Here is a 222,258-nt window from a genome sequence, read left to right on the forward strand (position 1 = left end):
GGCAAATGGATACTGTATTTCATGTACCGACATTGGGTAGTGGTATGCTCGCAAAATGGAATGTCCCCTACTTGTTAATGGTATATTTTGAACGTCTATTTTGTTATTTATGCCGAATTCATTCTCATGTGTTTCCGTTCTCACAAGGCAGATGGATACTGTATTTCATGTACCGGCATTGGGTAGTGGTATGCTCGCAAAATGGAATGTCCCCTACTTGTTAATGGTATATTTTGAACGTCTATTTTGTTATTTATGCCGAATTCATTCTCATGTGTTTCCGTTCTCAAAAGGCAGATGGATACTGTATTTCATGTACCGGCATTGGGTAGTGGTATGCTCGCAAAATGGAATGTCCCCTACTTGTTAATGGTATATTTTGAACGTCTATTTTGTTATTTATGCCGAATTCATTCTCATGTGTTTCCGTTCTCATAAGGCAGATGGATACTGTATTTCATGTACCGGCATTGGGTAGTGGTATGCTCGCAAAATGGAATGTCCCCTACTTGTTAATGGTATATTTTGAACGTCTATTTTGTTATTTATGCCGAATTCATTCTCATGTGTTTCCGTTCTCACAAGGCAGATGGATACTGTATTTCATGTACCGGCATTGGGTAGTGGTATGCTCGCAAAATGGAATGTCCCCTACTTGTTAATGGTATATTTTGAACGTCTATTTGTTATTTATGCCGACTTCAATCTCATGTGTTTCCGTTCTCATAAGGCAGATGGATACTGTATTTCATGTACCGGCATTGGGTAGTGGTATGCTCGCAAAATGGAATGTCCCCTACTTGTTAATGGTATATTTTGAACGTCTATTTTGTTATTTATGCCGAATTCATTCTCATGTGTTTCCGTTCTCAAAAGGCAGATGGATACTGTATTTCATGTACCGGCATTGGGTAGTGGTATGCTCGCAAAATGGAATGTCCCCTACTTGTTAATGGTATATTTTGAACGTCTATTTTGTTATTTATGCCGAATTCATTCTCATGTGTTTCCGTTCTCATAAGGCAGATGGATACTGTATTTCATGTACCGGCATTGGGTAGTGGTATGCTCGCAAAATGGAATGTCCCCTACTTGTTAATGGTATATTTTGAACGTCTATTTTGTTATTTATGCCGAATTCATTCTCATGTGTTTCCGTTCTCACAAGGCAGATGGATACTGTATTTCATGTACCGGCATTGGGTAGTGGTATGCTCGCAAAATGGAATGTCCCCTACTTGTTAATGGTATATTTTGAACGTCTATTTTGTTATTTATGCCGAATTCATTCTCATGTGTTTCCGTTCTCATAAGGCAGATGGATACTGTATTTCATGTACCGGCATTGGGTAGTGGTATGCTCGCAAAATGGAATGTCCCCTACTTGTTAATGGTATATTTTGAACGTCTATTTTGTTATTTATGACGAATTCATTCTCATGTGTTTCCGTTCTCATAAGGCAGATGGATACTGTATTTCATGTACCGACATTGGGTAGTGGTATGCTCGCAAAATGGAATGTCCCCTACTTGTTAATGGTATATTTTGAACGTCTATTTTGTTATTTATGCCGAATTCATTCTCATGTGTTTCCGTTCTCACAAGGCAGATGGATACTGTATTTCATGTACCGGCATTGGGTAGTGGTATGCTCGCAAAATGGAATGTCCCCTACTTGTTAATGGTATATTTTGAACGTCTATTTTGTTATTTATGCCGAATTCATTCTCATGTGTTTCCGTTCTCATAAGGCAGATGGATACTGTATTTCATGTACCGGCATTGGGTAGTGGTATGCTCGCAAAATGGAATGTCCCCTACTTGTTAATGGTATATTTTGAACGTCTATTTTGTTATTTATGCCGAATTCATTCTCATGTGTTTCCGTTCTCACAAGGCAGATGGATACTGTATTTCATGTACCGGCATTGGGTAGTGGTATGCTCGCAAAATGGAATGTCCCCTACTTGTTAATGGTATATTTTGAACGTCTATTTTGTTATTTATGCCGAATTCATTCTCATGTGTTTCCGTTCTCACAAGGCAGATGGATACTGTATTTCATGTACCGACATTGGGTAGTGGTATGCTCGCAAAATGGAATGTCCCCTACTTGTTAATGGTATATTTTGAACGTCTATTTTGTTATTTATGCCGAATTCATTCTCATGTGTTTCCGTTCTCATAAGGCAGATGGATACTGTATTTCATGTACCGGCATTGGGTAGTGGTATGCTCGCAAAATGGAATGTCCCCTTCTTGTTAATGGTATATTTTGAACGTCTATTTTGTTATTTATGCCGAATTCATTCTCATGTGTTTCCGTCTCATAAGGCAGATGGATACTGTATTTCATGTACCGGCATTGGGTAGTGGTATGCTCGCAAAATGGAATGTCCCCTACTTGTTAATGGTATATTTTGAACGTCTATTTTGTTATTTATGCCGAATTCATTCTCATGTGTTTCCGTTCTCATAAGGCAGATGGATACTGTATTTCATGTACCGGCATTGGGTAGTGGTATGCTCGCAAAATGGAATGTCCCCTACTTGTTAATGGTATATTTTGAACGTCTATTTTGTTATTTATGCAGAATTCATTCTCATGTGTTTCCGTTTTCATAAGGCAGATGGATACTGTATTTCATGTACCGGCATTGGGTAGTGGTATGCTCGCAAAATGGAATGTCCCCTACTTGTTAATGGTATATTTTGAACGTCTATTTTGTTATTTATGCCGAATTCATTCTCATGTGTTTCCGTTCTCACAAGGCAGATGGATACTGTATTTCATGTACCGGCATTGGGTAGTGGTATGCTCGCAAAATGGAATGTCCCCTACTTGTTAATGGTATATTTTGAACGTCTATTTTGTTATTTATGCCGAATTCATTCTCATGTGTTTCCGTTCTCATAAGGCAAATGGATACTGTATTTCATGTACCGACATTGGGTAGTGGTATGCTCGCAAAATGGAATGTCCCCTACTTGTTAATGGTATATTTTGAACGTCTATTTTGTTATTTATGCCGAATTCATTCTCATGTGTTTCCGTTCTCACAAGGCAGATGGATACTGTATTTCATGTACCGGCATTGGGTAGTGGTATGCTCGCAAAATGGAATGTCCCCTACTTGTTAATGGTATATTTTGAACGTCTATTTTGTTATTTATGCCGAATTCATTCTCATGTGTTTCCGTTCTCAAAAGGCAGATGGATACTGTATTTCATGTGCCGGCATTGGGTAGTGGTATGCTCGCAAAATGGAATGTCCCCTACTTGTTAATGGTATATTTTGAACGTCTATTTTGTTATTTATGCCGAATTCATTCTCATGTGTTTCCGTTCTCATAAGGCAGATGGATACTGTATTTCATGTACCGGCATTGGGTAGTGGTATGCTCGCAAAATGGAATGTCCCCTACTTGTTAATGGTATATTTTGAACGTCTATTTTGTTATTTATGCCGAATTCATTCTCATGTGTTTCCGTTCTCACAAGGCAGATGGATACTGTATTTCATGTACCGGCATTGGGTAGTGGTATGCTCGCAAAATGGAATGTCCCCTACTTGTTAATGGTATATTTTGAACGTCTATTTGTTATTTATGCCGACTTCAATCTCATGTGTTTCCGTTCTCATAAGGCAGATGGATACTGTATTTCATGTACCGGCATTGGGTAGTGGTATGCTCGCAAAATGGAATGTCCCCTACTTGTTAATGGTATATTTTGAACGTCTATTTTGTTATTTATGCCGAATTCATTCTCATGTGTTTCCGTTCTCAAAAGGCAGATGGATACTGTATTTCATGTACCGGCATTGGGTAGTGGTATGCTCGCAAAATGGAATGTCCCCTACTTGTTAATGGTATATTTTGAACGTCTATTTTGTTATTTATGCCGAATTCATTCTCATGTGTTTCCGTTCTCATAAGGCAGATGGATACTGTATTTCATGTACCGGCATTGGGTAGTGGTATGCTCGCAAAATGGAATGTCCCCTACTTGTTAATGGTATATTTTGAACGTCTATTTTGTTATTTATGCCGAATTCATTCTCATGTGTTTCCGTTCTCACAAGGCAGATGGATACTGTATTTCATGTACCGGCATTGGGTAGTGGTATGCTCGCAAAATGGAATGTCCCCTACTTGTTAATGGTATATTTTGAACGTCTATTTTGTTATTTATGCCGAATTCATTCTCATGTGTTTCCGTTCTCATAAGGCAGATGGATACTGTATTTCATGTACCGGCATTGGGTAGTGGTATGCTCGCAAAATGGAATGTCCCCTACTTGTTAATGGTATATTTTGAACGTCTATTTTGTTATTTATGACGAATTCATTCTCATGTGTTTCCGTTCTCATAAGGCAGATGGATACTGTATTTCATGTACCGACATTGGGTAGTGGTATGCTCGCAAAATGGAATGTCCCCTACTTGTTAATGGTATATTTTGAACGTCTATTTTGTTATTTATGCCGAATTCATTCTCATGTGTTTCCGTTCTCACAAGGCAGATGGATACTGTATTTCATGTACCGGCATTGGGTAGTGGTATGCTCGCAAAATGGAATGTCCCCTACTTGTTAATGGTATATTTTGAACGTCTATTTTGTTATTTATGCCGAATTCATTCTCATGTGTTTCCGTTCTCATAAGGCAGATGGATACTGTATTTCATGTACCGGCATTGGGTAGTGGTATGCTCGCAAAATGGAATGTCCCCTACTTGTTAATGGTATATTTTGAACGTCTATTTTGTTATTTATGCCGAATTCATTCTCATGTGTTTCCGTTCTCACAAGGCAGATGGATACTGTATTTCATGTACCGGCATTGGGTAGTGGTATGCTCGCAAAATGGAATGTCCCCTACTTGTTAATGGTATATTTTGAACGTCTATTTTGTTATTTATGCCGAATTCATTCTCATGTGTTTCCGTTCTCACAAGGCAGATGGATACTGTATTTCATGTACCGACATTGGGTAGTGGTATGCTCGCAAAATGGAATGTCCCCTACTTGTTAATGGTATATTTTGAACGTCTATTTTGTTATTTATGCCGAATTCATTCTCATGTGTTTCCGTTCTCATAAGGCAGATGGATACTGTATTTCATGTACCGGCATTGGGTAGTGGTATGCTCGCAAAATGGAATGTCCCCTTCTTGTTAATGGTATATTTTGAACGTCTATTTTGTTATTTATGCCGAATTCATTCTCATGTGTTTCCGTCTCATAAGGCAGATGGATACTGTATTTCATGTACCGGCATTGGGTAGTGGTATGCTCGCAAAATGGAATGTCCCCTACTTGTTAATGGTATATTTTGAACGTCTATTTTGTTATTTATGCCGAATTCATTCTCATGTGTTTCCGTTCTCATAAGGCAGATGGATACTGTATTTCATGTACCGGCATTGGGTAGTGGTATGCTCGCAAAATGGAATGTCCCCTACTTGTTAATGGTATATTTTGAACGTCTATTTTGTTATTTATGCAGAATTCATTCTCATGTGTTTCCGTTTTCATAAGGCAGATGGATACTGTATTTCATGTACCGGCATTGGGTAGTGGTATGCTCGCAAAATGGAATGTCCCCTACTTGTTAATGGTATATTTTGAACGTCTATTTTGTTATTTATGCCGAATTCATTCTCATGTGTTTCCGTTCTCATAAGGCAGATGGATACTGTATTTCATGTACCGGCATTGGGTAGTGGTATGCTCGCAAAATGGAATGTCCCCTTCTTGTTAATGGTATATTTTGAACGTCTATTTTGTTATTTATGCCGAATTCATTCTCATGTGTTTCCGTTTTCATAAGGCAGATGGATACTGTATTTCATGTACCGGCATTGGGTAGTGGTATGCTCGCAAAATGGAATGTCCCCTACTTGTTAATGGTATATTTTTCAACGTCTATTTTGTTATCTATGCCGAATTCATTCTCATGTGTTTCCGTTCTCATAAGGCAGATGGATACTGTATTTCATGTACCGGCATTGGGTAGTGGTATGCTCGCAAAATGGAATGTCCCCTACTTGTTAATGGTATATTTTGAACGTCTATTTTGTTATTTATGCCGAATTCATTCTCATGTGTTTCCGTTCTCATAAGGCAGATGGATACTGTATTTCATGTACCGGCATTGGGTAGTGGTATGCTCGCAAAATGGAATGTCCCCTACTTGTTAATGGTATATTTTGAACGTCTATTTTGTTATTTATGCCGAATTCATTCTCATGTGTTTCCGTTCTCACAAGGCAGATGGATACTGTATTTCATGTACCGGCATTGGGTAGTGGTATGCTCGCAAAATGGAATGTCCCCTACTTGTTAATGGTATATTTTGAACGTCTATTTGTTATTTATGCCGAATTCATTCTCATGTGTTTCCGTTCTCATAAGGCAGATGGATACTGTATTTCATGTACCGGCATTGGGTAGTGGTATGCTCGCAAAATGGAATGTCCCCTACTTGTTAATGGTATATTTTGAACGTCTATTTTGTTATTTATGCCGAATTCATTCTCATGTGTTTCCGTTCTCAAAAGGCAGATGGATACTGTATTTCATGTACCGGCATTGGGTAGTGGTATGCTCGCAAAATGGAATGTCCCCTACTTGTTAATGGTATATTTTGAACGTCTATTTTGTTATTTATGCCGAATTCATTCTCATGTGTTTCCGTTCTCATAAGGCAGATGGATACTGTATTTCATGTACCGGCATTGGGTAGTGGTATGCTCGCAAAATGGAATGTCCCCTACTTGTTAATGGTATATTTTGAACGTCTATTTTGTTATTTATGCCGAATTCATTCTCATGTGTTTCCGTTCTCACAAGGCAGATGGATACTGTATTTCATGTACCGGCATTGGGTAGTGGTATGCTCGCAAAATGGAATGTCCCCTACTTGTTAATGGTATATTTTGAACGTCTATTTTGTTATTTATGCCGAATTCATTCTCATGTGTTTCCGTTCTCATAAGGCAGATGGATACTGTATTTCATGTACCGACATTGGGTAGTGGTATGCTCGCAAAATGGAATGTCCCCTACTTGTTAATGGTATATTTTGAACGTCTATTTTGTTATTTATGCCGAATTCATTCTCATGTGTTTCCGTTCTCATAAGGCAGATGGATACTGTATTTCATGTACCGGCATTGGGTAGTGGTATGCTCGCAAAATGGAATGTCCCCTTCTTGTTAATGGTATATTTTGAACGTCTATTTTGTTATTTATGCCGAATTCATTCTCATGTGTTTCCGTTTTCATAAGGCAGATGGATACTGTATTTCATGTACCGGCATTGGGTAGTGGTATGCTCGCAAAATGGAATGTCCCCTACTTGTTAATGGTATATTTTTCAACGTCTATTTTGTTATCTATGCCGAATTCATTCTCATGTGTTTCCGTTCTCATAAGGCAGATGGATACTGTATTTCATGTACCGGCATTGGGTAGTGGTATGCTCGCAAAATGGAATGTCCCCTACTTGTTAATGGTATATTTTGAACGTCTATTTTGTTATTTATGCCGAATTCATTCTCATGTGTTTCCGTTCTCATAAGGCAGATGGATACTGTATTTCATGTACCGGCATTGGGTAGTGGTATGCTCGCAAAATGGAATGTCCCCTACTTGTTAATGGTATATTTTGAACGTCTATTTTGTTATTTATGCCGAATTCATTCTCATGTGTTTCCGTTCTCACAAGGCAGATGGATACTGTATTTCATGTACCGGCATTGGGTAGTGGTATGCTCGCAAAATGGAATGTCCCCTACTTGTTAATGGTATATTTTGAACGTCTATTTGTTATTTATGCCGAATTCATTCTCATGTGTTTCCGTTCTCATAAGGCAGATGGATACTGTATTTCATGTACCGGCATTGGGTAGTGGTATGCTCGCAAAATGGAATGTCCCCTACTTGTTAATGGTATATTTTGAACGTCTATTTTGTTATTTATGCCGAATTCATTCTCATGTGTTTCCGTTCTCAAAAGGCAGATGGATACTGTATTTCATGTACCGGCATTGGGTAGTGGTATGCTCGCAAAATGGAATGTCCCCTACTTGTTAATGGTATATTTTGAACGTCTATTTTGTTATTTATGCCGAATTCATTCTCATGTGTTTCCGTTCTCATAAGGCAGATGGATACTGTATTTCATGTACCGGCATTGGGTAGTGGTATGCTCGCAAAATGGAATGTCCCCTACTTGTTAATGGTATATTTTGAACGTCTATTTTGTTATTTATGCCGAATTCATTCTCATGTGTTTCCGTTCTCACAAGGCAGATGGATACTGTATTTCATGTACCGGCATTGGGTAGTGGTATGCTCGCAAAATGGAATGTCCCCTACTTGTTAATGGTATATTTTGAACGTCTATTTTGTTATTTATGCCGAATTCATTCTCATGTGTTTCCGTTCTCATAAGGCAGATGGATACTGTATTTCATGTACCGACATTGGGTAGTGGTATGCTCGCAAAATGGAATGTCCCCTACTTGTTAATGGTATATTTTGAACGTCTATTTTGTTATTTATGCCGAATTCATTCTCATGTGTTTCCGTTCTCATAAGGCAGATGGATACTGTATTTCATGTACCGGCATTGGGTAGTGGTATGCTCGCAAAATGGAATGTCCCCTACTTGTTAATGGTATATTTTGAACGTCTGTTTTGTTATTTATGCCGAATTCATTCTCATGTGTTTCCGTTCTCATAAGGCAGATGGATACTGTATTTCATGTACCGGCATTGGGTAGTGGTATGCTCGCAAAATGGAATGTCCCCTACTTGTTAATGGTATATTTTGAACGTCTATTTTGTTATTTATGCCGAATTCATTCTCATGTGTTTCCGTTCTCAAAAGGCAGATGGATACTGTATTTCATGTACCGGCATTGGGTAGTGGTATGCTCGCAAAATGGAATGTCCCCTACTTGTTAATGGTATATTTTGAACGTCTATTTTGTTATTTATGCCGAATTCATTCTCATGTGTTTCCGTTCTCATAAGGCAGATGGATACTGTATTTCATGTACCGGCATTGGGTAGTGGTATGCTCGCAAAATGGAATGTCCCCTTCTTGTTAATGGTATATTTTGAACGTCTATTTTGTTATTTATGCCGAATTCATTCTCATGTGTTTCCGTTCTCACAAGGCAGATGGATACTGTATTTCATGTACCGGCATTGGGTAGTGGTATGCTCGCAAAATGGAATGTCCCCTACTTGTTAATGGTATATTTTTGAACGTCTATTTTGTTATTTATGCCGAATTCATTCTCATGTGTTTCCGTTCTCATAAGGCAGATGGATACTGTATTTCATGCACCGGCATTGGGTAGTGGTATGCTCGCAAAATGGAATGTCCCCTACTTGTTAATGGTATATTTTGAACGTCTATTTTGTTATTTATGCCGAATTCATTCTCATGTGTTTCCGTTCTCATAAGGCAGATGGATACTGTATTTCATGTACCGGCATTGGGTAGTGGTATGCTCGCAAAATGGTATGTCCCCTACTTGTTAATGGTATATTTTGAACGTCTATTTTGTTATTTATGCCGAATTCATTCTCATGTGTTTCCGTTCTCACAAGGGAGATGGACACTGTATTTCATGTACCGGCATTGGGTAGTGGTATGCTCGCAAAATGGAATGTCCCCTACTTGTTAATGGTATATTTTGAACGTCTATTTGTTATTTATGCCGAATTCATTCTCATGTGTTTCCGTTCTCATAAGGCAGATGGATACTGTATTTCATGTACCGGCATTGGGTAGTGGTATGCTCGCAAAATGGAATGTCCCCTACTTGTTAATGGTATATTTTGAACGTCTATTTTGTTATTTATGCCGAATTCATTCTCATGTGTTTCCGTTCTCATAAGGCAGATGGATACTGTATTTCATGTACCGGCATTGGGTAGTGGTATGCTCGCAAAATGGAATGTCCCCTACTTGTTAATGGTATATTTTGAACGTCTATTTTGTTATTTATGCCGAATTCATTCTCATGTGTTTCCGTTCTCATAAGGCAGATGGATACTGTATTTCATGTACCGGCATTGGGTAGTGGTATGCTCGCAAAATGGAATGTCCCCTACTTGTTAATGGTATATTTTGAACGTCTATTTTGTTATTTATGCCGAATTCATTCTCATGTGTTTCCGTTCTCATAAGGCAGATGGATACTGTATTTCATGTACCGGCATTGGGTAGTGGTATGCTCGCAAAATGGAATGTCCCCTACTTGTTAATGGTATATTTTGAACGTCTATTTTGTTATTTATGCCGAATTCATTCTCATGTGTTTCCGTTCTCACAAGGCAGATGGATACTGTATTTCATGTACCGGCATTGGGTAGTGGTATGCTCCCAAAATGGAATGTCCCCTACTTGTTAATGGTATATTTTGAACGTCTATTTTGTTATTTATGCCGAATTCATTCTCATGTGTTTCCGTCTCATAAGGCAGATGGATACTGTATTTCATGTACCGGCATTGGGTAGTGGTATGCTCGCAAAATGGAATGTCCCCTACTTGTTAATGGTATATTTTGAACGTCTATTTTGTTATTTATGCCGAATTCATTCTCATGTGTTTCCGTTCTCATAAGGCAGATGGATACTGTATTTCATGTACCGGCATTGGGTAGTGGTATGCTCGCAAAATGGAATGTCCCCTACTTGTTAATGGTATATTTTGAACGTCTATTTTGTTATTTATGCCGAATTCATTCTCATGTGTTTCCGTTCTCATAAGGCAGATGGATACTGTATTTCATGTACCGGCATTGGGTAGTGGTATGCTCGCAAAATGGAATGTCCCCTACTTGTTAATGGTATATTTTGAACGTCTATTTTGTTATTTATGCCGAATTCATTCTCATGTGTTTCCGTTCTCATAAGGCAGATGGATACTGTATTTCATGTACCGGCATTGGGTAGTGGTATGCTCGCAAAATGGAATGTCCCCTACTTGTTAATGGTATATTTTGAACGTCTATTTTGTTATTTATGCCGAATTCATTCTCATGTGTTTCCGTTCTCACAAGGCAGATGGATACTGTATTTCATGTACCGGCGTTGGGTAGTGGTATGCTCGCAAAATGGAATGTCCCCTACTTGTTAATGGTATATTTTGAACGTCTATTTTGTTATTTATGCCGAATTCATTCTCATGTGTTTCCGTTCTCATAAGGCAGATGGATACTGTATTTCATGTACCGGCATTGGGTAGTGGTATGCTCGCAAAATGGAATGTCCCCTTCTTGTTAATGGTATATTTTGAACGTCTATTTTGTTATTTATGCCGAATTCATTCTCATGTGTTTCCGTTTTCATAAGGCAGATGGATACTGTATTTCATGTACCGGCATTGGGTAGTGGTATGCTCGCAAAATGGAATGTCCCCTACTTGTTAATGGTATATTTTTGAACGTCTATTTTGTTATTTATGCCGAATTCATTCTCATGTGTTTCCGTTCTCATAAGGCAGATGGATACTGTATTTCATGCACCGGCATTGGGTAGTGGTATGCTCGCAAAATGGAATGTCCCCTACTTGTTAATGGTATATTTTGAACGTCTATTTTGTTATTTATGCCGAATTCATTCTCATGTGTTTCCGTTCTCATAAGGCAGATGGATACTGTATTTCATGTACCGGCATTGGGTAGTGGTATGCTCGCAAAATGGAATGTCCCCTACTTGTTAATGGTATATTTTGAACGTCTATTTTGTTATTTATGCCGAATTCATTCTCATGTGTTTCCGTTCTCACAAGGCAGATGGATACTGTATTTCATGTACCGGCATTGGGTAGTGGTATGCTCGCAAAATGGAATGTCCCCTACTTGTTAATGGTATATTTTGAACGTCTATTTGTTATTTATGCCGAATTCATTCTCATGTGTTTCCGTTCTCACAAGGCAGATGGATACTGTATTTCATGTACCGGCATTGGGTAGTGGTATGCTCGCAAAATGGAATGTCCCCTACTTGTTAATGGTATATTTTGAACGTCTATTTTGTTATTTATGCCGAATTCATTCTCATGTGTTTCCGTTCTCATAAGGCAGATGGATACTGTATTTCATGTACCGGCATTGGGTAGTGGTATGCTCGCAAAATGGAATGTCCCCTACTTGTTAATGGTATATTTTGAACGTCTATTTTGTTATTTATGCCGAATTCATTCTCATGTGTTTCCGTTCTCATAAGGCAGATGGATACTGTATTTCATGTACCGGCATTGGGTAGTGGTATGCTCGCAAAATGGAATGTCCCCTACTTGTTAATGGTATATTTTGAACGTCTATTTTGTTATTTATGCCGAATTCATTCTCATGTGTTTCCGTTCTCATAAGGTAGATGGATACTGTATTTCATGTACCGGCATTGGGTAGTGGTATGCTCTCAAAATGGAATGTCCCCTACTTGTTAATGGTATATTTTGAACGTCTATTTTGTTATTTATGCCGAATTCATTCTCATGTGTTTCCGTTCTCACAAGGCAGATGGATACTGTATTTCATGTACCGGCATTGGGTAGTGGTATGCTCCCAAAATGGAATGTCCCCTACTTGTTAATGGTATATTTTGAACGTCTATTTTGTTATTTATGCCGAATTCATTCTCATGTGTTTCCGTCTCATAAGGCAGATGGATACTGTATTTCATGTACCGGCATTGGGTAGTGGTATGCTCGCAAAATGGAATGTCCCCTACTTGTTAATGGTATATTTTGAACGTCTATTTTGTTATTTATGCCGAATTCATTCTCATGTGTTTCCGTTCTCATAAGGCAGATGGATACTGTATTTCATGTACCGGCATTGGGTAGTGGTATGCTCGCAAAATGGAATGTCCCCTACTTGTTAATGGTATATTTTGAACGTCTATTTTGTTATTTATGCCGAATTCATTCTCATGTGTTTCCGTTTTCATAAGTCAGATGGATACTGTATTTCATGTACCGGCATTGGGTAGTGGTATGCTCGCAAAATGGAATGTCCCCTACTTGTTAATGGTATATTTTGAACGTCTATTTTGTTATTTATGCCGAATTCATTCTCATGTGTTTCCGTTCTCATAAGGCAGATGGATACTGTATTTCATGTACCGGCATTGGGTAGTGGTATGCTCGCAAAATGGAATGTCCCCTACTTGTTAATGGTATATTTTGAACGTCTATTTTGTTATTTATGCCGAATTCATTCTCATGTGTTTCCGTTCTCATAAGGCAGATGGATACTGTATTTCATGTACCGGCATTGGGTAGTGGTATGCTCGCAAAATGGAATGTCCCCTACTTGTTAATGGTATATTTTGAACGTCTATTTTGTTATTTATGCCGAATTCATTCTCATGTGTTTCCGTTCTCACAAGGCAGATGGATACTGTATTTCATGTACCGGCATTGGGTAGTGGTATGCTCGCAAAATGGAATGTCCCCTACTTGTTAATGGTATATTTTGAACGTCTATTTTGTTATTTATGCCGAATTCATTCTCATGTGTTTCCGTTCTCACAAGGCAGATGGATACTGTATTTCATGTACCGGCATTGGGTAGTGGTATGCCGGATTATTATCGGAACGTGGGATGGCAGCTCACTCATTCACTCACTCACTACTCACTCGGTCGGTGGAAGCTCAATCGATCAATGGAAGCGCAATCAACCTGAGCTACACATGATGACGTCGGTAACCGGTTTTGTGGATTTCGCGTTGACAGAGAGTACCTCTTATTTTTAATTCTACATTCCACCTGGTTGTCTATTTTGATCAAATACAGACTGTAGGCACACTGCACTTCGTAATGCAAAGTGTTAAAGAGTACTAATCCTTTCCCACATGACGTCACTGTAGTGCAGTCTCTTGGCGGGCAAGCGTGAAGAAGGCGACGTTATAGCGGTTCATGCACATGAAGCAGACATTCTGATATAGGGTACTAAAAAAGGTCTGCTTCGTGTGATTTTCACCAGAAACCAGAAATTATGTTTTTCCTGCCAGCTAATCCGGATAATCTGGATTATGCGCATGGGTGATCAGCTCAACCCTGAGTCTGCCTCAATATAAAGAATTCAAATTTGATAAACGTGTTTATTTACATTACATGTTATTACACTTACATTAATTCATCAGTCATCATACATTTTGACACACTTTAGGACAATTTCAAGTTAAAAGATGCAGAATCTGCATAGTCCATTAGTGTAATTTCGTTGTTACGGAGGCGTTGCTTCAGGTTCTTCTTCTTCTTTGAGGGTGGTTCCCTCTAGCCTGGTACTGCTGTAGTTTTGATTCAGTTGACATCTGAATTAACTTTTTTCCTTTTGTTGAGCCTGTACAGGACCCACTTGCACAGAGCAATCTTAGTTACAATCAATCTTAGGCCCCTACAAGCAACTTTACAATCACCATACAATTGCCCTAATCCACTTGCACAAAGACGATCTTAAGACATCATGGATTTAAGATTGCAATCTTAACTAAGATCGAACTCTTCAACGTTGGACGTAGAAATTTCTTAAACTCGACTCCTGTCTACAGTTGTCTTCAAGTGCGCATAGCATGCAGCGCAAATACAACGTGGAACTGGTTACTGCACACAGATGACATTCCTTCTTTAGCGCACCTTGCAGACTTTTCATGACAACAAACCTAAAAAAACAAACAAACAAAAGAAAAACCCAAACAACCCCAACCCACAAATCCTTGAAGTAAATAATAATGTTGAAGGAAGCGATAACGTAGAAGGTAACATGTATAATCACTCGTACCTCAGGGGTTATTCTCTAATTTTTCTACATTCTAATTTTTTTTATGAACTAAACATGTGATACTGCAACCACAGAAATATCATGTTTTATGCAAATACTGAAGTACAAACAAATACATTAACAGATTTGGTCTTGAGTTATTGACCTAATGATCATGAAATTAAAAGATAACACATAAATAAAATTTCCATATGATATAACACCTAAATGTACCATCAGTGGCTGTCAGTTGAACATAGTTTGGCATCGGTGTTATTTGGAGTAAAATCACATATATATATCCCACAAGCATTAGATTTGTAAAGATATGAAAGTGTGACGTGACTGTGGGAGTGTTTCTTGATAATTATTTTTTCGCTTTGTTTAAAAAAAACCCGTTATATGCAAATTTCAAATACCCCAGCAAGTGCATTTTTCCCGTTTGAAAAATACTTGTATTATATTTAAAATGCATACATTAAAACTCTTGTCTTTCGTCAGATTCAGTTTTTTCAAGTAGAAAAAACATACTTTTGTACTTTATCCAACTGTAGATTATTTCATTGATAAACTAAGACAAAATCATTAACCGAAAATCTGATCTGTGACAAAAGAACATGCATTGTATTTAAGCATGGCAGATTTTACGGCAACGGCATAATCTGCAAAGGGAAACCACTCCCATCTTGCGTAAAAACTAAAATTAGCTGCCTTTGAGTTATTGAAAAGGTCATGGCCACTGCTAATCGCATGCAGACACATTTCGTTACTATCCTTTCCTTGTTTATCAAAAAGGTATGGTGTTCATACTTTTTCCAAAACTGAATCGGGTGAGAAATGTACTTTATGATATCGACTCGATAATGATGTTGTTCACTACCGCAAATAACGATATTTCTGACGTTAAATCGATGTTGCATTCTCCGTGTTGTTGAAGTGTCGAGGCGAATCATACAGTTTTATGCAATATGAAAGCAATGCCCTAACGTAAAGCTAATTATTTGCGTGAAATTGACACAACTTGGACGCCATTTTGCTGCTGACTACAATGATCTTAGCTCCTTACAATTGGTTCCGACCAATTATAAGTTTTGATTGTAACTTACAATGATCTTAGCCTACAATCGCTTTGTGCAAGTGGGTGGCGATTGTAGCCGGTGCCTAAAATCGCGATCATAAGGATTTACAATAATTGTAGCTTAGAGTTTTGTGCAAGTGGGCCCAGGAATCCTCCTACATATAGATATCTTCCTCCTCTAGCAGTTGGTATGAACTTGTGACCTAACTGTACCTCTGCCCTGAAGGGTATGATGCTTTGCCAAATTATCATTCCCTTTAGTTGTGTCTCGAAACAAACTCATTCGATAAATTAATATAATTAATGACAAGTGAACACTTTTATTTTGAATAAAGTTCAACATTTAATCGGTATTAATTTGGTATTTAAAAAAATGTATTATTAAAAAGGGTGTTAAGACTAACCACAATTAGCGCAAGTCTTTCATATGTAGTGGTTAAAAGAGTACAGAAATGTGAGTTTATTCGTTCTTTAACAAACCTTTACGTCAAAACGCTGTTCTTCACATGTACGATATTTGAACATGCTTTACAGCAATTTAATGCATAATTCTCGTGCGATGTATATTTTCAGTAGCTACAGCAAAAAACCCCAAGTATTTCTTTTCAGTTCAACTAAGGCTTCAATCATTTCGATAAACCTATCTCCGATAACCTCAAACCAGATTAAATTTCGACCATTTCACGACATGCTATTTACGATGCAACTTTGTATTGCTATCGCTGTTCTTAAAATATAACATTATTAAAACTTGCAATATATAGATCTACTGGCAATAACTGGTTTTGAACCCGCAAGCTTTGCTTTACTCGCTTGGCGGTTTTAATCCACTAGGCTACGAAGGAATCTTAAAAAGGCTGAGATTGTCTGTCAGAATGAACCATGTGTCCTCACAGGATGGGTACCGCGGTCACCGAAAGTGCAGAACACAGGTAACGCGTGCAAAGCACATTCCGCGTGCAAGGCAAGGTTTTGGCTGACAGTCGCATTCCGGATGACACCGGCTGTTCCATCATTTGCCGACTGTTCCATCTATGTTGTTCTGCTCAGTGCGTGTACACAAAACATTTGCACAAATTGAAAATAATACACATTTGTGTTTTACATTCACAACTGTTCAAAAGTCCAGTGTAAACCCTTGTAACCAGAAAAATCCCCACCGTGGGTTCTGCATTTGCTACCAAAGCGTCGGAGTCATGTTTTATCCTTTACATCAACACTTTAGAAGCCATTTCCTTTAATGCCATTCTCAAGCCATTTCTGATAGAAGTAAGTTTGTTCCATGTGATCAAGAATATTAAATGGTCGGTCTCCATCTCGAACCCTGATACCTGGCGTGACAGATGAACCAACACCTCGAAGCTACCCAATCTTTGCACTGAAAATGGACAATCTGACAGTTCATGTCAACTTTGTGAAACTGAAACAAATGTACATAATATATATGTGAAAAAGGCCTCATCCAGAGGCCTCTCCTTGACGCAGCAACGTAACGATATCACCAAGCCCATCGATGTAGTAGTCGGGCACAAAACCGTCACCGCCTCCGTCACCGCAGTTGATACCGTCAACATCCTTCTGAGTGGATTGTCCAGTGAGAACCAGGATTGATCTCATACCACATCTCGCGGCGAGGGCTATGTCAGTTGACAGACTGAAATGTTAACAGAATTGAGCTTATTTCATGGATATCAAATCTAGGTCTATCCTCGATAACACAGTGTCAGCTTGTGCTGAACATGACGTATCGTATGTCAACTGCCAAATGTAAACGCTCTGACTGTTGATTCTTACCGGGATTAAAACCAAAAGATCAAACCAATCACTTCTGTCTTTCTTTCTTTTTAACATCTCGAAAAAGTTCCCTTTGCAATATCTGTCAAAATTAAAGTAACATTATTTATCGACGGAATTGGAAAATTTAACCTCATAAGAGTATGGTCACGTGCATCTATCTTCTTTGGCTCTAGATCGTGGTATTTCGTGATTATTTGTCAACAAGCAAATATAATTTAGACAGATGCACCAGATTTTGAAACATAGTCCACCTTTAACACATTTTGGCATCCGCTTTGAAGCTTTGTGAGTAAATCGTTGGCTCATCAAGTCAAAGGCGTGCCATGTTCGATTCCCATATGGTATTCCGTGATACTGCTGGAATATTGCTGGAAGTGCCGTAAAGCCATTGTCACTCACTACTCTCTCTTCGGGAGAAAATGCCGGGCTCACTTCTCCACATGGGTACAACGTGCGACGCCCATTTCTGATGGCCCTCGCCGTCATATATTTAGAATATTGCGGAAAGTGGCGTAAAGGTATATGCACGCACTACTCTCTCTTCGACTCAGTAAGTTCATCACACACCTGTCTCCAATAAGGCAGCACCTGCTTGGATCAAGTTGGTGCGCGTCTCTTCTGATCTGTTCGAGAATAATCCTGCTCGGTTTTCCAATAAGTATGGGTGTTTTCCCAGTCGCTTCCCCCACAGCGGCCACCAACACTCCAGCATCTGCAAGGTTAGCAGTTTTTACAGGCAGAATAAACCAGAATAAATATCTGGCTGTTCTTCTCAATAAGAGTCAGTGAGTGAGTGTAGTTTTACGCCGCACACAGCAATATTCCAGCTATATGGCGGCGGTCTGTAAATAATCGAGTCTGGACCAGACAATCCAGTGATCAACAACATGAGCATCGATCTGCGCAGTTGGGAACCGATGACATGTGTCAACCAAGTCAGCGAGTTTGACCACCCGATCCCGTTAGTCGCCTCTTACGACAATTATAGTCACAATTTATGGCAAGCATGGGTTGCTGAAGGCCTATTCTACCCCGGGACCTTCACGGGTACTTCTCAATAAGAGGACAGGTAGAGTATCCTAATAGTCAAAGCGTTCGCTTGTCACGCCGAAGATCCTGGTTCGGTTCCCCACATAGGTGCAATGTGTGAAAGCCATATCTTGTGCCTCCCGCCGTGATATTCCTGGAATATTGCTGAAAGCGGCGAAAGCCCAAACTCACTCACTTACTGTGAAAGAAAATTTCACAATTCTGGAACACTAAGAGACAACAACACAAAAAAAGAAAGAAAAAAGAACAAAATATAAAAAGCACGATCTTTTTAATCATTGAAATATGTAATGAAAACAATATATGAAGCAATACGGTAAAGAAAATACTCCAAGGAAAGGTATTTGTAGATGGATGCCTGTTAGACTTTGTCATAACGGGATTTAGGTGGACACTGTGGAAGATGAGCATTATTAAGAGGCTCACCTATTGTAACCAAGCCATCTGTAGTTGGATAACATAAGTCTTCGTGAGTTGCAAGTGAAATGGCACCTCGGGCTATGTAGTTTACTGCCTTCTGCAGCTTGGAGATGTTGAAGTAGTTGTCGTAACCCACGATGACGCAGTTTACCTGCGGACATAAAGAGTGATTATCACCCCTCACCAACTATATAGCATGATACTCATTATCACACCGCAACGCTTTCGTATCATCATCATCATCATCATCATCATCATCATCATCATCATCATCATCATCATCACCGTTATCATCACCACATTTACCATCACCCTCACTATCACCATCATCACCCTCATTATCATCATCGCCATCTCATCATCATCACCACCCTCACCGCTATCATCACCATCATCATCATCACCACCCTCACCGTTATCATCACCACCCTTACCATCACCCTCACTATCACCATCATCACCCTCATTATCATCACCACCTTCATCATCATCTTCACCGTCACCGTCACAGTTATCATCACCACCCTTGCCATCATAATCGCAATCTTATCATCATCATCATCATCATCATCATCATCATCACTACCATCACTACCCTCAACATCATTTCATCATCACTAGCACAGTATATTACCTCGGGGTCTAAGGATAAGTGCGTCAGATCTGTTGGACGACATGTAGCACCGACAGGGTCTTTGTCAACCTGAAACAGCATTCTACAACTACTACTACGTCAAAGAAAGACGTTAACAATCCGATGAGGACGTAACAGATAGGTATGGTACCTGCTGTCTATCAGCTTTGCTGTTCAATATATACATTCAGAGTGAGTACGGGGCTTTAGGGCAACGTTGCAGTTAAAGCGTTTGCTGTTCACGACGAAAGGTCAGGCCCTATTCATTATAACTGCGGTAAAGATATATAGAATGGGCGGATAAAATACTACTTACTCCTTGTTCATCTGAACCGTTAGTGAGCAAAGCAACTAATTGTAGCGTATTCTTTATAGATATATTTAGTTCCATAATACTGTAGGCATTATCCAAGCACTAAATAAAAGATTTTTATCATTCATTTACCTAAATTGTTCTGAACAACTGTTTAAAAACAAACTATCAAAGAGGAACTATACTAGCTATCAACAGTTTAGACTGACTGGTGCAGCTACTCACTCCAGGCAACTGTTCCAAACTAGATTTTGCACAATATTTACACGTTGTTCACAGGTACTGTTTACACGTGAATATACATTGCAATACGTTGCATTTCAAACTAAACATTGTCGCAACATAGAAACATTATTGTGACGAATTCAATAAATGATGAAACTTAAAGGTCACATGCAACGTAAAACACAACTTTGCAGATTCTGGTACCTTTTGGTATGCAATTACCGAAACGAATAATAAAAAATGCCAATTCAATCTAAAAGGTTGAAAAAAACGCGATGAAAAAAAAGCCCGCGAAATCGGAGTTCAAACGTTTCACTAAATTCCCCCCAGCGCTGGGGGGAAAACTGGTTTCAACAGCTGTGCTGCGCTGCGTCCATAACGCATGCGCAGTGAATAGATTCGCGGAGCTTGAAACAGTATGCATACTGAGGTCGTGAGCAGTAGTCTAATCTTGGTTGTGTACACAAACAAGTAAATAATCTGCTCGTTACGTAAAAAAAACATGTTGATTGTGGTGAGCAGTCTCTGTCACAGAGAAAGTTCAGTGTCTGGTTTATTCACACCTATATGTCTGCCTGCCTGTCTGCTAAAGACAACATGCAATACACAGCTTCAGTCATTGACCACGTGCGATTTGAACTTAACACCTATCAGACTGTACGACATAAAGAAAATAAGCTGATTTATGACTCGTGCACCCGAGTCCCGTGTCTGCCACATTATGTAATTAGGCACGTATGATACACATGACATGTTTTTATGTCTGTGGGTTGCAAACAAACTACATCCATTTTTTTTCGGATGACTGGATCTGACGGAAACTGGTGCAAACTCTTGTCAGTTTCAAGTCCTGCCTTGTACTTGGACGAATGACAGATTCCAGCCGCGCAGTAGTTTACTATCTCTACTGACATGATTTTTTTATTGGATGGAGCGCAAATTCAGAGAATATGTATTTTCCAAACCCAACATCTCTATATACATTCTTCATGGATAACAACTTCTTTTAGTGTATATAATTTTGTTTGACAATTGTATATGAATCCATACTGAAACGACGGATCAAATACACTAAAAGAAGTTGTTATCCATAAAGAATTTTACTTTCTGGTGACTGGCTATACTTCTAAAATGCCCATCAAACAGATCATCTTTCTGTACACACAATGAAACCTAGCATATCAGCAAATGAAACAGCCAATCGGAAGCCGTCGTTTCACTTGAGTGCATATCCACCCGCTATGGCTGGGTTCGGTCTCCCGAGGGCTTCGTTTCGGGGGAAGTAAGCCCAAGTACAAAATATTGCACTTTTGAATCTCGATTGTACGCTTATAATTGTGTGTATCTGTGTTTTTAAAAGGAGCAGTGTATATTATATGTCATGAATAAGTGATATATGTGTTTTAATTATGTTTGATTTTTTGGTTGCATGTGACCTTTAATGAAAAGTATTAAGCATTCTTAACACAATTTTCTACCAAAACGCATGCAGTTTCATGCATGATCGGGCAATTCACCTGCATGAACTTTGTAGTTGGTTAAGTTCCCCCAAGTTAGTGGAGAAATCCATCTTCGATATAACCATACGAATATATACGTAACATATAGCGAGGGTTTTAAACTTTTGAAAGGTAGCATATTAAAAATAGATATTTTATGTCTGCTTCAGTACTTCGCCAGAACGCACGTCACAAATGACTGGAAGCATGTACATGCACATGCAATGTGAGCTAGATGGGGACAGGCTTTCGGTCCACATTTGATGCATGGGGCCAGTTATTCTTGTTAATGTGACCCGGGGACAGGGTATGTTGGTAGTGGGCTCAATTCCCAGATCATCTCGATTATAGTATAGTTAACCGTTTACTATGATTTTGTGTAAGGACCAGAATGCTGAATCCAGAATCCAGGACAAACTGAAATCCAGGACAAGCAGATCCTGACATTTTCAAGGGAGGCAACTCAGAGTATTTTATGCAAACATACAACGTATAATGTTATAAAAAGTACACCTACACCGATTCCAGTGTGTTTAATGCCAAACTTGTCCAGTTCTTTCCCAATCGACGGTGTTCCCATAACATAGACTTTTCCTCGGAAACGTGTGTCCTTCAAATAGCTGGCAACTGCATACGCCGTGCCGTAGATTTGTCCCTGAAAGAAACTTGGCGTTACAAGTGTTCACTAATTTAGGAAATACACACGTAAGAGAGGATATCTAGTGGAGGCTGTCTAAACCGGCACTCATCGGGACTGAAGAAACAATCCAGTGTAGACAATGTGCTGGATTGTGGAGCTTATTATAAGTGTACCAGCCGCAGATGGGACCGACATTTTATGCAGGTGTTGACACTGCAGATTGGACAGATGTCGGTTCTGACAGCTTTCACTGTACAATGGAAGCTGTATAAACCGGCACTCATCGGGACTGACGAAATAATCCAGCTTAGACAATGTGCCAGATTGTAGAGCTTATGATAAGTGTACAAGCCACAGATGGGACTGATTTTATGCCGGTGTTGACAACCTGCCGGTTTTGACAGCTTCCACTGTATTCGTTATCGTTAAGAAAATACTATCATAAAATGGTAATATGTACCTGACGTTTGGTGAGTTTTATCCCAGCACTGTCATTGGGGGACACTAGAAATGTGCTTCACACATTGTGCCCATGTGGGGAATCGAACCCGGGCCTGCGATTTCTATATCAACGTGGGTATCCCACCGCCCAATCAGAAGTTTGGGTACATCACGAAGTTGTGGAAACCATTTCCGCACTCAGAAATATTCCAGCTACATGGCGCCTGTCTGTAAATAATCCACGCAATGGCAGGGAATGAGGGAGTGAGGGGATGATTTCAAAGTGTATTTACAGTTAGTGTAACAAACGGAGAAGATTTCATCATTTGCTCACCTCAATCACATATGTGTAATGGGCAGGATACGGAATAAGCCAAGTGGATCCGAGTAAGCAAATTCAGTGTCAAGTCAAACATTGCGGCACTGACTGCGCACACTGGTATACCTATGCGACAAACTAAATTGGAATATCGAATCGAAAGTAGAAGAAAAAAAGCTGTTCCAACTTTGTATCAAACCCGTTGTTGGAAATAACATCAGCCTGATGCTGACAAAGAAATTATTCCCTGCGTCAGGCGAGTGATGCAGATCTTTTAAAATTTTAAATCGATTCATTGTCCAAAAACAGAAGAGCAAACTACATAACAGTGGCTGCATGTTGTGCTGAACAGAAAAAGAAAAGTAACGTGTATGTCTTCTATTTAAAAACAGAGTTGCGTTTCTTTTTCTGTTCAGTATACTTTGGTCTATACAAGAATACTAAAAAGTATTTGTTATCTGAAACAATACCCACTGGTTTGACATTGTATCCAAGTTCTTCGAAATTGCTGACAAACTCCTCTCTGGTTAAGCAGCTGCAATTTGACAGGAAGATCACGGCTCTCTTGGAAAAGAATAATTTAAAATTATAGCACAAGTATTAAAACAGAACGAGGAATATTATCAGAATGTTTCGAGTTAAAATGCAAACTCGACTGATTGTCTAGGAAGGAACTGGTTTTTGTAATGTACGTAACGAAAGATGCTTCAACAAAAAATATGCAGTATTTCCTTAAGAATGCATAGAAAATCAAACGTAAAATCCAGATTACTTTCATGACATCATTTTCAATGATTTTATCACCTCCATCGCCAGGTTGTTTTTTTTATCCAATCAGGTGTCTACACTTGGAAGTTGAGCGTACCAATCACAACTCACTTTCGCTTTTTAAGTTATCTAACCGACTAAACTTGACAACACAAATCATGACGATGTACTTTGGATCTGTCAGTTTCTCAGAAAAATTTCCCCCAAATCAGAGTCGCACTGCAAGCAAACCTTCGCAGCTACGACCGCTATCTTTGTTGACACTGGCAAGCTCCCTTGTGACGGCTGCTTAGCTATTGGCTTTGTTCGTAACCAACTCGTGTTATTACACGTGTTATTCCACGACGATCCGAATAGCGATTAGTGCCCCTCTCGAAGTATTTCATATTGACGTAGGAACATCAGAATTAGTTCAAACAGGAACGATAACTCTAATCGATTTCAAGGTTACCTAATATCACCGAAATACCCATGCATTGTATTGTTGTTTTGTTTTGGCTTTTTATTCAAAGAATTAAACCTCCTTGATACACTTAAAAGAAGGAGGAAGACACATTCTGATGTGATTATCACCACACGTTCTCCTTACATTATATATATATATATATATATATATATATATATATATATATATATATATATATATATATATATATATATATATATATATATATATATAAATAATTTGTCAAACTGAATATTCGTGTAACATCGCTGTCGCACCACGAGTGGAAGTTTGACTGGATTCGCTGAGAAATATAGGAATGGCAGCTCCCTAACCCTCTACCCCCAAACAATGACATAATGCCATAAACGAATAAAGTAGTCGGAATTATTTTTATCAAAGCACTGCACTCATCAAGCGCGTTCTGGATGGCTTGTATTTTCGTACATAACACGCATCAAGTCTTCTTGGAGGTTACGGAAAGGGGCGAGTGGTCACGAATGGATTGGCTATTGTAAGAATGCGGTGTCCCCAAAGGGAGGTAATAACATTATCGAGCCTTACATGCATCCAGGGAATAGTGGAGATTTATCGGTATTGTCTAAATTTGCCATACCAGCGTCTGCAGCGTCTCCACGGCCTCCCGACTTCCTTGTATGTCCCCAGCGGCGTTCCATATTACTCCTGTAACAGAGCAGCCTGGTCCAGTAACCAGTCTATGGCATCTGCTGACAAATCCCAAAGGATAGATGCTGGACTCCGATTTAAGGCAACGTGACAAGTTTGTATGTCCTTCATGATGATTGTAATATACTTGTCTGTCTGCCCGCCCGTCCGTCCGTCCGTCCGTCCGTCCGTCTGTGTGTCTGTCTGTCTTGAGGAATGTGACTGATAAATGGGATTCCGATGTAAAGTTACTGGAATGTATTCATGGGGAACAAGCACGGGGTACTAGGGATCTGTTCGGCACAGTAATTAACTTTACTACACACGCATAAGGTACGGGGGATCTGTCATGCACAGGAATAAACATGGGAAAACAAGCATGGGGCACTAGGAATCTGTTCTGAACAGGAAGTACCATGGGGAAACAAGCATGGGGTACTAGGGATCTGTTCTGAACAGGAAGTACCATGGGGAAACAAGCATGGGGTACTAGGGATCTGTCATGCACAGGAATAAACATGGGAAAACAAGCATGGGGCACTAGGGATCTGTTCTGAACAGGAAGTACCATGGGGAAACAAGCATGTGGCACTAGGGATCTGTTCTGAACAGGAAGTACCATGGGGAAACAAGCATGGGGTACTAGGGATCTGTTCTGAACAGGAAGTACCATGGGAAAACAAGTATGGGGCACTAGGGATCTGTTCTGAACAGGAAGTACCATGGGGAAACAAGCATGTGGCACTAGGGATCTGTTCTGAACAGGAAGTACCATGGGAAAACAAGCATGGGGCACTAGGGATCTGTTCTGAACAGGAAGTAACATGGGGAAACAAGCATGGGGTACTAGGGATCTGTTCTGAACAGGAAGTACCATGGGGAAACAAGCATGGGGTACTAGGGATCTGTCATGCACAGGAAGTACCATGGGGAAACAAGCATGGGGCACTAGGGATCTGTTCTGAACAGGAATAAACATGGGGAAACAAGCATGTGGCACTAGGGATCTGTTCTGAACAGGAAGTACCATGGGGAAACAAGCATGGGGCACTAGGGATCTGTCATGCACAGGACTAAACATGGGGAAACAAGCATGGGGCACTAGGGATCTGTTCTGAACAGGAAGTACCATGGGGAAACAAGCATGGGGCACTAGGGATCTGTTCTGAACAGGAAGTACCATGGGGAAACAAGCATGGGGCACTAGGGTTCTGTTCTGAACAGGAAGTACCATGGGGAAACAAGCATGGGGCACTAGGGATCTGTTCTGAACAGGAAGTACCATGGGGAAACAAGCATGTGGCACTAGGGATCTGTTCTGAACAGGAAGTACCATGGGAAAACAAGTATGGGGCACTAGGGATCTGTTCTGAACAGGAAGTACCATGGGGAAACAAGCATGGGGTACTAGGGATCTGTTCTGAACAGGAAGTACCATGGGGAAACAAGCATGGGGTACTAGGGATCTGTCATGCACAGGAATAAACATGGGAAAACAAGCATGGGGCACTAGGGATCTGTTCTGAACAGGAAGTACCATGGGGAAACAAGCATGGGGTACTAGGGATCTGTTCTGAACAGGAAGTACCATGGGGAAACAAGCATGGGGTACTAGGGATCTGTCATGCACAGGAATAAACATGGGGAAACAAGCATGGGGCACTAGGGATCTGTTCTGAACAGGAAGTACCATGGGGAAACAAGCATGGGGCACTAGGGATCTGTTCTGAACAGGAAGTACCATGGGGAAACAAGCATGGGGCACTGGGGATCTGTTCTGTACAGGAATGAACATGCAAGGATGGGATTATGGGATTACTTTAATATCCACTAAGAAACCAGTGTTTATTTTTCGAGATTTATTCTTCAATTAAAGACTGGAAATAAAACCTGGTTGCTTATGGATTTGGAATACCAGATGTGTACTAGGAACAAACATCCTGACATGTTGATTTACAAATTCAGAAACAGCCATAAAAGATTGTTTGAATACTTACCATCGATATCAAGGAGAAAATAATCAATGTCCTTTAGCAAGTCTGAGAGACATTTAGCATCTAGTCTCCTGCATGCCATGTTGCCCAAGGTTCAACTAACGACTCTCCTGACCTGTGCTACATGCCTTGAATAGAATCAACTATTGGCAAATCGTGATCTGACTTCTCTTGTAATGCTGACGTCCATAACAAATTACCCATAAAGTATTTATGAAAACGTGATACTTCTACAACTGGTGAGTGGGTTTCGTGCCGCATCACCTTCGACACAGCTGGAAATTCATGCCACCTTTAATAATCGCTCCGCAATGACCCGAAGAGGAATATCAGAAACTTGCCTCGTCAGTAATCATGGGTCTTCGATCAATTTAACCATTAGGCCAGCAGTCAAGTACCAGCAGTCACATACCAGCAGTGCCACATACCAGCAATGCCACATACCAGCAATGCCACATACCAACAATGCCACACACCAGCAATGCCACATACCAGCAGTGACACATACCAGCAATGCCACATACCAGCAATGCCATATACCAACAATGCCACACACCAGCAATGCCACATACCAGCAATGCCACATACCAGCAATGCCACATACCAGCAATGCCACATACCAGCAGTGCCACATACCAGCAGTGCCACATACCAACAATGCCACATACCAGCAGTGCCACATACCAGCAGTGCCACATACCAACAATGCCACATACCAGCAGTGCCACTTACCAGCAATGCCACATACCAGCAATGCCACATACCAGCAGTGCCACATACCAGCAGTGCCACATACCAGCAGTGCCACATACCAGCCGTGCCACATACCAGCCGTGCCACATACCAACAATGCCACATACCAGCAGTGCCACATACCAGCAGTGCCACATACCAGCAATGCCACATACCAACAATGCCACATACCAGCAGTGCCACATACCAGCAGTCAGATACCAACAGTCACATGCCAGCAGTGCCACATACCACCAGTGCCATACACCAGCAATGCCACATACCAGAAGTCACATACCAGCAGTCACATACCAGCAGTGACACATACCAGCAATGACATACCAGCAGTGACACATGTTTGATTACTGTGACGTCTCGCTCACGACACATGCTGGTTGAGGACCGTTTGCGCGGTGACATTCCATATCTGGAACGAGGTCTGTTGCAGCCAGACCAACGTGTGGAAAATGACGTTGATGGCATGTCACTGATTTTCAGTGATGGATGGGTGACAGATCTGGCGGAACACCAGACCAATGGAGTGGAGGGGTTTTATTGTCGAATGTTCACAGTGGTCTGGAGGACGTCAAGGGAGATAACTGCGTGAGGTCGTATTCTCATTGACAGCCAGTAGAGGGTTCCTGTGGTGCACGGTGATCTTCCCACACCTTCACACTCCAATCACAGAATGCAGAACGTGGAACAATTCGTGCTACGGTGACGTCCATTCCGATTTCTATCACAGCCAACCGAGTGTGACAAGGACTCAAGAAGACCTACCCTTAATGTAACCTGGACCTCATATACTCTCTTGTAGATCGGACAGATATGATGACGATGACGATGACGATGACGATGACGATGACGATGACGATGACGATGACGACACTGAAACATGGGAAGCACATGGAGCAACAAGGATGTGACTTTGTTTTTAATAAGTCAACATTCAAGAAAATAGATGATGAGTGTGATCTCTCTTTCGCCTTACAGATCCATTAACTGCAGAAGAGATTGATAAGAAATGGGAAACCCCTAAATTTACTAAGTATAAACATGATTGGGCAAAGAGCGAATTGATGACAAAAATAGCGAAGAGAACGGGCTGTTGATGAGAATAGGATTATTTCGTCGTCAGTGATAAGGGATAACTTGTTGCTTAAGGCCTTAAACAAATGTTAACTGTACGTTCTATTCAGCTACTACTGTCTGTGGCCTTTTCCCACAGTAGCCTAGTCTCTCCAAACTAGCAGATCGCCTTTTAACCTTATGGCTGACGACGGATTCAGTGAATGAAGGACAGCACTAGACACAAGCATTATGGAACCAAGAGAAGTGGTGTCAAGAGAGTAAAATACATCGTAGGGGAAGGGAGTGTTGTACGAAGACCACCACCAACTACTGATCACTGTGCTTCTATCTAACTGGTGAGTACGTTTACGTTTTCATCTTTAAAAGGCTCAAACCTGAGATGCTTTTTGAATTGTGGGATCGTTTACTGCGCGAATCATTTATTATATTAGGGGATTACTGAGTAATTGCCTACGCATGTTGTTCAACAGACTATAATGGGAGATTTGTGTTTTGCTACTTAGACTAAATCTTCGCATTGCAAGATGGCAAGGGACACCACAGTCCAGGACAGTTTACAGGGCACACGCTGATCAGAACGGACGCTGATACTTGCAGTACACATAGGATGTTTCTTAAGCCAATCACAGCAAAGTCAAAGAGGGAAAATTGCAGAAGACAAAGATCCGTGCCTTAAAAAATGCGGAGACCCCAGTGAGATCCTATTGTCAACTGTTTGAATAGTAAAACTCACTTTGGTAAGCTTTTGATTTATGCGTTTTTATTTTTAAAAAATTGTGTTTTCCATGACCAAAATGTCATGAAATAATTGTAACATGGTGGTGAACAATTAGAAACTGAACGACACTATATACTAAAATAGTCATTTCTATGCACGTGTGCTACGTGCAGCGTAGTGCGTGATTTGCCTACATTCACAAAGTGTCCGGAGTAGGGATTCCCAAGGGGTTTCTTGATGTCACATGGTTTTCATCACTCCCGTGAAAATCCGGGGTAGAATAGGTCATCAGTTACACATGCTTGTCGTAAGAGGCGACTAACGGGATCAGGTGGTCAGGTTCGCTGACTTGGTTGACACGTCTCATCGGTTCCCAGTTGCGCAGATCGATGCTCATGCTGTTGATCACTGGATTGTCTGGTCCAGACTCGATTATTTACAGACCGCCGTCATATAGCTGGAATATTGATGAATAAAATTACACTCACCCACTCATATCACACACACACACACACACACACACACACACACACACACACACACACACACACACACACACACACACACAAAAGATGCAAAAGATGCAAAATGCCAAGAATTTCGGTACCCGAGGAATTTCTATGAAAATTAATTCAACTTGTTACATGCAATCCAGCCGTCTACGATGCATCCAGAAAGGACCTCAGTGTCCTTCTTGGAGTCAGGAGTTCATGCATCCACCACCAGTGCCTACGTGTCGTGTGAATTCTTTTCACATAACAGTACAAAGTAAACTGCAATAATACTATTCTCACAATCCTCTGCTCTGTCTAGTATCAACTATCTACCGTTCTTTGAGAAACAAGGTGGCATTATAGAGAGCAGTTGTGATCAGTACGATCTCTAGGAAAAGTAAGACTTGATTTAACGCTGCACATAGCCTTTATACACATGTAATGGGACACTATGCGCACGTATCCATGTATTAACGAGTGTGGCCTTTTCAGTGCAACAGCCTCGTCAAAACTAATGGATCACGTTTTAACCGGATGGATGGGAACGCCTTAATTTTACACAGCCTACAAACTCGTACATATGGGACTGGACACTACCCACACGCACTACGCACTACGCACTATGCATCACACAGTGACACCGACAATTAATGAGTGAGTGAGTGAGTGAGTTTTACGCCGCACTCAGCAATATTCCAGCTATATGGCAGCGGTCTGTAAATAATCGAGTCTTGACCAGACAATCCAGTGACCAACAACATGACCATCGATCTGCTCAATTGAGAACCGATGACGTGTCAACCAAGTCAGCGAGCCTGATTCCCGTTAGTCGACTCTTACGACAAGCATAGTCGCATTCTATGACAAAGCATGGGTTGCTGAAGGCCTATTCTACCCCGGGACCTTCACGGGTCCCAACAATTAATACTTATACACATGGAAACCTAGCTTTACTGTACTTGAGTAAAACCTCTTCCCAGGTTTTACTTTGGGAGCAACATCTCGTTCCAGTTACAGGTGCCTGTAGAAACAAATGAGTTTGAACGGCAGTTATCAAAATTAGGCCTGTGTTTGACATGCTGCTCTTAGCTCTAAGTGGAACACGCATGCGGATGGTTTAATGACTTGACCAAATTAGCTATTCTATGCGCGTACAATTTCGCGGACTGTTTACTATAATTCTGAGGCAGACACCGTCCAGAAGACTCGGCGTATGAATAGGAAAAAGGCTTTGGTCGGATGTATTGGCATCACGTGCTTCATCAAACACGTGGATATCACAATGAAGACCTTTAGAATATATCATGAAATATTTACGGCAAAGCAAATTTCAACAACGGCTAAGTATAGACAGTGTGTCTGATCATTATTATCTGGGGCGTCGCAAAATTTACAAATACTGACACAAATATAAAATTGAAACGTGAACAGTTCCAACGGTGCGCAGAGAGGTGTCGAAAGAGATCGGCGGCTTCTGATATTGCTTGATTCTGAGGAAACTATGTTTTTAGGAAAATCGCAATGGGCGGGTAACCACAGAGTCAGTTGACTCTGTCATTCACCTTTCTCATTTGCAAAGTAGCTTCTCTTAAACTTTATACCGTGATCTGAACTATTGACATGACATGTTTGCCATACATGACCCGAAAGTAAGCGTTGGAAACTTTATGCCAATCTTGCAAGTGTTGTCTTCTCTTACGTAAAACCGTCAACCGTTAAATTCTCTGTCCTCGTATTTAGATTCTGAACAAATAACCATTACTTGCCTTAACGTTTGCAATTCAATAGCTTAAGTTTAATTTGTTGACCAAAGTTGGTGTAAAATGTTTAATCCGAATTTGTTTCATGCTATTTTCAATGATCATGACATTTTAAAATGATATAATGCCAGACTGTCATTTCTGGCTGAAAACATTGTATGAGATTAAATATTTTGGACGCAGTACGTTTTAACTGGCAATATTTACAAATATCACACAATTTGACAATCAAATTTTTGATATCTTAGTTTATGAACATTTGCATGATTCCGTGGTACTTGTTCTCATCTATATTACCAGTGAGGGAGTGAGTGAGTGAACGAGGAGAGGGGGCGTGAGGAGTTGGAAAAGGAGGTAAGGTGGGTTCGTGAAGGTGAGGAAGAGGATGGGTGATATTCCAACCATGGAATGTAAGGATATTCAAAAGACGCTGCTCTAAAATTGTTGTTCTTTGTCGCTGTGACCTTCCTTACAAAATACCCCTTGGTCAGGCAAACATTACTGTTGCAACATGCACAGCAACTACGACATCCGCATTGCAACATCATAATATATAAATACGTAAAAAAGCACACTTTTTTCACGTATATTACGGAAACACCAGATAGATCATGAACGAAAGCTGGTATTACGTGAAATGATGCCATGCCTGTTCATTGCTGATAGCATCCTCTTTGACTTTACAATTTAACAGTACACATGGATCCTGATGCAGTAAAAAATATTTGAAATGGACAATATAATTTATGAGAAATTGTTTTATGTCTTCCGTTTCTCATACGTTCAATATATTCCCCAGTTAAATACGCATTTAGCAGTTGTACCGACAATGGCATGTTCATCCATCCGTACATTCAGTTTCTACCGCTATTATTAAATCTTTCCCCTCTTTATTAACAAAGCGATAAGCCATTTTGAATTTAGCATTGTCTGTATTTGACTAAGTCCAATCACAGGTGCACATAGGCGCAGTTCAGTCATCACAAAATATCCAATCAAATGACGTATTTGGAATAATCTCAAACCCGATGGCTTCATTCATCTCCATAGACACTGGATTAACACGTTGTATCATGACAAACACCTCTTTCTTTATCTGCAGATGTTTGAGAGCGAGATGGGACATGACAACCTTTCCGTACCCATTGCCTCGGTGTTCTTCCAGCACGTACATCACCCCCAGACACCCGTAGTGATAGGTGAGGGCGTATCCCAGCAGCGACCCCTCCCGGTTGTACAGACACGTGGACGGAAGAGTGTTATTCAGTGTATGATGTAGACTACGGACACGTCTCCATTGCAGAGTACCCACATGGAACTCACCTGCGTAGCATGGTCTGTCGTTAGGCTGGACATGGCACAGCCCTGAAAGGACCTGTGAGAACAATGATTATTATATGCGAAAACTTCGTGTTATCCGAATTATCTCGAATTTTGTGACACAACCGATTAGAAAGGACCAATCTATTATTTCGAGACAACAGTTATATCGACACATCAAAGATCAACAAAACGGTTTTTGGCCGTATCTATTGTAGGAAACTTCGTTTAGAACGAGCTCAAAGGGAGCAATGAAACAAGTCGTAATATATGTCTTTTCATTATAAGTGTTTGTTATTTAAGGTACAAAACATGCAGTCAGTGTGGAGATAGGGGGTACCCGGTAGAGTTGAATCACTTCTGACAGAATGGGCTCTAGACGTCGAGCTCCCGTGTATTTTCGTTTGTATGGTGTCTATGTTGAAAGAAAATACAATTTTTCGTACGTTTTACCTGCAGATGTTTCAGTGTTCATCAATACAGAATTGTACACATTACAAACCTCAAATATGATCTTAAGTGATTTACGCCAATTGCATTAGACAGACAGCAGAATAACTGTTTGATAGCGATGATATAGTAAACTCCAGAGCAGGGTTCTCTATTTTGCTTCACATTGGTTAAAACTCTCGACACAGATTTCATAATGCAAAGAAGCTGAGAGGAACAACGCCATCGTGTGATTGCAAACATGCGAGTCCAGAGACTGTAAGTCTCCTCAAGCACCATATCGAGGCTATGGAGCCGCTAGTGGTCACAGGCATCAACACGTGACCTCCCCAACTCCGGCAGACCCTGTGTCACCACTCCTGCAACCCATGACCGCCACATCCGGTTGCGCCATCTACGCCAACGTCAACTGCTGCCTCCACTGCATCCTCGGTGTTGGGATTGCGCAGGATCTCGGACCAGACTGTCTGTACGTGACGGTAGGACAGTCAATGGTTGTTACGTATTCCTAGGTTGTTGGTTATCTGTACAAACATCTTTAATTTCTAGTCCATGTACTACATGTCTCTGAAACATCCAATTAACATCTGGCTTTGAGTTACATGGTTTGAAGAGTAGTAATGATACTATGTCGTCCGTTCTCGCTGAAGTCAGTGTAAAATATTACATACCTTTGACGCAGTATGGTTAACTGGCAATATTTACAAATATCACACAATTTGACAATCAAATTTTTGATATCTTAGTTTATGAACATTTGCAAGTTCCGTATTCGATGTAACGTGTGATGCTCCATGTTTTATTACGCAAGTCCCTGGTGGAAGTAACATGTAAATGATTCCGTGGTACTTGTTCTCATTTATATTACCAGTGAGGGAGTGAGTGAGTGAACGAGGAGAAGGGGCGTGAGGAGTTGGAAAAGGAGGTAAGGTGGGTTCGTGAAGGTGAGGAAGAGGATGGGTGATATTCCAACCATGGAATGTAAGGATATTCAAAAGACGCTGCTATAAAATTGTTGTTCTTTGTCGCTGTGACCTTCCTTACAAAATACCCCTTGGCCAGGCAAACATTACTGTTGCAACATGCACAGCAAACTACGACATCCGCATTGCAACATCATAATATATAAATACGTCAAAAGCACACTTTTTTCACGTATATTACGGAAACACCAGATAGATCATGAACGAAAGCTGGTATTACGTGAAATGATGCCATGCCTGTTCATTGCTGATAGCATCCTCTTTGACTTTACAATTTAACAGTACACATGGATCCTGATGCAGTAAAGACATTTGAAATGGACAATATAATTTATGAGAAATTGTTTTATGTCTTCCGTTTCTCATACGTTCAATATATTCCCCAGTTAAATACGCATTTAGCAGTTGTACCGACAATGGCATGTTCATCCATCCGTACATTCAGTTTCTACCGCTATTATTAAATCTTTCCCCTCTTTATTAACAAAGCGATAAGCCATTTTGAATTTAGCATTGTCTGTATTTGACTAAGTCCAATCACAGGTGCACATAGGCGCAGTTCAGTCATCACAAAATATCCAATCAAATGACGTATTTGGAATAATCTCAAACCCGATGGCTTCATTCATCTCCATAGACACTGGATTAACACGTTGTATCATGACAAACACCTCTTCCCTTTTTTTAGAGATGTTTGAGAGCGAGATGGGACATGACAACCTTTCCGTACCCATTGCCTCGGTGTTTTTCCAGCACATACATCACCCCCAGACACCCGTAGTGATAGGTGAGGGCGTATCCCAGCAGCGACCCCTCCCCGTTGTACAGACACGTGGACGGAAGAGTGTTATTCAGTGTATGATGTAGACTACGGACACGTCTCCATTGCAGAGTACCCACATGGAACTCACCTGCGTAGCATGGTCTGTCGTTAGGCTGGACATGGCACAGCCCTGAATGGACCTGTGAGAACAATGATTATTATATGCGAAAACTTCGTGTTATCCGAATTATCTCGAATTTTGTGACACAACCGATTAGAAAGGACCAATCTGTTACTTCGAGACAACAGTTATATCGACACATCAAAGATACAAAACAAAACATGCAGTCAGTGTGGAGATAGGGGGTACCCGGTAGAGTTGAATTACTTCTGACAGAATGGGCTCTAGACGTCGAGCTCCCGTGTATTTTCGTGTGTGTGTCTATGTTGAAAGAAAATACAATTTTTCGTACGTTTTACCTGCAGATGTTTCAGTGTTCATCAATACAGGGACACTAGAATTGTACACATTACAAACCTCAAATATGATCTTAAGTGATTTACGCCAATTTGCATTAGACAGACAGCAGAATAACTGTTTGATAGCGATGATTTAGTAAGATCCAGAGCAGGGTTGTCTATTTTGCTTCACATTGGTTAAAACTCTCGACACAGATTTCATAATGCAAAGAAGCCGAGAGGAACAACGCCATCTTGTGATTGCAAACATGCGAGTCCAGAGACTGTAAGTCTCCCCAAGCACCATATCGAGGCTATGGAGCCGCTAGTGGCCACAGGCATCAACACGTGACCTCCCCAACTCCGGCAGACCCTGTGTCACCACTCCTGCAACCCATGACCGCCACATCCGGTTGCGCCATCTACGCCAACGTCAACTGCTGCCTCCACTGCATCCTCGGTGTTGGGATTGCGCAGGATCTCGGACCAGACTGTCTGTACGTGACGGTAGGACAGTCAATGGTTGTTACGTATTCCTAGGTTGTTGGTTATCTGTACAGACATCTTTAATTTCTTGTCCATGTAGTACATGTCTCTGAAACATCCAATTAACATCTGGCTTTGAGTTACATGGTTTGAAGAGTAGTAATGATACTATGTCGTCCGTTCTCGCTGAAATCAGTGTAAAATATTACATACCTTTGACGCAGTATGGTTAACTGGCAATATTTACAAATATCACATAATGCGACAATCCTACTTTTGATATTCTAGTTTATATACACTTGCAAATTTGGTCTTCAATGTGACGTGGTGAGCTCCATGTTTTATAATGGCAAGTGCCTGGTTGAAATAACATAGAGTACTCAATCTCGTCACGAGGGAGTGATTGGACCAGGAAGGGAGTGAGGATGTGGGAGTGAAAAGGAGGTAAATTGTGTTCGAGTCAATGAGTGGGTTTAGTTTTACGCCGCTTTTATCGAAAGCCAACCATGCGTGGACGTCCACTTCGTGGTCTGTCCACGGTGATCCCAGTCTTTATGAAGCGTTAATGGCATTCGATGATCGCTGGCAACAACACTGCACGTCGTCTTTATCGGCATCATCTGCATGGCTCCTTCACTCTCTTCAGCTGTTAACCGTGGCATGTATCTCGTACTTGTGTATCATATCATGCATTCTCTCTTTATTTCCTACAGAATCATTCTACAGGTAAAATGTATGCAAATACTACTTGACTGCGGCTACGTTTGGGCGACTGACAATGCTATGTAAACAGAAAATGGAGAAATGTTACCTGCCAAACAAAAATCTTAATCTTGAAGACAATGTTCCTAACGCTTTTTCACAATGTCAAAGACACGCTTTACTTGTTTTCACCAATGCAAATCAGTGGAAAATGTTTTAAAAGACTGAAATCACAGGAATGATTCTTTTTCAATTTTACATATTTTGCAACAGTTGATTCTTGTTTTAATAGATGAAAAACGGTGACGTTAAAGGGTTTATTGTTGTCTCAAAGCAGAATTTTATTTCAACCTTTCTTTTGGAATCCTAAATCGCTGTTATTGGTTTATTTCGGAGTGGTCGAAAAAATAAAAATTTAATTCTACTGAAAAAGATTCATTTCACTTAATTATGAATGCATCTGAGAACTTGTTTTCGTGATTTGCGCAAAGTTGTGTTGTTCAGCTTTCTTAATACAAGCTAATGTCTTTGAACATCTCTTTGATGGTGTTTCAGTATTTAATAAATGTAGGGGGTATAACGTTTCTTTTGGCAATTTGTGTATCCAATTCTACCTTATTGTCAAACCTCAAAATAGTAAAAAAAACTAATTATTTCTTGTTTCTCGTGTATGTTGAATACATTCCAGATATACTACCGACAGAAAATAAGGGAACCAAGAAATTGAATGTAGATGTCTTTGACTGTGACAGGGTCCGTTATCGTGGCGTATCTCCCAAACGCAACATCCAATGACAATGGAATTTCGCATAATGCATGCCCAGCACGTGCTACACGTGCATACAGAAGTTAACTCCTGTAAATGTACGGGAGAAGTCGCAATCACTAATGCAATAGAGATTGACACTTACTGACAGAAATGCCTCCGAGGCAGTATCTCGGTGAAGCAACAAAATGGAGAATTGTGGGGATGATAGAGTGGGGGACTTCATTATGTGAAGTTGCCCGGCAGATGGGTAAATCAAAAAGTGTAATTTCACGCCTGTGGGATAAGTACCGTCAAACGGGTGGGGTTGCAACGAGACCTGGGCGTGGTAGACCAAAATCAACGACACCACGACAGGATCGTCTCATTACGTTAATTGCTCTACGCGATAGGTTTAAATCGGCCCCTGCCATCAATAGAGAATTCCGCACACTCACTGGAAGACGCATTTCAACCTCAACCGTTAAAAACCGACTCTATCAAGCTCGTCTGAAAGCAAGACGGCCTTTTAAGGGTGTCACCCTTTCAGCTCACCATAAGCGCCGAAGATTGGCATGGGCTAGGCAGCATCAGGGACGGGCTATGCGCCACTGGCGTTACACCATGTTCTCTGATGAGTCAAGGTTTTGCCTACGATTCACAGATGGTAGAAAACGTTGTTGGCGTCGGAGCGGGGAGCGATATGCCAGGGAGGCAATTCTTGACCATGATCGATATGGAGATGGTAGTGTCATGGTGTAGGGTGGGATTACACATGACAGACGATCAGATTTGGTCATCATTAACGGAGCCATGACTGGTCAGCGATACGTTGACCAAATATTGCGTCCTGTTGTGGCTCCATTGGCTAGAGTTATCGGCCGAAATTTTGTATTCCACGATGATAATGCCAGACCACATCGGGCCCGAATTGTCTCCGCTTATCTCCGACAAGAAGGTATCCAGACATTGGACTGGCCCTCTAAGTCCCCAGACCTGTCCCCAATTGAACATCTCTGGGACGTTCTTGGTCGAAGGATGTACACCAGGGACCCAGGACCCGCCAACCTGGCCCAGCTTGGTGCAGCTCTCCAAGAGGAATGGCGGGCAATACCACGGGCAACCATCCGGAAATTGATTAACAGCATGCCATCAAGGTGCCGTGAATGTGTTGCCCAACATGGTGGACACACCAGATATTGAACTTGACGCCTAAAATTGATTTAGTGGATATTTAAAGCAGTTTCAAATTCGCTATTATTTCATTAGTTCCCTTATTACTTGTCGGTAGTATATATAAGAACGCGCTGAACAATTGTACTGACATGACAGGGCACTGCTTGCCCGGTGTCATGGCTGATTGTGATTTATTTGATCTATATCGTCGGATAATCGAGACTGCATTTTTTTTGCAATTATAAACAGATAAGCCGTTTTGAAGTTCGCATGTCTTTATTTGACCAGGTCCAATAGCCGATGTACATACGTGCAGTCGGTAATGTTTGAGAAGCAGACTGAGAGATACTTTATCTTCATTTCAGTCATCACAAAATATCCAATCAAATGACGTATCTGGAATAATCTCAAACCCGATGGCTTCATGCATCTTGATAGACACTGGATTAACAAGCTGTATCATGACAAACGCCTCTTTCTTTATCTGCAGATGTTTGAGAGCGAGATGGGACATGACAACCTTTCCGTACCCATTGCCTCGGTGTTCTTCCAGCACGTACATCACCCCCAGACACCCGTAGTGATAGGTGAGGGCGTATCCAAGCAGAGCCCCCTCCCGGTTGTACAGGCACGTGGACGGAAGTGTAGTTATTAAGTGCTCGATGTAGACTACGGACGATGAGTCTCCACTGCGTAGTTTCCACTCGGAATTCACCTGAGTAGCTTGGTCTGTCGTTAGGCTGGACATGGTACAGCCCTCAGGAATGGGCCTTTGAGAACAATGACGAAAAAAAACTCAATTCAAGTTATCCGAATTGTCTCAAACATATCAACATAATTTACAGAAGTCTAGAACTTTTATAATAACATAAGCCATGTCACGGTTAGTAATGAAGCTTATGATAGATCAGGAATGTCAGCAATATGTTTTAAGAGATTTTCTTAAATCAAATAACAAATGTATTTCAACGTTCGATTCCCCAGATGGGTACAATGTGTGAAGCCAATTTTCTGGTGTGCCTCGCTGTGATAGTGCTGGAATATTGCTAAAAGCGGCGTAAAACTAAACTCACTCACTCACTCCAGATGATAAATGTACCTGAGTTTCAGCGTATCTTGCTTGACCCTCATTAACATACAGTCAGTGTGGAAAAAGGTGGGTACCCGGTAGAGTTGCATCACTTCAGACAGAACTGGCACAAGACGTCGGTCAATACCTGATAAATAGAAAGCGGGTTTCAAGTAAGAAGCTGTATAAGTGCAATGATCTAGATCGCGATGTTAACATTGCCTCAAGATGTTCTGTCCCTAGCTGCGTTGAGTGCTAGTTTGTCTGTTGTTTGACGCCACACAATAATATTATAGCCATATGGCGGCCGCCTGAACCAAACAATCCATTGATCAAGTGCATGAAAATCGATTTACTCAAATGGGATATGATGACGTTAGCGAGCCTGTACACTACATCGAAAAATTCACCTCTTACGACAAGCTTGGGTTAATGAATTCTAACCCAGATCTTTACTTCTTGAAACAATACAAGCTCAAAACCTCTGGTGGCTGCGCAGAACATTTGTTAAACTCTCTAACATATCAAATCCAAATTCCAGCAAAAAGTCTTCATCCAACAGAGATGGGAGGAAACTACTTGAAGCACACTGTTATCCAAAATATCAGTAACGTTCTTCGGAGAGATGTTTACGAAGGGTGGGTAAATATACAATCTTTACGACTAAATGATGACATTGATACTGAAACGTGACAACAATTTCCCCATAGGTCAAAAACCTACTTTTTATAAACATTATTTGAAGGGAAATGTTCAATTCTTTATTATCTACTGAAAAAGATAATGTTCTTACCTATGTAGAATTTATTTTCCTATTTAAGACTATGATATTTCTTTAGAATATAGGGGTATCAGCTCCGTAAAATCGCACTTACTTTCGAAAAAATTAAAGTAAAGTAGAGAAGCCATTATTCCTAACATATTGCCTACAAAGAACGTTAAGGGTGCAAGATTTTCTTTTCTGTCTTGCTATGAAAACATACATTACAAGAAAAGCTAAATAGCAATCTCAAATGGGAAGACGATATCGATGTAGATATATCAGAACAAATCTGGAGAGATTTTCACTTTGTACCTTTCAGGACAACTTAAAATTACAAATCAGATGGCTTCAGTATAGAATTTTCCAAAAACCATTACAACTAGCACGGATTTAACAATATACTGACGCAATCTGCTGCCTGCACATTCTGTAATGTTAAAATGGAATCCATTGTCCACTATTTTGTGTGTGTGTACATGTGCAAAACGTTGTGCTAGTAACTCAAAAACCCGGACTGAACAAGATACAGTCACAAAATTAGTTCCGGGTGCAAAACCATTCATCTTTGGATATTTAAAAATAACGAAATGATGTATTAAGCCTGATTACCATCGCCGCAAAATACCATATACATGTATATGCAAAGAGATGTTCTAATTCATACCCACAGTTTGCTGGATTGAAAAGTTACGTGTACACCCTGTATGAAATTGACAAATGTACTGACCTTTCGCGCTGTAACTATGGTAAATTCTTCATCTTTTGTTCATCTTACATAACGTCTTCACATAGATTACAACAAAAATGTATTCTTTTAGTCTACGGATTATCTTCCACCCGTGTCCAATTTGTGTATTTACATGTACCATGAATGTATCAATTATGTACCCATTTTAAAGAAATAAAAGAAATAAAACCCATTTTAAAGATAAAAGATAATAAACCATTCCATGTCATCATTTTCAACCATTAAGACAACAAATAACTTTCGTAGCGTATGTAAAATTGAAAAATAATCATTCCTATGATTTCAGTGGTCTAGAACATCATCTGTTGAATTGCATAAGAGAAACTAAGTAAAATATATCTTTGATATAGTGATAAACGTACATCTAAAATCATCTTTGTTACCATTTTTGCATGTAAAGTAACATTTCTCCATTTTCTTTCCACATATGGCAATATCAATCGCCGACCCGTGAAGGTGCGGGGGTACAATAGGCCTTCAGCAACCCATGCTTGCCATAGAAGGCCACTATGCTTGTCGTAAGAGGCGACTAACAGGTAGTCAGTCTCGCTGACTTGGTTGACATGTGCCATCGGTTCCCAATTGCGCAGTTCGGTGCTCATGCTGTTGTTGGACTGTCTGGTCCAGACTCGATTATTTACAGGCCGCCCCCATATACAGCTGGACTATTGCTGCGTGCGACGTAAAACTAAACTCACTCACTCACTCTGTCAGTCGCCAAAACGTAGCAACATTCAGCGGTATGTGCATCCATTTCACGTGTAGAACGATTCCATAGGGAATAAAAATAGACTAGAATGCACGACATGATACACAAAGTACGAGATATATTAATAGCTGACGAGGAAGAAAGAGCTATTGGGATGGTGCAGATGGGGTCGGCTTGACACCTCCTCTTGACAAATGTACTGACTTTTCACACCGTAACTATGGTAAATAAAGAGAATAAAGAGGGGCTGGAATGCATGCTATGATGTACAAGTAGGAGAAATATGCCACGATCAACAGCTAAAGAGAGAGAAAGCGCCACTGGGATGGTGCAGATGGGGTCGGCTCAACACCTCGTCTTGAGGGTTCAGCCGAGTCGACCCCGTTTAAAACTTTCAACAAAAAAAGATATGGTTTTATGCCTTACATTCAAATCGTTTCCCCTTGGACCAGTCCAGGTTGTGTAGAAGACTTCTCAGTGCTTCCTCGTCAGTAGCGTACAGGTTCACAAGTGGCTCCAGGTACTTCAGCTATGGAACGACATAGGCTATAAATCATTTTCCCAGACGACAATGTCAGAACGTTGTCACAGATGGTTTACCTTGAATTAATTGGAAAGTTTATGATGTATTGTAACAAATATACCCCCTCCAAGAATAAACAGGGACGGATATATGGGGAGGGACAAAAGTCCAGAAATATGTGAAAGGAAAAGTAACAATTATAAGTGAATGGATTTTTTATGTGTAATATAAGCTAAACTGTCGCGCATAGGCAGCTAGGAATAGAGGCAGTGTCGGATAGAAATTCAACAGTGTTGAACGATAGTAAACGTTCTGTTATGTTTACACAGGAAAAAGCGTAAAATACCTGTACATCATTTCCCTTCGCCCGAACAACCATCGCTCTGCAATCCGGCCATCTGTCCACAACGAATTCGTAATCAGTTACACGGTGTTCCAGTGCGGCTTCCACTTCTCCCACAATCTGAAATGAGAACGGGACAAAAAAAACTCCAGCCATCTTCTCTGCATAAACCATACTTTCCTTCGGTATCGACCTCTGTGATGAACACTTGTTTATGTAACAATATCTGTCACAGTTGTTTGGAATTGATACTGACGACAGATCCTGCAAAGCTCTGTGACGGGGTGAGGTAATAAAACAGTGTCACCTTAATCCACCTGTAAGATGTCTGGAGTATTTCCAGCATTTGTACCAGCTGAGCTTCATCGAGTTTGACCGCCATTTTGGGTGACGTGACCTTGAGTGACCTGGCCACGTGCTTAGAGATAAAATTCTCATGTGAGATATTTACACAAGTGTTTGCCGTAACCGTTCACCTAACTTCTCTCTGTATATTGTTTACGGTGGTCGGTGACAATGGATATATCTTGCTTTGGTTGTTTCATATAATGCATGTCTGGTGCAGACTACATACAGATATTTTGCAGACTACATAGAGATGTTTTGCAGACAAAATAGATGGAATCCAAAAGCAGCTCAGAATGTCAGTCTGACGCATGCCAAATTACTTTAGACTTGAAATGGCCTCCTTTTCTCATTTATATACCAGTGTCTGGAAGAGAAAATAACTTTTCCCTAGTGTATTTGAAAGAAACCGTCGGAACATTTCACTGACTGACTGAGTATTGTTTTTGGCAGCTCCTAGCAAATATTCCAGCAACATCACTGAGAAATGGGTTCACACATTGTGTCCTTGTGAGGAATCAAACTTGGGTCTTCAGCGTGACGAGCGAACGCTTGCACTACCCACCCCCAGAAACAAAGCAATGCGTATGCGAGAGTGATAAGTGAACGAAGATGTGTTTCGATTGACGTCCGAGCGGATGCTTTGAATTCGAATTCCGACCGTGGAAGGGGTACATGGGAAAGTAATTCTTCGCTCGTGAGCCAGTCAGAAGCTATGTGAGATACGAAATTAAGCTTTATTACTCACTCGCTGAAGATGTCACTGATTAATAAATCTACAATGTTGTTACTCACTGTGTAATAATGACTGAATGTGCTAATGACTGAAGAACCAAAATATCCGTGGTAGAATAGCCTTGTCGAAACGTGGACAGAACTTCAGAGAGAAAATTATTTCCTTTTAACAACGCTGTCAGTCAACGTTCTATGACACTAGGAAAGGCTTTACCAAGATCATCATTCGTTAACGATATAATTGTGTGGATCTGATAAATCCCTCTGTTTAATAACATAAGTATCATTCCTACAGTCCAAGAATCAAGAAATATCTAAATTAAAGAGTAACTGAATATATGGATTATGATGAGGAGACTTTCTAGAATTCAGACAGTAGCCAATAAAAGAAACAATAGCATTGATAAACACCTTTTCACAATGATGTCTACATAGTAGAATTGTTACAACCATATCACCCTGTTCTTTTCTATAGAGACGGAAAGAAAGAAGTGTTTCAGGCTATCAGTCTTCATTTTAATGACAAGTGCACTGCATTACCTTCTCACTCGGCAGTAGAGGAATTGGTCAATCAATTTTCAAACTTCTTTTCGGAGATGATTGCAACCATCAGGTTTTCACTAACTCATCCATCGAATGACGTAATGAGTTCCTCGCCTATGCAAGCTAGATGTGTTTCTTTTAAAGTCTTTGGCTCTGTCACTGAGACCGAAGTCACGAAACCTATGCCAAAATCAGCTCCAAAATCTTGTCCGCTACATCCAGTCCCTACATAGCTACTCAAGCAAACTGCTGCCTCATTCATTCCCATTTTGACGCAGATCATCAACCAATCCTTGGCAGGTGTTAAGCCTTTACAGTTTAAATCAGGCATGATCACACCACTGCTCAAAAAGAAAAAACCTGGACCCAGAACAGTTAAAGAACTACAGACCCGTCTTCAAGTTGGCATTCATTTCTAAATTCACTGAGCGTGTAGTAGCTACACAACTCAAGCAAACATGGCTGTGTACGGTGCTCAAGAGATATCTCAGTCAGCCTACAGAACGTTTCACAGCACGGAAAGTGCACTTCCGAAAGTACAAAATGACATCCTTCGAGGCACTGAATCTGATGGAGCAGTTGCCCTTGTTCTTGGACTTCTCATCCACTACTGACCATCAGGTACTACTTTCCACTCTATCTAAGAGGTGTACTGTCAGAGGAACCGCTCTGGTGTGGTTCCGATCATACATCTCATCATACAGATAACAGTCCGTCGCTGTTGATGGGCATATGTCATGCTCCCAGAAGTCAGAATTCCCCAAGGTGTTCCCCAAGGGTATGTCCTAGGTCCGCTGACAAGAAACAGATAAACGATCCGACTCTATCCTACTAAGAACAGACAGATTCATCTAAACCTGCTCCCTTTGGTCCAGTATAAGTAAATGAACCACATGTGCCTCCAAATGTTCTACAATTCACGATCTGTAATTAAGGCTGCTTACACAAAATTTAATAATAGAAGTTCATAATTAGTTACGTTTTCATGTTGTGACTTTCCCGTCAATGATTTACAATTCTCATAAATTAATAAATTGTTTATCACTTTGGTTTTCAATAATGAAGTCATTCTGGTGTGCAGGGGTGCAGGGGTGCAGAGGTACAGGGGTAGAAATTGGTTATCCTAAATACACATTGACTGTTTTTTCAGTCAGGAGGATCAATGCCTCAGAAGAAGATAATGCTCGTGAGAAGAGTAAATAGTAAAAGTAAAGTAAAGTATTCTTCACTGTGGGGATCCTGCGAAGGGACCTACAAACCTCGACCAGCCCCCTACTCCTTACACGAAAAGGTTGGTGATGAGTTAGACCGACTAGAAAAACGTGGTGTCAATGAAAAGGTAGACTATTCTGAGTGGGCTGCACCAATTGTACCTGTTCTGAAACCACCAGGAGCTGTTCGAATCTGTGGAGACTATAAGCTGACAGTAAATCAAGATCTGGAAGTTCCTCAGTATCCTCTCCCTCTACCTGAAGATTTGTTGAACAACATGAATGGAGGTAAGACATTCACTAAGCTGGATTTATCTCATGCTTATCAACAGGTTCTGTTGGATGAGGAATCCCGGAAGTACGTTACTATCAATACACATAGAGGACTTTACCAGTATGATGTCGCTTCAGCACCAGCGCTGTTGCAGAAAGTAGTGGATCAAGTATTGCAGGCCCTTCCAGCCACCGGTGATTTCACTGATGACCTTTACGTAACTGGGAAAAATGATAAAACATCTGCAAAACATTGACAATGTATTTGAGCGGTTAACCGGTTGGATTCTCATGACATTAAACTGAACAAATCTAAGTGCTCATTTCCACAAACCTCAATGGAATACCTTGGTTTCCAGTTTGACAGTGGATGAGTTCATCCAACGAAATCGAAAGTTGAAGCTGTAAGAGATGCTCCACCACCAACTAATCTAACAGAGCTGCAGTCTTTTCTCGGATGCGTGAACTAATATAGGAAGTTCATTCCAAATGTCCACACCGTGTGCTTCTCTGAACAGATTGTTGCAAAAGGTGTTGTTTTCGATTGAAACAATGAATGACTGTGAAACTGCGTTCCAGAAACTCTCTTGTTTACTGACAACATCCGATGTGCTTGTTCATTATGACCCAAAAAATCTCTCGTGTTGGCAACGGATGCCTCTACTCACGGTATCAGAGCGGTCATATCACATGTTACAAGCAATGGTGAACGTCCCATAGCGTATCCTGTACACAGACCACAAGCCTCTGACCAGCATTTTGGGGACCCCAAACCAGGAAAACCTTGGATTTAGCCTACGAATCTCTATCAACGTATCAATGTTGATTTTGCATTGCCGTTTATGGGTGAGATGTTTTTATTGTTGTGGATGCTCTATCAAAATGGCCTGAAGTGGTTCAAATGAAATCGACCTCAGCAGCGAGTACTATGCATTTTGTGTGACGTGTGTTTACATCCTATGGTATCCCGGAACGACTTGTATAAGTCAATGGGCCACCTTTGCTGAATTTTCTACCTTTCTGAGGAATAATGGCGTGAAGCACATCCAGTCATCACCCTACCATCCATGAGGTGGAAAGGTTTGTTCTATCTTTCAAGTAAGCGATGAAAGCAATGAAACTTAACAAAGGTACTTTTCAACAAAAGCTGTGCAGATTCCTGTAATCTTACACAGCAACTCCTCACACAGCAACAAAGACTACTCCTGCAGAGTTATTCCTAGGAAGGAGGGTTCGAATCCGAATGGATCTGCTAAAACCAAACCTCAACTCAACCATGCAGGAAAACATGTCATCAAACGGGAACTCGAATACGCTTTCAGGAGGGTGACCCGATGGTGCGAGATTACAGGGGTAGGACAGAAAGGGGTGTGGTGCTGTAGGCCCTTGGTCCTGTCACACATACAGAGCTCAAGTTGAGGCCTTGGTGTGGAAGCGCAGTGTTGATCAGCTGGTTAATCTGGAAGGTGCGTCGGATATTGTTATGTCAGCTCCTTCTGAAGATATCAGCACAGAGGTGACAAATGTTACCTCAAATGTGCAGATACCAGAGAGGCCACACTGCTAAATTCTCAAGGTGAAGCCATGCCGTCTGCATCGCGTCAAACTACACATAACGATATAACACAACGGATACCTGTGTCTGAAAGTCCAGTGAGAAGATATCTCACAAGACAGAGAAAAACCTAAGAGACTGTCTTATTAACATTCCAATAGGGCAATGTGACTTACTGTTGTGTGACCTGACGTCCCAGTGACCTAGTGTCATGAAGACACCGTGACCTGCAGAAATATGTCAACCTAGAAGAGTTAAAAGTGGGATACAAAGACATTAAGAAAACGTTTTCATTCCCTTGAAACTGTTGGCACTAAAGGTTTCGTTTATTTCAAATTCATAGGCTAAATTTCATTTAAGTTTTGTAAACGGGGAAAAGTGTAGAATACAATTTTGTTTGTTTTATATCTGTCTGCTGTCAACCATGTTTTGTTGTAGCAACCTGGTCTCCGTACCTGGCCACCACATCCCCGTATGCGGTAACACGTGTGCAGTTCATGCGTGTGGCTCGCTAACGTCTGTATTCCGGTAACCACGTCTTGTGGCTGATAATAAACGACCAAGACTTCAAGGTGTTGTGTCCCGTGTTGGCAAAGCTATATGAATGAATGCAGTCTGTAAATGACGGAGTGTTATGAAGTATATCGATCTGCTCAATGTGGAGATGCTAAAATGTACCAATTAATCCTCAGCAACCCATGCTTGTCATAAGAGCCGACTAACGGGATCGGGTGGTCAGGATCGCTGACTTGGTTGACACGTGTCATCGTATCACAATGGTGTAGATCGATGTTCATGTCACTGATCACTGCATTGCCTGGTCCATGTTGAATCTGACACACTGTTTGATGTATCTCACATGGGTGTACAATAGAAATTTGACGGTCATTTCAAGGGACCACACGTACACTGTCCCACATTCGATACAACCTTGGACCAAGCTTTTTTTAAGGCAAGTGCCATAGCTTAAAGCAAATATGTACACAATGAATGGTTGTGTGTGTGTGTGTGTGTGTGTGTGTGTGTGTGTGTGTTACTAGTTCGCAACACATGATTTTTGTACACAAATACGTATGTGTTTTTGTTTTGTTTTTTGTCCACACTAAGTCAATAACATCTAAACGAAAATTCCTGACGATTCTTTGATTTTTACAGCTGCACTTCAGACATATGCATGGAGAAAGGTGTCGCAACACTTGTTGTTGAAAGTGTTTTTCAATTTTATTTAGGCCAATGTAAAACGTACAAATGAAGAAAACTTCGATGCGAAGATCACGTGATCGACTGCACGTGCACAACCTGATTTGGCACTAACGTCATTTGCACGACGAATGGATGGGGTTGAGTGGGGGGTTTACTAATGTTTTCCTAGAGTCGAAAGATAGTGATCCCATTTCAGATACATACATGTATCATCAGAGAAAAAATATTCATAATTTTTAAAAATTACATTTTGTGAAGTTTCTTTTTTGACTCAGTATATATTCAAATCACAATTAGCCTTTTTATGATTATTTGGACTTTCACTTCATTTACTTTTAATACGCACGTGCTACGATCAAATGGGGGCATCACGTGCGGTACGTATACCAGTCATTAAACAATCATCAGGTGCCAGTAGACTATCCTTACAGATCCTCTAGTAAAACATCCTGATGTACTGAAAAAGTCCCTCAATCAGAATGTAATTCAGCACATCAACGTCAAAGGTCACATGCAACCAAAAGATCAAACATAATTAAAATGCAATTATCAATTATTCATAACATATAATATACATTGCTGCTTGTAAAAAATAAAATAAACAAAATTATAAGCGTACAATCACGATTCAAAAGTGCAATATTTTGTACTTGGGCTGACTTGGGCCGAAAGGTATCAGAATCTGCAAAATTGTATTTTACGTTGCATGTGACCTTTAAATTCAACGTCTGTTGGAATCAGTGAGGACGTTTCTGCAGTTCTTGAAGGGTGAAGATGTTGACAGTGGGATCGGATATGAGATTTCTTACCATAACCTGACAACAGAAAACACATCCTAACGTGGTATGACCACAACTATCATCATAGTGTCTAATTTAGCTCAGCCATCGTCCAAATATTTCTCAAAACCAATTAATATGTAGCCAAGCCATATATCATTTATTTGTTATCATGTAATCTGCATTCTCAATCTTTATAACTACCGCAGTGTACATTGCCTCGTCAGCTAGTCACTGTACATGTATATGACATTTATGGCCTTTATTGGTCATCCTCCTTGACTGTGTCTGTCATCACATCAACTGTACAAGGAAGTGCGAGTGTTTCTCTGTCTATTGTTGAGTCCCTCTCTGTCCATTGTTGTCAATATATACACTCAAGACTTATGTTATTGTCTAAATAAAAGTACAAATGTACGTGATAACTAGTTCACATGTAAAAAGACAAGTTTTTGTACCCTGATTAAATTAAATATGTTAATGTAATTTGAAGACATTTTTCCCCAGTTGATGTATTCTGTGCAGATGATTATAGACATCCTCAATTCAAGAATCAGGGAAGAGGTGGAAAAAATGGAAGAACTTGAAGAAGTCATCTAAGAAGACTTATAGCATGTTCAGGCAGCAAACCGTTGCTTCTGTTAACCCCTAGATGCCAATGTTTTTTCATGCGCACATTTTTATGAGGTCTGAAAAGTGAAATTTGTACGAGAATTACGCTCGCGTGTACTGGATCTGCGTACAGCTATGGTATTACAGAGGAATGTAGATATCTAATCTCCTATCCGTGGGTATAAACATAACTGAGACTGTTGTTCAAAACTTTTGCATGCGTTAAAACAGTCAATTTCTCCGTTTTATCGTGCACAGCACTCAGCACTCTTCACGAAAATTGTGAGCGAAGAAAATACAGCCTGATGTCTGAACGACATAAGTGTATATGAAATGGATTTAAGCACTAATGCACAACGTTATACGCTCAGCATTTAAAATGGACCGCAATAAATGTCAAAAATCGATTTTCTTCTGACATCAAACGTCGTCATGCGCGTATAAAGATAAGGGGACATAACTCCATTATGCTTTAGATTAGGTCAATATAAAATCCGATCACATGGAGAGAATTTGCTGTGGATACAGACAGTATATTTTCGTTGTTTTGTTCACAGTGACCTACACTATTCCAATACAAAGTTCCGCAATGTGAGCCGATACCGTTTGGTAGATTCACAATTTATAAGAAAGATGCCAAGGTACAACATGCAATTTGGATGGACCTATCCGATACATAATTTGGTTCTTAGATTTCCATATTCTTCTGTTTTTGCAGATATGTTTTGACTAATTTTGCATCATTTTTAACGGAGTAATAGCTATATCTTCAAAAGTATTGAAATTACCGAACAACATTTCAATCGACGTCATGGCATGTTTTGTGCATTTTGTGACGTCGGAAAAAGACGACACTGGTTTGCTGACTAGCATATATCTAACTTAATTTCGACACAATGTGTAAAAAGTCTCGGCTTCTATGTCAGAATTCAACACATTTTAGACAAAACATAAAATGAATGATTTATACCACTGAAATATTGTCCTGAATATATCAACAGTTACATCATTTTTCTACGTATCTTATTATGAGCAACGCGCGCACATGTTTAGCTTCAATTCAGCATTGAAAAACAATCAGTCATGTATTTCACAACACCTAAATATTAATTTAATATTCATTTAGGATATAAACTTTTCTTCTTATGATTATGTAATTATTTCACTTCATACGTATACAATGAAAGGTACAAAGCCATCGCCTTTTAAGTATGGAACTAGTAAAATATGGGCGTTTGTCCAAAATACGACATGGCCTGGTTTATATATTTCTTGAACAATTTTCGTAAAACTATTGCTAGATATCCTGCCATCACAATATGTTTTAATCGAAATTGAATTGAGTGTGTTGTGGAAAACAATGAGAATGAATCATAAATGCTTTTGACAAACTCACATCTTGTCAATCAATTTTCATAATTGTTTTGTCTATAAGAACGGCACAAACTAATTCAGTGAACAAGAAAATTCCTTTAAATATGTTTGCCTATACATTTCATAAAATGTATAAATCACTTTCATTAATATTATCAGTTTTACTTATACGGCTGAATTAAATCGCCGTATATTAACTTGTTCATATGAAACTGCTATACTCCCAACGTAATGAATTTTGTACATCACAGGAACTAAAGCACATGTTGCAGTAATGGTAACGTGTGATCTTCTAACACTTGTGTAGAGGCTAGAATATGGTAAAGTACACTTACTGAGTCAATTTCCCATGTAAATATTATTCAAACAATCAAAAGCTTCCAAAGAATAAAACCGCACACCCTATATCCACGTATGATATGATGTTGAACAAATATGTATGTAGATAAGGAACTTAATTTCATGAAAAATATCTGAATAACACGCAAAATATACATCACAATAGTGAAAGTGTAATCGGAATGATATGGCCATTGTGTTTACTCTTCTTCAACCGACCTTCACCTCAAAGAAATCGCCTAAAATGTGTAATGTGACATCACCGCCGATAACCGATTCCTTTCAAAATGGCGGCTTCGCTGACAAGGATACACAGGATTTTGCGAAGACTCTTCACTTGATTCAGGGATCGTTTGTACAGAAATATGAGATGTATGTAATCAGAATGATTCTGACTTTCAGGGTTCGGTTTAATGTTCTTATCGTTTACATTGTAAATAACAGAGGAACCCAGAAATGTAGATAAGTGCCATTGTCGTTCTGCGTGATTTTGCGTTAGGTATGGCGTCACACTGCACGGAAAGTTTGACGGTTTCTAGTGAATTATCAAAGATTGATTTGTATCCAGTTGTAATTTGCTGCTACGATACCCAGCCCCTGAATATTAACGTATTGAGCCATTGTAAGCACACGAACGCTGTCTTTCAAGCACAGCATACGTTTTCATACCCAGTATCTTTCGCTTCGTTTTGTCAAGACACTTGGTATTGGTGACAAACACCATTTGTATTTTGATTTTGAGATATATGGGGAATTCAATAATGCATTTGTCGCAGCTGATTAAGAAATATACGTGATGTACTATAGGCGTCTCGATACAGGCCATCTCGAAACGTGAGTTTGTAAACACTATCCAATATGGATATGAAAGCGTGCGATTTCGGTGTGAAACATGGCGACATGCTATGCAAAATCGCGATTCAATCAGTTTTCTGATTCATTATCAGTGTTTTCGATAATACAATCAATTCAAATTCGATTAAACATATTGTGATGGCAGGATATCTAACACAAACACTATTTATACGAAAATTGTTTATAAATATATAAACCAGGTCATGTCTAAGTTGGACAAACCTTCGTCCATATTTTAACAGTTCCATACTAAAAAAGCGATTCTTTCTGTACATTTCATTGCTGAGAAATACATACTGTTACAAGAGTGTATTTTCTGTAAATTGTATTATTGATTAAGTAATAATTATTATTGGGTCACAACGTTTAGTGTTTGAATGATTAATATGGGTCACATGTGTGTGTGTTTGCACGCATGCGTGCGTGTGTGTGTGCGTGTGTGTGTGTGTATGTGTGTGTGTGTTATATTTTTCTTACACAGCATAAACTTTTCAATCAATGGAAGATAAAGTGGCACTGACAAAGGCTCTGAAATTCCATCTGGACAAATGGTTTATAACCTATGGCGGCCAACAGCTGAAGTACATGGAGCCACTTGTGACCCTGTGCGCTACTGAAGAGGAAGCAAGCACTCAGAGGACTTCTACACAACCTGGACTGGTCCAAGAGGAGACGATTTGAATGTAAGGCATATAACCATATCGTTTTCCATTTCTATTCACTGAGGATTTTGGGATCGTTGTGTATTCAATATATTTCCTACATTATTATTTCGTTTGTTTGTTTGTTCAACACCACACTCAGCACTATTCCAACCATATACCGCGGTCTGTAAACGCTAGTCTGAACCAGACTACACAGAGATCAACAGCATGAACATCAATCCGTTTATGGGACATGAAGTTTTGTCCTGATAAACCTTCAAATTTTACATGTTATGAAAGAGAGATTATGAATGTAAAGGGGTAGGAAAATAAATTCAGAATAGTGATATTGCGTTTAATTTGTCTTTTTGTATACTAAGGGAAAATGTTTTGTTGGGGTTTTTTTCGCATGGAATTGTTCGTTTGATAATCTTGAGAATGAATGTTTGGATTGGTACACGGGAAACGGTGTGTTAAAACGCAACAAATTTTGAACATTGTTTGAATTGCACTTTGACATGTTCATTTGGAAAGACCAGACATGTCGATGCTAGTCGTTTCCAGTCAGTACACTCTTAAGAAGTGCAGATGCCAGAATAATTCGGTGAAACGCCTCGGGGTTAAAATGACACATGGTGAGTCATGTGTCTGCTTCATTTTTCAGGGTGGCGTTGCTTGTTCATTCAACGTCCACAAAAACATCATTTGGCACTTTCGAAGAAAACAAACATCTCCGCAGTGGCCTCCCACTGGTATCAAGACCATGTCAAGGCCCGATGGATTCGAACCGTCAAGGTCCCGGGGTAGAACAGGCCTTGAGCAACCCATGCTTGCCATAAAATGCAACTATACTTGTCGTAAAAGGCGACTAACGGGGACGGGTGCTCAGACTTGCTGACTTGGTTGACACATGTCATCGGTTCCCAATGGCGCAGATCGATGCTGATGTTGTTGATCACTGGATTGTCTGGTCCAGACTCTATTATTTACAGACCGCCACATATTGGGATCACGTGTGCGGAGAAGACCTCTCTTCGATGAGTCACGTTTCCTTCGTCAACGAACTGACAACAGGAAGCCAGTTCAAAGGCGCACATGTGAACGTCACATCCGGCCATATATCATACATGTATGGTTCTGAAATCTGGGGTTTCTCACCAAAGAGGCCAAATGTTCATGACAAGTTTCATAAGCAAATACTTCACCTCTGTTACTATTCCAATTATCACTGCAGGGGTCGCTATTCTTTAACGGTTAATACTTAATATAACGCTGTGAAATACTGGTCTAGATTAACAGGTCAAGGCAAGACGTATAAAGTAGATTAACAGGTCAAGGCAAGACGTATAAAGTAGATTAACAGGTCAAGGCAAGACGTATAAAGTAGATTAACAGGTCAAGGCAAGACGTATAAAGTAGATTAACAGGTCAAGGCAAGACGTATAAAGTAGATTAACAGGTCAAGGCAAGACGTATAAAGTAGATTAACAGGTCAAGGCAAGACGTATAAAGTAGATTAACAGGTCAAGGCAAGACGTATAAAGTAGATTAACAGGTCAAGGCAAGACGTATAAAGTAGATTAACAGGTCAAGGCAAGACGTATAAAGTAGATTAACAGGTCAAGGCAAGACGTATAAAGTAGATTAACAGGTCAAGGCAAGACGTATAAAGTAGATTAACAGGTCAAGGCAAGACGTATAAAGTATATAAATATCAGTATCAGCTGAAAAGAATCTTGATTTGTTGGGCTTTGGGGATTAAGAAACTTCTCTTCAGCTATGGCTTTGGAAATGTTTGGGTTGATCGCCAAATTAGCAGTGTAACCATTTTCCTAATCCAGTCTAAGCGCAGGGGTGTATAAATATGATGATCAATGGCCTCAGATCTTGAACATATACTAAAGTGGACGTTTTCAGACAGATAAAAATAACAGTGTCAGAAGAATATTGCATTAATGCTATAAATGTGAAGGTATATCGTATTGCCCTTTGTAGATTTCGCTGCTCTGATTATATGTTACTGATTGAACATGTAAAACGTTTAAATCTTGCTCGCAGAGAGCTTCTATGCCCCTTGCGTGTTTTTCCTGTTAGAGAAACCCGAATACCATTTTGCCTTGAATGTCCGTCCCATTAAGATCATCTTTCATACCACGTTTTCAGTATGTATATCCTTCTGAAAAAAATTAGCCCAACTGTTTACCTCTCAAAATATACAACAAACAAAAAGCATGGGAACACCCTAAAAGTTGATATTCACATAAACTTAAACGTGGTGAAGTCATGTATACTGTTATGGTAAATGGAACATTTTGTGTGCCTAATGGACACTTTAAACGACATGTCAGAACATACAGTGAAGCAACTGATTTAATACTCGTTGAATTTGAGTGAAATGATACTTTGTTAAAAACTGCAAAAAACAAGGGTATTTAAACACACCATCACCATATTTAATTCAAACGTGCAAACACAAAAGCCTAGTGCATGTGGAAGATAGACTTGCAATAATGTTGCTATAAACAGCTTTGCTCAATATATACTTTTAACTATGAAAAAAAGTACGAAATATTTTACATCGGGGTGATCTCTGTATGCAATTACACGGCTGTATCCATGCAGGCACCTGCATGGGACTTCCTGTCATATCTTAAATCTCCTGATGTGCATTCGTATAGTGGTCCGGTGGCCTATCGAAGAGGATCGTTTTGCGGGTGGTGGCGTCATGATTTGGGGTGCCGTAACTGTTTGACTGGGATACCATTTTTGGCAGAGAGAGCCCATGGAGTATCGTTTAAACACAATAACCCAGGCCACACGCTACTTGAGTTGTACAGTGATATGTTACACAGAATCATTGTAATGCGATACCATGGACCGGAAGATCCCATGCATGGTGTTCATTGTCATAAAAAATACCTTCTTTCCGGTTGTCCAGCCCAACGACAGATCAAGCTGCAAGGATGAACTCCAAGTGGCGAAATGTAGAGTACGACGGATATAAATAGACATGATTCCTTGGATATAAAATGATCTTCCCCAGGATTTTCACCAACCTTAAATGGCCTCAATGGTGGGAAGGTGCCATACCTGGTCAATACAAAAGCTAGGCACATACTCGCTCACGACCACGTGAACTTCTTGTGACGCTCTTTCTCTCACCTCTTGTTTTGTGGCTCATTTGCACATTTCATGTAATATGAATTTCATTCGCGAAAATCTTGAGGCAAAATGAAATGATGTGTTTTTACACTAACGGGTATACATCCGGCCTCTTACATGAATTCTGCTTTCTTTTTATCAGGTCTGGACCGACGTCTAGTGCCGGTTCTGTCAGAAGTGATTCAACACTACCGGGTACCCACCACTCACCACAAAGACCTTACGTTACTGAATGTAGATTTATCATACCTTTTGTTTGTAACCGTGACATGGTAAATGGAGCTTCTGTCTTAAGACACAATACTGTCCACGTTAAAATTCCATAGGTCTTTACATTTAGACAGTAAACTAAGTTCTATAACGAACACGAACGAACTTACAACGAAATGTTATTACAAACTGTTACATAGCTATGCTCTACTTGATGCATATCTTAATTTGAAGTGAAATGGTTTCCCTTTCAGCTTACTACATCTAGATACGGCCAAACTTTTGTTCATCTTTGATGTGTCGATATAACTGTTGTCCCGAAGTAAAGCTTGGACCCTGCATGTCCCTTGTATTGGCCATGTCGATAAGTGCGAGATGAATCGGATAACTCGAATGGCCCCTTCATTATGAACGTATTTTACTATATCTGGATACCGTCAAAAGCCGTTTTGTTCATCTTTAATGTGTCCATATTACTGTTGTCCTGTAGTAACAGATTGCATATCTCTTTTTTATCGATTGTGTTTAAAGGACCTAAAAACGTTACTCGGAGTTATACATGACGATCGTCATTGTTCTCATAGGCCAATTCCTGAGGGTTGCACCATGTCCAGTCTAACGACACACCAAGCTAATCTTGTGAATTCCAACTGGGCACTACGTGCCCAAAGCCCACATCAAGCACTTAATAACTACACTTCCGTCCACGTGTCTGTACAACCGGCAGGGGGCGCTGCTGGGAAACGCCCTCACCTATCATTACAGATGTCTTGTGGTGATATATGTGCTGAAAGACCACCGAGGCAATGGGTACGGAAAGGTTGTCATGTCCCATCTCGCTCTCAAACATCTCCAATAAAGGGAGAGGGGTTTGTCATCGGGTTTGAGGTCATTCCAGATACGTCATTTGATTGGATATTTTGTGATGAACATAACGTATCTCTCTGTCTGCTTCTCAAACATTACAGACTACACGTATGTACATCGTCAAATAAAGACATACTACATTCAAACGGCTTATCTCTTTGTTAGGAAAGACTCTCGATTATCGGACAGAACATATTTCAAAAAAGCTGTGGAAATTGTAGGAAGGAACCAGTGACAATGAGTGATGACACCGGTTTCTAGCGAATAGGGTCATTATATATCATAATGTCGTGATGATACAATTGATAAAGTACTGTTAAAAAAAAAAGAAACTTCACAAAATGTAATTTTTAAAAATAATGAACAATTTTTCTCTGATGATACCTCTATATATCCGAAATGGGATCCCTATGTTTCGACTGTCCCACTCAAACTCATTCATTCAAATGAGCGCCAAATCAGGTTTTGCTCGTGCAGTCGATCTTCTCATCGAAGTTATCTTCATTTCAGTTGTTTGTATTTGCCTCAAGAATAAAAAAACACTTTTAAGCCACAGTTCTAACGGCACTTTAAATGCCACGATTGTTAAATGTGCAACGCGAACGTGCCGTTGGCATGTTGCAAGCGGGAAGATCAGCTGTTGACGTCGCAAGATCAATGGGACGCATCCGTCGTACTGTGTATGACTTGCGAGGTCGTCTACAACAAACTGGAACCACTTCTGATCGCCCAAGGTCGGGTGGTCCACGTGTGACGTCACGAGCAGAAGACCGTCAAATCGTCCTGCGTCACCTACGTGACAGATTTCTGCCGGCTACACGAACCACGGCTGAAATGTTTAGAGGTCGGCTGTCATCACAGACCATTCGAAATCGATTGCGGGCTGCCAATCTCCATTCGAATTTTTATTCGTGCGACTCGACATTCTGTATACCCTTATGGAACTGATTGTGGCACAGTCAGTGTATCGAGTACATCACACAGATCTCAGCAATGCAATAATAACAATTTAACCATCTTACAATCTCTTGTTCTTTTATAGTGCCTTGAAGAAAGAATGTGAAGTTTCTTTTTTGACTCAGTGTAGAAGGAAAACAGTTCTTTTAGGCTGTAAACCTGTATCCCTGAAATGTACGCAATTGCAAATGACATATGTCGGCTACTGGGCGTTCACTGGGATGCGTAAAAGGACATCCAGAAAAACATTTTGCTAGTAAAATAGGGCAAAACTCAGAAAAAATACGAATACCTGCAGAAATCAGTAGATCAGACTACAGGTGGCACTTTGTCGACTCGCTTGTATATTGAGCATATGTACGTGAGAAACATGAAATAATTCGTTTCGTGCCATCTAGAGCATAATTCATGGCATAGCGTATAAGCGTTTAGCAGCAAACCATAGGCCAATCGACGGGGGCGCATGGGTGAATTGGTAAAATAGGCTACATCTAGGATACATATCTATATATGCCATAGTACATTTGCACACGTCTCTACATTTCACCGCTGTTACATTTGACTACTTACTAAATGGCATTGTGTGTACACGCCTCGGTAGTCTGTGTCCCAGATACCGGAAAATATGTTCCAGGATTAAACAAACTTAATCTAGAGTTATTTGGCGTGCTTATGGTGCCTCAGCTCCGTCTTCTGCTCTGAGCTCATTTTGGATTGTATGTACTTTATCTGCAGATACTTGTGTGTCGTCAACAACGGGTATCGCTCAGTGATATACCTTACATGAATATCATACTAGGAAAACGTACTAGGAAATATGAAACAGTGTCACCGATCAAGGTAATACATAATGTCCCATAAACTCCCAGTGTGAGCCAATGAACAGAGAAAGATGAGGACAACGTAACAGCATGTACATCTGTAAATAAGGAGGGATACCTCACACATGAAGGGGAACCTAGTCACTCAAGATCACTCAAAACAGAATGGCGGTCAAACTCGATGAAGCTCAGCTGGTACAAATGCTGGAGATATTCAAGACATCTCACACGTGGATTAAGGTGACACTGTTTTATTACCTCACCCCGTCATAGAGCTTTGCAGGATCTGTCGTCAGTATCAATTCCTAACAACTGGGACAGATTCTATAACATAAACAAGTCTTCGTCACAGAAGTCGATACCGAGAGTGAGTATGGTTTATGCAGAGAAGATGATTGGGGTCTTTTGTCCCGTTCTCATTTCAGATTGTGGGAGAAGTGGAAGCCGCACTGGAGCACCGTATAACTGATAATGAATTCCTTGTTGACAGATGGTCAGATTGCAGAGCAATGGTTGTTCGGGCGAAGGGGGATGATTTACAGGTATTTCACGTTTCTGACAGTATAAACAAAATATTTAATTCTAACATGGTGAAACTATCATATTTCAATCCAGGACTGCTCCCCCACCCTTCCGAGGTGCGTGTGCAGCTACAATAAATAATTTCAATACATATATTCCACAAATATCTCCCACGTGATGATTGATGATGGAGCGGTTATATTGCTACGGTGCTACAGGAACCTTCCTATATATAAATTCAAACTAAACCAGTTGTGACAAATGCTCTGACATTTCCATTGGGATAAATGGTCTATAACTTATGACGGCCGACAGCTGAAATACCTGGAGCCGCTTGTGACCCTGTACGCTACTGACGAGGAAGCACTGAGAGGACTTCTACACAATCTGGACTGGTCCAAGGTGAAACGATTTGAATGTAAGGCGTAAAACCATATCGTTTCTTTATATTTCACTTCTTTGGGAGCCATGCTTGTTGCCAGAAGAGGCGACTAACGGGCTCGGCTGGCCAAGTTGGCTGACTTTGCCTGACACAGGTCATCGTATCTCATTTCGGTGCTTTTGATCACTTGATTGTCCGGTAACAAAGTAACAAACAAACACTTGACGAGTTCGGGATAGGAAATCTTCAAGCAAAGTGAACAGAGCGATCTCGATTATTGCACTTTTGTAGTGACGTCCATTCATCCGACCTCTTACTGCTTTCTCTGTGTCAGGTGTGGACCGACGTCTTGTGCCAGTTCTGTCAGAAGTGATTCAGATCTACCGGGTACCCACCTCTCTCTACAAAGACCTTACGTTACTGAGGGTCACGCAAGATACGCTGAAAGTCAGGTACATTTATACCCCCGATCTCCTGAACGTGGTAGGCGTACAAGAACCTGCTTGATTAAAACAAACACTCTCAAAATATATTGTTCATCGCCATGATATATCAAAGGCTTAATTACTATCCATCATATGCTAAATGGTGAATCTGTCGTCATACTCAAGTTTTGAGATTGTCATCAATACAATTCAACATTTCTTAAAATTTAAGTCTATTATTAATTACGTCCTATAACGAACACGATTATGACAAAATGTCAGATATTACCAATTGTTTTATTGCTACTTCCACTTGCAGTACATATATTGTAATCGAACTATGGCTATAACGAGCTAAACGAAGTTTACTATATTCACATATGGACAAAACCGTTTTGTACATCTTTGATGTGTCCATATAACTGCTGTCTCGAGTTAAAAGCTTGGCCCCTGCATATCTCTTTTTATGTGTCATGGGTTCGAGATAAGTTGCGTAAATCGAAGTTTGCTCATACATGACAATCATTGTTCTCAAAGGCCTATCCCTGAGGGTTGTACCATGTCCAGTCTAACGACACACCAAGCTAATCTGGTGAATTCCAACTGGGTACTACGTAATGGAGACATGTCCGTAGCCTACATCAAACACTTAATAACTACACTTCCGTCCACGTGTCTGTACAACCGGGAGGGGGCGCTGCTGGGATACGCCCTCACCTATCACTACGGGTGTCTGGGGGTGTTGTACGTGCTGGAAGAACACCGAGGCAATGGGTACGGAAAGGTTGTCATGTCCCATCTCGCTCTCAAACACCTGCAGATAAAGAAAGAGGCGTTTGTCATGATAGAACGTGTTAACCCAGTGTCTATCAAGATGCATGAAGCCATCGGGTTTGAGAGTATTCCAGATACGTCATTTGATTGGATATTTTGTGATGATTAAAATGAATATAAAGTATCTCTCAGTCCGCTTCTCAAATATTACATACTGTACCTATGTGTGACTGGACATCGTCAAATAAAGACATACTTACTTCAAAACGTCCTATCTCGTTCTTAATAAAGAATCTCTGTTACCGGATGGAACAAATTTCAAAACAGATATGGCAAGATTGTTTGCTTGTTTGCGGATTAACGCTAAACAATGACTGTGACCTGTTAGTGACTTAATACCGAGATGATGAAATGTGCCGACCAAGTTAGCGAGCCTGCCCTCACGATCTCGACCACACGATCCTGTTAGTCGCCTCTTTCGACAAGCATGTGTTGCTTTAATCTGTGTCACAGACTCCGCACAGCGTTATTTTGCCCACTGTCAAGCCTTTTCTGCAGTGCAAAAGGAAGTCTAGATTTCCTCAGGTTCATTTCTGGTCTCCCTGGGTCTCCATTTCAATTAAAATGGGTTTATTTGTTACTATTCAGAGACTAAGCCTAGTGTAGGGTTGATGAAGACCAGGATATGGCTACATGTTTTCTTTGATATGAGCGTAACCAAATATGCCACCATTTTTGTGTCATTAGACCAATGGTTCATTGTCGGTGTCAGGGTTACATGGTGGGTATACTAAGTGTATGCTGGATACACTGTTGACGTCTCTAAACCGATACCCCTCTAATGCGACATTCCCTGTTGGTCCCGAAATGTGTCCCTATATGACATCATAAAAGAAACTCCCTCTAATCCGATATCCCTCTCTTCCGAAACCTGACACCCAGAGTCAGTTTCAAAAACGTACTTTTAGTGCAAATTGACTCTCACTAAAACGACGTCGAAATTCCTCATGAAATTATAGTGTGTATTTAGCAACCAACACACTTGGGCGAGGGGCCTGCTAAGTCATAATAGGATTAAATGTAAATAGGTTCCTAATAACTTTTTTAATGGATTAATAATTTAAAATATTATCATATTATAAGAAAATATGTGATGATCAGTTACTCCAGTACAAGTCACCTTGGCCACCCTGCCTCCTTAGAGAGCAAACAAAGTGAAAATATCAACGTTTCTTTGTTAAGAATTTGCGAAATAAACCACATTTGTTGAATTTGAATTTTTGTTGACTTTTTATGTTGAATACTGTTTAGAATTTACCGTGACAAAAATTTAAGAAATCCCCTGTGAACCAGCAAAACAGAACAATGACAAGTCGTGTACGTTCAAATTATGTATTGTTATGCAACGAGAGCAAGGTATACAAAGTCACAAGTCAATATAACAATGCAGATTTCAGGTACAATTCAAGAGAGAAAAAGTCAGTTGGTCACAAAATACAATATAGCAAGCTCACCAAAGTCTTGGTGTGAGAGAGAATCAACTATGGCAGAATGTCAACACAGCGATCGGTGCGACAGCAGATACTGTAGGTCAGGCGTTGACGGGTTTTCAAGCATTGGCAGTGATGTGAATTAGTGTGAGTGTCGCCCTCAACACGGCAACCTGATTTTATATATATATACTAAGTCATTTCCTGAAAGTTCGGGCACAAACGAACATCGTCAACACTGTAGAATGCCCTCGAATAAGTCTCCCGGAAGCAGACATCGAAAACTAGGAGCAGATAAATTCCGAAAACCAGAATCCTAAAAGTGTTGACCTGATATGAAAACGAAATGTGACCCATCATAATTAATACTGAATTAATAACAAAATATACAGAAAATACACACTAACAATACATGCAGGTATGTGACATAGTATACTTGCACGAGACTAATTATTATTAGAAATAATTAATTATAGTTTAAACGATTGTACCCCATAATCCCTACATTACCTCTACACTCTAGTATCCCTAAAATCAGTTAAAATAACACACGGCAATGGCCTGTCAGGCATAATGGGCTGTCCCAAAGAGAGAACAATGCATAGACTATACAGACCAGGGGCTCCTTCACGAAGCAGCCTTTACTAAGGTTTACCTTATCTGACATTCTTTAACATTGCACTAAGGTTACCTTAGTGACTTACGATCACCTTTGTCAAAGGAGGCCCAGGAGAGCAGCTGGGCTACCTCTACTCCTTCAAGTCACGGTCCAGGACACGTGGATTGAAGTCATGGACGACTCTCCAGACGTCCCAAGAGCAGTCGACTTCGACAATTACATCATGACAACCTGGGTCGACGACACAGCACGATGTCTACTTCTCCGGTGGAACTACAGCCAGACAACTAGGCCAAGGACAATCAACAATATAGAAGGTTTCACAACCGACTGAACCGTGAAATTCCACACAGGTATCCGAACATTCACAGATTTGTAGAAATCATTCGGAGAGTTGAACATGGTGAGAGGGTGAAGATTTCACAAACAGACTTTGGTGCTACGACAAGAGGTAGACAAAAGAGCCAAAATGAAATAGACAAAATGAAATAAACTAAAATTAGCACTTATAAATTCGCCTGTTGTAAGTCGTCAGGTAACGAATTCCAAATTTTAATTGTGTCTGGTGGGAAAGATGCTTCATGTGTGTTTGTCCTATGGTTTACTGTTTTTAATTTGGGGATTGTTTCTGAGTTTGTATTGACTATTGTTACCAGTCTTTGGTACAAGTTCATATAAGTAGCTAGGGGTGAGAATCTTATTCTTATTAAAACAACAGCTTTGCTCATTCAAGCCCGTGCAATCTCTCATCTGGATTATTGCAACGCCCGTATTCTTGGGCTGCCCAAACGCCTCATCTTTAAACTTCAGAGAGTCCAGAATTCCGCCGTACGTCTAATCAAAAGAACCAGAAGATCAAAACATGTCACTCCAATCCTAAAGATCTCCACTGGCTCAAAGTAGAGGACAAAATCAAGTTTAAAGTTCTGACTCTGACACTCCGTGCTATCCACCGCGATGCTCCCCAAAACATTTCTGAACTCATCCAAGAATACAAACCTGAGAGAACTACGTTCCTGTATCCATCAGCTCATAATTATTTCGCGAGGGAAGTTTCGAAATCTCAGCCACCAAGATATGGAACTCTCTCCCATATGAAATAAGAAGTGCCCCTCAGACTGAATCATTCACATCACTACTGAAACCTCATTTGTTATTATAGTCTTTTGCTGTTAGACTATGTGTATTCCCAAGACAGTTCATTGCTTACAAGCGCTTTTGAGCAATTGATTATACTAGAAATCGGCGCTATACAAGAGTATATTTATCATTAACATTACCATCTGGCCCTGTCATTTATCAGATGATCATCTAGTGATGCATGTCATGAATCATGATGCTTTTAAACTTCTATGAATTAGGCCCATATACGAAAAATTCCAGCTGACAAACCTGATCTTGTCCTTTTTGATAAAGGCAATGGATTTATTTATGTCATTGAATTTGCTGTCCGTTTTGACAGCAATGTGATTGGCAAGAATCAGGAAAAGTATGCTACGAGGGGATGTCAATGAATTTAAGCATGGTAGAGAGAGTCTTGAAGATGACCCCCGTCCAGGTCGCCCAACAACAAGCACTAGTCATGAAAACATTGACAGAGAGCATAGACTTGTGCTGGAAAATAGTCGAATCACACTCCACGAGTTAGAGGAGACCACAGGCATTTCACACGGATCCATCGAGACAATTCTTCATGATCATCTCGTCATGTCTAAGGTGTGCGCACGATGGGTGCCAAGAATGCTTACAGATCAAATGAAGCAAACAAGGGTCACCATAAGCAACTCCATGCTAACCAGATACAACAAGAATCCAGAAGATTTTCACTTTAGGCTAGTAACCTGTGATGAAACCTGGATCCACCACTATGATCCTGAGAGCAAACAAGAATCCATGGAATGGAAACATGCCACTTCTCCAAAGACCAAAAAGCCTCCAGATCAGTGAATAAGGTAATGGCGACAGTCTTCTGGGATAGCAAAGGCGTCATCCACATAGATTACTTACCAAAAGGAAGGACAATGAATGGGGAATATTAAGTTAACTTGTTGAGGCAAGTGCGACAGTCAATCAAGGAGAAGCGCCGGGGCAAGATCAGACGTGGTATTCTTCTACATCAAGACAACAGCTCTTGCGTTGCAGCCGCTGCCGTCCAGGAATGTGGGTACGAAATCTTGCTGCAATCTTCTATGCAAGGCTCAAAACCTATTGACATCCCCTCGTAAATATGCGGACCTCGCCTTTGAAATGTTTCTCTTGCATCCCGAGTACACTGTCATCATGCTCCCCATTGTCCTCGGTGCTTTTGGTTTGGTACCTCCTGATCTCTTGGAGAGATTAGGGGTGTGCCTGGGTCCTCCACCGGGCGTACAGCCCTTCTGACAATCTGGGTGAAGCAGATGTCGGCTAATGGCTGCAGTGTTGGGGAGCCTTCATATCCTCCGGAAAGTTCTTGGTGGGTTCGACTAGGCAGTGTTTCCTGGGAGAAGTCCCATTCGCTGTATGGGCAGCGTGTAGATGGGGCGAGAGCCCTGAGCTGATGACGATAATAAAAGAAAACGTTAGCCCAAGAAATAAAACTAACAAACACCATAAACAAATACCACCAAACAAATCAAAACAGATGAATTACAGCAACGGTGAAACAGATTCATTCAGCCTGTGTAGATACAGGGAAAATGTCACATATCACTTCACATTACTCACTTTGACTGGCAGTGGGATTGCATTTTGTGAACAAACAACCATCAAACATACATATACATTTGAATTTGGAACTGTGAGAACTGTGGAAAAATTTTCACTAGCCGTGGAAAGGGTTAGACTTTTTTATATTAACTGTAAATAAGGTAAATCTATATGGTAGTTTGCTAACTGAAGATGAACAGGATGTGTTTTACGTCTCTTAAGCATACTCTAGTATCAAGAATAAATATATTAAGAAATATTATCGTAACTTTCTCACGACAATATTTTTTTATCTATTCTACAAAAAAATATGGATATGATAAAAATGTATGTTTATTCTTATATCATGTAAACAAGAAACACAAACTGTAAATACTGTAAAATGTGCTGATGTGTTACTTAGTAACTGAAAAAAAATGTTTGTGTATGTTTGTCGGAAAGAATTTGCAAAATTGGAAGAAATGATAGAAAAAATATCAAGAGCAAGTTTTTAAGGAAACAGAAATAAGTAGAAACCACGCGGTTTAAAATGCAACCAACTTCATTGAAATACATTTCAGTACGTTTTCCATATTCGGATATACACTAATCGTTCACAGTTTGTTTTACCATGCATTGATAGTTTTAATATGACAGCTTCGGCTTTTGAAGAGATAGGCAAGGTAGATACACGATAAAAAATATATAAAACTGTCTCAGATCACAATAAAACGGACATAAAAGTAAAATGAATTTCATTTTCAACAGCAGAATGACACAATGGGCACAACCTCTTTGATCTTTCAATAGACATTTTTCTTTCTTCGTTTATCATGAGATCTACCAATCTAAATTTTTACTGAATAAATAGAGACAAATAATACAGATAAGCATATTTCGGGTTGAGGAAGACGCTTACAGGTTTTATACAAGTCATAATTTTCTAGGGTGGAATGCCATTCTTGGTAAAACATATTTATTGATCGCTCACGAAAAAATTGTTTTATAATGAGTTTAACATCAACAGCTGCTTCATTTAACCATACAAGGCCGAATCCATGAGAAAACAATATATTATTTTCACATGAGATGCCCATGTCACTTTACCAATGCCATCTGTAAGTACAAGCATATTACATGTATAATTAAGTTTGTGGGTTCGGTGGTGGTACATCCCAAGAATATTTAACCAGCATTTCAAGCATCTTATCTGGGAGCTGATGTATAAAAGGTATCGGGCACATTTGCCACAGACCATGCAACTGGGTGTTCATGGGACAACGGTTAGAAATTTATTCAAGGAAAGAGATGTTGCTTTTGGGGACAGTCGTAACTTGGAATCCCCTCACTTCTGATCCATATACAGGATTGGCTGACTTTGGGCATCGGACAATTATAAAAATGCTTTCGAAGTGAAAGCTCCCATTTTTTGCGAGATAGTATTACATTAATATTGACCTATTTTGTTCGGAATGTTAACCCCGAGACACTTCTGTTGCATGTTCATCACATTGGTAAACTTTACTACAATATATGTAAACCACATTTGCCATCCAAAAATCATTTTTGATTCAGTGCCACGTGGCACCCTCTTCTGAAAATAACAATATTTGTTTATAGCAGTTCACTGATAAATTCCATTCTTTGGTGTAGCATTCCAAAATGTTAAATTGTTTTTGCAGCCCAACAGCAGAATCTGATTCCTCAGAAAAAAAACCCATTCAAATACAATTTTTTCCGTTAGCCACGTAAAATTCACATATAAAGCCAATGAAACAATACTGGACTTAGATACATCCTTGTCGTAGGTCGACTTGGCAGTCACAAAGAAGTCGTTTACATTATCACTACATCGTACACACGTTTGATATTTTAGCATATGGTCTGTAATATCGAGTTAATTTGTATTTGCCCCTGTAGACAAACAGTTCTTAAAGACCGTCATGTTTTATATAGATCAACAGAGTGAAAGACTTTTATTCAAAATCGACAAAAGCGACATACATTTTGAGTCTTCGACGTGACAGGTATATTTAGAGCGTTTTAAGTAATGTGTATATGGTCTAACGTTGAGCACTTTTTTCTGAAACCTTGCATTTCGGGAATCTTATCGCGCACGTTAGTCCAATTCGTTAAATGAATAAGCCAGTGAAGGCCGTGAATGAATAGTATTGCTGAGATGTTTTAACCTACGCTTACATCTGTGAGAATTACTAGTATATTTCCTACAGCATGATTTGTATTGATATTGTTCAGCAGATATTTCTATTATAGTCAGTAATACGTCTGAACATTCTCAGTGCTTTGCGAGCGTCTGGTCTAGCCATCTTAAACATCGTCAGTCAGTGGTGCCTTAGTAAGATCCTTGTGTATACACGAGATTCCTTTCTGCATGCAATCGGCCAAATATGAGATAACCTGTTAAAGTCCAGTTTACTCAGTAATTGATAATTACAGGACACTAACTTTTCCTTCAGGTTCGTCAAAAGGTTTCACAAAAGGAATAATTAAAGGTGTGGGTTTTTTTCTATAAAACGACCAAAAGCCTATTGTTTTGGTTGTTCGTGTTTGGGAATTTGCATTTCAGTTTTGGTGCTAGATGATCGGACTCTGTAGGGACTCCAGGGTGTAACATGCCAACTAAGTAAGCGAGCCTGACCACCCGGTCACGTCCGTCGCCTCGAATAAATTGCCTTTTGTGCAAACATGGGTTGGTGAGGACCTATTCTAAACCGGATTAGCACTCAATTGTACCTCACTACATCATGAACGATTGTCTAAACCAGATGTTGTTGCGAGTATGGAATGTGAGATATTAGCACGAGTCAGTACAGAATGTGTAGTATTACACCAATGGTTACTGTACATACGCGGAACAAATGTAAATTACAGTCAAAGGACCAATTAAAAATGGCAGCAACCTACATCATAAGCATGTACATGTTAGGTACATAAGTGAAACGAAGATTACTTTTATGTGGAGAAATTTATGACATAAAATATATATTGTTTACGGTCATGATGACTATCAGCTCAGTGAAATATGACAAAATATACTAACAGTGAGTGAATATGGCTTTACGCTGCTTTTCAGGAATATTTCAGCAACATCACGGAAGGGGACACTAGAAATGGGTTTCACGCATCGTACCCAGTGGGGAATCGAACCCGGGTCTTCGGCGTGACAAGCGAACGATTTAACCACTATGCTACCCCACCGCCCCAAACACCATACTAAACAGAAATGATTATGCTCATTGTAATGTAGATTATCCAAAATATAACATCATTTTCATTCAAAAGTGAATGGAAGGACCAGGGCTTTCTCGGAACTAGCAATGGAATAGAAAATGTAATGAACGAATAATATGAACGTAATTCAAAGCTGTGAAAAAAAAAAACATCCAAAATCTCAAGTATTAGTAATAGTAAAAAAGGTGGCGGTAGTCTAGTGGTTAAACCGTTCGTTCGTCACGCCGAAGACCCGGGTTCGATTTCCCACATGGGTACAATGTGTGAGGCCCATTTTCTGGTGTCCCCCGCCGTGGTATCGCTGGAATATTGCTAAAAGCGGCGTAAAACCAAACTCACTACCTCTGGTGTCCCTTGTCATGACATTGATGGAGTATTGCTAAGGAGGCGTAAAAAGCACACTCACTCACTGTAGCTCCACATTTATAACTAGTGTTTATTCTACACCGCTACTGACACTGCTAACAGTGGTACCAAGGTCCCGTATAACAAAACGCTCGTACGCGATCTCTTAACTTTCCTCGTAGCATTGGTACCTCACATGTTACAGTGTAGGAGGTACGAACAGTAGGAAAAACGAGTTTTGTGTAACGGGCAGCTGAATGGCGATTGGTATCATCACCATGGTGTAGCCAATCACGGGATTAGAAATCGATCTCACACGTGTGATACACGTGTTTGTCACCCATGGGTGCGTAAGAAACACCGAAAAAGGACTTACATTATTTTCGTAACATAAACATGTTTGGAACGTATTGTGGCGTATCCTTTGACAGAAAAACATTCGGGTAAAATCATCGAGATGAAACAATTCTAAATAATCAACGAAGCTCCTAATTTTTCAGCATTTCTACAGCAGCATCAAAGCGGTGGAAACTGATATCAAATATTACAGCTGCATATTTAAAACTGCAGCTGATTACATGGTGACATGGGGACACGGAACTGCTACTTCTGTAGTATCACATTTATTCAGGAATATTAACGGTGACCACGACTTAAGTAGTCAAGTAATGAAAATAATGTACAAACATATTGATTATTTGGACTCGGTTACTTTTTCAGTTCAAGAAACAGAAATTGGATGCTTGTATTAATACGTGTAACTACAATCAGTAGATTGCATTAACATGCAAAACACATGAATATATATACCCCGGAAAGAAATGCCCACAAAGAGAATTAATGACTGATTTAACTTGACCAAGCATTGAACATAAGAATGAAGATTTTTATGGATATCAACTTCTTTATGAGAGAACACAACGTTTCGGAGTTAATGCTTACTCCTTCATCAGGTGATTGAGAAAGGGATACAGAGGTGTATTTATATGTACAGGTAAAACAATAACAAAGTAACAAGTGGAATGAGTTAACGAAAGCTAGTATAAACAAGCACTGATGGGAAGCCGATAGTTAAGATAACAATGATGGAAGCCAATGGTAATGCATTACATTACACGTCTCCTCGCTCCACTTGGCAAAGATGGCAAGTCCTACATCAGCGACTCTTCATCCTTTGTCAACCAGCTGAAAGAATCCAACCCCACAGGCACCATGGTCAGCTACGACGTCGTGGACCTCTTCACCAACATCCCACTAGAAGAAGCCCTGGACATCCTTCGCAGCAAGTTAGCCAACCAGATAGATGACTTGGACACCCAGCTCACCATAGACAGCATCATCAACCTCGCCCGCAGCTGCTTTGACACCTCCTACTTCACATTCAATGGTAAGATATACAAGCAGATCCACGGTCTCCCCATGGGCTCACCTCTTTCTCCTCTCATTACAGAAATCTTCATGACCTCCTTCGAGGAAGCAGCCCTCTCCACAGCTCCGTTCCAGCCCCTCTGTTGGTACCGCAAAGTCGACGACACCTTCACCACCATCGCCTATGACAACGACCCCAATGAGCTCCTCAACCACCTCAACGACCAACATCCAAGAATCAAGTTCACTATGGAGACTGAGACCAACCAACACCTGCCCTTCCTTGATGTATCCCTCCACACCACAGACGATGGACTTAGAACCTCAGTTTACCGCAAGCCGACGCACACCGACCAGTACATCCACTACAACTCCTGCCACCACCCTCAGATCAAGCAAGCTATCATCGCCACCCTTACCAGACGTGCCAAAGCCTTCTGCCGCCCCGTTGCCCTAAACAATGAACTGGACCACCTCAGAAAGACATTCACCACACTCAACGGTTACCCTCCCCAGCTCGTCACAGCCACCATCAACAAGACCCTTAAGGACCGAGAACCCCGCCCCAAACCTTCTCCATCACCCATCAGAGTAACCATACCCTACCTTGGCCCCATCAGTCATCAAATATCACGCCTCATCAAGACCAAAGCCAGCATCGATGTCACCTTCTCCAGTGGCAAGACCATCAAGACCTACCTAAAAGCCAACGGTAAAGGACCCAGCTGTGAACACCCTAACCCGAGAGGATGCATCTACCAGATCCCTTGCAACTGTGGCGACCTATACATTGGAGAAACGCTGAGACCAATCAACACCAGAATGAAGAAACATCAGACCTCAGTCAGGAAACTCGACCAGAAATCGGCCATCTCTGAACACATTCTCAAGAACCCTGAACACTCAATTCGATGGGAGGACACTAGGATACTATCTACCAACAACAACAACTGGCGCCAAAGGAAACTGCAAGAGGCCATCGAGATCCGGAGACAGAAACCAGCCATCAACCGCGACCAAGGAGTGTACCTACCAAGTGCCTGGGACTTATTGATAAATTAATCTCATCTACCTGTGTACATTCTATCTATGTAATTCATGTATAGCCTATCTACCCGAGTACATACTTGTGTTTGTACATCACCAACCCTCATGTAAACATGCTCACCCCCTATCGTGTGTTATGTACATCATCCTATCATGCGTAATGTATCACCATTGGCTTCCATCCTTATCCCCAATCATGTTATGTAAACATATCCAATCAACTGTAATGCATTACCATTGGCTTCCATCATTGTTATCTTAACTATCGGCTTCCCATCAGTGCTTGTTTATACTAGCTTTCGTTAACTCATTCCACTTGTTACTTTGTTATTGTTTTACCTGTACATATAAATACACCTCTGTATCCCTTTCTCAATCACCTGATGAAGGAGTAAGCATTAACTCCGAAACGTTGTGTTCTCTCATAAAGAAGTTGATATCCATAAAAATCTTCATTCTTATGTATTTTCACTTCTAAATGACATTCAAAGACTTCAAGCATTGAACTTCCTCCCTAAAACAGGCTTCAGGATTCGGACCTTGTGCAATGATATTGGAAGAGTGAAGACTTCGGCCTGCGTGAGAGAAGGTCGCCAGCCTGAGAATATATGCACATGCCTTTGGGACGACAGACATTATCACCGAGTTCCCTCCTCCAAACATATCACACATAGGTTCGATGCAAAGTAGCTTGCATTTCTGGGTCATGTATTGCAAAACCCACTCATCTGTTGGTAGTTGACCACATGGTGAACATGAATAAACCCGTAGCATTACTCTTTGCCAATTATATAATACCTTACGTGTATTTTCAAAACATACTTATTTCTGTAAAAAAAACCCGTGTAACTGTAGGGGGAAAAGCATAGTGTGAGTCATCAGGTGGTAGTTAAGTCGATGGAAAGACACAAGACCTAAATTCTTGGAATTGGCAGGTTCATTTTCCAATAGCCATGTGAAAGAAATGGAGACACATGGCCGGAGGTATGTGTGACCTATCAACATATTTACATTCTATTATAGAGTGAATTTACATCGCTCAGACATTACAGAAACATCTCGTCTGTTGGCAGTTGACCAGAAGGAAAACACATGAAGAAAGTACCATGTGCTCCTGCAGCAGACTTATACTCTGTTACAGGGGCAGACATGGATTTGCCAAAAGAAAACGTTCAAGAAAAACCTCTCGTCTGTTGGTAGTTGACCAGAAAGAAGACATACGAAAGGAAGTGGCATGTAACCCTTGAAAAAAACTGTCCCTTTACGATGCACACTGATCAGACATTACAGAGACCTTTCATCTGTTGGTAGTTGACCTGATGCAAGACACGAAATGTGGCATGTGCCCCTTCAACAGATTTGTGTTCTGTTACAGGAGTGCATGAAATCTGTCCCCAATGTACATGGATTAGCCATTACAGAAACCTCTCATCTGTTGGTAGTTGACCAGAAAGAAGACACACAAATGATGTGGCATGTACACACACACACACACACACACACACACACCCCCAATTGATTTACAATGCCACACTGCAGTAAGAAAATCTTAAATAAAACTGTCCCCTTACCAATGTACATTGATAAGCCATTAGAGAAACCTCTCGTCTATCGGTAGGTGACCAAAAGGAAGACACGGGGAAGGAAGTGGCATGTAGCCTTGAACAGACTTATACTGTTACAGACATACATTTGCCAAAAGAAAACTGTCCCCTTACAATGAACATTGATCAGACATTATAGAAACCTCTCATCTGTTGGTAGTTGACCTGATGCAAGACACACGAAATGTGGCATGTGCCCCTTCAACAGATTTGTGTTCTGTTACAGGGGTGCATGAAAACTGTCCCTTTACCAATGTACATTGGTAATGAACAGAACAAAGACACATGAAGGAGATGGCATGTGCCCTTACCTTCTCTAACTGGGGTGCACTTATATTTTCCAAAAGAAAATGCTAAAGATAACTGTCCACTGACCAAAGGATACGGATCAAGCATTATAGAAACCTATCATCTGTTGGTAGTTGACCTGATGGAAGACACAAGAAGAATGTGACATGTGTCCCTTCAACAAGGTTTACGTTCTGTTATAGGGGTGCATGTGCATTTGCCAAAAGAAAATGTTTAAACGAACTGTCACCAATATACATGGATTAGCCCTTACAGAAGAGTCTCGTCTCTTGGTAGCTGACCAGAAGGAAAACATACAAAAGGAGGTGACATGTGCCCCTTCAAGAGATATACATTGTTACAGGGGTGCACATCCACTTGCCAAAAGAAAATTGTCCCCTTACCAATGTACATCAGGCAACAGAAGCTCTAGTCTGTTGGTAAGTGACCAGAAAGAAGATACAGGAAGGAGAGAGCACATGACCCTTCACAGACGTAAGTTTTGTTACAGGGTACAGATTTATTATCCAAAAGAACATGGAACAAGCATTCCAGAAACCTCTTATCTGTTGGTAGTTGACCTGATGGAAGACACAGGAAGAAAGTGGCATTGCCCCTTCAACAGTTTACGTTCTGAGATAGGGGTGCATATGCATTTGACAAGAGAAAATGTCAAAGAAAACGCCCTAATTTACATGGACTAGCCATTACAGAAACCTCTCATCATATGACATATGAAAGAAACTGGCCTGTTCTCCTTCAACAGATTCATCTTCTCATGCCGGGACACGTCCATTATACAGTAGGAAATGTAAAGGAAGTTGGTTTACATACCAATTTCTATGCATTAGACATTCCTGCCCCCACTTACACGTTCAAATCTGGCCAGGAGGAAGGATGGAAGAGGACCCTTCAACACCAACACTGTACAGTTCCAACAGACAACGTAAGACTATGAATAGCAATTTACCCTTTCAAGCGTCACAAAACCCACACTTGTTGCTAGTTGCCCAGATGGTGGACACGTAAATGCAGTTGACTATATCAGTGTTATATATTTATTATCTCGGCAGTTTAAATCGTGATAATAAACCACTTCAAAATGCTTCACCTGATGAAGAAGTAAGAACACACTTCGAAACGTCATGACCCTTATCAAGAAGTTGTCATCCATAAAAACAAGAAAGGATTTCAACTGTACATTAGTGTGACCTCTTAGCAGTTGGTTGCTGATCTTCTTTTCACGCACCAGCTTTTTCCAGAGATATTCACTTACTTTACTTTTGCTGGGTTATCAACCCTTATTATAACATATACACATACAGATTACATGCATATATAAAAATGTGTAATTAATAAAAGCCATAGATATATAAATTTTTTCACATAATCACAGGATTATTCATAAACTATACAGATGATATAACTCTTTATTGATGGAAGTTCCACATTGTTTTTTAGGGGCAAAATGGATACTGTTGGGTTCTGTAGCTCACATTATTCTGGTGCAATGAAGATTACATACTCCAATTCAAACAAACCAAAACAATTCATATTGAAATATATCCAGCAAGCTGTCAACACCGACATAAAATCTCAGTCCTATCCGTGGCATGTACATTTATCATCAGCTATACAATCTGGCATATTGTCTAAACCGGATTATTTCTTCAGTACCGATGAGTGCCAGTTTAGACAGCTTCAAGTGTATTGTATGCGTGAATATTTCATACCCAATATTCATGATACATTTCATATTCACAACATATTGGTTTCTTTGCAGCCCTAATATTGCCTTCAATGACATTATCAGTGAGCATGTGTTCAGCACCAAATAGCCTCAAAGAGATTTGAACATGACTGCTATTTAGTCTGTCGAAAGAAGAGACAGTGTACTTGTATGGTGCTTCACAATATTGTATTTTGGAAAAATGTCTTCGCCTACAAATTCAGGATGTTAACGATTGAAATGTCTCTTTCATAAAATAAAACAAACTGTATTCATTCATGAATTCCGTTTGTTATTCATTATAGCTGGAATCAAATATTCATTGATGCTTTTAATACGTGTATGTTTTTACTTGAACTTTGGATGTTATTTATAGTAATATTGTTAGTAATATGCCACTGGTCATTGCCGTGATATATTAAGACTATCAGTTTGCTCCAAATATTTTAAATGAGGCCAGACCAATTCTATTTCTTGTTTTACAGATTTTTGTCTGTTTTACATATTATTGTCCTCTGAAAACCTAAAGGCAGGCTTGGAAAAAAATAGAACTAAAATTTCCGTTCAAAGTAATATTCCTTTGAAATACTCAAAGTATTTTACTTTACGAAGCAATATATGAAGTGAATATGGGTCAACAAAAAAAAAAAACTACCTAAAAGTATTTTCTTGAGAGTTTACATTTTTAGCCAATAATAACATAGGATTTTATCTATTTATTTCATTTTTTGAGCAGGGAAAATTATCTTTTATTTTTTTTTCTTATTCTTGAAGAAATACGGCAGATCCTTAAAACAAAAAAAAACAAAATTGGTCTGACCTAATCATTTTGTTACTGCCAACAGCGGCACATGAAGATGTCCCAAATTTGAAGTCCTATGTATGGGTCTATTCATAAGTAATTACACATGAAAGAAACCAACAGTATATTGTATAGAGGATACTAAACGACCTTCCATGTAATACCATTTTTATTAAACGAGTTAACGACTTGATACTAAATCTTTAACGAGTTTAATGAAAATGGTATTACACGGAAGCGAGTTTAGTATTCTGTTTATTACTCGCCAACACAAATTGACAGAAACTGCGGCGAAATTGCCTACCGTGTGAGGACTCTCAGCTTTCAAGTCAAGCAAGGTCTAGTAAAATCATGACATCAACATTAGCATTGTGATATCACAACTTTGAACCATTTTGACGTCATACGTCAAGCGGTATTAAACTAGTGTAATATTGAAGTGAAAATATTACACTGCAGTATCTTCCATGGGCGAGTAATAAAGTATATATTACAATACATGCATCATTACTACAACACAAGAGTTAGGCCAATACCCATCATTGCGTATACTGACGACATTTTAACTCATTCTAAAACATGTTCACTCTTTGTCTGCTTCATGTGCACTGGGACATCATTCGATTAATACAGTATCTGTTAAAAACAAAATACCAACATTGGCATATTTTTGTAGTAACTTTCGGAGGACATCTCTCTATTTTACTGGTGTTCACAGTTACCTAGAACAACTGGTAACTTACAGACTTCTTCTATTTCTCTTGTGGTTACCAATATATAGCATATATAAAAACATCAAAAACACAATAATACGAGACAGGATAAGTTTAAAAACTGACTGCATGTTTCTTCTGTGTCTCTCTAAACTACAGAGATCATGTTAAATTTTACGTCAATTTTAGCAACATTTAAATATCAGAGCAGGAGATCATCTACACATGAGAACCAGAATTCATATACAATGTAATAATGGAGAGCAAAGTCACTGCAGTAAGAAATCAGTGCAAAGAAATCTGTCATTGGTCCATATCTGCGTAAATATTTATACCACTACTATTGCAACTACAATAACGATTACCTGAGGTATAAGTAGGACACTTAGAACATGACAGCCTATTGAAAATCTACAGTTTTATTTTTGCTTGAGCAAACATACAACTGGATATTCTAATGGAGAGCAAAACAAGACAAGCAACAACATGTGTACATGTACATATATAATCATCTATGGTCAGATGTGTAGATGAACGAACGCTCGTGGTTGGCCAAACCTTATTTCTCACCCATGACAAAAGCACCCAAGTAGCATGATTTTTCATAAAAACAATTACACTTACAAATATTCTAAAACAATTAGAAACTGTTATTGCACAGGAATCGACAGGATTGTTAACATTTTTAAGTATTTCAAAAATGATGCTCTGCACCTTACATGCGTATGTATGGCAGCTTTAAAAATTTAAAAAACAAAACATTAGACAAAATCTTAGACAAAAAGTTAATAGTTTACAAGTTTGTTATTACAGATATAACATAACAGGCAAAGTTCGATTGCCAAGCATGTAGAATAGATCTTGTGGAGAAAATAATTGGGAAAACATGCAACAGAACAAAGAAGCAAATAAATAATAATGAAGAAAACACTGGGCTGTCAAAAAGTCAAAACACTAAAAACAAAATGATTTAATATCTTAAACTTCATTCATCATCAACTCTGTTGTTGTGACTTCTGGAGAAGTTTTTCCAGGTCCCCGAGGGTTGATGTGTAATAATCCGGGAACTGGTCCTTGGTGAAAACACTTGATTCAGGGTTGACATCGGCTTCAATCGACACACCACTCAAAACAAGAAGCGACTTCAACCCACACTTCTTGGCCAGTCCTATATCAGTGTTGATTCTGAAACAGTTGAAACAAACACTAAGAAGTATTAAGGACAAGTTCCTGTGCCTCTGCTTGGTTTTCATTAGTGAGCGATTGAGCTGCAAGAAGAATATGTAAATGTCTTTTGATTATGAGAAGAAAGTCCGACTTTCATGCTTAGCTACTGATGGACAAAGTAATAGATTAGCCAGTGCAGTGAACGCGTTTCGGACAAGCAGGCGGGGCAAGTAATCTGGACGAATACATTTGGTTGCTACAGGTAGATTGGCGAATAAGCATGTGCAATATATGCTGACTGTTGCATGAAAGCAGTACCGCTACTCTTTTGCACGTGTCTCATACTGCGATTTAGTTCAGTTCACTAGATTTTTAGGAGTGACTGTCGTCGGTTTTCTTGTTGTCAGGGCTCCCTGATTTCTCCCACTTTTCCATTCACACTTCCGTTTCAAGTAGTTTGTTGTCATATTATATATATGTAATAATGATCGTACATAAATGCCAAATTTGACATATGCATGTGGTTGCTAAAGTCTGCAATCATTAAATCAGAAAATCATGATGTTCTACTAAGCATGTGATTGGCATTAAGTTATGAGGATTTCAGATTTGGAATCTGTTGTTAATTAATGCCAATAAATAAAGGGAAGTAACTCCTCACTGAGTATAACCGAGAGTGATTTTGTACAACCATTTTCATAATTTTTCTGATTTAAATCAACAAAAACACTGCACACTAAAGTTGCTCTTAATTAAATAACTGAACATTATCATGAATGTTTAAATGCATTTAGAGTATTAGTGTCTGCTAACTTTGATGCTTTTGACAGACATCTGTAAGTCAGCACAAATGACAACCCAACAGTTGCCGCTTTCAACAAGAACCTAATGACAGTTCTAGCCCATATCTTCATCAGTTAGAAAGATTTTGATTAAGACCGCTAGAAACTGAACCCATAGTCCCTGTGCACGGGACTGAACATGGGGGCTTTCTTACCGGTCACCAACCATACAGCAACGAGCTGGGTCAAGGTTGTGGGCCTTTTGCAGGACATCAAACATCGGCCTCTCGGGCTTTCCCAAAACAATTGGATCTCTTCGACTGGCACATTTCACTGCACTGACCATGGTTCCAGTTCCTGGAATTAAAAAGGACAGTTCTGTGGAATATATTGTCATTTATTCATCAATTCAATCATTGAGTGAATAAGTGAGTTTAGTTTTAGCACTCAGCAATATTCCAACTATATGGCCGCGGTCTGTAAATAATCGAGTCTGGAACAGAAAATCCAGTGATCAATAGCATGATCATGGGAACCGATGACGTGCCAACAAAGTCAGCCAGCCAGACCACCCTATCCCGTTAGTTGCATCTTACGACAAGCAGAGTCACCTTTTATGGCAAGCAAGGGTTGCTCAAGGCCTATTCTACCCCGGACCTTCACGGGTCTGACCAGCAGTTATTGTATTTTTTCCAGTTTAGCCTATTGGTCTAAAGATTTAAACCCTCAGGGTATGTTCTTTTCACTACTTTCAGCTGGCAATGTTGACATTTGCCCCATGTCCAAATGGCAAAAACATTTGTAGCTGAGTGAAGTTGGAGTGGGAGAGCGAGTTTAGATTTTTGCTGCTTTAGCAATATTCAAGCAATATCTCTGCAAAATACAATAGAAATGGGCTTCACATACTGTACCCATGTGGGGAATCAAACCAGGACCTTCAGTGTGACAGGCAAATGCTTTAACCACTAGGCTACTCCACCATCCAAGGTCTTGTTGGAAATTGGATACAAATGTTTGCTATTGAGTTTTTTCTGCTGCTGGGAATGATGAATGGTCAATATGGAATCACTATGTGCGTGTATTCCAGCTTTATCATGTTAGTTATAGTGCCCATTTAATAATGATCACATCAAAACAATCGAGTGATTGATATTGTGAACGGTAATCCATTAGGCCTGCTAGGAATACTTTAGGAATATGATACGTATCACGAATATGTGTGTGTCATATTCCATCACACAGTGACACCCATCCTTAAAGATCAGCATTGCTTGCTGGGACCCAACACTAATTTGTCCCAGGCAAGTGTCAAGTCCACCTTCAGCAGAGGCCACACCTGAACCTAATGTCATACACAGCTCTTGTGTACAATGATTGCCAGCTACAATCCAGTCTTGCGTATCACAATGGCAGTCAAACTTAACCTTCCAGACAATTGTTCAGGAGCACAAGACTTCATCTCAGCCTACATGTCTTAGCTGTGAAGGGGGACACATATGGGTGTTATCTTTAGAAGTAGTGGTTACTGCACACATAAACTTGACACAATAGTCAATGTTACATTCCTTCAAATAATAGAAAATGTTTCTGGATAACACTACAATTGTTTTTAACTGAAATAGGTAACACAGACAATAATAGAATTTAAAGAAAAGATGTGTAGGCATCATCTGTTGTTTATGAAATGATGGTTAAGTCCTAAATATAGATAATTAGTGATTGAGTGTGTTTAGTTTTACGCCGCACTCCGCAATATTCCAACAATATGGCGGCGATCTGAAAATAAATAAGTCTGGACCAGACAATCCAGTGATCAACAGCATGAGCACTGATCTGGGCAATTAGGAACTGATAACATGTGCCAACCAAGTCAGTGAGTCTGACCACCCACCTAATCCTGATAGTTGCGCCTTACGACAAGCAAAGTCGCCTTGTACAAGCATTGTACTTGATCCATTGTTTCAGTATAGATTCATATATCGTTGTCAAACAAAATCATATTCACCAGAAGAAGTTGTTATCCATAAAGAATGTATATAGAGATGTTGGGTTTTGTAAATACATGTTCTCTGAATTTGTGTTCGATCCAATCCAAAATCATCTTAGTAGAGATGATAAACTATTGTGTGGCTGGAAACTGTCATTTGTCCAAGTGCAAAGCAGGATTTGAAACCACTTTTCCCCCCAGGGGGACATTTAGTGGCTCGTCTGAACTCCAATTTCGCGGGCTTTTTTTCCATCGCTTTTTTTTATAGGTTGAATTGGCATTTTTGATGATTTGTTTCAGTTAGTGCATATCGAAAGGGATTAGAATCTGCAAAGTTGTGTTTTATGTTGCATGTGACCTTTAAGAAAGACTGTAAAATGATTGCATATACTTTTAAAACCTACCAACAAAAGTTGTGACAATCAACATTGGTGAACCCGTAACCTCAAAAGAATGACCTATGATCTTTGAGTGTTTTCTTTTGGTCTGATTATTCCAATACCTAATACTTAACTATTGCATCAGAGGATAAGTAGATATTTTTTTAATTTATGAAGTCTGTTTGGAATGATATCTTTTTCGCACCAGCTGATGTAGATACAGAGGTCTAGAGTCCATTAAGCAAATGGTAGACAAAACATTCCACAGTTTTCAATATGAACCACACACACTAACCTGGAATAACAATTTCCCCTTTTGCCGGTAGATTACTATCTTCATTTGTTGCCAAGAAGATTGTATCTTGTTTCTTCAGATAACTGCTGGCTTTAAGTATTTTAGGATAGCTCAAGTACTTGTCAAACCCAATCATGACACAGTTCACCTGGAATTATACAAAGAGTTACATTGATAAAATATCACAATAACAAAGTTCATATATGGGCAGATATAATAAGGTATAATTAGGCATGGATGACATTTATTATATATAACTTCTTCTTGAAAAATGACTTGACACAATAAATGTGTTGCTTCCAAAGACAGTCTGTTAAAAACTGATTTTTTGTCCAGAGTGAGTCAGTCAATCAAACAGTCTTGACATCATTTTAATTTACTCATGGAAGGATTATCTTGATGTGAGAGGGAAGGTTGAAGTGACTCAGTTCACAAATGTTAAAATGCATTGTCAAATACATGTCATGAGATTCGTGAAGCAAGAAAAATGATTTCTGAACTGAACTTTGAGCCATGATCACATCCCTTGCATACCCAAGGGCTGCAGCTTGGTTAGTTTGAAGACCAGTTCTAACCCAGATATTTAAGGGTACTACGTGTATTGTTGCCACATGACAGGGGATGGAAACCATTAACTTCCTCTCCTTGGACAGATGCTCTTATGAACTGAACCAATTATGCTAGGCCATCTGGGCAGAGATCGCATTTACTAGACCAACGAGGCTGCCACCGAAAATGTGGGTGGGTGGGTGGGTGGGTGTCAGAGTGAGTGAGTGAGTGAGCGAGCGAGTATGGTTTTATGCCACTTTTATTCCAACAACATCACTGAGGGGTACACCAGAAATGGGCTTCACACACTGTACCCATGGAATCGAACCTGAACTATATATATGTACACAAAGCCATGGCGTATATCGAACTGAATTACTTACCTCTGGATCCAACTTCATTGTCAACCATTCTGGATAGAAGCCATCTATCATTTCCTGGTCAGGCTGAAAAATGGGACATTTTTACTTCATTTTCACAAAACGACTGCATTTCAAGCTGAATGAACAAGAGTCATCAGAAGATGACATATCCCCCGACTCCCACATATTTGAAAGGACAAATCATCACTTATTGTGTTTTTAGACCAAGTCTGAATTGTTTCCATGGAATTCATGAAAAATATAAATGCTGTATATCTGTTATCAGAAAAAGTCGCAATTTCAAGATCTGTCTCGTATATATCTGCCAAGACGTTTTGAAAGATATGAAATGGTTTTCGAGGTGTGCTCCAGAAACAAAGTCAGCAACGTGTTCATAGAACCGAGAAAATAATACATCATAAAAACCTCTAAATAGCAAAAGGCACCACTTTAGGTTCCGATTGATATATGTCCCAAGTTTTGCAGAAAAATATTGAACGGTTTTTGTGTTCTGCTCCGGAAACGAAGCCCATCCATCCATTTTGAGACTAAGACTGTAACGTTTCCATAGAAACGGAGAAAATAATAAATCAGAAAAACATGTAAATAGCAAAAGGCACCACTTTGGGGTCTGCCACACATATCCACCAAGTAACACTGACAGATATTAAGAAGTTTTTGAGTTCTGCTCCGGCAACGAAACACACCTCTCACTTTTGAGACAAAGTCTGAATCGTTTCCATGGAAACTGAGAAACTAAGAAATCACAAAAACCTATAACTGAACAGTTTCTGAGTTATGCTCCGGAAACAAAATGATTACGGACGGACAGACAGACAGACGAGGCGTTGACTATATGCCGGGGGGATAAAATAGTACATTTACTGATACATCAACTCTTCATAAGTTTTGCTCTTGCAGTTGTTGTAATACAGTTAAATATACCCAAGATGTTGATTATTTATCACCATCTCCATGTCTGATTACTATCATTATACACTAATTCAACCCTTATTACTGCAGGACACCATATTTATCATACAAAACTGTATTCCATAGGAGACAGTATATTTTGCACAATGCCCTGACAATGCTATGATGTCATGGACTTGATGACATCACAATGCTATGACATTGCTATACTGTCTAATGGCAGTGTTGTGAACAGAGATGTACATTTTTTAATTGAAATTACTTATGAATTGTGAACAGAGATGTACATTTTTTAATTGAAATTACTTAGGGAGAGTAATTTTTTATCATACATAGAATCTCACCCTTGTGTCTTCTGATATCAATTGTGGTGATATATTTGATATCAAGACACTTGTGGAGATTCTCTATATATCATTACACAACTCCCTAGGCCTGTATGCTGATAATCATCGACTGTATTACCTCAACACCATATGTACCCATATACTTACCCCTATGCCTGTGTGCCGAATACCATATTTATCGAGCTCCGCGCCCATAGCAGGATTCCCCACCAGATACACCTTCCCAGTGAAGTTAATGTTTTTCAAGTATAAAGCTCCAATAAAGGCCGTACACACAATCTCTTCCTGTTGAAACAAGTGAAAAAGGCATGATCAGTATATATTGGCTAAGTTTTGAACTGAAATTTGTATGTCATATTGTTACCCACCAAAATTCAATACAACATCCAAGTACAAGAAATTATAGAAAAGTGTTTATTTTTCATGACCATAAATTCTGCTTTAATTTCTTAGTCATTTGGACTTTATGGTCGAGGATAAATTGTTCCATTCCTATGTGAAATGTGACATGCCATTCAATTGTGACACTTGGACCACCACTGATGGTAACTATGGTAACAGTCACATCTCCTATATCTCCTATGATCACCAACAAATGCAAATTATGACTCAACCCAAAGAGCATCATAATTCAAATTTCTGATGCCTAAATGAATTCTGGCATATCCAGAGAAATGGATCAGACATCCTCGATATCTCCAGAGTATACGTTTGGATATATCTCCACTATACCCTGGATACATCTACAGAGGATATATCTCCAAAGATTTTATTACCTCCCTTGGCTGGCTCTTTATACAATCAGGTGTCTACGTCGGAAAGCTGAGCGTACCAATTACATCTGACTTTCGCTTCTTAAATTAACTAACCGATTAAACTTGGCAACACAAATGACGTGGAGGTACTCTGAAAGAGGTAGCAGGTGTTACTGCATAAATGTTTTTAAAGTTTCAGATCTGTCAATCTGTCTGTATGATTTTCCCCAAAATCTGGGTCGCACTGCGAAGAAACCTTCATGGCTGCCACCTTTATCTTTGTTAACACTCAAGCTCTTTTGTCACGGCGGGAGAGTTGAGTAGCTATGGTGAGAATGGAGGGAGGTAATAAAATTATCAGCCCGAGCCATAGATGTATGCAGGGTATAGTGGAGTTTTATACTGGCATAGGAACATCACAACTACTTCAAACAGGAACAATAACTCTATTCAATTCCAGTGTTACTTAATATCACCGGAGTACATTGTATTGCTGTTACTTGTTTCTGCTTTCTCATTTCAAAGAATTTAACCTCCATTTATCATCTAAAAGAAGGAGAAAGACACATTTGTTTAAGACATATTCTGATGTGATTATCACCATATGTTCACCTTACCCCTCAAAAACCCCAAAACCCCCAAACCGAAAAAAAAAAAAAAACACAAATAAAACAAGCTACATTAAATCCCCAAAGCAGAAACTCCAAAATGACTTTGAAAATAAAAAAACAAAAAAAGACTAAAAATCAGACTATTAAGTTCCCCATATATGTGAAATAATATGACCAATGTTAAAGATTAAAGTTGATTAGTTACAAACAGATATAATATTATTGTTTCGAAACTGATGGTGATTTATAATTAGTTGATGAAAATGTTGGAAGCGCATGTACAATCACCACCATAAGCCCACAAGATCGTCAGAAATACACCAGTGAGAGCCGTTATGTCAACAAATGCATGTGCATGTATTTGAATGGATCAGTGTCATTTGCATGATTTTTAAAAAAACTTCACAATTACTACTTTCAATATTACAGTTGTGACGATTCATCGATACACAAGTTATTGCGATTCAAAAGCTGCACAATACGATACATCGATACGATTGTCGTGTATCGATTCAACACGATACTTAGATACTTAGCAGTCAATGAAAACACCGTCTCCCCTTCTATTTAGATTTTCGTGGAAAATATTGCCATGGACATGCTCCGACTGCAAACATTTTCACAAATTTATTTTGTTATCTGTGCAAAAAAGCCAGTTGTGCCAATGATGATCCCTGCTGTTCCATTTTTTTGGAAAACACTACTTCACTGACACATACTAAACATTTTTAATAAAATGTAATTCATGATGACGTGTTTATTTTTCTTGGGAGAAGAATACCTTCCTTGAAATGATAACAGCACATTATTTCCAGTACTTTTATTTTTCTGTATACCAGGACAAAATATCATGATACGTATCGCATCGTATGTATTAGACTACATCGTGGCATGGGCGTATCGTCACAACTCTATTCAATATGATGATTCGTATTTTTTTATTTTTTAAACAATAACATACTGATGCCATAAGCAATGTGAATAGTCAGGATTAGTTTGATCAAGGCACTGCACTCATTACGCATGTTATGATTGGTTTGTCATATTTTCGTACATAACAAGCATCGAGTAGCTTCAAACATTGTGCCCATATGGGTCATCGAACACAGGTCTTCGACATGATGAGCAACGTTTTAATCACTAGGCTACATCACCACCCCCTACGGGTCAGGAAACTGTCATGGCTAAAACAACATGACAAACATACTTCCCGAAGTTTAATGTGACATTTCACTGACTGTTACGAATTATAGATGTCTCCAGAGCCTATCAATAATTGATAATGCATGCTAGATAGATCGAAAAACCAATAATTCGATCCATGGTCTCAGAACATATTACAATATTATCAGGAGCACAAGATCTGCTCCATGCAATATATGAAGAGGACACAAACCTCTGTAGCATTGTAACCAAACTTCTGACACTTCTGTGCATACTGCTCTCGGGTACTGGAACTGTTATTAGTTGCATAGAAAACCCTCTTGCCCTTAAACAAAAGCAATTGAGACATATATAAAAAGGGAACAATACACGACAAAGAACTTAACACAAGGTCATTCTTTTAGGTTGTAAAATCTGCAGTTTCATGTTAATTGTGTGAAACAAATTGTCTACATAATATATTTTAAGCTCTTGAGCCTTGCACTTTTATCGTTGAGATTTTAAATCAAATTTACCTTTTATAAAACACAATTGATATTCTCATAATCACATTTGAGCGACAGAAAATTCTTATCACCAAAAAATATATTATCAACAATTGAACAATTTTAAATTCTGCTCAAAAAAGAGCTCTACCACCAATTTCAGTCTAAGTCAAAGTAGTTGCCATAGAAACACATTTTATTCAGAAATCCAAAACTACCAAATGGCACTAGTACACCACCATGTCTACCTATGTACAGATGCATGGATTCCTTTTTAATACCCCTGCAAAACGTGTTCTGAAGGATAACAAGAGCCAAAAATAAATACTTTATGATAAATGGTTTGAATTCTAAACATTTCTAGAAAGTTTAAAATGATTAACAAAATGACCGTACGAAAACATCCCCCCTCATAAAAAAAAGAAAGAATTTTTTTATTTCACTACGGTATACCAAACCCAAGGCAGTACTACCAGTACTGCAGTACACTGTTTTACCCTAAGCATATATTCCCAATGAATCAAGTGATTGTGTAACTAATGTGCATAAACTTTACAGAGAACTGCATCTGCTACAAATTAGAAAAGTAGATCAAGGAGTCAGTACCTAATTACATTGATAAGGTCAATTACCACTAGAATCAAACAATAGTTTCCCAAAAATTGGAAGACACAGTTAGAAAATGAAGGTTAGAAATGAACTGAGGCTGTGGATAAAAGACTTACAATGAATAAAACAATAAAAAATATACCGAGAATGATGTAAGGTCAGGTGTAACACAGACACAACCCTGAAATTTATTGATTTTTACACACATTCTCAAAATCTTTTGACTAATACATCAGACTATAGCCAGAATGTATGTGAGCACTGCAAACACATAAGGTCTCTCAATGACATTTAGAAGTGACACTGTTACGAGAGTGTAGTTTATGTAAATTGTATTATTAATTAAGTAGTAATTATTATTGGGTCACAACGTTTAGTGTTTTGAATGATAATTATTATGGGTCACATTTCGTATCATAAATGTTCAGTACTTTTAGTATTTTGGCTGCAGGCCTTTAAGGAAGTGCTCTAGAGTTACCTCCCCTTGACTTTGAGTTTTGAGTAATTTGATTTGATTTCAGGGAGGCTGGCCAAGATGATTCTACGTTGATGGCGATGGTCATATGTGCTCGAACTTTCAGGAAATGTTGACTATATGTATAAAGGCTGGTTGCTGTGTTGTTGACATAGACACAGACAGATTAACTGTAGTACATAGCTCTGCCTCTCCGTCATTGCTTGATCTACATAACCACTGCCTGACCGCTCGCTGTGTTACATTCTGCATAGCTGCTTCTCACTCTCACATAAAGACTTCGGTGAGTTGACATTATATGTGACCCATTACTTTAGAACTGATTCAGTTGTATTGTATATGAAACCTCTCTTGTGAATCTTTTGTATCTTGCCTTTGTTTTAGCTCAATTTATTGATAATCTTAGACTTGTCAGTGTTGTATTTTGCTGGTTCTGATGGGATTTCTCACACCTTTTGTCACGGCAAATTTTTTACTGTAACAATACACATAAGAGAGTGAGTGAGTGAGTGAGTTTAGTTTTACGCCGCTTTTTAGCAATATTCCAGCAATATCACAGCGGGGGACACCAGAAAATGGGCTTCACACATTGTACCCATGTGGGGAATCGAACCCTGGTCTTCGGCGTGACGAGCAAATGCTTTAACCAATAGGCTACCCCACCGCCCCCTACACATAAGTGAGTGAGTGAGTTTAGTTTTACGCCGCACTCAGCAATATTACAGCTATATGGCGGCGGTCTGTAAATAATCGAGTCTGGACCAGACAATCCAGTGATCAACAACATGAGCATCGATCTGCGCAATTGGGAACCGATGACACGCGTCAACCAAGTCAGCGAGCCTGACCACCCGATCCCGTTAGTCGCCTCTTACGACAAGCTGAGTCGCCTTTTATGGCAAGCATGGGTTGCTGAAGGCCTATTCTACCCCGGGACCTTCACGGGTCCTACACATAAGAGAACTTTATAGATGTAAACTCCTTTATCATGATGAACACATGTCGGACTATATCCTTAAACCTTCATTGGGTAAACTCTATTCACCTGATGGAATAAGGACATAATAACGGTCAGTATGCCACAGATCATGTGACTTTAAGAAAGCAACTTGTCCTGACTAATTATCCACTTACCCTGATATTTTTATGATATAATCATAATGGTGTAATTGTGAAAGAATAAATCAACATAGTGTCTGATGTTAATGTTTACTGGACTATTTATTGAGATGTGATAAATAGCAAAGCAAGACAACTCTACTTTATGATCACTGTGAAATATAATAGCTACATTTTGAACAGACATGAAACGAAAGCGAAGTTTATTTGCAGTCTGAAACTGCGACTAAGCAGAAATTATCTGGTAGCCCATGGACAAGTAAGATAGCATTATTTCATTGCCCAAAATAAAAACTGACTAGTCTCCGGCATCAGGCAATGGGATTTTTAACCCTTGAAATGTTATGCTCATCCTTATGTGAACACACAGCTGTTAAGGGACCGTTCATAATTTGTGGCCTGTGGGATGATGATGATTTTATGGGGCAGCAGGTACAATGTGAATAACCTCCCCCAGTGATTTATGTACAGAGCATGGAGTACCAGCAACTAAGAAGGTGATGTGGCACACAGAGAACTATTATGAATTTATGATATTAGCACGGAGGCTGAATAATTCCAGTCAATATAACACAATATGTATTGCAATATCTTTTGAATTATTGCAATATATAGTAATTTGAGAATCAGGGCAGTATCCGGCCCTGCTTATAGCAGACAGTTACATTTTCCCGCATATATTTATTATGAACAAAACATTCAACATCTGCTCAGACTATTACAAGGTTGCAGCCGTCCTGGACATCCTTTCACAAAGCACTAATAGTCCTAGGGCTGATCCAGAAAATATTGCACCCCTGTTCCAACATAGGTTTTATGACATTTTCATAATATTTGGAGTGTATATATATGATTTTAAAACATTAACCAAAAATAAAAGTTTCCATTCTCTTAAAAAAATCAATTTTTATTACCGAAGGTACAGTACAAATCACCAACTGATGAAAAAAAAAATCATATGTCATATGTAACTCAATTTGCTAAGCATCTACTCAGAGATTAGCAGAAACCTGCAATGTTAACCCGGTAACATAATGATAACATTCACACAGATGTTTAAAGTTAAATATTTGGAAAATAATTGTATTCTTCAGAAATGTCTTGTGTTTTTACAGCGATTTGCTCATGATGATTTTTCTTGTTTTAACTGATCAAATGTGTGTGGTTGCAAGTTATACCATCATCCTCAATATCTCCAGGGTATACGCTCCGATAAGTCTCCACTATACCCTGGACGCATCTACGGCTCTGCCAGATAAATTTATTACCTCCCTTTGCTGGCTCCGCCTTCTCACAGTAGCCAATCAGCTAGGCCGCCGTTTTAACAGAGCTTGCCAGTGTCAACAAAGGTAGCGGCCGCAACTGCGAAGGTTTGCCCACTGTGCGTCCCAGATTTTAGGGAAATCATACAAACAAATTGACAGGTCCGAAACTTTAAAACAACATATGCAAGAACGCCGTCTAACTCTTCCAGAGAACCTCTGCATGGTTTGTGTTGCCAAGTATAATCGGTTAGATAATTCAAAAACGAAAGTGAGTTGTGATTGGTTTGCTCAACTTCCCAGCGTAGACACCTGACTGGATGAAAAGACAGTGAAGGGAGGTAATAAATTTATCTGGCAGAGCCGTAGATGCGTCCAGGGTATAGTGGAGACTTATCGGAACGTATACTCTGGAGATATCGAGGATGGTTATACCATATGCATATCAACATTTTCGTATATTCAAGAGCTATTGAGAAATATAAGGTGTCTGCAGCTGATTTCCATTTGTGCAACACTGTGAATAGTTGGTTTGCTGTCTTTCTGAGAGGACTAATGACAGTATAAGACATGTGCATAACAGTTTAGTGCGATGATTCTCAGTCAAAATCCAAGTCATCTTCAGATAACAGAACGGGCACTTTTATTTTTGGTTAATGTTTTAAAATCATATATAAGGAGATCATAAGTCACTAAAGTAACATTAGTTCAATGCTAAAGAATGGGAGTTCAGGTTAACCTTTGTAAAGGTTGCTTCATGAAAGGCCCCCCTGGTACACAAATTTGACAGGACATTTGTCCCTCTTTTTGAATGAGATAAACTCTTACACTATGTAAGTTACAGTCGATAATGATCACCTAGATGTATGATAAAAAATAGTTTTTCACCCATGATCATGTCAGTGGCCACTGGTTCATCTGCCAATCCACTTAGCCGAGGGAAAATTAGTGAATGATTTGAACTGATTTCGTTGGCTTTTTTTTCTAACTTTATAGGTTGAATTGGCATTTTTGATGATTTGTTTCGGTAAGCACATGCCGAAAGGTATTAGAATCTGCAAAGTTGTGTTTTATGTTGCTTGTGACATTTAAGCAGCATATGTATTTCATGCCAGGGGCATGAGGCGACAGTCCGTCGTCATAACTGGCTGAGCGACCTAATTGTCATCTATAGTCTGATCTTTGTTTTCAGCAGCTATTCATATTTTTTCTATGTTTTGTCCAAATTTATGAGTAAACATGCTATTCTGGATATCCTATTATGTATCCTGCTGAAGACTCAGTAAGTCTACCATGGGCTATTTCAACATATGCTTTTTGTAATTGGGTTTTTTTTAGCGATACAGAGTAACAGCCTAAAAACAGTTTTTTTTATTTCCAAATAAAGCACTGTCTAAATGGAGAATAATAACATACACTGCACAGCAGTGTCTCTCCTCCCAGAATTCTCATTTCCTGTAAGATCACTTGTTAACAAGAGAATCAACTGAGGTGACGTGAAACGGGGTTTAATGCTGAAATTTTCCCTTTTGACAACGTGCATGTGTGTGTGTGTGTATGGCTGCTTGAACAACCCCAGACTTAGGCTGGTTTTATAGTGCTAGCTCACTGTGATACCGTGAGGCTGTTAAGCATCAATACCCCACTCAGACGCATTATAAAAACTCTGAGACGACCAGTCCTTGTCACACCCATTAATGTCGAGTGCCAGACAGGAGCAAGAAGTACAATTCTTAACATCTTTGGGTATGACTCGGCTGAGGATCGAACCCACAACCATCTCTCCAGGCAGACAGTCTAACCCCTGTGCCATTGAGGCAGGTCCACTCGGCTGGGGATCGAACCCACAACCATCTCTCCAGGCAGACAGTCTAACCCCTGTGCAATTGAGGCAGGTCCACTCGGCTGGGGATCAAACTCACAACCATCTCTCCAGGCAGGCTTTCTAACCCCTGTGGGGGCAGTGAGGTAGCCTAGTGGTTAAAGCGTTCGCTCGTCGCGCCGAAGACCCGGGTTCGATTCCCCACATGGGTACAATGTGTGAGGCCCATTTTCTGGTGTCCCCCGCCGTGATATCGCTGGAATATTGCTAAAAGCGGCGCAAAACCAAACTCACTCACTCACTCTAACCCCTGCGCCATTGAGGAAGGTCCACTCGGCTCATGTTAAGATTCTAAGATTCTAGCCAATATATAAAACACATACACATACAAAAACAGAAAACTTTCTCATCTCACTTCTCAGTAGAGGTGTGACGATACAGAAGATTCACGATACGATACGATATGTATCGCAATATCTTGGAATGATACGATATGATACGATTCACATCATCATATGCCATCTTTAGAAATTTGCTTTAAAAATGTATGTTTTGACATCATGTAACTGTGTAAATTTTTACATAACCGCCAATTTCTCATGAAAATTTACGATTTTAAGGTCAATGATACGTATCACAATACGAAAAAAGTATCGACATATTTATCATTCGATAAAGTATCACGATTATCAATATTATGATATGTCGTCACAGCTCTACTTCTCAGGTCCTGAAATTCAAGCTCAAACTGTTAAAATCACGACTTATGATAATACTTCTTGTCGTTGGCCTTACCAATTTTCTAAGAAGATTGATTGTCTCCAGACTTCCAGGAATAGCACCATTTCCATCCCATAACACACCTGAAACAAGAAATGTTTTGCAGTTTCAAATGAAGAGTGAGCCAGTATGGTTTTATGTCGCTTTAAGAAATATTCCTGCAATATCACTGCTGGGGACACCAGATCAAAATGGGCTTCACACTTCGTACCCAGTGGGAAATGAAACCCAGGTCTTTGGCATGACGAGCAGATGCTTTAACCACTGGGCTACCAGAGCACCCTCAAAACAAAGAACACCACTTCATACTGTGTATAGCATCAAGATAAATGTTGTGTCACATCTTTGGTTTCATACTGATGCTGGGATCACCTTACAATTTCATCGTTTACTAAACATGTTCTAAATTTCACATAAAAAAATCCCAGAAGACACATTAATTCCTCAGAAACACAATTTGGTGCATACAAAGCACAGGAATCCGTTATCGCTATGTAGATTAAATATGTACTATGGATATACACATATGCCATATTGGCTAGTGAACAGTTATCAACGCATACCAATTATATTGTCAAAACATCAATAACCCATGTACACAGTTCCAGTCAATTACGATTCCAGTACTTTTTATCTGGCAACAATAAAGGACAGCAAAAGAAAACAGAGAAAAAAGATAAAGTTATGAAACAAGTTTTACTTAGTTGGGAGGAGATGTCCTACAACCCATATAATAGCTAGTCGAAGTATATTAGACATTGTTTCATTCCCAATATATCTACTTTAAAAGAAACCCTAAAATAGTCACACAATCAATTATTCGAGGTTACTGTATGATATAAATATATACTTTATGAGTGGGATGAGAAATTTGGAATGGCAATAACCGTTACAGTTAGTTGCAAGAAAACATCTATCATACTGCCACTATTCTCTTCACCCCCACTTCAAAAAAACATGATCAGCAACAGTGAAAGTGCTGGACACATCTTGAATGGCTAATCAGGCATCAGGATTAATTCTGGTCCATTAGTTTGATGAACAGTGGAGTAATCACCAAAGCTGTCTCAATTCACTCACATAATCGATTAAAAGCCATTGCCCTTCATGAATTCAGGTCATTATTCACAGTCACCAGAACCAAAGATTTATGAATATTTACGATTTATTATTTAAGGGACTGTGTTTTACTTGGACCCTTATGTCCTTTTTTCAAAGTCAGATAAGTGTAATGGAATGTGTACCAGCCTTGCAGTAGCAGGTGATGTTAGTTTGTCAAGGTTGCACATGGTACTGCCAACAATAAGTATTCCACACCAAATTTTATTATTATGAGATCACTGGTTATTGCTCTAAACCAGGGAGCCTATATAGAAGGGGAGAAGAAACTCCTCAAAAAACCACTGAAAGTATGTCTCGGGTCGTTATGTAACCAGTGTAGCCAATATGGTGGCAGCGTAGTATTTAAGATTGAGCCCAGTTTATTTTCAAGAGCTGATTAAGTTCACTGAGTGTTGTAACAACTGAAACCCTACATGTAGAAGATTGGCTAACCATTTTGTCACTTTAGTTTAAGTCAAATAATTGGTATTAGGGTCCGTATTAGGACAGTAGATTTGTAGTAAAGTTTCAAGTCGTTATGTTATAGCTCACTGGTTTCTATTCTCGATACACCACGAAGATAGACTAAGTTGTGCCGATAAACACATTTGTTTAATTTTTAGAAGGAAAACATACCTTTAGTTGAAAGGTATTTGCAAGTAATAGTGACAGTTTTATGACTTAAAAAATTGTTAGGGTCTGTTCTGATCCGCCATTGAAATGCTACATGCCATTGTTCGAGTGTTTCTAGTTATTTCTTCAAAAACATCTTTCACACACACCTTTAATTCATATGAGGGGAATATACTATCAGGTGAAATGTGTTTGCAAGTAATAGTGATAGTTTCATAATCTGAAAAAGAATGTTCGAGTGTATTTGAGGTGTGTGAAAAATGTGACACATCCCCGCTCTGCTATGATCCGCAATTGAAATTCTACATGCTGTTTTTTGAGTGTTTCTAGTTATTACTTCAAAATAGTCTAAGTAAACCTATCCTCAGTACTTTTCGTTACACCCCACTACTGAGTCTAACAAATCTTATGGAAGGTCGTGTCAGGTAACCTTTGAGACTGACCAATCAGAACACGGCTTACCAAATCGCGAAAGTGCACATTCGCACATACCTTTTGAATTTTTATCTCGAAAAGATTCATACCCAAAAGATTCCGAATGATTCCGAATGCTATTTAGCGTACGCTCGCTTCTGGGTGATGCACACGGCATACGTACAACCATGACAACTGTGAGTAAACAGTCGCTGAAAATAGTGTTTTTGGCAATATTCAGGGATGTTATCTTGCGGAAATATTAGCTAATGGTAACCATGTCAACAGAAACCCAAAAGCGTATAAACTGCAGGTCAAATAATTGTTTATATGCAGATTTTTGTTTGTGGAGAGATCTGTGTCAGTGACCTGAATATTTGAAAGTCCCTCCGATCCCTAAATAATAGCCGTTGTCTGATTGGTTAAATCTATTTAACCATCTCGCATTTGACAGGACAGTCATTGGTCACTCAAAGACGACCTTCTACTAGGTTTTGTTAGACTGAGTGGTGGAGTGTAACGAAATACACTGAGACTAAGTTTACGTAGACTGTACTTCAAAAACATCTTTCACATACACCTTTAACTCTTATGAGTGGAATATACTATCAGGTGGAATGTGTTTGCAAGTAATAGGGATAGTTTCATAATCTAAAACAAAATGTTAGGATGTACTAGTATTTGAGGTGTATGAAAAATATGACATATTGCCTATCTGATCTGATTTGCCATTGATGCTTGAGGGTTATAGTTCGGTAACTTCTTTCTTTCTTGTTGATCTTATTATTTGACAAAACTGGAAAGGTGTTTTAGATTGCTTTGTGACAGTTTTACACTTTATTTTTGAGGGCAGTGTGACAGTGTCAGTTAACACATGGTTAATGTCCATTCCATTCCCCACATGCAATAAGATATCTGAATTAATTATTAATGTAAACAAAAATGTCTCAAAGCAGATTTTTTTAAAAGGACGGCTGATGTTAACATGTGTTCTCGAATACTTTTGTGTTTTTTAACATGTTTTGCGAGGGAAGGCTGTGGTGTATCATTTAATCTTTCGTTCATTCACATAATTCTTGCTCTTAATTCCTACTATAATTCATTCATTCATTGTAAAATTCCGACTGATACATTAAACTGGCTGAAGTTCTGTTAAACACAGCTGCAGTTGCGCTGGGAATGAGCCATGTCACTGTGTGCATTGGAGCATGACCAGGCACAGTTAATTAGTACAAATGGTAAAGAAAGCAAGCGAGTGACCTATCTGTGTTGTAGAGTATCCCTGCTCTAACAGATTAACACTGTCGACATGGGTGTTTCATGACCAAGATCTGTTATGGATTACACATCTTTTTAATTTTTCAAACACAACGCTTCAAGGTCTTTTCAAGACCCCTTCATCAGGTGAACTGACAGTTAATGCTATGAAGTAGACCCTATGATGTCATAACAGTGCCATGACATCACAATGCATGTGACATCACAAACACCGGAAAGGGCACAGCATAAGTGTACTTAACTTATACGCTTGCATTCATTTCCCAATATTTGTGATATGTATTATATTCGAAAAATAGTTTATTCACTGCAGCCAAAGTAAATACTCTATTCATATATTATGAGTGTGTACATATTAATAATGGTATATACATAGACTTTAGGTTTGAACACACTTGTAACATCAACAGGAAGAAAATTAGTACATGTTTGCCTCATGACGTTACACGACCTTCGTGCATTATTATCTGTGGAAAATTCCATACATTTTGTCCCGCTCTGTAAGAGTCGAAATGATTGCATTTCATGAGAGTAAAAGACTAGATCTACTAGTAATAGTGGTAGTTACTACATTGAACGAAACATTTTGATTGAGTAAATGGGTGTGAAGATAGGGAAGAAAATTAACAGCTTCGGGACTGTCTTGTCACTAATTGGGAGCGCTCCTCAACTCTGGACAAGGACATTTTCGTATGTACTTTTATAGACTTTCTGCTTCTCACGAAGTCGCAGGATGTCGGCTGCTGTTTTCAAAAACACGTGACAGTCACGTGACAGTTACACGGGCTTTTGTATCTCTCGCGCTGAAAAAGGAGAGTTTCTCTGCTTATCGGTCAAGAGATGTCATTGAACGCACTTCGGACGGGTCAAAATAATCTTGAACATGCATGCGTACCTACCGTCGCAATCAAACAAAAAATTGTCGACACTTTCAACCAGTTCCCGAGACAAATCCGCGTTCAATTTCTGAGCTGCCATAGTCGAGCCGTATTTGAAGCTGAGTGCCTGCAATCCAAGGGCGCGAACTCTGCACAGAAATTTCGCCATGATTCATACTCAAGATGACTGCGCAAGTTTTCATAACGAGGCTGAGATCGAGTCCCGAAAAGTAATTGGTTAATCGGAGGCCACACTGCATTTGTTTGTTTTTTCCTTTTTTTCTGGCACGGGAGAAACCGAGGATTGGCACCGGATATTCCTTCTGGATATTTGTTTTTCTATATTCATGTTTCAATAATTCTATCTCCTTGTCTAATGTGTATGAGGTATACACATTAAACAAGGTATTGATACTGGTAGAATATGAGGATGTGTGAATAGTCTAATGTGGACCAGACAATCCTGTGATTTAACAAGTGTTAATTTATGCCACACGTTCCACAACGTTATGAACATCTATGGACATGACTTTCCGACTGTATGACGACAGATTGTAAATATAACAAGGTGTAGACATGGTAAGAGGGTGATTGATCTAATGAGCATCGTTATACAATGCCATCTGAAAGTTGTCAAATGTAACGTATGTTACATGTATGATTACACTTAGTTTCTTGGTAAGTACAAATTCTAGTACCTTTTTTAGTTGAGTCCTATCCGGGATTCGAACCCACATACTCAACTCAGGCATCTAATCGCCAGCATACAAAGTCAGCCGCCTAGCCCGCTCAGTCAGTCACAGTCACAATGGAAGTCACACAACTGGTAGATGAGACTGCGGAGTTTGTGCACCCCTCTCATAAATGTTAACTAGCACGGCTTCCACTGGAAAAAGCCGTGGCCGAGCGGGTGGAAATCGCGAGTGAGGGTGTGGGACTCATCTTAAAGAAAGTACTAGAATTTGTTACATGAGCATCGACCTACACAATAGGGATATAATGACATGGATAAACCAGCCATGATCACCAGATCTCGTTAGTCGCTCTGAGGACAAGCATTCTCAGGCATTTACAACAAGCATAAGATGGAGGGGACCACTTCTAGTGCTGATCTTCACTGTTACCCGTGTGTGCAATTCCCGCTTTGTAAACACCTGGTGTTCTTCAAAACACTATTTCATTGAATGTCCAAATAGGCGCAAGGAAGTCAGACTTACCTTGGACACCACAGTGACCTTATAAATAGGTCCTCCTTGTTTGTAGATACTTTTCGGAATTGTAGTTTGAATCAGGTGATGTTTATATGTTGCAAGTGCACATGCTATATTTGTTCCACTGAATAATACACAGAGGTTATCACATGAGGAAGAGTACCATACGACTTACTGAAACGAGGGTGAAATGTTGTATACAGTCCAAACGAGAACAATACATAATTTTGCACGGGTTGCGTGTAAGCCATAAGGCATACTTATACTTGCTCGAGTGTAGTAAATTCTGTATCATCCATTTCACTCATGTACATTTCACGATATCACAGTTTACGATATCACAGATGACGAAACACAGAAACACTGTATGCTGGGCAAAAGTGATTTAAGCTCGTTTGCCCAGCATACATTGTTAATATATATGTATATGACACTAGTTATGTTTAAGAAATACAATCCACTCTACCAGCATGTATAATGTAATAATGCACACTTTCGCCCTGAACTAACACAACGTTCAAGTGTGCTGTTTTGCACTATACATACTGGAAGAGAGAAATGTGTTTATTTTCTAAAAATAATCTAAATACTTGCCAACGCTCATCTGCGACGTTTGTGTGATGTTGCTGGTCCGTTGTTTCAATCACCCACAATGTCATTTGTTCACAAAAACTATGCAGTTACGGCCAATAAACATATTATACAAACATTCATTTCACTCTTGTAGTTCTTTGCAAAAGCATTAATAACATGAAAATAGTAGGTATTACAGTGTTATCTATACGTGAATATTACCTTTGTTTTGTTTACCTTATAAGTTTCCTCATAGAACACTCATCAGAAATACTACCGTATAATACTAAATGAGGAATATAATATGAAAGTTGCCATAATATGCATTTATGGCACATATTTGATCAGTTTAAATAAATAGTTAAGTCCACATTGACTACTATAAAAAGTTGGGGCATTTTTACCAAATTTGCTGGGGCATTTGGTAGCTGGGGCGATTTGACTGAGATCCTTTAAAGATGAAGCCGACTGGTCACCCAACATTCCACGGGTTCAATGTGGGAATGTAAACATTACGAACGTTGCAGTGTTGCTGTTTAACTGTGAGTCGAACTGAGACATTACATCCGTCGAGGTATGAAAACGTAATGTTTCTATCAGTGACGTTAGCCGAGTGAAGAACCTGTAACCCAGGGCGCCGTTTCACAAAACTCTCGTTAGCCTAAGATCTTGTAACTTTTCTCGTAGCATTCGCATCTCCTATGCTACAGTATAGAAGGCACAATGGCTACGAGAAAACTTACGAGATCTTAGGCTAACGAGAGTTTTGTGAAGCGGGTCCCTGATCACCATATGGCGGTACGTGTAGTTTACCGTAGGAAATTTACGAGGCGATGACCACTCACATGTAACGTGACGCGTAATGAATTATGTCGAAATGCAAAATGTATATTATAATTCAACATCTGTTGTCAAACACATATTCATTCGTAACTACTCGCCTCTTTCCGTAACCTGCAAGAAGGTCTTTCGGGTCTTTCCGGCTTTCCGGAATGACTCGAGTAGTTACGAATGACACATATTGTCAAACTTTCGTGCAATTTGAGCACCATCAGTGCGGTCACGTGACAATTTCGTTGACTGCCACTTCACACAACACGTTTGACAACACCGAAAGTTTTATGGAAAAGTTGGTGAGATAGAAATCGATCGTATTTGTCGACAACAGTTTGACAACTCTGAAAGTTTTATGGAAAAGTTGGTGAGAAAAGTTCATATGTTGGACCGACTGTTGTACTTTACTGCCTCGCGTTCAGTTTGTCCTATTGTTAAGCGTTGCAGTTACATTTTTCTATTATGCGCTGAATATTTCAGAGGACGTTGCGCATCAGTCATAATCTGCGTGCACAGACGTGTCTATCGGTTCCAATCCACGCGCACTTATATCCTTATACAAGCAACTATAATGACAGTGTTTTGCCTTCTTTCAATTCCGCATTGCTTTACGCTGCATTCAACACTTTTCCATTCGAGTCAAAGTCACCTTGTAAACGATTACGAAAAAACAAACCGCAAAGGAGCGTTATATCTGATCCAACCTAGCCTCATATGAAGACAAGAAAAACTTTCGGAGGACGTGTCATAACGAGAATTTTATATCGGAAACTGCTCCCCCCTCCTCTGTGTGTGTGAGTGCGTGAGTGCTTGTGTGTATACCCATAACTGCAATTAGATCAAGGTCCCCGTCACCCAAACGTAACACAAGCTCGCACGCACGCACGCACGCACACACACACCACCACAATAACACTGTGTATTAACACTGCGTTAGTGTCATAATATGCATTGACGTGCATTTCTACTATCTAACGTCCTGCATAACCAAACATTTCTCAATAACCACACTTCATATAATCCGAACCTTTACAAGGATATATACTCTTCAAAATAAGTAGGGGAGCCTGAACTTTCAATTTGGATAGGAACTGTAAACGTTAACAAACGTTTCAAGGACAGACATCTTATGAACGCACCACCATTTCCCTCTATTACCCCCCTAAACACAACGCATGATATGCACGTGCACAACGCAGTAGCCCCATACACGTGCATGGGGTCCCATTCTTGATTTTGACATTTTTCCAAGAAGGTCGAGAAATCAATTAGAACATTAAATTTGACACTCATCTTGCATCACACATTTGCTACTGTTTGTTTCTAGTGTTTTTTTTTGTGTTTTTTTTTGTTTTTTTTGTTTTTAATGAAAATCGTATGCATGCAAATTACATGCCATCCACCAATCATCTTTCTAAATACATTCCAAATAACTATGGTTGTTAAGAAGTGCAAATGGTGATGCACTCTCAAAACATTCAATAATATCTTATCAACAACAATATTAACTTTTTTTGAAGAGTATATTAAGTACTGCGTGGTAGATAGTATGTCCTACGTAGGAGATACTAAGTCCTACGTAGGAGATAGTGACACCCAAAACAATTTTCACCGTGGCCCTAATACGCTTCCATAGAATAGAGATCGGTCGTATTTGTCGACAACAGTTTGACAACTGAAACTGGTGCTGTTGGCGAGTTGGTGGAATGTTCACACTCTCCAACTGCAGTTTGACAAAATGTGTTGTCAAGCTTTAGTTTGCCGTGTGAAGGCCGCTTTAGAATATACCATATGGGTCATAAATAATAACAATGTCTCCGTGTTGGTTTGCTGTTCAACTCAGCAATATTCAAGCTATATGACAGCGGTCTATCAATAATCGAGACGGGACCACACGATCTAATGATCAACTGCATGAGCATCGTCGATCATGATATCAGGGTTTGAATTGGTATTCAGCAAACCATGCTGGTAAAGGGATCGGGTGATCAGACTGACCGACTTGGTTGACACACACCATCCTATCCCTCTTGTGTAGTTCAATGTTCATGAGTGAGTGAGTATGGTTTTACGCCGCTTTTAGCAATTTTCCTGCAATATCACGACGGGGGACACCAGAAGATGGGCCTCACACATTGTACCCATGTGGGGAATCGAACCCGGGTCTTCGGCGTGACGAGTGAACGCTTTAACCACTAGACTACACCACCGCCCCCTCAATGTTCATGCTATCTGTCACTTGCTTGTCTGGCCCATGTGGCTTGGCATTTTTTTTATTGCGACCTTAAGCAACATATCGACGTATCTGATAATACCTTGCGCCTATTCTGACTTTGCTTCACTCTCACTCACAGTATAGAATAACTTAAGTATAATATGAGTGGCGATTAGCACCCTTGTGCCAGGGACGCCTCAATGCACATGTAACTGGCATGCTAAATATTCACGAGAATGATTTTTCTCCAACTTTCAGCTTATCAGATAATTTATAAGGGAAGCATGCGGCATTGCTATGTGGTTCCAGGGATCTGGGATAGAGATTATTTAAACAACCCGTGCATGCTGTGAGGCGACAAACGGGTGGGCGGTCATCGTTCCCATTTCAGTTTAATGATCATTAAGTCTATCACCAAAACCTACGTTCGTTTGTTGTCTTAAAACACCCATCAATAATTCAACAATATGTCAGTCTGTAATAATTAAATCTGAAGTAGACAATCCAGCATCAGGAGAACTGATCTACGAGTATATGTGTCAGCAAAGGCAGCAAGCCTGACGATCCGATCCCGTTAGTCGCCTCTTAAAAGCATGGGCTGCTGAATACTGGGTAGGAATTTCACGGGTACAATCACTGAATTGCCGGAGCCAGACGAGATGGTTTACCGATTGCTTCATACAGCTGGAATGCCGATGACTGTAGCCTCAACTACTCAACAAACAAATGGTGCAGGGTATTATGATTTCATTGTTGAATGGTTTCACTGCATTCCTGTGACACCATGTGTACCTTCCAAATGTGGCTGCTAATAACACTTGTATCTGACAATGTAAAAATTTTTATAAAAATATATCGTCTTCTTGAGAACATCTCCAACGATTTAAAACAAAGAAATGGCGACTGATTGGTCCATGGCTTAAAAGCACCAATGTAGTTTATCTGGAGTTACTGAGAATACCTCCCACGATTCAAAACAAAAAAATAGTGGTGAATGGGTTCATGACGTTAAAGACCCAGCGTGGTTATCCCCCTTTCCAACATGCGTCTGCCTGTCATTTTAGTAGCAGTGGATTAGTAACGACAAACACAAGTGTACAGTTAGACAAGTTTATCAGCTTTTAGGCAATAAAAGTCAGTTTAATACCAGGTCACAATGGGATAAGCTTAACATAACAGAATGTGGAAACTTAAACGAGTTCTGACAATTTGTCCTGACAAAACCAGCCTAAGTTTCACGGATAGGTTTGTTTTCCGTTTTTTATATAAAACATCCACACTAAAATAAACTATACAGAAATAGCTTTATGTGTACCAGAATGAAAACTACATAAAATCAATTTATGACAAATAATTATTTATTTGTATAGATTACAAAAAAAATCATGCATAATTTGCTAGCAGCTTTATCCCAGTGGTGTTGTTCAAAAATTGGGGCCCAAATTCGAGAATGCATATGACAAATGGATGTCATGTTAGTTTGGGTGCCTGCTGCTTAAAATAGTTACAATTACCATATCACAGAAAATGTGGTTTTCAACAAGACATTAAATACTGGACTTCATCAGGGAGATGGAAAAATATAACCAAAGTTGTTATGAGATGAACTCACAAACATCACATAACAAAAACAAAGATTTTATATTTTTTCAAAATATATTCCACCCATCACGATATAACCTCACTGAACACTATCACCTTAAACCTTGTCTTAAATGACAAGACATCCTACAAACTCTGCAAACAAAATGCTTCAAGGAAAACAGAATGCGAAATTTAAGCTAGATTCCCTCTTCCAGTAAACAAAAACTATGTTTCCAAGATTCTTTTACAGTAAACAAAGATTTTAAATTTCTAGGCTTGTTTCAGAATGTGTGGAGCTGTGTGAATAATTTAAACAATAAAATCATGAAGTTTGACAAAAGCTGTACAAACACACAACATGAAAAAATGCCCACAATTTTATGCACAAATATGATTAATAACTTCACCAACATCATCAAATACAAAGAAAATTTATGACATGATCCTGTGACAGCATATCCATCTTTGACGTATAATAGACAGAGCGTCTTTCCCTCATTCTGCACCCGGAAAATTCATGCATAGAATGTTCTTTGAAAAAAGAAAATGCAATGGTCCATGTTTTGTCCTTGACAAGAGTAAAGCATCTGACACAGCTGTTTAGAAGCTACCTCAGAAGAATCAGCAATTTTCAAATTTCATAAGGATGGGTTTGGTTTTGGGTGTACTTTTAAAATACAAAGTCAAATGCGCAAAATATATCCGAGCTACAAGTTAGGGTATTAAAATTCTGATGTTTTCATCCACACAATCTGATCATTATGGGGTTCAACGAGCTCACTACCCCAGTGAAGTTCAACGGCTCATAGAATCGTAAATGTAGGGTACTTTTTTCAGCAGGGTGCCATAGATTTTGCATGAAGGCTTTTTGGGTTAATTTGTGGAATTACTAGGGTGGGATAGCAGAATTTTATTAGAATCATTTCACTTCACCCTAGTTTGATATAATTCATAATCTCCATTCCACAGTAGCCAATCAAAAAGTTGGAAGGATCTCGTGATCATGGTCTGTTTTCTTGCATTTGACTGATATTAATAACTGCACTGAGTTATGACAGATCACATGCTGACTTTAAAACAATAACTCCTTCCATCATTTGAAGAAGTCTGTTAAATCAATATCATTCATGGATTGCCAGCATCTTAAATGAAGGATCAAAACAATCCTGAAATTTCAACACATTAACCTTGCATTCATCGTTTCATTCGTTACAAAAATATGCTCTCAAGTAAATACTAAATACTTGTGAAAATAAGATGCGTTTATTTCATTTCCACATTAAAAATTGCGACATGAAAAAGCTGTATTAGAAGTATAGAATTCACAAAGAATTGCTGAAGTCTTTAAGTACAGGCTGAAGTTTCAGAGAGTCTTAGCAGCACCTTGAACTGTGGAATCCCAATTCCTTAACAGGTCTAAACTGGTAGCAGTTCAAAATAGATGACTGGACCTGGCACAATTAGCAAGTCACTTCGCCAACATGTAACACCAAACAGTAACTAGGACATCAAAATTTCAAACTTGATGGGAGAAGAGATTTTGGACTTCTGAGCAATCAACATGAATTCTAAACCAGAATTTCAGAAATGTCCAAAAACAGATCAACAGAGGTGTTATGAATGATAGAAGAAACAGTTAAATGCAAAAGCTGTGACACAACCAACAGCGTAACCATGGAAACCAGTCAAAATTGACACTGGTCCTTTAATGAGCAGGAAAGTAGTCAATCCTTTCGAAAAGTCCTTCTACAGTGGAAGATTCCAAAATATATGTTGTCTGTGATATAGTATGCACACATTCAATGCACCTCCGGAAAAGTCCAGACTGAAACTCGAAGCATGCACAAGGTCCAATCCATTCTGAACAAGGGGTGTTCAGTGAGGCAACCTGTATTCAGGCATGTTCTGTCTGAAGTGGACTCTTCCATCCAGACTAGGATCCCACGTTTTCAAGTCAAAGCAACCTATATGTGTCTTGTGAACATCACGTTTTTGCTGTAAGCTTACAAAATCAGAATACTGGCACGAGAGGACTTTCTAGTTGCATATTATCAATATCAGATAAATTAAGACATGTATTTATTTCTACAATTCTTTTCCAATAAGGATCACATTTACATATGGTATTAGCTTTCATCATCACCCTCAGTTCATCTAGGCATAAATAGTTGAAAAAACTGCAAAAGCCACACAAGGGTTCTTTAAAAGCTTGATATTCACAGAACTTGAGGTAAATTTGACTGAAATGTTGGACCAGCAGAAGACACATGTGCTTCAGAGAAATGTTGGTGTAGATACATCCATGATGACCTGGTTATTGCTGCTTGCACTCAGCCGGTTTGCCTCCTTCACCCTGAAATAAAGAACAACAGTGATTAAGTGAACACAAAGCAATAACGTGGGTCAAATACCTCACGGGTGAGATAAGGGAGTTGGACCCTGTTGCACCTGTAATTAAGTGGAAACAGTCATGATGACATCCCCCAACTGCGGTTATACACACCTTCATTTGTTGCTCTAATCGGCAATATGTTCAAAATCATGTTAAGATACTCCTAACTCATATAAATGGGTGAGCGAGAGACAGAGGACATCAGAAATGGGCTTCACATGTATCCATGTGGGGAACTGAACCCTGGTCTTCAGATTGTCAAGCGAACACTTTACCCACTAAGCTGCCTCACCACTTATATAGGCCTAACAACTTGTATAGGCTTTGAAAAACGGTACTCAAATCAGAAAAGTGCGTTATTTCTTAGCTTTATCTCAATTCACTGAATTGAATGTTAAAATAACTAAGAAGTTAGTAAAATAATGAATGTTTCCCATTTTGCCTGCCAGAAACATTAACTTCAGAATCTAAGATAAACTCCTGCGAGGACCAAGAGCAACAGTTCCTGTCCTAAAAAGAGAAGCAACTCTGCATGCTAAGTTGTGGTGACCTACATTCCTTGGTCACCTTTGCGACTACTAAAAGATCCACAACTCTTACAACTTGTCACTGGTCCTAACTGACCAAATAACTTCAAATCTCAGTTTGAACAAGAATAAACAACCAGTTTAAGGAAAAACCTACTTTTTCCAAATTTAGGCATAACCATGAGTGAAAACATGTCCTCCTAATGAATTATCAGTGACAAAAGACACTGCCAGACATCTGACAAAAGAGTGAGTGACTACAGTTCTATGTCACTATTTGCAATATTCCAGCATTATAACTGGGGGGGGGGGGGGAGGGGGAGAGAAAGAGGGAGAGAAGAACACCGTAAAGTGGGGAATCGAACTCGGGTCTTCTGCATGAAAAACTCACTCTTTTACAACTAGGCTACACTGCCGCCCCCTGAACAAATGAAGATGACATACCAGGAAATACAAGAGTATCTGCCTGAACTGGTTCCTTGACAGTTTGTTATTATTCACACGTTTGTACATCAATATATCTTACGTAATGGATCTTAGATATTGTGAAACAGGGGATGTGATTCGATGTATTTCATCATACCACCATACAATACTGTATTGTTGTATTGTTACACCATCAGGGAATAATCATACTGATGAGACTAATGTGACTCACTTAGCCAGCTCCTCTGCTACTTGGTGCCAATAAAATCTTTACTGAATCACATGGGGTTACAAATGTATGACACCCTAGGAAATCCACTCAACATCCCTGGTATATTGCAGGAGGTATACATAGAATTTAGGTTCCAGCAGCCATGGATATCTCAGGAGAGAAAAACTGAAAAGTCTCTACCCAAGCAAAATTTGCAGTTAACTGACATCAGTGTAAACATGGACCCAGTCAATCACTGAATACCAACAATGACTGTCTTTAAGTAGAAGCATACTAACAATCGCAATAAAATACAATTAAATAATTTTAACCAGAATTTGTGATACCTATAAAATATAACTCATTATGAAATATATAACATTCACATCCATAACAATACGTCAAACACTGATGTTAAAGAATATAATTTACTATGAGATGACCTCATTCCTCTCATATACCCCTTGGAACTTATCGTTATCAATATTAGAATTAAAAACTGTACAATATGTTGATAAGTTCCAGATTTTCTGGAATTATAGGTGAGAATCAAAGTTGGCTATTCTCAAGCTTCATCACAGGTATGTTTCAATATGTCCAAACTCAGTGTTGGAAACTGAACTATACATGGTTTCATAATGTTCAAACACAAGGCACTCAGTCTTCGTTTGCTCATCACACCTTTGACCCAGGTTTGATTCTCCACATAGGTACCATGTGTGAAGCCCATTTGTGGTGTCTCCTGCCGTGATGTTACTAGAATATTGCTAAAAGCCATGTAAAACTTTGAGCGATGCTCCAGCTTCATGATCCCATGGATATACCATGCCATTCAGAAAATGCTCACACGCAACATGTTATATTTGGGATTACTTTCCCCGGGATTACAGGACTTTCTCAGGTCAGATTCGTGTACTTTTGGGGATCAAGTAAAAATCTGAGATTTGAACCCACACAAGGACTTACTGGGTGCCAATTATTGTGTCCTACACACACAACAATTGACAATGGGCACACCAAAATTTATTGGCACATCCATGGAGATACAGAAAAAGCCCAAATACTTTTCGTAAAAATTCCAATCAAATAACAGTAAGTTATCACTGAGCTTCTACTAGCTTGGTTATGGTATAATTGGCAAAATAATTACTGGTACAATGTGATGATCATGATGCACACAGTACAATAACAGTATTGATGATAGTATTTTCACAATACACAATACAATAACAGTATTGATAATAGTATTTTCACAATACAATAACAGTATTCCTAATAGTATTTTCATGATACACAATGCAGTAACAGTATTGATAATAGTACTCAAGTGTCTGGGACCCTCATTCTGTAATCCAGGGCCCATGCAAATTAACAGTATGTGTTCCATGGACCCTCAGAAACAGCACTCATGGTAAATTTTACACTCACAGAGTGAGGCACCTTATCACCAGCACACTGTTAGTGATCTGTTAATAAGGTTTCTCTGAGTCAAGGTTTAAACCTAGGATGGACTAAAGTGTGAAAAAAATACTATAATATTTACTTTGCAGAGAAGTGTATTCCCAACTGCAACTTACAGTATACGTGATCACAGTCTACATAACTGATGGGGTGACTATCCAGAGACTGATAGTGTGAGCACCAAATCCTACCATCAAGGTAAAACAACATACAACCGGCTACACCACCCAGTCCATCCGGTCAAAAGGAATGTGTTGATGGAACCTGTTAAACTCCAATCCCCACAAAACAAGCACCTGGTACTAAGGGCCTTCTGACCCAGAGTCCCAAATGCGGTTGTAATCAGACACCAATTCTCAAACAATAAACATGAAGTGGTACAATGTTGCAGATCTGCTAATGCTAGGGACACTTGGCAGCCATATGCACAACAAAAAACATGCAAACAATATAAGTTTTACAACAGACTGATGCACAAGACCCACTCTAAAATATGGAGATTTTTTGCATTTTCAAAGTACATGCCACAACAATGGTGACAGAATGAGACCCACAAAAACAACAAATCAGCAAGATTTTAGTTCACTGTCACAGTTTGTGTCACGAGTCATATTTTGGTATTCAATGGCAGTGACTACTGACAAAAAATGTAGTGATGTCAGTTCAAAGGACTCAAATAATATCTCACAAAATAGCCCACACCCAATAATAACCAATGGTATGAAGCATTTATACATTTATTTTAAGAAACAGTAATGTTGCAATCTGGAACAGGGAAGATAGTAGGCTATGTCATGTGATTGTAGCTACAGCCATCACTGGGTCACACATTGTACTCATGTGGGGAATCGAACCCGGGTCTTCGGAGTCACGAGCGAACGCTTTAACCAATAGGCTACCCCACCGCCCCTTCCCTTGAGAGAGAGATAAAGTAAGTATGTATTTACAGCACTTCTAGCAATATTCCGACAATATCATGGCATAGGCTCCATGGATAGTACCCATGTGGGGAATCAAAACAGGGCCTTTGGCATGACAAGCGAGCGCTTTAGCCACTAGGTTACCCCATTCCAGAGTATGGTTTTATGAATGTTTAGCAATATTCCTGCTAGATCACAGCTGGGAAAAGAAGAAACAGACTTCACACATTGTACCCATGTGGGAATAGAAATCTGGTCCTTACTGATACAAGTGAATGTTGTGTCCATGTGGACCTAGTTTTGAAATAATTTTCAACAGATCTGATAATCAGTACGTAGATGGGAAACGTGGGAAACCATGGGAAACGTTAGTATACTGTTTCGGAAATGTCACAGAAGTCATACGCTACAATAATGGAGGAGAAAAGAGTGAATAGATTTTTCGTCATTTTAAGGCATAAACAAGAAGAAGGGTGAACCCAATTCAGGTTTAAACCTGGTCAAACACTTAATTCATGAGCCTACCCAACTGGTCCCCATATCAAATCCTTTACCAAATGCACAGTAACTTTTCATACAGCTAGTAAACAGACAAATGAGTAGGGGGTTAAATGTGTTAAAGTGACTTTAGGACCAATGCAGAAGATAAATCCAGCTCTTTCACCAGAATAGTTACACACCTTTTGGTCATCACTTCATCCTCGATATCTCCAGGGTATACGTTCCGGTATCTCTTTACTATACCCTGGACGCATCTACGGGTCAGCCCGATAATTTTATTACCTCCCTTTTCTGGCTCCACATTCTCAAAGTAGCCAATCAGCTAGGCCACCGTTATAACTGACCTTGCAAGTGTCAACAAAGGAAGTGTTCACAACTGCGAAGGTTTGCTCGCAGTACAACTCAGATTTTAGGGAAATCATACAGACAAATTGACAGGTCCAAAACTTTAAATCAATATATGCAAGAACTCTTTCTACCTCTTCCAGAAAACCTCTGCATGGTTTCTGTCGCCAAGTTTGATCAGTTAGATAATCTAAAAGATGAAAGTGAGTTGTGATTGGTTCGCTTAACGTCTCAGTGAAGACACCCGATTGGATAAAAAGACAGCCAAGGGAGGTAATCAGTTTATCTGGCAGAGCCAGATGCGTCCAGGGTACAGAGGAGACTTATCGGAACGTATACCCTGGAGATACCGAGGATGTCATGACTTTGGAATCACTTTTAATGTACATCGAAAGTACCACTTCGTGACTTCATACAAAACTTAATTTACGAGATAGCATAATAATTACTGCGATACACAAATCAACGTTATCCATGGATTGCAGTTCTGTACATGAGGGTGCTTGGTAGGAGTGAGCATGTAGTTTAACTTCTTCTATCAATATTGCAGAGGCGTCAGTTCAGAAAATGTACTAACCCTCAAAAACAGACCTTTAGAAATAAGAAGAAACATTAAAACTACGAATAAGTCGTTCATGATCTGAAGAACATTCTGAGTTTGTCTTCGAGAGAATGCAGTTTTCCGCTGCATTATGAACTATTCCTATTCATCTTAAAAACAGTTTGCAAAACAAACAGAAACACACATTTCAAAAGCAGCAGATCCTCTTGTTAGTCTGGTGTTACCATGACAACCAAAAATTACATGCTTTGTTGGGTGGGTCAGCCACAGATCACACACGCTCTCGAGCAGCAACAAATATCCATCATGGAATCTACTTTGCCAAGTACATTGCACATCAGACCACTCATTGCCAACATATATCTGTTTAAATGGCTTTTGTTTTCTTCTTTTTCTTTACTGGTTCCTAAGATTATAATATCAACTAACCAAAGATAAGTTAACTCTATTCTGAAAGTGTAATCTTTTCTATGAAAGTACATCTGTAACAACAGAATTCTGATATGAGATATGCTTTAATGCTGATTCCTAAAGCCTGTTATGTTTCAGTGGTGATTCTTAAAGCCTTTTCTGTTTTAATGGTGATTCTTAAAGCCTTTTATTATTATAATACATAACTACTGACAAGAAAATCAGAGTGGTGACTTTTCCACTTCCTTTGACGTAGTAAAATCATAAGGCAAGCAATTACATACAGTATGATACATCGTATCCCCCAAAAGAAAAGAGAGATGCTTTATCCAATGTACAAGTTGAAGACATTCATCACTTCAGTGCTGAGTGAGTTTAGTCTTACATCAAAGTTGGTATTACTCCAGCTATATGGCAGTGGTCCATAAATAATTGAGTCTGGACCAGATAATCCAGTGATCAACATTATGAGAACTGATCTATGACTAAGGATAGTGGTGGACAAACCTGGGACTTACACCCACAACTGATCACATAATTGGTGGTACCCAAGACCACTGAGCTACCAAACCCCCCAAACAGTTTAGAACGCACGAGTTGGTCCACAGGCAAGGCCCAACATCTAGTCCCCATGGCTCACAATCTTCAATTGGTACAGAGTATGTATTTTACTAAACAACCTCCATGAGCTTACTTTCGTTGTTTCAAATTTTAAGAGTAAACTTTAGTAAGAAGGAGGCCATAAGTAGTGCACTTGTGCCAAATCCCTTTGTCTCTTAGACAATAACACATGTTTAAACAGGAAACTTTCCTTTGCATGATCAAGGCAGTCACTGAAACAACTATTCAGATGGTACCCTGAAGCAAATAGCTTTTCCACCCAATATAAAGCCTTTAATGTTATTCTAAACGCCATATTACTAACACACCTGAGATGTTGCTATAATATTGGAAGTACAAATCCTTTCTTACCTAACAACAAAGTTATAGAGAAAACAGTCTTCATTTTCAATTAAAATGTCTCTCTTGCAAGATCATGAATCATTCTAATAACTGTCCCAAACTATTGTATTCCATTACACAACACCTGGTCATTCATTACCATGGTTACCAGAATCAGGATTCTAAAAATAACCATCCCATCAATTCACACCTCCATAGAAACAAAACTGTCAAACAGTCGGCACTGAAATACAACAGATAAATACCAACACATCCATTCCACAAAGTGAGTACAAGAACTTAATAATTAAAAGCAAAGGGCACAAAATGAGGCTAGCAGAACCAAAACCAGTGAAGTAAGAAAAATGAACTTGAAATCCCATGCAAACTGGTACAGGGCAGTCATGCAGATGAGTCTAGGTCTGTATACATCCTTGGACGAGGGAGGGTGGACGGACATACATAGGCAGCGGTAGAAATAACGCAAGTCCCTTCCAGGACAACATCCTTGGAATAAAGCTTATATCATCCTGCTGGTGGTTTGGACTCAAATAAGTTCAGTAAAAGATTAACAGGGATAGAATTCAGAAAAATATCCTTGAAGTGTTTGGCATGGACCGTGTAGTAGGGCTTGCATGCCTTGAGCCAAAACATTTACATTTTTTTTCTGCTGAGCAGATACATACAACTTATTTGAAAATTGTGCTCCATCCCTGGAAATTTCTGGTAAATTTCAACACTTGTGTTAAAGAATTGACAATGTAAACGTCAACGTTTTAATATAGATCACATTGTCCAAATGAAATGCACAATCCACTCAAGCAAAATGTTTCCCATGACAACAGAAAAAAAAAAAAAAAATATATATATATATATATATATATAAATATATAAAATGTGCAAAAATTAAAGTTTGAAATTTACAGCTACTTTTTACGATTGTTTCTAACGCTGTCAAGGGTGGCTTTTTATTAATAAAAAGCAACAGATTGACCACATACAAAAACCATATACCTATTTCGGTATGGGTATGGGATTATTCCGATCCCTGGGGGAGAGAAAAAGAAAAAGGAAAAGTTAAGGTTATTCTGAAATTACATACCAAATAACTACATGATGAACTGGAAGTGGAAACAAGAACCTTCAAGGCAAACACCATTATCTGCTATACAACAGAAACTGCTGCTCTTTTGAAACGTGTCGAACATGCGCCTCATTGCAAATTTCATTTACATTTTACACCAAAACTGTCTGATCATCTTATTCAAAAGACTTCCATCAAAAACACTTGAATCTATATTTTAACATATTTGGCATTCTTTGTAATGAAAAAGTTAAGCTTTAAACAATACCTTCCTCATAAAACTCAAGAATATTTTGTTTCTAATGCATGCAGTTTACTTCCTTAACAAAACACAGACAACGCCGAACTAAGTGAACACACACTGAAGTTATAGGATTGATAACGAAATTAACACTTTGAACCCAGACTCATCTTAGTAATGCAATGGGATTTCTACATATTGAAAATCTGGAGCAGCTGATGAAGATGAAATACATTTAAACATATTAGAACTATGAATGTGAACTTTCATAAATCAAAAACTTAAATGGTTCGCTAGCTTTGAAAATCACCAAGCTATTTTCTTGCATTAGTATGAGGCTGTGAGGCTGAACAAAAACTACAGTCTGTGCCTTTAACCTTGACCCTGCAGAACTATTAGTGTTCATATTTGCGGGATAAAGTTCATTAAAGATGAAATGACGTAAGTATAAATTACTACATATGAAATTAGAATTCACAGCACACAAAGCATCATGACTCGGTGAAGAATGATTCTTATTTTCAAAATAAGGATATGACATCCACAAGAAACATTTCAGTACATTGTACATTGTTTGATGCCGCACTGAGCAATATTCCAGCTATGTGGCAGGGATCTGTAAACAATCGAGTCTGGATCAGACAATCCAGTGGTCAACAGCATGAGCATCAACCACTTTCAGTGAAAGTGCTAACCATGTTATCAACAAATTTCTTAAACCTACAAGAAAATGTCACTCCGAATTTCAAAAAGGAACCTGTTCATCCATAAGCCATATTCTTATTTTAGATTCCAACTTCTCAATGAGGTTCAAAGAAAATATTTTGAAAAAATATTACAAGGCTTAGGCACAGACTGCAAATACAAAACAAATAATCCCCCAGTGAAATTAATGCAAACAAGCATTGCAGAATCAACCCGAAGAACCCAGAGATGGAAAGAATTTAACTGCACATTTTAGTAGGCAGAGGGGATGCAAGTATTCCCTCTCCATAATGGACACAGAATTTATAGAAGACTCCAATAACCTTTAGATTTTAGTAATCTTGTGGCAAAATATCCAACTGAAAGTCAAAACCTATAACGCAAACAAATGTTTTGAAATAAGGATCCCACAAAAATAATGAAGTTTCAGTCTACTTCTCACCAGAAGCAAAAAACGCTTTATTTTCTTCCACTTTTTTTCCCAGTGCCCTAAGATACAAATTTTAAAAGGTCAATGTAGAGTTCCAATAACAAGATCATTATACTAATGCACATAGATCAGACAAACACAAAACAGTATCAAGTCTATTGAAATGCAGAAATTCCTGTATATCATCATGTTTTTCATTCAAAAATGTCTGAATCATCTCACCTGTGGGTTGAAATCTGGGTCGTCATCTTCATTGTAATCGCCTTCCTCGTCATGCTGAGGACAGAAATAGGCATTAGTGCGGCAGTGCTACACAGACAGGCACACAAGACGGCAAACCACATCACAAGGGCACTCCCAGCAGGGTTACACCCTCTACAAAGCGGCAACTTCATCAGGAGCAAGGAGGGTAATTCTTTGAAATACAGCAGAACCTGACGGACTGACATCCCTGATAGACTTACAGATTATCACAAGTGAAGCATGGTATACACCAAAACTTAATTCAAACTTGTACACTGCTCAATTTCAGAATCCTTGCTTGGCATCATGGTGAGAATGTTTTAAAAAGCAAGCTGTCTAATAGATTAGTACCTGTACTGAGCTCGGTCAATCTGTCACCATGCACAGTGGCCATCACCAAAACTTAGAAAATAAATAAGTGACAGATGCAATTGAAATTTAACAGCCAATTTCTCGTCCTTGACAGTAAAAATTTTACCAGCCAAATGGAATGTCCTTAAAGTAAATGTCAGCAGTTCAATAACTGAAGACAATCTATGTTGTACTAGGACAGCAATTTTCTTTGATGTCAATACAATGTTTGGAAAGGCTCTTGTAAGTAAACAGACAATTATTATGGCCATATTAACAACATCATACCAAAATCTTTTTTAAAAATGTTCTAATTTTAAGTAATTTGTCCTTCCTATATCCATGACAATGAAATACATTCCTAAGAGCAGAATCTGCAGGAAACATAAACGTTTATGTACCAAATGACTGAACCAGTACCATCAGGATGACAGTCAAGACGGTTCTACTGCACAATTCTTCTCAGTGTTCAGCATTCAGTAACCACGAGTTTAGAACCATAGAAGAAGAAAGTCCTAAGAAAACATTTTTACTGGTAATACAATGATTCTCAGTTACTACAGGCCCAGGAAACTATCTCCTACTTTTCAAAACTGTTACAAATAACTACACAATTTACATATTTTGTCTTTGGCTGATATCCAAATGAAACCCAAACAAAAAATACAAAGTCAATTGTACCTAATTTATATGAATCTGTACTTGAAAATTAAGCGTAATAAGTTCTAAAGATCTTCACTGTGGAAAACCCACGGACTAATTCACAGAATGTATGTTTCACTGCCTGTCATCTGTATCAATGGTGTAAAAAAAAAAAAGCATTTCTCCATCACAATATATCATTGCCAACCAATGAAAAGCAGCAACAAGAGACACCAGTTATACACCAGTTAGGAGGCAACATCCAAATGTTTACAAATGAAGCACTAAAACCAAAGTTAGGCTACAAAAATCAAAGTTGAGTAGCGCATGGACAAAATCATCCCATAATAAAAGCCTCTTACCTCTTCCTCATTTTCCTCTTCATACTGAAAAAGAAATTCAAATATGTTATAAAATAAATCTATCAATACCAATACACATAATCACTAGTACAGAGACTTAATGTAATGAGCGAGTTCACTTTTACATCGCTTTTAGCAATACTCCAGCAATATGACACCTTGGGACACCCGAAAATGGGCTTCACTCGCTGTACCCATGTGAGGAATCAAGCTGGGATCTTCGGCTTGATGAGTGAATACATTAACCATTAGGCTACCTCACTGCCTCCAATTAACATAAAAACAGTTAGGACAGAGTAGTCATGTGTATTAACCTTCTGGTATCTCCACATCAGTGATTCTCAATGTTGATTAAGCAAGTCAAACTAAGTTACTTTGCTGGCCTTTGTTGCCAAGAAAAATGCATGACATCATCCACTGTTTACAGTAGTGTTAGGAATTGGTTAATATGTCGTAACCGATGACTAATTCATTAGAACAGATCAATCGTCGAAAAAAATTGGTTAGCGTCACTTTTCAGATTTCCTTATTCAGGTCGTTATTGCAGATAGGTATAACATGATACAACTTGCTACTTTCAAGTGAACTATGAATATGAACTGCCTGGAGTCTTCACGAAATACATGACTTCTTCAGTAAGTGAAGTGAGTATCCTGACAACTAAACATGTTTTCAGGCCCTGACAATTTTCAAAGATATGTTCCATTGTCATGTATTCCAAAGACTAAAACAGTAGCTCCCAAATCGTTTGGGTTTTGATTATGAGAAAATGGGATCAATTGCTCGGTTGTTTGGTCACTGCCACCCATCTTCGATTACTTCAGCTCATTTGAATACCACTAGTTTACAGGCAGCAAATAAGTCCTTGCTCAAAGCTTCAACATAATTATTGTATGACTTAAAGAGTGGGATGAATAATTAACATTTTCCTTGTGCACAGCCATGTTTATCTTTTTGTAATGCCAGAGTAAAAATAATTTCAGATTAGTACGTAAGAGAACTAAATATTGTCATTTCTTGTAATGAACATAATATGCTATTAAACACTGCCATCAAATCAAAACATGACAACTTCAAACCTCATCATTTTCTAAAGCTTCTCCAGTAAAATACAACACGGCCCTGGGTACTATCCTCTCCCGAATAAAATGTCCAATTTCAAAATCTGCCGCTAATAAGGCCTCCAAGTCTTCATCCTGAAACGCAACAGGAAAATTCTGACACTTTATACAAACCACATCAGGCACTGAAGGAACAGATGAAATGTCTAAATGCCATGAAACTGCATTGCAGATGTGATAGTAACTCAGGAGTTATTTTCACCAAAAATATATATGCTTCATGGGATACAGAAACAAGATGATAAGAAGCGCCATGGAAATCTTTTCACAGTATTTTAGTTTCATTAAGGCACATCAGCCTAATGAGGCTGGAAATCCCACAGTGATTCAGGTTACTACGTCCATGTAACACCCTTGAAGTGTATAGCACAATCTTGTTTTAGACATGCCCAAGGGACACAACTCTGCATGGCTACTGCAGCACCTGAGCTGATTATCTCCCCTCAAAACCTCATAGTCAAACGTAAACAAGGAAAGGTTCTTTCTCATGGCCGTGAACTTACCATGTCAGCTTCTTCACCCTCAGGTACTGAAAATACAGAAGAAAAAAGATTATACGTTGGCCACTCTTAGGGCAAATAAATAACATTTGCAACATATTAGGAGCTTGAATGTTTGTCAGTGACGTACTAGCAACTCCATAATCATGTACTTATGCTATACATTTTAGTTGAAATTGGTGGTATGCTTTGAGTTTCTTTGATCAGATGTTACCGAAATTGGACAGTAACTTTTAACACATTGTACCTGATGGGGGGTTGAAGAAATTGAAGAAGGAATCATTCTGTACAGTTTTGGTGACTGTGCGAGTCGTGCCTCTGCCCTTGTGTTTCTGCTTTTTCTTCACCACTTTCACAGTCACATTCTTGCCTTTGTTCCAGGTGATGGTGCAACTGAAATGAATCCTCTCCATTAAACACAGTTCAAAATATTTCTGACATTATGCCATGGAATTAAGAGGAAAAAACCCCCTAAAAAATAACCCTAGTTTCCATACAGAAGGACGTGTCTTTTTCCTCAGTCTGAGAAATGTCGTATCGGACTGGACATTATAGAGAAGGATATCACACACATAAATTCACGCAATTGGAACAGCATCTATTGCATCACAAGACCAACCCTCCTGTCACCAACTGCTACCAACCACAAGCATGGATTTCTGAAAATAAATTCTAATCTAGTCTTAAAAGGAATGAGTGCATGACTTTAGTTTTATTACTCTTTCAGTAATATTCAAACAATATCCCAGTGGACGCTGGCAATGAGCTTCACATATTGTACCGGGTAATCAAACCCAGGTCTTCGGTGAGATGAGAAAACACTAACCATTAGGCTACCCCAGTGCCCCTTGTCTCAAAAGGAAGAAGTAATTAGGTTTAAACCCCAGCATATACTTACCCCTGGCATTTGATTATTTCAGGGCCTTCATACGCAAGTGGGTCTTGCGTGTCTGGCTCGAACCTCATTGTGTACTGCTTTGTTAGCAGTGTCTCTGTGAAATACTCATTTGGTTCAAAGTAAAATTCCAAAGTAAATCCCTGCAACAGAAGACAAAAAAAACAACTTTAAAAATTATACCTCTTCTGAGATTTGGATGGTTGGTTTGATGCTTAATGCTGTGCTCAGCAATATTCCATCAGTTGGTAAATAATCAAATCTGGGCCTGACAATCCAGTGATCAACTGCATGAGGAGCCATCTACACAATTCGGATACGATGACGAGTCTACAAAGTCACAGCAAGTCTGAATACCCGATCCCATCAGTCACCTCTTACGACAAGCATGGGTTACTGAAGGCCAGTTCTAACCCGGATGTTCACAGGTAATCAACATGAGAAGTGAGTTTAGTTTTCTGCCGCACCAAGTAATATGGCAGCAATCTGTAAATTATCGAATCTGGACCAGACAATCAAGTGATCAAAACATGAGCATCAATCTGAGCAACTGGGCACTGATGAGATGTGTCAATCAGAGTTCGAAATAACCACCGGCCCAGAGGCCCCACACTAGTTGTTTTTGTATTGGACTGGCAGTGTCAAACATTAGCGGGCCCTTGTGGCCTTCAGTAAATTATCTGACTATTTATTTCTTAAACAGGAATTCAACAGATATCCCAGTAATTGATGCAGCAATATAATGATAACCCCATCATCTACACAGCTCAAACAAGTAAGTCCCCTTCCTGTGACCATCATAGATAGCCACAAGCCAAATCTAACACAGAGCACTCCAAGCTACCTAATTAATGTGCCACTTACAAATGAGTCTAGTGACCACTGTTCAACCTGTAAGTTTACAAAGGTTTTATTTTTAGCTTCTTTTTTGACAACTCTTGTTAAATTAACTGAAAAACACCATAAACAAATTTCATAATAGCTGTTAGGAAGTGCTCATGCTTGTAGTGTGAGGTGAATAACCAGCCAGCAGTTACTGGTGTATATGAACATTTCCGCACTGGTCTGCTACTTTGGTGGAACTAAGAAAGGTGTATTTTGTGTAATTCTCTTACAAATACAAATATGAAGAAAAAGTCAACAAGATCCCCTGCAATGGCAGAACACTCTTCAAGAATTGAATGTGTCAACTTGTTGTTTCTTGAATATCTACAAGTGGAAGGACAGAACTGAAAGGTTTCAAGTTTGGTGAAGAAATATTTGAACTTTCATACATTCTTTTCTGCAAAAGACAAAATGGAATGGACATATGGACTGATGGAGTCTGTTGTAATACTCTGCAAAAGGTATTGCAGGGACCAGAAGTAAGGTTAGTGCAAATGCAAAAAGCATTTTGCAACGCAATACTGTATTTCAACATCTAATTTAAACACACCTACACATGTTATCTCGTCTGGGAACAGTAATGGCTGTATCCAATCTCTCAGTCTATCAATATGTAACAATGCTAGGCAACAACTGCACAGGTGTAGCAAAATGACTTCCAAACTTGCCTCCATGAACAGGCAAAATTGTAATATAATCTATAAGACATTTCTCGAAACTATGAATGTGAAATCAGTCTCAATGGATTTCTCTCAGAACTTTAGGAGGTATTAATTGCAAGATCAATACCAGTCACTGCAACCTGTCACATTCTAATTCACTGTCAACACCTGTTACTTCTCATACTCCTAATGAATAATAACCATCTATTATTGCCCTTAAATGTGCTGACTACAAGGCAACTCCCCACGAATAATTGTGGCTTTTTGCGACTTGGCATTTCATGTGACTTTCGTCAGCATTATATTTAGCCCTTTCAAGCTAGATGTGTTGCACAGGATATGTGAAATACCCTATGCTAGAAAAGTGAGGCATAATGATACAGCATGGTGGTACTGAAGGTTTAATAAGTATCACAATATATTCAAGGATGTTTTGTGATATGTATCCAGAATGTTCAGAATCAATCTGCCACATTGTAGTTCACGAATAAAACAAAACACTGGTCTGACAGTTAAGGGCAAACGACAACATTTTGGAACTATGGCAGCAATTCAAAGGTGTTTAGCAAGTGTGTAATATGAAACATATAATAATAAAATTTGATATTTGAAATCACACAATACACCAAAAATTCAAAAATAACATTTTGATGTACCTCAAAAACCTGATAAAACAATACTACCACACACTCTTATGATACAACACCTATACATTCACATGTTATGGGGTGATACCACTCAATCCCAATGCAGTACTGATATCTCATGAAATATTTTCTTTCTGAAAGTCCATTTTGACTCTTTCACCATTTTTCTTTTGGAAAGATGTCGTGATATACAGCACCTCATTTCAAGTTGAAATGATACCCTGCCTTTGACACCATCAATGTACTCACCATAGGTTCAGATTCAGAGAACTTGACCTTTATATCTTGAAGATGTTGGAGTATAGGTTCATCCTGATCCTGAAAGCAAAAGTGGCATCATGTACAACTATTTCATGTCGGCAGACACATTTGACATGCCAGTGAGTGAGTTTCAGTTTTACGCCGCTTTTAGCAATATTCCAACAGTACCACGGCAGGGGAGACTAGAGAATGGGCTTCACACATTGTATACATGTGGGGAATTGAACCTGGGTCTTCAGCATGACAAGTGAACACTTTAACCACTAGGCTACCCCTCGCCCCTGACATGCCAGTAGACATGTCGGCAAACACATTTTTGTTTAAAGCTGACCTTCAACAAAACCTGACCAAAACACTCAAAGCAGGGTGATTTTCTAAAATATGGATAAACTTAAAAAATGAAAACTTACAGAAAGTCTACTTCATCTTTCTTGTGACATTTTTTAATCAAGTGACCTTCACCTTTGACATTCTGGCGACATGTGACCTACAGGGACCCTTGAAGCAAGTCTATGACATATAACATCTAATTTCAAGAATCACAAGGTAAAATCAGCAGCAGCGGTCAAACTCAAACTAACATTGATTAGTAGTGATATTTACAACCCTAGATTCAACTCTGCAATACACATACCTGGACCATTTCTGATAACATATCTACATTCTTGAAAACTGTTAACCAAAAGTGAGGGACTCCCTTTGCATCACCTGGAAACAGAAAACATGGAATTAAATAAACCTTTGCCTGATACAAGGACCACAGTTAGCACTAACTTCACCAGTGCTGCCTGGCACATTCAGTGGGATACTGTGCTAGCATCAAAGCATTATAAAACACCTTAAAACAGTTCACACTTATGGCCTTTCACAGCATGTGTGGAATCGAACTGCGGAATTCTGGGTGATGAGCGAACACTAACCATGATGGAGCTACACCACAGCCCCTTTAAAAGCAACTATTAATTTCTGTGGACCATAACAATCTGTCAATATATCCTACCACATGCAACCATATGGAACACTGATAACTGAACAGAATTCTCACCTCTTGAAATTGCTAACTATTGCATTTTAATACACTATAAGCTTCATACAGGATCAATAGTTTGTGAGCATGACCATATCATTGATTTATCAGATGAATAAGTGGGTTTCGTTTTATGCTGTTTATTGCAATATTCCAGCAATATCACTGCGATGGACATCAGAAATTGGTTTCACTTATTTCACCGATGTGGAGAAACGAACCTTCGTCTTCGGCGTGATGAGTAAACAATTTAACCATAAGGCTACACCACCGCCTCTTAAGGAATCAAGTGTAACTGGAGAGAGGTTAAACCCCTTAAGTGATTCATGACAAATATTCACAATGTACTTACTTTCTTCCTCCTTCTTGTCTTCTTCTTTCTTCTCGTCTTCAACCTTCGCCTTATTCTTCATATCCTCCTTGCCGGAAAGAGAGGATTAAAATGTCAGACAACTGTAACTAACATGCCATGTCCATGTGCATGTTTAAGATTTTACAGGCACTTTCATTAATAGATTCTACACACTAGACTAGATTACAACCTATCTCATCGGCAGAAGAGAACTGTATTATGACTATCTCGCTTCCTTAAGGATGGCCATATAGCTAGAATATTGCTAAGTGAGGTATTAAACAACAATCAATCAACGTTTGTGACTTTGTATGTGACGAAACAGTACTTTCAATTCAGTCAGCAGTATTCCAGCGATTAACACAAAAGACTAAAAACAAGTGCACGCTTTTATGCTCAAGATTGTCAAGCTATTAATCAAAAATGACCTTTAATTTCTCTTGGTTGTAATAGTGGGCCGTAATGCATCTTGTGATGGTAAAGTGGTTGACTCTTTACACTTGTTCATTTTCCACTTAGGGTACATATGGTCACAGATTAACAAGTCACTTACTCAGTCTTAATTTATTTTGAACGTGTTCTCCCTTACATAAGTGTTTCACTCCATACTACTTACAGCCAGTTCCTCGTCATCCTTCTCATCCTCACTGGGCCAATCACACTCGTCATCATTAGGCTCTGTTATCCCATTTAAAATGTCTTTTCTCTGTAAATTAAGAATGAGAGGGTGTGGTTTTAAAAACTACTTTGCCAGATTTATTACATCAAAAGAACACGTTAGAGTAACTGGATGATCATGAAAATGAAATTTCACACATCAAATCAAAAAGAGACTGATAATTAAAACACATAGGGACAACAAAAAATATGACATTTTGGACATCAAAAACCTCTCACTGTAATGCAAGCTACTTGTACGCCCACTGATTTTAGTCAGGACATTGGCTATGAGCATGCAGTATGTATACGAGAAAAATGATGGTGATATCAGCTTACCTTGTCAAATAGAGACACATATTTGGATGCGTATTTACACTCAAGAGAATGAACTTCCTTGTAGAACTCAGATTCCAGCTTGACTACATCAAACTGTAGTTTCTTCAGAGCCTTCAGACGCCGCTTCACCACCTTCGGCAAACTGAAACAGATTCATTGATGAGATGACAATGAGTATGGTTTAAAGCCTGTTACAGCAATATTCCAGCAATGTCAGGGCAATCTGGGTTTACGACATGACGGCCTCTGCCTCTACCATAATAATGACCCAAAAAGGGATACCAGTTGACTCAATAACCTTATAACCTGTTCACCGAAATCCCAATTTTGAGGTCAAATATTTTAGAGCTTAGGGAATAATTTTCTCAACTGTATGTCTAGTTATCTTGAATATTTAACATATTGTCATTACAATTCTAATCCCAACCCTGGTTAAAATTTGTTTCTCATTTTGCTCAGTATTTGTAATTTTACGAAGAACAACAGACGCGAGTGAGTAAGAATAGTTTTTTTTGTTGCTTTTAGCAATATTTCAGCAATATTATGGCATGGAACACCTGAAATGAGCTTCACACATCAGGCCCAGATCTTGGACATGACAAGAAACTGCTTTACCACTAGGCTACCAAACTGCCATATCACAGATGTGAATGGAAAGGTATATATGGTTGTGTTATGTACTGTTACAGAGTACATTTGTCTATATTCCGGAACAGCAGCATAGCCTATGAAATACAACGCCATTACAATGTAATCCAATGTAAAGCAGGTTGTAGAGATTTGTTTGTTACTTTACTGAAACACGCGAACACAGTGCTAGTAAATAGACAGACATAGTCAGAGAATCAAGAACACACAAGCATTGGTTTATGGCCTGCCAAAGGACACAACTCTGCTCAACGTTGTGCTTTGATTGAGCAAGTTTAGTTTTTCACTTAACTCTAGCAGCGGTCTGTACATAATCGAGTCTGGACCAGACAATCCAGTGATCAACAACATGAGCATAGATCTGCGCAATCAGGAACCGATGACGTGTCAACCAAGTCAGCAAGCTTGACGACCCGATCCCGTTAGTTGCCTCTTACGACAAGCAGAGTCACTTTCTATAGCAGGCATGGGGTGTTGAAGGCCTGTTCTACCCTGGATCTTCACAGGTCCTCTACCCAAAACATATTCTCACATGTTAAGTGTATGTAAAAGGACACTAAATGACTTTCCATATTATTAGCCCAAAAGCATATCATCACCAAAGAAATGCATGTCATCTGGCCTTTAATCTGAAAAATGTAACTTGATTGAAAAAGAAAATAGAAGAGGCAAACCTGAAATACACCCCACAAATTTCTACTGTGCCAACATCATTTAGGGATGGCAACAGGTGAAAGTGATTTCAGGGATCTGGGGGGTCTGGGAGGTCTGGGAGGTCTGGGGGCCACAGGCTCCCAAAGGGGTCCAGGATTGATTTGCACTTCAATCTGCAGATTTCCGTGGATTCGCAGAAAACTGCCATACCTGATCATTGCTTTTCTTGTAATGTCCACATATTCTCTTGTCATTAGTTAATATTCAATAATTAATAGCCTGAATACCATATCACAATTATCACAACAACTATCACAATTCAAAAAACACAACCAAAAACACTAAATAAAAAATACAAAGATGACTGGTATCGGCTGTTAACAAAGGGAAGTAATTCAATATATTGCACCATATTCCATAATCCCCTAATACATATATAATCATAGCCTGTAGAAGGATACAACATTACTGAGAAACTTATCCTCTTAGGAGGCGAGATCTTGTTCAATCTTACTAACAAACTTTCACTAAACCCGTGAAACCTCCTCATTGACAATACTTACTTTGCAATCATTTCATCTATTTCGTCCAATTTGTCAGATAAAGTACTCATTGTGGATGTGTTGGTCCTGACTCCTTTCCTCAACCAGGCTTCCCAAAGAACTGATGTCCTCTACCACGCCACACATACACAACACACGTATAGATTCTCTCCCTTCAATGGAGATTAAGTTCATAGCACTGGCCAATCCATATTTTCGTCAATAAGCGGCAACATCTGCACCTCCAAAACTATAATTACAGCTTTATGTGTGCCAAATGCATGTTGTAAAGCTGAAATTACAAACCTAGTCTCACAATGCGTCTAAAGAAAGTGAATTACTATAAATGACGACAACAGTTCCAGATGGCTTTCTCTCCTTTCATGCTGCTCTCTTTACGAAAACTACAAGTACTTTGACACTCCTCTACAGAACTTGAGAAACAGGAGGCCTCGGAAATATTTTCATCTCCTCCAGACCATGACTATGAGGTATCTGTACCTACATTTATCTTCTTTAGTATTTGATTAAATTGTTATTTTTGTTTTTAGGGTTGTTTCTGGTAAATACAACCTTGTCAACTGATGCAAAATTTCAACAAATACTTTCCATCAGATCAATAGCTAACTATTATATCTCGCTCCCTCTTGAACAGCTTGGGCAGCCAGTTGTTACGGTATGTTTTAAACCTTTTCCCATACTTCATTGCCAGAACTAAATGGGATCATTACAGGAATTTTTTGTTTGACAATTTCTTTCTTCTTTTGGTAACTGATGAATTTAAAAAACAAAGAGATGATAGTAAAATATTTATTTACTTAATTTAAACATTATACATGCATGTAGATTCGGGAGATACTATTAATCTGATCCAGAAAGTGAAAACATCTTGAATAAGTTCAAGTTTGACAATATTCTTTGGCTTTGACATGTGAAGCTAGACCTATTTAACAAGTTGTCTAACACGTGACTGTAACTTTTAAAGTCATTCTGAGAGAGGCAGTAGTTGGCAGTAAGTCAGTCATCATTAGTGAAATTTCCACAGACTTGCATGTTAATGCTTTGCAAATATCAGTTATGTATACGTAATTTTCTTTTATCTTTACGCTGACTGGCTATCGAAGGACACCTGATTGAGCACGATAAGCACAACTTAATCTTAATCTTTCCAATAGACAGCCATGTTAAACCTAATATACTGAACAAACTAAGTTAGGGATATTGGTATTTTTAGGATTGATATATTTCTAGAGTGTCAATGAACAATTAGATCATTATTCAGAATTTCAAAATTTATATACAGTTGAACCCTGTTTATCAGGACATTTTGGTCACACTCGGAAATTGTTCAGATGGCAAGGCATCCGGTTAACTGGATCAAACATGAAAAACGTGTAGTTAGTTTATATTGCAAATTTATTCATGGACGTTGTATGTATATCAATGAATAGTTAATAGTAAAACAATAAATCAATAAATTAATGTACCGCCAATAAAAACTTTCAGTACGCTGGCACTACATGTATACATTATACAACTTACTTTACATTTCTTATGTAGCATATTATTTCCTGAAAAAGTCTGTAATAGTTGTTTGTTTTCTTGGTTTGATTTCTTCCACTTTTTTTTACTAAGTCCATCACCAAATTCACCGATGATTCACTGCCATTGCACTCGCATAATATGAGCAACTGTTAGCGCTTTCAAGAGCTTGAGGTACTGTCCAAGCAACAACTCTATGTGGTTCATCATTGTGAGACTGGTCGTCTGTCGACTGCACTTTGGTGATAATTTCTTCGTCAGTCACCTCATGACTCCACAACTGTGTCTTCTTCATGTATTGCTCAACAGTTGGAATGTCGTCGCCATCACTCTGGGATAACTGCTGTATTGAATCACGCAGTTTGGCAAGTGTGTGCATGCATGCGTGCGTGCGTGTGTGCGTGTGGGTGTGTGGGTGTGTGTGTGTGTGTGAGTGTGTGTGTATTCGTCGTCTTTGTCCTTAGTAACAGTAAGAGACAGTTCAATTACATCAGCGTGTTTAAAACAATTGCTGATACACTTTGCACTAACATCTTCCAAGGCTGATATCACGAATCGGATTGCTAACCTTAAAACTAGCGTCTTTGGTTGTTCATTCTCAGCACAGGTGATGTAATGTTTCACCAAAGACTTCTTGTAAAGGGCTTTAAAGTTCTGATGATCCCAGCATCCATAGGTAGTATGTGGGTAGTGGTGTTGGGTGGTAGGTAGTGAACCGCGACACTGGTCAGTCTAATGTCCTTGTGATTGTGGCTGGTAGCATTGTCTAACAGTAGTTTGACAGTACGACCTTTAAGACACATGCTTCTGTCAAAATGTCTCAGCCAGTCGGTGAACAATTCATTGGTCAATTGGTCATCCATGCTTTGGAGTTGTGGCGATAACGGATGTAGACTTAAAATCTTGGCCAAAGCACCTCAGTTGCCTTGAATTGCCAATGCTTTCATCTTCATTGTCCCACTGACATTGGAACAGAGTGCTACTGTTATAAGCTCTTTTGATGCCTGAGCATGCCTTTGAAGCGAGAGTGTAATTGGGACCTAATGTATAAAATAAACCTGTCTCATCTAAATTGAAAATATCATCCGGCTTGTAATTCTTCAGAACTGATTTGAACTCTTCTCTCCCTTTTGAAATTGCCGTTTTGTTTGTAGTAGTTGCTTCACACTGATAGTTTTTCTTGGAGAGAGAGAAACAAGATTTGAAACGTAACAGGCAACCACGTGAATAGGAAAAATCTGAAATGCCAAGTTGTGTGCCAAACAAGTCTGCTTTCTGAACAATCATTGCATCATTTACTGCAACATTTCTACCATTCAAGTCATTAATGCAAAGAATTAGGGCTTCTTCCAATGTTTGGTGTTCTGCATTACTGGCACGAGACAAAGAGGCCGAATCTTCTGACAGTCCTAACCATTGATCTTTAGACGTTAAAATGTCCCCCATAGTAGATTTACTAATGGCATGTCCAAAAGTTTCTCGAAATATTTGCTGATGTGATCTAAACTGGCTGAAGGATGGTTTTCTGCTGATCTGTCATTATGCCCATCTAAAGGTGACGGAACTTTATATACAGTACAATGTGTTTTCTTAAAGGTCACATATACTCTAATAGGCTACGAATGCAAAATCACTTGCTGACATCATTATAAATGAAACCCCGTCATTAAAACTGCTCATTTCGACCTTTAATTACCTTAAATCGACCTTTTTGTCAACAGTGCACAATTCTCAGCCGCAAACGAAATTTCAACCAATCAGAGCGGCGCATCTCCATGACGTAATAGTGGGTATAGAAATGAGGGTCTGTGCAGTATTCATCTACATTTCAGGGGTTAAACTGTTTCGTTTACAGGTTTGTACAAACCTGAAATCGCAAAAGATGTTGAGAAAAATGAAAGCTATATGTTTTCACAATCTACTATCATTTAGTTTTGTCTCCTGCTTTGCCTAGTTTTCGAGTTACAACCCTTGTTTTCATAGACGATTCTGTCAAAATCACTTGGTGTCGCCAGGTTGTAATCCGTGTTAGGTGGTATAAACCTACACGTTATTTGCCATCATTCACTTGATGCTCAGTGAATGAATTTATAACAGGTATAATTAGTGGTAACGCCACTTAGATTACCCGACAAAGGCCCCCACTTGGCATTTCTTTTGTCTGGATCGTTCAAAGGATTAACCGATAACACGCTGATTGATTAATTAGTTTTATGGGGATTTAAATGGGGGATTTGTCAAAAGGCATTGTTTATGTATGTAATTTACTAATCTATACTGAATACACTCTGTCGTGTCTGTGTCTATGTAAAACAACACCCTTCTTTTAAAGGATTAACCGCCAATACATTGATTGCTCATTATTGGCTAACTAAATAACTTTTTAAAAAGAATGACACACACTATGCAATTAGTTGCCAGGTGTGCTATCTTGGGTAACCAATGAAACTATGCAGCCATGTGAAAAACCTGAAACGATACATCACGTTTTCGTATATTAGACTGTTAAAAGACACATCACTTGGGAAATCTGCAGATGAATTACATATCACTTGTTTTTGTGGATATTGATGGATACATTCCTCGAAGAAGGTAATAGCCTGACATTGCTCCTATAACTTTAATTTTAATATTTGCATTTTCGTTTTTAATAAGTTGTCGTAGCTTTCAACAGAATCATTGTTTTCGTCATTAAGTGTAATGATGCAGATGACATACACTAGGGCGTGCATGCAAATTATGATTCATATAGGAAAACTATGAAATGTCTACATATTACATTCCTGTTATACATTCGCAGATCGCTTTTCTTTTTAGTAAGTGTCAAATTGCATACAAGTATGATTATAAAGTAATTAGGATTATGAGACCAAGTATATTTACAAGTGTCTACATACTGGTGAGTGAACGTTACAAAGCAAGTAAATTTAGCAAGTGAAGAAATTTATCAAGCAGTATTTTCACTTCGACCCAGACCTTGCTTAGGTTATGTTACAGGTTGTGTCATGCAAACGCCTTTCGGTAATGATTCAAATACATACTTACGTAGTTTTGATTTTCTAACGTGATGAGAACAAACCATACATAATCTCATTAATTCAAATGGATTTGACTTCACGATTTTCAAAAATGGCGGCGCCCTGTCTGAGGATGAATGCTGTTTAAGTTTATTTTCACCGACTTACAAAAGGACAATTACTTTCTACTAGTAGTAAAATATGTATTTTATTTATGGACAATAGGCTTTTGCATGGCATTGCTTATAACATAACAATGTCACTCTTGGAAGTGAGGTGGAGGTCAATATAATATTGCTTGCAGAAGAAGTCCTGCTGCTAAAATCTGTGTCATGCAAAATCCTTTTGGCCATGATTCAAATGCATATTTAACTGCCAGTAAACAGTAGTTTTGATTTTCTTACTTGATGAGAACAAATCATAATCTCAATAATTCTAACAGACTTTAGCCCGTGACTTCAGGATTTTCAAAAATGGTGGTGCCCTGTCTTGAGGAGGAATGCTATCTAAGTTTGTTTTCACCGACTTACAAAATCAAAATTACTTTCTACTGGTAGTAAAATATGTATTTTATTGATGGACATTAGGACTTTACATGACATTGCTTATAACATAACAATTTCACTCTTGGAATCGGTCAATATAAGGGGTCAATAGAAGATTACTTACGATAATATTGTCACTTCGACCACAACCTCGTTTCTGAGGAAGAAAGCGTTCTATCCATGCAAAATCCTTTTGGTCAGCAATGTGTAGTAAGCAGTCTTAATTTTATAAACTCGGTGAAACTTGACTCCATTTTCTATCCTGGAAGCGTGGTAGGGAGCGAACCATCCGATTTAGTATACACCACAGGCTTCCACAAAGCTCACTTCGCACACACTAACAACCAATTTAAGCACAAACTACGGAGTCTCGTGGAAATCTGTGCATAGTGACACAATCACCCGTCCCCCAAGGAACAACTGACGGCAACACAATTCGGCATGTCTTTGGTGACGTCGAGAAATCAGCAAAATGACGAGCTTCCTACACATTTTCTATACATTTAACTGGAAACCGCTCTTTCTATGACGTCACTGTAGGGCTCTGGCGACAGAGTTACGTAACCTGTCTGCGGTTTCGTTTGTGGGTGAGAGAGAGAAGTAGACGACTTTTTAGCAACTTTTAAGCGCTTGGTATTAATTAACCACAAGTTTGTGTTTTGTTTAAAAAAATGGGTGTTTCGTTTATGACTAACCAAAAGACTTTCATATGCAGTGATAAAAAGAGTACCAAAAAATTGAGTTTAGTGGTCCTTTAACTGATGAGATGTTCTAACATATGCCACAACTAAAGTGACACATGTCTGTAGTGTTTTGATGGGTAAGTAATGAATTCACATCAAACACCTGCCGATAGATTAACAGTGAATTCACTTAGTCATGTGGTAAAGAGTACTGACGTAACACTTACACATGCACACAGATACATTGTACTTCTGTTCGGATATGTGGATCATTTTTAAATGGAAATATACAAGAATGGCTTGAAAATTCTCAATCCGGGGCCAGAAGCATGGGGTCCGGTTAAGCAATTACAATTACTGAAGGTAAGTTTCAATTCACCTAAAATTCATCCAGAAAGCAGGGTTTCCAGATATATAGGGTCCGAGTATACAGGATTCAACTGTATATCCCTAGCTATTTTTGTCCAGTTCATATTTGTTTAAATGGTTGCAGTTTTCTTGATAATCACTGGAAAATAGCAATTCAACCAAAACTAAATTTAGGAAACTTATTCTTGCATTAGTTAATTAACATGCAAGTCTATGGGAATTTCACTAATGATGACCTTAATGATGACTTTCTTATGTCCAATTACTGTAGTTGTATTTCCCTTTTGCTCCTAAAAAGTTCTTCATTTGAAGGGAAGACAAGCATAATGGCTATCTTCCCAAATACACAGAAAATATATTTCAAGGCTCAACACAGTGATAAAATGATCATTTTTCATCAAAGCAAACTTGCATACTTCCTCCTCTCCTTCCTGTGTTGTAATCCACTAGGTAACTAATCTGAACTATCAACTCAGAACAAATTCTTCTGTTGAACCTGAAGTACCTACTGAGCATTTGTACTTATCTTACCTCACACGTCGTTTTCTGATTTTCTGATTACAATACCAATGGCAACTCATTCAGTACTTCGAGGTAGTACTTCTTTATCGCGAATAACAATGATTCACGCATAATGCACAGAAATTACAAATGTCTTGCAAATGGAAATTGACTGAAGGGAGATAACTATATACTTTGTTTTTGTGTTGTCTGCAAAATCTAGCGATGGCTACAAAGAAACTGGCCTCACATTCCAATAAATAAATTTAGACAACACATTCAAATGTAGTCCCTGTGAATATTAAGAAGGGGAATTACACAATGGCTATTTTACTAAGACAATACCTGCGGGGAGAAACAGCAAGACAAGATTCGAATCGTTTGATATGCACAGGTTGGTTGAAGTGTATGATACACATGTTCTACACTGTTCAAAATTAACAATGAGGTGTTCGTTAAGATATACACACTGTTCACTTGGCCCTTGATGTTTGTTTATGTTCAGTGACCCCTCAACTCATGCCCCCGTCGTGACCAGTGAACAACTTACAATGAATACTGTGCAGCTCACCTTTGTATGTAGCCTGACGGTGTGCCGACAATGCTGCCCAGCTTGTCCTGAATGGCTGCTAGGACATGGGGGTTCTGCATCATGGTCGACAGGGCGTTTGCAGTCTGGGCATCATCTGAAATATTACGACAATCTTAGCTTTCCTGTACCACCATCAACAAAGCTCACCGAGTCACCCATGTCTACCTTACCACCTCTCACGGAAACAGACACCAGTATGTCCACTCAGTTTGGGCCTAAAGGTTTCTCCTTTTGCTGCATTTGTGAGTACGGGACAAAGTAAGTACAGTAAGTAACAGGTAAGTATCAGTTTAGTTCAAAGGGAGGTAACCTACCATCTGCCTGTTCTTCTCCAGACTCAACCTCCTCTACTTCCTCTTCCCCCTCAGCTGGTGGTTTACTGAAAACATTAGGAATACACTCAGATATGTTCTGTTCTTAACAAGTGAACAAACAAATTCCACCAATTCCTTTTCAAATACAGCCTTCCAGTTCGGATTTTTTGTTTTAAGGTGCTGGGGTGAAGAAACATGTTTTCCAAAATAAACATAATTCTACCATGACTTCAGTAAATACTGGATTGTGATTGGTCAATCAAAGTCATTGAGAGGTATATAATCACGCTATACACCTCTGATCTTCCAACACATCATGTACTTGTTTAAAATCTGAAGAACATGGTTATGGTAGAATGGAGATAAACGTATTGTGTTGGAAAATCAGCGGTATATAACAAAATTATAATAGCTCTAAATTTTGTATTTAAAACCTTACGCTACGCGTTTGGTTTTAAATCAAATTTAGAGCTATTATAATTTCGCTATATACCGCTGATTTCCCAACACAGTATGTTTATCTCCTAATTCAATTTCTGCATGATTTGGTCAAGCAGTATTTTGAAAGAATAGCTGTGTATTGAGTCTTTCAGTATAAGAAACTGTATGCACAACCTTTTCATGCCTTTACGTACCCTTTTTACAACTTGAGGACACCAATTTTTTTATTTATTACTTTTTTTTTTTTAAAAAACCACTGCTTCAAAATACCAAAAGCTCAGAATATTGATATGTTTGAAATCATGCAGAAGACAAACTAGCACATAAATGTCACTGTAAGCACTAGAGCCAAGGTCACAGTTTAAAACCTCAAAACTAAAAGATTCAAGGGGCTCCTATTTTCAATTTTAAACCCAACTGCAAATAGTCCATAAAATTTCAAAGGCAAATCCCTCCCCTACTCCCAATAAATTTGGGATTAACTGGCAGTCTTTAAAATGAACTTATATTAGGACATAGGTATTTATTAGGTACAAAGATATCAAGATTTTTATCTTCATTTAAAGATAGAAAATTTGCCAATCAAACACGCTGACATAGCCAGAATGATGTGTTAAAAAATGTCCTACACTAACATGGTCCAAGCTTGAAGTATCGTGTTGCCCATTCTTCACACACCACCTTGACCATCAAATCATAAAATACATAAGAGCACAAAACGTCACCAGGATTCTACCAGATGTAAAATAGCACATCCTGCACAAAAAAATAGTTACTGGATGCACAAAATATAAAAAAAACTTTATGAGTGTAGGTGACTAAGTGTTATTAAAAAAAATATTCCAAATTTTCTGCTCTGACAGAAACATGAACAGGCCATGACCAACACCAAACAAAGATATTCCAAATCTAAAATCTGCATTAAGACATCAGACATACATCAACTCCTATTTTACATATACTATTCACCCGTGAAATTCCAGATTCAAATAGGGTCTGCAGCAACCATGCTTGTCAGATGAGGCAACTAATGGGATTGGGTAGTCAGACTCACCAAACATGTTGACACATGACACTGCATCACAGCTGCTTTGACAGATGCTCATGCTGATGGTCATTGAGTGAGTGAGTGATTTTAGTTTTACGCCCCACTCAGCAATATTCCAGCTATATGGTAGCAGTCTGTAAATAATCGAGTCTGGACAAGACAATATAGTGATAAACAATATGAGCATCGACCTGCTCAATTGGGAACTGATGGCATGTATCAACCGTCAGCGACCCTGACCACCCGATCCTGTTAGTCGCCTCTTACGACAAGCAGAGTCACTTTCTATGCAAGCATGGGTTGGTGAAGGCCTATTCTACCCTGGGACCTTCACGGGTCTGTTGGTGACTGAACAGCCTGCTCCATTCTTGATTATTTACTGACACCGCCACCATATAGCTGGAATATTGCTGAATGCTGCATTAAAAAACAATCAATCAACACAGTAAGTATGTAATTTCCAGACTTCCTCCAATGCTTTGCACACGAGGGGAAATTCTGGAAATGAACACAGGAACACTTTCATGTGTTCCTTTTTTTAGTGTCCATCAGCATATTTATAGCATCTTACAGTGGTTGCTCCGGGACACCAATTTTGAAGAAATCCAAAATAATCTTGCAAATGTTTTGGACCAAAGAAAAGAGAAATTATATATCGTCTATTGTGTTCACATGAAGAATACAATTACTCAAAAAAGTCAGACACATTGAACTTTGTATTTAAATCTTAACCTGAGAACTATTAAACTGTTTTCAGAAACACACCACCTGTAGCATGTAAATAAGACAATTCAAAAGTCACCACTAGCTGCAATAATTCTGACATCTGACAAAGACAACAACCTGAAAAGGCTCCTTCAAACAGTTATGAAACAGTCAAAACCTAAACCTTACCTGTCCACACACACACACAAAACAAGCACAACTGAAAATCCTGAATATTACTGAATAAAAACTTCTCAAATACTTCAAGAAACCTCTTATCATCCAAAGTAATAATTTTCAGAGACACTATCATCCACGGAAACGTTTCAAATGTGGCCAAGATCATGTCATTTGAAGTGTAAAATCACAAAACTGCCCGAATGCCCTCTGTATTCATCCTGCTGCCTGTACTGCTACTTCAGGCTTTACTATGCAGCTCATGCAAACATTAAATCAGTATGCACATACTGACTGTTATCTGAACATTTGCCACAAACAGCATGCTTAAAAGAGTGACAGCATTGCTGTTGTGACATAACAAGGACAAAAAAAAATTATCAATGATGTAAAACAGAGTCTAAATCCCAGACAATGTGTGCCAAAACCCTTGGAGTCCGTGAGACAGACTTGAAAACTTGGCTCCTAGCATGAAGGGTTTTTTTCTTTTACGTTTCTAATAAACCCAGATTGATTATGATTTTGATAGAATTTTACAAAATGATGTAATTCAACTGAATAGAATTTCACATGAATCAGCTTTCATAATTGTGGCTTGAGTAACAGACTGTCAAAAACTTTCGATTTTGGGATGTGATCTTCTTTTGCTGTTCCGTATATATTTTTGACCTAGAAGCGACAATTATGAAGTTGAGCCAATATTTTAAGTAGCTAAAAACATTTGAAGTTATTTCTTTATGCAAACTTCTTTTCTTCATTCCCTAGACCAACGTTTCTGAAATGCATGTATTTTACATAATAGTGTATAGCTTAACTGTCCTTTACAAAATATGACCAAACATCTACGAAAACTGTCCTGGTACCATATGCAGTCACAGGCTAAGTCTTGGAATGGTATTTTACAAATACAGATCTTCCTAACTATGCTCGTTTTAAAAGTTCTTCTTAACTATTCCCCTTTTCATATTTCATTCCCAAAACCAGATTTAGATCAACATTCAATGACTGCCGATATGAATGAGTCATGAGTTAATCATAGATGTCTTATCAGCTGAGAATTGAATCCACATCACATCTCATCCTTTTAATGTTACTGTTATCAGTTTTTCACTTACAACACATCTGTCTGTCTATGACACTGTGTGAAGATGGTAGTGAATTGTCGAGTAAGTATGAAGAGTCTTTAAATATCAGAAGTTTGCAAACTATACACAACAAACAGGATTATTCTTTTCACTAAAAAAGAATCCCAGCATTCCTGCATGGAGATCTTGAAATGTTTTCTGGACAAAGTTGAAAAATCCATTTGTACAAGTTTCAGTGTAATCAGGGAAACAGGCAGTTAGAAAAAGGACAAGGCTAACATCAACCCAATTAATCACTTGTGGAAAGAAACAGCTTAAAATATGAAAGCGAAACTGGTTTCCTTGAAATGTAGCGAAACAAATAGATCTTCCAGAGAAATCAATAAAATTTGAATTCATCCATAACACTAACATGTAAACATGATAACATTACCATATTTGCTGTATTATGCACCCCATTCCAGGAAACCAATCAGAGAGTGAGGGAGTTGGGTTAATGCTGCCTTTAGCATTGTTACGGCAGGGGACACCAGAAAAGGCCTCACAGACTGCACCCATGATGGCAATGAAACCCTGATCTTCAAAAGCCTAACAAGCAAACACTCTATCCACTATTTTACCCCACTGCATCTCATCCAATAAATAGAAGACAAATCAGTAAATATTCAATAAATACCCCATACCAAACCATAATTCATAGCAGTCTTTGTTGATTCCAGGCTATTTTACACATTTACATGAAGTACGCAACTTAAAAGCTTAAATTATAATGACAGTGCCAATGAGGCACAATTGAAAAAAAACTTTATTTCGATCCCTGGTAACATGACTTATCCCATCAGGTACATATTTCCTGCTGGGTTGACAGCGGCATGTTTGAAAAAATTCACTTGCCTAAGTTGAGACTACATGTATCACATGTGTTTCATTGTGGGTCAGGATTAAAGTCCTAAACACTCTCAGGAGTCAAGCTGTCAAATACAGTCACTCATTTGAGGACTCTCCGCATCCAACTTTCCTTAACTTTAACTGATTTGCTACCTGAGCACTATGCATATTATGCCACCAAACATATAAAGAAGTATAAAGTGATTGGTATTTGTCGGCAATGATCCTTAAACTCAGGGTACCACAATGAACAATCAAGTCAGGGTACCACAATAAACAATCAACCAAACCAGAGACTGAAAATAAATACATCTGGCTGCCTCTGAGACAAGTGTAAGTTGTTAGAGATATGCTCTAACCTGGAATCACCAAAGGTAGATTTCACAGAAAGAACCATCATTTTTCATTATTTTGAGCCTAAAATCCATAGTAAAAATAGTGGGTCTATAGAGAGTCTACATTAACCCTAACCCTATCATAATGCCAATCTAAACCCTCAGCCGAAACCCAAACCCATTTAAATAATCATTAAAGATAGAATGTTCATTACAAGCAGGGGTTCAGAGCCAGATACAGCATTTTGAGAAAGGTGAGGTGCACATTTCACCTGTTTTCAATGCTCATTTAGTAAACTAAAGCGAGGTGGAGAGCAAGGGTGCGCTCCCCTGCACACACACTAGATTAATGTTTGACTTCCCATTGCTTCTTATTTGCCCCCCCCGCCCCCCAACCCCCGCCAGTGTATGTTGTACTTTTTTTTTAAAACTACTGTTAAGATTACCACATGCGATGGGTATAAATAGCTAGCGTGAAGGAAAATCAGCCAAACACATGGCATGGCTTGATCTTCATACACACTATGTGATACAGTCTATATATAGATGTGCCAAGATGTTTTTAACTGCAAGTTTGTTAAATTTACCAATAAAAGGCAACTTTATGCAAAACAAATATTTACCAATGGCAGTTGAAAATACTGGATCATCAAAATTATTATTATTGGTAAAAAACAAAACGGTAATAACTGGATAGGGAACACTGGTCGTACTGATTCCAAAAAGGCGTAGACGGTATACTAACTGCTTTTCAACCATACTCAGAATGTTTACTGTGTTGCTAAAATATGTCTTACTTGTTCACGAACTAAAATTTCATTGCATCTGTTTGTCTTGCTGTTTATGGCAACACTACGCAACACTTCAGTCTGTAATATGAGTCTTGACCAGACAATCCAGCAATGATATCACAAGACATGATGGGATATCACACCCACTGACCCAGGAACAATGTCAGCGAATCCGACTACCCGATCCCAAGTCACGTTTTACTACATACATGGGTTGCTGAAGATCAATTCGAACACTGGTTTTTATGGTATGTATCTCTTCACAACCGATTTTGTATGGTATCATCAATTTTACCATTTTCATACCAATGATCATTAATAATTCGTTCCATCAACAATACTTTCAACTTGGCCATATGTAAAAAATGTTGTGATTCTAATAACACCTATTCATTTATCAATGTGTAATTGTGTATTTAATCAAGCTTGCTTATGTAAACTTTCTTATGAAGGACTTATGTCCGTCTGTTCAAAAAACAATGGTAATATTGGTATGTGAAAGCTCTTTATATTCTTACCACTTCAAAAATATGGTCGACACCAGAATTCAAGTGTAGGTCCAGAACATTCCATTTACCGCAGACACACAAATGAATTTTGTTTAGGTCACATTAAAAAATATTCCAGTATTATCATAGAGGTCAGTAAGCAATGTGGTCTCACTGAAACAAATCATATAAAGACTGGTAACTGTATAGTGAACATACCTTTCTGGTTCAGCCATTGTTGGTAAAATTTGGAATCTGGAATATTAAAAGAATTCCAATGATAAATACACAATAACACTTGTAAAAGTATGTGTCCATGTGGCACCTGTTTTGCAACAATTGTTCATTGACATACACATATATACATGAAATGACAAAGACATGATAACAGCCAACTTCAATTTTGGACAAAAATCATTACAGGGGCTGTTAGCCCCACTAAAAATGTTAATGCAGATTTAGGCTGATCTCAAAAATTACCCAAACTGAGATGCAATTCCTGGAAATCCATGAATGCGTAAAAAGTTCTCATGACTGTTTTTTTTAAAAGCAAGACAAAGCAATATGTGTCCACCTGTATATCAGTCTGTCAATTCATCGAACTTGAACCAAACATCGTCGAGACAGACATTATTAACTCCAGTCAAGCAACTGAATTAAAAAACATGCAGCAAAAAAGACAGTGAGCCTGAGCAAAAGATCCAGTTCAGTATCTCTTACACAAGTAAAGAACTAAAGACTAATGTGAACTTGGGTTTCCACAGGAGAATTTACCCAAAAACAATCTGTCATATGAGCCAGTTGAATATGACAGAACAATTTTAACTGTCAAGAAAAGTGAAACTTACTAAAACTAGGTAAGAAATATATGATAGGAAAAAAATAATGGAATATTCATATGATGTTATCCAAACAAAAAATTACCATACTTTTGTAATATTTATTGATCATTAATCATTTTTGACCAATACTGCTAATTTGTTGTGATCTCCTGATTTTTAAAAGCAATTACTCCATATCCACCAGTTGTGCTAGTACGATGTCATTAATATGCTGCAATGAAAAGACCACACTACAAATACAAACATGAAAATATTTCGCAAAAACATGAAATAGTATACATCCATATGCATTAAGATAGATACGCGTATCGGAATTCTATTTATAGAAACACGTGGGTGCCGCTGCATCACCCCAATATCCACTTTGTTCGAACATAACTGGTAACCAGACGGTCTCAGACATTTCATCAATTCTGATAGGAAATGTGGGATGGTGTAAGTTTGGTTGGTAACAGACGATGTACGCCACTCCAACATGCCTCTCGTCTGTCTCACACACGACAACGTGCCTACAGCAGTGCAGCAGCGGTGTAGGTAATGGATGCTATGGACGCGAAAAGACACATGCTGACTAAGAAATCGTCGATCGTATCTACTAAAAAACTACAATAAATTAATTAAAATACACATAAACGACATATCGAGATTGTACTATTTACAAAACGCATTTTATTGCGACCTTCAGCGTAAGCACCGACCAAAATGGCTGCACATGAAAGCGCACAATTTTTTACCTCGAGACAAATTTTGATCGCAGAAGAAATTCCACATCAAAACGTAACTTATTCGAACAGATGTGATGGAGCTGTTACGACTTTGTCAATAATTTGTCATTGATCCAAATTTTACACCGCATAACCGTAATATATTACAATAATGTTTACTTACACTTCTCTGTGCAGAGCACGAGGAAAATATGGTGGAAAAAGATCGACGGAGGATGAGAGAGCAAATTTCATTGGCGAGCTCTATTTGGATCTTAACAATGAACCAATCGTGGATTGGTTTACTGGCGATGGAAAAGGTCTTGGCGGGTAATGCTCTTACTCGCGATTGGGTCACTTCAGCACTGTAACCATTCCTAGTGACTGTGTCATCATATGGACATTTATGTAACATTATGCAATAAAGCGGTTCATCAAATAAAATGACCCTGAATACTAGTTTAAGAACACAATGGTCTCTGTACCGGAGTACCGGGACGTTCCAGATAATGCTGACAAAGGCGTGACGTAAAGTGTGGGGTCCACAAATCTTCTCATAAAACAAGCACGTTTGTGAAAAAACTGGTTTATCTAAACCGATCACATTAAAAATAACAGCAAAATCGATTAAATATTCAAACCAATGAAATTTTATGAGAGAAACAGTCACCAACAAATTTTACGCCCTGTGACAGACTTCCTTGTAGATCATACTGTTCAGATTAAAAATTGATGGTTAACAAAATAAAATAAAATTGATATCAAATCAGCACCCACAACTGTACATACACTTCATCAAACAGAAGTGTAATATTTGTATATCCTTTCTGCATTACATTGCTATGATATTATTATTGCTTATAGTAATTATGTACAATTGTACACCCATTTATACCAACCACTGCAAATAGCGGAATTGATCGATGTTTTGCGGTGTCATTTTTTAAGAGACCAGTCCGTATAAGGCCAAGGTGTGAGAATAGTTCATTAACAATTAAAGGGGCAAAACGTTGTGCGTGACATTTGCAAGGAACATGACATTTCGAAGTCATTTGTGAGTAATATATTAATAACACGTTAAGTTGCAAATGCCATTCAAAGAGTTACTATAGCAACTATTGTTTAAGCACGTTGCACCATGGATTCGTAGAAGCGGCACGCAAGACATTTCAGCATACAGGTAAACACGTGAAATAATTTCCAAATGTTTCTAACCAATCGGAACTTCTATGCCTGAAAGCTACTATAGCCCACAGAATAATTCAACAGTCCGAAATTTGAATGTAGACATGTAGAAATTTGAATGTCTTTCATCATTAAACCGCTAGCATGATGAACATTTTCAACAGGTCATCATCTTGTATGATTTAGAAGTTGTTGTAACTTACCAAGTCACTAGTCAGTCGGGCTAGTGACTGTGGAGATTCAGTTTGACTGTCCTAAGTGGATTTTTACTTGCCACAGTCTAGCGGGCCGGTGGCTATTTCGCTCACTCGACCCAAACCGTTTCTGGACATATTCGACCAAATAATAATGAGTGTAACTAACGGTTATATCTCGAGAGAAAATTTCACAACTCCCTCCCATCATATACAAATTCTGTTTATATCACCGCACTGTATATTTCGATGCAACAGATATACAACAGGTTCACATAATCTCCCCAAGAACAGATCCATGTGTGGGCATCACTCAACTTAAGTTCAACAAAGATGTTTTATGGAGGCACGGGTGGTCGAGATGGTGTGTGGCGAACCGGCAGAGGGATAAACGGCAACCATTGCTGAAGCATGGTAACTGAACCAATTGCAGGATATGAAACTCTGAAGTTTTTTCTTCACTTCTGGACCTGATTAATATATTGAACCCGGTGGCGTGACTGGTTTTTTTCAACAGTCACGCCACCGGGTTCAATAGTTTTTAACAGTCACGCCACCGGGTTCAGTAGTTTAGGCAGGTCCCGAGGTGAGTTGCAGGGGAGTGCACTCCTAAATCCAACCAGGACTATATAACTTTTGCTTGTTTGTTTGTTGTTCAACGCCGCACTCGGCAATATTTCAGCTACATGGCATCGCTCTGCAAAGACTCGAGTCTGAATAATCCAGTTATTACCATCATGAGCACTGACCTCCCCAATAAGATACGATGGATGTTTCAAACAAGGGAGACCATCCGGTTCCGTCAGTCGCCACTTACGACAAAAATGAAATTCATGTGTTCCTGTGGAGAAAATATTAAACTGACCGGTAAAGTAGTGTACGAGGTTTTTTCGAGGCGTCATTGTCATTGACCCAAAGTACCTAGACACACGAACATAATACAATGGAGTTAAGAACATCCTTACTCAACCTGAGCTAAAAATCACACGCATACTACAGAAACACGTGGCGTCAGACATGTGCCAGTTCTCTGGGGGCCTCGAAGACCACTTTCCAAACACACAGAGGATAGGTACTGAGTTATACACAATAAATGTTCACTGCCATCACTTTAGTATCCTGGATGTCCACCCCTTGCATCAATACAGGCACGCAGCTTCCTCCTAGCCGAGGACGTCAGACGTCGAACAAGATCGAGTGGTATGCGACCATTCGTCCTGGAGGGTTTGTGCTAGTTATTATTTATTCTGTGGTGGGGTAGGCCATCGTTTCCAACGACGAACAACTCGGGTCCAACGCAGTCTGTGACGTGTTCAGGGGTCTTCACTTGTCCCCTGAAGGGCCTGTAGCCTCGAATACCTGCTGCCCGAAGACGTCCAGCCACCGGATATCGACTGACGCGGGTCGCCTCTGATGACGTTACCGTCAGGAAACGGTTTCCCAGGTGTCGTCACATGTCGGTCTTCTGCTGGCGTTGTTACTCGCAATCTCGCACTTCGTGGTCTGTCCTGTGCGTGTCCCATCCCCCTGTAACGTTGTAGCAGTCTAGAGACGGCGACACGGGTGCAGCCGAAGGTTCTTGCAACGTTGGCGTGTGTCGACCCCATCTGGAGCATACCTGAGGCCCTCTCACGCTCACCTGCTGATAGTCGTGGAATATCTGTGCTGCTTTTCTCCAAACTGCATTTGCAACCTGTCCGTACACTAACGTTTACACCTTTAAAGCGTGTGAAACTCAGACAGGTTCTGTCCCCTCTCCTGTCTGTAACGTTTGCGTTGGGCAGAGTTCCTGTGAACACAGTTTGACAGTTCCGTACACAGTGGAGAAACTTTCTAAATTCAACAGTTTCCACATGTCCGACTGCGACACGCAACACGATCTGACTCCTGTCAGTAACACACGCAGCATCGTCAGAAATGTGCTTCATGCGTGGATGTAGTTGTGTAATGACATTTCTGTAAATCATTTCATCACAGATGAGTGGGGTTATGAGGCAGGCTTGTTGGTAAAGTGTTCGCTTGTAACTTAAGACGACCCGGGTTCTATTCCATTCATGGATACAGTATGCGTAGGCGTCCCCCGCCATATTTCTGGCGTCCCCTGCCATATGGTGATGCCATACTATCCGGAGTCAAAAAAGAAACTTCACATTCTTTCTTCAGGGCACTATGAAAAAACAAGAGATGGTAAGATGGTTAAATTTTTATTATTTCATTGCTGAGATCTGTGTGATGTACGCGATACACTGACAGTGACAAAATCAGTTCCATTAGGCTAAACCGCCGTTCCAAAACATGGGTGTACAGAATGTAAAGGTTGTGCTAATTCTGAGGACCACGAAGTCTTCTCCCAAGTGCATCACAAACGTCCTCTATTGGATTAAGGTCAGGGGACCTCGATGGCCAGTCTATCGTGCATTTCAGCGTTTTGAAGAAAATTTCGTGTCGACATCGCGGTATGCGGCCAAGCATTATCATGCTGGAACTGTAGACCCTGTCCATGAGATGCCATGAAAGGAACGAGTTCAGTAATGAACACCTGGTCGCGGTAAGCAGCAGATGTGAGGTTTCCACGGATGACCAAAAGTCGGGAACGGTTGTTCCCACAGAAAGCACCCCACACCATGCAACTTCCGCCCCCGAATCTGTCGGCTTCCTGTACACAACATTCGGCATACCGTTCACAACATCGTCTCCATACTCTATGCCTGCCGTCCACGGCAAAGGGTAGACCTGGATTCACCGCTAAAGACGACACGATTCCAGTCTCTAGCTCTGGGTCATTCGGAGGTGACGTTGGGCCCACAGCAGACGCTGTCGTTGATGAAACGGCGTCAATTTTGGCCCACGACATGGACGTCGAGAATGGGGATTGGAAGCCCGCAACCGATTTCGAATGGTCTGTGAGTACAGGCGACCTCTAAACATCTCAGCCCTGGTTTGTGTAGCCGGCAGACGTAGGACGATTTGACGGTCTTCTGCTCGTGACGTTACACGTGGATGACCCGACTTTGGGCGATCAGAAGTGGTGCCAGTTTCTTGTGGACGATCTCGCATGACTGAATCACTACCAAACACATTTTCCATATGTATCAGATATACATGTACACTGAATGATTTTTGGAGTGAGTGAGTGAGGCTTATGCCTCATTTCCCGATAGCACATACTGGGGAGGACAAAAGAAATGAACTTAGACATTCTACCCAGACGAGATATCGTCCCTTCGGTGTAACAAGCGAACGCGCTCAGGTCAAGGCTACCTCAACCGGTGGAGGGACAAAAGCCCGACAGGACAGAAGCACCACAGACGAAAGCCTCCTTGGACTAAAGGCCCATAGCAAAAAAAAAAAAAAAAAAAAAAAAAAAAAAAAAAAAAAAAAAACATATGAGAGAGAAGCTCCACATTATGTTTTCAAAGCTGGCCTGAGTAGTCGGGCTTGAGGAGGAGGTTGGACCTGAGAATTTGGGGATAAATTAAGACAGTGTTGGGGTTACTTTTGTCAAGGATGGCCTTGAGGAGGAAGAATTAATTAATATTGTCAGTGTTAACATGGGCTTTTGTTCAAAGGAGCTTTTGTCTGTGGAGCTTCTGTCTTTTGCCGCTTTTTTCAGGCAATCAACGTCTAGACGTCCTTTCAGATTAATGTATTCGCATCTACGATTTTTGGGAGTGGAAAAATAGAGGTACTGACACATCCCAAGGGTTTGTGCGTTTACCTCTGTTTTAAAAGACCCAACCCTTTCAGTTGAATATTTCTCTGGGTATAGAAATAATAACCTAGGTATGCGTGAGGCTTTGAACGTCATTTTGATGTGATACACATAACTGCGAGAATTTGTTGATGTCAACTTTTATAGTTTTTAGGAACACGACGTTTCGGTGCATATTTTTGCATATGTTTTTACACTTGATGAAAGAGTAAGCATATACTCCGAAACGTCGTGTCTAAAAACAAATTAGAAGTTGACGTCCATAAATTCTCGCTTTTAGTTAGATCCTACTTTCTATGTTATTATGAAATGGAAGCTGAAAGTTGGGAAAGGACGAACATGCAAACACAATTACATAGCAGGGTTTGCCATTTCTGCACAGTAAAACTCTTAATATCAATATATAGTGGTATGCTTAATCATGTGGTAAATAGAGTTAAGTCCCTTTGATTTCCGATCCGTCACATGAATGCTTAAAGCAAAAACAAGATAATGTAAACACGGACAGCAGGAAGAAGATGACAGTCATCGCTGAATACCGACACTTTTGTCTTTTAATTGGAGTCTTTGGTTTATTTCAAGCTCGGCTTGAAGGTATGACATGCTCCCGGATTTCGGTGTAGGAAATTATCGTTTTCACAGTGTTACATTTGGGAGAAATTTTGAGTGGGTCCAAATTGATGAAAATAATGTTTCTGGACCCCCTCCAATGTTAAATAGATGGGCAGATGTGAAATAGAAGGGGTCCTCACTGAATTTGAGTCAAAACACTCCAAAACCCTCTCTTGAGCCAACACTGTTTTCAGATACATCACCAGACCAGTATCGTATTGATCAGTTCAGTTTGTATCAAACGACATACCGTTATCCGTAATTCTGCACTTTTTTAGACGCACGGGACTATACTTTTGAAAAATATTTCCGTGATTATGAAAGTAAACAGGTCATATGTGTTCTGATTCAGCCCTGCTACTACAAAATAACCGTAAATTCATAACAAAAGTAATGCGTTATCCGATGATCATGCGGAAGGCATTGACCATGAGAGTCTGATGCATGGTAAAGCTATCTTTTGTCAGCCTGTATAATACTCATGAAGGCAGTGTCGCAGCTGGTCTTTAGCAACTTATGTTTGTCATCTAGCTGGATTAGATAGCCATGCATACTTGCTTTCTTCTTTAATATATGTCATCATGTAACACGTATTTGATATTGTACTTTCTCAGTAATGGCTGTGGCTAGTACTTTTGTTGGGATGAATCCTATTTATCTGTCCTATCAGAGTCAGGTACCTAATCATCAGCACACAAGGTCAGCCTTCTGACCCACTCAATCGCTACAGCTTACACGGAATGGAATTCCAAGATCATGATGTCATTGGCTTGCTGATTCAGACTTGAAGTTTTTGAAACATGTGTCATATATGTAGCTCAGTGTGACATTAAAGAACCAACAAACCATGTTTGACACTGTCACTTTGCTTCCTGCTAGTAGATTTAGTCATCTATGTTGATCATACAAGTATTATCTTTTCATCCTGATCACAGAGAGACTGTGTGAACCTTACATCCATGCACACTTTAGCTTTTAACAGTAAATGAATTTTTGAAATGCTCCTGCTTTTGCACTTACACTGGTCATCATCGTTAGGTGGTCTTTTCTGTAATGGAATGCAGCTACTGTATACTGATCAGAAGAGAATCCTGCACTGTACAACCTGCACTGTCTGTTCTGTGAACTATTATTGCACTGTCAGATCATGACCTGTTTTCAAACACTTGTCTTCAAAATAAGTTTAAATGTTCAAGACCTGCGTTTCTTAGGGCTTTCTGCAAACATTATTCTGACATGTCATGATGTTAACATACTCATCATGTAAACCATAAAATAACTGAAATCTGTTAAAAAAACTCAAAGGCATTTACTCTGTTGATATATTATACCAGGTCTGTTTGTTAAAATACCATAGTAACACCTTCTTTTCATTTTTAGGAAAAGATGTCATCATCGAACCATGGAATGCTACAGTTGTCTCTCTCCCAGGCCAGAGTGAGGCCGTAGTCACAGTGGAGGATATTCCGTCAAACTACAGTTTTGTCCTCTTCCAAGCACACACTCAGTCTGAGAATGTATCGATTTCCTCAACACAAACATTTGAGGAAACTGTGACCATCACAGGCAGCCATCTTGGAATTGTGGTTTTCTTGAAAGTATCTGACAGCAGTGCCTCCATGTACTTAAGGTCAGATGTCAACACTTCTCTCAGGGTTCTTGTATCTGCTGACATTCACACTCCTGCTGGTGAGTTTATTGTGGTATTGTTTGTCATAGATGACCCTCCTCAAATATATAGATTATTCTGCCTGACCATTTTGACCCCAACCCGGAAATTGGCTCTGCTAGAAGGGGTCATAAAAACTAAGATACCGACCAACCGACCATTTTGTCATAACATTTTTACTTACCTCTCTCTCCCTCTCTCTCTCTTCCCTTCCTCCTCTCTCCTTCTCTCTCTCCCTCTCTCTAGGATTTAGGTAGGCAGATATGGGAGAGAAATATGTAGGGTTATTTGTTTCTGAACATTTGACTGGTTTGATTTGATATAATTCCCTTATACATTTTTCAGTGAACAAGAATGGAAACATAATGCTCCTTTTGTTTTACCTTTAATTGAGTTAAATTGTAAAAACACCCCAGGAACCATTCATATAGAACTAGATATACTGACGATGCAAAGACACCAATTATAAAACACAACGCAAAGCATATTACGTCAGTAGCCAGCTGTCAACTGTTACACATCTGCAGCATTCTGCTGTCACTGGGCATCTGTTTTGCATCTCCCACGCACTAGGCGCCTGTGACAAAAGTTAAAGTACAAGGATATACAGTGGACATCAGCAACATCCAAGGTCTCTCCCCCTCCCACAACCCTACCCTCTAAGTCATGAAACATAAAGTACAAAGAATGTACAGAGAACTTCAGAGACCTCCAAGGTCAAATTAGGACATGGAACTTTCTATGGATAAGAACGTTATGGTCTATAACTTAGGTCATTTCATTGTTTGTTCATCAGATAGTTGATGGGTAGTAGAGTGTGTAATGCCTTCTTTCAATCACATAATGCACATCTGTAAGAAATACGGATATGCATGTTGAAAAACATAATTGGTTACTTATACAGTGTTGTACTCTTGGGATTTAAGGCCTTGGAAATAAGGTTACCTCAATTAAAAAGATGTGTTTTCAAAATTCAGCCTGGAGCTGAAGGATTCTGTACTTGCCTATACATTTATTAGTCTTAATTTTTTACTTCTATTTTATTCTGTAGTGTCTGAAAGATTATTGTTCATACATAGAGGCACACAAGCAAATAAAACAAATTTTGTCTGTTGTTTTGTCTTCAGATCCAGTGCCAGGGGCTTGCAATGAAGTGTTCAAGCTTGAAAATGACCCCAACATTCACTTGAAGACCTTCAAGTACTCCACAAACTTCCAGTTCCAGTGGGGCAATCTCGGGTTTGGCAGGCAGGTTCCTCCAGGGATATGTGAGCAGCACCAGAAGCAGCTGTTGTATGATATTTACATCTTTTTCCTTCCTGAGATGGACCAGTCAGAAGACACGTTTCTCACCAGTGTCCGCAAGATGTTAAAAGCCAGTGATGTGGTGGACAATGGGATAAAGGTGAAGGTTTTGAAAATGTCTTTGGTTACATGGTCACATACATTAAAAAAATCAAACACTTTTAAAACAAATTATCACTTGTTTATTATATATAAGATGCACTGGTGCTTGTGAAAAAACTAATGGACAAAGTTAAAAGCGTATAATTGCAAGTCAAATGATGATTTGTTTCGGTAAGTGCATACTGAAAGGTATCAGAATCTGCAAAGTTGTGTTTTACGTTGCAAGTGACCTTTAGACATTGTGTGTCAAAGGGTGGAAAATACACTAAGACTTCAGCCTCTGTTGTAGAGCCCTAGTCCCAGAGTCAGCCATCCAAACACTAGCACAGTCATCATTCTAACCGACTGAGCCACCTCAGGCTCCACAAAAATGGAAGTCTGGTTGTCTGTGTGATATCTATGTGAATTCAAATTATGTTAGATGACGAAGAGCTTGTCTGGATTTACAAAGTCTTCAAATGAAAAATACTTACACAACTTCCTCAGTCAGCAATACAGTAAGCGTTAATGTTTAAAGGATCAATTCCTCATGACTTCTTTTAGCTTTTGTCTTTCCCCTTTGAGTTCAAGGCTGATATCCCATAATTCTCGGCTAGGTTGCCATCTCTGCTGCACGACCCGCAAGTGTAGTTGGTAGTATGAGTATAATGTGTATATCCCTATGTTTATCAATCAAGTTTTTTTGCAACTAGTCGATTGTTGATGTGAAACATTAACGTCGCTCTGGATCAGTGCCCCTTTAAACATCAACAGTCAGTATCAGTCGTATCAACCGCAATCATTGTTGGAGTCAATGGCTGGGGGTTTTTAACCCTTTTGTGAGATGCAATAGACGTGATAAACATTTGTAATCTCTACTTTGCATATTTATTCTGCTATCAGGTGATGACTACAAATGAGTTAACCAAAAGTGTAGGGTCAGTGTCATCGGGTGTGCGTCAGGTAGTAGTATTGACTATTGTTGTCACTTTAATCCTAGTCAGATGCAATAGACATGATAAACATTTATATTCTCTAATTTGCATATTGATTTTATCTTGCTATTCAGGTGATGACTATCAGTGAGTCAACCAAAAGTATAGGGTCAGTGTCATCGGAGGTGGGTCAGGGAGCAGTGTTGACCGTTGTTGTCACGGATACCAAGGCTGGAACGTCAGCTGTATACGTACCTGCTCACACCTATTCTTGTCTGTTTCAAGATGGAGCATGTTCCAGGAAGGGTAGGGGCTATCAATTGTTTTTCTCCCACAGAACTGTCATTACCGTCTGTAGTGTAGATAATGGATTTATTCTAAATTGTCCCATACAACTGAACGTATAGTCGAGAACCACATGTTGCAGATGTTTTGTCAGACAATGGCAGACCAAACAGAGCTGTTGTGTTGATTTATTTTTTATTTTGTATTGTGGAATTTGGCCCTAGATTTTGTTTTCATTGCAGACTTTTTTTAATAACTTAAGAGATCTTGACACTTTAGCACTGGGAATTAGAGAGCTCTCCTGCATTGATACAATAATTTATGTGATAATGTATGGGATCGGTTCTTAAGAATATTGGCACACATATCACATATCCTCATGTGTGTTTTTGAAACACTGATGTAAAATTTCTTAAGTGTGAAGCATTGTTTAAAAATCTCCGGTGCATTATGCTACTGACTTATAATAATACACTATACAGGACATGAAAAAGTGAAATTGAGATTTTTTTTTTGAATCGTACATAAGGCCAGACCAATTCTATTTCTTGTTTTACGGATCTCCCCTTTCAAGTCCTTATGTTTTTATTGGCCCAAAATGTAAACTTACAAGAAATGCTTTTTAAGACTACAAGCAATATAATTGGTGTTGCCTAAGCAGTATATTCAAACAACTTGTCTTTTCAGTTGATGCAGTAGATGGCGTAATAGCTGTCGTCAGTGTGATCTGCGGATTATTTCTCTGTTTTTTTGGTCATAGATATTTGAAAACAGGTATGTATTGTGAATTTGCAAAGAAACATGATATACATATATGTTTTCTTATCATTTGTACATAAAGATGGCAGGCTGTAGATGTGTTTTTATTATTATTGTGTTTATTGTTCAACACAGCACTCAGCAATACGTCAGCTATGTGACAAAAGTATGCACATCTAAACTAGACAGTCCTGTGCATGAGCATCAATCTAAGCAATTGGGATATGATGCCATGCTTCAAACCAGTCTGTGAACCTGACTGTCTGATGGCGATAGTCACCTCTTACCACAAGCATGGTTTGCTGGAGACAAACACGAACCCTGAGACGTGGGTTTCTTAAGATCAGTTCTGACCTGGATCTTTATGGGTCACCAAACTGAAAAACACCATAGCGTGATGATTCAGTAACTGTTAGTATGAAATGAAATGAAGAATGTGCTTGTTCCATTGTGAATGGCAAATACTATTAGAGTGACAACTTATCTGAGCAGTAAGCTCCATTCAACCTGTAGTATTTCTTATCAGTTGTTGAAGACAATATGTTTTTATGTTTAATTGGTTGTGTAATGTTTGTAAAATGTATCTTTGCATTACTTTCACATATCCTTATAGTATGATCCAGTTTGGTAGCATAGTGGTTCAAGCATTCACTTGTCATACCAAACACCTGGATTGGACTCAGGGGTACAGGGTGTAAGCCCATTTCTGGTATGCCCTACCTTGATATTGTTAGAATATGACTAATATATAACAACATAAGAATAGTGGTATCAAACCATACTCATTTACTCTTCATGATGTCCTTGCTCACTGTAAGAGATAGCTAAATGCTTAGGCACCTGTCTATGATAGATTTGTTAACATGACCTACACATGTACAGTGGAATCAGTCTATTATGGACATGAATGGACATTGGACATTTTTATCTGGATTTTTAAGAAGCCTGGATCGCAAAACTTATGTCCGTTACTGTTCTGTAGTTACTTCCCCTTGTTATGAACAACCAACAACTTGAACAATTCTGGGGGTTTTTTTTATTTGCACATATGCTTATTTATGAGTTCATTTTTAATTTCATCAAAAAAAGTCTGTCAACGCTGTCTGCTTCTGCCTCTGTAGATTACCTCGAAGCACAATGTTTTCTGTGATGTCCTCCAAATTTAGAATATGAAGGAGGATATCTGAACCACTGCTTTGGTTCCGGCCAAAGGCATATTACTGTGTACACGGGAAAAGCATTCATAGAGGAGAGAAATGATCTTGTCAAACTTTCCAGTGATGTGCCGCTTGCTATTTTCATTTAGGTTCTTCTTGAAAAGCTCGCGGTAATGGTCTTTTCGCTTCAAAATATCTGATACACCCTGTTTCCTTATCTTGTACCGGTATTTCTCAGCAAGATCTTTCTGTTTTGAACTCGATGACTCATCAAGAAGTTTCACTTTGTCACAAATCAGTCCGCCTTCGTTTCGCTGGTCGGTCCGCGAATGTGAAATAAGCAACTAACCTGTCATTTATAAATAATGCAAACTGATGCTGAGTTAACTTACACTAATTAACATGTGTTAATTACCCATTTCCGGATTTGACAGCATTATTGTCATAGCAAGTTGATTTTTCGGGACTGCTATTTTAGTCCGTAATTGATAGAGTCCGCAATATATAGCAAGCATTAATGATAAATTTAGAACAATATTGCCAGGACTGAGAGAGGAGTGCTTATTTTGGAGAAAACCGCGTTGCACAGAGTCAGGATTTGACGGATTCCACTGTATATATATTAAGAAAGGTGTGTCAGTAAATTGAAACCAAATGGCAGCCCAGCCCTGCTCGACTTGCCTTGTTTTCAGTTTTGGTTTCACAATTGCTTTCATTGCTTTGACCTTTGAATTAACGATACATTTATGTTTGTATCACTAACCTGGTCATTTTATTCCCATTTAAATCTTTCAATGATTTTGCCATCCATTCTCAGATGCAGTTAGGACATATCAGGCTACAGACTCACACCGAATAGTAGCAACTGAAACAGTAGTCAGGGGCTCCTGTTATGAAGCAACCTTTACTATGAAGCTGAACTGAACAGTTAACTGAGTTAACAGTTAAGCCTTACTGTTCAGTTCAGCTCAACCTGATGAGTGGGCTAGGATAAGCCCTGAAACGTCGTGAAAATAAACTCAAGAAGTTGATATCCATAAAATTTGTCCTGTATTACTACGCCAACTTCTAAATGCCTTTGAAGAATCAAGTCTTTACTTAGGTTAACCTTAACTCCCATTCTTGAACACTGCACAAAGGTTACCTTAGTGACTTACAATCACATTAATGCTTTTCAGAAGGATGCCCTGGTTTGTTTGTGTGTCAATGCACCCTGAAGACAACATGTTGCTTCCTAATCAACCTTTGTTTAGTCTGACCACTGTGGTAGTAGCCAAGTGGTTGAAGCATTCACTCGTCACTCCTAAGATCTGGGTTCGATTCAACTCATGGATACAATGTGTAAAGCCCATTTCTGGTGTCCCCAGCTGTGATATTGCTGCAATATTGCTAAAAGTGGCGTAAACCTCAAGTCACTCACTTTCTCTGAAAGTATTCCAGTTAAATCAGCTCAATGTGTGCGAGAAAAGTGCAGAGTGATTTGGATTGCCTTCATATATCACTTTGGTGAAATGTGCATTTGTATGCTGCATAAAAAACTAAGAAGTCCCTCAGGATTTAAATTCAGAAATGCGATGTGCTGTGTGCCCAAGGAACTCAACTCTGCTCAGGACAGTTCCACACCTGAGAGGGCTAAATCTTCTTTTCTCCTCATCTAGCACAATTATATCTGGAAAATCAGCAAACAAACATAATTCTTCTTTCTCTTGCAGAATTTTTTATATTTGGATTCCTGGCCTTTGTATTGATGTCGTACATCACAATCACAAAACTGTCAGAACTGAACTCGGAAGGTATGTATGGAACCTAGGCTTCAGATAATGCAAGTGTGTGTATGAGACTCCAGTTTTATGATGCACTCAGCAATATTCCAGCTATATGGCAGCAGTCTGTAAATAATTGAGTCTGAACCAGACAATCCAGTGATCCACAGTACGAGCATCAAAGTACATAATTAGGATACGATGACATGTATGAATGAAATCAGAGAGCCTGACCATTCGATCTCATTAGTGGTCTCTTATGACAAGCATGGGCTGCTAAAGATCGATTCTCACCAGGGTTTTCTCTGGTCCAGATAATGGGACTACATGGAGGAACTAGCAATTTAGCGACTAGTCATTAGTTGGTTCGTTAGTTGTTTTAACACCACACTCAGTAGTGTCCCAGCTATATGGCAGTGGTCTTAAATAATCGAGTTTGGACCAGACAGTCCAGTGATCAACAACATAATCATTGTTCTACACAACTGGGATATGGTGGCATGTATCAACCAAGTCAGCAAGCCTGACCACCTGATACTGTTAGTGGCTTCTTATGACAAGCATGTGTTACTGAAGACCAATTCTAACCTAAATATTCATGAGTGACTGGTCATATAGGTGATAACAGGCTGGGAAAATTAAATGGTATGTGGTGAATTTTGACAAAATTACTCAGTGAAGGGGGTCACCACAACTGTGGGGTGACTGGATATGAGACAGAGCTCTATTTCTTTCAAACATATTGATAAATGGATGATTACAATGATAGTAGTGTATCAGTTTTCTTCTGCTGGCGGTGGTGGTAGTGATGATGATGATGGTGGTGGTGATGATGATGATGATGATGGTGATTATGGTGGTGATGATGATGTTGACGATGATGGTGGTGGTGATGATGATTTTGATGGCGATGATGGTTGTGGTGATGATGGTGACGATGATGATGATGATGACGATGACGGTGGTGGTGATGATGATTTTGATGGCGATGGTGGTGGTGGTGATGATGATGATGACGATGATGATGATGATGATGATGATGGTGGTGGTGACAATGGTGACGACGATGATGATGATGATGGTGGTGGTGACGACGACGACGATGATGATGATGATGACGACGACAATGATGATTTGCATATGAGGATGCTAAATACCTCTGTTGTTGTTGCAGCTGCTGTTGGTGTCAGTGTAGTTGTGGGTTTAGTGGGCGGGGCATTGTTCCTGATATTCTGGTACTTCTGTGGTCTCCCAGTGGTATCTGTTCTACTAGTCGGCCTCACCGCGGGCTACCTTTTCTCCAGCCTCTTGTTCTTCACTCCATTTGGTAAGTATACCAAAAGTGATTAGAATTCATGGATAGGCCATCATGTTATGAGGAATTATGGTGTTGGTTTTGTAGCTTTGTATTTTCCATACTCCAAATCATATTTAAGGCCAGGAGCGCCTTTTACGGAGCAGCCTTTACTAAGGTTTACCTTAAGTCCCCTCTTTAGCATTGCACTAAGGTTACCTTAGTGACTTATGACCACCTCAGTGCTTCATGAAAGGAGGCCCAGAACAATTTGTCTCTAGATATTTGGGATCTTCTGTGAAAGACAAAGCTCAAAATGATTTTGCTTATGTCGTTTTTATACCAACACCAACAAGTGCCTGATTTATCAGTGCAAGAGATGTAACTCATGAGTGCACACATGAGTATAATGCAACCAGTTTGGCCTAAAAGTCCATAACATATAAACATTTCAGAAGTTATGGTGTCTCAGATTGTGTACCGTAGTTCTACAGGGTGTTTTTCACAATGAGTAGAAACAAAATTTAGAACATGTATCCATGTCTTTCCTGAGTTGATCATGTCAAAGACAGTGATGTTGAACGGTTTAGATTCCAATTCAACATTCGACTGATTTCAGGCAACCTATCCTACTGGCACACCACTGTGACCTATGGCCTGACCTTCCCTTGTGCCGTTCTCATTGGACCAGTGTTCCTGCTGTGCTTCACCAAAACTGTACGTGTTGCTTCAGCTAGGACATGTAATGTGAGGGTATATAGTCAATGCCGTCTGTCAGTCTGTAATCATTTTGTTTTCGGAGCATAACTCAAAAACTGTTCAATATTTTCAATATAACAATAATTGGCATATATATCAAACAGATCCTAAAGTGGGGACATTTGCCACTTACAAATTTTTGGCATTTATATTTTTTTCATGATTTCCATGTAAATGATTTGAACAGTCTTATCAAAATCAATCTGAACTTTAACTAACTGTTAGATGATTTGTTCTTTCAAATACATGGGGTCCAGGGGGATTTGTCATCTTCTGATGACTGTATTGCAGTGCTCAGACCCTCTTAAAGTCATGGCTGGATTAGTTATAATGTTTATTAACATATTGACATAATGCATGCCTTCAGTGCTTAAAAATGGACAAAAGGGGGGTACTTGTTGCAAGCAAAGGAGTTAATTTTGCAAATCATGATGCTGGGAGAAATATCTCCCCTGATAGACTTGAAGCTGGTGAATCACAAGCATCAGGTACAAGGCCATGCAGTGTTACGACAATGTCATTCTCATTTGTTCTCAAGACAAGGGTATCTACTCTCGAAAGTGTTCCACCTGAGAAAAATCCTAACTAGTTAGGACAGGCATTAGGACATCCTACCATAAGCATAAGACCCATTCTCAAAACAATCCTATCCCTGTCCTAACTTGAGCTACTGATCCTAGCTAGGATAGCAGGCTCTTTAGCAGGTGAGCTAAAAAAACCTTCAGTAAGTTGGGGATTCCCCTAAATATTATCCATGATTTATTATTCTTCAGCTTAACATCCTGTCGTGCACATTTGTGGGCTCATACCTGTGTGTTTTGTGTGTGGATGTGTTCATCTGGAGCAGCCTCAAGTATGTCATCCTGAACTCGGTGAACCACCAGACTCTCCCCAACTATCTCAACATCACCAACATCTTCCCCTTCAACACCAATGGTACGGATTCAGACGTGTTTCATATTTAAATGGGAGACTTCTTGGGATTGCATTGTACAATTTTCCTCACTATTAAAACAGATTAGGATTATCTCCCTTTCGTTATGACCAAATTGGTTCTGAATCAATGTACAAAGATTGTGAGTGAATGAGTGAAGTTGGTTTAGTATGACTATCAACAGCATTCCTGTTTTTTTGTTTGTTTGTTTTTAATGGATCAATCTAGGTAACCTTAGGCTCTGTATTATTTGTTACACTACTATTCTGAGTCTAACAAACCCAAGTAGAAGGTTGCATCAGCTAACCTTTTCAGCTAACCAGTTAGAACACAGCTTACCAAATCGCAAAAGCTGACATTCGCTCATACCTTATGACATTTTACCACGGAAAAGTTTGTACCCTAAAGATTACGAAGTCTATTATCTGTACGACCATTTCCAAGTGATGCATATGGAGGACGCCACAATAGTGAGTAAACCGTTGCTGAAAATAGTGATTTTTCAATATTCATGCATGTCAGCTTTCGGAAATATCAGCCAATGGTAACCATGTTATCAGAAAGCCATAAGCGTATATACTGCATGCAAGTCAAATATCTTTACTTTATGCAGATTTTTGTTTGTTGAGACATCAGTGTCAGCGACTGGGGAATTTTGTCCCGCCGAACCCAAACAGTAGCTATTGACTGGTTGCATCTGTTTGGCTGTCTTGCATTTGATTGAATGGTCATAGGTCGTTGAAAGGTTAGCTGATGTGACCTTCTACTAGGGTTTGTTGGACTCAGTGTAGCAGTGTAATGAATAATACTGAGACTAAGTTTGCTTAGACAGATTATGGTGTGTTCATGAAGTCCGCAACCAGGGATATGGTGCTGCAAAACCTTGAAACATGAAAGCCGGTCAAACTGGGATTTTCTTATTAAAAAATTAAGCCTATATCATTCCCAACTTATGAACTTGCGTTTTGTATTTTGCAGTGAGTCCTCTTTTCAGCACCATCTTATTTGACTGATATTGCATGTTAACGTTTGATTTCATTGCTGTTTTTCATTTAATTTTTTGTTGTTGTTATGTTGTGTTAAAGTATGAGAAAAGCCATTGTTGAAGTGCACAACATTTGTGACAGCATGTGTGGTTGTTTTACCTTAAACTAAAAACAAACAGTTTTATTCTGTGTTTGATCTGCATTTTTTGTACAAAGTTTATTCTCAGGCATCTGAACGAAAGGATTATTCAAAAGATCCTGTTAAGATTCCTGAAAGGATTATTCAAAAGATCCTCTCAATGATAGCAGTACTCTTGACATCTTGAAATAACCCACCATGTTTTCATCAGATGTCATCTGTATTTCCAGAGGTGATTCTGTCGGTGGTGTGGGCAGGGCTCTTTATCGCAGGAACGGTCTTCCAATTTTATCGAGAAAGGAAAAAACCTCCTTTCCCACCTTGCCCTGCTCATGTGAAAAAAGCAAAACGACTAGAAAGGCCTCTGTCACATACACATGAGGAGGAACGACGACCCCTCTTGAATGAAAGGTCAAGGTCGGATTACGCACAAGGTCATGGTCGGACCATTGACAATCATCAGAAACCTGCTGAGTCAACTCATGTCAACCAGCCAGCTTGAGAATATTTATGTTTCCTAGCTGATTTATATTTTTGCATTTGTTGTTTTGTGGAAAGAATAAATGGATATCCAATTGACTGCAATATCCCAGGCAGTGCTGAAAAAAGTTCATGTTTCTTCACATTGTTACACTTAATGTACTTATCATCATTATTGAAGGGTCACATAGATAGTTCATATTTGACATCCAGCATACACAGGTGACACTCTGATAATATGATATCCATGAACGTCCAGGTTAGAACTGGCCTTCAGTAACCCAGTCTTGTTGTAAGAGGCGACAAATGGGATCAGGTGGTCAGACTCACTGACTTAGTTGGCACTTCATCGGTACCCCATTGCACTTATCGATGCTCATGCTGTTGATTGTCTGGCCCACGCTTGATTATTTACAGACTGCCATCATATAGTTTGTATATTGCTGAGTAATCTGAATTGGTATTTTACAGCGTGATCGTGTCAGTAAACATAATTCAGATACAAATGGAGACATTTCTTGATGGTTTGATAAAATGTGATATATTGCTTACAATGAAAATATTCTTGGAAGCCAGCGGAATAACTTTTTATGTGCAGTTCAGATATTTCTGTATTTCATCCAGAAAGATTAGAAGACCTATATTTTAGAGAAAATTTATAATACAATGTAGTAACTGAAGTATATTTGCATAAATGCTTTATTTGTAGAAGTATTTGTGAATGTTATGAGCCCTGTACTTAGCAATGCTGATTTGTGCAGATCCTTTTGTTAAAGCTGTCAAGAGTTATCTCCCTTCAGGTGTAAATATTTTTTTACAAAGAAGGAAGTTTATTTGTTAAAATATTGCCCTAGGTTATATAGAGGATAAATTGTTGTCTTTATCAAGCACCAATAATATTTCTTTGTATGTTATGTTAATGCTGCATCCCATTATAATTATGTACCTGCAATACAAATGCATATGTTTGATGAATGAACGTGACCCATGAAGATCCAGGTGAGAAGTGGTCTTCAGCTACCAGTGCAAGTCTTCTTCCTGTGAATATCCAGGTTAGAATTGGTCCTCAGCAACGTGTGCTTGTATTACCTCATGAATATCCAGGTTAGAAATAATCCACAGCAACCTGTGCTGGTATTAGCTCATGAAGATCCAGGTAAGAATCGGTTTCAGTAACTTGTGCTGCCATTATTCCTTTGAAGATCCACGTTAGAACTAGTCTTTTGCAATGTGTGCTAGTCTTCTTCTAGTGATGATCCAGGTTAGAATTGGTTTTTACCAACTACTGATAGTGTTCTTTCTGTAAATATCAACGTTAGCATTAGTCTTCAGCAATATGTATTTGTGTTCTAGTCTTCAGCAACCTGTGCTTGTTTTACCTCATGAAGATCCAGGTTAGAATTGGTCTTCAGCAACTAGTGCAAGTCTTCTTCCTGTGAATATCCAGGTTAGAAGTAATCGACAGCAACCTGTGCTTGTATTACCTCATGAAGATCCAGGTGAAAATTGGTCTTCAGCAACCAGTGCAAATCTTCTTCCTGTGAATATCCAGGTTAGAAGTAATTGACAGCAACCTGTGCTTGTATTACGTAATGAAGAACCAGGTTTGAATTGGTCTTCAGCAACCAGAGCAAATCTTCTTCCTGTGAATATCCAGGTTAGAAGTAATTGACAGCAACCTGTGCTTGTATTACCAATGAAGAACCAGGTTAGAATTGGTCTTCAGCAACTATTGCAAATCTTTTTCCTGTGAGGATCCAGTTATCCTAATCAACCCACTTTCTTGTAAGAGCTGATTTACAACATTTTCTGGCCAGACTCCCCCACTACAGGTCAGTACAATTTTATGTTATCTAATTACATTCCTGAAATACTCTCCAGACAAATTCACTATGGTCACATGAAAAAGTCAGCTGTTCTTAACTTCCTTAGAGCAATATATATTTGATTAACATGACATGTTAGTTTCTGTATATAGATAATGTGTTTTTTTTTTCTTTCTTGTATTTATGTATAAAATTATGTTTTATGCATATCCTGACTCATAATAATTGCTTAACTCCCCTGGAGAAAGGGGAGATAAGCAATAGGTATGAGTCAGGATAAGGAGAAATCTGTATTTTATGAATGCATGGCTGTACAAAATTCTAAAAAAAATCATTGACATGTGCAATTATACTTCCCCCCTCAAACCTTCTCATATAATATCTAATGTGTTTGTTTTTCACATGAATGCATGGCTTTTACTAGAGAAATGTAAATAAAAGATAATCTTTTACGTGATCAATGTCTTGTTTTTTTATGATCACTATTATATGTCACCTTATGTCTGGACTATACATTCCAGTGATTGATATGAACAAGGATCAGTCACCAGTCACTGAGGTTTACCAATACTTCAGGTGACTTTGCAAGATGGAACTGGCATACAGGTAGTTAGTAAATTATATTTCAATATTCAGAATAGGCAGATCATGATTTTGGAGTGAGTGTGTGAGTATGGTTTTATGCTGCTTTCATCAATGTGAGTGTGGTTTTACACTGCTTTCATCAATGTGAGTGTGGTTTTATGCCGATTTTATTATTATTCCAGCAATATCATGGTGGTGGACAACAGAAATAGATTAAAACATTATAACCAGATTTGGAATTGAACTCAGGTCTTCAGCGTAATGAGCAAACACTTTAACCATTAGACTACCCCACCAAAGTGCATGTAACTATGTAAAGATGTGAACATAGAATGTCCACCAGAAATATTGGAAGAAGTCCATGTGTGATTCAGACATCAATTCCCCCATAGAATGGTATCCTGTTTAAAAAACATTTATATGTTAGTCGATGCCTACAGTCAGGCAATGTGTACAATGACTGAAACATCCAATCATTGTGTACATTGTCTAAAATAACCAGGCATTGTGTACATTGTCTAAAATAGCCAGGCCCCGATTTCTCGGAACAAACTTAAGTCTGAGTTTTGTGTTAAGTCTGAGATTTTTCTCAAATTTGAGAAAACGCTTTTCACAGAAAGAACTGAAATCGGCACAAAACTCAAATTATAGGAAACAATTGAGTTTCGTGGATGGATTACTTAAGGTTTTATTTCGGGTTTATATATTTTTAAAAATGCAGTTGAGTTAAAAATTCATCTGTTTCAAATTGTGAAACTCAGTTTGAGATTTTTTCGAGAAATCGGAGTCAGTTATTGTGTACATGGTTTAAAATTTCCAGGCATTGTGAATGTCTAAAATTTTCAGGCATTGTGAATGTTGTCTAAAATTTCCAGGCATTGTGAATGTTGTCTAAAATTTCCAGGCATTGTGAATGTTGTCTAAAATTTCCAGGCATTGTGAATGTTGTCTAAAATTTCCAGGCATTGTGAATGTTGTCTAAGATTTCCAGGCATTGTGAATGTTGTCTAAAATTTCCAGGCATTGTGTGCATTGCTTGATTAATTAACCCATGTATTGTACAGACTGACCAGTTGTTAAACAGGGATTATGGTCAAGACAATAATCATACTACCCATGACATGGGTTAGTCCCACCTGTCCGGTTTGTTTGATATGCAGACATATAATCCCGTACGGGAGATTACCACTTGTCTTTGACGTGCCGACTATAGCCTGTACTGGTAAGTCGAATACTGAACTCACCATTATTTTACAAAATGGAAACCATATGGTTCCTGGCTATCCTTGTGATCTTTGCTCCAGGGATTGTTTCTGATAAGAGTAATTACAATCTGAGGAATAATGAAAATTGTCAGACTATATGATGCAAATCTACTAACTATTCCAAATCGTTTTTGCCCAACACAATTTAACTGTGGAATGAACTACCTATAATGGCGAAAAATACTTCCTCTGTTGGACCATGAATCAATGAAACCATAAGTTAATACCAACATAATGTTCGATCTACAAACAGTGACAGATATAATCGTTTCATCTCCGGTAATGCTTCTTGCACCTGCTCACAAGGCCCAGAGGATGTATTCCACTATTTTTTCATGTGTCCTAAATATGATATCATGTTTCTATGTTCAGTAGAACAGTGTTGGCTCAGTGGGTAATTGAGTGACAACTGAACTGAGCTCATTGAAACTGACTCTAACGGGCCAGCAACCCAAGCGCAATATTTAAACTGGATTACATGTACTTCGAATTACCTGACCGGACAAGTGGGACGACCCCCCATGACATGCTACCCAAGCTAATCTTGTCTTCTCAATAATCTCTGTTCTACAATCAGTTAATCTGTACAATAATTGGGTTAATTACTCAGGTACTGTACACAATGCCTGGAAATATCAGACAATGTACACAATGACAGTGAATCAGATTATGTACACATTGACTGGTTATTTCAGTCATTTTACGTATTGCCTGATTGTAGATATTGGCTGTAACATATACCTACATATCTACAAAGTGTAAATGAAATTCAAATTCAATGCCTAATTCCAAGCCTGGAGCTGAGCCTCTTGCCAAATCATTCCAGACTTGAGTGATACTCATTTTTCAATAAAATCTGAAGGATTTGGCCAACAGACTAATGAGCTCTGATACATTGTCACTTTTTTTCCAACAGAATTCATAAAAATGGTAACATTTACGAGAAAAACATCCTGGGTTGGCCAATTTCAGGGTGTTATTGAATACTTGAAACACAGGAATTCATTTGGAACCGACGACATCAGCCTTTTCAACCAATCAGATTACTGAACATGGTGATATTCGGTTTACAAACTGAATCAACACAACAAAACATGCAATCAATTGTTTGTTAGTTTATTTGATCTGACACTTTAACAACACTAATGGTAAGCAACTGACGCTGAGATTCATGTAGATACTGAGTAAATACATGTATATATATACAAGGTAAAACAAGTCAGCAAAACAAAACCTCCATTCAACACACACAGACCTTAATACAGACATGTTTATAAATTGAATCAGGAAATAGTAAGTCCAGTCTGTTGACAGTTTTCAACAATGAAACTGATGGAAGACAACCCATTGAGGTGGATTCAGTCGGAAAAACACCTCTCTATCTGAGAAAAGTTGAAAAATCTTGAACGTGTGAGCCAAACAAGTTGTGCATTGAAATGTTCTGGTACTTTAAGGTAGGCTACAAGAAGATTTATCTACAGTAATTCAATTGTTTTTCGAAGTCATTTGTCTTTACTCACTTATAATACAGGTATTGTTGATTACTGATGTGTCTTCACCCACACAATTTATATACTGTAATACTCCGAATCTGGCATTCCACAATTGTACATACAAATATTAGTGAGTGAGGTTTTTTGCCACTTTTAGCAATATTACGACGGGACAGCAGAAACAGGCTCCACATGTTTTAACCATTTGTGGAATCAAACCTGGGTGTTTAACATGAGGAGTGGACTCTTTAAGCACTTGGCCATCCCACTGCCCCCATAAAAATATTGTAATACATACCGACAAAAACAACAGAAACTTCTTTCTGGGAAACATTATCTTCTGCAATGATGCAGATGATCGTTGTTTGAACTTTGAATTTATTGTTACTTGATGCTATGGTAGGACCGATGAGAACTGAGTAATTTCCAACTTCATTGTAGAATTGGAGATCTGATTCATGGTGAATCCTGGATTTAAACCAGGGATCAGTGGACCCTGGTAGACAAAGGGAGATAACTATGTTCACAAGTTCACAGTGTGATAATAGGGTGTATACAACACTTAACTTTCAAAAGCAAACTTATGAAATTCCATTTCATTTTTCTCCCTTTGTCATAACAACAAAACAAATTTTGCGCTAATAAATTCCAATATAAGACATAATTATTCCATTCATGATTATCACAAAAACTCCTTCTGATACACATTCTTTGTCATCTAACAACATCTAAGTGTGTCTTTCAGTCATTCTTGAATATATGCCATGCAATCATCAAACTCCTCAGTCTTACAAAATGCTAATCAACAGTCCTTTCAAAATGCAATGCAACAAAAACATAAAGTGATGAGTGTGTGAGTGATTATTTTATAACATGTCATATACTGAATAAGCAATCTTGTTCATGCATGTTCAGACAGGCTGATTAAATTTCAATTGTTATAAACTGGTTCCACTGATGGTACACAAAATACCTTCTGGCTGGAAGCCAAAACATGGCGCCAAAATATGTGGTACAAATCTTTAGTTATCCAGTCATAGGTGCATAGGTGTAACATGCAGTGACAGTTCAAAATGAAAAATAAAACCCACCCTAAACCCAAAGGAACATACTTTCACATTAAGAGAAGAAAAAAGCACAAAACAGCTCTTTCCAAAAGGAACTGCAAACTCTTCTTAATGTTTCTGTGTATTCCATTTCAGTGTCGCTTTCTGACAGTAATTTGGAAAAAAAAGAATGAGATAGCATGTTCCAACTTCACAAAGAAGTAACTACAGTCATCCCTTGCCATAACGTAGGTCTTGGGGTCCAAGAAAGACCCCCCGCGTTATAGTACTTATTACATAATGTGGAACAGCAGCAAAGTGAAAATCATGTTTTCCAAGGACTGCTATTTTGTGTATTGTGCCAAGTCAAAAATATATTGTATCACTGAAGGTGAAAATTAACAAACTTTGAAAATGAAAACATATATATGTACCGGAAACTTGCAAGAAAAATCACTACAGCAACTGTCAACAGTTTTAATAAATAAAATTGGGATTGAATTTAATCAAATACTAGTAAAATATGGCTTCTGACACCATATGTTCTCGGATGACTGTGTTTCAATGTGCTAGAGCGTGGTGTGTTGCATCACAGCAAACATCGTAAGTACTCCTCGTAACTCGACTGACAGCATAAGTTACTACTACGATGTTGGTATGATTATTATTGAGAAAACCCTGCATGTTTTAAGCATCTGAAACACAATGGATATGTATGTTAAACACTGTCAGTTGCCATCTGCATTGAATTTCACTAGTTTACATAATTTATAAGAGCGCAACAGTGGATTTGTTGACGAACTATTTTCATTTTCGTGAAAGGGTGTGATCGCAGTTCAACTTTTTTTTATCGAAATCCGTACTATCACAAACTGCATTATTGCGAGGGATGACTGTACATGGAATTATGAATGGAAACAAAGAACCACTTTGTCGACAGGTTGAATGAATGCGATTGATACACAATTCCTGGTTTAAAAGATACAATGCTGGAATGATCAAAGTAACCATGGAAACTCAGAAAATGACTGGATGTTATTCTTTGAAACTAGGGAAATGAAGTTTCATCATAATTGTGGCTGTGTACAGATTGGAAATATCAATATGCAAGTATTCTTTACACTAAAGAAAATTCACAACATCAATGTGGTCGGTTTGAAACATCTGCAGTTAGTGCTCCATGTAATGTGAACAAACAATTGCATGATAATCCACACAAGCATATTATTTTGGATAATTTTCATAAGATGAAAAGAAGACATTCATACATATTAGGTTTACATTAACATTCAAATTCCAGTTGGGTGGAATCTACAACAACATAACACTTCAAAACTGATCAGCTTTTCTCTAAATTTATATTTTCATTGAGAAGCAAATGGATAGTGACAAGCAGCAAATACAGATTACTCTGAACACAGGCAATGATATCTTCATCAGAGTCCACTTGCACAAAGCGATCTTAGCGTGATGTCTATCTTAAGCCTATGTTGGGGAATAGGAGTTATAGCTAAGATCCCTTTGGGCAAGTATGCCCTGGATGACGGTTCAAGCATAGTTGTAATATGACTGATAAATTAATTTACCCATCGAAGAACTGCTATTTGCAAATTTTCAAATCCTACCATAACACAGTAAAATGTGGGTTAATCTATCCTTCAGGCTAACAACCTGCAATCCAACCCTGGTTAAACCATCTCTTTCAACCAGATTTATCATAGTCAATCCACCCCTTCATGTAAACAAATGTATATTTACTGTGTTGCACTGCCCCTTGGTCAACCAGCTCTGTAGCACACGGAATTCTGAGAGGGAGCTACCTTTGCCGTCAGCTGTATCATGTTCAACCCCTCAAGCCATCCACATTTCTCTTACCCCTCATGGAACCATCCCACCCCAACAAACAAGCCCCATCCCACCCCCCAAAATAAACCCTCGCCACCTTCATCCCATCCCCTTTTCAGGAATCTTAGTTCCATGGTCATGCTGTCTCCCACCCCACCTTCTCAGCACCCCATATCAAATCCCCTTGTCACTAGGGACCCCATCTACATGTTCCCCTAACTACCCCAAACAGCTGGCTGGTCACCCAACACTCCAGGGATGAGCTCTGTGGCCATGCCCCTTTCCTAACCCCAGGCAGCTGGTTCTATGGTCACCCAACAAAGGAAGTCGGGACTTAAACAAAGTGAGGAAAACATATTCACTGTATCGAGCACTGAGGGAGGGGTTCTACTAAGTTGACAGCTTAAAGTTTTGACGCTGAAGTACTTGATGCTCTACATCTGAATATAGATGCAAAACAAAAGCGTCATGACTTCATCAAGCATTATCTGTCACTGATCACAGGGATGTACTTGTATCACTATCAAATCAATCTTTCTTCACTGGTAGCTATAGCAACAGATACACACCTATACCATCCCATACTTGCAATTGTTGGCATGGTGATACATATTGATCGCATAAATAGCAGACTTTGCATGCAATGTTAGCAAATAAATACACTTTCTCAGACTTGGAACAATTTGGTTTGGCACAAATATTCTATCACCTATTATGCCTTATTTGTCTGTAGAATACCCAAGGGGAGACAGCTGATCAGGATTCAGTCACCGTCTGACAAGCTGAATCTTCAGTAACCCTTTCTTTAAGAATACGATCTCCTGAAGTTGTGCAGACCTCGAGGATCTCACGGAGGGCTTTGTTCTCGGTCTGCAGTTGTTTCACCTGTTCCTGTTCTTTGCTCACGGAATCATCATCAATCTTTACAGCCTTGTGCATCACAGCAGCCATTTCATCAATTTTGTCCAGCAGTTGCACAACTTCCTCCTGGACAAGGAAAAAGATGACTCTGCCTTCAACATACTTAACATAACATTTGCGCAGAATCATAAACATTATGGTAGACCTCACAATATGAGAAGAGACTGGGTTCTGTCTAGATAAAAAGCTTACACATCATGCTGGGGAAGAGGTTATAGTTTGCAAATGCAAATTACCATTGCTTTGCAAATGATCACTTCTGAAACAAGGTCGTTGACTGCAAAACTAAATCTGATTACAGCTAATCACAAACCAAGAACACTTGCACCATAAAAGGGCTGTATTAGAACAAGTTACTTGGGAAGATATGGTAGACCTCACAGTATGAGAAGTAATAAAAGCCTGAAATATTGCTGTAACATTTAAAGTTTTGGGTCATCATTATGTACAACCAATCAGGGTAATTGTCAGGAGAAACAAATTAGTTTGGGATTCATTGAATACTGTCCTCATTTATCAACTGAATGACATCTATCTAATTTGAATGACATGAATCTGAAAAATCGATCAGAGTACCTTTTTGTGTCTAAACAAGATTAAATTCAGGGTATTGATTTGGTTCAGGGTATTCATAAAAACATGGACAACATAACTATGAATACCGCAGGGTGGAGAAATTCATTTTTATTACAGTATTCAGAGCATGCCTTCTAATTATTTGCCCATTTCTTCCACATGCTCAGAAATGGCTTCATGAAATCGTTCGGAAAACAAGGGAAATATCTGTTGAATGGCATCATACATGACTGATTCAAAATACAATACTCTATTTCATCTATTTGAGAGAGGATCATTAGAATTATCTTACCTCACACATAAATGTTGTTTTCTGATTGGCTAGTGCTCATCTTTTATTTTAAATAAATCCCACTTACAAGCCCTTCAGGGTCAGGGAACATAAACAAACGTTGAGGATACTTCAGCCCATGCCCCACTGGGAACAGTGAACAACTCATAATATTCTTAAATGTACACTGAAATTAATAGAAAATTAGAATCCGACGTTTATGTTACTGTAAGGTAAGATAACAAGACATTTCTTACTTTTGAGTTATCTCCTTTCTGCGAGATAAGCTTCTCGACTCTGTTACTCTGAATGAGCTGCATGATCTGCTCCCTGTACTTCTGCATGATGAGCTCAAGAGCTGACTGGTGCTCCTCTAGGGACATCTGCAGTTCTCTATTCTCATGCTGCAACTCCCGAATCTGTCGGTTCTCCTGTGCAATGCCCAGCACCAAGGCTGAGCGAGGCCGGTGTTTGGCTATCTCATTCAGCTCTGTTATGTCATCTTGGTACTGGAGAATGTTGAGAGGAGGTATGAATTGCTAGATCAGCATGATCAACGATATATAGCAAAGGTAAGGGAGGATCCTTCTATTAACCATCTGAACTTATCCTCAGGATTTCAGAATGCAGTTCGGAGGACATAATACACATTTTCTGTAACAAGATACACCTCACACTTTCTAAACATGAAGCAGAGTTACAAGTCTAAATAGCTGCAGTAAATTAATCAATTACCCCTTCCCAGGACTATGCCCTAAAATTGTGAATCAGTGCTGCTTTAAATTCATTTGGCAAGGAAAGTTCTATCATCCTTCAAACTTCTGATTTCAAATCTGCAGACATTCTCTTCCCACAGGGGTTACACATGTCATATCTTCCTATGTAACCTTTGTACTAATATGGCTTTATTCCCATTTCTCATAAAATCCCCCAGCACCAAAAAATCGAAACATGAATTATCTCCCTTCCTTCCATCCGATCATGTTACATCGACTTGGATCCACCATGGAATTAGTTGATCAACATGCGAGGTATAGATTCGGTATTTCATGTTTAGCTGACATTGATAAACAGAAACTAGCACAATATAAAGTGCAGGAATTAACTGACAAGACGTTTTTGTTGATGAGACACTAAGACATTTAATGGATAGTTTGTTGTTTGTCAAAGGCAGGGATAAAGATGTCCTTGATCTGCGATTACAAGACAGGGTTCTATCTAGTTATAAAGTTTACACATCATGCTGGGGAAGAGGTCATACTTTGCAAATGCAAATTACTGTGGCTTCCCAGATGATCACTTTTGAAACAACGTCACTGATTGCAAAACTAAATCTGATTACAGCCAATCATGAACCAAGAACACTCGCACCATAAAAGGGCTGTATTAGAACAGGTTACTTGGGAAGATATGACAAGAGTAATCTCTGTGGCAAGAGAATGATCTGCTGGTATGTGTCAATTTTGCAAACGAGAAGATCCTGGATGGAATATTCAACAGGTTCAAAGCTTACCTGTTTCATGGCATCTACTCGTTTATTCAATGCCTGGGCATTGGCAATGAGGAGATCAGCTGATGAGTCATGTTCCTTGAGGCGACTGATGAGGTAACTGGCATCACTCAATAGTTTCTCAACTGTCAAGGCCATCCTGAAATAATAACACACAATCCAGAAATTCAGAGTCAAATGAGAACATTTCAGTGCAACATGGAGTACCTTCAGCATAGATTGAGTGAATGAGTGAGTTTAGTTTTATGCCCCACTCAACAATATTCCAGCTATATGGCGGCGGTCTGTAAATAATCGAGTCTGGACCAGACAATCCAGTGATCAATAACATAAGCATCGGTATGCAAAATTGGGAACCGATGGCATGTGTTAACCAAGTCAACGAGCCTGACCACCCAATCCCGTTAGTCGCCTCTTCTCACAAGCATAGTCGCCTTTTATGGCAAGCATGGGTTGTTGGAGGCCTATTCTACTCGGGACCTTCAGAGGTCTTCAGAATAGAATAACAACAGGGCTACACATCCATAGAGACAAATATACAGCTACAACACGATACATTTTCAGATTTTCAAAGAGTTTCTTGGTTGTTGTTTTTAAAGAACTGTATCACATGTTCAAGACTCCAGGCATATGTGTTCATTACCTGTCAGCAGGAGTCATTCAAGTTATGCATTATGTTTTGGTCAGGCTCTCTACTTAATATTTAATCACATATGACAAGATAAGAACGCACTTAGCTAGTTTTCTTAGCTCTGATTTTGTAGTTACTCGGTGACACCACCTGAAGTTGCATGTTTGCTACTGAGTCATACTCTGATCCAAATGTACAAAAGGGTTATTTTTTTGTGGTCAAACATTCCTTAAGCACTGTATCAAACACATTCAACATGCTATAGCGTTTGTGGTCTAGTAAGACTAAGAGCACTGCTGTCACGTACCCACAAACTTTCAGAAAGGCAGTTGCCTGACAGTTCTCTGCAGCCTATGGCCTATGAATTGGTGATGTTATTTCAGAATTGGTTAAAGTGTTAGCGTCTCTCATCTGGATACACTTCAGTATGGTATTGCAATTAATAACACACCACTCTCTAATCCACTGATCAAACTGTAACCTGTTAAAATATCTTTGATATCACGAACAGAATACTATACTTTCAGTGCATGAAGATATTCAGTTTAGTCACAAATGTGACAAACCAGTCCATAGTATTCTACCCTAACAACACCATCCATGCACGAAAGGTTGCTAGGGGCTAATTAAAGTGCTGAATTCTAATGGGTTCATTGAAACATCTAAACAATATGCACCTTTATGGGTCGCTCTCAATCAACACTGGAGGTAAATTTACAAGTCCAGAACTTTTATGCCTTTAATTTGTAAATTCCCTTCCCTCTGTAAACATTGTTGACATGACTTTAACCAAAATGACACCATAATGTAAAGCTTGACTGAAATATTCTGAAAGCACAACCCAATGTTGACACAGTAACATCGCTAAATCAAAGGCATTTCCAGAAGATAATCCGCACTCATACACTCTTGAAAGTTAATAGACCTGTCCCAAAGATTTCTGTCGTTATTTCTTGCGAGACTAAGCAGCCTAATTGTTATCACAACTATTTGCAACACCTGACAAACAACAAACCTGTTGAGAAAATTGACAGTCTCGATATAGCCGGAAGTTAATGAAAACCAGTTCCAATCGCAAAGAGTTCCACAAGGGAAGTAACTCTTTGTCGCCCGGAGTGTTGTCGAACAAATTTCAGGTTCACGAGACGCCGAAAGCATACTTTAATCCAGATTCTCACGGTACAATAGTATAGGCAACAAAATGTTGGACAATCAGTTTGCGAGTTAAATTTACCGGAGGAAACGTTAGACCGTTCACACAAAATGTAGACTAGTACACATTTTGTGCTTTAAGGACAATTTCCAAGCAGCCATTGCACATTTCACAAACATTTCTTCATGGCACAGTTTCACACGTTCATTCAACCATCAAACAATCTAGGCACTAAATTCATTAAATCCATTCCAGTCATTCATTTGTTTGTTTTACATTTCAAAAAGCCAAACCGCATGAGAATTCAAATATGAAGTTTGTGTAAATGTTTATTGTGAACAAGAAGAAAAGGGATCTCGTGGAGATGCATGCAGAAAAAGAAACAAATAAATAAATAAATAAATAATGAAAAAACAAACAAACAAACAAACAAAACAAAAAAAACCCCCTAAAACAACAGTGAACGATAGTGAATTTACCAAGTACCTAGAGACCACAAACATGAACCCACCCCCTGGAACCACTGTCCTGCAGACTGCAGTGATGGGGTGACTGTCCGCCTGCCTTTGCAGTGATCCAGTGCTAGTTTTTTCAACGTTTTTTTTTTCATTTTAGGACAAAAAATCCTCACAGAGTTGGTATGATGGTTTGATTATGATCATCGTTTCACTGAGTATGCCATGTTTAACAGTTTCCGAGTTAGACTTCAATTCACCGTCCTCTTTGAGCCAAACGGACTATAATAAACAGTCAAACAATGTATATAGCCTAACACAAGCCTAGAAAAGTTTCTTAGAAATGATAGAACTAAGAGTGTCATCATAATGGTTATTATCACACTTCACGCCTAGTTGTCGCTTTGTGATTGGCTGACCGTTTTTTTTTTTTTTTTTTTTGTTTGTTTTTTGTTTTTGTTTTTTGTTGTTGTTTTTGTTATTTTCAATGTACCCCGCTTACAAGTGAGTAACTTTTTCTATGTACCCCGCTGGGAATGCCGAACTCATTTGGTACTTCGTTGCAGTAATGCTTTATCTCGAATTACAATAAATCACGGAAATTACCGATATTTTGCGAATGCGATGGAGGGAAGATTTGGTTTTCTTGGCAAATTCTAGCAATAGCTGCAAAAGGGTTTGTAGCCTTGCTTCAAACAATTCAAAGTTAACACAGGGAACATAAACAAACATCGAGGATACATCAACCCATGTTCACCTCCTGGCCAGTGATCAACTTGTATTGTGTGTGTGTGCTAAAAAGTGATTACATAGGTTTATTATCCTGGGAAGGTGGGGGCAGAGATACAATCAATGCCTTATCTGTCTGTCCTCTGCCGACCACCATGGACGAACAAACTGAATCTGCTTTCATCTGTGAAGAGAAACCGAGACCACTGGCCATGTCTGCTCCATCTCAAACGCGCTTGCTTGTAACGTGGTGTTAGTGGTGGACGAAATGCAAGTCCTCTACATCAGAGACCGACTGCCTTTAAACGTCGACGAGCGGTGCTCCTGGATATCCTTACATTGTTAACATTGAGGTGTTCTGTTGGAAGATCTGCTGCGTTAAGGAATCGGTATCATACTTACGTTAATCATGCGCCTATCATCTAAGACTGCTGACTAGTTTGAATTCTTGAAATCTCTGCCACAGTCTACCAGCAGCACCCTGACTCACATAAAAGCTGATAGCAACCTATCGCTGAGTTTGACCAGGCCTATGGTCTGACCCTAGTCTCTCTCGCAGTCCCTGAACCACTACAGACAAGTCACCCATAAAAGGGCAATATCCACACCTACACCCGTCATTCATGTTGCTCTGTCGGGTACATCTGAAATTGGACGTAATATTTAATGTGCTGAACGAGTTTTCTCTTCTCGCTCAGCTTGATGAGAGGTTTGATGTGTCGTTTGTGACATCTCACTGCATCAAAAACTAGCAATAAGAAGATCGTCGGAGCGACACGTATCTGTTTTATTGACATCATCGAATATAGCTTGTGGCGTTGGTTTCAGGTCACGCCACTTTGTCCACACTGCAAAGCTGGGCCCGTTTCACGAGGCTGTCGTAGCGTTACGATTGTCGTAAGTCTGTGTTACGGAGCTTAGACTTTCGAACCTCTCTTAGACTTACGATAGTCGTAAGTTAATGTTAATGTATGGCACTCTTAGCGCTAAGATAGTCGTAAGTTAATGTTAATGTATGGCACTCTTATCGCTAAGATAGTCGTAAGTTAATGTTAATGTATGGCACTCTTAGCGCTAAGATAGTCGTAAGTTAATGTTAATGTATGGCACTCTTAGCGCTAAGATAGTCGTAAGTTAATGTTAATGTATGGCACTCTTAGCGCTAAGATAGCCGTAAGTTAATGTTAATGTATGGCACTCTTAGCGCTAAGATAGTCGTAAGTTAATGTTAATGTATGGCACTCTTATCGCTAAGATAGTCGTAAGTTAATGTTAATGTATGGCACTCTTATCGCTAAGATAGTCGTAAGTTAATGTTAATGTATGGCACTCTTATCGCTAAGATAGTCGTAAGTTAATGTTAATGTATGGCACGACAGTCGCGGCACTACGATGGTTTCGTGAAACGAGCCCAGGGCGTTCTTTCACAAAACACTAAGGTGATCATAAGTCACTAAGGTAACCTTAGTCCAATGTTAAAAAATGGGAGTTAAGGTCAACCTTAGTAAAGGTAGCTTCGTGAAAGGTGCCCCTGGATCCTTCACATGGCTCTTTAACATGCTCTACACAAAGGGAAGTAGCACAATCGCCTTGGCGTTTACCTCTATGCGTTAATTACACAGCCACATACTGGGTTAGTTTCTATTTTAATAATTCCTTGATCATCATAATGATCTGGAATTAACCCTTATCAGGCCAAGTGGGTATTTTTGGACCCGAAGTGGCATAAATCATGTAATAACTGCAAAACCGTTGGATGATGAAATGTCATATTCCAGGTATTCCTCAAGTTTCTTGACGGTTACATGCCAATGAAATCTAAATATAGTTATTCTTTCCGAAAAAGAAAATATTTTGAAAATTAAATCTTTAACCCACTAAGTGCCAAGCCGGGCCTATTAGGCCCGGTCACCCCCCTCTTTCTCATGGTGCCTATGGCAAAAATAGAGAAGAGAGAAGTACTGTGGACCAAATCATATGGTATTCCTTTGATCAGAGCTGCAATGTCCCGAAGCAGATTTAAAGAACTTGTAATATTTTTTCGGTTTGACGATAAATGCACCAGGTCAGCCAGAAAAGAAAAAGACAAGTTTGCCCCATTCCGTGATGTTTGGGAGAAATTCCACTCCTGTCTTGGCCGCCACTATATTCCAGGCACAAATCTGACCGTTGATGAGCAGCTGGTTCCCTTCAGAGGGAGGTGTTCTTTCATCCAGTATATGCCTATGAAACCAGACAAATATGGCATAAAGCTCTTTTGGATTGTGGATTCTGACAGTTTCTACCCTCTGAAATGCATCCCATATGTTGGAAAAGAAGGTCATAACAGACAAGTTGGACTAGGCAGACAAATCACTTTGGACTTGTGTCGTCCATTCTTCCAGTCAAATAGGAACATCACTGCAGACAACTTTTTTGTTCATCTTGCAAAGGAGTTGCTCTCCAATGGACTGACACTTGTTGGAACTGTTCGACAAAACAAGCGCTTCCTTCCAACGGATTTTACTGCAAAGACTGGCAGGCAGCTCCATGACTCTACTTTTGGGTTCAATGACAAGACAACAATTGTCTCGTATCAGTGTAAGAAGAGGAAGTGTGTGACAGTGCTCAGTACCATGCACAGTGACAAAGAGGTGGACCAGTCCGCCAAGAAGAAGCCAGAAATAATTCTCTTCTATAATGCCCAAAAAGGGGGAGTTGACACTATGGATCATATGACCCACAAGTATACTACCAAACGCAAGACAAAGCGTTGGCCACGTGTCATGTTCTTCAACATGCTTGACATTGCAGGACTAGCAGCATATGTCATCTGGAAGACGAAGTATCCAGCATGGAAGGTGTCAAACAATGATCGAAGACGTGCATATCTACAGGCTGTTGCTGAAGACCTGATACGTCCACAGATTGAAAGACGAAGGGCAAACCCAGTTGGTCTATCAAGAGATATACAACAGGACATGCGATGTGTCCTCCCTGATGGAGCACCTCAAGATACTGAAGAGGACCCCGTGAAGCGTCGACGATGTTGCATCTGTGACAGCAAGAAGGATAGGAAGACCAAGTTGGTGTGCAGCGAATGTTACCGCAATGTGTGCAAGGAGCACAGTTCTTCCACAATTGTGTGTGATGACTGTAAAGAGTGAGCGACGTTGTGGACTGATGACATAAGTGCGATTACTATCGCTCACTGCACTCTGTAACACTGCATTAGTTTAAATTTCCAGAAGTCTTTGAACGGTGTTTGAGACAAATGTTGCCATGTAAAACCCCTGTTCAGTTACATGCTATACATAAACAAATAAATCATTTCAAGTTTCAAGTTGTTTTATTTCTTCTGTTGATACATGATCTACCTTAGTAGGGTTTAGAGGTAGGTTTTCTGCACAGTGCACATGATGCTGGAGGAGAACGCCACTGATGTGCCACCATCTGCGTCAAGGTCAGGTGTCGAGAGCTCTGGAATAGAGAAAAGTACAAAATTACAAAGACAATAAAATAAAAACTTAGTACTGACCGAAATGTTGCTTGAAAAACGGATACAAAATGTCACATGTATCAAATGGCCATACCTTGTCATCACTATACTGTGCATCATATGTACCAGCAGACGGATCTGGGAAACGCTCTCGAACAACAGATCTGATCTCCTCAGGGTACACAAGAGTAGTGCCTGGTTCCGCTATCTTTCCCCCATACTGAAACATATAACATCATCTTGAATAAGTCATTTACCAATTATGAACCAATGGGTGGTTTTCAAAAAATTAAATAATTAATACTTACGATCAGCTGTCCATACATAGCTCTGTACACAGCTTTGCGACTGTCACCATGGTGCAGCAAAACATGTATGAATCCCTGAGAAGCAGTAAGACTGAAAGAGCAATTGAGAATGAACATCAGACATGACAACAATGTTGAGACACAGTTATTAGTAGCTGATACTATTTATTCATAATGTCATTTTCCATTTTAATCAGCATTGTATTTGTTAATATTCATGGTTTAACTTTGAAAATTACCCCAAGATCGGGAAAATACACAAGCATTTATGTCTTGTATATGAAGACAGAAAAATTAAGATTTGAAATCTGAAAGTTCAGTTTTTAATAAAATCCACCATTAAAATACAACTAAACGTATTTTCGAAAATCATTTCATCACAAAAGATAACAGCTATTCTCACCCATTTGCCTTCAGATGCCTCTTCAGGGTTTCCATGATGTCTACAGTGTTGGTATCACAACAAAGGAAGGGGGATGGCTGGGCCTCTAAGGCCCGGCTTGGCACTTTATGGGGTATAAAAAGCTTGGCCTGATAAGGGTTAATGTTTATTGAACGTAACCCGATTACATGCCAAGATTCACTAGAAGAAGCAACGGTGAACCTTCATCTAATTTTGTAAAATTTCAGTAATAACATTTATCTGAAAAATAGGTGACTTGATGCAATTGTTAGAGTATGGATCAATGTGTATGATGTGGCTTACAAGATGGAGGAGTGTGGTGATGGTTAAAGCGTCCACTCGTCACGCAGAAGACCTGGGTTCAATTGTCTATGTGTGAAGCCTATTTCTGGTGTCCCTCGCAGAGATGTTGCTGGAACATTGGTAAAGGCGGCATAAATCCATACTCATTACAACATCGAATACGTGAGCATTTTCTAGGCTGATTCGTCATCCATGATGTGAGAACCCCTTTTTTCACATATAAACATTAAACCTGTCTGTTCATGTGCACATCAATGTACATGTCTTTACAAGAACCAATCATTATGATACCTTATGATATCAGAGGCACATCTTTGCCAAGGCCATCAGCGTGGCGTCTGTTCATTTTGAGATCTTTAAAACTCTTCAAGACTAGCATGTCACTTTCCCGACTGCTAGATCCCATGCAAATGGAGTGAGTGAGAGAGTGAGAGAGTGAGTGAGAGAGTGAGTGACAGAGTGATTGCGGTATTACACCGCTATAAACTATACACCAACAATATCACAACGGGGCACACGAGAAACTGGCTCCAGGTAGTCAGGTTCACAGACTTGGTTGAGACATGTCATTGTATCCCAATTACGTAGATCGATGTTCATGCTGATCACTGGATTGTCTGGTCAAGTCTGGATTACACACAGACCGCCGCCATATAGCTGAAATATTCAGCGTAAAACTAACCTCCCTCATTGTTGATCTGAGGCACATTCGTCGAGTGGAAGACAATAAGTTATCATCGCTGTCATGTGACCACCTGTTTTTGGTTCTCTGAACAAAAGAAAACCCTTAAGTTTCTTAATGTATAAACTTACGCACAGGTAAATTAATAACAAAAACAATCTGAATCGTTACATCTTCGAGTCTATGAAGAAGTCATTGCAACGGCAATGTAACATACAAATGACGATCGTTGTGATTTTATTATATCAACATAAACTGCTGGAATTGATTACATAGATTTAAATAAACTTTTGTAGATATGTTATATGGATCGAATTTGCTTATGATTTCATTTATTTGGGGAGCGTAATATCACATTTTGAAGTCTGTATACGAATAATGAATTACTAATGAAGTTTTACGTCGCTTTTATCAAGAGTCCAGCAATGTCAGGGCGGTGATTACCCGAAATAGGCTTCACAGACTGTACCAATGTGGGGAGTAGAACCAGGGTCTTCGGCGTGGCGAGCAAACGCTTTAACCACCCACCACCCTTGATGACAGATATAGCACTGATTGCCATTGCAGTAATGTAATATTATTACTTATCTTCCGCTTGAAGCTGGACAGTTCTGAATATTGTACATGACATTAGGAACCTCTTGCAATCAGAAGGTGAAGGTCATCTAGATGTTCATGTAAAATCGATGGATTGATGGGATAAGAATAAGAATTCTTGTCATTCTTTAACATTTGTTGTATTTTAGAAATAGGAAACAGGTATATTATAATTCTAATAGACCAATACATATATTTCGTATTGGTGCAACTGCCAGGTTTTGAACGGTTTTGAAAAACAGATTTAAACAGCTCTGCGTCACGTAATCAGGTGACTTAACGAGTGTGCCGAGCGCCGAGAGGATCTTACCAGATGTCATCGATGTCAAATTACCACTCGAAAAGAGTTTTGTTGTGTACGAGCTCTAATTCAGCGTTAACACGTGGACGCATTCTGTGTTAATTGGGAGTAAGACGAAACCAAACCATCAGCTGATGCTAACAAGAAGAAGAAGAAAGAAGCAATGTAAAGATGCTCATGGATGAGCATGTCTCCATCCAGGCATGGGCCCAGGCCTACCAAGAAAATGGACCGGAAGGCTTGGGGCATTCTTGCATTCCCAAACACGCACATTCTACCTGATGGCTCCTCAGTCTATTAGGATGCCTCTGAAGTCAAGCTGAAAATGGAACATACTCCGGAACAGAGCGATCAGACACAAAGCCCCGGTGTTAGACATTGAGGAGATAAGCCTCAGACATTCTTGTCATTCTAGCAAATCCGAAAATCAAAATGGTGCCACTCTGCCTCTAGTACTGCTAAGCAACTCAGCGGTGAGTCAAGGTCAAGGTGACACTGCTCTGGATCGGGCATTCGTGACCAACTCGTGTTATTCCGGAACAAACCGAATAGCGACTCGTGCCCTCTCGAATGATTTCATATTGGCATAGGTACATCTGAACCACTTCAAACAGGAACGATAACTCTAAACCTCCTTGATACACCTAAAGGAAGGAGAACAACATATTTCTTAAAGACATGTTCTGACGTGATTATCACCACATGTTCACCTTGCACTCCCAATTATGCTTCTGAAAAGGGTTTAATAATTTCAAATGGGATTTGATTCACTGACAAAAAAACGAAAACATGATTCTTATTCAACCTTCACATTAGACAGCACATTTCTGTTAGCAATGTTCTTACTACTTTCAATATGACGACTCATATTTTTATGATTTTTTAAAAATAATAACATAATGCCACAAACGATCAAGTGGGGGACGAAACCTTCTTGGAGGTTACGGAAAGAGGCGAGTGGTGACGAATGTGCTTCGGGGTCACAAGAAAAGATTCTTTCTTGGTTACGTTATGAGGAGAGGGCCACCTCTAACATCTAACAATTCTCTCATCTTACCAAAGCACGTGATCACAGGTGCCCTGTGTCAACTCGCCCTACAATAGATCTTACTCAAGACAGCATGGCTGTGCATCAGTGCCATATCCTTGCTGATATTCTGAGAAGAGAGGCTCTTGTCACCTTCCACAGTTGCTGATACTGTGAGGAGAGAGACTCTTGTCACCTTCAACACTTGCTGATACTGTGAGGAGAGAGACTCTTGTCACCTTCCACAGTTGCTGATACTGAGAGAGACTCTTGTCACTTTCAACAGTTGCTGATACTCTGAGGAGAGAGACTCTTGTCACCTTCAACACTTGCTGATACTGTGAGGAGAAAGACTCTTGTCACCTCCAACACTTGCTGATACTGTGAAGAGAGAGACTCTTGTCTCCTTCCACAGTTGCTGATACTGAGAGAGAGTCTAGTCACTTTCAACAGTTGCTGATACTGTGAGGAGAGAGACTCTTGTTACTTTCAACAGTTGCTGATACTGTGAGGAGAGAGACTCTTGTCACCTCCAACACTTGCTGATACTGTGAGGAGAGAGACTCTTGTCACCTTCCACAGTTGCTGATACTGAGAGAGAGTTTAGTCACTTTCACCAGTTGCTGATACCGAGAGAGACTTTTGTTACTTTAAACAGTTGCTGATACTGTGAGGAGAGAGACTCTTGTCACCTTCAACAGTTGCTGATACTGTGAGGAGAGAGACTCTTGTCACTTACAACAGTTGCTGATACCGAGAGAGACTCTTGTCACTTTCAACAGTTGCTGATACTGAGAGAGAGTCTAGTCACTTTCAACAGTTGCTGATACTGAGAGAGACTCTTGTCACTTTCAACAGTTGCTGATACTGAGAGAGAGTCTAGTCACTTTCAACAGTTGCTGATACTGAGAGAGACTCTTGTCACTTTCAACAGTTGCTGATACTGAGAGAGAGTCTAGTCACTTTCAACAGTTGCTGATACTGAGAGAGACTCTTGTCACTTTCAACAGTTGCTGATACCGAGAGAGAGTCTAGTCACTTTCAACAGTTGCTGATACTGTGAGGAGAGAGACTCGTGTCACCTGCAACAGTTCCGTCACGCAGCAGAAGCCGATGGCCACCATGTGTGTCCAGGGCCCACTTGCACAAAGCGATCTTAGCGCTACAACTACCTTAAGCCTATGTTGGAGAATGGGAGTTACAATCATTGTAGCCCTAAGATTGCTTTGTGCAAGTGGGCCCTGGAACTTACTACCTTCTCCACAACTCACGATTAGGTCTTGTACTGTAACACACGTTATATTTCGGATTAAACGTTCTCAATTAAACCCGTTAAAACTGATCTTCAACAACCCATGTTTCTCGTAAAGGCGACGAACGGATCGGGTGTCTGGCTCGTTGACTTAGTTGACCTATGTGATTGTATCCTCCATGCGCGTAGATCAATGCTCATGTTGTTGATCACTGGATTGCCTGGTTCAGACTCCATTATTTACAGACAGCCGCTGGAATAGTGCGGCGTAAAACTAAACCCACTCGCTCTTTCAAGTAGTTTGGTTGAGTCCTCTGCGAGTGTGGATTCGAAATCCGGGTCGGACTCAGTCCACCAAAACTACTACAATCTGTACTTTACTGAGAAAGTGTGAACCCAAGTAGTTTCAGTGTTACATTTGACCTCTTTCTAAAGGACATTGTGTATTCACAACTGCTCTGTGTCAGGGGCCAAACAAAACAGGCTGGAAAATGGGAATTCAGTTTAAGAAGGAACAAAATCAAATGTTGAATTTTAGGACTTACAGCGCTTTTCTTTCAGGAATATAAATACCAACAGGAGGGAAACATCACATTCAATCATTTGCCCAAATCGAGGTAGAGGAATATGTTATATCGATGTATCATCGCCACAAACGTGTTCGTTATAAACGTATTTCACTGCATTCATGCAGTGGTACTACAGTACATCCGCGACTTAAAATACAAATTATTTGAGTTCACTCTCAATGCACTTGAATGCACGACACACGTAAGGTCGAAACAATGGTGAAAAACATTTGTGGCAATATTCCAACATGTTCACTATAGTCAAATAAGCAAAATGTTTCAACAAATACATTTATTTGTAACCTTTTATACTTTTACTGACCACGAATTTCAGTTCGTAATAAGTGGTTCGTTATAAGCATTCCTAAACAATACAGCGAGTGGCAGGTAAATATGCAGTTCGTTATATCCGTGTTCGGTATAAAGATAGTTAATTGTACTCTTAAAGTGTCTCTGCTTTGCATCTTGAAGGACGCGCTTTGCACATGGTTTGCATCCATTCTCAATTTGAAAGTAGGACACGTGGTCTTGCTTCAAGTAGAATCCAGAACAGGTCATAAAAATGGTACAAATCACTAGTGACTACTTTTCAATGTCTGTAACATTTCGACATGTTCAAAATAAACACAACTAAATGTTTGAAGTAATACAGCATTTGAGCCTTTTACGTTGTAAATAATGACCTTAAATAGTCATGTGTGCCGCCAAGATTATGAACTATGTAATTATAAACGTTTTCAAAGAAATCCTGTTTGTATAATTTGGGGGATTCCATATTCATAAGTTTGTAAAATAAACCCCAAAATGCATCTGAAAACAGAAAACACAGCGATCAACCTTGTGTGATTGCTGATAATTACGTCTATTCACCATCATCGGTGCCATGGTAGCCATTGTTTTAGACGGTAATTCTCAGACACTGCTTTTCCAAATGATGTGATTCGAGTGATTTTTGTAATCCAGTTCTGAGAATAGCATTGAGATGTCAATGTCCTTATACAAAAGCCGTATTTGTTCACACACCCTCCTTCTGCACTTGAATGCTAAAGATGGCCGTGTATATACTTCTCAACTTTTGATAAGGCTGCTAATGTGCTGATACATAAACCGTAACTGTACACAGCTCCTCCTACTGCACTTACATACCGTTTGACTCAGAAACGGACCGATGAATTGCAAATTTTATCATTGTACAAAATTGCCACATAAATATAATTAGTACACATGTTTATCATTAGTATTACCCAACAACTTTTTTGATATTTGAAAAAAATCTTGTTTAAGAAACGATCATCACTGAAAACGCGGGGTGAAACGGAACAGCCAGTCGTGGTAGGGGACATCTCAAAATCTATTCAGAGAGACCTGTCAGTTCCTCGTCTGTCGTAGTGTCATAGTCACTACTTGAAGGGATGACACGTGGTGACCACAGTTGCCTGCTGTAAGCCATAGCCGAGACCAGTAACCTTGTTCAATGACGTTAACTACCTTGTCCACACAGTCCTGCCAAGTTTCAGTCGTGATTTTGTTAAGGGAACCCAAACCTATCCATCACGTACTGTAATCTAACAGTTGTGTTTGATCTGGCAACATCTTTGAGAAAATCCCATATCATTTCAATGGGGTTAAGGTCAGAGCGATAGGGTGGAAGTCGCAAAATATCATGACCCTTACTTTTTGTGTAACTGTCAACTTTGTAGAAAGGTTCACCTTTCTGGGAGTTTATGATCTCATATAGGTGAGGCTTCGTTGCCTTTGAAGGCCGTGCGATCTGAAATTTGTCGAGCCATGATATCATACTGTCGGGGTCCTGCACGCTGTGGTATGGGGTATTGTCCATTACCATAAAAGACTTCTCTGAGAGAGCGGGTACCAACTTGCGTTTAACCCAATCGAGGAAAACCGCACCATTCATCTCGGAATGGTAGTCTCTGTTATGTGTGGACTTTGCCCTGAATACCAAGTCGCAGCCTGGGAGAAAGCTTTTGCTGGAGCAACCAGCATGGAGAATGATTACTCTCTCTCCTTTCCCTAGAGGCAGATTTCTACGTGACATGACAACAAATGGGATGGATCAAGCAGCTGAGCTTTCTACATGACCCCTTATCCCCCTCCCTCCCTCCCCCCATTTTTCATCAGGTATGTTTATCCAGCGCACGAAGAGATAGTGGCTGTTCCGTTTCTGCGGTTTCACCCCGCCGCGACAGATAACAACTTTTGCGTTTTCAATGATGGCAATTTCTTAAACAACTTTTTGGTGGATTAAAAATCAGAAATGGGTCCCACACCATGTGCCCGGAGAATCGAACCCGGAACTTCGCTTTAACCTCGAGCAAGGCTACCACACCGTCCCTGAATAGTATGGAGAGTGATTAAACTACGTTCATACCATGCGTCACTACTGGCCCCTTTCCGTCATTCGCTGCTCGACTTGTTCCGGAATAACACGAGTTGGTCACGAATGTTTTCTATGCTCAACCAAAGAAACCTACCAGAACAAGACCAGAAGGTTAGACATGAAGACATCATGATTTACGATGAGACCGGATAATGATCATACGTCCTTGTTAGGGATTACGGGATATAAATGGTTACTGTTTGTAAGATGCGACTTAATGGATCGTGAGATCAGATCCCCTGACTTGACTGATTCGAGTCCTACTGCCCTAATAGTTCTTCAGGTTACTGAAGAGTATATTGGTCCACCCAACGCTAACTGTTTATGTGAGGTGACTTAATTTTTCTCATGAGTTGGTTGAAGTATGTCATCGTATCTCATATGGACCGTTCTCATATTGTCAGTCACTGGATTGTGTGGCTCAGACTCGATAATTTACAGACCGCAGTCATATAGCCTGAATATCGCTGGGTGACTCGTTAAACAACAAAGTTCTAGAGTTCTCAAAACACGTCATGCTGAGTCCGACCCATATCAATAGCTCGCAACAAAAACTGAATTGTCAGAACCAGATTATTTACACACAGCTGTCATATTGCTGGAACATTGCTGGGGATATGATATGACATTTAGCAATCACATCAGCGCAGGTAATTCGTCATGCCAGCATGTCTCCCATGGCAAGCAACTGACAGGATCACATGCGGCTTTAATAAGGTGGGTTGTCGCTTCGAGATTCAATTAACTGCAGTCCAGTCTTCATGAGTAGCGTAACTTTACACTGAAATCAGACAATGCGTCTGTTTTCTGAATGTCAGTTACAAATTAGAGAAATTAAATGACAATTTCACTAGCTGTTTCAATCTTAGTGTATCCCGTTAACGAATGCAACGCGAATTGTTGACGCATTAATGCAAAACACCATCGGCAGAAATGGTTGTTACATTTAGACTTGTATAGTAAGCAGAGATCATCCTTGCTCATTGGTATATATTTCTGGGGTTTTATTGGCCTTGAGATTTAACACTCATGTGATCGACGTGGCAATGTCCATGAACGATACGAGTATGTTCGACTTACAGTATTGCTACAAACAATTGCTTTCAACACCTGGTCACAGGAGTTTTCTACAATAGGAGGGCAATCCGTTGTTATTTGTCAAGTAGTGATTATTGGGATGACAGGTGCCACTGTAAGGGCTGGACGTGCTGACCTGTTTTTGGTAAACACCTGGTGTCATAGATAATTTTCAACAACAGGTACTTATAGATTTTCATCGCAATATCAGGTCTGGTTTTTCGTGTACGTTGCCGTTATCTTGATAGTCCGAGTAGCTCAATATGCTACACTGGTCAAATGGTACAATGGGCGATGGTGCAGCCTAGTAGTTAAAGCGTCCGCTCGTCACGACAAAGACACGGGTTCGATTCCCAACATGGGAACAATCTGTGAAATCCTTTTCTGTGTTCCCTGCCGTGACATGCTGGAATGTTGCTAAAAGTGACCTAAAACAATACTCACTCGAATGGGCAAATAGAAATCTTTTACACCATAAATTCTAAATTTTCTTTGCTCATATTCACAGAAGGTTCTGTACACTACTGGGGCGGTGGGGTAGCCTAGTGGTTAAAGCGTTCGCTAGTCACACTGAAGACCTGGGTTCGATTCCCCATATGAATAGAGTGTTGAAGCCCATTGCTTGTATTCCCCGTCGTGATATGGCTGAAATATTGCTAAAAGCGGGGTAAAACCAGTTTCACTCACACTTTTCAAATGGAAAAAGAGAAGGCTTTTATATCATGGTTTTTCAGTTAGGTTTGCCCATGTTCACAGTTTTCTGTCCAGTAGATCATGTACACACCTATCAACAAACAACAAAAAGTCCTTGGATATATTAATTATGCACTGTTAACGAGACATGTACAACTCACTCTTATCACGTGTCTTCCATTTAAGACGATAATCCTAATCTCTGTAACTATCTGATTGGTTGATCTTTTGTCAGATAACAACTGTAACTATCTAAACAGTTAATCTATTCATAGTTAACTTAATGTTTAACTATCTGAACAGTTAATCTATTCATAGTTAACTTAATGTTTAACTATCTGAACGGTTAACCTATGTATAGTTAACCTGGTATTTTAACCATCGGAACAGTTCGTCTTTTAACAGGTAGCTTTAATTTGATGTATGTAACTATCAAAACATTTTATCGGCTGTCATTTAACCAAGACTCTCTGACTAGCTCTCCTGAACTATTTGAGAGACATTCTAGAAGTTGTAAGCAAGATGAAGTCTTTATGTTCGATCAACTTATATTTTGTACAAAAGCGACGCCTCGGTATAGATACTTCTACCGTTTGCGACGCCTCGGTATAGATACTTCTACCGTTCTCAAGCAACGCGTCGCTCCTGTATGTGTTTGTAATTTTCTTGAGCAACTGATTTCACGTCAACTTTTACACAAACGTTAATTATATATTTGTAAGTTTCATCAAACTTATTGTGACCACACAATCTGAAAAAAATCACATTGCCCTATACAAACATCCTTTCCCTTTGAATAGTAACGGATACTGACAGGATTCTGTGTGTCAAGTGGACCAAGATGGACCAAATTCAAATATTATGAATCCGTTAAAAGTGTTTCAAAATGACTTGAAAAGCGTCAAATAATGACGTTTATTTGCTATTTATAAATCGTTATGCTCATCTATCTGTTTCGAGCCCTTACGAGATTAACACCGGTTTGAGAGTGAAAAAAAGTTGAAGTGTGACCCTTCTTTTGAAACTTGTGCCCATTTAAAATATCTGCGGCACAAATGATAGTGTACCGTGAAACATTCTTACAGCAGTTTGCAAATCTAATCTTAGAACGGGAGATTATTCCTTGATCTAAATCTGTTGAAATGAATTTTGAACACTTTGTGCCGACAGGATTTTTTATGTTCAAAGAAATACTGTCCAAGATAACAATCACAAGATTTTTATGCTATTATCTTTGTTTGCTTTTTAACAAAATATTTCAATTTTGACAAAACCTTGCAGAAATGTTGTGGGAACGGATTGAGCATCAGTACGGTTCATTTGTTTGTGTACTAAATTTATAACCAACTTGAGGTGTAATAACATCAGCTGATATGTATTGTTACTTGTCCCTCAGAGTGAAAAGCGATATGCCCAACTTTAGTCACGTATGACGTCACGAGTAAAAAGGTCACGTGGTTGTCAGCCGAGTACACAAAATAATGGGCGAAGTTGAGATAACTTTACTATGGTAACGACATGCCATACGGCGAGGCGACGTTTACATACACCTTACCAGGTGTTTACTAACTGTTTTCGGGGTTAAAATATGAATATAATTAGTTTTACATTAAAAATTGGAGACTTTGTGTCTCACTCAGTCATTTATTGCATTATTTGAGTATTCTTCGCTTCAGAATCCATGCTCACTGGCAAGCTGTCAAATAACGTCAAAGAGGAAGCCATTGGCAATAGGCAAATATGACGTCATGTCATGTGATACCTGCCTGAGCTCATTAATTGTCGGGAGTTTCCGTAATGGGGCGGAAATACGATTTCCTTTCTCCGCGGTTATTGCTATTGTACCAACTTTTTGTGAAATGTTAATAAATGAAGGTGAGTTTTAGGATGCTTTTTTCCCATATGAAGTTACGGTAGTATGTGCCTTTAAGCAAATTCCAGCTCGAAGCTCTTACCTTTCTCTTCCAAAATGGTGGTGACATGATCGTTTGCTCCTAATTAAGAAGGTGAAGCGTCTCCATTCATCCTCGTCGTTGTGGACGAGATCGTATTGCTGACCACTCCTTTGGGTTGACAAAATCGCCTAGGTCGTTGTTGTTGCTGCTGCCTTCGACATCTGGCACTTCAAGGCGTTTGTAAATATTGTTTTTCAGTTGAAAGGTGTAAAGTTTGCCGTCGATTCTGGGATCGGCGAAATCACGCACGTCCCCGAGGTCAGAGATCACTATGTTGATTCATTTTCTCAGTCACATGGCCGTTCCTGGACCCCAAGCTTTCGTCATTGTTGTTTGACGTGTAGCATCACGCTGAGGTATCCTATATCGATAGGTTTGTGTTTTATGTCTAAAACCCATATTTCTAATTCAGTGATGTTGCCTCGCGTTACTTTCCTGTACTGCAAGGTAAAAAACAACTCCGTTCTGCTGTCATTGTACTTTTCCTTTTTTCACTTTGTACATTGTCCATCGTGCCCACCTGATCGAGATGAATGCATAGCTCGTGGTAGGGGACGAGGCTGGGCAAATTTGATCCCCTGACGGTTTGTCAAGGTGCTACGTCGTTCATCCGAGCGTTCTCGCCAAGAGAACATGTATATGCATATGTATATGCAAGACATTACCACATACATTCAATGTGTCTACACCGAAGTACAAACCGAGAGTGTTTTACTCTAACATCTCCGTCGATCTCACACAGATGAAGATCGTGGTGGATGCTGAGAACGGTTCCCACCATCGGGCACGATTTATTGATGTATTTTAAAAAGGCTTCCAGCCATGAACGTAAAACCGGTGCATGCTGGGTTCAACAACCCAATGCAATTCTGTCAAAATCAATTCAGTTTCGCCGTGTGGTGCACGGAGACCGGATGCAGCGTGACATTAAGCGAGTCCGTGTTTTCATTTCACGTGTACTACCAGATTATGCGAATCCTGAAAGAAATCAGCGCCCTGCTTGTGCAGGACAAGGTGTGGAATGCGGTACACACTCCTTATGATCACATTTACTGTGTCAAATTCGATATCGATCGGAAAACGGACTGGGGTTTGACAGGTCCAAACCAAGGTTTGGGCATTCCCATTATTCACTACAAGCCTCTAGTGAGAGCCAGCAAAGAGCTGGTGAAAGATTGGGGTTACAGATCATATCATTATATTACAACAAACGTGTGGAACGATGATTACATGGCTTTCGACAACAGCAAGGATAACTGTGTTTGGAGGTTTCAACAGGGACCCACGGATGATTTGAAATGTTGATGTTCGATACGTTGAAGGGGTTTGAGAGTGCCAGCACCATCCAGTTGAACGATTTGATTTGAGCATACGTTTGGGCTGTGCTGGGTGTGCAGGCGCAAACGCGTTCCGGTATCCTTGGTCAGGGAATGGCTTACGATGCGCAGAAACAGTTTGTGGTCAACGTCGAGGATGCCATTGCCAGATCGATGGATTTACCAACGGCCATCCAACAGTACCAAGACACGTTGCAATATGCCCAATGGAATGTCGACATCCTCCATACATGCAGGCAATCAATCAGCAGCGCGTCGTTCACAAAATGGCGCTGGTGGTCGGCAGGACTGCGGTGGAGTTGTGCCTCATTTGGTTAAATATTCCTAAGCGGCGACGTACACCAGTCCGGTGACGGCAATGACGTAAAACCTTCGCAGTTTGCGAAGGTCGTAAGGGCCTTCGTTCATCGTGGACACTATGTTGTTTAGTCCATCTGATGCTTCCTAGACGCATGGCAAAACGTCTCTCAAATTGTCTCAATCCAAAGAGCTCGCCGGGGCACCGAGTTTGGTTTGTACAGTTTGCAGGACATTGGTGGTCTTTTTGGAAGGACAAGGTTGTAATCTTGGAAATTCAGTTCATCAGATGCTCCCAAGGCCGTGAGGTCTGACCAGCGATGACAAAGTGAGCGGTTTTCCCAAGCAGATGCTCACGAGAGCGGCGTGAGGAGTGGATTTCAGTCGCAGCTTCCCTTCGCCGTTGATCGTGAACATGGCGTAGTACCGATACATGGGTCTGACGTGATTTTTATCTTGTTTCAGCGTGTGGTAATAATTGTTCACAGTCATCTGCAGGAGTTTGACGCGTATGGTGTTGCACATGAACGAGGTGTCTGCCGATGCTCCTTTGTCGTCATCCAGCAGAGGCACATCAAAAACATCCATCGGAATATCATTCATTTTTAAAAATACATCAAACAAATATTTTCAATGTGTGAAATAACATTTATTTCGCAATGCGGACGAAAGCCTCATCCTTTCCGTAACCTGACTGAGGCAAGAGCGACGTCATCGTCTCCGGCACGGTTCGACTGGTGTCCAACTTCACTTTGATTTCCGCACAGCGATAAGAGCAAAGTCGAGTGGAACCTCGGTCAAGCCATCATCAAGAAAACCAACATCAAAATCAGCGTGAATACTACGAGGTGCTGAGCATGGACAACAGTGACATGTTTTATTGTTTCGCAGATCTCTGGAGAATGGAGAAAGAATGCTTGGACATGGACAATGCGTACCATTGCATTGATGGTCAGCTCACCAAGATCACGGCAGCCGAACGAAACATCACCGAGACGTACAGGAGCCGGTTTTGCATGACGCCTGACTTTGAGCTGCTTGAGGACACGTTCCGTTTTACCAGGCATTGCTGGGCAACAGGCTGGTATGCAAACACACGTTCAACGACTATGGCAAAGTCGTTCACCCCCTGACCGGTGATGCCGGCGCCTGCGCAGTCGACAACATTTCGCAAGAGTTTAACATGGTCATGAGCTCCGATCTGGTCAAGCAGATTCGCCGCCTGTGCTCGGGAAAGCTATCCTCCTGTACTACCGAAACCTGAGGCACTGGATGATGTCTTTGACACAGCTCGTCCTCCTCCCTCGGAGGAACAGCAACCAACGAGGCGACATTTTAGCCTTTTCCCGACCGACCTATGCTCACTTAAAAGCCGATATCTCAAAAAACTATGCGGCCGATTTTAACCATATTTTGCTCGCACATTTGTAGTAGTATGCACGGTGGTGGTTTATGATTAGGGACGTCCAAAACCACCGTTGTGTATACTACTCCAATGTTTGTAAAGTTTCCAAAGCCAGATTCAAAGTTTCACATATGTTGGTAATGCGGTTCACAAGATATTAGTCATCGGAGCTCATTGGGGTATAATATCTGTAAAATAATTGCAGAAAATGAAAACGATATGTCATTTAGTGCGTCCTGGATAATGGTTCCTGAGATAATATCATATAAAATATGTTCATAATGAAGAGCTAAAGATTTGGATTGCTGGATTTTGATTTAGACAGTGGCTGATTTCGAAGGACACACCTGTTTGTCAAGATATTCACGTTGCTACTGTTTACAATATGTTCGGAGCGGACACTTGTGTGACCATTCAGTATTGAGACTGAACCCTTGGCATCATGTGTGAACTGTGAAAACATTAGTATCAGATATGTTCTTATGATTACGCCATCAGGGAAGGGGTGGGTAGTGTCTACACAACAAGCTCTTTCAGTAAACATACACGTGGGAAGTCACTTTAACAAACGATTGTTGTTTCAAATTGCTTTTTATGCACTTTGATATCTAAGTTTGATTCTAACGGACTTCTACCGGCCTAAAACACGCAAAATGTTTCTTGCATATTTTGTGTCCTGAAATTTGTGATGCATTTATAGCAGATTTTTTGGAGGGTAAGTCAAACAACACAGGGATCGTGAGCCTGGGACGTAACTAGAGGTTCACAGATAATATGTAGAAAAATTTAAACACACAAAGGACCCAGCTTTATTTATATTATTGTCGCTGTGAGGTTGACTACATTTTGATATCCCCTTGTATGGGATCATAGTGTAAAGGCGACAGTGTGGCCGAAGGAGGCGTTGACGCTTTCTAGCAGTTCCACGTGTTCAGCTACGAGCAATAGCAGAGGGTCTGAAGACCCCAGGCCAAGATTTGGTTTAAATATTAATAAGGTGTCTTAATATTTGTACTACACTCACCAACTCATTTGTTTGACTTCGAACCTAGTTTATCACTTGAGAAACCGGTTAAAACATAGAGTCATAGTTATCATATGGAAGACGTAATGTAAACAAAACTTTTCTTATAACCAGTTTTATTCACAAATATTTTAAAGAAAATACATGTGCTGTATGACGACATTTGTTCTGGTTGGAGTCTCTCACACGGCTTCAGATGACACCTCCAATACTACATCCTGAAATAAATCCACAAACATGCATTAAATCTACCAATGTGCGCAATACGCGTTTGAATGAGTCGTGTTTTACGCCGCTTTTTGTAATACCCACATGTAACATGACTTGCAACATGTCACGACAATTAAATGGGTTTATGGTTATATTGTGGATAAAACAGTGATTCGGATGAAAAATCAGCTGATCCTGATACGGTTAAGGGAGGCACGTCAGTGAGTGAATTGTGGCGATTCACTGGTGTTAGAGGCAGCAGAGGACGATTCCTACATGGTGTAGACCCCTGAAGGTCCCGGGGTAGAATAGGCCTTCAGCAACCCATGCTTGCCATAAAATGCGATTATGCTAGTCGTAAGAGGCGACTAACGGGATCAGGTGGTCAGGCTAGATGAGATCGATGCTCATGTTGTTGATCACTGTATTGTCTGGTCCCGACCGCCGCCATATAGCTGGAATATTGCTGAGTGCAGCGTGAAATTAAATTCACTCACTCATTCACTCACTTACATGGTGTATTCATCATCATCGACTCCATCCAAAAATGTCTCGTCAGATCCAGACCCAGACCCTGATCCAAGATAGCCCATATCTTCTCGGATAGCTTGTATCTGAAAAAGGTCAAATGTGTTTGACTCACACTTTCTGTTGCACTGAAGACCACAGAGGATATCATCACTTGAGGCGACCACATAAGATACTCTCAAGACTATATGATCTCGGGATCCAAACCCGTATCTGTGATGGTGATGGTCATTGCACGGCACTTCAGCATATTAGTACAGTGGATGGTGTCTAAATCGGCACTCATTAGGACTGACTGAAGAAATAATCCGGTTTGGACGATGTACCGGATTGCAGAGCTGATGATAAACGTTCAAGGCATGGATGGGACCGAGATTTTATGTCCGTGAGGAAAACATGCCGGATTGGAAGGATGCCGGTTTTGACAGCTTCCATTATAATAGAAAGAGCCCAACACATACCTTACTTTCATTTACATCAAGCTGACACCTGGTGCAAATTCTGAAAATCTTTTCACTCAAAATGTTAATAAATATGTGACTCATCAACTTCATCATCATCAACAGCGGCCAGACCCGTGAAGATCCAGATCAGAATTGATCTTCAGTAACCCATGTTCGTCGTAACAGACAACTAACGGGATCGGGTGGTCAGACTCACTGAGTTGGTTGACACATCTCATCGTATTCCACTTGCATAGATCGATGCTCATATTGTTGATCATTGGATTGTGGGGTCCAGACAGGAGTATTTAGAGATCGACGGAATGTACTGGAATATTTGCCGACTGCGGCGTAAAACTAAACTCAATCACTCATTGATGGACGACACTGACCCATTACCTAGCCTCATAATTCATAGGAATGCCCAGGAAAACGGCTATGGTGCTGCCAAAACTTGAAACAAAGCTTGTGCGAAATAGGACTTACTATCACAGGATTCTGTCGAACCCAAGGGACACTACTCTGCAGTGCTAATCGAGAAGCAACAATATGATATTTTTGCTTATTCATCAGCTTCTAAAATGTCAGTCAAACAGGTAATCGAGACGCCTCAAACAACTTCGCCCTGGTGCCTCGAGATGAGGTAGTGATATCTCGAGATAATATACCTTCAGTAATTATAAATGTGTTATATAGACTCGGTTAAGGAAAAAGAAAAAAAATAGCATAAAATTAAAAACTAGATTGGATCAACATATTGCAAACGTATTCAAACAACTAGGCTGAAAATGTCACCAAAATACTGTATAGTTCAGGTCCCAAATACAGCAATGATCCAGGTGCCAAGTACTCTTTTGTTTCTTTATTAATGTTTAGTCAAACCACAAAGAAATAAGTTCTTACGACTTCAGGTGCATTCAAGCTGGCTACTTCATCCAATTTCTCTGCCATTTTTTCAGAGAGGTCACTCTCCATATCAGTGTGCGCAAAGCATGCTGGGAGCAGGATCATGATGCAGAGAAACAGACCTGTTGTGTTCATGGTGACTTCGGTATCGTCTATTCTACAACAGAATAATGCAATCAACTTTTGCCATCACTGTTCGTTCGTTCGTTTAGGTGCTTTTAAGGTCGCCTTCGCCGGTTGGCATGTTGGCAGACCTATCCCTCCTTGGAATGTATGGGGGTTCACCTATCGGCTTCGATTTATGTAGGATACAAATGTAGATTGGGTGGTCAGGCATAGGCCTTATTTCCTCTCCAAACGAATCAAGATTACAACAGGTGGAAAAAATAAAGTTACAGTGGGTATTATATATTATGATAATATATATTATTATGTATATGTTTTATTTCCTACTGGGCAAAATATTCTATTCTAAAATCTATACACATCGAATAAAAAGGACGACTAAAAGGTAGCATAAAGAATCATATTTAACTGTCGCTGTAATGGATTTCCCAAATAATGTCCCGAAAATTATTAATGAGCCCGAATTAGCGAAAACAGCAATATGTGTTGTGGCCCCCATTGAAATTGGTCACATGTTCTATTTTTACCTATCGTAGTGACAGATGGTTTGATACAAAACGGATTATGATGAAACGACTCGGAAAGAAACAATACAGCAGTATTTTATTTATTCATTACGATTTTATTTATATTTATTCCTGCATGAATCACACGATCCATGTTCCTCTTGTACCGAGTATGTGAATGCCGATATAAAGGGTGAATATTGACGTGTTAAACCTCAAATTAGCATTCGTGGTGACCCTGTCGTGATATTGCTGGAATATTGCTAAAAGTGGATTAAAAACATATTGTTAAGCATTTATTTAACATTTAAGCATGACATAAATAAATCGGACATTTACACCAAATAGGTGTCTCCCTCCCTTATATTGTTAGAATATTGCTTTAGGAGGCGTAAAACTAATCTCATTCACTCATTCAGAAGCACAGTCCTGTGTTTAGCTACATAAACCGTTTCCTCGAAAGTCCAACAATGGTAGAAAACAAGGTAACATGTTTCCTCACAAATCATGTTTGTCGTATGATTACACGATGCCATTTAGAAACTGCTCAAATGCAACATATGTCATATTTGAGATTTCACTTTCTCAGTAAAGTACAAATTCTAGTACTTTTTTGCTTGAGTCCCATCCGGGATTCGAACCCGCACCCTCCGACTCAGGCACCTAATCGGCAGCACACAAAGTCAGCTGGTGGGCGGGCTAGGCGGCTGACTTTGTGTGCTGCCGATTAGGTGCCTGAGTCGGAGGGTGCGGGTTCGAATCCCGGATGGGACTCAACCAAAAAAGTACTAGAATTTGTACTTTACTAAGAAAATGAAATCCCAAATATGACATATGTTGAATGTTTGTCGTACTCTGCGACAAATTATGATGGGTTAAGCTGACTGGTTAATACATGAAATCGTAACATCTGTTTGTTGTTTTTCTCCGCGCTCAGTATTATTCGAACTATATCCCTGCGGTCTGTAAATACATCACTCTGGATCAGACAATCTGCTGATTAACATCAAGAGCATCGATCTACGCAACTTGGATACGATGACATATGTCAACCAAGTCAGCGAGTCTGACTACCCGATTCTGTTATCCGCCTCTTACGACAAGCATGGGTTGCTGAAGATCACATGTAACCTGGATCTTCATGGGTCTTATGGTAAACAACTAGCTTTCATTGGTACTCTTGATCCCAAAGACTGGATTGTCTGGTCCAGGGTTTCTGAGTGAGGTATAAAACAACAAAGAAATACTACCAACTTTACGTCTAGACATACTGACCCGTGAAGGTCCCGGGGTAGAATAGGCCTTCAGCAACCCATGTTTGTCATAAAAGGTGACTATGCTTGTCTTAAGAGGCGACTAACGGGATCGGGTGGTCAGACTCGCTGACTTGGTTGACACATGTCATCAGTTCCCCATTGCGCAGATCGATGCTCATGTTGTTGATCACTGGATTGTCTGGTCCAGACTCGATTATTTACAGACCGTCGCCATATAGCTGGAATATTGCTAAGTGCGACGTAAACCTAAACTCACTCACTCACTCTAGACATACTACTGACTGTTCAATAGGGAAAATATGGACTTTCGTGTAGTGTTGTCTCCTTACCTTACCCAGACAGCAAGCAGAGGGGAACTGACACATCCGAGGACTGGCATCGGTAGAAATAGTCTCTGGGTGATCCTGAAGTCGGAAATATTTGCCATAGTACATCAACGGACGCGACTGACCATGACGGTGTCTGGTAGATAGAACCTGTACTGAAGTTTGAATTTGTACACGTAAAACATGGTCTCGCCTGACCGTTGTAGCAAATACATTGTTATCAGCATGTTTAAACATGCATCATGGAAGTTGGCAATAGTTATCCAAACTCATCACACTCTAGCGTCTGTGCGGACTGCTTTTGTCCACTCCACATTGCAAGTGTTGATGGTCAGCCTTAAAGTGGACGTTATACGGTCATCCCGTGTTGTTCAGAAGAATGGCACCATTTAAAGGTACTGTAAAAGTATTTTCACTCAGAATGAATGAATGAATGAATGAATGAATGAATGAATGAATGATCTTTATTTCCTCCAGTAACTTCGGAGTGTGACAAATGTTCGTTTTTTTCTGTTAACACAACATACTTACAGAGGTATTATAAAGAAAGAAAGGAAGTTTTACAAAGCCACATATTTACAAGATTCTGGTGAGAATTAAGCCACTGTCTGTAGATAAATCAGTGACTGCAGGCTCCAGGGTCGTATGTCACGTGGTACATATCCTATGAATTCAGCCCAAGTGTCCAGGCTCATATTCTCTACAAATCGATTATATAACATTATTTTCACTCATAACTGATTGTACTTAGATGCAATTTCTATACATGTCTGAGTGAATGAATGTATGTTTTCGTCGATGTTAGCAAGATTTCAGCAATATCACAATGGGAAACGTAAGCTTCATACACAGTACCGCGCCCAGTAACTGATCCCGGGTCTGATACTTGTCACATTGGAAGAATACATGATTATCAGTTTCTGCAACATCACAGACTGAAGCAGTTTGTACTTCTTTGGCATCCTCATCAAGTATGTACATGTTCATTTAGACTAACAGCTAGTCTCTGAAATGAACATAATTTACTGAAAAAAAAAAACGTCCATAGTGAACAAAAAATAACATTATAATGAAATGGAGCCCTGAGCCTTTCTTCATTTTCAGAAGCCATGGAAATCTAGACTTGCCACATTTTCTAGACTTGCGTGGGCTTTCTTGGTTATTTATACTTCAGGGTCTGTACGACAGACTAATGTTCATTTTAAAGTTCACAGTCGAAATATTAAACTTGATAAGTGCAATGTCCTGGTTTAACCAGACATTAGTAAAGCTGTTTCTGAATAATGATCTAACATTGGATGCCAAGCTTGTTCTGCCCATGAAATGATTTTAGCATTCTGTAGCACAGAAGTGGATATCGTTGTTTATTCAAATTCAGTATCGTAAACCAGAAGTTGATTACTCGAATCTGTTGATGCTTAGTGTCCAATCTGAGACGTGAAAGAATAACGTCATCACGCCCTTTACGGTGTTTCTCCGAAAATGTACTATGAGACTTCTCTGACTCAAAAGTGCGTGCGTGAGTGCGTATGCATGTGTGTTTTGTGTGACAGTGTACATGTCCTGACCTCAGGCGGAATGACTTATAGCTACAACTGATTATCCAATATACTGGACAAAATAAGTTGGGGATATTGGTATTTTTATGACTGATACCTTATCAGCGTGACAATGATTACATAGATTATTATTGATTGATATTTCATCAGATTGTCAATGAATAAATAAATCGTTATTCGTAATTTCAAAATTTACATATATCCCTAACTAGTTTTGTGCAGAAAATAACATGTTATATTTATTAGCACTGTTATGTATGTATAGGAGAGATCTCCAGATAATTAAAAGTAGCTGGGTATTTACTTCCATGTCTGTTTTTGTATGAGTAATTGCATATTGTTAGGAGTAACTAGCATTTTGTGTATTCACACTAGTTAAAAGAATTGAGTACTTTTACACACAGTTTCTTACCCCGGTAATTGCTACATTGTTTTTCCCTCTCTACCCCGATAGTTGATAGTCTAACTTTTTTATCCGATACCTGATAGATTCTCTTTCCCTCTTTACTCTGATGATTGACAAATTGCAGTTCCCTCATTACCCCTATAATTGATAAATTCTTTTTCCTTCTTGTCTCTGATAACTGATAAAATGTATATGCCTCTTTACCCTGATAACTGACAAATAGTATATCTCTCTTTACGTCGATTATTTATAAATTGTCTCTCCTTCTTTACGCTGATAATTCAGCAATGGTATATCTCTACTCACACCGATTATTGAAACATTGTATCTCTCTATATATCCTGCTAATTGATCGGTTGCCTGTCCCTCTTTATCCCGATAGCTCATAAATTGTACACCCCTCCTAACTTTTCCCACTCCTATCTTTTAGTATTCTCTCGATTGAGCATGTGTGATACTGTAGAAGCGCGCACGTTTATCAAGCACATGTTTCGGTACATAAGCGTTTATCAAGCACCTGTTTGGGATGCTAGTACCTTCATCAAGTACCTGTTTCGCTACATAAGTTACTACCTTCATCAAGCTGACTTCAGCTGACTGAGATAGAGTTAACCAACATATGTGATTGTTTGATAGGGACACATGAAGATATGTCCATGATCCAGTCGGAACGTACGAGCGACTTGCAGCATTTCAGAGATTTCTTCTATGATTGAAAATGGCGGGTTTCTCACTTTCGATATCACTTTTGTTAGTTTCATATTCTTTTGGCTTCCACCGTGTTTCCACGCCATTGTAAAATATTTTGTTTTTGCTTTTAATTTTGTTTATTGTTTAACACGGCACTCAACCACATTCTCGATAAATGGCGACGATCTGTAAATAATCCCGTCTGGACAAAGCATTCTAGTGGTTGACAGCAGAAGCATCCACCGGTTGATAGGTTTCGAAATGTGTCAATCAATTCAGCAAGACTGACCATCCGATCTCGTTAGTGGCCTCATACAAGAATGGTTGCTGAAGACCATTTTTCACAATACATAGCTGGAATATTGCAAGGTGCGATGAAACAACAAACAAACAAAATTCATAATGAATTCTCACTGAATTCACGGCACAGTTTATTTCATGCAACCGACATATGATTTAATATTTGATTACATTTCCAAGAATGGATTTTGGTAGCCGTTTAGCCATGAGGCGGTGTTTGTGGATTTTGACGCTGAAACATCAAGGAAATATATTTAGGTTTTTAGTGGAGTGGTATATATATAATGATGATTACTAAAGGTAACAGTTTCGTGAATGAGTCAGTTTAGTTTTAAGCCGCATTCAACAATATTACAGCTAAACGGCGACAGTCTACAAATAATCCAGTCTGGACCTACCAATCAAGTGTTCAACTGCATAGAACATTGATCAATCCAATTCGTTTACGATGACATGAGTTAACCCAGTCGCCTCTAACGACAAGCACAGGCTAGTGAAGACCAGCTAGAATCCTTATCTTCACGGGTCAGGAAACAGGTTGACATCGTCAGAGGTATTATTCCAAAACATTTATAGAAAAAATAATGAATAATGAACTGCATGGGGAGCTAAACATGTGATAATAAAAATAAATAAATATATAGAAATAAGTATCGTTGATGGAATAATGCTGTCTGCCCCGTAAATCAACATTCATTTATTGTAACAAAATTCACTTGAGCTGTCAAGAACATCCACGCATGTCATGATGCAAATACCTGATTCTAGATAGCATATATCACCTTCAGCGAAATAATTAAATTTATGGAAAAACCGGTATATTTTCAGGTATCTTTGATAGGTCTTTTGTGTGAGTGAGGGAACTAGGTGTCATGCCACTGTGAATTATTAAGTTCAACGGCTGTAGATAATAGAAATGAGCTTCACCCAGTTTACCCTATTTGAAATCGAACCTTTGTCACCAACCTGATACAATAATCCCAGAACGCATTACTAACGACGCCAGCTGTATGTGAAGCGTCTACCACGTCTGCTATATCTGCCGAAGTACCGCCCGTGCCTTCGATGCCTGCCATGGTGCCAGCCGTACCTGCGATGCCTACGATGGTTCCAAGGATGTTTGCGGTGTCTGTGGGGCTTGCATTCACCGTCACCGCTATCATCTCCGCTACCGTCCCCACTGTTGTCACCGCTACCATCATCGCTGTCATCTCCACTATCGTCACCACTACCATCGCCACCATCATCACCGCTATCATCTCCGTTATCATCCCCACTATCATCACCACTATCATCATCGCTGTCATCTCCACTATCGTCACCACTATCATCGCCACTATCAGCACCGCTATCATCTCCACTATCGTCACTATCATCATCGTCTCCACTATCATCTCCACTATCATCTCCACTGTCGTCACTATCATCATCGTCTCCACTGTCGTCTCCACTATCATCCCCACTGTCATCACCACTATCATCGTCCCCACTATCTTCTCCACTATCATCACCGCTGTCGTCTCCACTGTCGTCTCCACTATCATCGTCTCCACTATTATCCCCACTGTCATCCCCACTGTCATCACCAATGTCATCGTCACCACTATCTTCTCCACTATCGTCCCCACTGTCATCACCACTGTCATCGTCTCCACTGTCATCACCAATGTCATCGTCACCACTATCTTCTCCACTGTCATCCCCACTGTCATCACCACTGTCATCGTCCCCACTATCTTCTCCACTATCATCACCGCTGTCGTCTGCACTATCGTCGTCTCCACTGTCGTCTCCACTATCATCGTCTCCACTATCATCCCCACTGTCATCACCGCTGTCGTCTCCACTATCATCGTCTCCACTATCATCCCCACAGTCATCACCGCTGTCGTCTCCACTATCATCATCTCCACTATCATCCCCACTGTCATCACCGCTGTCGTCTCCACTATCATCGTCTCCACTATCGTCACCACTATCATCGCCACTGTCGTCCTCACCATCATCGCCGCTGTCGTCTCCACTATCGTCGTCTCCACTATCATCCCCACTGTCATCACCACTATCATCGTCCCCACTATCTTCTCCACTATCATCACTGCTGTCGTCCCCACTGTCATCCCCACTATCGCCACCACTATCATCGTCCCCACTATCGTCCCCACTATCATCTCCACTGTCATCACCACTATCGTCGCCGCCATCGTCGCCGCTTTGTCCCCAGCCGCGTCTCCTCCCATATCTGAACCCTCTTCGTCTCCAAACTATGCGTCCCCTGACGTGACCTCGCCGACGTGTTCCTCTGCGTATCTGTCCCCAACTTCGGAATATGGTTCTAAATCTGTTTCCAAATCTGATCCCTGTTCTCCTTCCGTATGTGCTCCCAGTTCTGGTCCCTTGGGTGTTCCCATTTCTTCTTCCCCATCCAACGCTACTACTACCCCCAGTTCTGCTTACGTAGGTGCTTCCAATTCTGGACCCGTGGGTGGTCCCAGTTCTGGTGCCGTAGGTGATGCCAGTTCTGCTTCCCCATCCAACGCTGCTACTGCCCCCTGTTCTCCTTACGTAGGTGCTCCCAGTTCTGGTCCCGAAGATCCTCCCAGTTCTGGTGCCGTAGGTGACGCCAGTTCTGCCTCCCCATCTAGCACTGCTACTGCCACTAAATCTCCTTACGTAGGCACCAGTTCTGCTTCCGTAGGTCCTCGCAGTTCTGCTTCGCCATCCAATGCTGCTACCATATCTGATGTGTCTTGATTCAATGCTCTTTTCGACTTCGTTTGCATCAGCTTCAGCCTGAACAGAAACAAAGAGTGACGGGGTGCCGCGTTATACGACTGCTATACTGTGAAGGACATCTTTATATGATCACACTGCATTGTCTGTATCTCGACACACGCATTAGTAAATTGTTATTGACATAAATATAACATAAGTGAGTGAGTGAGTGAGTGAGTTTAGTTTTACGTCGCACTCAGCAATATTACAGCTATATGGCGGCGGTCTGTAAATAATCGAGTCTGGACCAGACAATCCAGTGATCAACAACATGAGCATCGATCTGCGCAATTGGGAACCGATGACATTTGTCAACCAAGTCAGCGAGCCTGACCACCCGATCCCGTTAGTCGCCTCTTACGACAAGTCGAGTCTCCTTTTATGGCAAGCATGGGTAGCTGAAGGCCTATTCTGCCCCGGACCTTCATGGGTCAAATATAACATAAACTACAGGGCAAAAACTATTATTACCGACTTCACCGGACCAAAGAAATAGAAGCAAAGGCGCGTATGATAATTATTTCACAAACGGAACTCATTTACCTACAATTTGACTGAAAAAGCATCGTAATGTCTTGTTTGTCGCAATCCATTAAGGAAGAGTCAGGGGATAAACATTGAAGTCCACAAAGTCCACACAAAAGGTCCATAGAGAGTCGTATACTGGGACAGGAGATAGGGACACGTCATGAATTGTATTATGTTAAATGCACAACATGTTTTTAACACGATGTGGTTTCTGAAACGGGAAATGGGACAGGGCTTACCGGTACTTCAACATTTTTCTTGGATAAGTGAGGGTGGTCGTCAGCACCTTCACCAGCGACAGCCTCTGCTGTGCATCCTGGAAGGATGAAGAGTAGGCAGATGAAGACAAGTGAGGTCTTCATGGCAACAGATCTGAAATAAAGACGCGTCTACTGGTGACTGGTGTCAGCCAACAGGTGAGCGTATCCTGCCCCACACGTCACAACGCATGCAAAGGCAAGTCAATTCTTCGTGTAAAAATTCATGTGAATTGAAAATACAACCATCTTAAAATGAAAAGAGACATAACCGCATCAGCGATTCTAGGGTTGGAGACCTTTCTAATGTCATTTCTGATGATGACGTGCTCAGTACTATTAGAGGCAGGTGTGTACATACATAATAACTTCAAGCGGCATCTTATATCACTAAACTGATTCGGCTCATTCCGCTAACTTCACGATACCACGGTCAGGTTACATTTTAATAAAATCTTGTCAAGCCAGATCCCAATGAATGTAGACCGGAAATATCGTCATTCATGTCATGACAGAATTCGTGGATGCTGAATGTTACTGCGACATCTAAATACAACTGACCGGTGACATTTTCAAATGCAGAGACATTTTAAGTATTGACGCTACATCACAGTATTGGTTTCATTATATTACTAACGTACAATATACAATAGTTATAATTTAACTAACGTATAAACAAACCTCATTATTGTCATTCTTCATTAAAATGCCGTCTTGAAATTGATTACTCATGTTCATAATATTTTGATTATGATGAATGATATGAATGAGTCTCTGACTCTCTCTCTCTCTCTCTCTGTCTCTCTCTCTGTCTCTCTCTCTCTGTCTCTTGGTAACAGGTGAACAATATGTGTGTGTATTTGTGAGTGTTTGTGTGTTTGTGAGTCTGTGTGTGTGTGTTTGTGTGTGTGAGTATATCAACCTCATCATTCGGCTTTCCTCTGCTTTCTCACTCGGAAGCCATAAGATTGATATTTGTAATCTTTGTTTTAGGCTAATGCTTCCGATTTATACATTGGAAAATAGCTTTAGTATATACTTCTGAAGGGTAATAGTAATATACGCTTTGGAATATTACTTATAATGCGGGTAATATATACATATGAAGGAGACCACTGAACGTCCTTGTTAGAATTGACACACGTCATCAGTTCCCAATTGCGCAGATCGATGTTCATGTTGTTGATCACTGGATTGGATGGCCCAAACATTATTATGTTCAGACCGCCGCCACTGAATGCGGCCCAATACTAATGCAATTAGCATTTGTTACCTATACTCCCCAAGGAGTTGATAACGTACCTGGATGGTCGAGTTGTTTGATGCCTTAACTATCAGTGGGTCAAACGTGTCCAGGTGTTGACGGGGATCTGCATGACTGACGCCGTTGATATAGCAGCTCGATTTGAAAAGAATGCATCTCACTGAAGTTGTAAGTTGGAAGTGTCAGATATGTCTGCAGGAGGTATCGAGTCTTCGGATGAGTTTATTTTATACATGTCGTTATAAATATTCAAATATATAGATATGACTATATTCTTAGAAAACTGAGATAACTTATGAACAAAAATAGGCGACATCCAGTGTGACAGTTCAACAGAAACGGGCAGGCTATCATGGAAAGAAGAAGTGATACTAATGAGTAAATTAAATGCATACACTCACATCGGGATCAGGGCTCGTACACAGGTGAACATGTACATATACACATACACAGAGAAGTACACACGAAAACAGGTGAACTTGTATACATACAAAGAAGTAACATATATACGGTGACAGGTCGGCTATGTATGTATGTATGTATGCATGTGTGTGTGTGCGTGCGTGCGTGCGTGCGTGCGTGTGTGTGTGTGTGTGTGTGTGTGTGTGGCTGAAGTAAAATGATATTCGTCTTCCAGACATCCGTGACAGACAGGACAAATTTGTGTGAATTGTACACTATTGTCCCTTCAATAGTGTTTAACCGCAGTAAACCAGCTTCAAATCTAAGTAAATATTTATTTAATTTATAATCTGCAATTTCAGAATGTTATTTTTCAGGGTTTAATAAACTTTTGAATTCTCTGTACAACACATAAAGTGTGTCATTGTCAAGATCAGATCTCCAATTTTGTTTAAAAACATCCACATAACGCATTTTAAAGATTCCAGGAAAACTATTTCCAAAAGTGTGTGACAACCAAACAAACCCAGATCCTTAAGAAAGGAGCACATAGTGAATGTTTTATGCCCATGTATCATGGCCAAAGTTATCGAGGTTATGTAACATTTGATAAGCTTTCTATGGTATACGATCTTCATGTATTGTTATTATAATGCTGTATATATATTTTACTGCAGCAGTTAAGACAGCATACAGCTACACTTACATAGATAGGGAAACGGCCACATTCACCATGTACAATACTGTTTGGTGTCTGATATCTGACATTTAAGTATACTGTACAAGACGGAAGATGTATTTTCTGAATACCGCCATAGTTTTGTATATCCCCATATTTCTGAAGATTCTGAGACTTATTCGTTCGATGCCGAGGCGACGCCGCCACCGTACGTTTCCATATGACACCCAAACTGACTTTCCTCGAGTTGGTGCCAAAGACGGTTAAGTCTGCATTTTCCCAGTGTGCAATTTTGTTGTGCTGCATTTTCTCACAAGGCCTACAAGACGTTTCAACATAAACATAAAAATACATTTGAAATTGCTATATGCGTTTCTTTGTGGGGGAGAGTACATGTTGATCAGTAAGATAAGTTTTATTATGCAGTGATTTGAAGTGATTAAACCACGATTCGTCAGAAATATTGGGTGATGGTTTCCTGGGATTAGATATATTTCTCAGTTCCTTCCGAAATGATTAATGTTAGAGCTGTGTCTAGAATTATATGACTTTCTGGCTTTTTTTGCTGTTGGCTTATTCTTTTCCACCTTCTACATTTATTTTTATGTGTATTTCTGAGTAATACACACAGATTCTGTATAACTCACGCATTGCCAAACGCAACTGCCCGAATTAACGAGGTCATTGATCATGGAGAAGGTTCACAAAGGCATTGCGAATACTAAAGACTTCAACGTTTGGCTACATACACCTACCATTCAACAACTTTACTTAGAATGCGAGTCAAATACAGATAAGTGTAATCTTCTGTGATATGTATTCTATAACATCGGAGGTGGATCAGAGATTTTATCGACAAATGAGTCATCCGTTCACGTGATATATTTCATGCAATATTTTTTCTGTGTGATAATGGCTATATTCATCATCATCGTCAGCAGAAACATCATCGCCATCACTACTACCACCACCCCCGCCGTCATTACCATAATTATCACTGTCATCACACCAATCTCTGCAAATCTGAATCAGCATCAACGCAAAGTCTGCAATATATGGAGATGTCACGAGCCAGCACTTAAACCACTTCGTTGCCCCAGTGTCCACAACAACAATAAGGTGAGTAGGTTTCTCTACAAACACGAACATTTCTGGGTTTTTTCTGCATTCTCAGTTTGCTCTCGGAAAGACCCCTAGCCTTCGAGGAATCATTAAAAGGTTTATGATTATTAAATAGTTGTCATTGGAACAGAACAGAACGAAACTTTATTTTAAGAACAGGCCTCTTTACCAAAATACATAAATACACATGCATAAACATAAATTAAAGGTTAATTAGAGCTCACGTAATGTATTTCATTTAGATTTGTGTTGTTTGTGAAAATTGTATAAAATGTGGGCACATATCCTTGATGATGTTATCATTTTTACCTATAATACAGATATGAAATTAATAAATAATATGCATTTACTAAAATATGTTGATATGTACTTATTCTGGTAAGAGAATATGTATCACAGATATAAAACACAGATCATTCATCACAACGAAGATAACATTTAATTTACAAAGTAGCATGCAATTCATTTCATTAATATGCAACAGTAATATACCTATCAGTTTCAACTGCTAGTTTAAAACTGCAACACCGAAATCGGTCATGTATGATTTATAAATACGGAGGGATATCAATATTTACCAAGTAGCCCTATGATATAATGAATAATTGATTTTCTTATCGTATAACATGTATGACCAATCTTTATTCAGAACTGAGGGTCACAGGCACACAGAACACAGATCAACAGCAGAGTGGATTTTTCATCGAACTAGCATCATCGATAAGCAAAGCAATATTTTTTAATAAACACCCGCTTTGATGTTGACAATAGCTGGATAAATCTACTTTTTGACATTTGTTTCGTAAAGTAACTGGATGTATATTCATCCTCCTGAACATTCAGTTTACTGTATTTTCACACAGTAGATCTCTTATGAAACGTTCCCTTAGAACAGTTAATAAACGGATAAACAAAACTTTGACACGGCTATTCTTACTTTTTTAAAGATTGATATAGTGTACATATGGTTCTCACATGAAATTTTCTTTAAACAGAGAATAAGTAAATGTACAGGGACTATTTTGAAGTTTTGCATGCCTGTATAAGACAATGGCTGCTGTCCGTGGGTTCTGAGCACAGCAATCTTGGTTTTCTTTCAATCGGACCAGTTTGCTCACCAAATTTACCGACTACATTCATCTTTTTGATGGAACTGTGCACAGGTGTCAGCTATAGCTTGCACATCATCAGCAAACATAAGAGAACAGAGACTGATAATAGAAGCAGAAACTGTAATACCTTGCCTCCTTCCAACTCCATAAGACTGCATAACTTATTTATGAAAATGATAAATATCAGAGGGCTCAGGACCCGTGAAGGTCCCGGGGTAGAATAGGCCTTCAGGAACCCATGCTTGCCATAAAAGGCGACTCAGCTTGTCGTAAGAGGCGACTAACGGGATCGGGTGGTCAGGCTCGCTGACTTGGTTGACGCGTGTCATCGGTTCCCAATTGCGCAGATCGATGCTCATGTTGTTGATCACTGGATTGTCTGGTCCAGACTCGATTATTTACAGACCGCCGCCATATAGCTGTAATATTGCTGAGTGCGGCGTAAAACTAAACTCACTCACTCACTCAGAGGGCTCAGCCTTGACGAGTACCGATTTTACAAGACCTATTTGATACACCGTTAGAAGTCCTGACTGAAGCTGTTCAATAACTATGCATAGGTGTTCACATCATAGGGAATTTACTCCTTATAGCAGCTTCATAGGGTGACTTTAAAAGAACATCCTACCTCAGACGATCAAAAGGGGAGCTTGGTAAAGTCTACAAAGAGACAGTAAAATCTATCCATTTGTTTGCTTATATATTTTTCATCAAGCAATGCATGAAGAAATGTGGTTATTTGATGAATAATTAGTCTGTGATTCGCTGATGATGAACTAATGGACAAAAGGAAGTGAACACCCTTATTTATGATCGATAAAATCAAAGCAAAACATACAATGTTTTCAAGATACAGTACGTTTAATGAAGCCAGTATTTGGGACAATGCATCGACAGTGTCTGTAAGAAACTCATCACAGATGAAGAGTATGTGTCATGTAATGGACAGACAGGTAGGAATAGCACAGTTCACGGATACAACAAGAGTCAACCATGGAGTATCTCAGCTGTGTCAAGTCTCTGGTCGCGCACACACATCCTTAGTATAGAGTGTGACCACACGCCCAGGCTAGCCGCCTCATCGATGGCGTCAGCTGACGAATGACGGCATTTGGAATCCTATTCCACTCGTTCCTGAGAGCGTCTGCAGGTTCTTGTCCGTTTGCTGGGCATCGTGGCCGTCTTCTCACCTGGCGATTCAGGTGATCCCACAAGCGCTCCGTCAGCATCACACCGCCTCTTCCAAAAAGATGGACTTCTTGGACGCAGTTCGGCATTAGTCTTTCTCCCTGAGACGCTATAGTCGCACCCAGCCATCATTATGGAACATGGGGAATTGATTTTCATCTGTAAAAACCACTTGCTGACACGTCGACTGATGACATGTCATAGAGCCGTTAATCGATTCGTGATTTTTTGTTAGAAGTGATTGGTTAGGTTAGTGATCATCGATTAGTAGTCTTGATTAGCATTGTGATCTTTGATTAGTAGTGACTGGTTAGGTTTGTGATTATGATTACTAATGTTTGTTTAGGGTTTGTAATTATTGATTAGTAGTGATTGGTTAGGTTTGTGCTTATTGTTCAGTAGTAATTGGTTAGGTTTGTGATTATTGATTGATAGTGATTGGTTAGGTTAGTGATCATTGATTAGTAGCAACTAGTTTGGTCTGTGATTATTAATTACTAATGATTGGTTACAAATGTAAATATTGTGATAGGTTACGTTTGTGATTATGGATTAATGGTAGTTGGTTTGTGATCATTGATTAGCAGTAATTGGTTAGGATTGTGATTTTGAGCAGTAGTGAGTGCTTAGGTTAGTGATCATTGATCAGAAGTGATTAGTTAGGTTTACGATTATTGATTAACAGTCATTAGGAAATAATGACGTACTGTGTTGTGGACATTCAATGATGTTTTAGATTTGCATATTGTTTCGCTGCTACCAGTCAGTAAAATAATCAGTTGATGGATAACGTGAAGAATACCGCCAATCCTAACTCCGAGGTAAGTTGGCTTTCCAATATAACCATTGGTTATAATCTTATTTGGCATTTTGAAAATATTCTAACTACTGGTCGATTTAACCCCATAAGTCATAGTGAGTGAGTGAATAATGTTTTATGCCGCTTTTAGCAATATTCTAGCAACAATGCGACAAGGGACACCACACACTGTACATATGTGGGGGGACTGAAGCCTTCCCTTCAATCCCCTCTCCACTGGCCTTCCCTCCCCTCTATACTCGTCATCACTTCTCTCTCCACTTCCCTCCTGCCACTCCCCTCTCTTCTCGTCATCACTTCTCTCTCCACTTCCCTCCTCTCACTCCCCTCTCTACTTGTCTTCACTCCTCGATCTACTTCCTTCCTCTCACTCCTCTCTCTACTCGTCATCACTTCTTCCTCCACTTCCCTCCTGTCACTCCCCTCTCTACTCGTCTTCACTTCTCTCTCCACTTCCCTGCTCTCACTCCCCTCTCTACTCGTCTTCACTTCTCTCTCCACTTCCCTCCTCTCACTCCCCTCTCTACTCGTCTTCACTTCTCTCTCCACTTCCCTCTTCTCACACCCCTCTCTACTCGTCTTCACTTCTCTCTCCACTTCCCTCCTCTGATTCCCCTCTCTACTCGTCTTCACTCCTCTCTCTATTTCCCTCCTCTCACTCCCCTCTCTACTCGTTTTCACTTCTCACTCTACTTCCATCATCTTCATCAACTTTTCTACTGCTCTTCGCTCCCCTCTTTAGGGAACGACATAAGTTCAGCATCAAATAATCAGAATCCAGTGATTGCTTGTCTACAACAGTTAACGGACTGACATGACCTTGACTTTGCCAATACGTTTAGAGGAACCCGACGATTGGGTGTGGATAACTGCGTTGTCGAGGGGTGTTGGTGTGTCCTTTGCCGAACGTCATGTGAACGTCAGTGTGCGGAAACGAGGCCATGTTCTTTCCCTCGAAACTTTTTACGAACTCGACTAGAATCTTGTCGAAGAAAAATGATGACTATTTTAATTTGCTTGAAATGAAGAATTCCTCTACCCATCTACCTTGATATCCTAGTTCCTAGTCGTATTTTTAATGTCAAAAGGCTTCTCTTCATACTGGAATGAAACCATTTAGCTACTAAGAATATAATTTTTCCAGTTCGGAAAAAATGTCATGAGACACGCTGAAGCAGCCTTCAAAGAGCTTTCGAACTGAAAAGTCTACAGCAAAGCTTCTAATGTTTCTGCATTCTTAAAACCGAATCCTTTACGATTGGTACGGAAGTAAATGTGAGATGTGCAAATGCTCTAATGACATTTTATATTCGAAAAGGGTGAAATATCAAGTAAACAAATTAAAAGATCATATTCTTAGATATGTTACCATCAACTTAACGGCCTTCAGTATTGATAATATCAGTTTTCAGCCTGAATCAGCTTTCACGCCCTCTGATATACTAGATCCTATGTAAACATAAAAGCCTCTCCTCAGGTGGAGCTAACATGTGTTTGCTTACTACTTCTACCATTTCAGTGAGATCGTCAAATGACACTGACCATATTCCACAAGACGAACTTCAAGCTTCGGTTGTCATAGAATGATATCCTTGTAAGAGGTTTACCGCCGTGTTACAATGAGGTTGCTTTCTCGTACACCATTCCTGAGGTTGTAGCTACCCAGATGTGCAAGTTTCGGTTTAGTAATCTGCAGTACATTTTTAGTAGTACCAGGCGACTTGGTGTTGGATGTTAGACAGTCCCCTGTAGGTTCCAACAAACACTTCATAGACACGGTTTCGTATCTTGTAAATATTGGGAAGAAGACAACTGTCAACACTGTTTCGATCTTGCATTTCATTTTCCGCACTACCCGTGAAGATCCATGCTTGCATGCTTGTCCATGGGTGGCATACGAACTGTGTAGATCGATCCTTATGATGTTGATCACTGGAATGTTTAGTACAGGCAGTCGCCTGATAGCTTGAAATTACTGAGTGTGATGGTAAACAACAAACTAAGGATTCTTTTACAAAATGCATGGAAGGGGAAGATGTTAGCTAGAATGCGGTGATGTGTTCCCCATTTACTTGTTAGTATTTCATTTGAGATATTGACGGAACGATTGCAGATGGACAATATGCGTGCAGACTCAATACAAAATCCAATTTATCTTAAAACGTAAGTTAAGTTCCGCTCCTTTTACAAGGTTAATACAGATTTATCTTAATTAGGACTTTCCACGCGGGCACCGCGGTGGCTGAGTGGGTTTGATCTCTGACTTCAAATGCTGGGGAAGAGGTGCCTGACATTAGGGGGTTTGGCTTAAATCCTGGATGCGACTCAATCTAAAAACAACTAGGTTCTATATGTAACAAAGGGTAAGAACAAATATAACATTTGTTAAAACGTTTCAACCCGAATTATATAATGGTCACATATCATATCTTGACATGAACGATTGCGTACCCATTGTAGCTTTAATTATATTGCTGCCGAGATTCTTTCATAGCATAAATTCGTGTTGTTTGACGTCCTGGTGCAAGACTAGTGTGTGAGCACTTCTAAAAATATATCAGCATAGTTCAACAAATTCTGAATGAACAGATCCCCCGAAATTACACAAGTGAGTTGGGTTCATTCGCCGACATACCCTACAGACAAAATGAAACGACAAAATGATGCATTAAAGGGTTAAATTATCTGAAAGTTATGGTTGTTCAATGTCAGTTATTATTATTTGTAGCAGATTAAGGGATGCCAACTCTTTATACGGCGGTTGCTATATGCTCTCTCACTCTCTCTACACAACAAATTGTGTAATTTAGCGTTATGTTCTAGTTATTCAGTCATTGTTATGTCTGTGAAGGACATATCATATCACAGACGCCATGGAAATATCAGCTTCAGATTTTTAAGTCAGTTTTAATTTATAGATTTACCCCGATGGTTTCCCACTTAGTTTCTTTATCAAGCATTTGTGATAGTGCATAGTCTAGCACATTTATCAGGCAATTATTTCGGTTCATAAGGTACAACCTTTATCAAACACTCGTTCCAGTACATAATTTAATGCATTTATCAAGCACTTGTTTTGGTACATAATTTAATGCATTTATCAAGCACTTGTTTCGGTACATAATATAATGCATTTATCAAACACTTGTTTCGGTACATAATTTAATGCATTTATCAAGCACTTGCATCAGTGGATAATTTAATTCATTCATCAAGCATTTGTTTCGTTTATCAAGCACATGTTTCGGTACATAAGCGTTTATCAAGCACCTGTTTGGGATGCTAGTACCTTCATCAAGTACCTGTTTCGCTACATAAGTTACTGCCTTCATCAAGCACTTGTTTCAGCTGACAAAGATGGAGTTAACCAACATATGTTACTGTTTGATAGGGACACATGAAGATATGTCCATGATCCAGTCGGAACGTACGAGCGACTTGCAACATTTCTGAGATTTCTTGTATGATTGAAAATGACGGCCTTTTGACTTCTTTAATCGCGTCTGCACAAAGCACTGAAGTGGTTGACATCAGGAGCATCGAGGTACGATGACATTTGTCCATTAGTTAAGCGAGCCAGACCTCCGATCCCGTTATTCGCCTCATACAAGAAGAAAGGTTTGCTTGCTGCAAAGCGACAAACAGAATTCACAACTCGCAGAAAATTTATTGCACAATTTATTTCGTGTAATTAACATAAGCTTTCATACACAATCACATATTCAAAAATGGATTCCAGTAATCCTTTGGTCATGTGTTGATTCATGTGTTTTTTAGCTCTGAAACATAAAGGACATGTCTTTGGTTTTTAGTGAAGTGAAGCCTCTAGATGTACAAAAGCAACAGTTTAATTTCCAGAAGTGACTCGGGGTATAACGACATTCTGTCATTTAGCTAAAATGCCATTGACCGTTTAAAAGCAAAAGAGCCTCATTAGACAATGTCCCTGTTCACGATTCCTCATAACTGCACGTGCATTTTGCGAGACACTTTTTTCTCCCTGACACTGTCATGCAAGTTGACACTTTCGAACGTGAACGTGTACTGAGTTTCCTTACGTGCGTTTTTGCTCCATGTATACAAACCAGCATTACAATGGTCTGTAAATAATCGAGTCTGGATCAGACAATCCAGTGATCAACAACATGAGCATCGATCTGCGCAATTGGGAACCGATAACATGTCTCAACCAAGTCAGCGAGCCTGACCACCCGATCCCATTAGTCGCCTCTTACCACAAGAATAGTCGCATTTTTTGTCAAGCATGGGTTGCTGAAGCGCCATTCTACCCCGGACCTTCACGGGTCTAAAATTCATAGAGCTTTTGCGAGGTGTCCTCGGCGACGTTAGATCAACTATCTGAGGCATTAAACGAGAGATAGGCCAGAATTCCACAAGGTCGAATTATTCAGTTCATGAATAAGCTATACACGTGAAGAGACATATATAGTGTTACATTTGGCTGCAACTGATCCAGAATTACATCTGTTATCTCACTTAGCAATTAGGAGATTAAATTTGTGAAAATACATCTATGCGTTTCTTTTTGGGAGAGTATAGTTCAGGTTTATGATAATAGGACTAAGTCTTGCTGATATATCTCGTAGCGTTTGTATTGATTACTCGGTAAACATTTACACCAACCTGACAAAATTACCAACGACGCCAGCTGTTTGTGAAGCGTCTGTCACGCCTGCTATATCTCCCATGGAGTCGGCCGTACCTACGACGTCTGCCATAGTACCAGCCGTACCTGCGTTGCCTACGATGGTTCCGAGGGTGCTTGCGATGTTTTCGGGGTTTGCATTTACCATCGCCACTATCGTCCCCGCTGTCGTCTCCACTATCGTCTCCGCTGTCGTCCCCACTATCATCCCCACTTTCATCACCACTGTCGTCTCCACTATCGTCCCCACTATCGTCCCCACTATCGTCCCCACTATCATCGTCTCCACTATCGTCTCCACTGTCATCTCCACTGTCGTCTCCACTATCGTCTCCATTATCATCCCCACTGTCATCGTCTCCACTGTCATCCCCACCGTCGTCTCCGCTTTCATCGTCTCCACTATCATCCCCACTGTCATCACCACTGTCGTCTCCACTATCATCATCTCCACTATCGTCCCCACTATCATCCCCACTGTCATCACCACTATCGTCTCCACTATCATCCCCACTGTCATCACCACTATCATCACCGCTGTCATCACCACTGTCATCACCACTATCATCGCCGCTATCGTCGCCGCTTTGTCCCCAGCCGCGTCTCCTCCCAAATCTAAACCCTCTTCGTCTCCAAACTATGCGTCCCCTGATGAGACCTCGCCGACGTGTTCCTCTGCGTCTCTGTCCCCAACTTCGGAATAAGGTTCTAAATCTGTTTCCAAATCTGATCCCTGTTCTCCTTCCGTATGTGCTAACAGTTCTGGTCCCTTGGGTGGTCCCAGGTCTTCTTCCCCATCCAACCCGGCTACTGCCGGCAGTTCTCCTCACGTAGGTGCTCCCAGTTCTGCTTCCGTAGGTCCTCGCAGTTCTGCTTCGCCATCCAATGCTGCTACCATATCTGATGTGTCTTGATTCAATGCTCTTTTCGACTTCGTTTGCATCAGCTTCAGTCTGGACAGAAACAAAGGGTGAAGGGGTGCCGCGTTATACGACTGCTATACTGTGAAGGACATCTTTATATGATCACACTGAAATGTCTCTAGAACACGCATTAGTGAGTCGTTATGGATGCATTGTAATATAAACTACAGGGCAAAAGAAAGTCATTACCGACTTCACCTGACCAACTAAATAGAAACGCATGCGTTTCATGAAAATTATTTCCCAAGCAGAAATCATTTACCAATAAATTGAATGTAAATAAATCGTAATGCAGGTCTTGTCAATTCATTACGAAAGAGTCAGGCCTGTTTGATGTTAGCGGTTTATCAATTTGCTGATGGTGGCCTGGCTGCACCTGACGGTTTTAGCCAGCTGACGTGAAGCTCCCATATTGGCCATACCAGTCATACCCATAGCTCTGTTTCGTTGGGCTTACGCAAGCTTTGGTATTATCGAGGGTTATCTGTCGTTACTGGATGATGGTTCTATCCATACTGTCCCATAATTACCTTGTTCATGTTTTGAAAAAGTAGGCGACACACACGACGTTTTCGTTTGCGACCAAGCAAATATTTTCAGCGTCGTTTTGGGGGAGTAGCTTTTGTTGTACCACAGTTATTGTTTTGTAAGCATTTTCTTGTTTAAAAAGTGACAACTTTCTTTTTCCCGGTAGCCGGTACTTTATTTTATTAAACGATCGTGTGCATCTTAGATGGTTTAAAGAATACAGACCTCAGATCACATACTTGGCAATACTTTTAAATTGCTGTATTTTTTATATGTTCTCCTTAATAGGTTTCAGGAACGTTATATGGGATAAGTGAGTGAGTAGTTTTACGCCGGTTTTAGCATTATTCCAGCAATATCACGGCGGCGGAAATCATTGACTTCACACATTGTGCAAATGAGGGAAATCGAAGCTGTGTTTTCGGCGTGACGTGCGGACCTTGTTACCACACCGTCCCATATGGGATACGGCTTACCGGTACCTCAGCATCTTTCTTGGATAAGTGAGGGTGGTCGTCAGAACCTTCACCAGCGACATCCTCTGTTGTGCATCCTTGAAGGATGAAGAGTAGGCAGATGAAGACAAGTGAGGTCTTCATGGCAACAGATCTGAAACAAAGATGCGTCAACTGATAATAACAGCGATTGAAAGACTTTTCCTGTCATCAGTAATCTCTATCAAACGTCCATTATAATGCTGGTGAATTACGAGTGTTTTTCTTTCAGCAAATAGTGATGATGACTGGTGTCAGTCAAACTGAGCGTATCCTGCCCCACACGTCACAACACTTGCAAAGGCAAGTCAATTCTTCATGTGAAACAAATACAGTAAACAAATGGTCCAAGTAAAAGTACAACCGTCTTAAAATGAAAAGAGGCATAACTGCATCAGTGATTCTGGGATTGGGGCCTTTCTAATTCATGATTACTTGCTCGGAACTATTAGAGGCAGTGCAAATAGTTTTATGTTGAAGATATTCGCTATTCACACATGTTCCTGTTGTCCACCTCCATGATATTACTATAATTATACTTAGAACTATTCATGATGATTGCCGTGCGCTTAAACGGAGAAGCCCTTTAATTTTTAATGTTACGTAACTCTATCAGTTTTGTTTTTACTAGAGGCGGTGAGGTAGTGTTTTGGTTAAACTGTTCGCTAGTCACGCGGGTATCTGATGCCCCTACCTTAAATCGTCCCTGAAGAATATATAACGGAAATATGGCAGACAAATCATTGTTGTGATGATAGAATACGTGGATACTCAATGTTGCAGCTTCATCTGAGTACAGCTGACCGCTGACATTTTCAAACGGAGAGGCAGCTCAAGTATTGACGCTACATCACTATATTGGTTTCATGTTAACAACCAAAGTTAGGAGATCTATACAAGTCAATTCATCCAGATGAGGGTCAATTGCAATACTTTAGACAGAAGATATACTTGCCGTATGTAGCCACTGGAAGTGATAGCATTAATACGTCAGCATTTGTTACCTATACTCCCCAAGGAGCTGATAACGTACCTGGATGGTCGAGTTGTTTGCTGCCTATCAGTGGGTCAAACGTGTCCAGGTGTTGACGGGGATCTGCATGACTGACGCTGTTGATATAGCAGCTTGATTTGAAAAGAATGCATCTCACTGAACTTGTAAGTTGGAAGTGTCAGATATGTCTGCAGTAGGCATAGAGTGTTGAAATGGGTTTGTTTTATTCATGTGTTTATGAATATTAAATATATAGATATGACTATATTCTTAGAAAACAGAGATAACCTATGAACCTAAACAGGCGACACCCACTGCGTCAATTCAGAAGAAACATGTTGTCTATCATGGAAAGAAGAGTTGAAATCATACTCAGAGTGAGTGAGTGAGTTTAGTTTTACTCCACAGTCAGCAATATTCCAGCTATATAGCGGCTCATACTCAGAGGGAACATATAAACATGCGCAGGGATCTACACAGGAACATAGGTGAACTTGTATGGATACTCAGATTGAACATCTATACGTATACAGGTGAACCTCTACAGATACTCAGGTACGCACGTGTACCTGTATAGAAACTCAGAGCGAACATATATACGTACAGAGGGATCTACACGTGTACACACCTGAACCGGTGTAGATACTCACAGGGAACACATATAAGTACACAGATGAACCTGTATAGATAAAACTCAGAGGGACCATATATACGTACACAGGGACTTACACGTATAAACGGGTGAACCTGTATACATACTCAGAGGGAACATATATACGTACACAGGGATCTACACGCGTACACAATCGAATCTGTATAGATACTGATAGCGAACATATATATGTTCACAGGAATCAACATGTGTACACGGGTGAACCTGTATAGTTGCTGAGAGGGAGCAAAAATACGTACACAGAAGTGTACATGCGTGCACAGTTAAGTCTGTATAGATACTGAGAGCGAACATGTACACGTACACAGGTGAACCTGTATAGATACTGAGAGCAAACATGTATAAAAAGAATTATGTACATATATGTACGTACAAAGGTGAACCGGTATAGATACTGAGAGGAAACAAAAATACGTACACAGGTGAACCTGTATAGATACTGAGAGCAAACACGTATACGTACACAGGTGAACCTGTATAGATACTGAGAGCGAACACGTATACGTACACGGGTGAACCTGTATAGATACTGAGGGCAAACATGTATATGTACATATATGTACGTACAAAGGTGAACCGGTATAGATACTCAGTGGGAGCATATATACATACACAGGTGAACCTGTGTAAATACGCAGATCGAACATATATACAGATGAACCTGTATAGGTACTATGTTGGAGCATATATACGTACACAGAAGTCTACATGCGTACACAGGATCTACGCGTGTACAGAGGTGAACCTGTATAGATACTGAGAGCAAACATGTATACGTACACAGGTAAAACTGTATTGATACTGAGAGCGAACATATATATACGTAGACAGGAGTGTACACACGTACACAGGTGAAACTCCCCATGCTTAGAGGGAACATAAATGCCAACAGAGAACACTTTAAATACCACCAAAAGATGACAAGTGCCTTTATTGTCCTGTCGTGCCAAAACTCAGATTCTATATAAAATCACCCATAATCAAACGCAATTGCCCGAATTAAGGAGGGCAGTGACGAAGGTCCACTAAGACTTTACGAACGCTTATGACTTCAACGTTTGGCCACATAAACGTGCAACACAGACTGCGAGCTAAATATAAGTAAGAGAATCTTCTGTGATATATATTCTATAACATCATGGGCGGATCAGAGATTTTATCGACAAATGCGCCATCCGTTCACGTGATATATTTTAAGCAACATTGATTTCTGTGTGATAATGGCTGTATTCATCATCATCGTCGTCAGCAGAAACATCATCGCCATCACCACTACCACCACCCCCGCACTCATCATCAGAATCAGAGTCAAGGCCAAGCCTTGGTCGGCAACATGATATTATGGAAGCGGCCAGCACTAAAAACACTTTGGTACTCTGACGTCAACACCGATAAGGTGGCTAGGGTTTTCTCAACCACGATCATTTCGGAGTTTGTTTTTTGCGAACTCAGTTTATTCCTAGTATTCGAAGAATTATTGATAGGTTTGTGATTATTGATTATAGTCAGATTGGTTCAAAAGCGGACGATGAATTGCAGTCTAGCTCGAAAACTAATAAACATACTCGATGAAACGCTGACCATAATCAGAACATCATATCAACTCTGTGGTTTCTTTCACAGAATACGTTTTCCTTCAAATAAAAAAGTCCTTTAACCAACTATCATTAAAAATATTGACACAGTTCACAGTTCAGAGTTCACCCTCGAAGGAGGGACAGCTAGGTGTGCGAGGAAGCACGGAGACAGCACAGCACAGGTTAATGAATATGTAACTTTCTCGGCACTTATGCGCGTGCTTCTTGAACACCTGGCTGTGCCTTTCTCTGCACTTCTCCCTCGTAATAAACAGTGAACTGTGTCAATAGTTTAATGATAGTTTGTTAAACAACTTAACTTAGGTGCAGTCTTCATTGAGAGGCAATGACCACTCGTTACAATCTATTTTGGTAACTTGATTAATTTTTGCCACTGGTCGACCTAATCCCATAAATCATCATAGAAAAAAAACAGCATTGGATTTTGTGACCACAAATTAAATTTTATCGATATTTAATCACACACCTAAATTCCATATATCTATAAAAATGATAAAATCTGAGACACATGGATCGGTGTGTGGATGTTATGTCGTCAACACAAGAGAATCTGCTGTCTCGATTGCACAGGTTCCCTCCGCGGTAACAGTTAAAATAGCGTCGGAAGGTGTGTTGATGGATAACGGAATGTGCGCGGGGACGCCAGGTGATCATGAAAACATAGAACTTTGAAACATCAATATTTTATTGATTACAGAATATGCAGCATGAATATGAATACGTAGAAATATTTTATTAATAAAGATATTATAACATTCGGAAAAAAAATATTTTCAATCGCTGCCAAGTGAGTGAATGAATTAAAATTGACGCCACCATTAGGAAATTTCCAGTAATTTCGCGACTGGGGACACCAGAAATAGACTTCACAAATTATAGTGAGTGATTGAGTGAGTTCAGTTTTACGCCGCCCTCAGCAATATTCCAGCTATATGGCGGCGGTCTGTAAATAATCGAGTCTGGACCAGACAATCCAGTGATCAACAACATGAGCATCGATCTGAGCAATTGGGAATCGACAGCATGTGTCAACCAAGTCAGCGAGCCTGACCACCCGATCCCGTTAGTCGCCTCTTGCAACAAGCTAGTCGCCTTCTATGGCAAGCATGGGTTGCTGAAGGCCTATTCTACCCCGGAACCTTCACGGGTCTAACACATTGTACCCATGAGGGGAATCGAAGCGGGTTTTCGGAGTGACGAGCGAACGCTTTAACCTCTTGGCTACTCGTGACTCGAGACAATCATATGTCGACCATATCATCAGCATAAGTCGTGAATCACTGCCACATAGATACGATGCCAGGTATTCGCGAAAATGGTAGAGCATTCTGCCCCATGGATGGCAACCGTCATAAACACACGCGAAGGCAACACAAGTGTTCACGTACATCATGTACAGATTAAAATAAATCAATGCACGGACTGGTCCGATCCTGGCCCCGTCACACAAATCTGTCCATCCATTTTCCTGGAGTGAGTAAGTGAGTTTAGTTTTACGCCGCAATCGCCAATATGCCAGCTATATGGCGGCGGTCTGTAAATAATCGAGTATGGACCAGACAATCCAGTGGTCAACAACGTAAGCATCGATCTGCGCAATGGGGAACCGATGACATTTATCAACCAAGTCAGCGAGCCTGACCACCCTATCCCGTTATTTGCCTCTTACAACAAGCATAGTCACCTTTTATGGCAAGCATGGGTTGCTGAAGGCAGTGTTGGAATAAGTCATGGTTAAACAGGCGTTATCAAATTCAGAGGTTTTCACTTCCACATAAAACGGACTAGTTATGCTTTTCTTTTCCTTTCAGCTATAACTACAAATCTCATTTATTCCAACTTCCGTGCAATATGTGCATATTACGACAGCTTCTGGTTATTGTGTTCAAGAAAGTATGTGTTTGAATAGTATATGCTGCTAAACTAAATCCCAATGTAAAATGTCCAAAATAAGAACTGATCAATAGATCAACTCTCTTATGTTGTCCTATTCGAGAATATTTTGTTCGGCCAAAGGACTACCAAAAGTACAGACAGATTTT

At 39.6% G+C, this 222,258-nt stretch overlaps 11 protein-coding genes, 1 long non-coding RNA gene and 1 pseudogene across 16 annotated transcripts; 4 read left to right on the plus strand and 9 right to left on the minus strand.

Moving 5' to 3' along the window:
* Nucleotides 1–17,337: 17,337 nt before the first annotated feature.
* On the minus strand, nt 17,338–27,172 carry LOC137260675 (glycerol-3-phosphate phosphatase-like). Its single transcript, XM_067798270.1, has 8 exons — nt 27,094–27,172; nt 25,047–25,114; nt 23,692–23,781; nt 22,335–22,472; nt 19,781–19,849; nt 19,153–19,297; nt 18,244–18,388; nt 17,338–17,533 (listed from the first exon to the last, which is right to left on the minus strand). Exons 1-8 carry the CDS (start codon nt 27,170–27,172, stop codon nt 17,338–17,340), a joined length of 930 nt encoding a protein of 309 aa, XP_067654371.1.
* Nucleotides 27,173–39,227: 12,055 nt separating this feature from the next.
* LOC137262249 (glycine N-acyltransferase-like protein 3) lies at nt 39,228–43,507 on the minus strand. Its single transcript, XM_067800056.1, has 5 exons — nt 43,433–43,507; nt 43,129–43,245; nt 42,686–42,788; nt 40,070–40,187; nt 39,228–39,740 (listed from the first exon to the last, which is right to left on the minus strand). The coding sequence occupies exons 1-5, from the start codon at nt 43,505–43,507 to the stop codon at nt 39,332–39,334; spliced, it is 822 nt and encodes a 273-aa protein (XP_067656157.1). The 3' UTR covers nt 39,228–39,331.
* Nucleotides 43,508–53,447: 9,940 nt separating this feature from the next.
* Nucleotides 53,448–58,067, plus strand: LOC137260676 (uncharacterized; annotated as a pseudogene).
* Nucleotides 58,068–59,775: 1,708 nt separating this feature from the next.
* Nucleotides 59,776–61,980, plus strand: LOC137260677 (glycine N-acyltransferase-like protein 3). The gene is made up of 5 exons (XM_067798271.1): nt 59,776–59,850; nt 60,036–60,152; nt 60,448–60,550; nt 60,849–60,966; nt 61,477–61,980. Exons 1-5 carry the CDS (start codon nt 59,776–59,778, stop codon nt 61,880–61,882), a joined length of 819 nt encoding a protein of 272 aa, XP_067654372.1. The 3' UTR covers nt 61,883–61,980.
* Nucleotides 61,981–76,869: 14,889 nt separating this feature from the next.
* Nucleotides 76,870–97,994, minus strand: LOC137262302 (glycerol-3-phosphate phosphatase-like). Its single transcript, XM_067800125.1, has 8 exons — nt 97,847–97,994; nt 93,537–93,604; nt 87,202–87,294; nt 84,587–84,724; nt 83,181–83,243; nt 82,249–82,396; nt 79,802–79,943; nt 76,870–78,822 (listed from the first exon to the last, which is right to left on the minus strand). The coding sequence occupies exons 1-8, from the start codon at nt 97,992–97,994 to the stop codon at nt 78,633–78,635; spliced, it is 990 nt and encodes a 329-aa protein (XP_067656226.1). The 3' UTR covers nt 76,870–78,632.
* A 5,760-nt stretch (nt 97,995–103,754) lies between these two features.
* Nucleotides 103,755–141,541, minus strand: LOC137262126 (nucleosome assembly protein 1-like 1-A). Of its 5 annotated transcripts, none has more exons than XM_067799904.1 (17): nt 141,440–141,538; nt 139,929–139,964; nt 133,752–133,816; nt 133,417–133,531; nt 124,345–124,486; nt 123,965–124,054; nt 123,349–123,415; nt 122,604–122,677; nt 121,958–122,026; nt 119,518–119,657; nt 118,867–119,012; nt 118,623–118,648; nt 118,078–118,194; nt 116,999–117,022; nt 115,623–115,676; nt 113,955–113,988; nt 103,755–106,595 (listed from the first exon to the last, which is right to left on the minus strand). In XM_067799904.1, the coding sequence occupies exons 1-16, from the start codon at nt 141,508–141,510 to the stop codon at nt 113,977–113,979; spliced, it is 1,248 nt and encodes a 415-aa protein (XP_067656005.1). In that variant the 5' UTR covers nt 141,511–141,538; the 3' UTR covers nt 103,755–106,595; nt 113,955–113,976. The 5 variants fall into 5 exon arrangements, with proteins under 5 accessions (XP_067656005.1, XP_067656007.1, XP_067656004.1 ...); XM_067799906.1 differs by having other exon boundaries at nt 123,349–123,412; nt 141,440–141,499; XM_067799905.1 differs by lacking the exon at nt 113,955–113,988 and adding an exon at nt 114,043–114,061 and having other exon boundaries at nt 106,507–106,595; nt 141,440–141,510.
* Nucleotides 141,542–146,774: 5,233 nt separating this feature from the next.
* On the plus strand, nt 146,775–161,787 carry LOC137261659 (transmembrane 7 superfamily member 3-like). The gene is made up of 10 exons (XM_067799436.1): nt 146,775–146,940; nt 148,339–148,647; nt 149,755–150,032; nt 151,083–151,254; nt 151,921–152,007; nt 154,862–154,942; nt 156,087–156,239; nt 156,826–156,923; nt 157,739–157,901; nt 159,255–161,787. Exons 1-10 carry the CDS (start codon nt 146,865–146,867, stop codon nt 159,524–159,526), a joined length of 1,689 nt encoding a protein of 562 aa, XP_067655537.1. The 5' UTR covers nt 146,775–146,864; the 3' UTR covers nt 159,527–161,787.
* A 2,493-nt stretch (nt 161,788–164,280) lies between these two features.
* LOC137261878 (FGFR1 oncogene partner 2 homolog) lies at nt 164,281–170,980 on the minus strand. The gene is made up of 3 exons (XM_067799685.1): nt 170,846–170,980; nt 169,590–169,841; nt 164,281–168,551 (listed from the first exon to the last, which is right to left on the minus strand). Exons 1-3 carry the CDS (start codon nt 170,978–170,980, stop codon nt 168,321–168,323), a joined length of 618 nt encoding a protein of 205 aa, XP_067655786.1. The 3' UTR covers nt 164,281–168,320.
* Nucleotides 170,981–177,163: 6,183 nt separating this feature from the next.
* LOC137261942 (uncharacterized) lies at nt 177,164–178,034 on the minus strand. The gene is made up of 4 exons (XM_067799762.1): nt 178,000–178,034; nt 177,597–177,687; nt 177,383–177,508; nt 177,164–177,269 (listed from the first exon to the last, which is right to left on the minus strand). The coding sequence occupies exons 1-4, from the start codon at nt 178,032–178,034 to the stop codon at nt 177,168–177,170; spliced, it is 354 nt and encodes a 117-aa protein (XP_067655863.1). The 3' UTR covers nt 177,164–177,167.
* Nucleotides 178,035–193,015: 14,981 nt separating this feature from the next.
* LOC137260678 (uncharacterized) lies at nt 193,016–197,339 on the minus strand. Its single transcript, XM_067798272.1, has 4 exons — nt 197,242–197,339; nt 195,001–195,160; nt 193,640–193,740; nt 193,016–193,134 (listed from the first exon to the last, which is right to left on the minus strand). Exons 1-4 carry the CDS (start codon nt 197,337–197,339, stop codon nt 193,128–193,130), a joined length of 366 nt encoding a protein of 121 aa, XP_067654373.1. The 3' UTR covers nt 193,016–193,127.
* A 128-nt stretch (nt 197,340–197,467) lies between these two features.
* On the plus strand, nt 197,468–207,892 carry LOC137260611 (uncharacterized). Its single transcript, XR_010954830.1, has 3 exons — nt 197,468–197,633; nt 207,040–207,217; nt 207,870–207,892. It is a non-coding gene; the product is annotated as an uncharacterized lncRNA (long non-coding RNA).
* LOC137261943 (clumping factor A-like) lies at nt 201,187–203,858 on the minus strand. The gene is made up of 5 exons (XM_067799763.1): nt 203,736–203,858; nt 202,929–202,986; nt 202,484–202,745; nt 201,963–202,426; nt 201,187–201,842 (listed from the first exon to the last, which is right to left on the minus strand). Exons 1-5 carry the CDS (start codon nt 203,856–203,858, stop codon nt 201,187–201,189), a joined length of 1,563 nt encoding a protein of 520 aa, XP_067655864.1.
* A 2,649-nt stretch (nt 207,893–210,541) lies between the features above and the next one.
* LOC137260679 (uncharacterized) lies at nt 210,542–217,056 on the minus strand. The gene is made up of 4 exons (XM_067798273.1): nt 216,934–217,056; nt 215,002–215,959; nt 211,948–212,086; nt 210,542–211,007 (listed from the first exon to the last, which is right to left on the minus strand). The coding sequence occupies exons 1-4, from the start codon at nt 217,054–217,056 to the stop codon at nt 210,542–210,544; spliced, it is 1,686 nt and encodes a 561-aa protein (XP_067654374.1).
* Between the last annotated feature and the right edge of the window lie 5,202 nt (nt 217,057–222,258).

Source organism: Haliotis asinina, chromosome 14, assembly GCF_037392515.1.
Source record: "Haliotis asinina isolate JCU_RB_2024 chromosome 14, JCU_Hal_asi_v2, whole genome shotgun sequence".
Taxonomy (NCBI): Eukaryota; Metazoa; Mollusca; class Gastropoda; order Lepetellida; family Haliotidae; genus Haliotis; species Haliotis asinina.

Excerpts from the sequence above, each read along its gene's own strand:
- LOC137260675 (XM_067798270.1), bottom strand. The coding sequence starts at position 27,172 with ATGGCATGCAGGAGACTAGATGCTAAATGTCTCTCAGACTTGCTAAAG. Across the intron at positions 22,473-23,691 it reads TTGGATACAATGTCAAACCA|GGACAAATCTACGGCACGGC; the intron begins GTGGGTATTGTT and ends AGTTTCTTTCAG. Across the intron at positions 17,534-18,243 it reads TGCTGCCTTATTGGAGACAG|TCTGTCAACTGACATAGCCC; the intron begins GTGTGTGATGAA and ends TTAACATTTCAG.
- LOC137262249 (XM_067800056.1), bottom strand. The coding sequence starts at position 43,507 with ATGGCGGTCAAACTCGATGAAGCTCAGCTGGTACAAATGCTGGAAATA. Across the intron at positions 42,789-43,128 it reads CGAAGGGAAATGATGTACAG|CTGAAGTACCTGGAGCCACT; the intron begins GTATTTTACGCT and ends GTCGTTCCATAG. Across the intron at positions 40,188-42,685 it reads CAAGGGGAAACGATTTGAAT|GTATTGACCGACGTCTTGTG; the intron begins GTAAGGCATAAA and ends TCTATTTATCAG.
- LOC137260677 (XM_067798271.1), top strand. The coding sequence starts at position 59,776 with ATGGCGGTCAAACTCGATGAAGCTCAGCTGGTACAAATGCTGGAGATA. Across the intron at positions 60,153-60,447 it reads CGAAGGGGGATGATTTACAG|CTGAAATACCTGGAGCCGCT; the intron begins GTATTTCACGTT and ends GACGGCCGACAG. Across the intron at positions 60,551-60,848 it reads CAAGGTGAAACGATTTGAAT|GTGTGGACCGACGTCTTGTG; the intron begins GTAAGGCGTAAA and ends TCTCTGTGTCAG.
- LOC137262302 (XM_067800125.1), bottom strand. The coding sequence starts at position 97,994 with ATGGCGAAATTTCTGTGCAGAGTTCGCGCCCTTGGATTGCAGGCACTC. Across the intron at positions 87,295-93,536 it reads TCAATCTTCTTAGAAAATTG|GGCAAGAGGGTTTTCTATGC; the intron begins GTAAGGCCAACG and ends CTTTTGTTTAAG. Across the intron at positions 83,244-84,586 it reads TTCGGCACACAGGCATAGGG|CCTGACCAGGAAATGATAGA; the intron begins GTAAGTATATGG and ends CCCATTTTTCAG.
- LOC137262126 (XM_067799902.1), bottom strand. The coding sequence starts at position 141,510 with ATGAAATTTGCTCTCTCATCCTCCGTCGATCTTTTTCCACCATATTTT. Across the intron at positions 139,965-141,439 it reads CGTGCTCTGCACAGAGAAGT|ATTCCAAATTTTACCAACAA; the intron begins GTAAGTAAACAT and ends TTAATATTCCAG. Across the intron at positions 115,677-116,998 it reads AAGAGGAAAATGAGGAAGAG|CATGACGAGGAAGGCGATTA; the intron begins GTAAGAGGCTTT and ends TTCTGTCCTCAG.
- LOC137261659 (XM_067799436.1), top strand. The coding sequence starts at position 146,865 with ATGACAGTCATCGCTGAATACCGACACTTTTGTCTTTTAATTGGAGTC. Across the intron at positions 151,255-151,920 it reads TGGAGCATGTTCCAGGAAGG|TTGATGCAGTAGATGGCGTA; the intron begins GTAGGGGCTATC and ends TTGTCTTTTCAG. Across the intron at positions 156,924-157,738 it reads TGCTGTGCTTCACCAAAACT|CTTAACATCCTGTCGTGCAC; the intron begins GTACGTGTTGCT and ends ATTATTCTTCAG.
- LOC137261878 (XM_067799685.1), bottom strand. The coding sequence starts at position 170,980 with ATGGCCTTGACAGTTGAGAAACTATTGAGTGATGCCAGTTACCTCATC. Across the intron at positions 169,842-170,845 it reads GAGTAGATGCCATGAAACAG|TACCAAGATGACATAACAGA; the intron begins GTAAGCTTTGAA and ends AACATTCTCCAG. Across the intron at positions 168,552-169,589 it reads AGAAAGGAGATAACTCAAAA|GAGGAAGTTGTGCAACTGCT; the intron begins GTAAGAAATGTC and ends TTCCTTGTCCAG.
- LOC137261942 (XM_067799762.1), bottom strand. The coding sequence starts at position 178,034 with ATGGAAACCCTGAAGAGGCATCTGAAGGCAAATGG. Across the intron at positions 177,688-177,999 it reads AGGCATCTGAAGGCAAATGG|TCTTACTGCTTCTCAGGGAT; the intron begins GTGAGAATAGCT and ends TTGCTCTTTCAG. Across the intron at positions 177,509-177,596 it reads CTATGTATGGACAGCTGATC|TATGGGGGAAAGATAGCGGA; the intron begins GTAAGTATTAAT and ends TATATGTTTCAG.
- LOC137260678 (XM_067798272.1), bottom strand. The coding sequence starts at position 197,339 with ATGGCAAATATTTCCGACTTCAGGATCACCCAGAGACTATTTCTACCG. Across the intron at positions 195,161-197,241 it reads CTGCTTGCTGTCTGGGTAAG|AATAGACGATACCGAAGTCA; the intron begins GTAAGGAGACAA and ends ATTCTGTTGTAG. Across the intron at positions 193,741-195,000 it reads GCTTGAATGCACCTGAAGTC|ATACAAGCTATCCGAGAAGA; the intron begins GTAAGAACTTAT and ends GACCTTTTTCAG.
- LOC137261943 (XM_067799763.1), bottom strand. The coding sequence starts at position 203,858 with ATGAAGACCTCACTTGTCTTCATCTGCCTACTCTTCATCCTTCCAGGA. Across the intron at positions 202,746-202,928 it reads ATCAAGACACATCAGATATG|GGGGCAGTAGCAGCGTTGGA; the intron begins GTAGCAGCATTG and ends TAAGGAGAACAG. Across the intron at positions 201,843-201,962 it reads CGACAGTGGAGACGACGATA|ACGATGACAGTGGTGATGAC; the intron begins GTGCAGACGACA and ends ATGACAGTGGAG.
- LOC137260679 (XM_067798273.1), bottom strand. The coding sequence starts at position 217,056 with ATGAAGACCTCACTTGTCTTCATCTGCCTACTCTTCATCCTTCAAGGA. Across the intron at positions 212,087-215,001 it reads CTTCACAAACAGCTGGCGTC|GGGACTGTCTAACATCCAAC; the intron begins GTTGGTAATTTT and ends TGGAACCTACAG. Across the intron at positions 211,008-211,947 it reads AACCTCATTGTAACACGGCG|AGAGGGGAGTGAGAGGAGGG; the intron begins GTAAACCTCTTA and ends GAAAACGAGTAG.